The sequence below is a fragment of the Daphnia carinata genome, chromosome 9, assembly GCF_022539665.2.
Source record: "Daphnia carinata strain CSIRO-1 chromosome 9, CSIRO_AGI_Dcar_HiC_V3, whole genome shotgun sequence".
In the NCBI taxonomy this organism is placed as follows: Eukaryota; Metazoa; Arthropoda; class Branchiopoda; order Diplostraca; family Daphniidae; genus Daphnia; species Daphnia carinata.
In genome coordinates this window covers 3692281-3927779 of record NC_081339.1, presented here as the reverse complement: position 1 = coordinate 3927779, position 235499 = coordinate 3692281, and the positions used below count along the sequence as shown (strand labels likewise).

Sequence of the window (235499 nt, the reverse complement as noted above, 5' to 3'; positions counted from 1 at the left end):
AATGGAAAAAGAAAAATAAATAACTTGCGGTATATTTAATGTTTGGCTGCCATTCAAAACCAGAAATGAAGAGAAGACAAAGATCCATCAAAGACGACACAGGCCGTAAAATGAATAATTTCATGATTGCTTTTTCTTAATGACACACCCCCACAACAGACATGGAATTACACGTGCTTCGGTTTGTCCAACGGTAGATAAAACTAAATGCGGTGAAACAAAAAAATAATATTGAACAGCACTTTGAATGCATTCGTGCCTGCTAGCAGGTGTGGGGCTCATTGTGTTTGGGACCCATGCCTTTAAGCTTTCTAAATATAACGTTATGTGAAGCACCATATACATGACCTGCTCACAATACTCTGCTGAGATAGGAAACTCTTTCTACCGGAGAAAAAAAACAAATTTTCTCCTGGTGCGGATGTCCACCGCAAATTGGTCGTTGAAAGTATCATTAGATCCGCTATGAAAATCAGGAACTGTATAGATCCAAACGCTTTCTCACCGTACGATGCGAACGCTGCCCTATAGAAACACGTCCACATTACAAAATTATTCAGCATGTTCTGTTACACGTAAAACATGAAAGATCATTTGAAAATGGTCCTCTTGTCCCCAGAAACCAGCTGTTAAAGTACAAGCGAATTCGCTGACTAATTTATACTTGAATTTTCATTTCTCTTTCTTTGTTGTTTCCATGTAAATTCTAGGATAGAATAACATACCGCCTTTAGAGGTTCTATTAAAATAATTAATCAACGTGAGCTTTCTAAAACGTTGCAATTGTTTTTCTTTACTATTAGTTATTTCCTTTACATAGTCATCAAACAGAAGGGTGATATCATTTTATTGGATATTCTTGGCTGTTTGCTAGGACACTGCTGCCAGCTAAATGTCTATTTCGTTTTGGCACGTCATCAGTCGAAGTATAATTGACAACCGAATTTCGAATGTGCGTTAGCGTCTATATAACCGCGAGCAGCTTTCAAAGGGACGCAATCAAATTCATATTTATGGCAGCATTAACCCATATAAATTTTTTTTAGCGTGCGTTTTTCTTTCCGTGCATACGCCAACTCAGGTAGATAAGTTGATTGGCCGCTTCCCTGTAATTTCCAAGTACATCACGTACGCACCGAGCGGAATAGGTCACGCAAAAAAACAAAAAACTCGTTAACATTAAGAAATATTCTCATGCGTGCCATTTTTCTTCTGCCCACACAAATGCTAATGCAAAACAGGATATCGTTCCATAAATATGAAATAAAAAGGGTTTAATCATCGGTGAAAAAAAGACAGTAAAGTCATACAAAAGATGAAAAAATTGCTGTTAATGATACAGAAAGGATAACAACAGAGTGTACTGTAACATTTTCAACAGGGTAAAGCCAAAAAAAAATAAATAAAAAAAAACAGGGGGGAGAAATAAAAGACTGATTGGTTTAATGATAACCAGCTGACAACTCAACTAGGAGGAATGGCCCTTAGGCATTGACAAGAGTGGAATGAAAAATGTAGGCCAGCGGGAGCTAGTCTACGAAATGGAAGATCGCCTACAAAACATAAAAAAAAAGAAACCTCAAGTCAAACAGTCTAGAGTAAGGCTACTCAATGTCAAACAAACCACACACTAGAAAGAAGAGGATGACCAGTTAGCGCATAAACCATATTCAAACTTTTCGTTGTAAGAACGGGGGAAAAAGTGGATGACGTCACCGGCCAGACGTAATTCAAAATAGAAAATGACGGTCACGATGGGTCAACAGTGTTATAAACAGTTGTAACACAAAATGTTTTAGTAGTACGCCGCAAAACTGCGCACGCATTCGACTTTCACCTAACACTACGCTACGATGTCCTCTTTCGGATTATAAATCGTTTTATTATCGGCCAAATAAAGTTGAAACAGACAGAGAGGGTGCCCGTTTTTCAGCTGCGTTATGATTACAGCCGCAATTGGCCAGGGGATCAAGCCATACACATCGATGGACGCTTCAAGTTGGGTCACCTACTACGTGGTTTGTCCCTGTTCTTCTACCAATAAACATGCGCATATAACTGTTGGCACAATGGTGTGTGTAGATATGCAGCAATACTATAACACGCACCTGTTGTTTGTGTAATAACTCGTCGCCATGTATACGCAATACGGTTATACTCTTCCCGTTGGGCGGTCCCATATAGATATTGTGTCCTAGTTTCAAAACGTATGTGAGCGAGAGCTTCTTTCACAAAGCCTAAGGAGAAAACAGGCCTAGCCTCTATAAAAAAAAAAATTCAAAAAATAAAAAGACGTGTGTGTATTCATGTAGGACCGTAGGGGGGAAACCGAGGGGGTAGGAAGCCGACAAGCAAGTCACACGAGGAAAGAAACCGTTCAGTCAGCAACGAACCGGCCGTGAGTCGGGTCCATCATTTTTTGTACGCGTCTTCTCCATTTGCGGGTGAGTGCGAGGTGTGAACGTCATGCTCTTTCTGCTACCTGTGCACGGCTTCTACCTGCAATGGATAAGTGGCATTGGATTTAATTGGCCAACGTGGTTCGTGTTGACATCGTTCATCCTTGTCGCTTGGTTATGTTGGCGTAATTCACGATTCGTGCGGCTCGTTAGCGCCGTACCGTGCCCGAAAGGAATCCCGATCTTCGGCAACCTTCTTCAACTTAACGTTGGTCAAGTTGGTATGTTTTCTTTTAGCTTCGTTAAAAATTCTAATGGAATTTAATGTTTCACTTTGTGTGCTGTCGAAGAATTCTTAAGGATCGTTCATCGTGAATGGGTAGAGAAACACGGACCCATTTATTGTGGATGGGGCGGTTCGCGTGCCATCGTTTGCATAGCCTCTCCTGAATTAATGGAGGTAAAAAATTCGCCTATGTAATTTGAAGTCCTTAATTCAAATTATTTTTTTTTAAATATTGACGTAGCCGATCCTCGCAAGCCAGAAGCTTATTACAAAAGGAAAAGAATATTCTTACCTGAGCAAGTGGTTAGGCGATTGCATGTTTCTGACAACAGGTAAGTTATCAAAGGTGCACCTAAAACTTGCTATTATAAAAAAACATGCTCGTAAATTATGAAAGGGAAACGATGGAGAAGCCGCCGTCGTATGTTGACACCTGCTTTCCATTTCCAAATTTTGGAGAATTTCTTCGACGTGTTCAACGATCAAAGTCGTCAATTAATCAAAGAACTCGAAGCAGCTGCCGCTTCATCTGCTGACGATGGATCCGTTAACGTCTACAAGATACTAACGCAGTGCGCTCTGGATATTATCTGCGGTTAGTTGTGGCCCATTTATTTTTCTCATTTTGTGAAAACATACACAAAAAAAAAGAGAACCATATGACTTAAGTTTCTGTGATTGCTTCTAACCGTACCGTGCGTGCGTGTGTACCAGATTCATCAATGGGCCGTCAGGTGAGGAAGCGAGAAGAAACTAGTGGCTACCTGCATTCCATAAACAGGTAAGAATCCCTATGTTCTTCTGTCTGTGTGTCACATCGTCGGAACCCTTTTTTTTTTTTGTTTGTTACCAAGTCCATTTTCTCGTGAGAAGGAATCTAACATCTCTCCGTTTAGTATATAAGCTTTCGAAGGGAACGGGAGAACATAAACGGGTTAATGTTATTCAAAAAAAAAATAAGAAAATTCTTTTTATTGCTTTCTTTTTTTTTTTTTAAGGATAACGCAGTTGACTATGGAACGGAGTCTGAGACCTTGGCTAGACAATGACGTGCTTTTTAACCTGACGGCATTGGGTCGAGAGAATCAGCAGTGCGTAAAAGTGCTGCACGATTTCACCAACCAGGTGATACAGGATCGGAAGAAGATGTTGAATAACAACAACTTGATTGACACGACCATTAGCGATCATGAAAAAATCGAAGAAAATTCAGCGAGTAATATAACGTTTTCAAAAATTTCTTTTTTATTGCTTTGCAATTTTTATTTGAACTAAAAAGAGAGGAGATTAGCCTTCCTCGATCTGTTGATTCAAGCCTCAGAGAATGGAACTAAACTTAGCGATGATGACATCCGCGAAGAAGTAGATACGTTCATGTTCGCCGTAGGTTTTCATTTGTTTTGAATTGGTTCATGCGAATTTCATTGATTTGTGTGGTGGTTCGATAGGGGCACGATACGACAGCCACAGCGATGAGTTGGTTTCTTTATTGCATCGCTAGGAATCCAGACGAACAGGTAAACATTTGGGTACGTCTTTTTTTTAATTTTTACTCATCTGCCTTACTTTTGTCCACAAGAAACTATTGTTTGATGAAGTGGACGAGATGTTCGAAGACAGTGACCGTCCTTGCACACCTCAAGATTCGGCTAACCTCAAGTACCTGGACTGCTGCATCAAAGAAACTCTGAGGCTTTACCCGAGTATTCCCGGTGTGATGAGAACCATCACGGAAGACACAGAAATTGGTAACAGACATTCATCAATTTTCCTAACGCATCAAAACCTACTTTCATGGCTACTCACACAGGTGGATACGTTTTACCAGCCGGATTATCCGTAGCGCTGCTCATCTACGGAATGCATCACAATCCAACAGTCTACCCAGATCCCGACGCCTTTAAGCCCGAACGGTTTTTACCCGAACAGAGTGCTAACCGTCATCCGTACGCTTTCATTCCTTTCAGCGCTGGACCTCGAAATTGCATCGGTAAAAGCATCTGTTATTTTTAGATTGTGAAAGAAATCATTTCCTTTCTTGATCGGTAAAACAGGTCAAAAATATGCCCTTTTCGAATTGAAAGTCGTCTTGTCTTGGGTCTTACGCAAATTTGAATTCTCATTGGTTGACCCGACGAGCCCGCCGGTCAGCGCGTCCAGCGAGATCGTGCTGAAGCCACTGGATGGTATCCACTTGTCGGTGAAATTACGTCAGCCCTGCTCAATTGCCGTTTAGGTGAGGATTCTTCGCACAAGACAAAACGAATTGTAATGTTATTATATCGATAACGATTTTGAATTAAGCTAGATCAATTTAAATATCAAAACGCACACTCACGACACACAAGAACAAAAGAGAGTCCATTTTCATATATAGATAGATTTTTTTACTTTGCGTCGATAATAATTATATGCATATTGACTATGTATTCCACTGTACGTCACACATACACACACACGCACACACACAAAAAAAAAGAAATAAAATTGAATATTTCGTTACACTCTACATAATCACGCTTTATAGTGAGAGGTAGCCAAAAAAAACTGTAACGGATATGCTGAGTCCGTTGCAAACGCCATTAAAAAACGATCGGGAACAACCGCATTCTAAACATCCTTGTTTTTTTTTTGCTCCTTATTATTCACATACATGCCGGAAATGGACGTAAAGCTGATGCGGTCATCGATATTGGCTGTACGTCTGTATCAACTTTTCAAAAAGAAAACGATGCCCAACATGGATAGCGTCGATATCGTACGATAATCCTATGTGTTTGCCATACTGTTCTGCAGACTCAGACGACCTAATTTTTTCTGTGTATGATATATTTTTCCAAAATCACTTTGGACATCGTCTAGAACGAAATGGAGGTCACAGACACGGGTGCGTCTTTTACCTTGGAAAGAAAACAGTTACACCATCGCCCTATTTTTATTTCCCTGTATGTGAATGCGAATACTTCAAGGAAATCGCCAAGGTCTTTCTATGGGTCTATAATCGTCTACCTATTTGTTGGAGGAATTATCTTTTATTCAAGTCCAAGGTCCTTGCACGTTGTCCGACCATCGTGAAAAGGTGTGGCACTCTTCATTTTTTTTTTTTAATATAGGGAACTCGTTCAGGCATCGCTAAGTCATTGAAATTGTTAATTAAATTCATGCTGATTAATGTTTCTAAAAACATTTTATGAAGATTGAACCGGGAACTTTCTAACTTGACAGCGGAAATCAAAGGAATTGGTGATGACAGTTAGGGCGTAAACAAAAATAGGAAATGAATTTCTATTAAAGTGGTGCATACAATTGTCATACGTTGTGCAAAAGACATTTTCCCACAACGTTTATTATGCAAGATAATTATCAAACTTGTCTAGTATGTAGAGACGTGGATGATTGATATGAAAAGGGACAGGAAACGTCACATCCACTGACGATTATCAGCAACGTTTAATTATATGCACAATGTTTGGGTAGATATCCGTTTGATGACTTTCACCGTTTAACCGACGACCTCCTTAGAAAGTCACAGCGTTTTTTGTTCGAGCGTGAAAAGGCGTGAGCGTTGAGAAAGAAAGCGCCCCTTTATAAAAAGAGAGTTGGTATACGGTATCGCGTATAAACACAGGCTGTCACGTATCCATCAGATTAAAACGACAGTGAACATGAGGAGTGTATGCCATATATCAATGATCTAATAAAACCAGTTTTGTTCTCCATCTGTTACATACTTTTTTATCGTTTCACTTTCTCGATAAGAAAAGGGCGAATCGAAGAATGTCGAAAAAGAGAAACTGGATACATCCTAACTTTGTTATGTACCTCCCGTGTGTTTTGCTGTTTTTCACGTCACTCAAAACATGAGGGGAAAAACAGTTTTGAAAAATTTGTTTAATTTAATTTGTAGACTTTGCTGTGTTTGTTTTGGGATGGTTCTTGATTAACCCAAGTCAACAGTGGCAGTTGGCAAAGGTAAATGAATACACCAGCTCTTCAGAATTCAACAATGACGAACGAGGATTTCCCCATCAAATTATTCAGCCGTCACAAGAAAAGAAACTCAGCGGGGACGTATTCAAATTCAAAGGGTTGACACAATTGAAAATGTGAACATTTTATTAACATCAGATTTTTTTAGTATGTGAGGGGAACACCGTTACGAAAGACGTGTGACACGAATGAAAATGAGTTCTCAACAAAGGACGACAAAATAAATGCATTGCGTGATGAGAGTGTAGGATATGAGAATGACATTGATCGTTTGAAATGAATCAGTTAATGATTAACCGTTTGGATGCAATCAGAGGAACACCGTGTTTAGGTTTTAATACAATCTCGCTAGACGGGATGATCATCGGCTGTGAGGAGTCCGCCACACTAAACCGGAACCTACGCATCAGATTAGCCAAAACGATCTTGATTTCTAGGATTCCGTATTTTTGTCCTGCAAAAACAAATTCAGTTGAATTTTCTTACCCAACGTGAATGAATTAAAGTTAAACTGACCGATGCAATTGCGTGGGCCAGCGCTGAAAGGAATAAAAGCGTATGGATGACGTCCGATGCTGTTCTCCGGAAGGAACCGATCCGGCTTGAAGGCTTCTGGATCGGGATAAACTAGCGGACTGTGATGCATGCCATAAATCATTAGGGCAACAGACACGCCGGCAGGTAATTTATAACCACCTGTAGAACCGAAACAGAAACATTGAGGGTTACGCAACCAACTTCTTACGATTGTTTGTTATACCAATGTCTACGTCTTCAGTTAGGCATCGCATAACAGCTGGTACGCTTGGGTATAATCTCAACGTCTCTTTTATACAACATTCCAGGTATTTGAGCTCTGCCGCGTCTTGTATCGTGCACGGACGTTCCATGTCGCCATCAAACACCTGATCCACCTCATCCATTACCAGTTGCTTTTCACGTGATAAACAAGAAAAAAAAATCAAAAGGAATGAAATTACAGTAACAAATGCCTGATGAGTAAGTTACCTGATATTCAGGATGTCTAGCGATGCAGTAAAGGAACCACGTCATGGCCGACGCTGTCGTATCATGCCCCTGCAATTGTCAATTTAAATATTTCAATTAAAATGTCTATAAGAGATGGAATATGAATATTACCGCAAACATAACAGTGTCCACTTCTTCTCGGATGTCATCGTCGGTGAAATCGGGATTAGCTTCAGACGCTTTGATCAGTAAATCGAGAAAAGCTAACCTTTCCTCTATATGGATGCACAACATTTTCGTTTAGTGCTTCGAAAATTTGATTTTTTAATAAAAAAATTTACTTGAGGTGCCTATTTTATCTTCGTCGATGTTATTATTAAGCGATCCATCGGCCGTGTGTTGCTTCAACGATTGCTCCTCTAAACGCAGTGCTTCACGACGATCACGAATGACCTGTTCATTAGAAATGAAATCAATTTAAAGGCGCTATTTTTTAAATAGATTTTTTTTAAATGTATTACCTGATTGGTGAATCCGTGAAGAGCTTGGACGCAGCGTTGATTTTCACGACCCAACGAACTAAACTGGTAAATCCAATCGAAGGTCAGCCACGGCCGAATGCCTCGTTCCATGACAATTTGCCCAATTCTATATTGAATAAGGGCATCATGTTTTTAGTTTTAAAACAAAACAATTTGACGTGCGTGAATCACCTGTGAAGATTTTTAACGTAGATCGCCTTCTCTTCTTTACTTCGCGTTTGCCGGCCCATGGAACTTTCTTTTTTTTTTAAATTTAACAAATTTGTTTTGGTCAGTAGATTTCTAAATGTGGAAGGTCATCGCGATTTACCACAAATAATATCCAGGGCACATTGCGTCATTATTGGAAAGATGTCAAACTCGTCGTCGCCGTGCTTTTCGATCGCCTGTTCCAGTTGGCGAGCGCAATCGACGCTTTTCTCGTTAAAGACGTCGACGAAACTCTTGAGGATCTGGAAATGGAAGGCTGGTGTTAATAGACGTCGCCTGTTCTTCCAACGGGCACCGGTCGTTAAAAACATGCAATTGCCCAGCCAAGGGCTCAGGTAAGTGTATTCCGTCGCTTTGGTGATGAGCTTCTGGCTGACCAAAATGGGCTGCATTGAATTAAATATTACAATAAATCAGTAAATTAATGATCATTTAAAAATAAAAATACCTCCATGAGTTGCGGTGATGAAATGACAGCCACTGGACGGAATCCACCCCATACGCGAAAAATGGGTCCATACTTTTTGATCCAATCGAAATGTAAAAGTTGCAGATATTCTGAAATTTAAAATAAAATAATTCTTTTTTCTTCACTGCACACAGAGAGAGAGAGACACACACCATCGAGACTGATGTTCAAATCTAAGAAATTGCCGAGGAAAGGTAGGTAATTCGGTCCGGGAAGTGCGTTAATGAGACGTACGGTTCGCGATTGACTCCACATGCGATAATAGACGATCAATAAAACAGTGAGAACAGTCCAGGTGAACGAGCCCCATCCGAGCCACGAGTAACTGGCCAATGTCAGCACGGCAGACATTTGTGCTGGACCGTAATAAAACAATTCACTCTTCAATGTTGTTGCCAACGAATTCAATGTTCAACTAACCTCCGACTGGAACTGCTGTTCGCTTTAAATAGGCAAACTCTTGCCTTTCTGTTTGTCTTACGCGTAAAAGAACCGCGAAGCCATCGGATACAAAGTTGCGCGCATTTTTTCGATTGTCAGGACAAGCCGCTCGAGTGGGCAGGTCTTCCAGCAGGAACTTCTGCCCGCCCTGCGCGTACGTGCAGCTTAAAGATGTTGGTATCCAAGTGAAAGGAGGAGGAGCATTCCTTTCCCACTTTCCCCTTCAAAAGAAAATTGCAGGGCCCAGTGTCAAGCGCTGGATCGTCTTTTCGTGTGTCTAATATATGCACAATAGTGGAATAACATAATTAATTATAAATTGCTATTTTATTTTCCCGACTAGATTTCGTAAAAGAAATGGGCGGAATGCTTTACGAAAGCCACACAATCGAACATGACCATTTTCTTTGGGGTCACGGTGCTGTTCATCCGGACAGCATTTTCACTTTCGATGAAATGACATTCTTTTTGCTCTACACGTTTCATGTGTTGCTTAATGGATTCACTCTCTGCCAGTTTCCTCGTGAAAGAGAAAGTACTTTCTTTTGAATGAAAGAGGATAGAATCAATGGTCACGTAGGGTATGCTTTTGGAAGCAGGTTTGTCTTAAATGAGCGTTGTTAATCTTGAATGAGATGGCACTTAATGATTTGCCCTTGACAAAAGATTTTTCTTCCCTGTTTTTCTCAATAAAGAAAAAAAAATCCCCTAATCTTTAATGCATACATTGTCAGACCAGCTGACTAATAAAGGAATGTCCGGTAAGTCGAAATAGTTGAATTTCCTTGTTTCGCACAGGGTCTCATAACTGATAGTCAAGGTGAAAATCAAATTACGAGATGGCTTAACCGATGAGAGTTCCGCGTTTTCGATCTTTATTACCTCAAATATTACGACTGCATTATAGCCCAGTGTTTATGGTCAACAACATTACGCATGGCGAACGCATAGTCCACGATGAACAAAGACTTTCAGAGATTGCATCTTTTGCCAAGGTCTTCGAATACAAAACCCGCGATTGTCGTAATCGCGGAAAATGTGTCCAAAAACAAGACGCATTCATTTAAACCGGATAAGTTCGAGCTGTTTCAACTGGTCGTAAATATCCCCGGACAAACGACTTTGGTTCTTCCTGTTCTTCTCAGCTGAAACCAGAATAACCAGAACTCCGATTTACCGGCAAGTCCTTTTCTTTTCACAGGTGATTCATAATCGATTTCAAGGTCACCCTCCTGTCACCGAAAATCAATAACTCCGTTGTTTCCTTCACCTTGAAATTTTGGGTTTAACATTCCCAATGCACGCACCCACACCGTTAAACGAATAACCGTTGTCCTTCAGGGCTAACAACATAACAAGAGCTATTTAACAATTTTGACAGCATGCTCCGACTAAAGCAGGAAAGATTTAAAAAAAAATGAAGGGATGCACACTTTAAGCGAAAGTTATTGGCCAATTGTAGTAGATATGATTTCATAAGATGGTTTTTTTTAACGTTATGTTTCACTTTAGAAAGGAAAAGTGCATAGGAGGATTAGATCGTATAACTTTGTACGCATTTCGAAAGAGCTTTTCATCTGTCGAATGTTTTGTGCAACGTCGGGTTGCTAAACTTACTACGTGATCTAAAACATTTTAAAGAAAAAAAAGGATGACGTGAAGAGTCGGCTCAGTTGCGGGACAACGAATTCCCGACGAATGAGGTCGAAACTCTCCTGGCAAAAATGTATCCCGGTGCAAAACAAATGGTCAAGAATGTTGATAGTCATCTAAAAAAAAAAAAATGTTTCTTGTCACATCGTGAAAATTGTAGGGAAGCCAAAGATAATCGAATTAAAAACATTCGATTGTTTTCTTCTTTCCTACTTTTACCTGACTTTCTTTCGGCGTGTTCTTTCCCTTTCACATCTGATGCGGAATGGAAGAGTTGCGAGCTTTTACTTTCATTTTTTCGTGCGGTATGACATGCGTCAAGTTTCTCCAGGTTTTTTTTTCCTATATCGATTGTTTAAAAAAATCACGGTATATCTTTAGAAAAAATCTGATTTCCATAAATTTGCATAACATGTGGCATCGTAGGCAAGAGAGATTGTTCACTCATATCCAACTCTTTAAATAGTTTGAAAAGGGACTTCTAATGGCAAAGGCGAATCGCATATTCAAATTTTGCCTTGCTTTTTTTCGTAACGTTTTACAGAGGCCCAGCATTGCGCGGTGGGCAAAGTTTATAGTATTAGAAGCACGGACGGAAGGCGACCGTGAACACGCCATGTACGGTCATATAGAAAAATTACCCTTGACTGTTTAGACGATTACCTTGGACCGTGGCACTTATAGAATCAGACATCTACGCTGTTTGCATACAATTATTATTTTCGATTCAAAGGGGTTCTATCCAGTTATAGGCGAAATATCTAACCATAAATTTGAACTCCAGTCGTTGATGCTCAGCCCAAAATAGAAAACAAACGCAATTGGGATTACCAACAGGGACCAACATCTGCTGTATGTCCTTCCCGAAAAGTATCCCAATTATGAATAACAAGAGGGGGAAAACCTGGTACACATGTAAATGAAACCTCAATTATGCAGAAGAACATGAAAATAAACCTTGTGTCTGTTCAGCTTTTGACAAATGATAGTTAATTTCTGTGCGACAAAATGTGAAGTGCAGAGCCTTCGCTATAGTTTCAAACGTATTTCACAATTCTTTAAAAATAGTTCAAAACGATGGGAAAACAAGACCTTCAAGCGTAATCAATTCTGTTGGTCTTTAGACTGCGTCATCTTGTGTTTTTCCAGGTAGAGCTATAAAAAAAAATAAATTACGAAAATAGAAAAATAATTTAAGATCCTAGAACACTGTGTTTCGAAACGGATTTTAGCTTCCTTTTTTTGAGGGCCATCGCCAAACTAAATGATTGGCTTGCGGTTTTTCCTAAATTATTTTTTGTGGGAAACATTGTTAAAATGAACCTTCCTGAATTGTACTAAAATATTTAAATACTTTGCCATCATGTTTTCGGTGTGCCTCTGCAATAAAAACAAAGAGTTACACCAATGGCGCAACATTTTTACGAAAACTTCTTTTACCTTGTTCTTCTTTTTTGTCCAACGCAAATTTTTATTTCGGCATAGTCAAAAACATTAAAGACACCGAGCCGCTTTTTCTTCTGTTTTCTATTTTAGTCAACAAGGTCTTTGTTATTCACATTATTATTATTAAATTATTAAGAAATCAGCAGTCTAATTTCTACCTCCTCATTCAATCGATTTAAAGGTGTTTCCTTTATTTCTACAGGTACATCTATTTAATAAACTTTACTTTTTCTTTCAATCCGAGACGGCCTTCGCCCGTCGTCTATCCCTTTAGATCGACAGTCAACGTGGAGGAGTTTGCCGGAATAAAAAGCATTCCGCTACTTTGTTTTTCCTTATGCATTTTCACCGTCTACGACCTTGACCAAAATCTTTGTTTCAGGAATTTTGTTATTCCAACTGAGTTTTACAGGAGCTTAGCAAACGATCACCGCGCCCCTTTTTTTCAGGGTCAGGCGGGGTACAGGTGGTTTAGCCATAGGCATACCTGTAGGTCCTCTTACCTGCCTTTGAAACGTTTGAATTTCAAGGACGTTTTACCAAACACTTTTTTTTCAAAAATAAAAAGACAAACATCAAAATAATTCGGGCCGTGCCTTTTTCCGTCCACAACTTAAAAGTAGAAATCGATGCAAATGAATTACTTTAAAAACTTCAGAGTTCGCAAGTTGTCGCACAACCTTGACCGATTCCTACCTATTGAATTACTAAACAGTTTTAACTTTCCGCATTATTGTTTTATTCATTTCAAAACTTGTCTAGACACGCTACCCATAGAAGTTTTTCGGACTGATGTAATAACACAAAATTCACGTCCCAACTCCAATACGAAATAAATTAAGGAAGAGACATATGACACTCGATTGTTTATTAATTCAATTAAGTTGTTGCTATTGAGGTGGCAGTTTTCACCTGCTGGCAGATCGTTTCTTAATCACAAGGTGAACGCCATGTTTAGGTTTTAGCGTCACCTCGACAGACGGAACGAAAAGCGGAGCCGATGGATCCTTGACGCTAAAATGAAATCGTCGGATCCAGTTGGCCAGACAAACTTTCAATTTAAGCATAGCGAACTTCTGACCTGATTTTAAATAAACTTAAATTTTTTATTAAGGTAATAGTTGCAAATAAGTTTACCGATACAATTCCGAGGGCCAGCGCTAAACGGAATGAATGCGTACTGATGTCGAGCGATTCTGTTCTCCGGAAAGAACCGCTCCGGTTTAAAACATTCCGGATCCGGATAGAAAAGAGGATTGCGATGCATGCTGTAAAGCATTAGCGCAACCGTAGCGCCTTTAGGTAATGTATAGTCACCTGGCAAAATCAATTGAACGTGTGTATCTCAGTGGTTTGAAATGAACATTTGAATACCTGTCTGGACATCCTCTGTCAAGTATCTCATAATGAATGGTACAGGTGTGTATAGCCTTAAGGTTTCTTTTAAGCAGCATTCTAAATACCTGAGCTGGCCCAAGTCGTGAATCGAACACGGGCGAGTTGATTCACCAAACACTTGTGTCAGTTCTTCCATTACCAATTTCTGTGCGAAATCGCAATCAATTGTTTTTGTACTTTTAATAATTATTCTGTTTTACCTGTTGTTCGGGATGTTTGGCGATTAGGTAGAGGCACATCGATAAAGTAATTGCTGTCGTTTCGTGGCCCTATAGATAAGCTTTTTTAAAACTACTTTCCTCCTGTTGAATTAAAGGTTTCACGATTACCGCCACCATAAATAAATTGACTTCATCTTTGATGTCATCTTCGCTAATCATTTCTCCATCTTCCGATGCTTTGAGAAGAATGTCTAGAAAGGCAGGCCTCTCTCCTAAAGGGAAATGTTGATTACACAACGTTTACTAAAAGAATTACTTATTATTATAGTTAAACTTGATTGATAAAGATCTTCTTCGTGATTCACGCTGTCGTCTGGTGTTTCTTTTGTTGTACCTTGTTTCGGATATTTTTTCATTTGCTCCATACGCCATTCACGGCGATCTCGAATGACCTGTTACCAAGTTCTAGATTCAGACGCACCAAAATAAATTAAAAGAATAATTTCACGTAAGATGTTACCAAATCAGTGAACGAACGAGTGGCAGAAACGTAAGCTTTATTTAAACGACCAAGATTAGTTAACTGGAAAAGCCAATCGATTCCAAGCCATGGCTTTACTATGCGCTTCATGAAAACCAGTTGAACTCTGTTAAACAACATAGTAATTAAAGTTATTTATAATTTTCATAATAGAACTAGCAATCAACCTGTCGTGAGAGAATACACGAAAACTCACTTATGAAGGTTTTGGAAATAAATATCCTTTTCTTCTTGGCTTCTTGTCTTGCGACCAATGGAACTTTCTTTCAAAATAATTGAAAACATGATTTCCATTACAGTTAATCTTTAAGGCAAAATATTGTGAGGTTAGCACTTTACCACAAAGAATATCCAAGGCGCATTGCGTCATGATGGGAAAAACGTCCAATTCATCATCAAGGACATTGAGGACGCGTTCCATTTGGCGAGCGGTGTCTACACTCTTTTCGTTGAAAATGTTCACGAAATTGTTGACATGTTGAATGTGGAATGCCGGAGTTAGCATACGACGGCGATTTTTCCATCGGTCACCTTTAATAAAAAATTTTATAAGGTCTAACCCAAAATCAGAAATGTGTGAACATCTCACCTGTTATTAGGGCAAGGCTGTTACCAATAAATGCCTTCAACAATTGATATTCCTTTGGTTTAGAAATAAGCAAATGGCTTCCTAAGATTGGCTACATAACAAAAGACAAATGTGAATTGAGTTTCGAAAATGGAACTCGAATTTGAACGCACTTCCAGTAACTCCGGTGAGGCAATGAAAATCACTGGATGGACAGTGAGCCATGCACGGTAAATGCTTCCGTATTTCTTTACCCAATCACTTGTTAAAATCCTCAGAAATTCTAGAATTGATCAACGCTAAAGTTCTGTCTGAAAAAAAAAAAAAAAAAAAAAAATTCACGTATGTGTTACCATCATAATCGACGCTCAGCTCGAGTAGGTTGCCCAGCAACGGAAACTGTTTAGGCCCCGGAAGCGCGTTCACGAGCCTTACAAATCGTGAACGAAGCCATATGCAGTACCAAATGATCGGTACAATAACTAAGATGAACCACGAACTCCATTTGATTCTCCAAACGTCTGTGCCAAACATATCGCACGCCGAATTTTGTAAGATTCAACTCTCCGACTGAATTCTGACAAGCACTTGGACCCAATTCCAAAAGCTGGGGAGAGTTCCTTGAATAAATACGTAGGAATTACGTATCTATTTTGGTCAACAATGATGACCAATTTGTTGTTGAGACATGATGAACCCGAGGCCTCTCACACAATTTTGTTATCTACGTGAGCAACACACTGTTCATTGGGAAATGCTGTGATTCTCTTGAGGCTTTATAACGTTGAAAGTTCGATGACAATTATTTTTGGAAAAAAAAAACCATATCTTTATTGCTTAACTAATCAAATATGATGGGGCAATTCGATGGTTCCATAGCCAATTTAAATTTTTCTGGTAACTTGTTTGGCTTTGACGGGCACTGGTTAATTGCTGTAAAAATGTGTTCAATTTAATACTGTTTTAAAATCAATGAAATGGGTAATTTTATTTTTTTAAATTACATTTAGAAAAATAATTTTTTAAATTACATTTTAAAAAATAATAAAAATTTTTTTTAAACAATGGCGTCTATAAGAACCGAACACTGACAGTTGACGTATAATCTCAGTGCTATACCACAGCGCCACACAACTACTAGTCATATACCATATAGCTTCCCTATTAGAACGGCTTTGACGGGCACTGGTTAATTGCTGTAAAAATGTGTTCGATTTAATACTGTTCTAAAATCAATAAAATGGGTTAATTTATTTGTTTATTTACCTTTATAAAAATAATTTTAAAAAAATTTTAAAGCAATTGGCGTCTATAAGGACCGAACACGTACAGTTGACGTATGATCTCAGTGCTATACCACAGCGCCACACCACTATTAGTCACATACCATGTAGCTTCCCTATTATAAATAACGTCGATGAAAGATAAATTTGTTTGAGATGTGCGGTCCTGGCACAGTGGTTACCACCTTCGCTTCGCATTCTGAGGGCCCCGGGTTCAAGTCCCGACACCGCCAATTTCCCTCCCTCCCCCCCCCCTCCAATTCATCATTCAAGATACGCAAGATTCTTCATCTCATCGGAATAAGCAACATTCAGCATCTTCATCACAACGGATTCTCAAGATTCTTCGTCACATCAGATTACGCAAGCTTCTACAACGAATCAAAATTACTACGCTTTCAAGAAAGAAAAAAGAAGAGCCATGCCTACTATAAAGGGGCTAAAATGGCACACCAAAAAAAGCCTTGCCAGGCAAAAAATGGCAAAAAAATCGATCTGTAGTACTGTTCACTACCTTGAAGATCGACCCACAAGCTGAAAGGTAGAGAAGAGGTAATCGGAGCTCGTAGGTTGTTCGTAAGCCTCCCCATGGCCACGAGGTTCATGGATGCAGGCAGCTAATCATCGGGCTGTGTGACCCAATTCGATACCCGTAAGTTTTTGTCTGTTCCTTACTGTGTCTCACACCAGTAGCGCGTACAGTAGAGAGTAGTGTAGAGAGTCCAGTCTGCATGTCTGTGCGCTATAAACGCCGCCCCCGTCGGCACAGATATCATTAAGCTAGATTTGGCTTCATACGTTCAGTTTGCCCTAGTGCCAGTTGAAACTGAAAACTAACCGTGGATTAAACGTGTGTTGGTGAACTTGGATTGCTGCTGATTATCATTCGAGACGTTAAGTATTGCTTCATTCGTGTAAGTCTTTCCGATGATGACGCGTGAGAAAAAAGAAAGAGTACCTCTCTCGGGAAGTGAAACCACCTTTATTTGCTTTTGCTCATTTGACATGAACGTTCCTTTCCCGGCTTTCCATTAGCGACTGCACAATCGAATTTTTGTTTTGCATTATGCTTTATTTGACCGTTTACAAATTAAGAGGCGAACACCGTCTTTTGGTTTTAATACTATTCCTCCGTCGGATCCGTCTGACATAGCTGGATCATAAACGGAAAATCGTACTCGACGTAAAAGAATGGCGAAAACAACTTTCAATTCCAGCATTGCATATTTTTGACCTAAATTGTTTTCAAAGCATTCATTAACAATCTTTTCTACTGCCAGAATAAAAATAATCACCCACCTATGCAATTCTGTGGACCAGCGCTGAAGGGAAGAAAGGCATACGGATGACGGCCAACGCTGTTTTCAGGGAAAAATCGTTCAGGCTTAAATGATTCGGGATCCGGATAGACGGAAGGATTGTGATGAATCCCAAAATATGATGGAACAACTGAAACACCAGCTGGTATCGTATATCCACCTAGGATTTGATGAAGTAAATTAAGCAGCTCATTTTTCATTTGATAAGATGTTCTACCTATTTCGACGTCTTTCGTTAGACGCCTCGGCACCCGGCACACTCGGGTACATTCTCAGAGTTTCTTTGATGCAACATTCCAAATATTTAAGTTCAGTAATATCCTGGGTGGTACAAGGACGGTCGTAATCGTCGCCAAATACCGAATCTAATTCGTCCACTATCAGTTGCTTTGTGCGTGAATTGAAAATCAAATGGGTTGCATACAGTGTCAAGAGGTTAAAGCTTCATTGTATTTACCTGATGCTCTGGATGTTTCGCAATGAGGTAAAGAAACCAGACCATGGCTGCAGAAGTTGTGTCGTATCCCTGGGTTTCATTGAAAACGTTTAGATGTTTCGTGCAGTTAAAGGAATTGAAATCATTTGAACATTACAGCGAACGTGATTAAATCGATTTCTTCTCTGATTCCGTTATCATCGATGTCAGCGCCCTCATCAGACGCCTGTATCAGCCTGTCCAATACGGCAAAGCTGCTTTCTAAAACGATTCAGTTATCGATCGCATCGTGTAAAAGACATCTTAACATCAATCAAAATATTTACTTGATTGGGGCTTCCCTTCTTCAATTCCTTGTTTTTGTACCTGATCTGAATTGGAACGCCGTACGAGCATTTCACGACGGGTTCGTATAATCTATTTTTAAAGCAGCCTTTTAATTGAAATCTTGTTGGAGATTAGAAGACTTGAATAACCTCTTTAGTGAAAGTGTGCAAGGCATTGACACACCGTTGCCATTCACGGCCTCTTGCAGTCATCTTGTAAATCCAGTCATTTGAAAGCCACGGTCGTGCGAAGCGCTCAACGAAAATCTGACAAAATCTACATGCCACAGTATTAACAAAATCATTTCAATTTCTACAGAATATGATGTTACAATATATTGGACTGACCTGTGGACGTTGTTGAGATAAATCTCGTTCTCCATCTCGCACTTCGTTTGTCCCATCGCAGTGTCTTGATAGTTTTCAAAAATGTTTACGACATCACGTTATTACATCAAAGACAATATGCCGACGTTAAAAAAATGTACCGCATATTATATTGATTGCGCATTTGGACATGAGATGACTGACGTCAATCACGGTATCGCCTTGCTTCTTGATGATTCGTTCAAATTCAGCCGCGCACATCGAACTCTTCTCGTTGAAGATGTCGATAAAACTGTTGTTATTCTGGAAATGGAAACCTGTTCGTAGCAAGACAACTTTAGGTTACTTCCTTTGTTAAACAATCTACTAGAACCCGCTAAACACGGTATTTTAATTAAATTTAATAGATTTAATTTAAATTAGAGTGGAAATGGAAAGTTCTGGCGGAAAGACTATCAGAAAATGCGGTTACCTGGTGTGACTATTCGGCGTCGTTTTTTCCAGTGATCATCTGAAGCATTATCAAATATGAAACAAAACAGATTGGCGTGTATATGTCATTTTCGTCTGTTACCTGTTGATAAAAACATGCAATTGCCGAGCCAGTCAATCAATTTAGAATAATCGCTTGACTTTGTGTTGTGTTTAGAAGTGGATAATATTGTCTACATCGAAAAAAAGACTAAGAATTAACAACAGAAAAGCTGTGCGGTTGAAAAAAAAAAAAAGATTTTACGTACCTGTGCTAGTTCGGGGGAAGCTAGAATCACAAAAGGTCGTGGTCCGAGCCATACGCGGAAGATCGGTCCGTACTCTTTCACCCAATCTATTGCTATAATTTTATGGATTTCTGCAAGACGAAGCAAGTTCAATTCTTCATTATCGTTGATGAAGAAATAATTAAGACCTACGTTCGTTATAGGGATCCAAATGTAGAAGATTGCCTACCAACGGCAACGGCTTTCGTCCGGGTATGGCGTTGATGAGTTTTACGGTTCTCGATCGACTCCATTTCCAGTAATAAAATGTGGCTATTGCAGGCAAAATGAGCCATATGGTAAGGATCCCCTCTGTCCGCAGACTGTTGACGTTATTCAAAGCGGTTGACATGTCTCCCGAAATTTAGTCCGTCCACAGTAGACAAGCGTTATGAACTAATCTTCTACCTCAATACGACTGCAGTCACAAACATTCGCACCTCAAACGTTTTCTATGAATGTAGAGGTAGGCGTACTGATTTTACTCAGGGAAAATGTTGGTTATCTTACCTGCCGTCTCGTGTTAGAAGTAATTTGATTGGCTGACACAGTTAGGTACGGTCTCGGTTTAGTTATACATTCGAGAGTGAAAGTAAACTTTTCACAATGGTATACTTTGCCCTTATGCTTGTAAATGTCGTCTCTACAACTATCTCATTGCCCTTTGGTAAATTCAAGTTGTCTATGCTTATCAATTTTTTGGGTTACGCAGAAGTAGAACAGTGGTAGACACAAAGCGGAATGTTTTGAGCAAATTACTAGTATAAGGACAATCCTCATGGCTTTAGAAGTTGTGTCATATACTGTGTTTAAATGGAAAACATTTAGATGTTTGTACAGTTAAAGGATTAGTCAATTGATAATTACAGTGAACATGAACGTATCAATTTGTTTTCTGATTCCGTTATCAACCAGGCCAGTGCGTTCATTTGACGCATCCATCAGTCCATCTAATACTAAGGCAAATCTGCTTTCTAAAACAAACTTGAACTAGTAAACGCAATTTTTTTTACAGAATGATTAAATGGATTTAGTTGATTACTTGACTGAGGTTCCCTTTTCCAGTTTCGCTACTTTCTACGTGATCTGAATTTGTTTTTGAGTACCGTTCGAATATTGTACGCTGATAACTTGTTTAAGGCGATCTGTAGAGTTAAAACAATGCAGTTACACTCCACGCCCCAATGAAATTAAAAGGGTTAGGTTACCTGTAGTGAAAGTGTAAAGGGTATACGGTTACTTTCAACATCCAAGGAGCAGAACTTGTAAATCCAGTCTTCTGAAAGCCACAGTCAGATTACATGCGCCATGAAAATCTGACAGATTCCATTCCATTATATAAAACAATTATAATTTTAATGGTAATGAAGTAGTATTACGTATAACTGACCTATGCATGTTACTAACATAAATTTAACTTTCCTTTTCGAGTTTCGTTTACTGACCAATCACAGTTTCTGTTTGGTAGCTAAAATGTTTACGACTTGAAATGTTATTATGCCGATGACACCGTATGTTTAAAAATTTATTGCAAATTAAAAAATGCGCAGTAACAGAATTAGCAGTTGTAATAGGCTATTTTTGTACGCAAATTTTTGTTTTCAAAAACAAATTTTGTTCGCTGACTCATCACTTGATTGACAGCAGTTTTCGTACCCATCCCCAATGCACAAAACAAAATCGCCAAAACTTTTGTTTTTTCTATCCTTTGTCTTTGTCCCTTGGGTAATGTAGAGGGAAGGGGGTTTCTAAGAAACAAAATGTTTTTTGGAGGGAAAGAGAACAGAGAAAAGGAGGAATATTCATCAGACTATTTAATGAGGCTCAGAAGTCGTACCCATCCTTTTATTTAAGGGTAGGATCAGGCATGGCTAAACCATATAAGGTACAGTATCTGAAGAGCCATGAGTCGTTCGTCATTCGCACAGTCGAGGAGTTCTCTTCTCTGGTTCAGATGGTGAATTGTTTATTATTATTGCTTTTGTAATTGTGAGTTTAATTTCATTACTGAGTATTTAGCTTTGAGTTCATTACTATTATTGATCGATGTCAGTAGCGTTCGTCGAATCTGAAAAACTGAAGGAAAGATTTGCAATGGCAACGTAAAGCGGCGTGGTCGTATTATTTCTATACTGCTTACATGCAGCGTTCAAGTTTTCACACGAGTGTTTCTCTGGTTGTGTTCAGTTCAAGGTGAAAAGTAAATTTTACGGTCGGATCAGAATAGTGATAAATTTACCTGTGATTGTGTAAGAATGTACGCCGCATGACTGCCTTCGACATAAACTCGATTGGCAGTAGTAGAAATTAAGAGATAAATTTTTGGGGGTTGATATCTATTATTTGCATTTGCAGTACACTTTATTCGATTGTTTTTAAATAATGGGAAGAATATCATGTTAGGTATCTACGTCACTTCTATGCTGCGTGATGCAGCCTGCGTCTGATATTGTTGGTTCAAGGGGTGACCGCTATTCCTTTCACATTTAGCTGTGCAGATATTGTATGTTATATAATAACCGGAATTTCTAGTTAGATACTTGTCTCACTGAACTGCCATTTCGAAAAATGTTTTGTGGCAAGAAATTCGTGTCAGTGAAGTGGTGTTATAACTTATTCAACCGTCTAGAAATTACGAGACGGACGCCGTGCTTCGGTTTCAACACGAATCCTAAATCAGGCGCGTCTGAGATTGCTGGATCAGAGACGGAAAACTCTATCCGGCGTAAAAGGTTGGCGAGAACAACTTTTAATTCTAGCATTGCGTATTTTTGCCCTGAATTTTTCAGATAAATTAATTTTTTGCTCTACATAACCAAGAGAAAAGCAGTCGGTCACCTATGCAGTTGCGTGGGCCAGCGCTGAAGGGAAGAAAGGCATACGGATGCCGGCCAATGCTGTTCTCGGGAAAAAATCGTTCCGGTTTAAATGCTTCGGGATCCGGAAAAACGCAAGGATTGCGATGGATCGCATAAAATGTGGGAACAACTGTAACACCAGCTGGTATTGTATATCCACCTAGAATTTGATTGAGTAAATTAAACAGATCAAGTCTAACTCAACAGGTAATTTGTTTCATTTCACTAGATGTTTTACCTATATCAACGTCTTCCGTTAGACACCTCATGATAAACGCCACACTCGGATAGAGTCTCAATGTTTCTTTAATGCAACATTCCAAATACTTGAGCTCAGAAACATCATTGGTAGTGCAAGGACGGCCTCGATCACCGCAGAAAACTAAATCCAGCTCGTCCACTATCAGTTGCTTCGTAGGTATCGAATGAGGTTTACAGAAGTTAAAATTTTTGAAGACTATTGTATTACCTGATGCTCCGGATGTTTAGCAATGAGGTAAAGAAACCAGACCATGGCTGCAGAAGTTGTATCGTATCCCTGTGTTTCATTGGAAAACATTTAGATGTTTGGTGCAATTAAAAGGTAAGACGATTAAATATTACAGCGAACGTGATTAAATCGATTTCTTCTCTGATTCCGTTATCATCTAGATCAGCGCCCTTATTAGACGCCTGTATCAGTCCATCTACTATGGCAAATCTGCCACCTAAGAAAATTGCAGTTATCAATTCCAAGGTTAAAACAGTAAAATGAAATGGGTCGAATTTTCTACTGATACAGGTTTCCCTTTTACACTATTACTGTTTTCTATGGTTTCTGGGAATTTGTTTGGTTGTCGTTCAAGCATTTCACGGCGGTATCGTGTAACCTGTTGAAATGACGTTATTATTTTGATTGAAATATTTTTTAATTTAAAGGTTATTTTGTAGAGGTTTGCTGACCTTATTCGTGAAAGCGTGGAGGGCATTGACACAGCGTTCACTTTCACGACCTAGAGGGAACAGCTTGTAAATCCAGTCGTTTGAAAGCCAAGGTCGGCTGACACGTTCAACGAAAATCTGGCAAATTCTACTCCATCAAAATAAATAATTAGAAATGGTAATGTTCATAGGATTTTATGACATTTAACTAACCTATGAATGTTGCTAACGTAAATTTCTTTTTCCTTTTCGAATTTCGTTTGCTGGCCCATCGCTGTTTCTGTATGGTATTTTAAATGTTTACGACTTAAGATGTTACGATGAAAATTTGCCTTTTAAAATTTGTACCACAAATTATATTTAAGGCGCAGTTGGCCATAAGATGAGTAACGTCCATCTTGGTATGGCCTTGGGTGTCGATGATACGTTCGAATTCTGCCGCGCAGTTCGAGCTTTTCTCGTTGAAGATGTCGATAAAATTGTTGTAGTTCTGAAAATGAAAACCTGTTCGTAGCAACTCCATGTTAGGTTACGTCGTATAGAACACGTAAATCCAATACGAATTCGATTTAGGATTTTTAAAAAAGGTATTTTAAAATCATTATTGAACTTTACCTGGAGTAACTAATCTTCGTCTATTTTTCCAGTGCGCACCTGCGACATAATAAGATTGCAAACACTGGAATTTGGACAAGTGAATAAAATTTATCACCTGTTGAGGTAAACATGCAATTGCCAAGCCAACTACTGAAATTTGAATAATCGCTTGATTTTGTGATGTGTTTAGAACTGGCTAATATTTCCTACGTCCAAAAACGAGACAAGTAGTTAGCACCAAGAGAGGTGTGCAGTTCAAAAGACGTTAACATACCTGCACCAGCTCCGGGGAAGACAAGGCTACAATAGGGCGTGTACACAGCCATACACGATAAATTGGTCCATACTGTTTCACCCAATCAATTGTCATCATTTTCAAGGATTCTGCAACACGAGCAAATACTCAGGACGCCTCATTGATGAAAAAAATATTCACCCACCTTCGCTATAGACATCCAAATCTAGAAGATTGCCTAATAGTGGTAACGGCTTTGGTCCAGGTATGGCGTTGATGAGTTTTACGGTTCTAGATCGACTCCATTTCCAGTAATAAAATACAGCAATTGTAGGCAAAATGATCCATAGTGAAAATATCCATCTTATCCACGAAGAGTTAACGCCAATAAAAGAGGCTGACGTGTTTCCCAAATTCAACCCGTCCATGGTGAACAGACGATGCGAACTGATATTCGACCTGCCTACGGCCTTCGGTTATAAGCATTCACAGATAAAGCTGAAGAAGCATCCATCCGCTTTTTTCCTTAGCTTCCTGTGTGTTTAAAAGAAACATTTTAGATACGCGAAAGTTTTTATCTGTGTCAGAGTGTCAAGTTTTCTGTTTGAAGGGAATTCGGAGAAATTTACGGTAAAAGAAATTCCTTTTCGAATATACATACTCAGGTGCAGTAGTCCGCACTAACAGATTCATCGAATAACAGCCTTTAATTAAGTCAGGTATATAAAATTTAGTAGAATAAAATCACGTTAGATTTATCGTTTTCTGAATGGGGCGTGGCAATTCAAAACAAAAATCGTAGAATGAAGATTGAAAGAGGATTTTGCTAAAAAGGTATAGAAACGTATATTCGAACTTGGGAATGTCATTAGTATGCGAGAGAAAGTAGACTATAAGGATTTCCTTGTTTGGAGCCAACAACATCACGTAGACACCCATAACATTCACGATGTTTTTCTGTTGTGTTTGAATACATAATACGCGATTTTATCCTTATACTTTTTCATTACTAATGTACGATAGGTGAACATCACGACTGGCAAAGTAGGACACCCCAGACGGACAGGAACGTCCCACTTTGCAACCTGTCCCAAACATTACAAGGAAACTAAAAAAAAATGTGGAAAACAAGAGTTTTGTTTGTGCTTTGTTAAGGTTTTCAATTGAAATCTTAATCTTCTTAAATTCATTTTCAATTAAGCGATGCCAACAGCCCTTTTTGTCCTAGAAAAATCTCTGTTGAAGGTCTCGAGTTTCTTAACCCTTTTGAAAACTAGATACGTATGTTGTAATAGTTCAAAACCTTCACGCTTAAACCAGTTGGTCCGTTAACCTTCCTCGCGCTGTGTAAAGTCGAAGACCCTATGGTCCTAGTGATTAAAAGGCTATCCATCATTCAAATTCAAGAGCCGTCATGTCTGCCAAGTTCTAGCTAAAATTCTTGTACATTTCATTGTAACGTGGCAAGGCAATTCCATCTTTTGAGCAAACGAATGTTGGAAATCAAAAAATTGAATTTTTACGGGTAACGAACTAACGTGATTCAAAAGAAGTTTTAACTCAATAGTCAGTGTTAACTATTGGGTTTATTATCGAATTGAAACTTTGATTAACTTACCTGCAATGTTGTGTAGAACTTGCTTCGTATAACTGACAGCAACAGCTATGGTCTTGACTTGGTTATATAGCTCGTTACAGGAAATCGGGCGTGGCATTTTCTGATATTCTTGCTAGCAGCTACAAGCCTAATTACATCATACTAACGGAAGTAGTCATAAAAGAATGTAGCTTCTAATTCATTATATAATTTGCAAGTGAAAAGTGCGGTTTGACTTACTTATTTAACTAGCTATCTTTTACATGTCTGTGTGATAACCGGTTCACGTGTTACGCAGTTGTGACTTCAGGTAGTGTTTCATCTGTCCGTTTTAGTTGTGAACAAAATAAAAATCATAGTATATGATGCATTTTGATGTAATGAAATACGCAAAAAATTCGTTCTGATAGATTTTTGTATGCAAAATTTGGTTTTCAAAAACAAATTTTGTTCGCTGACTCATCACTTGATTGACAGCAGCTTTCGTACCCATCCCCAATGCATCAAACAAAATCGTCAAAACTTTTGTTTTGTTCTATTCCTTTGTCTTCGTCCCTTGGGTAATATAGAGGGAAGGGTATCTAAGAAAGAAAATATTTTTTGGAGGGAAAGGGAACAGAGAAAAGGCCGAATATTCATCAGACTATTTAATGAGGCTCAGAATGCGTACCCATCCTTTTATATAAGGGTACGAACAGGCATGGCTAAATCTACAAATAGAGTACGGTATGCGAAGGGCCATTAGTCGTTCGTCATTCGCACTGTAGATGAGTCGATGTTCTTTGTTCCAGATGGACGAAATTTTTTTAAATTAGTGCTGTTGTTCTGGCTTTAATTTTCTTTGAGTTAATTACTGTAATTGTTCGACGTCTGATCGATATCAGCAGTGTTCATTTTGTCAAACGTTCGTCGTGACAATGTCTACATGAGTTGTGAAAGGAGGGATCTTCCGATCTAATGGTGTTCTCAATGTGAAGTCACCAAGGTAATTAACAATTAAATTCTAATTTTAATGTAGCTTTTTTAAATTGAACTGCTCGAACCATCTTTGGAACTATCCATTACGTAAAGCTTCAAAAAACGTGAAGAACAGGTTGGCATTAGACGCAACGTTGTCGTATTTTTTAGTATTCTGCATTATACGCAGCGTTCGTCTTAGACAAGAATTTTTTCTCTGGGTAGTTGTTCTATGGACGTGTGATGTGTCTGACGTATTTTTAGTCTTCACACCTTCATTAGGATTAATAGGTTCGATGTTGGTTTATGCATTATGTGCGACGGTCTGCGCTGTGGGATTGATCCTCCTTCTGGCCTTACTAGGATGGTGGATTTATATACGCATTTCACCATTTCATGTGACAGTTAGCAGGATTCCTGGTCCCAGGTTCTATTTGCCATTATTGGGTAACACTTTGGAGTTCGTCGGAGGACTAGATCGTAAGTAGTGCTTTAAGTGTTACAAAGTTTATTGTGGAGAAACGGAACAGCAATGGCAATCATTGTCAAACTGTGATTGATTTTATTTGTGTAGATGTTCTCCAAACGTTCCAGGAAACGTGGACGGAGAGATACGGAGAAATTTACAGAGTATTCCTTGGCTCGCACTGTTACGTTGGTATTTCTTCACCTGATTTGTTGGAGGTTAATGTTTTAACGTTTCGAATCCTATATCGAATTAAAAATATAATTTTCATCAATTTATTGGAGAGACGAAAGCCGTTTATCACGTTTGCTTGTTTACGCAACTGGTTTGGAATAGGACCTCTTCTGTAGTTTTTTGGCTCGCTAAAGTGCTGTAGGCAAGGCCATTATCAGTAACGGTTTTTTCTTTCTCCAGGCTATATTAAGCAGTCACAAGGTCATCGATAAGGGAGTTTCGTATGACACAATACTTCCGTGGTTAGGACAAGGACTTCTAATAAGCTCTGGTGAGATAGCTTATATATATCGTTTTTTCAAGTCCTTTTTTCAAATCACTGTTTTTCTTCTATTTCGAATTCGTTAGGAGATCTGTGGAGATCGCGGAGAAAGCTGTTGACACCAGCCTTTCACTTTAGTATTTTGAAGAACTATTTTGAAGTTTTCAATGAGCAAAGTCGTATTCTTTCTGGAATTTTTGGAGAAATGTGTGAATCGTTTCCTGGAGGAAGAGGAGAGATGGATGTCTATCCGTATATTACGAAATGCTCTCTGGATATAATATGTGGTGGGATAATGTGTATCATTCTCTACATAACCTTTTATTATTGTTGGTCTTTGGAATTGTGGAATAGAGGCTTCGATGGGTACAAGGATCAACGCCCAAACCCAGGATTCGGATTATGTTAGGGCGGTACGCAGGTGAAAATATTAAAGTTTTCGAGGAGATGGCCGGTCCTTGCTATTTTTCGTTAACAGGATTGGACAAGTGATAATGGAGAAGGTGCTACAGCCGTGGATGGGAAATCCATGGATTTTTTCACTGTCAGCATTGGGAAGAGAACACAATCGATTGTTGAAGACTCTTCATGGTTTTACGGAGGATGTAAGTTTTTTTGCTGTCCGTTGAATTGAGGTTTATTCATATTTTCTACATTAGGTGATTCGAGAGAGGCGACGAGCTTTAGCTGAGAAAGAATACGTGGCAGAAGAAAGTGGAACTGGGATTAGTATGCAGAAATGAAGGTTATTGGAAATACTAGCACTGAAATTTGTTGTACGCTGTTTTACAGGGAATAGGTTGCCGCTTCTCGATTTGTTGCTTAGGGCGTCGGATGACGGAGGGACTTTGTCAGACCAAGATATAAGGAATGAAATTGATACTTTCATGTTCGAGGTTTTTTTTTAGTAGTTATACTTCAATTGTGCGAAACAATCATTCTATAAAATTGTTTTTTTCAAGGGACATGACACCACGACTTCAATGATGGGTTGGTTTCTGTATTGCATAGCAGCCAATCCCAAATGCCAGGTAAAGCTTTGTTATTGTACGCGGTATAATTTGCTGTTCAAGCTTTACATTAGACAAATGTTTATTTTCATTTACTTTTATTGTAAATAGGAGAGAGCTTGTACGGAGCTGAACAGTGTGTTTGGGGAATCGGAAAGGGATTGCACTCATGATGATATCCCAAACTTAAAGTATCTTGAATGTTGCATCAAGGAAACATTGAGACTTTATCCTAGCGTTCCTGCTTTTGAAAGAGATGCTCGTGAAGATATTCAAATCGGTAAAGATTGCTCTTATTTTAAGTGTTTTGTCATATTGATCAATTGGGTTGATAACTAATAGGGAAGTATACAATTCCTGCCGGATGCACGTTGGGATGTTTTGCGTTTGCCACACATCGTAATCCAAAAGTGTTTCCGGATCCTCTAGTTTTCAGACCGGAAAGATTTTATCCGGATGAGGCAATTGGTCGACATCCTTACGCCTACGTTCCGTTCAGTGCTGGACCTCGCAATTGTATTGGTATTTTTAGTGTTTTTAAATTGATTTTCAATTGGCATAGTGTCTACTATTATATACTTACCAAGGACAACGGTTCGCAATGCTGGAAGGGAAAGTTGTCCTGTCAACTCTTCTTCGACGCTTCAAATTTGAAATGTGTAGTGCAAAGCCACCAGATCCTTCAAATCAGCTTATTTTGAAATCTTTAACTGGAATGAATTTAATTGTATCTCGTCGTTGAAGGGATCTACTGAAGAAATTAGCTTCCAAAGTAAAGCTTAAAAGTAGAATAAAGGTATGGCAATTGCCGAAAAGTTTTTTTACTTGGGAATAAAGATTTCCGAGTCTAGTTCTATACAAAACAGCATATTCCTAAGGTTATAATGTATCACCGCCTATTTTACAATTCGTCCTCGGTAAGTTTATGTTTTGCAGTTTTATAATAAAGTAGTTACTTTGCTTTAGGGAGTAATTTCTTCACAACTTATAATTTTGGCCGTGTTTTGGCCGTGGTTCAAAGCGCAGCTTGATGAAATTTGAGTTGACGTGGATCATTATTGTTAGTTTCGCAAGAAACATAAGTCCATCGCAAATAGTTTCGTTATACTTCCCGGATTAGTGTTGCAGTCTGCCGTCAACGCCTCAAGCGGTAGTGTCAATGGCAAGATAACTTAGCAACAGGTTAGTGCCTAACAAACTGTCGGGAAAGAATGTTCTTGTTCAACTTACTTCTCGTCTTTTCTTTTATAGGGTTGCTCCTGCTTCTAACCTGTATTGGGTGGTGGGTGTACGTTCGTATTTCACCTTTTCACATAGCTGTCAATCGGATACCAGGACCTAAAAGCTTACCATTCATTGGAAATACTTTAGATATAGCTGGTGGGCTCCAAGGTATGTAATTTAACGTCATAAAGTGCTTCGATATTGGGTGTAATGTTAAACGTTCAGTTACATGACATCAGCAATTAAAGAAAAAGTAGATGAATATCTAGATAACTAGTGACATTTCTGCACGTAGATATTTTGTACATCTTGCAAGAGAAATGGCCACAACAGTTCGGAGGAATATATCGATTTTTTGTTGGTACACACTGCTACGTCACTGTTTCATCGCCAGAAATGATGGAAGTAAGTGTTTTTGATTATTACAATGTTTCGATAGATAATAACTAACTACGCACGCACGGCATTAACCCCGCGATGTTATTGCTTTCATCAATATTTGTTTTGTACAATCATACCCTAAGCTCTTATTCCGTTTGTATCCTGCCGAGCTCGATTACTCGCGTTACCAGCCTCTGTTGAAGCCATAACCTAATGTCATCATGTTGTCTTCTAGATTATTTTAAGTAGTCAAAAGACGATCGACAAAGGTTCGTCGTATGACCAACTAGTACCATGGCTAGGACAAGGACTTCTCATTAATTCCGGTAAATCAATATGCAGTTGTTTTCCCAAAATTTGCAGGTTATTAATTGTCACTGTGTTTTTGAAAGGGGATTTGTGGAGATCGCGACGAAAGATGTTGACGCCAGCATTTCATTTTTCTATTTTGAATAGCTTCATCGAAGTTTTTAATGAACAGAGCCGCATTCTCTGCGGAATTCTAGATGATGTGTGCGCGTCTTTTGCGGAAGGAAAAGCGGAAATAGACGTCTACCCGTTTCTCACTAAATGTTCTCTGGATATTATTTGTGGTAGGCGGCTGTATTTGGCATTCATCTAACTTTTGGTAAATAAGAGTTAATTTATTAGAAACTACAATGGGGACAAGAATCAATGCACAGACAGAAGATTCTGATTATGTCAATGCAGTTTATAGGTAACTGACCACAAATCAAGCAAGTGATTTTATGTTTCCATTAATTATTTTCCTACGTATTCTAGGATTGGGCGTTTATTGGTAGAACGATTTCAAAATCCCTTCATGAGGAATCCGACCATTTTCTCATTTACGGCTTTAGGAAAAGAACATGAGCGACTGCTGAAAACTCTTCACGGATTCACGGAGAGCGTACGTTAGAGGCATTACGTAATGTTTCTTGTAGCCTACCATTTTTTTTTTTACTTCTGCCAGGTGATCCACAACAGGCGAGAAGTCTTAAGCCAGAAAATCAATGACGAAATCGACCATACGGAAACAGGAATTAGTATGCAAAACAAAATAATTAAATAATTAAACCCCATTTGACATTCATACGTCCGAAACATATAGAAAATCGATTGCCGCTTCTCGATTTGTTACTGAAGGCTTCGAATAATGGGGAGGTCCTTTCTTCGCAGGATATTCGAAATGAAATTGATACCTTTATGGTTGAGGTATTCCAATCCTAATGGAATGTGACGAATAGGTTATCTGTAACATGTTTGCCGAAATCATAGGGGCATGACACCACTGCTTCCCTGTTAGGATGGTTTTTGTATTCCATGGCAGCCAACCCGGATTGTCAAGTACCAATTTTTGTTTTATTGCATGTAAATTGTTACTGTAAAATTCTACTTATAGAAGAAGGTTTGGAATGAACTTCAAAGCACATTCGGAGATTCGGAAAGATATTTCAAACAACAAGATATTTCTAACCTGAAATACTTAGAATGTTGCATCAAGGAAACATTGCGAATATATCCTAGTGTTCCAGGGGTTGAAAGAACAGTTGTAGAAGACATTCAGCTTGGTAAATTTGGTAAATGTTCAGCACTTCCGTAACTATGGTATTATGTTTATTTATAGGCGAATATTTGGTACCGGCGGGATGCACTCTGGGATTGTTAGTTTACGCAGCTCATCGAAATCCGAAATTCTTTCCCGATCCTTTGGTTTTCAACCCAGAACGTTTTTTTCCGGATGAGGCAATCGGACGACATCCATACGCCTACGTGCCATTCAGTGCTGGACCTCGTAATTGCATCGGTATTGTTCTTCCATTTGATTATTTACCTGAGCGTAATGAAATTTAATATACATTTTCATATCTAGGGCAAAGATTTGCGTTGCTAGAGAGCAAGACGGTTCTGTCCACACTTCTAAGACGTTTCAAATTTGAAATTGCACCTAACGCCAAGCAACCTATTCTTTCAGATAATCTAATTCTGAAATCCATGAATGGGATAAATTTACTTGTATCCCGTCGTTGAAATACCGCTTGCGAAGACTAAGTATACCAAAGGTATGTTTTGCATTGTTCTGTTATGCACACACGAAATCTGATATTTTGCGTAATTTAGTTTTATTAAGAGAGGGCTCCGCACAGCAGACTACAATTATTGGCAATTACCCAGAACAGGACATGTACTCAAGCCGTAAGCTTGTGCGACGTTTTTCTGTTGATTTGGTAACGAATTCAAACTAGAATTTTGTAATGCTTTTAAAATTAGGATCTTTCATGCTTTGCAGCAACAAATAAAAAATTGCTATATATTTTTTTAACAGCTACAAATGGCTGGCATATTCTTTCATTCTTGTAAGCAGTTGAATTTAATTATAATGTCACCCCTTTATTGTGTCATTGTCTGTTTACATGTTTTTCACTTTCATAGGATTTTTTTTTCCTGAAAACCATTGAGCTAAGCTACCTACCATGTGGGCCCACACTCTAGATTTACTGTCCCTCAAAAAAATGGCAAATCTGCTATGTCCAAATGGACAATCTACCATGAGCCAATTAGTTCTTCTCCCACTATCTTTGTTAGCCTCCAAAGCTGCTGCAAGAAGTCTGGTGTTGGGGAGGACAACCATTACCAGTTTAGAACAAATTACCATTTATTTGAGTGAGCTGGAATTCAAGAATGCTACCCATCAGACCAGTGTTTGGGTCAACCATAGCAGTGAGTGCAAGCCAACAGGAGCATTTGGAAGTTAAACTCAGGTTTTCCATAGGCAAATACAGCCGAAAAAGTAACATGAATTACATAGGATGGGTCAGTGTTATGCAACAATTTCACAAGTCACCAAGTGTAAAAATGTTACAAATGTAGGAACTGGGCTTGTATGTTTTACAATTTATAATTCAGTAGTTACCTTGCTTCAGGTTAGTGCGAGCAGTTTCTTCACAATTTCGGATTTTGCCTGTGTTTTTTTATCATTGTTCAAAGTGCAGCCAAAGGGAGTTCGAGTTGGCGTGGGCCATTATGTTAGTTTTGCAAGAAGCATAAATCCATCGCATATAATTTCGTTATACCTCCTGGCTCAGTGCTGCATTCGGCCGTGAACGCCTCGAGCGGTAGTGTCAATGGCAAGATAACTCAGCAGCAGGTTAGTACGTAGCCAACCTTCGGTGTGCAATGTTCTTGTTCCACTTAGCTGTCGTCGTTTCTTTTATAGGATTGCTTGTAATTCTCATCTGTACTGGGTGGTGGGTATATGTTCGTATTTCACCTTTTCACATAGCTGTCAATCGCATTCCGGGACCCAAAAACTTTCCATTTATTGGAAATGCTTTCGAAATAGCTGGAGGACTCGAAGGTATGTAATTGAACGTCATAAAATGGTGCGATGTTACGTGTACACAACATCGGTAATTAAAGAAAAAGTAGATGAATATCAAGGAACTATTGACATTTCTGCACGTAGATTTATTGTGCATCTTGCAAGAGAAATGGCCACAAAAGTTCGGAGGAATATATCGATTTTTTATTGGTACACACTGCTACGTCCCTGTTTCATCGCCAGAAATTATGGAAGTAAGTGTTTTTTATTTATTACAATGTTTCGATAGATAATAACTAACTACGCACGCATGGCAAAAATCCCGTGGTGTTATTACTTCCTTCAGTATTTGTTTTGTGCAATCACACCCGTAGCTCTTATTTCGTTTGTATTCTGCCGAGCTTGATTGTTCGCGTTATCAGCATCTGTAGAAGCCATTATTAATGTTATCATGTTTTCTTGTAGATTATTTTAAGTAGTCAAAAGACGATCGACAAAGGTTTGTCGTACGACCAACTAGTACCTTGGCTAGGACAAGGACTTCTCATTAGTTCCGGTAAATCAAAAGTTGTTGCTTCCTCCGAAAATTACGGATTATTAATTGTGATTGAATTTTTTAAAGGGGATTTGTGGAGATCACGACGCAAAATGTTGACGCCAGCATTTCATTTTTCTATTTTGAATAGCTTCATCGAAGTTTTTAATGAACAGAGCCGCATTCTCTGCGGAATTCTAGATGATGTGTGCGCGTCTTTTGCGGAAAGAAAAGCGGAAATAGACGTCTACCCGTATCTCACTAAATGTTCTCTGGATATTATTTGTGGTAGGCGGCTGTATTTGACATTAGTGTTAGATCCCATTGATTAATAAGAGTTCACTTATTAGAAGCTGCAATGGGGACAAAAATAAATGCGCAGACGGAAGATTCTGATTACGTCAATGCAATTTATAGGTAAAAGTAGATCACAAGTCAAGCACATGATTGTATGTTTTAATTTAATTATTTTCCTGCGTTTTCTAGAATTGGGCATTTATTGGTAGAACAATTCCAAAATCCCTTCATGAGGAATCCGACCATTTTCTCATTTACGGCTTTAGGCAAGGAACACGATCAACTGCTGAAAACTCTTCACGGATTCACTGAGAACGTAGGTTGAAGGCATTACGGAATGTTTCGTGTATCAATTTTTCTTTTTACTTTTGCCAGGTGATCCACAACAGGCGAGAAATCTTAAACCAGAAAATCAATAACGAAAGCGACCAAGTGGAAACTGGAATCAGTAGGCAAAACAAAATTATTTACTAACTTAATTCCATTTAACATTAACGTCGGAAACAAATAGAAAATCGGTTGCCGCTTCTGGATTTGTTACTAAGAGCTTCAAATGATGGCAAGGTCCTTTCTTCGCAAGATATTCGGAATGAAATTGATACCTTTATGTTTGAGGTATTCCAATCGTCGCGTAATGCTTTGGTTATTTGTTACATGTTTGTCGATCGTAGGGGCACGACACAACATCATCCCTGCTCGGATGGTTTTTGTACTCCATGGCAGCTAATCCGGATTACCAAGTGCCAATTTTTGTTTGTATGCATGTAAGTTGTTATTGTAAAGTTCTGCTTATAGGAGAAGGTGTGGAATGAACTTCAAAGCACATTCGGAGATTCGGAAAGAGATTTCAAACAAGAAGATATTTCTAATTTGAAATATTTTGAATGCTGTATTAAGGAAACATTGCGAATATATCCTAGTGTTCCAGGGTTTGAAAGAACAGTTGTAGAAGACATTCAGCTTGGTAAATTTGGTAATTGTTCAGTGCTTCCATAACTATAATATTATACTCATTTGTAGGCGAATATTTGGTACCAGCTGGGTGTACTCTGGGATTCTTAGTTTTTGCAGCTCATCGAAATCCAAAGTATTTTCCTGATCCTTTGGTTTTCAATCCAGAACGATTTTTTCCGGATGAGACAATCGGACGCCACCCATACGCTTACGTGCCATTCAGTGCTGGACCTCGTAATTGCATCGGTATTGTTTCTCCTATCGTTTTACCCGAGCATCATAAGATTGCATATACATTTTCATATCTAGGGCAAAGATTTGCGTTGCTTGAGAGCAAGACAGTTCTGTCCACACTTCTAAGACGTTTCAAGTTTGAAATTGCACCTAGCGCCAAACCACCTATTCTTTCAAATCAGCTAACTCTGAAATCCATGAATGGGATAAATTTACTTGTATCCCGTCGTTGAAATACCGCTTGCGAAGACTAAGTATACGAAAGGTATATTTTGCATTTTCTGTTATGCACAAGAAATGAGTTGCACACAAAATCTGATATTTTGCAAAATTTAGTTTTATTAAAGCAGAGTTCCGCGCAGCAGACTACAAATGCTGTTCTCAGTATTTCCCAGTACATGACATGTGCTCAAGCCGCTAAGCTGTCTTGTGCGAAGTTTTTTTTGTTGATGTTGGTAACGATTCCAAAATAGAATTTTATAATGCTTTTAACATTAGGACGTGACTATCGTGCTTTGCAGCAACAAATAAAAAATTGCCATATTTTTCTGAACAGCTACAAATGGCTGACAGATTCATTTGTACTTGTAAGCAGTAGAATTTAATTATTTATGTGCACTCCATTATTGTGTTGTCTGTTAATCTGTTTTCATTTTTATAGGATTTCTTTTCTGAAAACCATTGGGCTAAACTACCTTCCTCATGGGCTCACACTCTAGATTTACTTTCTCTCGAAGAAATGGGCAAATCTATTCTATGCCCAGATGGATTCCCTAGTACAAGCCAATTAGTTCTTCCACTATCTTTGTTAGCCTTCAAAGCTACTGCAAAAAGCTTGGCATTGGAGAGGACAGCAATTACCAGTTTAGAACAAGTTATCAGTTATTTAAGGGAGCTGGGATTCAAGAACGCTACTCAGCAGAGTGGTGTTTGGGTCAACCCTAGCAGTGAATGCAAGCCAACAGGAGCACTTGGAAGTTTAACTCAGGTTTTCCATAGGCAAGTAAAGCCGAAAAAGCAACATGAACTTTATAGGATGGGTCAGTGTTGTGCAGCAATATCCCAAGTAACTAATTGCAAAACTGTGGTAGATGTTGGAGCTGGTGTGGGACATTTATCCAGGTTTTTGAGTTATGGATATGGGCTTGACCTAATATGTTTGGAGTGTATAGAGACATTTGGTTCAGCTGCAATCAAGCTAGATGGTAAATTAGAAGAAGCTTGTGTGAAACTGGGGATTACAAATATCACAACTCCAAAACACATCACTTTGACGTTGAATCCCAACACAAGCAATTTGGTGGAATTACTCAATTCTCATGGACTCACCCAAATCAGTGCCTGCGGATTGGTTGGCCTGCACACGTGTGGCGATTTAGGACCCACACTCATTCGAAATTTTGCCATTGATCCTGGAATAAAATTCATCCTTGCCATCGGTTGCTGCTACATGAAAATGTCTCTTGACCGGTATTTGCACAATTCATATTTGTTAAATTTATACGACCTGTTTAAAGCACACGAAAAAAAACAACTAGAAAATCTCCGGTTAGAGGGTATCCGATGAGTAACTTTGTTCTAAATCAGCTAAAGCCATCGTTTGTTAGTTACGAAGCTCTGGAAGTCGCGTGTCATGCGCTAGAATCATATTCTGATCGTTTAAGCGATTTGGAATCAAACAAACTAAAAGTTCGTTTATCTTTTCTGTATTTCTAGATCAAATCATATGTGCCACTTACTCCAATGCTTTAAATTTTGAATAGGTTCATTGCTACCGAGCTACTTTGGAGACGTTGTTGCTCAAGTTAGAGCCTCCCCTTAAAAGGGCAGGATTACGGGGCGTCAAGAACGCTCATCTCATGCCATTCGAGGAATATGCTCTCAAAGGTACTACAACACATAAAAGCTCGAAATTTTTTAATTTAACTTCTTTATGTAATCATTTTGCTTGCCATAGCTGTTGACAAAATGGACGTTGTCCTAGACGAAGGCGATCTTTCGTCACAATACATCCAGTCATGTTTGGAACAATGGCAGCGTGTCGTCATCTTTTACTCGTTAAGGCTTATGGTGGCCCCTGTTATTGAAACAATTGTTCAATTAGATCGACTCCTATATCTCGCTGAACAGGGTAAATAAGTATAACAGGCTGTATATTATCAGAGCAGATGTATTAACACAATTATTTATTATCAACCAAGGTTGGTGCGGCTGTCTCCTGCCACTGTTTGACTGTCGATTATCTCCAAGAAATTTTGCTCTGCTGTGTGTCAAACCGGAACTGAATCACTGCTGACGTCATTTGAACTGTTCGTCACTTCCGTCAGGTCACTCCGTTCATCATTTCGAATTTCCTTCCGCCTGGCAGTCATCCCTGCATGACCCTCACAAGTCAGTGTTTCAGTTTCGCACTTCTTTCTGCAACAAGTTCTGCATAGTTTGTGTTCGCACTTTACTCCCTGTAAAACAGAAAAATTAAAAAAAAAAAAAGGTTTAGAAAGGATGTCTTCTACGTAGCTGTAAGCTTTAATGATTACAGGAAGATTCGAGCACTGATTGCACATAACAAGATCCTGTCTTGCGAGGCGTGCCTGTTTCTTAGGATTTCTCGCTAGTCTCGCAAGCTTCTTCATCTTGTTTTTTGAAAGAACACCTTCAGGTTTCTCCTGGCCGTTATCTTCTTCCTCGCGTTTCCGTTTAGCCTCCTCTGCCATAATTAGCTGAATTTTCTTTTTATGTTCCTCTGGCGATGGCCTAACGTAGGGCTAAAATTTAGAATAACAATAATTCTTGTTAATAACAGCTGCGCATGCGAATGACTCACTTGACAATGCCAGGGCGGGAAAGGTAAACGGGAAGACGGATGATCGGCCGGAGGTGTCCATGGCTTTAGTCCTTGCTGATATGGTGTAAAATGTTTTTCCAGTTCAACTACTACTGCTTTAAAATCCTCAAGATTCGTTCCATCTACTAAGGCTTGGCGAAGGTGGAAGCACTCTTCCAGCGTCAAACTGTGGAAGTATGGAACGAATGAAATACAGGCAACTTAATTAGGAATTTGGATTTCAAAATATATACCAGTGATTGAAAATTTTGAAGAGATGCCCACGGGCGTAGGACATGGGGCACGGATAACGTTCAACGAGATCGAGGTATTCTTTACCCATATCCCAGACTAGTGGTTGAAGATTGGCAAAAAGGGCGGGGTTGGTCAGGTTTCCTTCGGCTATCATGACGGCGTCAGCACCGGTGCTTTCTAAACATCTTTCTACATCCGACCAGTATTGAATATTTCCATTAGCTATTACGGGTATATTAACGGCAGCTCTGGTAATGACAAAGACAAAGAGAACATTTAGGTGGTTACCTAATTCTAGAGATATTGAATTAACTTACTTGACGGCTTGAATATGTTTCCAGCTGGCCAAGCCAGTGAGTGGACCTTTCTGCTCTCGTGTTCGGCCATGAACAGTCAACGCGTAACAACCCGACTCTTCCAGCATTTTGGCGTAAGCGATTGATTTATCAATGTCCTCAAAAACACGCACTTTGCACGTTATGGGTACGCTTAACTCACGATGGATTAATTTCACTGCACGGAAGAAAATATTGCAGATGAAATTCGTTAGATTTGTTGCGTGATTCAATTAGAACATACCCATTTTGCTAATCAGATCCCATTCGTCTTGCAGGAAGGCACCATAATGTCCTGGAAAATAATTTATGACACAGAAGATTAGCCAATTTTCGAACTCTAAACGAGGGAATGTTTTTACCTTTCTTTGCAATGCTCTGCGGGCAACCAAGATTCAGATCAATGGCGTCACAATGCTGTTCTGCCATTTTTGCGGCTTTCAAGAAGATTTCAGTGTCATTAGCGCAAAACTAAACAAAGGTAAAGGTCAACATTTATTGTATTATAATACTTGTAGTAAAAACTTACTTGAGCAATTAGAGGTCTATCTTCCGCACACGATTCAAGGTGTTCGCGACGGTAGCGTGGTTCTCGGATGAAAATTCCGGCGTTCATCATAGGCGTGTAGGCAAGTTCAGTTCCATATTTACGACTCAGCAAACGCCACGGCAGTTCGGAGGCATCAACCATTGGAGCCAAGATACGTTTTGGCGAATTCAAAGTCTGTCGCCAAAACTCCCACGGAGTTAAAGGAGGAGGCATATTTCTTATTTCTGGTGCTACTTAAGGCGGATCTTTTTACGGCTTTCTAGCTTTTTGGGGAAATAGAGGTAAAACATTCATTTAAAAATTGCAGTTAATTCTTTAAAAAATCACAGTTGTAAAAATGCAAGAACATCGATTTAGGCGGGTTTCAACAAATGCTCGACAGACGTGGAGGGCTCACGCATTTTCGAGTTAGTCCATGATTCATTGGACGCGTCTTCACTAGGCGAGGTACGAATAATTTTCGGCAATTTGGGCGTTTTCTTGCAAAGCTTATTAGAATTGGGAAGAGGACTGATTTGATGATCGTAGGACTGGATGGCGGAAGGCGTGGAAGGGTAAACGGAGACCATGTTGTTGCGAGGGTGACGAAGAAGGAGACTAGATACTCCCATTAAACCGCTTGATACGGTGAAGATTGGTGAAGATGTGTTTGACTGTTCACTACTCTGGTCACGGCAAGACGTATAACAAGCAAAGCAAGGAAACTGACTCCACCACCGCTTTTTGGATTTCTTCACTAGGTAATTTGCAGGATACGAGTTTAATTCCTTGTCTAACTGTCGTCGTATGTACTCATAGGTTGTCCAACCGTTCCACTTGATGTACGCGTGAAAGGCACATAAATGAATCAACAAGCCGCTTCCGAATGCACTTAAAAGGAAGAAAATCATCGACAAGAAGGTGAAAAGAATGGGATTGAGGTTAGTATTTAGGAAAAGAGGATTGATGCAGGTCTGGCTTATCTTGCAGGTGTACAGTAAGCTGATTTCCACGACACACAACAGGCAAATGATTACACACAAGATGCAGGCACTTGTGATGGATGCCACAAAATGACTATAATTTCGGCTGCCAATGCACTGATTAAGCCACTTGCAGTGGTGGTCAAAGCCTTCAATGCACTTGTTGCATAGGCTGCAATGCTTGGTTTGTGGACTAGAAAGGATTACATCACACCATTGGCATTTTTGTGAGTCAACTTTATGTGCCTTACTCCCAAGGTCTTCACAATTACACAATGATGTGACTAGCATTGAACCAAGAAGAATAGCTAGAAGTAGAGCAATTATTGGTTGTAAAGGAATTTGAAAAGGCCATGGCAAAGAAGGGATTTGAATTGTGTGAATGAAGAAGGCAGCAAAAAATAGGAGGCTCCATCCCATTATTTGCTGAGGATGCAAAGGTGGCTGAAAACCATGCTTTCTTTTCCAGTCAGGATTTTCCTGTGGTGTCACTTTGTTTTTTCTTTTCATATCACTGAATTTACACACTATTTAGTTTTTGGAGAAACTTTAACCCTCAGGTTTTCACAGCCAACATACATCAAAGACTACCAAGAAAAAAGCCATCTAGAAAAGGCGAAGAACTCGTTTTTCTGAGTTGCTGCCATGGTAACAAATGTTTCTATGTACATAGTTACCATCGTTGTTATCGACATATTGATCAAAAGAAGACAGAGTACCGTCACGTTGTACTCACCTGTCATGTGGTTTAGTATACTTATTATTACCGTAATAAGCTGATTTTTTCAACTTTTTCTTACACATCTACAGAATGGGGAACATTCCGTTCCTATGCCAACTTGGAAACTAATAACTATCGCGTGTTTTTTGTTTAAAATTTAGGGAAATCGAATTGAAATGCTTACCAAATGTTGACGTCTCCCAGCAGACTACAATGAAATGACGCCTGCGTTGCCAAGCTTTCGTAGCATAAATAAAAAATATTAATAAATAACTAAAAAGAAAACGAACAAAAAAAAACAAAAAAGAAAAGAAAAAAAACCAATTAACAAAACACGTAAACAACAGGAAGCATCTCCATTTTGACTTTCGAGGAATATGCAATAGGAACGTGATGAACTATAACCGTTTTAACTATTAATATAAAGTTTAAAAACTGCTAACAATATGCAGAAAATTTATTGGTGCTCTGATACATCCATAGTTTCCTCTCGTGGTATTATAAAATTTTTGACTATGCTAATGAATGTTTGGGCTGCTACTGACTCATTAAATGATGTAATGAAATTTTCTCCACTTTCCATGGCTTTAGTTAATTTAGGATCAATTGGAATCCGTCCGAGAAAAGGCACTTTACCCATTTCAGCTAAAGATTCCCCACCCCCGTAGGAGAAAATATTCGTGCATTCTGAACAATGTGGACAAACATAGCCACACATATTCTCTAAAATTCCAGTGACCTTCAACCCAGTCTTTTTGCAGAAAGTCAATTCTCTGCGAACATCTCCAACAGCCACTGCTTGCGGCGTTGTCACAAGGATTGCGCCGTCACATCTCACGCTCCTATGTGACCCACGATTTTACATAATTATCACAATTTTGTGCACGTTTTTTGCTCTAGCAACAGTAATCATACTTAAGGTTTTCCATAACTGAAATATGTTCATCTGATGTTCCAGGAGGAGTATCAATGATCAGATAATCTAAATCTTGCCAATACACATCAGTAAGAAACTGCTTGATCATAGCTTGATATACAAAAAAGAGGAGGTCAATATATTATTTTAACAAAATAGATGATTAGGAATAACCATACCTGTTTTCTTAGGGCCTCTCCAAATAACTGGATCATCTTTATTTCCTAGTAAAAATCCAACAGACATTACTCCCAAGGTCTGGTCAGGGGTTGTGTAAACTGGAACCCATCTAAGCTTTGAAAAATAAAGATTAGAAAACATGGAAACTGCTAGCTAAAACAATTTGAGGTTACCCTTGCGCACACTGATGAACAGAGCTATTTTCTAAGCCAAGCATTCGCGGTATGCTAGGACCGCACAGATCAATATCTAACAGCCCAACCTTATGCATTAATGAAAAAACTGTTGTTGAATATTACCTTAGGTTACTGGAAAAATAATACTTACTTTAAAGCCACTATTCTGAAGTGTTAGAGCCAATTGAGTACTAACTGTGGATTTACCTACACCACCTTTCCCTGATAAAACTAGGAAAATCCTTTTTACGTTCGGTAAGATCTGAGCTACAAATGAAGGTAATTTTAGCCTACACTTTTTAAATTGATAATTAAATCTTTTTCAGTTCGTTATACCTACCGTTTTCTGAAGCCATGTTTCAAAAAAACTAAAAATGTCTCAATTTTCCACTTGTTTTTGTTTGTTATGATTTGATTTTCCGGCAGCTGACATGCGACCAAGTGAGCGTTGCCGGTTTCACCGATTAAAAACATACGTTATTTTCTTTGTTTATATTTTCTTTGTGGAACGTGTGTTGTTGTATGTAGTCGTTTAGTACCACAATAATGTATTTTTTCCGAAAAAATAATACATCCTAAATGAGTTTTGTGGCAATATCCAGGTAATAGGTTATACCGGACATCACGGCATTGCCATTGAGTCACACAATGGTCACACGAGACATTAATCATGCTCATTCCATCCCATGTGATTGATGGGGAGCAACGTATTCCGTTTCCTTTCTTTTCATTAGTACGCGAATAACGTATTTCCGTTTTTTTCCTGTTCATTAGTATTTTCACTAACTCGGGTCTTTCAAATGGTGATGAATAAGCCAAAAGTTTATTTGGTATAAATTAAAGTTACATTAATAAGAAGTCATTGCACCCCGACCCTAAGGCAGTGTCGACACGTTTGGAGTAGTGGTAAGCATTTTTGCCTTTGCATTCGTTTTTCAGATAAGATTGACAAAGTTGTTATTGCTTCTTTACTTGGTTTATGTGCCCCTTGCTTGGCTTATTTGCTGGTTAAAACTATTTGGTAAATACGTTTGGTAGTGAAAGGAAAAGTTTTTGAAGGTGGTAGTCAAGTGGGGAGGGTTTGAAATGGCGGCCATTTGCAAAGCATGGAGACGTTTCGTAAGGACGCAGGCAGTTGTTTGATTCTTCGTCGAAAATGAGTCCAGCTGAGCAAGAATAAAACAACAAAGATTTTGCACTACCGTTGTCGTAACATTGATAGAAATTTCGGCAATCAAACGGGTATCGGCGTAGAACACCCGACGAACAGTCAATTTCAAGGAAATCGGGTAATTCATCAGCAATAGGATTCATCACGTGCTGCTCACAGCCGGACTCCTCTGGTAGGGAACACTTTGCCGTAGCCTCATCAAAAATCAACCCTGGGGCACATGCAAAAATACTAATAGATTTCAAGTAACATTGGTAGAATCGATTGCAATCGGAATTGGGAAGACGGTAGAATTTTTGTGAGCTGCAATCCATCTCCATTGTCTGCTTTACGATGTCGGCGGTTTCCACCACTTTTTCAATAGCTTCAAGCACTTGATCATTTGAATTTGAGGGACTCGTTTGTAATGCGACAGGTTGCAAGGAATCTGTTAAGAGTAGAAACGACTCTGCTGGAAGTCTGACGGATGTTGACTCCAGTAGAGTGTCAGGTCCGCCAACAGCGCTGGTGGATGTGGGTGGAGGAAGGAGTGTTAAGCTGTCGGCTTCAGGGTCAGCTGGAGAGGAAGGGAGCTCAGTTGAAACAGAATTTTGAGCATTTGAGCTGAAGGTTAGTGCTGTAGGAATGGGTGCTTCTTTTGGCAAAACGCAAACCAAGAGCTTCTCATCGAATTCAAGTGCAGGTGGGCATGCAAATTTAAACACGACAAAGTTTTTCCCTTTTCCGTAAAAATCGACGCACCTTTTGGGGGGGGGGGGGACAAAATGGCATAAATTCATCGTTTTAATAGGCGGGCATGTATAAAATTTCAAAAGACCATGATTCTTTACAGACTTTGATCTTGAACGATTCCTTACCTGTAAAATTGAGTAGCGTCCGTATCGTTACGTTTGTAGCCAGCCTCGCTGCAAAGTCCAAATTTATCGTAGAATCTTTCCGTGTGTTTTTCGATCTTGCGTTGTACTAAACAGGCATTTAAAAAGAGAATTTCTAAATGTCTTAGTAAAATCCTTAAAATCACTCGTAAACTCACCATTATTCATGCCCTCACTTTTAGTCTGTACGATACCAAGTGTTAGCAAACAAATCACAGCGTTCTTCATACTGGATTTGATAACAAATTTCATAGTTCTCGATTCTGTTTCGTATCCGCCCTTTTGCAACGACGTAGCTAGATCGCGTAGCGAAGAGCGCTAACTCGAAAAACTCGAATTCTTCTCTTTTAAAGGGTGTGCTCTGAAAAAGGAGCTAAAAACAAATCTAGTTCGAACCGATGCTCAAAGATAGCCAATAGTGTTTGCCCTCCCTTCAGGTATGTTTTGCACCATCAGTAGAACCGATTTGCAAGCGGGATGTCTGATATGTTTGCATCTTTTATCTTTTGTGAACTTCACCTCAAAGGCAATTTACATTTCTTAGAGTCACGTCAATGACGTGTTCCATCCGGATTTGGTACTCGAATAACACTTAATTCAGATCGTTTAACATTTCATGCAGATGCCTTCAAAAGTTTAGACATCCCACTCCCTTGTATTTCTGAGAGGAAGGGGGGGGGTTAAGGTACCTGAAGTAATGTGGCATTGAGAACAACGGGGGTCTTTTGAATTTTTGGCAATAGTACTTTGTCATGTAACAAAAAAAAAATTATTTCGTGTGGTGGTGCAAAAATGAAATGGGTTTCCAATTCGTTGATCAATGGTCGCTTCTTGGTTCAGGTGGATCTTATCTCTTTTACGTGCGAATACGCCGAGCTTACTGACTGTAGTGTGTTCTTTTGACCTTCGTTGTACGTCCTTTGTGTGAGGCCAGGGTGTTAGTTTCTCTTTGAAAAAGTATTGAATCGCCCAACAATTAAGCCGTCGTCTAGAACAAATAATTCTCAACACTTTTCTTCTTAAATTTGGCGCTTAAATATTTGTCAGTAATATGAAGAAGCTGCTTGCAGATTCGTTCATGCGCAGATATCGTCGCAGCTCCGGGATCAACAAACGACCTTTCAAGGACTCAGTAAAAATATATTTGCGTTGAAAGCTGAAACTCAGGCAGATTTCCTTAGCGAGCATAACCTTCCCACAATAGAATTAAACTGCCTCCTCTTTTTTTTTTTTTTTTTTTTTTTTTATTCGAACGTGATATGGAAAAGATGCAAGTTTGCGGTAGGGCGATATTTGAAGCGTTTCTCATTTTGAAGTGTTTAGCCTTTTGGCAGTTACCTTGAATAGCCTTATAGAGGAGCTAAAAATAGTATCGCATACAATTTTTCTTCGCAAAATTGCATACCATATTGTTTTGTTTTTATGGATGTTGTGGTTTTAAAGTGAAACGATATCGGTTGCGTTATTAATCATATGTTTATTCCAATACCTTCTCCATTGCATAAATTTCCCTTTTATAAGGCAAAGCAGTAACGGTACATCCATATACGCACCAGCACCTTGTCCAAATAATTGATACAATACGAAAAAACATGAAGCGGTTGGGTATTATTAAATAAGAATTGTCGGAGATTTCCTGGCTTTCGGTTGCGTAGTCAGGAGGGGGGCATTTTGGGTTGGCGGCGAGGTCTTGTTTCATTCTGGAATTTCAGAGACGGCGCTCATACGAATTGCCAGTTGATTTTGGAAAGCTCCTCGTCTGCCGTAGAGGGGTAACGACAGGGCACCTGCCTCAGCCAATCGTTTGCTTTTGGATACAGTTTTTGTTTGCTCTTCAAAAATGGCGATGGATTTTGAAATGATGGAACTGGTACCCAATTTTTCTTGCAACTGAGCGGGTGATTTGAAAAAATTATTTTTTACGTTACAAGGCAGCGTTTCCGATGGTAGCAGACATTTCCAACTAGTCTCGTCGAAAACTAAGTTGTCTGTACAAGCGAAGACGTTGATCGTTTCTGTTTCACCGTTCTTGAAGCAGGTGTAGAAATTTCGACAGTTAAGGGGGTATCGATAATAATTTTGGTTACAGCTAAGTTCGATTATCCCGCCATCGTCAGAATTATTTGTGGAAGAAATTGAAGAATTATCTCGACAAACAGTTTCGCTTGGGCGTCGGCAACTAGATGAATCATTGTCGAAGTAGAGTCCTGGGGCACAGGGTAAGACGTAAACTTGACGTACGTCGCCTACAGTGATACACTGATAGAATCGTGAACAGTCGAGTGGGAATCGCAGGGGTTTATCTGATGAGCAATCAATGTCAAATGGGTCTGAGGGTGAGGGTGGTGGTAGTGTTGGTGTTGGGGGTGTTCCTGTTGGTGTTGGTGGTGTTGGTTCCTGTTGGTGTTGGTGGTGTTGGGGGTTGGGGTGTTCCTGTTGGTGTTGGGGTTGGTGGTGGTGTTGGGGGTGTTCCTGTTGGTGTTGGGGGTGGTGGTGGTGGTGTCGGTGTCGGTGTCGGTGTCGGTGTCGAAGTCGAAATATCGTCAATTCCGAGTAGTCCAATTACACCATTGGCACTACTTGGAGTCGATGTAGAAATCAAGTTTCGAACCACGAAAGGTGCACCCCCAATAGACTTGATGATTGGACGTCCGTCTCGATATATTAAATCAAGCACTCCAACTATACTCTCTTTTGTTACAGTTATGGACAACTCGCCCGTTGATGTACTACCGAATTCCATAGGAAGAATGGCTCCATCAAGTCCAATTTTGACGACACCGTATATCGTTCCGGGACCGAACGATATCAAAGTAGCGGCCGTCGTGTAAAGACCATCACTAACGTATGTCACGTTGGCATTTTGAACGTTGAAGAACCCAAACATCTGGCCAGGTAAAATACTAAAAGTGGATGTAGTTCCCTTTTCACTCATCGATACAACTCCTTGTCCCTTTGCAGGAATAATTACAAAAGAGCTGCCGGACGCAACAGATAGTGAAGTGGTGCTATTGAATTGTTTGCGCGCCGTTGTTTCGACAATGGCAGCAATTGTTTGCAACTGACTTTGCACGGCCGTTGAAGTGGTGACAATGGATCGAGACAAGGTAAAGTTTTCATTAAAATAAATGACGCCATACATGCCGAGCAGTGATGGGAACGGGGGGTGGTGATTCCGTAATAAGCAAATGTCGAGTAGAAACGTGTGCCTTTCCGATTCCTGTCACTATCCCTCGACTAGAAAGAATGAGTTCTCCGAAAATACTTCCAACTGGAAACGTGATAGTGGTTTTAGCGTTAATGTAAATAGATTTTTCAAACCACATCGCGCCAGCGGGATTCATGGAAAATATTTCGAATTGCGTTCCCTTTAGGAAAGTGAGTTGAGTGGAATTGGTGGTAAAGTAATCGTTTGAGATTCCGGTGATTGTGGCACCCTCGGCCGCCGTGACGATTCTCAAAATTCCTCCGGAGGGGATTGATAGGCTGGTCTGCTTGCTGGAAGAACCATCTTCTTCTATGACGATGATCTCACCCGAAACAAGAATAGCGCTAGTTGAACCTGCAGGGATGTCAATGTTTTTCAAAGTGGTTAAAGACTGTTGGTAGTTCAAAAAAGATGGATCTCCTATCCGAAGAATTCCGGATATCGATTCAAATTGCTTCCTGTGTGAATTTACATTGATTACCCCAACGTAAGTTTCACTTGAAGACCCTCTTACACCTCGGACAGAAAAAAATTTCGAGCCAATTTGTGTTATAACGTCATCACTCGAAGTCTGGATGATTCCAGCAATGCTTCGTGCTGCGATGAAGACACTAAAATGCGATGTTATCGGAACGCTCGAAATTTCTTCCATTTTTCCATCCGTGCGAATTTTAAATGTTGAAACGATGCTTCCAGCTGGGAACGTGATAGTTGTCTCGTTAGAGGTATAGATTGGCTGCACGAGATTCGTGACACTTCCGCTTGAACCAGCAGGGGGTTGGATAACCAACAAAGTTTCAGGCGACAACGAAATTTCAGTTCGACTAGTTGAAGAAGTTTCAACCAGTGTGATGTTTCCTAAACCTGCGTTAGGGATGATTGCCAAACGATCTTGACTTGAAACGGAGAAGGCGTAGGGTAGAGGGCCGTTTGATTGAATGTTATCAGTCGGTTCGCCTACCGTAACAATTCCAACAATGTACTGCTGGCTGTTAGTGAAAGCCTTTGATGTAGTGTAGACGACCGTATCCAAAGTCGTAACGTTCGAAAGGATCGCAAACGATGCCAAAATCGTTGGCGAGTAATTTTTTATCATGTATGCCTTTGTAAATCGCCATCCTCCAATTGTAGTTACTCTATTATCTGCGAGGGTTACTTGTCCGTAAATGCTCATTTCACTCCTGATTTCTACGGTGCTCTCCAAAGTGGTCGTCATCAGGAATTTCCGGTTTACGATTTTACCTCGAGTGTCTAAATCGATTCTTTCGTACGTTGTAGATGGTGGGAGGGTTATTTTGGTTGTGTTTGTGATGAATATGCTGTTTTCGATGTCAGTAACCTCTCCAACACCTTGTTTTGTACTTATTAGTAGGATTGCCCCAGATGGAAATTGGGGGTAGGTTGTTATCTTATCGTCTTCTGTAATGTTGATGTTGGAGTTCCCGCCACAAGTTTTTATTCCGGAGATACTGTTCGGAGGTATGGATACCTTTTCTAGTTTCGCAAATTTATATGTGTCCACATCCTGTACTGCCAAAATTCCGGCGCAGTTCTCCGTGGATATTTGGATAGGTACTGGAGACAGAATAGGGACCGTAGGTGTAGGTGTCGACGGTGTAGGTGTCGACGGTGTAGGTGTCGGCGGTGTAGGTGTCGGCGGTGTAGGTGTCGGCGGTGTAGGTGTCGGCGGTGTAGGTGTCGGCGGTGTAGGTGTCGGCGGTGTAGGTGTCGGCGGTGTAGGTGTCGGCGGTGTAGGTGTCGGCGGTGTAGGTGTCGGCGGTGTAGGTGTCGGCGGTGTAGGTGTAGTCGTAGGCGTAGGTGGCGTCGGCGGCGTAGGTGGCGGCGTAGTCGGCGTAGTCGGCGTAGGTGGCGTCGGTGGCGGCGTAGGCGTAGTCGGCGTAGGTGGCGTCGGTGGTGGCGTAGGTGGCGTCGGTGGTGGCGTAGGTGGCGGCGTAGTCGTAGGCGGCGGCGGAGGCGGTGAACACGGCGTCACTAACATCCTCGGCCCTAAGCAAAGGGAGTATTTGGGTTCGAAAAGTGTCCCTGGTCCGCACATGAAGCGGAAGAAGGTATGTTTTCCATTTCGGTTAAAATCAACACACCTAAACCGCATGCCAACCAACGTCTTATTAGGGTGACACTTTTAATCATTAGTTATAGCAGTGAACATTACCTGTAAAACTGGGCGCAATCTGTTGTATTTCGAAAAAAACCGGCGTGAGGGCAATGTCCCTGGGTATCGGGGAAGCCTCTCATATCGATCATGGGTTTCATAATTGGCGGTTGCGGGGTGGTGTGTGGGACAGCCCCTGGAATTTAAGTTAAACAATTGGCAATCGAACAAAGATAATAGAATTGTTTAAAGACAATCTTTGAATCGTTACGTTGTAAAACCTGCTCGCCATCGGAATTAGTTGAAACAAGCGAGCAATCCAAAACAGGGAGCGTCGATAGGGCGATAATGCAACATACTACCAGCGTCAGTGTCTAGAAAATTCGATACCAATCAAAATGGATTTAATATGGTGTATGTGTCGATCTTTACGAATTTACTCTTAAGTTAAAAATAATGTTCGAAATCGACGAAATGTGTTTTTATCTAAAATACTTTAAACGTACGATCTTAAATGTTCATTGTAGGCTTACACACCGGGCGCATAACAAAAGGAAAACAAGCAAGACCAAAAAATCTAGTTCCGACTTTAAATTAAATTTGTTTTTAAAAAAACTTAAGTTTAAGAAATTGTCCAACAATATTTACTTTATTTTTTGTAGATTTCTGGACGAACGTTTGAAGCTGTTTTGCTGCCATCGTATGGATGGACGTGGAGCAAAAAAAAAATGTTTTCCGCGCTCAGCTCTGTAATAAGATGTCTCGACGATACCAGCCAAGAAATCGCAGTGCAAAATGTTTCCGAAAAAGCTCTCTTTTTATACGGCGGATTCGAACGCAAAGGCAAGTGCATCGTTCAAGTCCATAAGCTGCAATTCTTTCTTTTTTTAAACTTACATAACGCATGTGATTATTCGCAAGTTGGGTACCACGGCGAGCAGACACATTGTTCGAGAATTCGATAGTTGTGCCGCGCTTCATCTTCGTAAGGAAACCCGCATGGGGCAAAGCGTAGAGAAAAAAAAACGATGCACATGTTTATGTGTCGTTGCCAGCACGAGTCAAGGCCACGTAACAAAACCCGGGAAGACATGACGTATACATAGCCAGGTCGTCGATAAATAATTCCCTCACCTTCGAAATGTGACCGTCCATCTGCCGAGAAGATGCTATTGTTTATTGCGATTGTGTCTCGATCGTCTAAATATGCTCAGCAACACGCGGTGGCCTTTCGAATACCCAACCTGGGCAGTCACGATCATTGCGAAAACAATGCAATTATTGTTGACCGCGCACGCGAATGCAAAGAGGACCTTTTTGACATCGTGTACAGCATGTTGAAAAGGTATTCCATCATGGCATTCTTTGTTGGTCTGGCTTTCTTTGTTGGTTGTTGTTGTAATGTCACTTCGAGTAAGAATAATGAAAACAATTTACTTACTGCTAACCGTTATTTTTCTATTTGGATTCAGGTGCTTTCATGCCCTTCATGGATTTGGTGGATAATCGAACTGGACGTTGGACGACATCCGACGTTAAATTTCTTATTTGGAAAAGCTCCTCGATCAGTAAATAATCTCTGAGTGTGTCGGACTGGCCTCGTATTTCTTTTATTCATTTCTTTTAGATGCCATCATGGATTTGCATACCCGATCGGTATAGCGTGGCATTTGAAGTCAGATGAAGTTTAGGAGGATAGATCCAACGACTACGACTACATCTATTGTAATAATTCATTCGAGATAACTATCAGGTTTCGGCAAGACGCTCCTTCAATGGAGTTTTAAGTTTTCTTTCCATTATGCCTATAAATGAACTTTAACGTGCCAACTAAAGCTCTTTTTTTTATTATAGTCATCAAGGACCCAGTCTGCATCGTTCCATTGAACTCCGTCCTGAGAAAGCATCCACGATCGATACTTAATTTGATGATGACGTGAGTGTCTGATACTTGCCAGCATTCCGCCATCATGAAACTGACAACTGATTTGGTAAGTCACTAAGTTTTGATGCAACTATTAGAAGTAAAGGGAATGTTGGCGTTTTTCATTGTTACAACGAGTTTTCTTAATAGAGTGGTAAAATGCAGTCCCAAGTTAAACTGAAACTTAGGTTGTGAATAGGGACAGTGACAGGTTTTGAAATTTAAATTTCAAACCATGGTCATGTCATGCTTGTTAACTTTTTCCTGCTGTTTGATAAAGGAGAGCCGTGTTCCTGGTTTAACGTGGTAATCAATTACACCGTTTAGCTGTCACAGCGCATTTGTTTGGGCGCCTGGAACTAAGCGAAAATAGCTTGGGAATTTCAGCCGATTTGTTCGACGACCGGACAACAGTGGCAAGTCTCCTTTCTAAAGTCAATTTCTTCAGTATATGGTTATTATGGTTTTTATTTACATAGATCGCAAAGATAATGGACAACTGAGATATCACGGCATTCCTCGTGAAGGACCACTTTTTTTAAAGGCAACTAATTGTTGTGGCTGAAGACTACAAAGAAACATCTTCTATATGTGAAAAAAAAATGGCCTTTGCCTTAGTGAAAAACGCTGGTGTGCAACTGCATTGACTGGAAGCAAACAAATCAACATGCAGCTATCTCCAGCAAACTATGGAACAAAGCGGATTCGATTGAATATTCTTCAAAAGAAAGCATCAGTCCTTGGTCCGAAAGATTGGAATTGCTACTGGACCTGGTAAGTTTCAGCAAAGGAATGTTAAACCTGGTCATAGAAAACGCGTTACAATATCTTTTCACCAGTATTGATTTATCTCTTCGACATCGAATTGACATTAACTTGATCGCTGTTCCATTAGCGAGCACGTACTAACGCCAGAGTTGGGATGATACAAATCCTATTCCAGGTTAGTTATTATTAAAACTCTGTTTCATTGTTCCAAAACAATATCTTTTAGATTAATTCGGTACATTTACAATTTATTTTTAACCACAATTAGCAGAGCTGCGCGGGGCCATCCATCTCGACAGCATCTCTGCCATTTCAAAAAATCGGATGCAGAGGTTGGACTTCGAAAAAGTATAGGAAGTCAACGAGGAATTGCAAATAAATTATCCAGGTAACTATGATGACCAGTTTATTATAATATAATTTACAATCAGATAGAAGTGTTAATAATTCGAATTGCCTAACGTAAGTTTGTCTTTTGAAAACAAATTAGTAATGCTTTATTAAGGACCTCACCTCTGAAGTAGTTGTGAAGCATGTGACCCTAAGAATAGGTTTAAAAAACCGATAGGATATGCAACTTACGCCTGTCTATGGCGCAATTTAAGTAACAAAATTAGAATGAAAATGAAGAGATATCGTGACGGTGAATTGTATTTCCAGATTATCATTTCACGACAAAACAATCGGGACAATCTCTATGGCCATGAGTTCACAATTCGCATTATAGACAAAACTTACCGAAATGCACAGAAAGTATTCCCTTCCTTTTTTTTTCCTTTTTTCTTTTTGATTTTAAAACTGGTACTGAAATTTGCCAGACTATGTAAAATATATTGCATTTTTTTTTTTTAACTTTCACCATATATTTTTTTTCAAAAATTGCATCATCTAATTCTTATTTGTTTTCATTTGGCTTGCTTTGACCGAACAGGCTTTTGGAAAGAGGACTAATGCGGACGCCGTAAACACTGGAGTCGAACAGCCTCGGCCTAAAATTACCTGTAACGGCCACTGTGGATTTGGATTCTTTGCCTTGGCGGAGCTCCGTATGGATTCGACGCTGTTCAACCTTTTGCTGCGTCTCTTCAGTGTATCCCATTTTCCGTTTGGTGGATCCTCTTCCCGTCTGATGCGGTTGGCTAAAAGAAACCTCCGAGACGCTGGAACTGCCCGAAAGGCTCTTTTGCTCGACCAGAATTCTCGAAGAAGGAATGAGCGATACGACATCGATTTTCTGCCTCAGCTGGAAGAGAATCGATGGCGATCTGAAGAGTTTGCTGTTAACCGAACACGAGGAAGCTTCGCTGGGCAAGCGGCATGTCCTGGATTCCTCATCAAAGACCAACCCAGTGGCGCAGGAATAGACGTAAATGGTTTCTTGGCCATTGTCAGTTTTAAAACATTGATAGAAATTATTACAGTTCAAGGGATAGCGATAGAGTTCGCCCGAGCAATTGATTTGGAAAAAGCCACCAACGCCTTCGGAAGAGCTTGCTGGATCGGTGATGGACGTGATATCATCGCACGCACCTTCAGACGGGGTCAAGCACTGAGACGTGGCTTCGTCAAAGACGAGCCCTGGAGCGCAAGGGAAGATGTAAACAGTGCGATCTTCACCTTCTCCGTAACACTGGTAGAATCGAGAGCAATCGAGTGGGAATTGATGGAGTTGGTTGAGTGCGCAGTCGATGGCAAAACCTGCGACAGGAGGCTGCGGGGTCGTGATGGTCGGTTTGGATGTGGTTGTAATTAAAGCTGTGGCAGATCCCGCGATGTCCAGTAATCCTACAGAACCCACTGAGCTGGAAGAGCTGATAGATGTCAGAGTTCTAGTGATGAAAGAAGCGCCTCCGATGCTGATGATGACACGACGACTTTCCGATTCAAATTGAAGGATACCCACTGTGCTTCCAGATGTCACACTGACAGTGAAACTAGCCTGTGAGGTACGTGTGAATTCCGTCGAAATCATTAAACCGTCTGAGCCGATTTTAACAACTCCGTAGATCGTTCCAGCTCCAAACGACATGGCAGTCGTCGTCGTCGTGAAGAATCCATCGCCAATGTTGGACACAATCGCTCCCTGGGCGTTCAGTAGAGCAAACATCTGCCCAGGTAATATGGTGAAAGTTGATGTTGACCCTCCTTCATTCACCGTCACAACGCGTTGTTCTTTGTAAGGTATGATACCAACGGAGCTAGCTGCTGGTACCGCCAAGTCGAGCACGGATGCGAATTGATCTTTGACGCCCAGTTGGATGATGGCCGAAATCGTCTGGAGCTGAGCAGAAAACTGGGCCGAGCTAATGACGATCGACTGAGACAGTTGGAATCGCTCGCGGAAGTACATCACGCCGAAATTGCCCAATACAGCAGGCACGTCGGGGCCAGTGGAGTCGCTCACCAACAAGTTTTCAGTGGTGAAGGAGGCCGCCCCGATTCCAGTCACGACATTCTGAGCGGACAGGACAATCAAGCCGTAAATGCTACCTAAGGGAACGGTGATGGTTGTTTTATCTATGGTGACAATGGGATTCTGCACGATCATCGTTCCATCCGGTCGTATCATCATGATGCCAAGTGTGGCTCCCGATGGGAAGGTGATTGTGGTTTGACTGGTTGTGAAGTAGCCGTTAGAGATTCCGCTAATTTGTCCTCCTGTTGTAGATACCATACTGAAAATGCCTCCAGACGTGAGTGAGAACGTCGTTTGCCTGGAAGACGTTTCGCTTTCTTCAGTTACTTTGATGTCTCCGGATGCCATTATGGCACTCGTCGAATCCGCAGGGATCGATACAGTCTGCGCTGCAACAGCTGATTCTTGCCGGCTCAGGAATGTGGCATCTCCGACCTGGAGAAATCCAAACAAAGACTCGACTTGGGAAGTTTCGACAGAGTTCAGATTTAAAACTCCAAAAACAACTGAAGCAGTTGATCCTGTAAGTGTTTGCGTACTGAAAGTTCCAGTTCCAATGGTTTGCAATGTTCCTGAGCTCGTCGTGCCAACGAGTCCTACGAAGCTCTGCGAGCTAGTTACGATGGTGAACGTAGTCGTGAATTGAACAACTGAAATTTGGACAAGTTTGCCATCGATTCCAACCCTGAAAACGGAAACGGAGCTGCCAGCCGGGAATGTGATGGTCGTTGATGAGGTTGTAAACATGGGTTTGACGACATTCGTGACAGTACCCACTCCATTGCTGGGAGTAAGGACGCCGAGGAAAGTTCCAGGTGTGATTGTGAATTCTTGTTGATTTTCTCCAATAACTGTGATAATTCCGTTTCCACCTTGCGGTATAATAGCTAAAACATTGCCTCCAGGAACGGTCAGATCCTCTGTTGGTTGCGAAGACTCGGCCGGTGCACCTACAGTAATGAATCCCGAAACAAATTGCTGATCTCCAGTAATGACCGTCGACGTGGTTGTGATAACTGTTTGAGAATTAGTCGTCGTGGTCGTAGTGGATGGTTGGAGGACTCCGAACGAGCTGGTGGTTGTACCCGTGGTGAAGTAGGACGTGGTGAAAGTCCACCCTCCGATGGTAACAACTCGCTGATTGAAAAATTGAACTGACCCGACGAAGGTGTTGGTGGGCACAGTTATCGAACACGTCGCTGTAGTGGTAAGAATTGTTTGCGTGCTGATGATTTGGCCAGTTGCTCCTACTTTAACAATCGAAAATGTCGTTCCAGGTGGGAAGGACGTCGTGGTCGAGCTCGTCGTGAATAAGCCGTTGGCAACGTTGGTCCACACTCCACCGGATTGGGTGGTATTGATGACCAAGATTGCGCCTGCTGGAACAGACACCGTAGTCTCGGTGGAGCCTTGTTCTCTGATTACAATCTGAGAACCAGTTCCTTGGCTAACTACTCCCCACGTGCTGCCGGAAGGTACGTCGATAGATGGCGTCACTTGTTGTGTATTTTGAATGATTTCTTTTTCGCCAATCGTCAGGAAACCTTTAATGTCATCAACAGCCGGAATGGGAGCAATGGTCGCTGTTGGCAAGCTAGTGCTAGTTTCAGGTGTGATGGGTTCAGAAGGTACCGCGGTTGGGACCTGAGTGACTGGTGCGGATGGAACAATTGTTGTGGCGTCACCTATGTCAATAACTGCTGCGTACGAGGTAAATTCGCTTGAAACAAATGGATTTACTGTGTTCATAATTTTAATTGCAAACGGAGCTCCACCGATGCTGGTAATGATGTTTTTGCTATCAGTGGTCTGCTGGATCGTACCGACTGTGCTGCCTGGACTAACAACGATCGTGATGACGCTTTGGGCCGTTCGGGTGAATTCAGTTAAAATAATTTGCCCTTCCAAACCGATTTTAATGATTCCGTATTGACTTCCAGGTCCGAAAGAGAATGTCGTCGTGGAGGTTGTAAAGAAGCGATCGCCAATGTTAGTTACCGTTGCATCTTGAACGTTGAAGATGGTGAACAACTGGCCAGGTAAAACTGTGAAGGTCGATGTAGCTCCTCCTTCAGTTACCGTCACGACTCCCTGACTTGTACTAGGAATAATTGCGAAAGATGAGCCCGATGGAACAGACAGCGAAGAGATTGCATTAAAAGAATCCTTGACCCCAAGTTGAACGATCACGGAGATCGTCTGGAGTTGTTGTAAAACAGAAGCTGAATTAATGACGGTCGATTGCGATAGCGTGAACTGTTCGCTAAAGTAAACGACGCCAAAATTGCCCAGCATTGCTGGAACATTAGGGGTGTTCGAATCGGTCAGAAGCAAGTACTGAGTCGAGAAGGAAGCAGCGCCGATTCCAGTCACCACACCTTGGCTAGAGAGCGTCAACACGCCGAAAACGCTTCCAACTGGAACGGTGATGGTCGTTTTGATTGTGGTATCAATCGGCTGTTGGAGGCTCATTGTACCGTCGGGCAAGATGATGACGATACCGAACCGCGTGCCGAATGGGAACACGATCTGCGTCGTGGTCGTCGTGAAGTAGCCGTTTGAAATTCCAGTAATTTCGCCGCCGTTGGTCTGCGTGACGATGCCAAGAATTCCGCCAGATGGAATGGAGATTGCAGTCTGTTTGATCGAAGTGCCATCTTCCTCCGTCACTTTGATCTCGCCCAAAACGAGAATGGCGCTCGTCGTGCCTGGAAGAATTTTGATTGTCTGCACGTTCGTGACAGATTCCTGCGGACGCAAGAACGTCGTATCGCCGATCTGAATAATGCCCGACAACGATTCCACTTGGGTTACGTCCGGTTTCGGATGTATGTTGACGATACCGAAATAGATGGGTTTCGATAATCCTGCCACGGGCTGTGTGCTGAAACTTCCTGTTCCAATATTGCTGATAACTCCAGTGCTCGTCGTAACAACCATACCAACAACGCTTTGCGTTTTCGTGAACAACGTGAACGATGAAGTGAGTTGAACGAACGATACTTGAACTAATTTGCCATCCACTCCGACCTTTAGAATGGAGACAGTGCTGCCAGCTGGGAAGGTGATCGTGGTCGTGTTCGACGTGAAAATGGATTGATCGACGTTGGTAACGATGCCAGCTCCCGTACTAGGAGCCAGGACGCCAAGGAAGGATCCTGGAGTGATGGGGAAATCAGTGCTGCTCGTTGAACCTTCTTCGATCAAAGTGATGATCCCTTGTCCGCCATGTGGAACGATGGCCAGCAAATCTCCTCCAGCCACACGGATTTCTTTGGTGCCGTCAGAGGGCTCACCTTGTCCTCCAACAGTGATGATACCCGAAATGAATTGTTGATCGCCAGTGACGACAGTTGATGTGGTTGTGATCGTCGTCTGAGACGAAGTGGACGGCGTGGAAGGCTGGAGAACTCCGAAGGAGCTGACGGTTGTACCCGTGGTGAAGTACGTCGTGGTGAACGTCCATCCCGCGATGGTAACGACCTTCTGATTGACGAATTGAACCGAACCGACGAAGCTGTTGGTTGGAACGCTCAACGTGCTGGTGGATGTCGTGGTGAGAATAGTTTGCCAGCTGATTACTTGACCTGTAGGACTAACTTTAACGATGGAGAACGTTGTTCCAGGTGGGAAGGACGTGGTGGTCGTGTTGGTGGTGAACAACCCGTTGGCGATGTTGGTCCACGATCCACCTGGTTGGGTGGTGTTGATCATCAGGAACGAACCGGGTGGAATGACGGAGAAGGTCGTCTCGCTCGAGCCGTCCTCTTTGATGACGATTTTGGAACCATCGCCTTGACTTGTCACTGCCCAAGTGACGCCTGGAACAACGGTGATGGTCGAAATCAGCTGTTGGATCTGTGTCACTTCTTTATCGCCGATGGTGATGAAACCCTTGATGTCATCAGTTGGGGCGGGAATGACCACGGTACTCGGAGTGATGGTAGTCGATGTCGTCGTTGTAGTGGTGGTCGTCGAGGGCGTCGTTGTGGTGGCGGGAGTTTCAGGTGAAGTGACGTCTATTAACGATGCAATTGAAGACCCTTCGCCTACCGTTTCAGGTGTAGTTGTAGGAGTTGGCTCTGTGACGACTACCGTCGTCGATGATGGCGTAGGTGGGGCTGCAGTAGCCGGTGGGACCGTGACAGGTGCAGGGGTAGTGACAGGGGCCAGAGTAGGTGGAGGATTAGTAACAGGGGGTACTGTTATGGGCGCGCTAGTGACCACGGGTACTGTTACGGGCGGGGTAGTGACTGCAGGTACTGTTACGGGAGGTGTAGTGACTGGAGGCACTGTAAAAGGTGGTGTAGTGACCACAGGCACTGTTACAGGTGGCGCAGTGACTACGGGTACTGTTACAACAGGTGCTGGACTCGTGGTTGTAATGATCTCTGGGGCAGTGGTAACAACCGGTGATGTAACTGCAGGCGTCGTAATTACTGGGATTGTTACCACCACTGGTGGGGAAGTTGGGGTAACGGGGGCTTCTGGCACGGTTACAGGGGCTTCAGTTGAACTTATCACCACGATTGGGGGAAGATCAGGTTGCGTTGGGGTTGGCGTTGGAGCTGGGGCTGGAGCTGGGGCTGGAGCTGGGGCTGGGGCTGGGGCTGGAGCGGGAGCAGGGACTGGAGCTGGAGCCGGAGCTGGAGCAGGGGCTGGAGCAGGGGCTGGAGCTGGGGCTGGGGCTGGGGCTGGAGCGGGAGCAGGGACTGGAGCCGGAGCCGGAGCCGGGGTTACTGGAATGGGGGGTCCAGTGGCAGGGGAAAGTGTTGATATAACAACTGGGGGTTTCGTGGTAGGTAAGGTGGGAGGCGGCGACGGTGGGGACGGTGGTGCAGGGGGTGCAGGTACACCAGAGTCCATCGGCTTCATGCTAACGAAGAAAGCGTCCAGTTGGTCTTTGGGGCACGGAGGGACCGATAGCTCCGGGCCGGTACACAGTGACCGACTCTCGTCGAAAACGGCCATCGGTCCGCACATGAAGCGGAAAATGGTGTGCTTCCCATTGTTGTTGAAATCGACGCATCTGCAACGTCAATCAAAAAACACAGTAAGATATTTGAACAAAAAAAAAACTCTGCTTCAAAAACTTTGACATTGAAAATGCTTGTTTTATCTTGTCTGATTAGGTACCTGAAGAACTGAGTGCAGTCGGTCTCGTTCCGTTGGAAACCGGCGCCCTTGCAGACGAAAGGTTCCGTGTCTGGAAAGCCCCTCATGTCAATCATCATGGCCCGAGCTAGAAAAAATTAGCATTTCAAATAACACGTCCGATAGTTAATTTCCATGGACCTTGACGTTTCTTTTAAGTGTGTTTCGGTCCTAACGTAGTTATACTTACTATGGCGGCTCAGAATTCTATCTGCGTGGGTGACCCTGCAGGAAAGGGAAAGCGCCATCATGAAGACGAGACATCCCATCAGCCGTGACTGTTAAAAACAGAAAAAGGTAAATTAGATTTTTTTTTTTTTCTTCTTCTTCTTCTTCTGTTGGCTTTAGCATCTCGTTAAGTAGATGCTCTTCACAGGAGTCCTTATTCGTTTTGATATTTTTATAGCGAACATTAGGTCGGAATGCCTTGATAGCAATTTTATAGGCGCCATCGTTAACTTGAGTGCCTTACGGCGGAGGAGGATGATGAAAGAAACAAGCAAACATCTTCCAACAGTAATGCTATTTTCTTTTCTTATCAAAATGAAATGTAATTTCAATGAATTGTTGAGATTTTCGTTAATTCATTTTCTGGTTTGAACTGAAACGTAAACATTTCAGGATTGATGCCCATCTCGATATGGAAAGATGCATAGGAATTTTTTATCAACTTTCTTTGTGGCCCCAGTGACACGGCTGACAAACTGTTTCGTTGTCAACTGGGGAAAGCGCAGACTCCCGATACGGATCGGTGTGCGATGAACTCCATACAAGTTTGGGTAACAGACACCGATGGAGATGAGGGGAAAAAAAACAACTTTTAAACGGATATTTATTTATTTATTTTTTAAAAAAAGACTTATAAGGATCTTCTAGAAACCGCAAGTGGCGCGATCTTTGGGCTCGTCTCTTTCGCAACACTTTGAGCTGTGAAATGAAACAAGTTGTTTTCTTCGCTCAGACATCACGTCAACGTAATAGCCTAATATAAAAAAAAGGATTGTGCATACGTGTCCTTTTCGTCCTCTGGGCAAAACCCTTAAATGCCAAAGAAGAAGAAGAAGAAAAAAAGCACCTGACACGAGATTGAGCTTGAATTTATGTCACTATGGGTGTGCTGATGGAACTATGCCCCAAAGCAAGGAATTCAAAATTGACAGTCAATTACGGCGTATTCTCCCAAGGACAGAAGGTAACTTTTAATTCGTTAAAGAAATTCAGTGATGAAAAAGAGAAGTCTTGAGGAAATCATGAATCATGTAGGCATGAACAATGAAGATAACACGCACCCTACATTAAAGCAATGTGAATCGGCCCGTGGGGAGTCATGATGGATATCGTGACTAGGCTCTTTCGGCCTACCAAACCCAGGAAGAAGAAAACCGAAAAAAATAAAGGTACTGTAGGCTATGTTTACATCAAAAACCCTCCTCCCTTTTCGGGACGGCATATGGTTGGAATAAATATGCGGTATTTTTGATCAGAAAAAAAACTTTTCCCCTTGCAGCTGGTGGCCAGCCTTTGCTGGAAGACATTTGCGATTGAGGGAACCCGACGTCGATAAATCTTTTCCCAGACGGCCCAGCAGCGTAGAGAAGAAAGAGAAAGGGAAGGTCAACAATAGTGCTCGCTGCGTGTGTGTTGATTTCACTTTCGCCCCAATGCCCGACTCAGCGCTTCTTCCCGTCTAGCCAACCGGTAGGCGGAGCGTGAAAAGCTTCAACAAGCTTCGAGATAGTTCGCTAACTGACACTTAATTACCTACGCCCATCTGTCGTTGTTTTTTTTTTCTTTCTTTTCTTTCTGTACATGTACTTTTATAGATTCACGCAACAATTGTGCACGCAGCCCGTGTTGGTACTACAAGGAAATCATGCAATAATTGCTTAACTTACCGGCAAGGGCCTGGCTATCATTTTGCTGGATGTCAGGTATGCCCACAATATGTGAAATGAAGAAATTATTTTCTGAAAAATCTATCTAGTTAAAACAATAGTGAAAGTTAATAGGAATGAAATAATAATGAAATCGAAATTTTATTTTACCTTCTTTAGAGCGGGAGATGAGCAAAACAAAAACTGTGGGGACTGGATGGCAGCGGGTGCGGGAAGATGTCTGAGGATGAACCGTATTCGAAAAACGCTCAGGTCTTTATCCGTTTCTTTGGTGGATATCCTGTGCCTTTATATAGCCAAGCCCTTTGCAGTAGGAGGTGTGCAAGTGTATGCGGCTAAAAGGATGCACCATCCAACCAACAACACGCCCGTAAGGTTGGCTGGTTTGCTGGTCGCGCGGGTCAGCTTTTTCGGATTTCTCCGGTTGGGCTCTCTGTTTGAGCCAGCGGCAATAGAGAGAACTCGAAGAAGATCCAGCTCTCCTGTACAGTATCTCTCTCTCTCTCTCTCTCTCTCTCTCTCTCTCTCTCTCTCTCTCTCTCTCTCTCTCTCTCTCTCTCTCTCTCTCTCTCTCTCTCTCTCTCTCTATCTCTCTCTTTGGGTATTATGTCTGCACCAACAAATCCAAGGCCAGTTGGGCTCTTCAAGAAGAGACACAAAATAACCACCGTGAAGTGGAATAAGTCCAAAACGATCACGTACCAGGTACTTCTGTTGTAATCCATTCTTTAAAAAAAAAAATTATTTATTCTTTCTATTCTTTTCCAAGTAGCCAATCAAATAAGCCAAACATTTCGCCATATGCACACGCACTAATGGACTGATAAACACAGATTAGAAGCAAAAGAAACGTTTCGAACGTCTTGACCTTTCAAAGAAAATGGGACTTTATACTTTGATGGTAACTTTTTTTTTTTAATCCCCTTGTAACCAAGTAGAATTGTTATCGTCTGCCGAGTCATGTCACTAGATTTATAGGCACATTTCTTCTTCGAATTGTTGCATGTCATCAGTATGCCCTTCTCGCTCTGTGACTGTATCAAAGCATCCAGTCACTCTTACTTTTTTTTTCTTTGCTTGACATCCATTTTTATTTTATTTTTTTCGTTTGTTGTTCGCAAGGCTTTACAGTCGTTCCATGTCGGGAATGCTTAGATGCGCAAAACAAAAAGGAACAAGTGGAAAATGGATTTGAAAGAAGATTTTCTGCTGTTCACAGCTATTCGAGCATCTTTAGAATGTCAAGTTTGGGAAACAGTCCGACGACAATCCAAATGTGCGTTCGTCCGCGTAGTCCCGAAAACTGTCGACGTTCAGAGGATGGGGTAACTTTTGTTTATGCGCGTTGCTAATCTTAACTAAATATAGGATAGCGAATGGGCGATAAAATGTCATCCGCGCCGGACGATCAATCAAGGAACGGAATGTTGCGCATTTCCTCCCGCCACGTGCAAAAAAGAAGCATCTTCCCATTGTTTCCGGAGAAGAAAAAAGAGATGTTCGGTAGATGATTGGCTAGCACGCAATTGCAGAAGGTTAGCATCTGATCTCGGACGAGTAAAGGGCAATACCGATCCGTTCGGGTTCGGTAAACCATAAGAACGTCAAGCTTGTTTATCTTATTCTTTGCCAATGCAAAGAATCCTTTTTGGTTTGCATGTTACATTCACCTCTTGAGATGTTACTCCTTTTTTTTCTATTTGGACGTTGATTTTCAAGGTTATTTTACGTAAATGTTATTCACCTTTTTTTTCTTCGGGTTTTTTTCTAATGTCTTTTTTTTTCTTTTACAGGCAGCCAATGTAAAAGTAGGGGAAAAAAACAAGTTTGATTTACGATCCCCACGAGCCTTATGATCGTAGCCTTTTTCCCTTTTCGAAATGGGCTGGTGTCCAAGCAAACTCACTGTCGATTTGTCCAGCTCTTGCTCAGCAACAGTTGTATAATGTACCGTGTAACCCCCCCGCGCTGGGGCTTCGAGCCACACATGAATATCTGATGTGGCCCTTTTTGCTTTGCAGCAGTTGTCACAACACTGCGAAAGGAAAAGAGCACGATCACAACAAAGTTGCATAAATGAATTCAATCATTCTCATAGTCATCTGCCATTTTTTTTTGTGCGTGTGTCTTTGTTTTTCTAGGTTTTTGCTCCGCTTGACAGACTTCCGCATGGAGCAGCAAGTCCATCCGTTTTCACGTTCAAAACGAAAAGCATCAACCATAATTCATGTCATAGTTTTCCTTTGTCTTTCTTTTTTACTGGGAAATTTTCAAATCCTTGAACGTTTTTCTTTTTTTTTAAATTTCAGATTGTCAAGTCATAGTCTGCACCTGTAGAGTGGTCCAGGCAGAAAAAGAATGGATATATCCTTGCCAAAAAATCGAAAGATGATTTCGCTGTATAGGAGGAAACATCTACGAAATAACGATGCCTTTCACCATAGCGAACACGATCCATTGTGTGACGATAGCAACGTATAATATTGGGGAAAGAAAAAAAAAAAAATAAAAAACCTTGACCGGCAATTCATAACCCACGGATCAAACGACAATAAACAAGAGACGTGTTCAGTGCCGGACCATAAAAAGGAGACGCTATTTCAAAAGAAAAAGAAAGAAAACGTTTGCGGAGAAAACTCTTTGGTAAGTTTTAGGCGAAATTTTTGCTGCTATATCGGTCCGATTTTATTAAATTGCCTGTCCAGTATAGATCTACACCTAATCAATCATGCGGGAAAGCTGCGCTTCCTTCAATGGTGAAAAAAAAAAAAAAAAGGAATAATATTGAAGAGAGTGACGCGCTCGCGGGTTTCCATTTTCCTGCGCATAAATTAAACGTGGAGAAATATGCAAAAGTTTGCAACAAACATTTTTAGGTCATCGCTCTTCGACCCTAATATTGCACTTAGCGAGTGGGACGGGAAACGAGCATATTGATAAGTTACAAACTGACTATTCTAATGAAAAAAGCCGTTTTTAATGAAATTGTTTCCTTTCAATGAAAGGCGAAAAAACAGCTGGGTCTTGTTGGGAAAAACAAAAAAACAAAAAACAAGACGCGACCTTCTGCCACTTTGCGGTTGAAGAAGATAAAAAGAAATAGGTAGCGAAACTTTCACCTTCCCTCGTTTAGTAAGTAAAAAAAGAACCGGTTGCGTGACGAGTCATCGGAATTTTTCGACAGCTATTGCAATCACTTCGATGCTACTTGGTGAACATCGTGGAATTTTTTGAGTTTGGATGCCATTTGTCATTCAGATGAAAGCGAAGGTAAACCACCACAACGATATTCAAATATTACTTGTGCAATAAAAACTGTTTTAGTTTAGGTTGGGAAAACCCTTTAAAAAAAAAAAAAAAAAAAAAAAGGAAAAAGATTTTTCCTTTCGAAAATCTCTTCGTGCCATTTTCTTCGTCTTTCCAAAAGTAATTCGATGTTGTGTTTTTGTAAAATACAAAACTAATGGCCACTCCTTTTAAAGGTGCAGACAAAAGACAAGTGTCAATATCGTACATGCGCCGGAATGGAATCAATACCGAGGAACTGATACCGACGAGATGGGGCATCAAACAATTCGTCATCTGTCACGGATCACGTGTATCTTTTTTTGCCATCGATCACCATCCATCTTATCTCTCGCGATTCTATTGTATTTCGAACGATTCCAAGGAGTTTTGTATCAATCGTTTTAGTCTATGGAATGGAACATCTAGATGAAGAGGTAACCCGATATCAAGTAAATCATCAAAATGACTTAATTTCAATCTTCATTTGCGTGAATTGACAGGAATTGGAGCCTAAAGCAAAAAGAAAACTCCTAATATGGAAACACTTGTCGCCTACGTGGAAGAAATCGCGAAAACGAGCGAGGCTATTTGATGTCCCGATTGGCGTGAAAATCTATTCATTGTTTGATTTGACACCACACACACACACAATTTGGAAAAAGAGGTTTATCCTTTTAGAAAGTTGGGTAGGTGTTCCAGGTGACCAGTTGACGAGTCACGAAGTTAAAAATTTTATTAACTCTGTCTCGCCCACAGTGCCTCGCCCCCAGGTCACATTAGAACAAGAATGAAGCCACCGCACAATGAGAATCATCACTTTCGTAATAATGATGTATGAACGAGGATGTTCAGCTACGTGTTGCAGCTTGTACTCGAGCCATTCTTCGAGCATTCCTACCCATTTTGCTCTCGAGGTATGGAGTTCTTTGGGTAGGGGAATGAACACTACATCAATTCATCATAGGTATCCTATCTTTTTTTTTTTCTGTTTGGGCGTCGTTGGTTTTTGCTGCCACAACACGGCTTGGCGTGTTGTTTTGCTTTCTGGCAGCACCTGCGTGATGGATCCGTTTATCAAGGAGTCTGTTACCATCCCCTTTTTGGTTGACCCTCTCTACTCCACCTATTAATTTAACTTGTCAAGTTGGATGTCGTTCTAGTTCATCCTTTGTGTGCGATCGCAAACATTTTGGAAGTTTGCCAGCAGATAACTGAAGAGACAGTCTTATCTTACATCCTTCGTCATAAATGCATCAATCGCGTCCGAAAAACGTTGAATGGGGACAACGTTTTTTCGCTTTCACTCTTTCTCTTTTAAATTTATTTATATCTTTTTTTTTGCCGAAAGATAAACAGAGGAATTTGTATTCTAAGGCTCCCTTTTTTTTTTTTGCCAGGTCATTGCTGTTTCCAGGGGGATTGTTTCGCTAATCAGCTGCAAGCTATAGTGCGTAATATACAGTCTCCTTTTGTATTCTTCTGCCGTTGGCAGTAGAGTTCTTTTTGGGGTCGGCCAATACGTGTGACGTAATGTTCGCCCAGTCGCGCACAAAGAGTTACCGCTCGTGCACACCTTAAATTCCTCTATTCGGTGCGTCAGGTGCTTAACAGTTCTGATAAAGCAGTAAAAGAAAGAAAAGAAATGAATTTTTGCAACAGTGCTTTTTTTTTCGCTATTCAAAACTGCTCCATCTATTGCTCGACTGTTAAAGCTGACACTCGTGACTTGGAATTCTCAAGTTTTTTTTTTGGAATCGTGAAAGAAAACAAAACAAACAAGTGAATAACGCAAGACTTAGTGCGAAACGTGTTTTACCCTTGGACGTGTGCTACTCATCAACTATCAACGTGATTATTTCGTCCCGGTGTTCAGCTCGGTGTTCCCGGCCCTTCAGTAATCGGAATATGTCCACCGCGTAACGGTAAGTCGATAAACATATCAAATATCCCTATGCAAATTTCACTTGTAAATAGTTTTTTTTTTTTTTCAAAATGAACCTCGTTGCGTCACTAGTTTTAGCGTTAGGCTTGTTGCTCTATGCCTCTCGGCAGTGTGTGTACAACTTGTAATCAAAGCGAAATTTTTTATTCAATTAAAAAGTCTTTCGTGATCAGAAGGTTTGGTAATTTGCCATCGTCACTTGCACTCGGAAGCAGAACTGAAAGATCATCACATCTGAAAGACTAATTTAGTCGGGGGGTCCGAACGTACGACTTTTGTGGTCGCAATCGAACGCGATAACCAGATGGCCATCCCAACTCGTAAGCATATCCTTTCTCGTACTTAGGTTATAGTTACTCCGTTTGAGTGAGCAGCCGTTTCTATAGGATTGATGTTTTGTTTATGTTTTGGTCCGTGAATCCTATTGCCATAAAAATCGTTGGGGGATTTGTTTCAGCGTTAGGCCTGTAGTGGCAGTAGCTCTATGGTTCGCGGGAGTGTGTATAACAACTCGTAACCAAAGCGGAAAGCAACGCACGTGAAAAATGCTTTTTTTTTTTTTAAATTTTTCATTAAATGTCTTTCGTGATCAGAAGGTTTGGTAAGTTGCTATCGTCACTTACACTCGGAAGCAGAACTGAACGATCATCACATCAGAAAGACTTGTTTAGTCGGGGGCCCGAACGCACGACTTTCACGGTGGCAGGCGAAAGCGATAACCACAAGACCAACCCAACGCGTAGAAATGTCCTTTCTCGTACATAGTGTATAGTTACTCCGCTTGGTGGTGCAGCCGTTTCTGTAAGGACCGTTTTTGAAATTATCAAAAGAACCAATTGGAATTGATCCAATAATCCTATCGCCATAAAAATAGAACTTGGAAACGTATATTTTGGCGACCGACATCATTTGTGGCTATTTACAAGTATGTTTTTTTTCGAAAAAAAAAAACAAAACAAAACGAAACAAACAAAACGGTGGGGAACACAACAAAAAAAAAATCGATTATATCACACACGAAACGCATCGTCCAAAATTCAGCGAGAGATCGAAAAAAAACGTTCATAACTTTTTGTAAACGACGATGCGTTGATCAAAATTGGCACATATGCGGGTACACTCACTTTTTTTTATATCTCTTTTTTTTCTTTTTTTTTTTTTACGTAAACATTTAACGACCGCAAATGAAAACGACAGTGCGACTAGACGTCGTGAAGAATGTCTGAAACACATTTGAAAATACCATCATCAATCTGAGCATTGGTTTCTTTTCTCTCTAGTTTCATTTGTTTTTTTTTTGTTTTTTTTTTTGTTTTTTTTGTTTTTTTTTCAATGTCACAACAGTTTGGTGGCAATCCAAGGCAGCTGTCCGTGACGGAAATAGTGCCAAGAATCGTAGGCCAATTTGAGTCCGAGAACAGCAATGGCTGCGACTTCCACGTAAATGATTGAATGTAGTATCGATATGTTCTGTTCTTTCAGTTCGGCATCCGACGTGGCGTTTCTCAGGTAGTTCGGGTCGTCACACACTTGATTAGGCAACAAGTGTAACACTGGGATCTGCACGTTATCCGAAAATACGTTTTTTTGTGATTGTTTTTCTGATTAGATTTTGTTTAAATTGCGAGGCTTACCTTTTTACCATCTCGCGAACAAAGTATGTGGGACGAATCGTTGACGACGTGGTGGTATTTCCATAGCCAGTCCTTCATTTTTTATAACACACCGAATTAAAAAAGGATTTAGACGGCCAAAATAGAAATTGCGTAGATGTTTTGAAACTGACCCGAACTTTTGTGGCCGTGTTGCAATCGCATTCCCACGAGTTGTTGTAAAGATAAATGTATTTGACCTGGAACTCGAATTCAACTTGTACTATGTCATCCAGCGGAAGCTGAAAGGGAAGAGAGTTGGGCTTTTAAACCGTCGTAAAAAAAAAAAAAACAAGTTTTTAATATTAACGTATACCTCGCTGGGTTTGATGGAGTTGTGTCTCAAACTGAATCGGCTGAAATTGCGTATGAAATCCGATCCGGATAAATTGCGAATGGATTCGATTCGATTCGAATCAGCGATGAGAACCTTGAGCGGCGAATTGCGATATTTCATCACCTGATCTAAACTCGTCAACTGCCTTAGTAAAAAAACAATTCAATTAAATGAGTTTTTTTTTATTCCCTTCCCCCGACGCGATTCAAATTCGTACGTCGTTGCCGCTGACGTCGAGCTCGTTGGTAAAATTCGGGAGCTCGGCAGGTAGTGACGTCATCTGTCTGTTTGAACAATCGACCTGCACCGTGTAAGATCCTCTGCCCGCTATGCCCGCGCTGTCGAATTCGCAATAACAACCCGACGTCCGGCTACGACATTCTGCGTCCACAGTCTGCGTATATCGTTTCAACAATGTTTTACGTTTTCAAATTCAGAAGGTGGGAGGGGGGATGGACAAAAAAAAAAAAGAAAACAATTTTTATGTTGGCTAACACTCAACCGTGATCCGTCTTGCCCAGTTATGCAAGACAGACGTCAGTTGGTGACGGCCTGGATGACGGCCTTTTTTTTTTTTTTTTTTTTTTTTCAATACCTTTTTGTTATTTTCCCTTTTGATGATTGAGTAGCTTAAGTCGATCCAAGATTCATTATGCTTAGCGTCACGACATTTCAAGTTATCGCCGTTGAGTAGAATGCCCCGTTCGTGCAAGGTCAGCACCCACTGGAAATTGCCCTGGCAGTTCCATTCGTTACCTGGCGACGTTCAATATTATTAGAAAAGTAGATCTATTATTCTTTTTTTATGTATCGATCGGTTACGCGTAGCCCAAGAGACTCGGCCAATTGAACGTTAATGATCGTATCGATCTCCTTGTTCTCTAGCTTTTGCGATGATGCCAAACTGACCTGAAAGTTCGAGGGTAGACAAGCGACTTGTCTCGTTCATCATTGATATCATGTCAGGGATGCGGTCCAGTTTATTGTTGGCCAGAATCAACATTTCCAGGTTGATAGCCTGCTTGAAGACGATCCAGTTGATAAACTGGAGACGCGAATTGTTGGACAAGTCCAATTCGATCAATTGCTGCGGAACTGGCCATAATTCCGCCTGTTCTAAATGACTGTTGCGAATGGATAGCCTTCGCAGCTTTGGATATTTGCCGTGAAGGAGTCCCGATTGATTCACCGTTTTAAATTGGCCCTCCACGATATTGAGGCTCACAATATACGCAGAACATTCGTCCAGATAATCGCTTGTGAAATTGAACACTTGGTGGCAGGTCAAGTTGCCCGTCTGAAAATCGCATTCATCTCTACAGCACGGGCAGGCTCGCTGCTGATCGAGTTTGGAAGGTCTCACAGCTTTATTCCAGCTGTCACTACCGCTAGGATTGTTAATGCCGTTGGCATTGATGAAAGCGGAATGGCTGACTGAAGTCGTAGTAGATAGGTCTGGATACATCCGCCATTCGCCCTGGCACGTTCCGCTTACTAACACGAGCACGAGCCACACGATGGTAAAGAACTCGCCATCCGTCCTCGCCATGCTCTCTGCGACTAACGGTATTTCTTTCCTCCTAGGGGAAAAAAAAAAGCAGAAATTGAATGAAATATATTATTTTTTGACGATTTTCCATAATTCATGTTTGAATGCCGAAATTGAATTGGTTATGCAATAGCAACGTTGCATGTTTAAAAAAAAACGAACCGTTGTGCCAGGCATCGATTTCAATTTTGAAAATGGTCCTCCTTTTTTTTATTCGATTCTTATTGGTTCTGAAACGACATCAAATAGACACACGCCCATGTATGGCAAGTTGGCGAGCAAAATCGATACTGTGCCAGATGTTTGGCCGACGGCCTACATCTGTGCAAGTCTATAGGGGTTTTTTCGGCACTAAAAAAGAAAAAAAAGTATAGAAGCCGAAATGGTCTAGCGTTCAAGGGACAACCTTTTGTCACACTTAGCCGGCTGTCTGTTCGTTTTCCCGTCCGTTAACGATTTGTTATTAGATGGCAAATGGGCTTCTTCCTCTTCGTTACACAACCATCGGCAAAACATGTGGTCGATTAACTATACCATTGGGTTTTTTGGGTACAACGATTGTCGACACTTGTTCATTGCGAAGAACACAACCAATATGAACCAATACTCGGCCGGAAATGCAATATTACTTTTTAGCCCTTGCGATTGTACCCAAACAGGATTCCGAAGGCATAGATTTTAACGGGCAGAAGGCGTTGCATCGTAAAAACCTTATGGGTTTTTTTTTTTTTGTTCCCTTCTTATATTGCGTATACAAATCCCCGTCGCACCTATTCCGGCGCTGTTGCCGATCGGAAACGCATCCAGTATTTTTATTTTTTTTTATTTTTTTTTTTCCCCATTCGTATACTAAACAGTCCGCAGTTAGAAACTTATGACTAAATATAAATCAGCTGCTCAGATGGGTTCCATATTCCTCTGCAGTGTTTCGAAAAGGCACTGGCCGCGTTTCCGGAAAAGGGAACTTCAATTTGTCTGGGATTCTTGGGGCCTTTTTCTTTTCTTTTTTCTTTTCGAAAATTACGTGTCCATTTAACCCCCCCACCCATGTTCGGTCACAAGGTTCGGGATAAATAAGAGGCTTTACATCTTGAAAACGTGACTGGACTAGTTTAGATCGGTGAGCCCCGGCATGCCTGTCGAATTAATGAACCGTTTTCGACCTTCGATCCAATTTCCGACGTTTATAAGAGAGCCAAGGCTGCGAGAGTTTGATCTTCTCATTAAATAAAGAAAAAGAAAAAAAAATAAACAATTTTTGTTGATTGACAAAATTGGCCGTTCCAGCCAGAGGTTGTTTCTTTTTTCCTGAGCCCGAGAAAAAAGAAAAAAAAAACGAAATTTCCAGGTTGCGCTCTTTTCCAGCTGGCGTCCGTCCATAAATGGGGTCAAGGGTGGCTGGCATAATAACACAGTCCGACTGCTGTGCGAGCAATGTCACTCACGAAACGGAATTTTTGTTTGTCCCATCTGTTTTCCCTTCTTTTGTTTCTGTTTTCCAGAACTTCTTGACATATTTCGCCATCTACAGTGTTTTCTATGTTTTTCTGGACAAGTTTTTTCTCCATTCGTTAGCGTCCGGTTCCGCATGAAAAACTGTCTGCGATTGTTTACCAGTCACGGCCTTGTGGTTATCATAACGTAACACTCATCGTCGACAAATGTGTCTGTGTGTGTGTGTGGCATCGTGAAGGACCGCCGCTAAATTCACGATTACGTCAACCTTATATTGCATTATAATCCCCGAATAGATTAGACTTGCAATAGGGGTATGCTTATATTTAGATTTATTATCTTTAAAATGCCTATCTATGACGTAACTGTATCACGAAAAAAAAAAAAGAGGTTTTTTTTTTCAGGACAACAAAGGACGCGGTACGACAGGTCGCATTCAAGGACTTTAGAGTCTTACAGTAGTGTTATATAGACTCGCGTGTGGCCCATACCACATCTTGCTGTATAAATATAGAAAAGAAAACAAAAAAAAACAAAAAAAAAAAAAGAGTCCCAACGACGACGATGAAACGCTTTCCGGGAGAGAATGGCATCAATAATGTCAAGAATTTCCAATCTCATTGCCCTTGAAAAAGAGAAAAAAGAAAAAAAAAAAAAACAACGCCCTCCCCCCGCCTCCCCAGATTGACACGTCGCCTTGTTTCTTTGCTGACGGACGTTTGGCTATTTATGTTATTAAAATACGCGTGCAATTTTTGTCTAATCGAAAATTGTGTTTCCTTTTTTTTTTGTGCCCATGTTGTAAAGAAAACGAAGGTCCAATGTGACCCGAAACACGATGAGAAACATCGTTGGGGACGAATAGATAAGAGAGGTCTCACGCGGAGCAAAGCCAGCCAACTTGATAAACACAATGGCGTTCGAACGCCTAGTTTGATTAGACACGTCTTTATTGGACGTGTGACTGTCATAAACAGGAAAATGACTTACTGCGTTACACACACACACACACACGTACATTTGTCGATTGAAACACGTTAACTGAGAAGAGCACAGAAAGGAGTAATCATACCTTTTTGACGACGCGAAAAAGATTAGCAGAACCGGCAGTTTTCACAAAGTATATCCCTTTTCGATGAGAAACTGTTTTTTTGCCTAACCAACACATCCGCGTCGCGGCGTTACACTGGAACACAAAAAAGAAAACAAAACAAAAGTCACTTAGATAAATAACGACTTTTTATTATGATTATTGTGTTGTTGTTTTTCTGATCAGGGTACAACGAATGGTGTCGTTGTTTTGTGGCTTTTTTAAGGGCCGCACTTACGCGGATGTATGTTTAACCGCAACACAAACGAGATCATGTGTGTGATTGCGAGAGAGATAAGCTCTCTCGACGACACGGCAAGCTGTTTCCAACGAGTAAATGCACTGAGAGAAACATTGTCGGTACTAACGGAATATATATATATGCTTGGACACTATACCACTCCCGGTGTGTGTGTGTGTCTGTGTGTGTCTGTGTGTGTGTGGGCACTGCTCCGGCGCGCATGAGCAGTAGGTGAGTACAGGGGGCTTCTATAGAGAGTCTCGTGGTCCAGAGAACCTTTGTAGTCCTAAATGGGCTAGGCGGGTTTGGAAGCCTCCGCTGCTAGGTAAAATAAATAAATACATTTTAAAAAGAAAAACTTTGAGCCTGCGGCTTTTTTTTTAATGATTTTATTTTATTTTATTTTTTTTTTGTAAAGAAAATCCGTAAGATGAAACAGCAAATTTATTTATGAAACGTCGCTTTTGTTATAGATTTCTTTTTTTTGGGGGGGGGGGGGGGGGAGGGAGAGGGGAGTTATATTTGTTAATGCACAGACACTTCTTCTTTGTTTATCTTTCACGCTACCCGCAGCTGACACCAACTGTCAATATCGATCGATTATTAATAGGATTTCTTATCGATGTTTTTGAATTGAGTGAGATACCTTTGGCCCGTTTGTATTTGTCTAGCGAGACGAGGTGATTCACCTTGAAATACATCGCGCGCAACATGAAAAAACCAAAAAAAAAACCAAAAAAATCCGATTTCCGCACGCTAGCTCTTTTTTCTTGATTTACATAAACATTGTTAACGATGCGCAAACTCGTGACTGGTTGGCGAAAATGCGCGAAATTCTACGAAAGGGGGGAACACAAGCAATTCCAACTAAAAATAGGGCCGCACAGACTTTGCAGCATATACACACACGCGTTACATAGAACTCTAGCACCTCTCTCGAATCTAAAGGATAAACAATCAAACAATGCGAACGCTTTTCGTGACGTGGCAAAAAAATGTTTTTTTTTTTTTTTTTTTTTTTTTCTTCTTTTTCATTTCCCTCCCGTTTCATCAGGGTCGGCGTGACGGGAGCTTCTCCATCGTATAAACACGCGATTTTATGTTTAGTCTTTTTTTTTTTTTTTTTTTCTTCCTTTTGAACTCGGTGAACGCGTTCAAAACCGCAGCTCTCGACACAATTTCTTTTTTTTTTTTTTTTTTTAAAAAGCAAAAAAAACTTCAGGTTATTCTTGTTTTGTTTGCCTCCCTTTCCTCGAGGATCAATTGAAATTTCGTTGTATAAGATTCATTAAAAGATGACTGAATGATGTAGGCACTATTTTGTGGTATAGAACAAAAAAATTGGGTACAAAAGAGACTTGCCAACCGGTTTCACCTTGACTCCGTCTGGTCCGTTCGAAACATAAAAAAAAAAAATGGTGGAAAGATTTTTTAATGATTTTTTTTTTTTTATTTGATGCTTTTCATTGGCCATGTGTGGTGTGTGTGCGTGTGTATATATTTACAGTATCAAAGAGTTTTTGTTTTGTTTTTTTTAAATCGTATTCCGGATTCAGTGGAAATAAAACCGGATTGTTGTTCTTAAAATGAAGAAAGGGGGAAGCGATGGAGGGACGGGCAACAAATCTTAAAAAAAAAAAAAAAAAAAGGGGGTGGACTGATTTCTTTTTTTTTTTTTCAGTATCGACCTTGAAATCGGTGTCTGGTTGAGTGGGTAAATAAAAAAAAATTCAAAATTAGGAAGGGGAATATTTTTGATATTTACACAAATGACAGTGGCATATACGACACAAAAGGTGTGGAGATAGCAAAAAAAAAAAAAAAAAAAAAAAAAAAAAGCCAGAACTTAAAGAAATGTGGCTGGATGAGTAGGGATTGGTTTTTTTCTTTTTCTTTAATTCTTAAATGTAAAAAAAAATAAAAAATAAAAAATAAAAAATAAAATAAAATCTTTAAATTTGTCGACAACGCACAGGAGAGCCCCAGTTACAAATAGCTCCAACCGGATCGAAAGAAAGACGTGGCGGACAGGTGTGCACCCAACCGCTAATTGGTTCCGTTTCACCTCGTCCGGGACCTCGGGCGCAGTGAACGAATTTGGCGCAATCTTCCGGATAGGCGAAATTGCCAATGTCGTAACAAAAGACGCGTCCATCTTCGTCGATCTCTACCACATTGCCATTGACGCTCTGACCTACGGGAACGCCTTGCTGGAACACTTCGGCATCACCTGTAATATCATCTTGATTGACGGCCGGTCTGCTAACATTCGAAAGTCCAGCCGGTCGGGGCGATACGGTAGACGCTGGACGTCTGGAAAAGTCGTCACCGACGGGCCGGCTGATGGGTGCTGGAATGGCGATGACGATGGGAGCACGTGGTATGGGCGTGGTCGTAACAATCACCGGAGTCCTGGTCGTCGTCACTGGTGTCCTGACGGTTGTTGATTGCCCCCTGGAATTGAGCGGCCTTCGTCGTGAAACGACTTTCCGTTGGGTTGTTGTTGTGGGTCTCTCTGTTGTTGTTGTCGTTGTAGTTGTTGTTGTTGTTGTAGTAGTGGTAGTGGTCGTTGCGTCGGATAAAGCGAAAGGAGATTCTGTATCAACGTAATCGAATGCTAATTCTTCGTCGTAGGCAAAGATGTCCGCAGGATCCGCGTCCGCTGGATCGTCGAAGATGCTGGACGCCGTGGTGCTGCTACTCGTCCCTATTTTTCAGGTATATCATAATTGAATTTTTTTTTTTTTTTAATTGATCAAAATAATAAGCAAATGATTTCAATTGTTAGAGTCGTGCGGTCGGAAGTCGTTTAGGGCTCACCACGTGAGTTTGGTCGTGACCGTCTGATCGTAGGGACCAGTCGACTGCCGGCAGTCGTGTCATTTGAAAACTGTGGAACTGCTGATCGAAATACTGTTCCAGCGAAGTGGTGGGATCGCCGCTGCGTCCAGCCGCGGGAACAATGTCCGGCTCGACAACAGCCACGTCCGGCACGAACGTCTGTTCTTCCTCAGCGGCCGGGTAGTCGTAGAACGGGCTGTTGTGACTACCGTCCGATGATGGATAGTCGGCAGATGCATCGTCAACGGATGTTTCTTCCTCTACAGTGGACGTGAATCGTCGGTTGGGAATGTCGTTCACGTCGTCGGTCAATTTCGAGCCGACCAGCAAATGGCCCGACATGGCCACTTGCATCACGTCATTGTCCGTCATTGACAAGTGGTCGGGATGGGCCGAATCGGACACGGTCGTCCTGTACGTCGGTCGTCGCCACACTGCGTCAAGTGGTACGTAGTCACAATGTCACAAACACAATCGTTTTTCAAATTCGAAACTCATTTTTTTTTTTTTTTTTTTTTTTTTGGAAAACATTCGTTTCGTTTAATGAGGACATTCCAAATGTGTTTCTTTACCTTGCGGCTGAGCTGTCGGTGGCGCCTCTTCAGTGCGGATGAGGATAGTCGGACGGGCACGTTCGGTCGTCGTTTCCACTTCTTTTACCTCTTCAATCCTATAAAGGTAAGACACGCACATCATTTTATTTTATTCCCTAGTTAGTACGACCCGTAAAAGGCCCTCCCCTGTTTTTTATGGCTCTTTTTTTTTTTTTTTTTTTTACGTACTTTATGGTCTGATTGCCTGGCCGTCTCCTTTGCAAAGTCGAGTATTGCGGGGAATTGGGTCTGGCCCTTCGAGTGGAAGTTTCTTGCGCCGCCTCGCTTTGTTCGCTGTAATTTTTTTTTTTAACAATAGAACCATTCATCAGCGATTTCAAGTATTTAAGTGAAAGAAAAAGAGAAGCCCGGAGCGTGTGAAGATCATCAATTCTTTTTTTTCACGCGGGACTGTTTTTTGTTTAGTTAATGATGCGAAAAAAAACAAAACGAAAAGGGGTTTTTACCGTGTTGAAGACGGGCGGATAACCCTTTCAAGAGCTTGGCGTTGAGCCGAGCTAAGACGGATGGATTGGCCGTCCTCTTTGCGGCCACGTCCCGACCCCGTGCTCTTTTCCAGCAGTTGTTTCACAGCATCAACGCCACCTGTGACCGCACATTAGAAACCGTTGAAATTTTCTTTTTTTTTTCTCCTCAAATTTTTTTTTTTTTTTTTTTGCGTAATAATAGCGTGCAAAAAAAAAACGAACGTTCGTGAATACCTAGATCGGTAATGAGCTGCAAAAGCTGTTGCAGTTCGTCGGGTGTGGTCTCTGCGTTTTTGGATAATGGCTGTGGTTGAATGTCGTCGACGTAATCGAGCGGTTCGGGTTCGGGAGTTGTTGTTGTAGTAGTTGTAGTTGTTTTTGTTGTTGTGGGCCGCCTGGTTGTAGTAGGTCGGGCCGTCGTCGTCGTCGTCGTCGTCGATAGCGCTAAAAACGGTTTGATGGTGGTGGTCGTTGTGGCTCCAGCTCCCGTTTTGCAGATGACGTTTGTGGCGTAATCGCAAGAGTCGGTGAACTTGTTGAAATGCAAACCTACATAACGCGACACACGAACAAAAATAATTTGAAAATAACAGCTGCAGTTGGGTTTAAAAAAAAAAAAAACAAAAAAAACAAACGAAACAAACGGGATATATTACCTGACGGGCAGGTAAAGATGTGGGATACCATGCCAGCGGCGGTATCCAAGCACCAGAAATATTTCTTACAGTCTTTGGGATTCGGGTAGAAACCTTCCTCTTTGCACTCGAAATCGACGATCGATTCGGGAGTGGTAGGGGGTTCGGGAGTCGTAAACGGATTGAAATCTGCTTGACTAGCGGCTTGAGTTGGCCTTCGAGTCGTCGTGGAACCTGGACCTCTGATTCTATCGCTGTTAGAAGTCGGCCGTTTCAAAGACGGTCGAATTAAAGCGCTAAACATAATAATTCATTGTTATTCAGTTTTAAAAACAAAAAAATAATAAATAATTGTTTTTGATTCAATTCAAACTCACTTTGTACTCGATGTGCTAGTGTCTGAATTGCGATCTTCGATGGCGTTGATTGGACTTATGGGGGGCAAAGTCTGGCCGTACAGAGCGGCTTTAGCAGACTCGATCAATGGATACTTTCGGCCGGTGCACTGGCCGCGGAAATCGTCGTTATCGATCGACCAGAACATGATGCCGCCTAGATCGTTATCGACGACATATTGAGCCTGCACATGACGTCACGTTTGATACAAAGTCAAGCCGACCGTGAAATTAACAAAAAGAAATAACCTTTTTAGCCGCCATGTCCTCGTCGTCGTAGCCGACCCATTCGATGCCGTTGTGGGCAAACGGTCCGACGGCTTCCGGGTCGGGTTTCTCGACGGCCCAGTTCTCCACTCCAATCTTCTCGCAAATCTCGTAATAGGCTAAATATCCTTTTTCTCTGGTGGCTTTACCAGCTTCGGCCGGGCCGTCAGCTGGGCTGCCCAGCTCGGTCATATCAGAGTTGGCCAATCGGAACGCTCTACCGTAGGTCGGTATGCCCAGCACCAGTTTATCGGCCGATGCTCCGTTCAGCAGGTAAATTTGAACGGTGGAGTCCTGAATTTTTTAAAAGAGAAATTAGCCTATTAGGGTTGACACACTGAAAAGAGTTAAACTCTCACGATGTTAAGCTCCTCATTGGGGTCAAACGCGTCCTCAAAGTTGCTGCGGGCTCTAAGGGGAGCGTGGTGGTTGACCTGCGGTTCGAACGACGAGTGGTAATCGTAGCTCAAGATGTTGATGAAATCCAAATCTCTAAAATTGAAACAAATCGAAATCTTTGCCAAGTCTTTTCTTTTGCCAATTACAAAAAAGAAAAAAAAATGTTCAAAATCGTTACCTGTTGAGCGAACGAATGTCGAAACCCAATTCGATCGTGTCCACACCGGCCGGCACGGCCATGGTCAACAAGAGCCTTTCTCGATTGCCTTTTTCGTTATCGAAACCGTCTCTCAATTCCTGTTTGAATTTTGTTTTGTTTTTTTCAAGCACAATCGTTAAAACATATTCTTTAATCGTAGTAGAGCCCGCTCGGCATTGCGACACACACATGGGTGGGGTTTGTTACCTTGACAAGAAGGGCATAATTCTCTCTGTCTGCAGGTTTGCTACCATCGCGAGATGCCGGATATTCCCAGTCGAGATCGAGGCCGTCGAATTGATGCTGACGGAGGTACTTGATGGCCGATCTGACCAGATTCTGGCGGGTCTCCGGATCGGCGACCAATTTGGAGAACCTGGTCGACCCTTCGTTCCATCCGCCGATGGCCAGCAGAGTCCTCAAGTTCTTGTTGTGCGCCTTGAGACCGTTGAATTTGGCGTAACCCCCTGTTTTGAGATTAATTTGGTTTCATTTAGATGGTCCCCCAGCGAGTCGTTTGCGAATTATAATAAAGAAAACCTTGATCGATGTCTTGCCATTTGTCGAAAGGTCTCAGGGTGAAATCGTTGGTGAAACCACCGAACGCGTAGATCAGATGGGTGCACAGGTAGGGATTGATATTTTGCGGCAAGAACTTGGCCTGTCCAGGACGATAAGCCGCCCAATTAGCGTAGTAACAAACGACTCGCTTATTGTTCTTGGAAACGGGGCTGACGGCCTTGGCCGTTGGCCTTTGCGCCATCGCGGAAGACCATGCTAAAAATCCGTTGCGATTAAAACACATTTTTTTTTTGTTTAAACTGACATTTCAAAATTGCATTACCTGTTACGAAGCAGATGACGGCAATAATCCAACGAATGTTCGCCATTTTCTCTCGTTTTTATTTTCACGCGCAAACTGCGGTATCACCGAGAAACACTTGTGCACCTGACAGACGATCAAGACACACTGAGGAAACTAGCGGACGGTAGCAAAAGCCCCACCTCTGGAAGAAAAAAAAAAAAAAAGAGACGCCAGGAAAATAAGAGAGAGAGAGAAATAAGGATCGAGGTCAATGGGCCAGCAATTGCAGCACCAGGTACACACACACACACACACACACACGTGAAAAAAGACGACTTGATGACGACTTTGATTGGTATACGCTAGATGCTCGTATAGGGTAGTAGTTAAATTTATTATTATTATTTGGCTACCTAAATGGCTTAAACGAGTGCTTCTTTTTCTTGTTCGCTTGTCCGTGAAAGACGCGACTATTATCGGATAACAGACGGTGCGTTAAACCGCAAGGAAAGGCCTAACGAACTCTTACACAATGCGTACATCAAATATGCGTGTTACCCTATGTAGGCAACAGATAGCGTTTGATATTTATCTTCTTCTTCTTCTTTTTTTTTTTTTTTCTTTTAAAGATACATTTAATATAGTCGTATGAAGATATTTCAAAAATGGTTTTGTTTTTCCTGGTTACGGGATATTTAAAAAAAAAAAACACAAAAAACAAGAGACTTGCGTGTTTTTAAACCGTAGACCGCAGCAGCCGGTGCAAGGTTAAAGTACCGCTGAGCCCTCGCTCTTCTCGCGCACCTGTTGCTGCCTCCTCACCTACTACTCCACTTTGTTTGAATGAAACAATTGAAGACCCCCCCCCCCCCCCCCAAAAAAAAAAAGCCGTTTATTACGGGTTTTTACCTACAAGTTACCTTCTTTTTATTTTCACATCCACTTCAACACCGCATTTTTCAATTACATCGTCAGCCGATGTGAATCTACCCCCTTTTTTTATTTTTTTTTTTTCAAAAGATTTTCGTACACATTAACATCAATGATCACTGCAAAACCGTTGCTCCGCTTTGGCTATCGAGGCTGATAGAGAGATCTTCTGCCTAAAGAGACGAAAATATACCGTTTGACTTCATCATCGTCCCTTAAAGGCGTTTTTTTTTCTGCTAACGTCATTGGATACGAGTTTTGTGTGTATTGTGTGGTGATGTCTTCGCTCCAATTGACAAATATATTTCCAAGCCGAAATGTAATAAACAACAGAAGAAAAAAAAAAATGGGGATGTGCTGCTTCTCAAAACGTATATACGCCAGAGAAATCCTGATGATATACACGTCCGTCACGAATGACAGCGAGACCGTGACCGTCCTACATAACACGAATTATGGTAGACAATTACCTGACTTTCCCTGGTACGATATAGTTTATTATGATATGTTGTTTTGTTTTTGTTTTTTTTTGTTCTTTTCTTTCGTGAAACAAAAGGTGATGGTGTAATAATGCGAGAGAGTTAAAAGCTCTCAGTGAATAACATTGTTTAAATACCGCAAACGTTGCAGGTTTTGCGAAAGTGAAAGGAAAAAGCTCAGAAAACAATCGAATAAGAGAAGCCCTGAGAGTGACCGCCAAGCATTTTCATCCCAATTTCCTATCGACGCCCTTTGAAGAATTCCATCCGTTTTGGAACGATATCATAAACAGGTTTTGGATGGATTATTCTTTTTTCCTAATGTTTTTTAAATGATTTGAAAAAGGTTTCTCTTTCTTTTCTTTTTTTTTTCCCATAGATTTGAGTTTTGGACGGCGAGTTGCGAGGCTCCAATGGAAAGTGAAAGGTTCCAATTTAACTTGTGAACTACCTGGTTGTGGTTGACCGTTCCACGCAACAAAAAATGGCCACCATCCAAAGTATCAATTCAGCCTGTCTTTAAACAAATAATCGTCGATGGAAAAAAAATACGTGAGGAGAGACGGTCAAACTCGGAAAGGTAAAACAGAAATGAAACTCGATATGATATTCTACGCAGACGTATAGAAAGGAATAGAAACAACTTCGAGGAGAGAAAGAGAAGAAAAAAAAAAAAGAGCGAGGGAGTCGTTGCTTTCCATTTCACTTGACCCACTTCTGGCAGTGGCTGTTCTCCCCTCTCTTATAACATCGTCGCCTTGGCCATCACACACAGCCATTCGGGGGTTATTAAAACTATCTAATTTATACCGGAATATACGGTCGCAAAGGATAGCGGATGTTAACAACACATTTGAAACTCGATGCAAATGATTGCGAGAGAAGACGAGCAAATGACGGGTTTCCCTCATTTTGGCCCAGCATGCGGATCTTGAGAGAAAGCAGCAAAAAGCTTTTTGTGACCTGCTTCGCTTTCTTTCTAGTGTATGTATTTCATTTCTTTTTTCTTTTTGGCCCTCAGATATCGCGTGAATACGTGACCAACTCTATCAGGTACACGTCTCTTATTTTTCTAAATAACGCAATTCTTAAAAAAAAACAAAAAACAAAAAAACTATGTGATTAATTAAAGTACCTTTTCAGAGAAGAAGAGGACGCACTCAAGTACACAACAAACACATACACACCGAGGAAGAATCACAGGGGGAAAAAAAAAAAGAGAGAGACGGATGGGAACCAGGTGAGAAGCGCACGGCTGCGCACGTCGAAGTGGAGACGGGTACTGAAGAAGCCCGGCCCTTGTCCAGCAACAGGTCCTCTATAGGAGAAAATGGAGGTGGGGAAAAAAAAAAAGAAAAGAGAGAACAAGGGGAGTACCTACTGGAACGAGAGAGGAAGTGTTTCCAATTGGTCAGAAACAAGTGCGGTTTTTTTTTTCTTCTTCTTGTTTTAAACAAATAATTTTTTTTTTTTTTATTCGCAGTGTTTCGAAACTGTTTTCTTTTCTTGTGGTACGTGAATTCCGGTTGGAAAAAAAAAAGAAGATCAACTGATGAACTCTGGGGCAACGGGTTTTTGGATAACCAAACAATCGCCCCCCCTTCCAAATAAAGATCGACAACAATAAACTGGGAGAGAAACGAGCGACAGATCGACTTCGAAGCGCAGACTGGCAGAGAGAAAGTTTGTCGACTATCGTCTTATCCTTTAACCCAATCGAATTCTTTTTTTTTTTTTTTTCCTTTCTTGTTTGTCGCTGGTGGTATTTATTTATTTATTTTTTTTTTTTCTAATTTTCTAATTTGCGTTCGTTGGGTCTACCATGTTGTGCCCTCCCACCATTTGTTTCTTTTTCATTCACCTTTCCACAGGTAAAATCCCAACATTTTTCTGTTCGAATTGTTTTTGTTTTCAAACTTCCAAAAAAAAAAAAAATTTGGTTCAATCGTTCACAGATGGCAGTCAACCGTCCAAGTTTTCTCTTTTTACCTGCTGTCATAAAGGACAGGTGTGTTTATTCTCTGACTATCGAAGATTCTTAAAACCTCAATTGTGACCAATTTCAAGCGGATTGTCTACCTCCCAGGAATTAGTTCGTCAATCTCATCTTATTGTAAGTAAAAACAAAATCTATTACTTGAGTGGGGGCATTTTGACAATTTTATACCGTGAGAAACTGAAAAGGAAGGGTTCGAAAACATCCCCCCTGACATTTTTGGATGCACTACAATCGGAGTGTGGTACGTAGTTTGTCTTGCTCCTCAAGGGCTTTTTCTTTCTCGTTTTAGAAATCGACTTACATTTTTTCAACCACAAGAATGCAAACGTCATGTAGCAAAAAAAAAATTTGAATTCCCACATTAGGCGGCGTCCCTTTATTGCGAGACGGGTTTATCGTTAACGTCCGATATTTTTATGGTTGATATCGCACTAAGAAGAAAAGAAGAAGATCCTAATAACCGAGTTCCACTTTCTTATCCAACGACCGTTTCAAGCTCGAACAAGGCCACCATATCGGCAAGACTTTGCGCAATTTAATGCTGTCAATTAAAATTTTAAGAAGAAAAATTGGGAACAATCGAGTAAAACAACGTAATAAACATTATTTTTTGGTTTCTCACTTTGAATATCACATTTTTTTTTTTACATGCGTTTTTTTTTTCATTCGTTATAATAGTGTAATGGCCGTCGGTTGTACCAGGCCATCTCGTGAGCCGCGTAGCCCATGCCAAACAGATGCCTAATGGAACCTTCGGAATAGGCGTTGATTTTCGAATCGAAACGAATCATGCCATGCTGTTCTTCCATCGATCTGAGCAGACCAACCAGCCGCTGATAATCACTGATGCTGCCTTCGAGTGGTAGATGCACTTCGACGGCCAGCTGTCTGACTTTTCCCAGCATTCCAGAATGGAGAATGTCGACGAGAACAGTCCACTCGTCCTCTTCGATGTCTATCTTAAGGTAATCGATAAAGCGATCGGATGCGTGTAGTTTCTCGGTGAGCAGTTTCTGATAAATGGTGGACAGGGTTTGGACGTGCCAGCCGTCGTCGGATTGTTCTTCGTGGTCAGCCAATCCTAGGTGGAAGTAGTGAATGTTCGTGTCGTTCCAGTTGCGAGTGGTCATGTTTAAAGACGGATCGAAGGCGTACACGTCACAGCCGTAACGATCGATCATTTCCTCGAACGACCAATCGTCGTTGATACCGAACGAGTAGACAATGCATTTGCCCGCTAACGGCATAATTTCCGGGTCCATGCAGACGGCCTTCTGGCCGTCGATTCCAAAGAGGAACGTCACGCCACCAAAGTACTGAGCTAAACGACACGACGATGCATTGTTCCACCGAAAGTAATCCATGATTTGTTTGGCCGTCATTGTGTTGACGTCCATGGAGCTCCAGTCCGTCCGGCTGTTCACCGATAGACACTGATAGAATGGAAATGCGGTCGAGACGTTTCGGGAAAGCAAAACAACAATTGCGAGGGCTGCAACGAGGGCAACTATTAACTTTAGTTTGCAACACGAAGACGCAATTCTGGCAATCGAACGGCTCATTTGCATCGCTCTTTATCTTTTCCTAATCGCAAACAAAGTAAATAAGTTTGACATCAACAATTTCTTTTTTTTTTTTTTTTTTTTTTTTGAATTTCAGTTTTGTTGTATCTGCGATCTATTTCGCGGCGGATTTTTAGTCCGGTTACTTTCAGTTTAGAGAGTTGACTAGGGGAAAATCCGAATCAAACGAGATTTGCAACTTCCTCTTTTCTTTTCGGTCACGGTTCACGGAGAAAGCTTTATTTAGTTATAACTTGGGTAATCTTCAATCGAGTTTTACACGAAAGAAGAACCTGCACTGACTTCTAAATTCAATTTCCTTTCTCCACCGTTTGATTTTTAAAGTTTAAAACATTCAAGTCAGCGTGATGCTGTTTTCACTATGAGATGGTCACTCACGAACTTCCTGCTTTCACGAACATCAAACGAGAACTGCACGTTGATCTATGGCCGGTAGATGCAACGGCCAATTATTTTAACATCAATTCCAGATCAGCTGGGCTAGACATCCTCGAGCGTATTTTTCATTTTTACTTTAAAAAAAAAAAAAAAAAAAAAAGATGGTTGAAGGTTGTGATGATGTAAAGCCTGGAGCATCCAGACTACCATCGATGAAGAGGAGCATAACTATTGAAAGGGTAATAACTTCACACGGGTTTTTAGGTTTTCTTTTAAACTGAAAATTCCTATTCGATTTGTTTGAGGAATATCAATGGCGTTGCTAAACATTCTATAAATACCCCAGTTAACACAACAATCTAAAATGTTTTGCTATTGTGTTTGGGTGAATGTATTTCCACACATGGCCGAAACAGAATTCCCCACCAATGCATTTTCAGAATGTTAGTCTGAAACCTTGAAATGTAGCATTTCTTTATTAAGAACATTCCTTTTTTTTTTTTTTTTTTTGCCTTCAAAGTCTTTGTGATTTATTCACGGTACAAACAGCATTAAAATCTTCATCTGTATGGTTAATTAACCGTAATAGGAGCTACGATTTCGCCGGAGTCGGTTGTTGTACCAGGCCAGCTCGTAGGCCGCGTAACTCTCCGACTGAAGTGTTTCCATCCACCGTTCCGAAAATGGATTCAACTTGGAATTGAAGCGGACCATGCCGTAATTCTCCAGCGATCTGACGATGCCTATTAACCTGTAAAATTCAGCCACATCTCCTCCGGCCGGCAAATGGATCTCGACACCCAACTGGCGCACTTTGTCCATCATTCCCGATTGAAGAATTTGCGGTAGGGCAGCCCATTCGCCACTTTCAATGTCGATTTTCAGGTAGTCGATGATCTTGTTGGCACCGTGGCGTTTCTCCATCACCTTGTACAAATCGGAGAGTGGCACCAGACGCCAACCTCGTTGGCCTTTGATCGTTCTCAAGACCTTCTCGCTCCCCAATCCGTAACGGTAGAAATGAATCCTGTCACCACGGTCATGATCCGACTGTTCCATAGAACTGTTTAAAAATTAATTTATTCATTTTAAAAAACAGAACATTATTTAAAGGAACTTACGGATCGAAAGCGTATACTTCGCATCCATAATTGTCCATGGTATCTTCGAAGGACCATTCGTTGTTGACGCCGAACGAATAGACCAAACACTTGCCCTTGATTGGACGCACCTCTGTATCAAGGCAAACGGCTTTCTGTCCGTCGATGCCGAAGAGAGCCATAGCGCCTCCGAAGTCATTGGATAGACGACACGATGAGGCATTGCTCCACTGTAAGTAATGAATGATTTCTTGTTTCGTTAGAGCTTGGACAGCACTCAATTTGGTCCAATCTCTGTCTGTAGGTGGGTCGCTATTCCTTGCGATAAACAGGATGAAAACAAATGCCAATAGAAATGAAATTTGCACCGATGACCTAACTAATCTCCTAACTTTGTTGCCAGAAGTCATGACGATGTTCACTGTTCGACTGGATGCGTCTGTTTGAACTTTTGTTATGGAAACATAGAACGTCGGAAGGAAATCTCCTCGAAAAATTCATCATCAACCATGTCGAATTTTTGAAGTACTGGATACTCTTTTTTCTAGGTATTTTGCTTAAATAGATTTTTCATCTCCATGGTATTGTTTTCTGAAATGTTAATTCTTTTTTTTTTTTCCTACTATTACAGAGCTAAAATGAGACACCATAAATCAGTCGGTCAAATGTTCAACGGAAATGTTACACGTACCGCCGGTGTGAAAAGAAATTTCCATTTCCTGCCGAAATGACGTTCCGGCGATTCACCAAGCCATTCGTTGTTGTTTTCCTTTTTCTTTAAAGAAACCTGCGGATGCATTAAGGTTTCTCGTGAAATTGTGACTTGATGAATATATTGGACACATAATAACGTTATATACGAACCGAGCTTTCCCGTTGTTTGGTGCCGAGTTGTCAAAACAGTTCGAATTTCGCAGGAATTCCATTTGAAACAACGTGACCGATTGACTTTGCTAAAATAAAACAATAATTAAATTCTTTAAATTCTGCTGGATAACTGTTTCAAATTCTTTTGTTTGGCTTACGTGTTCACATCACATTTGGGAAAGGGGATTAAAGAAGAAATTTCGTTGCTCGCAGGTATAGAGAAAACGAAAGTTTTGTTTTTTTTCTGGCAACTGGAGTCTTAACGCAATAGGGTTTTTCATTCCATTCCGAGAAAGTAATAACCTTCGGCAGCTCACAGGGCGATTCTCGAGAAATGATAGGGCCGAATCTAGATCACGTTCCTTTCTAATTCCAACGGTACAGCAATTAATGGTAATCCGCCATCGATGCACAGCGTAGCTAGGAGAACAATACGGATGATGTTATATGTTAAAGAACACCTCTTGAGACCTTTCGTCGCCATGCATCATCCATAAAAAGCAAACGATGTCAAACGGGAATGATTCGAACTCTCTCGTGTAAACACCACAACCTGAAAGTGAGAAGAAAAATAGGACAAAATGATTAGGTAAACCAGATGTTTTTTGGTTTTTTTTGAGTCAATCAAAGTCTACAAGTGAAAGGGAATGCTAGCGTGGGTCACGCAGTTTTTGGTATCTAGTAAAACGAAAAGACCCCACCCATCTAATATTATTTTTACAAGCTGACCCTTTGATCTGTTCCATGTCCGAATAAGGAGACAAAACGGGATTGAATCAAACATTTTCCCAGCTTTTTTTTTTTTTTTTCGTCATCGTCTTGGCAACAGCGAACACTAACATTTACATTTTGGCAAATGTAATTTTCGATTTGCTTTTCACGAGCAAAGCCAACGGTTCAATGCCGAAAGGCAACAACAGAAAGTTCAGCGAATTTTTTGTTTTCATTTGAAGAAGGTCTTGCAGACGACGAGTAAACAATGGAGGCGAGACATGAAACCACCTGTCGGCGAAAGTAGGAAGCCGAACAAGTGCAGAGCCTCCATGCGGTTGGTGCAGAGAGGGCGCGCTCAGTTGTTCTCACACCTTTTGGCCAGGAAGAAGTCCTGTTGGCGGGCTTGGGAGAGAAATAAAAAATTAACCGACCACTACTACCGAAAAAAGAGTCGGTGCGGTTTTGTTTCTCGTCTCCTCCTTCCTTCTTCCTCCAGTTGTTCAGTTTATCTTTCACGCTTCAAAGGAGAAGTAAGTTATTGTCAAATGTGCTGCGTTGTGGCTTGAATTTGTTCTGCTCGTTTCGGACACTGATTCACCCGACCACTACACGACCATCTTCCCATTTCAGCTGGTGATTTGCTAGACATTACACGCTAATGAGCTTTTGGCTGTCGTCGCAGTTACAACACTGCTGATTACACAGCTTTCAGACAATCCATCATCACGTGGGTTTTTCTTCTTTTTTGGCTCGTCTGCAAAGAACAAACTCATTTGCCTTCATCGTCAAGTGTGTGTGGTGATTTTAACGACTGGTTTGCTCGTGCATCTCGTTCTTCTTTCTGTTGTCAGTGTATCGAACAAAACCTCATTTCATCCGAGAACTAGTGACGGGAATCGAAAGTTTTTTTTTTCTGGCTGGGGCCATCACAACGTTTTGTGTGTCTGCATGTCGGAGGAAGAAAATCTCGAGCACGGGTCAATAAGCCAGGTAAGCATTGCCCTCTGGCTACGACTCCCCTCTCTCTTTTCCAAGCTCCCACCCCTAACGAAAATGAAGAAGAAGAAGAAAAAAAAAGGTCCTCGACTTGTTTTTTTTTCTTCTTCCTTTTCTAAGACATAAACATTTGTGAAGGAATGCGTATGCCCACGAGAAATGTTCACAGACCTTTTTTTTTCGATGTGCAACACGTAGGTTGCACAATGTTGTCAGATTGTGTCACACGTCCCCTTTTTTTTTGCCAAACAAATCAATTGAACAGCAAAGTCTTGTCATTGAATGAAAACAAATCAAGAACTTTTGGGTGGGCTACATGTTCTCTTTTTATTATTCGGAATCTCAACTACGGGGCGTGAAATGCAGAACGTGAGAAACTCACCATCCACCTCGAACCACCTCCATCTTTGTAGCTCCTCTGTGGCCGACGTCGGCCTTAATCACGTCTTTGTCGTAGTCCCCCCTCCTCCTCTCGCCTTCCATTTTTTTAAATATTTTTCTATTACCAACTATTTTCGTACATTTTATGGTTATATTCTTAGTAGCTCAAGGGAGGGAGAAAAAAAGAAGGTAGACTGGAACTAAACGACCCTGGTCCGAGGGACAGGTTTCCTTTTCAAGAACATCAGCAAGTCGAAGGGGAAAAATTAAAGAAGCGAAATTAAAACAAAAAAACAAAAACATCTTTTGTCTGACATTTTTTTTTTTTTTTGTTTTGTTATCTTCTTGTATTTTTCTCTCTTCTTATTAACGGCCCACCTTTTGAACTAAACGTCTATAAGTCTTATTTCTTTAGCGTGGTAACGGGTGTACCGTGCGAAAACCGATAGTCTCACAGACTTTCAAAAAAAAACAGATCCTGGTTTTTTTTTTTTATTATTTTGTAGTCCACCCCCCAGGAGTTGCGATGTGAACGCCAAGAAAATTATACATTCAAAGAGTTCGTGTCCCGTTTTCTCCGATTATTCAACCTCAATAGCGAACGGTAGTCAGTACGTTACCAAGCAATTTGTGCGTACCCTCTGCATTGACATGGACGATTCTATGATTTTATTTTTTGGTTGTTCTTTATTCGACACGACGACAACAACAACAAGACATTTCCGGTTGATACGAGACATCCGGCCCATTCCCCGTGTTACTCTCGCAATAAGTTCGGTCAACATCATTTTATTTTTTTCTTCCGGGGGGATAAATATCGGTGTGCAGAAGTCAGAAAAACCATTAACGCTCCTGGCAGTACCTAGTGGTCGCCTCTCCCTCAGGTGTTACATGTGTGTCTATGCGTTTCTATTCTCTTTTCTTGTACTGAAACTGGAAGGAAAGAAGAAAGAAAAACACATTTCGTTTGAAAAAAAAAAAAAAAAAAAAACTGAGCCCGCAGCTCTTTTGCGTTACAAGCGATCAATACGAGAATGTAATAAAACAAAAGAGAGAAAACGTACGCACACACGAACTGTGATTGTGATTTTTTTTTGTTTTGTTTTGTTCAGTGGGAGCGTGCGTTCATATTGGAAATCGTGCGTGTGACGATGACTGAAATGTAAGAAAAAAGAAAATATGAGTGAAATGGAAATGCCTCGTTTCAGTGATTTAGTTTACTTCAATTACGGGTGAAATGCCCCACACGTGTGCCGTTTGAAAACCTGTTTTGGCATTGACTGAAATACCAGACTCGTTACGTCACGTCTATTAGTTCTCAGCCAAAAAAAAAAAGGGGGGCAAATGGTGAAAGTAAAATTGCTGTTAGAAAATTGAAAGAAAAAAAAAACGTGACAGTTTGTCGATGATGTAATCTCGCAACCAGCAATCCTTTTAACTGAAATTGATGTATTGTATCAAACGAATGTGATTAAATTGCCAATCCTTTAACTGACCGTTTGTGTTTTTTTTGTTTTTTCCTATTTGATCATTCCTACAGGGGACGATGACGAAGCCCTAAAAGGTGTGTCGTTACATTGTTGCGGTGGCGGCGGTGGTCTGTACCTGAGACGGAACTCCTGCTGCTTCGCAATTCTTCAAAAAGCCGGCCCTCTTTTTTTTGTTCCTCGACCGGCCGTCGACTGTCCATCCGGTGTCTTGGGGGCGTTCTTCGTTTCCCTCGCGTTGGATAGGAGACACATTCCAACATGGCCGCCACCAAGGTCAATCTCGATAAGGTAAGACCCCCATTACGCTAGACTCCTTCACCTGCGTTTGAAATTGTTTATTTTCATTGTAGCGATGTGCGATGTTGTTGTTGTCGATAAACAAACGCCGGGCATTCACATTACTGCGAGTGCCTATTTTGGCCGTTAGATGGTGCGCAGGTATCCATCGTTTTTTTTTTTCTCTTGAGGGCGGTCTTTTTGTTTATTCAAAAACGGACACGCTTTTGCGTTCGTTCAACAGGAATGGACGATGCTGATCTTTCTCAATGATGTCGTCACGCGTTTGTTTGCTTCCTTCCGTGGTAGTCGTGGAAGGGGGGGGGGGAGACATTCCTCTTCTTCCCGGTTGCCGATATCTCGCCGGTGACATCTTCTCCCTCGATTGTCCTCAAGAAGTTCCGCCAAGTTGAACGTTCTCACTACTATTTTATTTCTCATGTGCGGTCGGCAAGACGGACAAAATGCAAAGAGGTAAATAACACTGCCACCGGGCAGTGATTTTCAAAGTCCACGACGTTCATTTCGTAGTTGAATACGAGACGGTCCGTTTTTTAAAAAGAAAAAATATATCTATGGTTAATGGGAGTGAACTCGCGCTGGCCGAATTGCGGCTAGAAACCGCGCTCGATTGATAGGCTCCGTTATTCAACCGTTCCAGCCTCTTTATTTTTTTTTTTTCTTTCTTTCTCGTTTTCTCCAAAACACGCGCGCAACAATGGAGACAAAATTTTTCAATTGGGAAATTTCTTTTTTCTTCTTTTTTTTTTTTTCCGGTCATTTCAACTGATACACTTAGAAAAGAAACGGAATCAAATGAGTTCGTGGTTGACGATTTCCAGCATTTTTTTTTTTATATTATTCATTGTGGGGACATTACGTGGCCAGAAATGTTTTCATCACGCGAATTTTGATGCTGCCGTGTCCGAAATGCGGACGGTGATGGCTTTTCGCATTAACGCTCGGCTGAATAAACGCGCCTCATTCTCAATTTTTTTTTTTTCGTAGTGCCGCCCTATCGCGAATCATAATAGTTAAAGCATTTTTTTTTTTTTTTTATGTATGTAAGAAGAATGAGAAGTCGTGAAAATGGATATCGTTGCTGTACATTGTGCCAACACCTGTTCTTTCCACCTTGACTGGAATAACAACCAGCATTTTCTAAGAGAGGACATAATTTTTTTATTTTTTTTTATTAATAGTACCCTTGAGTCATCTTAAGAATTTGTTTTTCTATTCTCGCCCTGTCCTTTTCATGTTTTTTCTTCTCTTCTTTAAATAAGCAAATATTATTGTAGATGAATGTGTACGTAAATTGAGAAATGGAACTGGAAGGGCGAGTTGAGCTAACATATTCCAGAGCGCATTGACCATCAGTGTTTTGTTTGTTTTTTTCTGGTCATTTGAACTTTAGAAATCTTTTCAAATCCACCTTGAATGGAAAAGCTTAAAATTTTTAGAGGCCAAATGGATGTCGCGCGCGCGCACACGTCCGGAGGAATAATAATCATAATAAATAAAGGGCTATACAACACAACACCAATGGAAAAAGAAAAAAACAGTAGTTAACTAGCTAGCGTGTGTGGTTTTGTATTTTTTGGCCCCCTTTATTTATTTATTTATTTCGCGGTTTTTGTTCATCGCCGTGTCTATACGGTTTGAATTCAATGGTCCGGTCAGTGACATTGAACCAACGGCTTTTGTACACGCGCTATGTAGAACGCCTCACACACACACACACACACACACACGTATCCTCCTGTATGTTATCCCACAACATTTAAAGAAAAAACAACCGTGCGGGGAGAAGTGTAGAGAAGAACAAGAAGAAAATTATTATTATTTAGAAAAAGAAGAAAAACCTTGTTTTTGTTTGCCCAGGAGGGGAAGAAATGTGAGATCGATTCAATTGAAACCGGGGCTGCTGTAGTGTCTGTTACGCTCGTTGGTACTCGTTTTTCTTTTTTTGGTCATCTCGTCACGGTCTGCATTTTTATATATTTTTTTATTTTTTATTTTCCCTTACTCCGACGTTTGTACTTGGTCGATGGAAGCCAAAGCATTCGGATTCTGGCGACCAATCTGGCCGGTTGTGTGTTTGTTTCTTTCTTTTCTATTGTGCGTTGTATTATTTTGTTGTTTGCGAATGAGACGAACAAGAAAAGCTCCAGATTTCCGGGTGGACTGAAAACGATGGAGCGTACGGAGAAGAACGAACGGGTGCCACCTCAGCGTCGCATGAGTTTTAATTACAAGTGGGACGTCCAGGAGCAGAGCGCTTCCATCAGTTTCTCCAGTTTCGGTTTGACATTTAAACGGCCGCTGGATTTATTGGACGAATCGTTCGAGCGCTCGGACGGGTCGGCGCCCGTGTCGCTCATCCACCTCAGCCAGGGCCATGTGTTTGCTCGCCAGGATGTGATTGGCGCCCAGCGACGGGCGGCGCTGGACGACCGTGAGAAATGCCATCATTTTTCAATCGGCGAATTCTTTTGTCCAAAGTTAACGCGCGGCCAGTCCGAACGGCGGCGGACGGAGGCCGATCCGTTGGATTTTCCATTATCGTCCGGCAGTTACGTTGATAGCGGCACGGTCCGTTTAACGGAGAAGCGGCGATTCGATCCGCTATTACTCGAGGATTACGCCGACCAGCAATACTGGCAAAAGCAGAGGCAACTTCCCGTACATGGCCGGCCCAACGGCTCGCCTCCGTCCGCGGCCGATGACGACCAATGCAGCAATTTCGATGACGCGCAAGACAGGGACGTCGACGAGGAATACTTTCACTCACGCCACCTCACTCTGGTTGTTAACATACCCTATCCGTTTCGGCCAGCTGGGCCTCATTTTTTTTTTTTTTTTTTTTTTTTTTTGTTTGCTGCGTGTGTGTGTGCGATACCTGTGGCATGACTGCCGCGATATTTCGAAAGTTAATGATCATTACCAAAGTTGTCATGTTTTTCTTTCTTTTCTTTTTTTTTCTATTCTTTGGAATCCTTTCATGGCGAACGTTTTTGTTTTGACGTTCGCTTTGTTTTTTTTTGTTTTTTTTTTTTTTTTTTATGACGGAATTTTGATGTGCCAGCAGCTGGTCGTGTTATGGTAGATTAAGGAGAGTGTGCGTAATTGCAGGACATGGGCGTTTTTCGTTTCGTTCAAAAAGGGAGAATCAGTTATGTATGTTCGCCGGTGTTTGTGGGATGCACGTTGGCTCATTAAAAATCCGTGTTTTTTGCTTGATTATAATGATTTTTCTTTTTGTTTCTGTTTTTCAGGGAGAGTTGGTGTGGTTCGATCCGTGTAACTTGGGCTACCTGTTACCGGGCGTCGTTACCGAGTATCACCGATCCGCCCAGGTGGTGACGATCCAATCGACAGCCAGTCCATCCAATAAGGTAGGATGCGATTCGATTTTCGATTTTATTCTTATTGAATCCGCCGTTCCGTTTTGAAGTCTTGTTTGTTTTGTTTGCGTGCGTGATTTTTTTGCTTGTCGTTCGCTTCCGCCACGCTAGATGGCAGCACGTCCGTGATTTCTCTCTCGCTCTTTTTTTTTTTTTTTTCCAAATCCAACGTAACTGGCGGTCGCAGAACGGCTATGAGTGTTTTTAAAAAGAAGAGAAGACGGAATAATAATGTATGAGAAGAGAAAGGTAAGAAAGGGATGAATTGCTTGAAACACCAGTCGAAAAAGGAAAAGGATGTCACGGCGTGTGTTGTTGACCTCTGCCTCAACATTCACGCTGACTTGTCAATTGGCTATTTATCGCGGGAGAGGGGGAAAAAAAACGAGAATGACCGCGATTTTCCCTTCCGCCGCTCGTAAATAATAACAATAAAAAAACAAAAAGAAGAGAAGAAACAAAAATAAAGTTTAAATGGCTGACCGATGGCCAGTGGTGCTGGCCAACGACTTCACAACTTCATTGCCATCACGCTCACGGTCCAAGTTCAAAATGATGTGTATTTATATTTGAAGAACTCGGCACACCTGAGACCCCCGTCTTCCATCTTTTTTCTTTGATGTTCGTTTTATGGCCGATTTGCACGTTATTAGTATTTCTTTCTCTTTTTGTGTTTAAGATTATTATCATTCGAATATCGCGTGCTATTCGCTTGATTGCCTCGCTCATCATTTTATTTTTTTTGGCCAACGTTATTGTTCTACGCGTTTTGTCAACGTTCACAAAAAAAAATGTGGACAGTTAAAACGAAAAGGCTCGGCGTGTTTGAAAAAGAGTAACTCAACTGATCCCGATCCCTATCCCTCCCCCCCCCCCCCTCCCTTTATCTGATAGTGAATTCTACTTTGCAAAATCTATCGATTTATAAGAGAAACATGTAGCAGCTCTGACCAAATATCCGTGGCAGTCGTAACAACAAAAGATGTCGAAGAGCTTTTGTGTTATCCAATGCTAATGTTATTTATTTTTTCTTTCTTGCTTTTTGTGTTTATCTTTAAAAAAAAAAAAAAAAAATTCTTTCGGGACTAAAGGAAAAGAAAGAGAGAAAAAGAGAGAGAGATTTATGACTGGAGGAGCTTTTTCGGACGGGGCCAACTGGGTCGTCAATCCGCTCCGGGGAAGACTATTCCTTTTTTTTTTTTTTTTCATCCCCTCTCTTAAACATTTTCTTTACGTGTTTACGTACGTACACATTCCGTAATTATATATGCATTCATAATTTTTTTTTTTTTTTTGTTTCTTTCACGACGCTTGAAAAGAAAGAAAATATTTATTTTGAAAAATTCCAAATGGTTAGAGTTCCGAATCGAGCAGCAAACGACGACACATTTTTTTTTTGTGTGTGTGTGTGTGTTGACTTTAAAAGTTCATGTGTGTCGAAACGCGTAAAGTCGTTGCTTTTTTTTTTTTTTTTGTTGCGGATATTCGTTTTGCATGAAAAGAAAAACAAAAACAAAAACGGTGGCTACGTATTTTTGTTGTTGTTTTGTTTTGGACGAGCTTAACGAAACGGAGATAGAGAGAGAAATCTGTGCCGCGTCTTTCACCTGTAGACGGCGTACTTGATCATCGTTATACAATGCACTTGCCTTCGTACCCCCCTCTGTCTTTTTCAAAAGAGTTCATCGCTTTCCTGTCGGGAGTTTAAAAAAAAAAATGAGACTATCTTCTTATTAGTTACTTGTTTTTTTGTTTTTTTTTGAAGTTTTACACGCGTTGGATGTCTCTCTACTTTCAACGCCAATGAGGAAAAAAAAAAAAAAAAAAAAAAAATCGTTTGCATTTCACTTTGTCGTTCCTTATTAGACTAGTAAATCAATCGCGAGTTTCGCTTTTCTTTTTTTTTTAGTGTCCTGAGGAAAAAAACAAAACAAAAACATAACGATATGCTGACAAAGTCTTTGATTCAATTTTGTCCTTGGTTCGAGAAAAAGAGAAAATACGTGTGTCTTGGAATCTTTTCAAAAATTGAATAATAATGTTGGCGAGAAGGGAGGTTCTTCTGGCTGAGCGTGGCTGTACATTAGCTACTACTTTCCACACACGCACAATAGGCCATCGGTATTTCTTCTTTCGTTTTCTTTTAACGAGTTTTTTTTTTTTTTTTTTTACATTTTTTTTTTTGGAGGATGTCCGCCTTCAGCTGTGAACAACTTTCGCCGGCCAAAACAACAAGTCAGAAAAGAAATAGGAAATGGATGTCTAATGTAGTGTGTAAGCCAGCCAAAAAAAAAAAATCGGACTTTAATAGCCGAACGCGGTACCCGTTGTAGTGCAGTTGCGTGAGGTCGGGAAGATGGAGCGATGTCTGGCAAATGTCAACATTTTTTTTTTCTTTCGCCGAAACAGCCGAACGGGGTCGATTAATGCAGGCAGTAAAAAAAAAAAAAAAAAAAAAAAAAAAAAAAATAATAATAAAAAAATAAAAAAAAAAAAAGTCGATTAAAAAAAAGGAAAAGAAAATCGTGAAAATTATCGATTGAACATTTTTTTTTTTTTTTTTTTTTTTTTTCGATTGAGGATGATTATGTGTGCGGTATTATCGTTGGGTAAAGTTAGATTCGATTGCCTTTTGTGCGTCCGCGTTCCTTTGTTTGTATAACGTGGTGACGTCGTAATTGTGTTTGGGTAAGACGAAACAAAAATTCACATGAAGCCCCAACTGAAATAGACGGAAGAGCGCGGGAATGTTTGAAGAAAAAGAAATGGAAATTTAGAAGCGACTTCTTTTTTTTTTTTTAATTTTTCTTCTGAACAGAACCGAATGTGTTGAAATGCGCTTTTCACCGCTCGCGGGCCGGAGGGAATTATGTATTACACCTACTATCTACTTGCGTCATTATTTTCCCCTTTCACTGCAATGATTGCGAAGATGCAAATTGCCCCCAAACTACGACAATCTGAAAAATACCGAGAGCAACAAAACCACGAAATAGCAAACGACAGAACGCAGACGGCCGCCGCTATACATCCTTTTCTTTTTCCTTTTTTTTTTTTTCCGGTTGTTGTATAACGGTCAACCAGAAGATTCATTGCGCATACAATTCGTTTTCCTTGTTTGTCAAACGAACAATGTGCGTACGTGAAACGAACTGATACAAAAAAAAAAAAAACGTCCCCCTTTTGTTGTTTGGCCACACGAATGACCCACTCAACATCTACGCATTGTGTGCACAAAGTGCGAGAGCGACGTTCTATTCCGCCAAAAATGTTTTACCATATCAATGAAAGATCCGCCACCTCCTCCATTTTTCTTTTTCTTTTTTTGCGTTCTGGTCAACTGAGCGGAACATCGGACGCAGCTTACCATATTCTGGCTAGCATCAATTGTTCAACAAAAAAAAAAAAATAAATAAATTCAGAATAGAAAAGGAAGCAAAACAAACAGTGAGAAAAAGAAAAACGAAACGAAGAGAAAGGGAGATGCCATTTTTATATTTTTGGTGAACAACCTTATTGGATTTTATAGTTGTTGTTTTTTTTATGCCATTTAGATTTTATAAAAAAAATTTCTTGGTAGAGTAAAAAGAAAAAAAAAAAAGAGATAGAGAGAGAGGAGGTCTTTTTCCGTTAGACCTTCTCTTTCTTGACTGGAGGCGGTCGTCTACTCGATGGCCATTTTCTCCTTGAGCTGTGGCAGAAGAGAGCGCGCGTGCCCTGCTTACCTGCTCACCTGCTCTTGACAGTAACTCGCCAGCCGAGCAGGTGACACGTTGTGCGTTTCAACAAGCTCTCGGCTCGATGGAAGTGAACATTTTTATCTGTTTTCAACGATACTCCATTCATTCTCATCCAGTGCGGATTGCGTGTACAGTTTGAAACAAAAAAATGAAGAACATTAGTGTCGATCCGCAAAGCGATTCGATCGGTACGGGGCCGGAAGATGCGACATCATCCTCGCAATCTTCGCCCCGCTCTTCCGTCACATCCAGCGATAGTTTACTGGCCTTAGGTGAGCTGGCCTTGGATGGGAACAGGAGCGATGAAACGGCCTCTTTGCCGTCGCCGACCGCGTTGGACGTGTCGATCGATCAGTCGCCGTCCGGCGTCGGCAGCGGCAAGTCCGTCACGGCTAAACGTTACCCGTCTTTCCGCGATATCTTTATGAAACAGATCAGCCGCGGACGGCGTCTGTCGTCCGTGTCCAACACGCCGGATCGTTCGCTAGACGACAGCGTCAAACACGCGGGCAAAACGAAGCGCAAAAAGAAGAAAAAGGATAAAGCGGGCGGGACGGGATGCGCCGGATGGCTGGAAAAGAAGAAGAAGCGCAAGAATTCTTCGGGAGAAACTACGGCCGCTTCGTTTAGCAGCAGCGCCGAGAGCTCTAATGGATCGAGTGATCAGCCGCCGCCCTTGGTCACGCCACGGGAGATGCAAGAACGAGTGGTGGAGGAACGTGAAGACGAGGATGAAGAGCAGTTTCAATACGCCACCGTTCCAGGCGGAGGGACGTACACGAAACGGCCGTCCAATTGGACGCATGTGGATGACCTCGACGTTGATAGCCTTCATCTGAGTGCGCCCATGATCGTCCGCGTCGCCCCACTTGCCCGTTTAGCTCTCGATGTGTTGATAAGAAACGTAAGGCTGCACATCCTATACACTCTCCGTTTGTCCGTTTCGAACTTTTTTTTTTTGTTTTTTTTTTTCGTGCTCATCCCACGCCCCCGTCGCAATTGTTTTTGAGGTTGACGGCAGGTTGTGGTATAGCCGGACCAACCGGGCTGTCCCGTTTTGTTCTAGAGCGTGACAAGGGACTTCTTTTTTAAACAGAAGAGAAAAAAAAAAAAAAGTCAGGTTGCTCTAATTCACACATAACATCCGTTATGAGCTTCTGCACAGTCAGGGGTAATAGGATAGTTTCAACAATTTATTAATTTTTTTTTTTTTTTTTTTTTTTTTCTTTCGTCCTCCTCCCTCCTCATTCCTCCACACGAACCGGACAAAAGAAACAATGTTTTCGGCGTTATCAAATTCTATTTTTGCGCAGTCGGCCGTTTGTCTTTGCCTTGCCGAAGGAATTGTTTTTCGTTTTGTTTTGTTTTGTTTTGTTGTTTTACCAAGAATCGCAATTGATTTTAAAAATGGTGCGAGAAAAAACAGCGATCGAGTTTTAACTCTTTTACCTGTTGAAGGCCGTCTACTTTTCAATTTCAATGCGAAGCAGTGTCACCGATTTTTTTTTTGTTTTTTGTTTTGTTTTGCTGGGCGAAAAAGAAAACGTTTTCTAGTAGCCCAAATCTCCGAAGCCAAGAAAACGCGTTCCATGTTTGGGGAGGTCGAAATGCTGACGAAAGGTCCCGATTAAATATTCCATACATGTCGCACACTAGGAGAACTGTTCTTTTCGAGTCATACAACTTTTTTTTTTTTATTTGGAAGGTGCATGTGTCTGTTGATGTGCGTACGCGTTTGCTGGAAGATGAAGAGAGAACGAACGTTAAAAAAAAAACAAAAACGAAACGGGGTCACGCTCCATTTCGCCTCGTTTGAAAATGTTTCACGGCATCGCAGCAACCAGTCGCGTTCGCACTGTAACGAGCTGTTTGGAGTATTAACTTTAGTATTTTTTATTGCCCCACCCGTTGGCCGAGACTGCCCTGACCGCAACCATAACAAAACAGTTGGAATGTGGGAAGGATAAGTCTTTTCATGTCATTTATAAATTTCACAGCAGGGGTTTAAAAAAAAAAAAAAATCGAAATTGCTTAGTGTGGAACTCACGCCGGCAATTCTTTATTTTTCTTCTCTTTGATAGACGGACGCATCTCTCGGCGTGTGATCTCTTTCATACAGAAACAATTTTCTTTTCTATCTTTTTTTTTTTTTTAAATTTGTTTTTAGTTATGGGCATGACATAGTCTGTCGATATTGCCCAATTGAATATTTCTATTTTCATTCGATTAATCCAACTGGATAACCTGCGCGTTTTGCTAGCTCCAACTAAAAGGGCACCTGTGTGTTAAGAACCAGGTCAATCTTCTTTTTCTGATTTCCCAAGAGCCTGTGAATCGAAACGCAACCAGTGAAAAAAGGATAAGAGTATTGATGTTCGATCCGTAAATCTATCCAGTTTTAATGGACCAGTTCGAATTTGTTTTTTGTTTTTTGTTTTTTTTTCTTGGCTGGCCTCCGATGAAATGGGCGATACAACGAAATGCCACAACTCGATTTGTAAGTGAGTTGTTTATTTAAAAAAAAAAAAAAAAAAAAAAAAGGAAAACTCGTTTCAAAGTATCCGGCCTTTTGCACGTAGAGCGGCCAAAAAAAATTGAATGAGTTTTGTTCAATTCGAATCGATATTTCAGTAACCGTGAAAACCGCGCATGTTTATTTCTTTTCCTTGTGGTTCTGCTCGTTAATTTGATTGTTAATATCTCGGTGGTTTTCTTCTCTTTTTTTCTTTTTCTTTTTCTTTGTGTACCTTTTAAATTATCGACTGCTAAATAGGCATTAAAAAAAAATGTGTTCACAATTGAGCTGATGACAACGAATGGGCTATTGCTTCATCTGATTTCTATTGATGCTTCATTATTTAAACGTCTCTCTCTCTCTTTTTTATTGCAGCCGCAGACGTTTACGCTGACCAACTTGAGCAGTCTCAGGAGACGAGAAGATCTGGGCGAGGGCGGTGTCGAGGACATGATTTCCATTTCGTAAGTACATTATACTAATATCTTAATACCGTTTTTGTTCGATATAGCAATCTGTTTTGTTTTTTTTTTCTTTTTTGAATTCGCTATCGTTTCTTTTTTTTTTTTTACCTTGCAAAAAAAGTGATTTGAATGAAGCCTCACTACTCTGGAACCTCAAAGTCCGTTACGACGCACAAAGCATTTACGTAAGTGAGAGATAAAATCTTCTGTCCTATTTTTTTTTTTTTTTTTTTTTTTTTTTTTTATATAATGCTTCTTTTAAATGAATTGAAATGCAGTTTCTAATCTTTTGTGTTATTCGATTGCGGACAGACTTACACCGGAAATATTCTGGTGTCGGTCAACCCGTACAAAATGTTCGACATCTACGGCCTGGACATGGTGAAGAAATACGAGCACCAAATACTCGGCACTTTACCACCGTAAGTTTTCCTTTAAAAATCTTTATTGGTTTAAAAAAAAAAACAAACAAAAAAAAAAAAAACATGGTGTGTGGTATTGTTACTTTCCTCAGCTGTCGGCTGTTGTTAACTTACGTTTCAATGAATGGCTGACCACATTCCGTCAAAAAAAAAAAAAAAAAATCTGACGGGACTTGAAGGGGAAAAATATCAAACAGAACAGTAAGCGTAACAAATATCAAAACCCGTATTTGTAAAAAAAAACCGCGCAACCGTTGCCCGAATTGCATTATCTCGACAGTCGAGGTCGACTAGCACAATTTTTGCTTGTATGTCTTCGCTCTATGAAAAAACAACAAAAAACAAATGAAACCGGTTATTTGACACATAAACCCCACCCGTGAAAGACAAGGCTTCAATGTCGGCCGATAATGAGAACGCGGGTTGCCATGCTTAGTTACATTTTAAAGATAAAAAAAAAAAAAAAAAAAATTCATGTCTTCTTTCATCAGGCACCTGTTCGCCATCGGCTCGGCGGCGTATGAGCGCATGGTCAGCCGCGATGTACCGGGCGGTGAGCCGCAGGTGGTCATCATCAGCGGAGAGAGCGGCGCTGGCAAGACGGAGGCCACCAAACTGATAATGCAGTACCTGGCCGCTGTCAACAATAAATCGCCGGCCGGATCGTCCAGGTCTTCATCCTCGCTGGTTACCGAACAAATCTTGGAGGCTTCGCCGCTCTTGGAGAGTTTCGGCAACGCCACAACCGTCCGCAACGACAACTCGTCGCGCTTCGGAAAATACACGCAAATCTTTTTTAGAAAGTAAGTCTAAACCGTTCTTTTGCATAAAATTTGCATAAAAATTTGTAATGTCTTGATAAAAAAAAAAAAAAAAAAAAAAGGAGGGAAACTAATCGATTGTTTTTTTCTTTTTCTTTTCGTGATGTAGTGGAGCGATAGCCGGTGCCAAGATCACCGAATACCTGCTGGAGAAGTCGCGGATCGTGACTCACGCGGCCGACGAGCGCAACTACCATGTTTTTTACGAGATGCTCAAGGGCCTCCGCCCAGAAGAGAAGGAGCGCTATGGTCTCACGGCGGCCGACAACTATTTCTACTTGAACCAGGTAGGCAAAAAAAAAAAAAAAAAGGGGGGGGGGGGGGGAGGGCACGAAAAGTGGAGCAAGCGCATCAAAGTCAACAGCGAAAAACCACTTGAGAAATTCCATTTCTTTTTCCAAGTCGTTTTCTGAGAAATGAGAAACAAACGGGTTGAACAACAACAACAACAACCGACCACCGTTATAAGTAGAGTTTTCGAGTCATCATGGCCAAAATTACTTTGCAGTTATTGTTTCCTGTTTTGCCTTTATTTATTTATTTATTTATTTATTTATTTTTCTTCGTGAAAAGAATGTTTCTAAAAATAAAATGTGGAACGCTTTTTTAGGGAGGCCATTGCGAGAGCGCTACGAAGCACGACGGTCAAGATTTCAAGACGCTTTTGTCGGCTATGCAAATTCTCGGCTTCAACGCTGAAGAACAGGACGTTATCTTCAGGATTTTGGCTTCCGGTATTGTTGTGTGTTTTTTTTTTTTTTTTTTTTTTTGTCTCGTCCTAACCCTGGAATTTTTGTCAGTGGCACAAATTCTGTTCGTCACGAACCCGGGCTGTCTCATTTTTATTATTCCCGCACCTAAGCGGATGAACGTCGTCTAAAATCTGATCATCTTTTTTTCTTTTTATTATTATTATTTTCAAATCTTTATGATACTGTTCGTGTGGAACGTGAAACAGTCCTCCATCTGGGTAACGTCTTTTTCCACCGCAAGGCGTTGAAGCACGGCCAAGAAGGCGTGGAGATGGGCTCGGACGCCGAGGTCCGTTGGGTGAGCCATCTGCTCCAGCTGCGCACGGACGGCATTGTCGCCGCTCTCACCACCAAAACCACCGTACGTGTGACTTTGATTTGATAAGCCCCCCCCCCCCCCGCATCTCTATCGCATCGAACTTTCTCTTATAGTTTTCACCTGTACACGTGATTGTACCCTCCTCTCTTTTTCTCTTTGATTTATGTCCGTTGGAATCGCACGTGTGCGTCGGAAAACACATTCGGCTGGAACAGGAGGCCCGCAACGAGAAACTTCACACACCTTTGAATATTGATCAAGCCCTTGATGCTCGAGATGCCATTGCGAAAGCTCTCTACAGGTATGACGACAGGCACACTATTTTTAATTGGACCGTTCCACGCAATGAGGCCGTTCATGAAACCGTGGAATTCAACTTGTGTGTGTTGTGTGTACTCGCAGTTCGCTCTTCGGATGGCTGGTGAATCGCGTCAATTCGATCGTAAACAAGGGCGAGAGATCTACGTCTATCAACATCCTTGATATCTTCGGCTTCGAAGATTTCCCCGTAAGTTTTCTCTTTTTTTTTTTTTTTTTTTTTCTTTTTTCAATTGCTACTTGATTTGGAATGTGATTTGATTGATGTTGGAACGCGCAGGAAAACAGTTTCGAGCAGCTGTGCATCAACTACGCCAACGAGAACTTGCAGTTCTACTTCAACAAGCATATTTTCAAGCTGGAACAGCAAGAGTACGCCAAGGAACGAATCGAGTGGCAGACCATCACTTTCACCGTAAGGAAGTGAAAGATGGCGTTGTGTGTCATTTGTCTGTCTGTTTTCGCACATTGACTGACGTTTTCTCTTTGGCGTGGAACACAAAAGGATAATCAACCCGTGATTAATCTGATCGCCAAGAAACCCATTGGCGTTTTGCATCTGTTGGACGACGAATCCAACTTTCCCAAGGCGACCGACGGCTCTTTCCTCGAAAAGTGCCACTACAATCACGCTCTCAACGAGCTCTACTTCCGGCCGAGAATGTCCTCCATGGAATTCGGCATCAAACACTACGCCGGACAGGTTTGGTAAGGCTGTTTATGGTTTTCCTCATTTCTAAAAATGGGGATGAAAGAAAATGCCAATCACTTTGTTCCAGGTCTGGTATAATGCCGATGGCTTTTTGGACAAGAACCGTGACACTCTACGACCTGACGTCGTCGATTTGCTAATCAGCAGTCGCATTCAGGTGATGATTATTAATTTTTTTTAACCCAGGACTTGGTGACGGTTGTTCATTTAAACGATTTGTGATTCTCAGATGCTATCCAGGATGTTCCAGGAAATGAAAAAAAGCCACGAATCGAGCAAGGTACTTAACCGTGGCGATGGACGATTTGTCACCATGAAACCTAGGACGGCCACGGTTGCTGCCCGTTTCCACGACTCGCTCCAAGCTTTGCTGGAATCCATGTCCAAGTATAAACTCAAGATTTTTTTTTTTTTTTCAATCATTTCAAACATTTCAAACATTTTAAAAAATTCTTATTTGATGGCAGGTGCAATCCGTGGTTTGTGCGCTGCTTGAAGCCCAACAGGGAAAAATTGCCGATGAGCTTTGACCTGCCCGTCGTGCTAGAACAGTTGCGCTACACCGGAATGCTGGAGACGATCCGCATCCGCAAAACGGGCTATCCGGTCCGCATGAAATTCAACCATTTCATCGAACGCTATCGCTGCTTGTTGACCAGGAGGGAGCGACGTAATTTGGCCAGGACTCAAAATCCGCCCGGCCCTGACGTCTGCCGCCTTTTGCTGGACAGACACGCCCAGAGTGATCAGTTCCAGCTGGGCACCAGCAAAGTGTTTATGCGCGAAGCTGTCGAACAGCAAATGGAACGCAAACGGTTGGATCACATGCGCGATGCCGCCGTCAAGATCCAGCGGGCTGTACGGACGTACCAGATGAGGAAACAGTTCTTGTCTCAACGACGAAGTGCCGTGGTGATCCAGGCGTGGGTCCGTCGCCACCAGGCCCGCAAACGTTTCAACACGATCCGTCGCGGAGTTGTCCGCGCCCAGGCTCATTTCCGGGCGACCCGCCAGCGAAGACTCTACAAGGAATTGAGAGAAGAGCTTCAACGACGAGAAGCGGAGCGCGTGACAGCTCGTGAATTGAGCGTCAAACAACAGCAGCAAAATCAGCACAGCCAACAAATTCAGCCGCAACAAAATCCTCGTTCCATCGCCAACGATTTGGAACGCGACGCCAAGGCGATTGCTGGATTCAACCATTTGGAAATCCCGGCCGAATTGGCGTTTATCTACAGCAAATTGGACGATTGGCAGCCTATGCACTCTGAGCGTAACGTCGTCAAAGTTGTGGGCGCCGTTCCGTCCACGGACCGCGAACGCGAATTGCCATCCGATTTGGACCATCACGCGTTTACCAAATTTACCAGCATTTACTTTAAGGTTCCATTTCATTTGTTATTTAAACGTTTTTTTTTTTTGTTTTTTTTTTTAAATTTCATTACCGTTTTATTATTTTACCCACATGATTTCAGTCTCATTTATGGGGATCAAAAAAAGAACCTATTCAAACGCCTTTATTGCCCAAAAACTCCGAGGCCGACGTTGCCGATTCGCTGGCCATTTTCAAGCTGATTTTGCGTTTCGCCAACGGGCCGAGAGGCGGTACAATCAGTGGCGACCAAGCCCAGTGGAAACGCGAAATGGCGCTGGGCAATTACATCGTCCACAAAGGCATCGTCCGCGAACAGTTGCGCGACGAGATCTATTGCCAAATTTGCAACCAAACTTGGCGAAACGAGGACCCTCAGGCCGTCGCGCGCTGCTGGAACCTCATGGCCAATTGTCTCTCCGCCTTTCCCCCATCGCCCGTCCTCTACAAATACCTGCTCAAGTATTTATAAATTGCATTGCGTCTTGTTGAAAGAAGCTTTTAATTTTATTGAGAAATTTAAAGGTACGTGTCCGATCATGCTTACGATGGATATCGGGCCATCTGCCAGCAGAAATTAATGCACTCTTATGCGATGAACCCCGCACTGGCCCGAGCTTATCCGCCAACGGTGATGGAATGGAAGGCCAACCGCAAATGCGTCAACATGGCCCTGGAAGCCCGCTATCCTGACGGTATTCATTACGGCACTGCAATATCAATAATTACGGTTCATCAAGGAGGGAGAAACTAACTTTTCGGTGGTTAATTAAATTTCGGACATAGATGAGAGTCGACATGCAGGTGTCGAGTCTTGGTCAACAGCTGAGAGTGTAGCTTCGCTGCTGATGCGAGCCAGAGGTTTAGAAGGCAGCGAGGCAGAGGGCTGGACGGTCAGCATGGCTCAAGACGACGAGTTTTTCGATCTCAACGGCCAGGATTTCGTGCTGGACGTTGTGGCTGAGCTGGAAACACCGCCGGCCTTCCCCATCCACAAAGGTGGACATTTCCTCAATTCCAGGAACGAGAACGAACCGCCTTATTCTCACGGACAATCCCGCACGCCCAATGGAATGTCACCTTCTCGAAATGGGGTAAGTTTGGCACGTTTGTCTGGAACGATCTTTTTTTTTTTTTAATATAATTAATCCAAATTAAATAACTACCAATTAGTGTGACCCTACCTGTGATGTGTTGACGTTACGTAGACGTTGAATGATCTACTGAAAATTTTAACCCTTTTCCATCCTAATTTACATACCGCCATTTTTTCCTGTCATCCGTCCTTTCATTGCACGTTTTTTTTTTTTTTTTCTCTTCCCGAACCTAACACAAAAAAATGACGAGACGCTTCACGCATTACGACTTACCACGAATTATTTATTTGTCCAGTATAATATGAAAAAGCTTTCCGTTTCTTCTTTTGTGTCTGTCACAAAATCAAAATAACACACGGCTTGTTCTTGTCGTCCCTCCCTATTTGCCCGCATTTCTTCATCTGCGCCCGCCCAACCAACTAGCAGCAACGGAACTCAAAGAGACATGCTGCGCACTCGTCGTACGCCGTGCACCGCGATGAGCCCGGCCGGCGCAGTTCGGGCGCCATCATCGGTGGCAAGCGTTTCTTCAAGAGCGAACAGAACCGCTCCCAGGCCAAAATGAGTCGCAGTTTGGATAACCTTCTCCACGTTGTGAGTCTTGTCGACTAATCAAAAAATGAGAACATTTTTTAAACGAAAATCCCTTCGTCACATCGCCGTATAAAAATTGATGCAATTTTTAAACAATCTAAGCCGCTTTTCCAGCTATTCGCTTGCCACACGTTTCTACGTTCTCATTCCTTTTTTTTTTTTTTTTTTTTTTTTTTAAATATTTGCATGCACGTCTTCTAACCAAAATTCGTAGAATTCTCGGGGGAAAATTTTCAATTTATTAGATGATGGCATTGTCTAATGTATTCGTTTTTATATCTAGGAATCGGGTAACGAGGCTGAGTTGACAAGTAAAATGGGCTTGTCACGCAGCAGACTCAACGACAGATACCGCTCAATGGACAAGCTCAAGGCAAGCAACAAGAGTTTGCTGGTCCAACGCTCGGAGAGCCATCGTCACAGGTGAGATTTCGTAGGAAACGTATCCAGTTTTGATAAACTAATTGAAATTTGGTTCTTTTTGTGAATCATCTTTCAGTGCTGGTGGACATCATCCGAGACCAGCTACAGCTGGCGGTGAAGCTGAGTGGAGTAAACTGGGACTCAGCAGCAGCGCTCTCAATAGCAGGTAACGTGACGTAGCAATTTGATTCAATCCCAAACAAATAGGTGGAACACGAGAACGTAATAAGATCAGTTAAAATTCATTCATTCAATGTGTTTTTTTTAGATATTTTAGCCAACAGAATCTGAAAGCCGGAGTTAGGGCCACAGATAGCGACTCGTCCGAGCCGGACGAGAAGCCAAGACGAAAGAAGTCGTCCAGTTCCAGGTAAACAAGATTTAAAAAAACAAAACAAAACAAAAACGAATTTCATTTTTTGAATTGCCTCTTTATGATAAAAAAATCTAGATCTAACGGCCACACGCCGTCTAAGAGAAAAGGCGGACGACATGCAGACGAACGGACGGATGGAGGAGATTCTGATACTGGAGAGGACAATGGCTCTGACCTGGACAATTGTCGCCAACCCGCCAAGACGGAAGAGTATTACAACGGCCGAAATAATGGCCGTTTCATCAAAGCCCCACCACCACAAGCTAACGGCAAAAAGGGCAAGGGGGCCGTCCACAGTTCGAGGGCCTACATCGAGACCCGTAACGCCTCCGAATCGAAAGAACACTTGGCCAAATCTTCGGCCATGTCTGATACAAGTGAAACGGTTTCGCTCAGTAAGTTTCTTTCGCAAATTTAAAAGCAGAGACCATTAAATCAAAGTTTGATTACATTTTTTCTTTGTTGCAGCTTCTCACATTCGAGTTCGTGCTCCGTCGCAATCATCAAACGTGGATCAGTATTTGGATGATTTGTTCATGCCCATCCTGGATGGAAACATCGACGAGTTCTCCGACGCCCGATCTCTGGCCGCTTCCATTAAAGGAGGCCGGGTAAAACGGAACGAGCCTGTCGATGATTTCGTCGATAGCATCATCGCGGACATCCGACCGGACGAAGATCTGAACGGAGCCGATGACGTGATTTCATTGGCCGCAGCCATTCGCGGCGGTGGCAAAGGTTTGAAGGATCCCGGACAAAATTACACGAGTCCGTCTCGCGAACCGGCCTTCCAGCCGATTGGCATCAACATCGGCACTCCGCAGCAATCGCTCGGTCTCATGTCACCCTCGCCATTATTGATGCCCGGATTCTTTGGAGGTAGGAACAGATTAAACAAAATTTGGCAACGCTGGGCCTTTGAAATTAATAGGCGCAGTACTAACGCACGTATTTAGCCGTTTGAATCAAATAACGAGTTAACGTAGAATGTGCATTTTGAACGACGATTGTACAAACCAGCCAACAAAAGGATCAGTGTACTGATCTCCTTCTTGCAAACTGTCCTTTTTGTTTCTCTCTTTTTTCTTTTGTCTTGTATGTGATCCAGCGTACGCTCCTTTCCCCTTGCCGGATCCCGGACTCAAATTCTACAACGAGATGGCCTCGGTCCAGCAACAACAGAGCGCGTCTGTGCAGCCTTTCTCTTTCCCCTACACCACCAGTAGTCCTCTACCTTTCTTTCAAATGCCGTCAGGTAAAAAAAAAAAGCTATGAAAGAAAAAAAAAAAAAAAAAAGAACATTGGGCTAAAAATTATAGAGAGGGCAAAACAAAAGAAAAATAGCCAACTAGAAAATCTCGAAAATGATGAAAAAAGAAACATCCGTTCCAGTGACCACATCACGACCTTTTTTTTTTTTTTTTTCTCTTACGTTTTTCATTTAGAAATGGACCAGAAATTAAAACGTCAACGACTTTAAATGACTTAATGGGAAGCGTTTTACTTGCACTAACGGCCCACAAAAAAAAAAAAAAAAAAAAAAAAACGAAACGAAACAAATTTTTTTGTCGGGCATTTAACAACTCCAGTAGTTCGTTGCGACTTTATTTTGTTTTTTTTGTTTTTTTTCCGACTAAATCGACAGCATCAATTTTAATTGAATTACATATGAACGACTGACATTTTGTTTTCTCGCCACATTTCACTCATTTCATTTTTTTTTTTTTTTTTTAAATACATTGGAAAAACAGGATTTCCGTCGATGGGAGCCCCGAATTCATCAAACAGCGGCGGGCCGACTAGTGGCATGGAACAGGCGGCCCTGCAACAAAACTTGAGCCGGGCATTTTTGCAATCTGCTGTTGCTCAAAATATGCAGATCCAGCAGCAATTGATGGCCCAGAATCAAGCGCTCCAACAGCTGCTCCAAACGGTAATTTTTTCAAATCGAATAGCCACGTCCAAGAGATATCAGTAGATTCAAACTTCAATAGCCTTTTAGAATTTTCACGATATTTCCAATCTTTTGTAGCGTTTGACTTAAATTTTTTTGCACGCAATTTCATCCTATTTTTATATTTTATTTCTCTCTTTCCCTGGAACATCTTCATTTGCTCTTTTCTTTCGTTTCCCTTCCCCCACTTTGGTCTGTTGGACACGTCCCGCCCTCTTCTGGACGTTTTTTTTTTTTTTTTTTTTTTTTTTTATTCTTCTTAAATGACCGTCTTGCATGAGCCAGCCGGCCCTACTCCACCCATCACCACATCCACTACCACCTTCTACCGTTAGTTCTACTCCTCTGATTATGACCGTTTCGCCCACGTCTCCCGTCTTGATGCATGTCTCCTCCACCACGTCAAAGGCTCGCCCGGACGGTAAATGGCGGCCAGCAAAGAAGGAAGCTGGTCACGATGACGATAACGAGCAGGTGAAATCTTTCTGCCAACCAAAACGAACACGAGCAATGTGAAATGATTGCGCTTGTTGTGAAATGTATCTAACAAATAAAAATTTTAAAAATGTTTTCAAAGTCGTTATGGACTGTGACCATGGAACGGTAGCGCAATGGGAATGTTTTTAAACGTCTTTATGTATTTTTTTTTTTTTTTTTTTTTTCATTTGCAGAGCGGCAGTCGAACAGTCGACATCCAAGACGATTCCGATCTTTGGCGCATCGAGGGACCTTCATCGGCGCTGGCCAGGAGCGGCTCTCGTGGTCAGGGTGACCAAGTGCCCGCTCCCATTTTGCCCAAATCACGTAGGGAATCGGGACTACCTGTTCTCGAAGCGCGTCAATCGTTTTCGCGCACTCAGGTACCACCACTGATTTTACTTGTTCAAATCAAAGTTGGTTGGTTTTTTGTTTTGTTTTTTTTTGACCTGGGGTAAAAAGGCCACGTCTGGCTGTGTGATGTATTGTCTGGTTTGCGGGGTTTACATTCTTGTTCCATTTTCGTTCCCACGCTAAACCGTTTGTCTTTTTTGCACTTTGCATGACATTTGCGTTTTGTTTCACATTGGGATGTGCACAGCAAGCTGACAAGACACCCGACTATGTTTCTGCACGCAAGTTGAGCCTCAGTCACGAACCGACTGTTTTCAAGGTGAGAAATGTTTTGAATTGCACGGACATTTTCATTTCCTCCCCGCCCAGGAAGCGCTGAATAAAAGGAATCGTTCATTTCATGGCATCTTTAAATTTTTGAATGTATATATATATATTTTTTTTGTTTGTTTTTGTTTTTTTTAACAAGGGGGCTCCTCCTCCGCCACCGCCGCCTTTGCCGCCCGAGCCCATTTTCGGCGATCCCAACGCCCCTCACCACTTGATGGACACTTATGGACGGGCCAAAACGGTCCGCATCGGCAAGTGGAGATGGCCTCCGGCCCGTTCCGATGACGATCCCTCCATTCCGCTCACCGGCAGTTTCCTCGAGTTCAAATTGCAACAAAATCAACGAAGAAGAGTAATCATAAAATTCGTAAATTCATTTGCATTAAAATGCATCATAACAAACGTCTTTATTTTTCTGGTATAGTCGCAAGAAAATGGCCAACCTTTCGAAGGTGTTGAATGGGATTCTTTCGACATGGAATCGGAGGAAGTGAAAACTGACGACGATGTCAATGAATCGACCAACCCAATATTCAAAAATCGCGAGCGGAGCGTCAGTCCGGTCCGTCCGTTGAGGGACGTGAAAACGACGCCCGGAAGTATCGGCAAGCTGAAGATCAGCAGCGAAATGAGGGCCAAGTTGGAATTGGTGACGATCGCCCATCAGGCAACAACGAAACCGTCCCACGAAAGACCATCAGAATCGAACGATCGCTCCGAAACTGGAGGAGGTGTCCGCAAGCTGGAAGACAATCGCCGTCTCATGTTGCAACAGCAGCTCAGCGGCAGAAAATGGGATACGGTCGAAGAAGTGGAACGTATCACCCGTAGGGTGTCGTGCGACGAAAGGACCGACTTGATCAAAGCCGTCCATCAAAGACCTCCCGTTAGTGATCGGCTGTTTTTATGTTCCATTCGATTCCATCGTTTTTTTAAATGTGCCCTTTTTTTTTTGTTTTGTTTTTGTTTTATTCTGTGCCTTCCCCCCCTCCAGGCTGATCAAGTGGATAGAGCTCGTCGAAGTAGTGACATGTCTTCATCGAACACTCGATCGTCTCAGTTCGAAACGGCTGTCCAGCGGTCATCTTCTCCGCCGACTACTTATTATTCCATGCAGTAAAAACGATTGAATAGGTTTACAACTTATCGTCATTGTCTTGACCTGTTTATTTTTATTTGAAAGGGAATCCAACGCTCAATCGTTGTCCAACGGCCTGGAACCGCGTCTATTGGCTTCATTTCCATATCACGAAGAACAACGCAAGACATCCATCGACGACGAACTGGCTGCCAGGGCGTTGGAGAGCATTCACACCAAGCTGTACGGCCCTTTAAATGCGCCCTTTTTCACGTACAACAACGTGCCCTGGACGCTCCACGTCCGCAAAGAGGTAAACACTCAAAAACATTTTCATTTGAAAATTTCGTCAATGTTTTAAATGGGACTGATTTTTTTTTTTTTTTTTTTTTGTATCTGGTTTTCAAGTTGTTTTCGCCGTCAGAAAATGCATTGGTTCATCCACTGGGATTGCACTTGATATTTTGTCAAGTCGTCCAGGATACGTACAACGACGCCTGTCTCAGGATCAACCGTGACGATCGTGCCAAGATGCAACAGGTAAAATATTGATTTATTTATTTTATCGATTGTTTGGTGGCTTTGTTATAATTAGAACGAAATGAATTTCAATTGTTTTCACACCTTTTTCGGAACTAGATGTTGGAGAATTATGGCATCACGCCCGAGAACGCCACTAACGGCCACCACAAAGTCACGCTCAAGCGCAACGTCGTCGAGATGGCCAAAGAATGGCCGCTCTATTTCGCCCGACTCTATCCCGTTTCCGTAAGTTCTTTCTTTCAATTCGTCGTCCTTCTTGTTGCTTCGTTAATGCTGATATTATTGGCTGATCGTTTGCAATTGTTCACGAGCAGGGTTCTCGACAACACGCCGACGTCCAGTTCTTGGCCGTTTCCCATTCGGGCGTCCGATTGGTCAAGCGCCAGCAGAGCGGCCAAACGGAATCGCTGCACGTGTTACAAGCCTTCGGGTAAGAGACACACTTTCCATAAATTCTTGTTCTCTTTTTAGATTTCAATCTTATCCTCTTTCGGTTGGGATTTGGCCTGTCAAAATGAAGGTCCTTGATCTATTGCACCACCCTCGTTGTGTGTAGTAAAGACAAACTGCTCAGTGACCTTTCACTATCGTAACCGGTTGCGCTGTTGACAGTCACGTCTACTACCTGTTTGAACGTAACGGCGGGCTGACTGCGTGGACAGCCAGTCAAAGAAAGAAAGAAAGCTTGAACAAAAGAAGATGCGTCTATTTTACATAAGATACTCAAAATAGGAGCTATCGCTAATGTAATTCAGCAGCTGATAGCTTTTGTTCTTTATAAAATCGGCTCCCCGCCCTCAGTAATATTATGAGAGAATTCGTGTACTTTGGAATTGATTATCGAAGCAAAAATTGAATAGCTTGTCGATGTAAATTGTGGAACAGCTGCCTGTTTTTTTTGTTTTTTTTTTTGTGGGGATGTTGTGACAGAGAGGCAGCCCTCCTACCGGGATTAGAATTTCTTAACATCGCAGGGCTCCCACTGAGATATTGCTAAACGAATCGAACATCTTCAAGCTTTCTCTCGAACTCCCGCCCATGTGAAAATCCCGCAAGACTCTACATTCGTCTCACGGAGGAAATGACGCAAACATTCCCTTTGTATTAGATATCCCCCTAAAAAAAAAAAACAACGTTGATTGACATATTGCACAGACAAAGACACACACCTTCTTTTTTCTTTTCTTTTTTTTTATTGGTGCCGTCATCGTATAGTCTGAGTCATGTTTCTATACCTGTTCATCCGGTTGTCGTCCTCCGGTTCTTGTTTTGTTTTTTGTTTTTTTTTGTCTTACCCTTTCGTATGTGAGAATAACCGTCGAGTTCCCGTGCTCCTCGCCACTGAATTCACTTCGATTTCCTCATCTCTTTTTTTTTTTTTGAAGCTTTTGATACAAACAAAACAAAGAACTAAAAAACCAGTCCATCGATTGAAGGTCGACTGCCGCTTTGGAACCTTAAAAAAAAAAAAAAAAAAAAAAAAAAAAAACGAAACAAAAAAAGGTTAATGGTCTTTTACCCGCATATCCGGTCCGTTCCTTTTATTCAAATGATATTTGAACATTTGAATGAAAGAAAAAAAACGAAAATGTGCTTTTCCCTGTAGAAAAATCAAGCCGTTGCGTGTTTTTATTCACGAGTAGTTTTGACGTTGTTATATCCTGGTTGCGAGTAGGCAAAAAAAAAAAGGAAGACGCCATTGCATTAACAATATGTCGTGTGCGAACCTCCCCGTCGGATACGTTACCCTCAAAAAGAAAAAAAAAAAGAGAAAGCGAAGAATATAGGTGCATTACTCACTTAGATATATACATATATACAAGTTTGTTTTGTTTTTTTATTATTGCGATTTTATTTCTACATGGCGCATCGTGTCGGTCGCTCTTTTTCTTTTATCTTTTTTTTTTTTTTTTTTTTTTTACCTGTTGGCTTCTCCATGCCACCGTCCGTGAAAGCGCTCTGTTGCACGGTGAGTTACACACCCAGAGAGAGTAAGGGAGAAGGGGGTTAGGGGCCTATTGGAGCCAGTCGCTTATTCAGCTGAGCACACGAGTCGAGTCGTCACTCTTTCAACTGAGACTAGCCAAGTTAGACGACAAACTGGAACGTTCTCTTTTCGTTTTTTGGTTTTTTCCAAAAGTGCTGTCGTGTTTTGTGTTCTCCTCGCAGAAGAGTGTCCATTTTTTTTTGGCTTTAAAAACTAAGATTGAATTTGTTTTGTTCTAACGTGCAGTTTCAGTGACATTTTGAACGTGACAACACCGCGATCGAGCAACTTGCAGGTTACGCTCAGAACTGGCGGACCGTTCCAGTTTTACACGCAACGAGCTGCCCTCATCCGCGACCTCGTTCACCGCTTCGCCAACGAAGCCGAAAAGGTAAAGCTTATTCCAAGTATTTTAGACGTTAACGTTAGCCAAACAGAAATGCCGAAACATTCCGATGGCTCTCATTTTTGAAAAGCAACCGACCAGTTTTATTTTTGCTTTTCTTTCTCTTTTTTTTTTTTTTTTTTTTTTTGTAATGGAATAAATCAGCCGAGCCCAAACGTGACCGAAGCAGAAATTAGGAAAACAAAAAACAAACGTGCAGGAGGTAATTGAGCTGGGCGGTAGTAGATGGGCTACAATGCGAAGGCACGTCTTTTTCTTTTAAATTTTTTTTTTAAAAGGCCTACATTTAAAAGCTTTGGCGTTCCAAAAACTAGAGGGAAAAACAAAACGATCTGAAATGATAAATGATAGGCACGTAAAAATGAATTACCCTGAGAAATGGGACTGCGTCTCAATAAGGAAGGAGACACACGAGGAACAAGGAACACAAATCATGGACACATTTAAAAGCGAATCATGCCTTAAGGTTAGAGCGAACAGTTGCGATAAGTAGTCGAACCAATCACAAAACTGAATCCAAAAAAACAAACAAGTTGCTAGAGTTTTTCTTTTAACGACAAAAAAAAAAAAAAAAAAAAAAAAAAGAGCGGGCGGGGGGGAGGAAGCTCTGCAGGAAATGTAATAAGGAAAAATCGACATTAACATGATTTTGGAAATGAAAACAAAAAATATGTAGAAGGGAGCGTTCACCGGATACGCTTGTTTCCAAGTTGGTCCGACTCGTTCGGCAACTCTTTTCTACCGTAAACAAAACATTTGGCCTCCCCCCCCCCACTTCCTCCCTACCGTTTGCAGTAATCTCGTACGGGTAGCTTTCTGACGAAAAAAAACTTAACATTTCTCCAAACAGGTTTGTCCATCGATATTTCAGTAAAATGTTTGGACTGATTTTAAAACGAAAGTTTTCTTTTTGTGTGTGTGTGTGTGTGTGTGTGTGTGTGTGTGCGGTTGTGTGTCTTTTCGAAATCTGCATCGCTTATTGGCCCAACTGTCTCGTCACGTTTGGCCGGCAGGGCTTCGATTTTTTAAAAGACCAACCTTATTACATGGGGGGGGGGGGGGGGGAGGGAAGTATTCCTTCGATTATCTTAACACCTTTCGGAGCAACGCAATGCCCATTGCCCCACGAAAATAAATAACAAAAATCAAAGTGGTCAAGCTTCCTCCTCCCTTTGTGGCTGTGCGCGGGTTCGTTATGAAAACGACTGCGGTTTTTTGGGGAAGGTGCGTGAGTTGTATTACCATCACGATTATAGGGCGGGGTCCCCAGCATGGCCTCTAGCTTCTTTATGTGTCTTGTCGGTGGGGGGCTGGGATCCGATCTCTAATAGGCCGCCATGTATACTTGAAAAATACATGCACTATGTAATCATTAAGCCATTTTCTCAAATTCCAATTTTGGAGTGGGGGAGGAGGGGGGGGGGGACTTTCACCTGAGCTCGCAAGCCTTTTTTGTGTAACACAAAAGACATTAAACAATTGCAAAAGGAAAGAAAAAAAAAACTCGTCTTTCAATAGGGATTCCAATTTCCATTTTTGAAATGCATCCGCACACTAAATCAACAAGTAGAAAGGACAGCCCTTCTTCTTTTTCAATCCTCCATTTTTCTAAAAAAAAAAAAAAAAAAAAAAAAAGGGGTGTCGTTTTGTAAGGATCCCATTGGGGAGAACTTTCAAAGTACACAAAAGTTAGTGAGCTGTGATGATAATACTGTCATTGACACGAGTGAAAGCTGATTGTCGAGATTAGCGTGCGTACTGTATCGGTTTCGAGGGGGAGGGGGGCTCTGTGTTGATTGAGGCGTGAAAGCAAAAAGGCAAATCGCTGAAGGAGAACGGTTGGGCATTGGTTAAATGACGTCATACTTGACAGCAGAACAGCTGGTGCGCTATGGAAAATGCCCAATTTTGCGTCCAATCGGGACAAGGGCGAACACGGTTCGTTATTCGTCGACAATTATCGATTGATGGCTGTCACATCTCGGTTGTTCTCCTTTGTTTTCTCTTCATCAATCTCGTGCTTCATCAATCGAGTGATGCAACCGATCGCACCAACAACCAACTATTGATTATCTTTTATAGCTGGACGGCTTTCTCTCCATCATCCTGCGATTCATTTTTTAAAATTTTCTATGGCAATTGATCGTCTTTATTCACAATTAGCGACATACAAGGGCCACGTCGAACTTTCTAAAAAAAAAAAAAAATAAAATAAAATGATTCAAGAAAAAAACCTCAATTGAAAAGTGTAGAAATAACGTAAAAAAAATTGCTTTATAGATGGAATCATTCAAATTGCTTCGGGGGTTCATCCACCGGACCCTCAAAAGCGATCGTCTAACTTAACGAGATTTGCTATTGTTGTTGCTTAACTCGAAACGCGTCGTCATTTTAAAATGATTTGAGTTTTTGTAACTTGTTTTCAATTAACGCTCTAACGATCTTTCCTTGGAGAGATATGGGAACGTAGTCGCTTCCATTCTCTCGTTTCTTTAGTCTGTGTGTGTGTGTGTGTGTGTGTGTGTGCGTGCGTGCGTGCGTGCGTACTACACATTGTGTGGACTGGTTTCAGGTAATTGCGCTGGCGTTCCTCGTGAAAGGAACACTCCCGACCGCATTTGCTTTTTCTCGATCGATTTGCTCGAGTTCCGACGATAAACGCGCACTGGCCGTTTGTTCAAGTTTTTTTTTTTTTTTTTTTTTTTTTTTTTTTTTGAATTTCTTATTTTCGTTTTGCGGTTGGAAGTGACGCATAGACTGCCATCCAATGTCGTAAAACTGCGCATTTTTTTTTTATACGATATCCATTTGAATAATCAATAACTTTAATATGATTATTATGATGTCAAACAGGAACCGCTGGAGTATGTGAGAGCAGTGGCCAATTACATCACTCGCGAATCGACTCTTCTCAGTTTCCGCAAAGGCGACGTCATCCAGGTCGTCCGCGACGAGCAATACGTCGACAAAGGTAAGAAAATTGTTTTGTTTTTTTTTTCTTTTTAGTTTATAACATTTAAAATTGGCCGATCAAACTTTTTATAGATTATCATTTTGTTTTTTAGTTTTTTTTTTTTTTTTTTTATAGACGTTGGGCTCGAGGCCAATGTCTAGCAAATCTCTTCTCTCTTTCTAATTCTTTAAGTGATACTGCCGCATATTTTATTCCGACATTTCAATCTTTAATAGTTTCTTATTTAAAATTTACGTTTCACTTGGGTCTCTCTCTCTCTCTTGGGTTTGCAATGGAATTACAAGACATTTTTGATGGCACATTCAATCGCAACGGGAGTCGCCGCAATGGCAGCCGAGCGTTTCTTATATTTTTCGGAAGGGGATTGATTGAAATCACGCAGAGGAATGTTCCGTTATATTCATGGGTTGGTTCGAATTCGGGTCAAGTAGGTCTACACAATGTTGCAGCACGAAATACAAAGTCATTTGTTTGTTTCTTTTTTTGTTTTGTTTTCGGTTAACCGGAGAGCCCCCTAACGTGCGTGTGTGTAAAAATGGCTGCACGATTTGATTAACGATACATTGTGATTTGACAGGCAAAAGATTGCCCGCATTCGAAAATTGTTTTTCAAACTGGTTTTTTTTTTGTTTAATAATAATTTCGCTCTTCGTATGTTGTGCGCAACCTAAATGTGTTACGCTTGTGAAACAGCTGTCGGAAAATGGGAGGGAATATGATCTCACGGTCAGATAATTTATTTCACGTTTTTTTTTTTTTTAATTTTTATAAAAACAGGCTGGATGTTTGGCAAACTAGACGGCCGCGTTGGCATTTTCCCGGCCGATTACGTTGAACCGATGAGTCGCGCCGAGGCCCGCAAGATTTCTGCATCTTCATCGCGCCACACCAACCAGGTACGTGGAACTCTTTCCTCATTTCGTCCTCACTGTCTTCCCCTCTGAAAAAAAAAACCCACAGTCCACCTCAAAGCTTCTCGCACTGGTTTCCCCCAGAAAAAAAAAAAAAAAAAAAAAAAATCACCCACAAAATGGCAATGACGCATGACGATCATTGCTCAACATCCTCAAATGTTAATCAAGTTCCGGTCAGGAAAGAAGCCAAAACCTTCGTATTCGTGGAACAAGAGGAAAAAAAGAAAAGGATATCGTTGGAACACATTCCTGCCCGTCTAAACGAGCCATTTAGGACTGAGATATTCATACCGACACCACACCGGGTCATCTTGTGTTAGTGGCTAACGGTATCGTGCCGCTCTGCAGATAAGAAAACGTGCAAGAATTGCGACTGATATAATCTCACGAAACCTGCATTGCCGCCGTAGCACAGATGGTCAATAACGACAGCATGATGTGTGTGTGTGTGTGTGTGTGTGTGCTTTAGTAGTAAAGAAGAAAAAAGCCATGCAACTAAAGGAAAAAGAACGGAATCAAGAGTAGATGTACTTATACCGGCTGGCCCTGTCCAACGAGTGTGTAAGAAAACGTTATGAGGAAGGAACTTTCGTTGAGCAGCGCAGCTGTCGATGAGATTTTTTCCACCTTGAATTTTTGATTACGTTGCGGCCCTGACGAGCCAGTGATCGTCTGAAGAGCATCCGCGGTGGATGTCATGTTTTCAAACTCTCTTTTCCAACTGGACATTTTCTAGTTCCAAAAACGAAACAGAAAAAACAAACACAGAAAGGGAAAATGATGTCTGCGATGAGTGAGTCGAATTTGAATCCAACCCGATTGAAAGGGAATCATCGCGTGCGTTTCGAGCAATCGTGGGTCGAATTATCGTCGTCGCTCAGAAAGCGGACGGCCCAACGTCGCTCGGCCATCACCGAATCCGAACGCTCCGACTCTGAATGGCTTTATCGAAGCTCGTCTGGCTCGGAATCGAATTCTTCATCCGCTAATCACCTGGAATTGTAAGTTTAACACAAACAAAGAAGTGCCAGCCATGAAATGCAACCTCGCAACTACACGACATTTGATTTGCATTCATTTTTTTTTTTCCCCAAGTTATTTATTATTCGCTATTCGACAACTTGCATATCAAATTTAATCGCATGACATGCATCTATAGCGTGTAAAAGAAACATTTTTTGAACCATTTTCAATTCTTTTTTTCTTTTTTTAAACTCCAGATCCCAACAGTACATTTTTTTTACGCTTGTAATTTTTATGGTCGTACCTTGAATGTTTATGACTTAAGGAAAAAAAAAAAAAAAAAAAAAAAAGAAAAGAATCACAGTTACATTCGATACATCCAAATTGTGTGGGTACGCTAAGCCTTTCTCTTCGTTCATTGTCGTGAAAGCACGAGCGAATATAGTTCGGGGTTGTAGACCTGGCACTTCTTTTCCTGACACACAAAAAACATGCAAGGCACGTAGAGAAAATCGTCACGTTCGATTGATGTTTCTTATTGTATATTTTCATATTTTGTCGGGAAAAAAAAAAAAAAAAAAAAAAAAAAAAAGAAATGATCCGCACAGTAAGGACAACAACAACGAAAATCTTGGCAATTTTAACGGTCGAACACCTGTTGCCGCACCGGCGCTCATCTCCTACGGCGCTGAAGAAGGAGGAGCTGAAAAGCGAATGGCATCACTAGACACACAACTAGGAGAAGAAGAAAGAGGGCTTGAGGGGCTCTTTAAGAACCCCGAAAAGCGCACGTTTGCAGCACCGAAGGTAGCCGTGCCGGTTGAGCGACGTCGGCAACGCACACAGAAGCCGGGCGACGAAAATCGCGTGCCGGCCATTCCGACCATTAGCAGCAGCAGCAGCAGCAGCAGCCTCCTGTTGGAGCAAATAACGGGCCGCCAGATAGTCGAGTTAACGATCGATTCGCCCTCTCTGACAAGTGCCGAAACGGTGGTCGTGGCTCACTCGGTCAGCGTACGCGACCGAGTTGAGACGTGCGAACAACAGCGGCAAGAGCAGGAGGCCGCACGCTGGCGCAACAAGAAAGTCCACAATCAATGCGGATTCTTCCGGCAAGTGCTCTCTGAGGAAGAGGTGATCTACGACATGCCCAATCATTACAAATCATCACCCGAACCGCTGCCCGTAGAAGAGGCCATTTACACGGAGCCGTCTCTGCGTTCGGTGTGCAGCGGCACGTTGACCAGCTTCGGCGAGAGACGGCCCATGTTGGGTGGGTCATCTGGCGATGACGACGTTCGTGAATCGTCTCATTATGCCGATCCGTTTGAGCGTTGCGTCAGTTTGCTAGACCACAACTACGAAGAAATGGATTTCGACGAAGACGAGTGCGAAAGACGTGCGTTCCCACTTCCGACCGAATCGAACGACAACAACACCGAGTCTGGATTCAGCGACGGAAGCAAGAGTAGCCGGCCGGAAGGTTATTCCTCATCAGACAGTGGTGCCAGTCTGACGATTCCGGCCGGTTTGGCTCGGTCCAGGGCTGCGATGTTTGAGTCTATCGCGCAGGCTAATCGAAGCGTCATGAGTCCGCGCGGATCGAAGAGATTCGTTCAAGCCCTCGGCCCACAGTTGGCCCTCTACTCGATGAATTCTTTGCCTCCGGCGGAAGTGTTCCAGTCGATCAAAACGAAGAGCAAAAGCTGCCCGCCTTCGTTGAACGCCATCAACTGGTCGGTGGACACTTGCGCCGAAAACGACGGATTCTTTATGGAATTCGCTAATCAACGGATTGCCTTACCCGATCCGGCTAGCCCCACAACAAGCTGTTCTTCACTTCCATCGGGAAGCGAAGCATCGTCAGCAGACACTGAACTCACAGACAGAAGCAAATCCAGCCGCAAAGTTTCGTTCGTTTTGGGACCTGCCAGGTCCGCGTCCCATCGATTTTTATGTCACAAATTCGTGGGAGACGAAGAGGACCCACCCCTAAGAGCTCGCAAGGGAAAATCGATTAGCAGCACGTCAACGTCGAGTTCGGCTGCTGTTAATTTCGCCCGTTTCTTCAAGCAAACATTGACCGTCATCGGCCGTTGTGGCACCGAAAGTCAGATATCCGATAGCGATAGTCTACTGTCTCATCCGGCCGATGATCTTTTGAGTCAGTCGGACTTGGAAATGTTCTGCAAATCGAGCAACGAGAAGCGTTTGCGGAAGGACAGTGGCATGGACATGACGTCTCCGGACGCTTCGCTGTGTGACAGCGTCCTGGACATGGACGACATCGATGCGGCTCTGGCTATTTTGGAAGTAAAGGCCAAGGCTAAATCGCGTCATGCCAGCAACAAGCCGACCGAAGCGATCCAAACTATTTGTTCCAACGATTGCTCCTCGTCTTCGGATGGAAGTGATATGGATTCCAGCAGCTGCTCGTCCATTAGCTCATGCGAATCCAGTTGCAATTTGACCGACTGTTCAAGTTGGACGGGTGACTGCTGTTGGACGAGTGAACACTTAACTTCGTCTGATGTAAGCGAATGAAATAAAAGCTCAGAATGATCTCAGAATGATGCTTTTGGAAACAACCACCCGAACCAAATCCCATTTTCATATCCATATTTTTTTTTTGTTTTTTTTTTTTGTTTTTTTGTTTTTTTTTGTTTTTACCTCATTTTATATCATCTGACATCCATCATCATATTTTATTTATTTCCAATCGTCTTTGTAGGATGATTTGTACAGAGTGGGAGCAGTATCACCCGGACCTCACCACGACACATCGCTGGATATGACCAGTTCAGATAACTCCCGTTTGGACGATCCCGGAAGTCCGACTCAACCGAACGATGGCAAACATTCTCTACTTCAATTCGCCCTCTATCACTTCCGGCAAAGCCCAGAAAAGTAATGAAGTTTTTCTTTTATTTCTCATCAGAGTTACAATTATTTTTGTTTTAAATACCAGATTCGAAATGTTACGCCATGATGATACGCTGCGTTCGGGAGCTGGAGACATGCACAATGTCAGCAAATCGGAAAAGAAGAAGAGCAAAAGCAAAAAATCCAAGGATAGGCCCGACACATCGGCCGGCTCCGACTGGACATGGAAGGAGCAAGTGGATCTGGTCAAATTCACTAAATCTCCTATTCAGGCTTCGCTTCTACAACTGGACTCCAACGAGCTCAATAAGTTGGCTTTGGAGGGTTTCCTATCCATCATGAAGTACATGGGTGATTACCCTATGGCCAAAGGCCAATCCGAAGTTGATAGTGTATATACCATTCTAATGGTAAGTGGCTGACATGAACAAACAACTTAAGCATTCCATTAATTCGATCTCATTTTTTTAATACGTAGAACTGTCATAAACACGAGGCGCTACGTGATGAGACTTATTGTCAAATCATGAAACAGACAACCAACAACAAATCATCCCGTCCGGATTCCTGCCAGCGAGGATGGAGACTCTTCTCCATCACGGCCGCTTATTTCAGTTGCTCCGAAGTACTGAAACCTTATTTGTTCAAGTACTTGGAGACGGCCGCCTACGATAAGCGAAGAGCCTATCACGGTACGTTAGTCAATAAATATTCTACGAGTTCGATAAATTGAAACCTTTACTTTTATTTTTTTTTTTTTTTACAGGAACTGCAATGGTGTGTTTGCAGAATTTGCGCAAAACGTTGCGCTATGGCGGCAGGAAGAACGTGCCCAGCATCGAAGAGATCACTGCCATTACGGCTGGTCGCAACTCCAAACGACAGATGTACCGACTACCTGGTGGAACGGAGCGTGTGATCAACACCAAATCCACCTCGGTCGTCCAGGACATAATCGAAGAGATTTGTGGTGTAATCAACGTCCGATCCGAGCAGGAAATGGAAGAATATTCGCTCTACTGTATCGTGGAAGGTGATACGTTCACCATGCCGCTGGCAAGGGAAGAGTACATCCTCGACGTCACCACCGAGCTGCAGAAGAACCAGCAAGTGTACTACCTGATCTTCTGCCGTTCCGTCTGGCACTACCCGATGCGGTTGGACAATGCCCTGTACATTGAAATCGTCTTCAACCAGATCGCGCCCGATTACTTGGAGGGATTGTTGCTGGTCATGCCCGGCGAGCAGATCTCTCAAGACTGTGTCGTAAGTTTTTATTACCTTTTACACAGCCGAATAGATGTAATAAAAATGCCGTTTTTTTTTTTTTAATTTAAAATTCTAGTATGACATTGCGAAAGTTGCTGCTCTGCTTCATCGCGCAGCAGATTTAGATCACATGCCTACGATGAAGGAGACCAAGTATCTGTTGCCGAAACCGGCTCTCTCCGTTCGCGACATCAAACCTCCACAGTGGGTCAATCTGGTGCAGAGCTCTTGGAAAGAAGTTGAACATTTTAAACCGTCTCAGGCCAAAGCTCAAGTTCTAGGTGTGTATCTGTTTTCCTACCTGTAAGAGTTAGATGATTACAACTAATGAAAATGTGTTTTCACTTTGCTGTTTGCAGAGGTTTTGGAGAAATGGTCACTGTTCGGTTCGAGTTTCTTCGCCGTCCGCCGCGATGCGGATCCACTCGAACGATCTGAACACATTTTAGCGCTCAACCGGAACGGCGTCCACTTCCTCGACGTCATGACTCACGTAAGTTAATTGTACTATACTTCGAAAAACGTCGTATTGATCTTCACCTTCTAATAGGAAACTTTGATGCACTATCCTTATTCCGAAGTGATATCGACTCGCAAAGTCAAGTCGGAAGAGGGTCCGCTTTTCCTGGACATGAAGTGCGGCAATTTGATGCAGCAGCGCGTCACCCGAATTCAAACGGACCAGGCTCACGAAATTTCGCGCCTAATCCGACAGTACATCACCATTCAACAACGCATCCAGCAGCAGAACGTTAAAGAAGAGAGTAATCTGGCTTCACGTTGATTCAATTTTGCCTGATTACTAAATATCTTGGTAAATAAAGATAAATTCGCAAGCAGAGTAATGAAAAACGAAAGATTACCAAAAAAAAAAAAATTAAAAATAATATAAAATAATGAATAAACATTGAAAGAAAATTCTTTCATATTAGCCCTCTTTGAAATATTCTACGCTCCTATCGGCCATTGTGTAATTTCTTTGTAAGATTGGGACTAATATACATTTTGTCATAGTTAGATGTGTTTTCAAGTTGCGATATTTACTACATATTGCGGCACGCCAACACTCCATCAATGAACCCTCTGGTATTACGTTTTTTTTTTTTTGTGTTTTTTTTTAAAATCATCAAATGGTAACCACAATTCATTATTATTCTGCTATCACCTAACTGTGTTTAGCAATTACAGAGCACAAAACAGTATATGCTTAATTTCCAGTTTGCTATATTATATTTTTACTATTGCTAGATGACTTGCCATAGGAGATTTTGGGATGGCTCTTCAAAATGGTGGTTTTAAACCATGTGCTTTTTCTTTCTATGTTCCTTCTCTGAGTGAAGTTAAAATGCACACATCTGAAACGTTTTTTAACACTATTGAATGGTCTTTGATTTCTTGTGCCAATTCACATTTAGTTCATTTTGCCTCATAAAAATAAATTAAAAGAAACAGTGAACGTGAGAGGCTGAGAACTAAAAAATAGTTTGTGTAGAACTGATATTTTAAAAAAGTGAAGCATTCAAGGATTCCTCCAAAAACAAGGAATATAAAATAATGTTACTTGCTGAGTTGTTGAGTGTTGAGTTGTTGTTACAGTTAAGATTTGGAACTTCCAAGTTCTTCATATTCGAGGTGGTTAGACAAAAAGTTGCTATTTTTTTGTTAAGTCAATCGTTTTTTAAATACACTGAATATTTGAATATTCATATTATTGAATATTTGACACAATGATAGCATTAACTTATAGGTAGATATGCGGATAAAGTTTCTTGTAATGACCTTTGCGTCCACAAGAGGCGCTTTAAACCGTGGCTCATTGCGCATTTCTTTTTTCAGCCATATTTCTAGATTGGGTTAACGCGTGTAGTCTGCTGCCTACATACCTCGGTATATTTTACTTTTTGACCTCGCGGCTTTGGCGATTTTTGGCATTTAATTTACTCGTTTTTCATTCATTCTGATCTACATTTTTTCTGTCCAGAGTCACAAGGTAAGTGTTTTCTTGTATTCTTTTGTGATTACTTTAATATGGATTTGTTTAACAGTGTGGAGAAGGACCAGAAAGTGTCTACAAGCTGGTGGGGGCGGTGGTAGTGGTCCGTTGACGTCACAAAGTAAGATGAAAATATCGAAAAATGTGTTTGAACTTAACTTCTTGGTGCTTTTTATAGTATTGGGAAGGGGGACATTTCTTTGTCCACAAGAGGGCCGTGGCGGTGTTGGAAGTTGTACCTGCCATGAGGTAAATGAAAAACAAAAAAAAAACATTTTTAGTGCTCATTTTTGACGAAGAGAGGGCAATGTAGCAAGGGATTTTCTTCAAGGAGGATGCATTGGTGGCAGCAAGTGTTAAATGTAATATCAATTGTATCTTCTCAAAAATAGTTTATGTTCCAGTGTTTATTGTTTAACCCTGTAGTGTCATGAAGCTGGTGACCCCTCGAAAGGCTGCCCGAATCTGTTCAGTGAATTGACGGAAGACGGAAAGCCGTGTGAGCAATACATTCTGGAAGCGGTGACACGTGATGAAAAGGAACTGTTTAAGGGCATCGTCTGTGGGGAAAGCTGTAACAATTTTGATAATGTCGTCCACCAGGTAAGACATTTCTTGAAACTGAATTTTATGATCTAAAAATATCTATTGGGTTTGCTTTAGGTTACAGGAAAAGATGTACCTCAAAATACCTAACATCATTCGCAGAAGCCGGCCTGCGCCAACTACTACTTCAAAACATTAATAATTCTGGCGACATAAAACCAACACCTCTTCAGAAAGCTTCTGTTGCAGTTATTCTTGCCAAAAGAGATTTAATTGCTTGTGCTATTACGGGCTCCGGCAAAACGGTAATCCAATTAATTAACGCTGTGTAATCTTGAAACCTTGATGCCCTAGTACTGGCTTGGTTCCAATGGATTGGTATGAACTGGGTAAGTTGAAGTAAAAGTAATTTTGAGTGGGCCCGCCGGTGATTGCGACTACTAAAAGGTCCAATTACATCTAAGATACTCAACAAACCCTTTGTGATATTCGTTGATTAAGTCATCTAAAATTTTACCTTTTTTTCATGTAGGCGGCGTACTTTGTACTGGTTATGAACATATTGTTAGAACAAGGTATTGCTGGTGCGTCTCATGCCATGAGGCAAAAGCAAGAAGTTGTAATCGTCGCACCCACGCGTGAATTGGCCATTCAAATTCACCGCGAGGCGTGTAAATTCTCCTACAGTTCGGTTTTAAAGTCTGTGATTATATATGGAGGAACTGTCACGAGTCATCAGCGGTCAAAATCTTCAAGCTGGGTGCAATACTCTTGTCACGACCGCGGGGCGACTCCAGGATTTTTTCGACCGTGGAGTATTTGACTTCCGGGGGTCAGGTTTTAAATTTTGGACGAAGCTGATCGAATGCTTGATATGGGTTTCGGTCCCAATTTTGAAAAAATTGTCAACCATCCAACGATGCATCCGAAAGTATATTCTCGATGGCTTTTGAGTATGATATTTGACTGATGTAATACTATTTGTTTCTCTGTAGGGAATCCGTCGTGTTTGTATGTGTTCGGCTACATCCCAGATGAAGTACAAGCGCTGGCTGTGGCGTACATGGAAGACCACATATTCGTTACAGCAGGCATTGTCGGTGGCACCAATCCGGATGTTGAACAGCAGTTTTTTCAGTGCTCGAAAAGAGATAGAGGGCTAAACTGATCGAAGTTTTACAAGATCTCGGTGATGCCAAGACTATCGTTTTTGTCGGCAGCAAAAAGACGGCGGATTTCGTCGCTTCATTTTTCTGCAAGAACAACTTACAAATAAGACTTGAACCTGTTGTAAATTGGGCAAGGTGTCTTAACTTTAAAAAGAAGGTATGGGTATGGCAATCCGTTTTACCCAAAATAAAAAAAAATATCGGTCTTTTTTTCTGTTTCACTGCTCTCGCCACCTCCCGGTCAGATTTCTAGGTAATTCTCTACATACACTCACCGAATTTTTCTGCTGCATCGCGCTAGCGCTGTAGCGTACTTTGCGGTTGCCATACGTCGTCAGGATATTTCATCATATTTTGGTTTCACCCCATCTGTCATTTGTACCAATTGTAGATACTGTCCCTAACAAGTCTTCATGTTTGCATTCTTGCCAGTGGTACTGATACTTTTTTTTTCACAACCTCTTGTTTCAGCTGTTCCTAGTATTGAAGCATTACTTATGCAAGTACTTAGAGAGGGCTGCCCATTACAAAAGAAGAGCTTATCACGGTATGTTATGAAATAAATAGAATTTTAAAGAAAGAAAACTTTTAACCTCTCCTGTTCCTTATAGATGCTGTGATTGTATGTTTGCAAAACTGGGAAAATTTCTGTGCTGTGGGGGCCTTAAGTATGTGCTTAACATTTTGAAAAATGTGAACAGCAAAAACAGTTCATCAGAATTTCAAACGTCAAAAGTACTTATTTCTGGAAATCAGTTAATCTACATCCTGATTTTCTGCTGTTTCATCAGTCACTATGCAGTGTGTTTGGACAACGGAAGCATTCTTGAATAAGACTGCCTCAGTTTATATCGAAGATGTATTGCTTGTCATGCCTGGTGACCAACTTTACAGGACTATGTTGTAAGTTAGTATCACTTAACAAAGCCAAATAGGTGTAACAAAGTGCAATTCTGTAAATTTTTTATACAGAATTATTTTACTACTTTATTTTTTGTTGTACATTGTACAGCAAATTTAGATTACATACCTAGTATGAAAGAGATCAAGTATATTACCGAAATTGGCTATCTCAGTTCGCGAATTCCGAACTCATCCTCAGTCTGTCATTCTGATGCAGGGGTCCTGAAAGAAGTTGGAACGTTTTGAACCGTCTCAGCCAATAAGTCTGTCTCTTTTTTTGTGCCTGGAAACCCATGATTACAACTAATTCAAATGCCATTTATTGTGTTATTTGCATAGGTATTAGAAAATGGTAGGCGCTTAATGATGAGTTTCTTCGCTGCCCGTCAACTTACCATCCAAGCAAGCACTGTCTGTCAAACCATTAGCCGAATGTAATTAATTCCAGTAGTTCACCAAAACAAGAGGTAAAGAAGGATTGCACCGATCCTTATTGAATATATATTGATAGGCAAACATTTAAAAATTGATTCATGTTTCGTTTTCTTTAAATAGGTTAAGAATCGTACTGAATCAAAAGAGGTATCTAGTCGAACCAAATTTCATAATGATAACGGTTGGAAGCCCGAAGAAATTTTTGAAAAATGCCTCCTGCCCATTACCTTCAGTCGTTGCTGCTGCCTGAAAACAAAGTATTAAAATTTATATAAATTGAAGTGCATATCTGGGCTCCCTTCTTTTCTGTGGCCCCGTTTCCCTTAAATTTTTAATAAGCCCGTAGGGGGTCATGCCCCTACTGTGATCAGCAGTAAACGGTTGTGAGTGCGCTGTCCGGAAAGGGGACGTGGGGGTCCCCATGGTTCGATGATATCATTGGAGGGCTGTGGGGCTGCCCAAAAATCCGAATTAACGGTTAATCGCTCACGTAAAAGCTTGTCCGCGACCTTCGCTCTTCTTCCGGCTTCTCTTAGCCACGCACCGGGTAATCTCCCCGGTGAGTCAACTGAGGTAGTGTCTCCCCCTACCTTGGTTGACAGCAACTTTGAAATCGGCTATTTTGCCCTTTCAAAGTTGCAAGTCTTTAAATTGTGCGGAATATTGCCAATACAAATTCTTAAAAATAAATTTCAAAACTTGTCTTTTTTACTTTCGTGCAGTTTCTCTGTTTTCTGATGTGAACATTTCCTATTTATTCTTGGGTCACAATGTTGTTATATTTTCAATTATTTGCTGCTCCCTATTGTAGGAGAATAATTCGTCATTAAACGATTTAATTGTTTATGAAACGATGCATTTTAATCTCACTTCATGGAGATTCTTCAACTTTTAATGCACTAATGATATGGAATTGATTACATCGTTGTATATTTAATTTGACATTAGAGAGACATATATTTATTTGGTTTCACTTTGACTCGTTTGGGAATTGAACCCTTAATATCTTGCGTGCGACGCCGATGCTCAACCATAGAGCCATGAGTCTTGTCAATTAAATAACTATTTTTCCAAGTCTTTTGAAGGAAACTTATTTGCACTTGTAATAATATTGTTGTGCGTCCCAACTCAATTTAATATTTCCGTCTCGGAATGTCACCTACAAATACAATAGAGTAATTCGTTTTTTTGACAAAGAAATATTGTCTACAGTGGGAACCATAACTCAATCCTCTAGCACAGAAGATCCATACGTGACTCGAACTCTTGACTTTCGATAACCGTAGTCAGACGCTCTACCTCAGAGCTATTATAACTACAAAAATTTCCGTAGCGTACTTATACGATACAGCGGACTGTACATCAGATGGCTGTGCATGACAAGGCTATAATAATATTATGTGGTATATCTTCATGCTATGATCTATATTTATCAGGTATACCTTCCCATTAGCGTGATACATAATGCTAGTAGTCTCGGTTAACGAAGTAGTGTCTTAAGTACATCAATCAACCAACAATAAAATAAAAAAACAAGCACGAAAGAAGCCATAACACCATTTCATATATGATCAAGATGCTTAATATGTTTGGCATATTAATGTTCATTTTTTAGTTTTTGCGAAGTTGAAAAAAAAAATTACCGGAAGTGACCGAAAGTAGACTATATCTCCAGAAATACTGGGCCCACAACAAAACGAATTTGATTTTCGTGATCCTCGTGAAATTTAAGGTGTGTCTGACCTATTTTGACTTGTTTTTGGCGAAAAGTCCAATTTGGCCAAAATCGCGATTTTTCCTGAACTATAGTTCAGGGAAATTTGCGATTTTTGACGATTTTCGGGTATTTTCTACTGACACATGGATTCGACCCCAAATTTCACGAGGATTACGCAAATGTGGTTCTTTTTTCCTTCAGACCAACAGATAGTGAGTTATTAAGCAATTTCAAACCGGAAGTTATACCGAAAATTAAAATTTCGAAAAGTAAAAAAATGAACTATGTTCTCCTTTACAAGGTACACAAGATCTGCATAGTTTCAGTCCTAAACTATAGTAAATTAACATAACATTGCCTTTCAAACTTCGTAAAGTTCAGTTTTCAGGTACCACCTGTATACCACTTCAAAGCACTACCACACACATAATAATCAAAGCAAATGTTTCAAAACCATCCCCTTAATTTGATAGCCATCAGAATTAAGGCCATACTGGAACAAATATGGTTCTTACCAGAAAAAAGTAAACAGGAGATCCAATTCTTGAGGAATATTGATGGCAAATAGCACATCTTGTTAGAATTTCTTGAAGGTTTATTCCAATAAAAAAAAAATCTTCTGTTACAGACTGCGAATATTTTGTTGCATTGAGAAATGAATGCTACCTCGCTTGTAACAATGGCTTTATCCAGAATGATACAACATGAGACCTGGTTTTCCAAAAGTACGTTAATATTACCTTGTTCTATGCCCAACAGATTACATTTTGTGTTGGTAACGAAGCAGCGTAAAATTTGCACATCAATAATAGTGGTGGAGGTAAAAACAACAAGCTATTCCGACGAAGTAAACTCAAATACACGCTTTCAAAGTAACAACAAAGTAAACAATGAGAATCAAATGTCAAAAAATAGTTTCGATTTCAGCCGCTAGAGGCTCATGAACTTGCAGCACCATCCGCTGGAAATTATGTTGCATATTTTCAAGACATCTTGTGGAGAAGTGACTAATTCCGATCAATTGTCATTGCCACCACGTCAGCTTTTCTTTCACGCTATTCTATCAGCTGTTCTATTTCGCGTGGCGTCGGGCTGAGGATGGAAGCATGAAATAAACGTCTTCCTTCTAGAAATTTTACTGTTGATTTCATCGTGTTTAGACCTGGATTTCGTGAATTGAATCTGTGCTTAAAGGTGAAGTAAGCTCGTAAAGGTATTATGGCAACTACTAGTGTCAAAAAGCATTCTGTAAAACATTTTAAATTATTCAAAGGAGCAGCATTGATTGGCTTAGCCACCACGTTTTTGATCTCGGTTAGTCGAATACACCCATTTGGGACCAAGGGTGCTACACGAAGAAGACAGTCCTTTGCAATCAATATCACAGCCTGGATGTCTTAAATCCAGAGTAATCAGGCAGTAGTTATCAGGTAGTTCTAAGTGATGGTATTATTTAATTTAGTCGTTTTAGCTTTGTTACTGTACTTTTAGGTTCTAGTGATTTACCAGGATGCTGTAGTGGTCGCAGAATCACTTTGGAAAAGAAAGAAATATCATTATTATTCCGTGCTATTTTAATAAAAGCCATCCAGTACCATTGTTGTGTTGTTGAATCATTCTCCCGCACGCAAGAAACAGAGGAAAGTTCCTGAAGAACCTTGTATATGTTCCCTACTGGGTAGTCAAGTCCGCCATATTGTGAAGATCTTTTTGGGTTTTTTGTAGACAAAAAGGAAATGTCTTTTTTCAACTGTGAAAAGGGATGTTCACTAAACATTGTCAACGTCTTGAGATTCAGTTATATACATGGTAAGTGTTAACTATTAAAACTAACTTTATAAAGTAAAATGAAATACACAAGAAAAATATATAAATTTGAAATTATTTTTATTGTCCCACCTCCACCCTTCAATTCCACCACTATTTTACATCACATATATATACATACAAATACATACATAAATACATACAAATACATACATAAATACATACAAACACATACATAAATACATACAAACACTTAACTAAATTAACCCGATGGCTGCCACGCCATGCAACCCGTAGGTTGCTTAAACTACATTCGCTACACGTCGAGTCGGAAGGATCCCCGACCAAGGTGGGGCTTGTCCGAAGACAAGCCCGGGCTGGCACGGTGAAAGAGTCCATTCTGGGAATGCACACCCCAGGATATCTCTCACCGTGCCGACAAAGAGAAGTCCCTAATGGTGCATTGCCTAGCGCCTAATGGCATAAAGCCATTAGGCGCAATGGCGACTGTTCCCCCCATGGCCATGAGGAGAACAGCGCCCAAGTCCCTACATCTACAAAAAAAAATGGGACCAAACGGCGTGGCAGCCAACGGGTTAACTTATACACTAACATGCAAAACAAAACAAAACAATACCAAGGCGAATGATGCAGATGGCGATGATATGATGGCGAAGGCTAAGGCGAAGAAGGCGATGTGATGATGACGAAGGTAAAGGCGAAGACGGCGACGAGATGATAGCGAAGGTAAAGGCGAAGACGGCGATGAGATTATGGGGAAGGCAAAGGCAAAGACCGCGATGGCGATGGCGAAGATGGCGATGGCGAAGACGGCGATGGCGAAGACGGCGATGGCGATGGCGAAGACGGCGATGGCGATGGCGAAGACGGCGATGGCGATGGCGAAGACGGCGATGGCGATGGCGGCGATGGCGATGGCGAAGACGGCGATGGCGATGGCGAAGACGGCGATGGCGATGGCGATGGGATGGCGATGCCGATGGCGATGGCGATGAGTGTATGGTGAAGGCAAAGGCAAAGACCGCGATGGCGGCGATGGGATGGCGAAGACGGCGATGGTGAAGACGGCGATGGCAAAGACGATGGCGAAGACGGCGATGGCGATGGCGAAGACGGCGATGAGGCGACTATCAGGATTTTCTTTTTTACTGACCCTGTGTAACAGATGTAAATAAGTTAGCTAAAAGAACATGGGAATTAAATAAAAGAGATCTAAGTATGACTATGGTTTGCCGGGACTTTAAAAATGATACAAGTTAAAAATGAACACTAGCTTGATTAGTTTCCCAGGATTACTAGTGCCATAATATGAAACTGACTGAAGGCAGGGAATGCTACTTCTGAAAAGTAGTCTTTCATTCCAAAAAAAAAACCGTTCGCTAAATGCTTATCAAACATTTCATATCTTCAGTCTTCCTTCAACAAGAGCTTGTCACAAAGAGTTGTCATACAGCTTTGTTAGTCAAACGTAGATTCAAGAAGTTCAAACAAACCAATGTTTAGTACAACAGAAGTCACGATATTGAATAAAAAATTGAAAAAGGTTAAGAGACGATTTAGTTTATATTAATAAGATAGAGATAAAAAAGGCTAATAAGTCAAATACTGATAGCTCAACTAGTGCGCTCGTTCTTGAAACAGTTCAACCGATCTTTAACTCTACTTACAATTGAATGCAAGAGATTCACTGCCAAATAATAATCAAGCAGAAAATATGCCAACAATATTTAGCTAGGCTCTGAGGAGGAACTTAGAGACATTTTATTCTACGAAAATCAGAACAATGCATTTTCCAAAGCACCAACTGAGCATTGACTTGCTAGATCTGTGTTCAACTTATCATTGCTGGTTTACATAAAACGCTTCCATCTTCCTAATTCTAACAATAAAGCAAAATAATAACGCCTGAATAAAAATAATGATCGTATGTTACTTACTCGTTGGTATAGATGCATAAAAGAGACGAAAAACTAAAAAAAACAACAGGGCAAAATTGTTTGCATGCTGACATGGCTAATGGCGGACATGACAGACGACGGTGGCGTTCAAACTTTTGGGTTGTGATGCGAAGCAACCGAGGTTTTAAATCTTCATACGATAACTATTCTGGAATTTTATATACACTGGTACTGATTAATTTGATTTTCAATTTAGGATTCCTAACTGTTTATATGCAAATTTCCGGAAGTGTGTCGGAAGTAACGAAGAACTACGGAACTACTTAGCACACAACAAATCGAATCAGATTTGTAACACCCATAAAATTTGGAACAGCGAATTTATTGTAAGAAAAAAAATATTGCATTTCGGCCAAGCATGCCTAGTTTTTAAACAGTTTTTCTAGCACTTGAATTCTACTCCATATTGTGTGAGATACCCGATACTCCAGTTCTGAGGCATGTAAATCTGTGTTTGCTTACGTGAAAGTATGAACCGAATTAAAACTCTGTGAATTTTTTCTGTTTTATTATGTCAAGTGTATAATGAGCTAGTTAACCAACAATCTCTCACAAAGATGCTTTAAACCTTTATTCTTCTTCAGTAACTGTTTTCTTCCATTACAACTATCAATATCTTAGTTAAACGATAGTTTGACTTGTACCATTTTGCCTACAGAATTGCTCTCAAATTGTTTACATCATGTTAAATATCAAGGTCATCTTTTCTTCCATTCTTTCTTTACGAACCATCCTTGTTAGTATCAATATTTCGTCTCATTTAATGAATATTATTGATACTCCAGCATAGGAATTCTGCAGAAAATTGGAATTTCTGAAAACCAGAACAATTTATCGTAAATGTTATCACTTCCACTGGTACAAATATTTTATATTCTTCTAAACTGAAGTGTCCAGTTTCAATTTTAATGTAAGATTTCCCGAAGTTCCACAATACATAGATTTAAATTCAGATCTATTAGACCCATGACATTTGAATGCTGAAGCATATTCAAAATAGCTTTTATGTACTATGTTGAAGTCTTTTGCAGTTATGAATTACAAGTAAGGAAACAGTTTTAGAATCAATGAAGATAAGTTACCAAGAGATTAAGGATATAAGCATGCTTTACCTTTCTAGCGTCGTATTTATACTAAACACTTACCATGGCAACAAATACCGCGGCGCCCCAATGGAGAAAATGACGAACTATCGATAAGCACCGCAGAATAACAATCATCGATTGAATGGTTTAAGTACGCCAGTATGAACTTATTTATCTCAAATTGGGTTGAAACTGGATGCCCTGCCGAAAACAACCCTGACGAAACCTACCGGCAATTCCTGATTGGTTTGTTGAAAGATTAATCACGATCGCGTTAAAAATTGATTGCTTTAAGTCGGGGTATGCAGCCCTAACCGGCATCCTAGTTCGAATTCAACGAGATTCGTGTAAAAACGACAACCGTCCCGCACCTAAAGAGCCTCGCTCAAAAATATTTTTGTAAATGCACACATTACACAAAAATCAAAAGATATTAAGCTCAGCATCCTAGTGGATAAATTGTGATTGCGCATAATTATTACATTGGGAAAATCAATATTCCCAGTGGATTTTTTTGAAATATATGTTAGTCTTTGAGTAATTTTCCCCAGTTTACGATGGTTTGACGCCTCTAGATATCGGTGGCGTACCTTAAGCAGCTAAGTCTTCATGGTGATCTCATCGGTAACATGGGCACAAAAATAGAAAAGACAACCATTGGTTTCCAACAACACAAGAATTTGATAAATATGTTTCGTTGGCTCCTGAGGCATTGGATTCCTGGCCAAAGCACAACTATAAGAAACTAAAAAAAAAAGTCTCATTAAAGGAAGCCAAACTCAAGTTAACAAATGCTATTACATCCCGTTCAGATTCAGCAGAAACCATGGAAATGTGAAGGTCGCATGGAAAGAAGAATACAGAATCAATGAACACACGGTCAAACTGTTATCTGAATTATCCACAGACATCCTGCTTGGCACCAGCTTTCTGAAATATCAAATAGGTGGGCAATACATGAAATATTTAAATTACACATGCAATACTATAATAGTTACATGAAGCTAAATGTAACCTGACACATGTAATCCATCACGGGAAATGCTCATGCGCCATTTTTCTTCCGACAAACTGGAGCTGGAAATCACTACATGTACATTCTAGATAGATTCTGAAACAAAACAGAATTGTGATTAGGGAAACCAAACATTTGTGGAGAGCTAGGCAGTCTAACAGCAAATTGCTGGCACTATCACTTACAACATTTTGATTCCAAAAAATTTCACAGAGCTGAGTTAATTGAAATGTCCATCATAGTTTAAACATTTATACCACAGGACATACGAAAACCAATGTGAATCATACCAATTGCAGCAGTAATACTACATTTCGCGCGCGAGAAAACTTCCATCATTAATCGATGGAAGTGGAAACGTGTCTAGTGCCATAATGGGAGACTGCGATGAAGTTCTGGCACATTCTGTATTCCCTCAATGCCCGACATACGCCGAATGTTCCATTATGTTCCACGTGATGAAAATATTCTATGATCTGCAACCCGCCTCAGCTAACACGCTAGCAACGACTGAGGCGCCAGAACTCGGAACGTCTATCCCAGAACTATAAGACGCGCAGGCGCGACAATTTCGCCAATTCCTTTCGCGTCGGCAAATGGCAACACTGCACATTACAAAATAACAAAGACCCATAGTCTAAAGTTTCGTCTGAATTTGAAGCCGCCGTAAAGTGAGAATAAACAAAAAACAAAAAAGTAACAAATCTAATTAACATGGAAGAATTCGATAAGCGTGATTCAAGTGATATTGTACAAAATTTCAAATTCAAGAAACCTAAGAGAAAGCCTCAGAGGCAACGCATTGATGTTGAAGGAAACGACGAAGATCCTAGCGGTGGTAGTATGGAAATCGACGTATTGTAAGCATTTCTTTTTAATCGGTTATACATTTTAAAGTGTAACAGAATTTCATGACTTATAGAACCAAGTTGGAGGAAACAAAAGAATTACAAAAATTACGAGAAAGACCTCATGGAATCAGTGCAGTGGCTTTAGCCCTTGGGAAAAAAATAACAATTGAAGAAGAGGTTACAGTGGTGAGCCTATCTTTTTCTGTGAAAAGAAATTTACTGTAAACTAATTGAATCTATCAAATAAAGAATGATCCATTCAAAGTTGCAACTGGTGGAATGGCTGACATGAAAGCTGTAAAGACTGGAAAACCCAGTAGTTCAGTTGATGATGCTTATGAAACAGGAATTGGCACTCAGTTTTCAGTTGAGACCAATACAAGAGATGAAGATGCAGAAATGTAAGTAAATGTGGGAGCAAATGTTTTAAAACTTTAACTATAATGATTTTTAAAAACATTTTATTTGATAGGATGAAATACATTGAGGAACAACTTGCAAAAAGGAAAGGTCTTATGCAAGAAGATGAAGACAAAGCTAACAAATACTTGACACCAGAAGAGATAGCCTTTTCCTCAGTACCTGAATATTTAAGGATGAAGTCTACTGTCCAGTCAGAAGAAATGTTATCCAATCAAATGCTTAGTGGAATTCCAGAAGTTGATCTGGGAATAGAGTATGGCAACATAAAACATGAATTAGTTTTTGCCTAACAATTTTTCTCTTTTCAAGGGCAAAAATTAAAAACATAGAAGCAACAGAAGAAGCCAAGCAAAAGCTACTCCAAGAAAGATTGAGGAAAAAAGATGGCCCATCTATGTTTGTCCCAACTAACATGGCCGTTAACTTCGTTCAACATAACAGATGTGAGAAGCAGTTTCATAAACATATTCTTATCAATGTGTTTCTAATGATTTCCTGTATCCCTTAGTTAACATTGAAGAATCAGGCCCACCACGGAAAAAGCGTGCCGAAGCTGCTGTTAAGCCAGTCGTCAGTGTTCCTGTTGAATTACCTAGAAGATTAGACAATGCGAGTGGGAAAAAGGAGCATGATAAGGCGAGTGATGATTTTTATTTCGAAAAATTTCGGCGTCAATTCCGAAGATGATAATGATCCAAAATGTTGTCGAGGAAATATATACATTGCAATCAAATTCAGAATTCGTATTACATTATTTCTTTTGGAACACTTTCCTCACTTTTTGAAGAAGAGATCTCATCTTTTGAAAAGCACCAGTGCTGGTTGGAAGATTTTCATACAATAAAAGTTCGCCCATAGTCCCAAAGCAACCATTTTGCGCAAATTTATCTCTTGCTGGCAAAGTATTGTAAGGGGAATATCGTATTGAGACCGGCGTTCCCATTGCCAGAAGTTTGCTTTTTTTGGGAGATTGGTTCTGGTCATCGATGTTAGGGCTTTCATCTTCCACTGGCGATGCTTCTGGCAAAGGAGATCCAGGATGGGTTGCTTGAATAGGTTTTTCTCCAACGACTTCATTCGTTGGATTATGGGGTTGGCTCTCTTCCGAGCTGCACGCATTAGTAAAATCGCCTGTTATTTCGATGGTTGGATTTCGAACCCCATTCTCTTCGTTATCATCATCCTGATCCAGCTCTGCAAGTAAAGCTTTGCGCTGCTCTTCAAGGTCTTCTATGGATGTGTCCATGTCTATAATATCCTAGAAGGGGAAAAATATTAAATAATAAAACAAAGAAATAAATGAATAAATAGAAACTTTAAGAGAAAATTTAAAAAAAATATAATAAAAAAGAAGTTAAAAAGAAAAAAGTAAAGAAGAACAATGTTTATAACAAAATGCAACTAAATGAAAAAGGAAAAAGTATATAGTAAAAAAAAGAAGAAATACAAAAATTTCTATGTTTTTAAAATAAAGCAAGAAAAAGTTCTATCCATAATTTGCAGAATAATTTTCGAGCGAAAACTACCAACCAAAATGGTGCCAGAATCTTCTGTTGAGTTCATCTGCGTTTGGTTATGCATCTTCAAATTTCCAATGAGTACCTCTTTGGAATTGTAATCTTGCATAGGAGGAAAGTTCATATAACGCCATTCCTGTAAGTGATTCGTTACAAAAGTAGGATACATTTATATTACATTATTTTAATGAACAGTTTTTGATTATCTTACATCACGCACACCGCGGTCAACTGGAACGTTGAAGCCAGGATAGTCAATAATTCCGTCATAGTCATATGTTACTTTTTGAATTCCTTCCGTTGAAGATGAGGTGGCTGATGCAAAATCGATCATTTCTAGTCCGGAAGAATACTGTTTAATATGTTCCATCCATCCCGGAGGGTATCCCAATATACGCATTTGGTACACATGCAACGGAATATCTGATCTTCTTAGGCCAAGGGCATCCCGTAACTCCTTACTGATGACACCCGGAGTAAAATGATCGAATTTGTTGGGTTTGTCAACATGATAACGATTCCTAGAACAACAAAAGTTGCCAATTAACAAACACATGATAATGCAAATGAAGCAGAACTAGTGTTTGCACATTACATCCTTGGCTGATGCTTCAAAAACATAGAACGGTTTTTGGAAATTTCTTTTTGGTTCTTTGGATGTGGGCAATTCATTATGGTGTGGTCACCGGAACAATTAAAACATCTATTGTCTTGTTTAGTGCCATCTCCTGTGGAGGCTACTGAATCTTCTTCAGATTTTAGAGTCGAGCTGAATTCCTGATGGAGGATGGAGTAACCCAATGGTATTAGTAGGGGATTTGTTAAATGATACTTTTTGAGAATCATAAGGTATTACTCTTATGAATCTTGGGCCCAATGGTTTTTGTTTTCCTTCCTCTGGTGTAGTGTCCAAGCAAAACATTCCAGATGCTTCTTCAAAAAAGCTTATTCCTGGTTGACAATCACTGGGTTGAACAGTTTCCCCTTGAACTGCCTAAAGTTATTTAGTTTATTGGTTAGAACATATTTTTCAAGTTTGTTAAGTAATTCAAAAACTAAAATTTACAGAATGGTCCTCTATGGTACTCAATGTTTCAGTTGGTGTTGTGTTAGCAGATTTTGGTCTCAAAATAGGTAATGAAACAGCTGGATGTTCACTGGAAAAAATGATCTCAGGTTCATCATCTTCTTGTTCATCTTTAACTGCAGTAGAGGCAATTTTACAAGGTATTATCCCAATTTTACCATCTTCTTGTGCTTCTGTAACAGCAGTGGAGGCTTCTTCACTTGATACAAATGATGTTTTCTCAGATATAACTTGGCAACATTCTCCTTTTATAAACAAAACTTGTGGCTTAGCTCCACTGCTCACTTCATTACCATCCTCAGAACCAACTTCATCAATTACAAAAAATATTTCAGGATTATCACAGTCCCTTATGTCAACAGTGGTCTTTTCGTTTGTTTCATGTTTCTTTCCTGGTGACGACATTTATATAACACCAACCACACAAGTTCACTGTCAGTTAAACTGTTGGGAGATGTAAGGAAACTCAGGTGTTTGCCAAAAGGAATTAACTCGTCTTTATAAGACAGGAATGACAAACATGCCCGCGTACAACAAAGTTGAAGTGTAGAATATGTTAAGTTGTTAATAGTTTTCAAATTAGAGAAAAGCTTCAGCCAGCTTCAGCGTTTTCTCTTCCTTTCGGCTTCCAAACCATGGTCAGACAAGAACAGACGTCGTCTGTAAATGAAGGGGAAAATTCGTAATAACAAGGTTGTCAAAAAACGAGAGAGCTTATTGTGACTCTAAAAAATGGTTATTTTTTTTTTTCAATTCCCTCAGCATACAAAATTTTCTAAAATTTAGATTTTTCTCAGTATTATCGAAAAGAAAATGATCCTAAAAGCGTCAAACTCAAACGGACAGATCTACAAGCCGTCGCAGACGACAGCGGACGGTCAGAAGGAGATTACAAGAGTCATCAAAAAACAGTCTACATCTTAAAATTTTACAAAACTTCAAATCCTACTACTTATTGACTGGTTCGTTGCTGTGCCCTATTTGTTATATCTAGATAGATGTGTTTACTTAAAGGTTTTGGTCTCAATATAAATCCACGCTTTCTATTTAATGCGGATGCTATTTTCTTCTTTTTCCGTGGTAGTCAATATAGTTAACTTTGCTCGAATATCCTGCAAGTTGAACTTGCGGTCCAAAATATTATTTGGAAATTTAAACTTGTTAACCAGGTAATTTCAGCTTGAAAATTTTAAAGCCTTGCTACTAATCTATATTTCTGCAGGCAAAGTTCTTCATCACCCATAGTGAAAATGGATGGAAATTATTCATATAAACGATGGGACAATATAGTAAAATCTGAGCAAGATAAAAGAGAATACAGGGGACTAATGCTGAAGAACAACATGAAAATTTTACTTGTAAGTGACCCTACAACTGATAAATCTGCTGCTGCCATGGAGGTCAATGTTGGTATGTAGTTCTTTAGCTACACAATGATGAGTACTTTATTTCTTAGTAATTTTGTTTCCTTCTACGATTAGGGCATATGTGTGATCCTCAAGATTTACCTGGACTTGCCCACTTTTGTGAGCATATGTTGTTTTTGGGCACTGAAAAGTATCCAGTGGAAAATGAGTATCCAAAATTTCTTAGTGAACATGGTAAAAATGAGATGATGAGCTTGTATATTTGTTGATATAAAGATTATTTAAATTCCAGTGAATTTGCCATTTGCTTTTTAGGTGGTAGCTCAAATGCCTTCACTGCATCAGATCACACCAATTATTACTTTGATGTTGTACCACTTCAGTTATCAGCTGCGTTGGATCGTTTTGCCCAGTTTTTTCTTACACCACTTTTCACAGAAAGTGCGACTGATAGGGAAGTAAACGCCGTGGACTCGGAGCACGTCAAAAATATCCCTAGTGATGCCTGGCGTCTTTCACAACTCGAAAAGTCAACTTCTAATCCCGATCACCCCTATTCAAAGTTCGGTACCGGTAACAAAGAAACATTGGATTCTATTCCTAAAGAAAGAGGAATCCAAGTGCGCGAAGAATTGCTTAAATTCCACCAAAAGTGGTATTCGGCAAATTTGATGTCGTTAGTTGTCTTGGGGCAAGGTAAGTAATATGTCCGTAACTATCTCGTTTATACTATCATCAAAACTTACGAATTCGTGCTTTATTTAGAATCCCTAGATGAACTCGAAAAGCTCTGCGTCGGATTGTTTTCCGAAGTTGAGAATAAAAATGTAGAATCACCTGAGTGGAAAGAACATCCGTTCGGTCCGGAAAACCTACAAGTGAAAGGCTTGGTGGTCCCAGTCAAAGATATTCGTAATTTGAATATTACCTTCCCTGTACCTGATATGCGGGAATATTATGAAACCCAAGTACGTTAATAGATATTACAAGGTACGATTTTACAACTAAATTGATCTAATTATTTGATAGCCGGAACGATACCTTAGCCATTTGATTGGCCACGAAGGACCGGGAAGTCTGCTGTCTGAGTTGAAAAATCGAGGATGGGTCAACTCTCTTATGGCTGGAGAAAGCAGTGGAGCTAAAGGATTTGCCTTTTTCGGAATCAATGTCGACCTGACCGAAGATGGAATTGAGCACGTTGATGATATAGTCACTTTAGCTTTTCAAGTAAGATCGCTTCGTTCATTTCCAAACCTTATTGTTTGCTTCTACAATATTTTTATGTTTGTTTTTCGTAGTACTTGAATATGTTAAGGAAGCTCGAACCTCAAAAATGGGTATTTGACGAACTTGAAGGTCTTTCGCGAGTGCAATTCCGTTTCAAGGATAAGGAAAAGCCGCAATCCTACGTGTGCAGCCTGGCTTCAAAGCTGCAGTACTACCCCATGGAGGAAGTTATTAGCGGTGATTACTCTTTCAAAGAATGGATACCTGAATTAGTCACATCCGTATTAGATATGCTGACACCCGAAAACATACGGTTGGTTATGTCGAAACATTTATTGCGTTCAAAACTTGACTGATTAACTTTGTATATATATTTCAGTATTGCTGTAATTGGCAAAAAATTCGAATCTGTTGCTGATTCGAAGGAGGTTTGGTATGGGACGTCGTACAAACTGGAGAAGATTGATCCCAAGGACATAGAAGCATGGAAGAATGCTGGATTATCCGAAAAGCTGCATATGCCGCATCGTAATGAGTTCATCCCTGAAAAACTCGATTTAGTGGCCAGAGAAGAGGTAGCCAAGCAATTAGAACATCCAATGTATGCGTTTGATAAAGCAATTCTTTTCTTTTTAGCCCCAGCCGTGGCCAATCATCTTAAAGAATAGTCAACTGAGTCGCGTGTGGTTCAAGCAGGATACCGAGTTTCTGCTTCCCAAAGCGGTAGTCTACATCGAAATGTTCAGGTATCAAAAGAATAATCTTTAAAGATGCCTCAAAGATAAACCTAAATATTCTAATCTATAATGAATCAGTCCGATAGCTTATTTGGATCCTTTACGCTGCTCGCAAGTTTGTCTGCTCGCAAGCTTGTTCCATGATGCTCTAAATGAGTTCACCTATGCGGCCGAGGTTGCTGGATTAGGTTACGCTCTTCAGAGCACCAAATATGGCCTCCAGGTTAGCCATCAATTTCCATTTCCCTGGAAATCTAATCAAATGTTTCCTATTTCTTTCGATTGTGAAAGCTGAGCCTCAAGGGTTACAACGATAAGTTGCCAACCCTATTGCAAAAGTTAATTGAAAAGTTGACAACATTTACGGTCGATCCTCAACGCTTCAGAATTCTCAAAGAGTCTTATGTTCGGGCGTTGCAAAACTTCAGGTAATAGAATGAACGTGAAATAGAAAATGAAATGCATTTTAAATCTTCACGCTGCCATGCCGACAGAGCTGAGCAGCCATATCAACATGCCACATACCACACGAACATGCTTCTAGCGGAAAGAGCCTGGTCTAAAACGGATCTACTGAACTCCACCGACGATTTAACAGTGGAATCACTCCAGTCGTTCATACCGTTTCTCTTTTCCCAACTCCACCTGGAATTCCTATTCCATGGAAACCTTACTAAGCAGGTAGTAGAATTCTCTTAAGTCTATTTAAGAAGATTAGTGTGAATTGTTAACATTTGAATTTCAATAATTAACGAATGCAGCAAGCGATGGACATGGTTGACACAGTTGAAGCGGGCCTTAAAACTCATTTCGCCACTAAACCATTGCTACCGAGCCAACTGATCCGCGACCGCGAAGTACAAATGAACGATGGTAAAACTTGATAGTATTAACGCACGTTGTGTTTCATTAATCATTCATCGTTCACCCTTTTTTCGGACGCTAGGTGCCAATTTTTTGTACTGCGCTGACAATGACGTTCACGCCACGCATTGCGTCGAAACTTACCTGCAGCTGGGCTTGGAGGAAAAGCGTGCCAACATGTTACTCGAGCTTGCCATGCAAATCCTCAAGGAGCCTTGCTTCAATATCCTGCGCACCCAAGAACAATTGGGCTACATCGTCTTTAGCGGCGTGAGAAGAGCCCACGGTGTCCAAGGCTTACGCTTCATCGTCCAATCGGAAAAGCCACGTATGGAATTCAAAGAACCCAGTCAATTTCATTATTATTTTTAAATGACGGTTTTATGGAATAATATAGCAACCTACGTGGACGGACGCATAGAGGCATTCCTGCACAGCATGGAGGTAAACAAATTATTGATCTTCGTGTCGCAGCTAAGTATCGATCAGGACTTGTAAAGCTTGATTGTATTGACCCGTTTCTTCTTTATGTTTCCCATTTTTTTTCATATTTCATTTTTTTTTTCTGTTGCCACTGCTTACTTCAGCAAACCTTGAAAGATATGTCGGCCGAAGAATTTGAAAGACATAAGACTGCTCTAGCCGTGCGGCGACAAGAGAAACCCAAACAACTAAGCCATCGAGCCGTGCGTTACTGGTCAGAAATCACGACCGGGCAATACTTCTTCGACCGTGACGATGTGGAAGTTGAGGAGCTGATGCAGATCACGCACGAAGAACTATTGGATTTTTTCGCTTCATATGTGTTTCACCAGTCGCCATTGCGACGTAAAATGGCCGTCCATATTGTGGCGTCGAATGTGGCGCAAGAGAAAGCCGAACCGGTGGTGCACACCAATGGCGGCGTCACCTTATCGCCGCCACCACCAGAGATCAGGGAGACGGAACTCGTTGAAGACGTGGCCGCTTTCAAGAAAAGCTTGCCTCTCTTCCCTCTGGCTACACCCATCGACAAAAATAGTGTTTTGGCAGCGTCAGCTAAAGCCAAATTGTAACTTTCTTTTTATGATGTTGCATCAAACATCGCCTTTTTTTTTCTTCGTCAAAGCCCAGGAAAAACTTTAGGGAAAACAATTTTCTTTTTTTTTAAACCCAGCTATTGATATAAGTTTCAGCGTAACTTGCAATCGATGGAACCAAACACACTTTGTATTCCACTTTCTTATTGATTCTTCTTCTGAGTAATTAATGACCAGTAATGGCTGCAACTATTCATTTGTCAAACTTTTCTTCTATTTCTTTTCTTTTTTTTTTTTGCTGCCCTCTTTCCTCTATGAATTAAACACAATAAAAACAAAACACACTGCTGAAATGTGGAGAGCTATTAAACACTTGGCACCTATTTTGTTGGGGGTTTAAAGTTAATAAAGACACAGATAACGAGACGGAAGCTGTCAAGAGGTCATTTCGAGTGTCACAACAGCGTTTCAGTTTCATTTCCAACACGATATTGTTGCTGCAATACTCGAGACGGCCATAGAACCTCGAGTCCGGTATAGTATTCTAGGAAGAAGCTCACGTATCGTTGGCAATCCCTGCATTGTTGTCGCTTGCACGAAATACTTGTGTTAGGTAGTCGTCAGCAAATTGCTTGACAAAAGGAAATACAAGAGCAAAAAAAAAAAGGGGAAAGAAAAAAAACGATTAGATGTTGTACACTATTGGAAAAAAAAAAATAAACGAGAAAAGGCGTTTGTGACGACCCCAATAGCCGTCCCTTAGGGCAGCTGGTGCAATAATCGATGTTGGGTCCAGTTGGCTGGGTGACGTCTTTTCTCCATCTTGAGGGGGCCGAGATCCAACGTATGAAGTGAGGCACTGTTTCACGCGTGCATGCCGTTGACAGGTCGCTGAATAGGCGTGGTCAAGGGAAATTGAAATGATGGGATTGGCATGAATTCAATGAAAGACAAAAACATTTGCGTCAAGTTAGATTCCAACGTGGATATAGGAAACCGTGCGTGGACGGGGACACGTATGCCATACATTCTTCGAGTCACAGGATCGATTGTTTCTCAACTGATTATCATCTCCAGCATTCCCAGTCGCTTGCCTTCTTGCCGTAGCTCTTCCAAATCAAGTTGAAAGGCGACTGCTTGTCAAATGCTTTTTTTTTTCATCTCATAGACGGGTAGGGGGGGGGGGGGGGGCAACCCTGACTTGTGTCCAACGAAACTCAATTGACTCAATTGCAGTTGATGATGATTGAGCACTTCTTTCTGAAAAGGTTCCGTACTGCAAATGGCGGCCTGTGTGCAAGCCCCAGCCGAACAAGAGAGGACAATATATTTCTTTTGTTATAAAAATAAAAAAAAAGGGAGAAGTTTGTTGCTGTGCAACCGATAAAAACAATTTGGTGGTGGATTTGCTCGGCTTGTTATCTGCGGCTCACGGAGAGACGTCCTTTATTTTTTCTCGTTCCTATTTGAGCCATTACGGCCGAATGGCAGACCATCAGTATACACGCCAAACATATAGCCGGAATGTTCATGGCTCAAATTGGCGTCATTTTAGTGGCCCTGTTCGGCTGCGCCAACTTGGTTCATGCGGGCAAATGTTCCGATCATCTGCTCTCACTGAGCGCCGACGGCTGGAGCGATGGCTATGAATCCGCCAGCCAATACGGTAAGGCTTACGTGTACATCGAAGCTTTTCCCCCTTTGATCTAAGGAGCTGGGAATGCTTGTTCTTATACAAATCTAATCTGACGGTAGAGTTGCTCTCTCACTCTCCCTTTTTAATGCGCCCGTCTCTCTTTTCTGTTCACGCGGGAAAAAAAACGCGTAGATTTTTCAGCTTGCACGGCCGTCTTCAGCACGTTCGAGAGACATTTACCGCAAGTGCATAATTTGATCAACGAGCACATCGCTCAAAGCTTCCTTTACTCGATTATGTCGAGCCATTTCGAAACGGACGCGGAAAATCGTCTTGGATTCGGTAAATACCTGGACGACCTGGCGGATTCCATGTGGAACGACGCCGTCGATCTCGTCAAATACGCCGGAAAACGAGGAGCTACCGTTGCTCCTATCATGGACGATGACAACACGGGTCTTCGTCTTTCCGCTAATGTGAGATGTGTCCCTATAGAAAAACGAGATGCATTAAAACAATTGCAATTTGTGTGTATCTTTCACCTTGCAGTTGAACGACGGTATCAAACCGTGGACTGAAATCGAAGCGCTCGCTTTGATCCAGGATCATCACCATGTTACGGCTACCAAGATTCATCACCTTCAAGGAAGTACCCGAGATACGGCTGTACGTTTGCCCCTATACTCCCATCCCAATGACTTTACTTTTATTATTATTATTTTTAAAGAATTCTTTTTTTGATTTTCTTTTTCTTTGCTTTTGGGGTATTATAGTTTAGCCATTTTCTGGAAAACCAATTCACTAGTCAGCACGTTGAACGCATCCGGGAGCTTGCAGGTCACATGACCAACTTGGTGCCCATGTACCAGGAGACGAGCGGCAGCGATTTGGCTCTTTACCTCTTCGATCAGTCACTTGCCTAAACGTGTGTGTGTGTGTCTTACACAAAGTTGTTGATGGTTGACACATGATTGCCATTATTCACGTCCTGTAGTTGTTAAAAAAGAATACATTACAAATGAAAGCGAGCGCTGAATGTTGTCATCAAATCGTGCGCGTGTGTGTGTGTTAACCTCAATTTTTTTTTGGAACACCAGCTGCGATAATAGTTCTTTCGTCGTATCGTGAAAAACGTGAAGCATTCGAGTATTTGTTTTACAACTATCGGATATCGTTTGTGGGAACCGTAAACTCTGCCAAATGGTTTTCCCACGCATGCCTCAAGCAAAACAATATCTATTGCATGCAAGTTCTTGCCAATCTAACACGAGGCGGATTTATGTGCCTACTAAATTTTCACATGGCTCGTTATTGTTTTGAGCTGCCACCAGAGTTTTGAATTCCGTTCTACTCTCGCGGGTTCTAATAGTAATCGATGATAAATTACATACGTGGAAGGCGTGATCGAAATGCGTGAGCAAGTCATCGAATTTTTTTAAATCACGCATCGTGTCTCTCTTTTTCGTCTTTTAAACAAACACGTTGGACATCGTTATTATTTATAACGTAGAACACATTTACAGACCGGTTCGGGAGGAAAAGAACAGACTTGCAACACGCACGGCTGATATTTCCCTAGGTTCCGTGTACGCGTGATAAAGCCAATCACGACCGAATACGAGGGGGGGGGGTAAGTACACAAGTAAAGGTCGAATCGTGTGTGTGTGTGTGTGCAGCATCATCAAAGCAAGCGACGCTCATCGATTGTGTTCAAAGATAAAGCCGATCGATTGTTGGCGTGATGATTTATGAATTATTTGATACAATGCTTTGCCTTTGTTTCCCATCAACTGTGTGCGCTTGTCGTTTGTGAAATAAAGCCGACAGTTTTGCGACGCTGTCATTATGCAAGACTTTAAAGATCTGCCTGACTATGAAAGTAACTCTGATGTTGCCGAAGTGAACGTCAATCATCGATCGAGAGGCGTAAAAGACGTATATCCGCACATATCTAAAATGCAAGATGAAAACGGAGGGGGTATAGCTTCACCGCACTCTGCCCACGCGAATGGAACGATGCAATCTAATGACTTGCGGGATTCGGAGAGAGGGGAATGGAAAAGAAGGAGGGTCGGCAGGCGGAAGCTGAGCATTTCAAGACTTAATACAACCAGATGCGCTTAACAGAACCCCCAAAGACTTTGCGAGTAATGTTTGGGAAGCGCGGACGACGTCCCCGGGAAATGATGTAATTCCGATGCTTATATATCTACTGTGCGTATAGAACGAACGAAGAGATTCCATGATGAGAGAGCGTGGATGGAATCCTCTTTTTTTTTTGAACCATCGAGTCTGTCAACCGTAAATTAGGAAGTCTGCTTTTCTGCTCATCGACCGATCATTTATTTTTGATTGACGCAAGAAAATAAATAAATGGCAAATGCGGTTTTTTTTGTGCTATTGAAATCAATATGAACGCAGAAAAGAAAATGCTTGTTGGAGAAATATGGAAAATTGTATTTGTTCCAGTTGCGTTTCCGCACCGGCATGACTTGTTTTTTGTTGCTAATTCTTACACAAGACTACGAAGGGGTGTAATAAGGGGGATAAACGACGACCGCAATGCAGCGCGCCGTGGGGTTTAAAAAAAAAAAAAACTGGAACCATTTTTAAACGGCTTTGGATTTGGACAGGTTGTTGTCAAAGATCCAGTCTCCGAGTCTCGGTTGTTTCCTGAGCACGCCCTGGAGGGTGTTGGCCAGTCCGGCGATGTTGCGCTGTCCCTTGAGTTGCTCTTCCATGAAGTCACCAGTCAAGTAGTCGGCCAACTAGAAACAGAAAAAAAGATTAAATATTGAACGAGTGCGAAGGACTTGAAGAGACCCAATCGTGGCGTCATACTAAGAAGGACGTGATTGGACGATGCATCATTCCATTACCGGTGCGCTATCTACGTGTTTTGCCTACACTTGAAAACTGTGGGGTTGTACGATTCACGTAGACAGCTGGACACTTCTGTGTATGAAATGTAATCAAAATCAAACTCACTTGATGGTCCTCAGCATCGGCACAATAGTCGATTATCTTCTTGATGGAGTCGGTAACGTCCTTCTCCATCTTCAACGCTTGGCGCAGAGCAGACAGCGAATTTTCCCATTCGTACTTGCCGTTGAGGGGTTCCTGTCACACGATGGAGATTGCAATCAGCGTGTTTTTTTTTCGTGTGCTTGTGACAAGCAATGATCAAAGAGACGAGTGGGGAGGGAGGTCTTAGCCAACTAGAGGAGGCAACACTGTATGTATACCAGAGATGAAGGTAAGATGTCAAGTTCGTTATGTCCTCGCATACGAAGGTAGCCGAGCAGTTTCAAACCGTGTTCACGCTCTTCCGATGCGCTATCGAAGAAGAAATCGGCCAAACCTGGGCGCTGAACAGAGTAATGATTGGCCCAGGCACCCTGTAACAGGAAGAAGAACGAACGTTTAGTTGGAAAATGAAACAATTCCGGACGTTCTTGGGGTATCCATGGTTATGTCCGAAGACACAAAGTAAGGGGGAGTGGGGGCTGTATAGTAACAGATGAAGTACAAGTTTTTATTTGTAACATACCATGGCCAGGTAAGTAACAGAAGCTTGGAGTTCACGTTTGATGTGACTGCGGAGGTGGTTCAGACATGTGGCATTGTAGGCGTAATCCTGCGCTGACAGTTTCTCGGACGCTGCATTTCAATCGTTGAGATATAAGAGGATGACATTGACGTATCTCTTTAAAGAGAGAGCTGATTTTAATTAGCGAAAAAAGAAGAGGATGATGTACCATAAGCCGATTGACTAATTAAGACGACCAGCAAGGCCGATGCTGTGGCGGAGAAGAAATTGAGCTTCATGTTGACACTGACGATACTTTGGTTAGAATGATGTCGAATCGAAATCAGCTTTTGTTATAGTTTTCTGGGCCGAGTTGCAACACAGCTTGTGTGTTATCTATTTTCCACTGACGCGTTGTGTTCCACGACACACACACACACACACACAATGGTAGGCAATTGTGACAGTATCATCTACATCCTTGGCAGCAATGTCCTAGCAACAGAGCAGCTCCTCTACATTTTTTCTTCTTTTCCACATCTTGGTACAGTCTCTCTTCTCTCAAATAGAATCACGTCGCAACAGAACTTTGCCCTTCACTTTTCAAATATATTATATATTTTTTTTGTTGTTGCACAATGCTCTTTTTTAACCCTCCCGAACGGGTTTGCATATTAATGGCCCTGCAAAGGGAGGTGGGCTACTATATGGTTACAACGTTTTTGTTTGATATGGATTGAGTGGCAGTCTGGAATCGTTTATTCTTTTCCGACTCCCCCTCCCCACCGGGACGTTCTTGTATCTGTTATTTATTTGAGGTTATTTTTGTGCTTTGTCATTTGAAATGATCCAACCGGAAAATCGAAATGATTGTCCTGCTGAGGGAAGACTGATAATGTTTGACTTGCCTTGTTCGACATTTTTTCCCAAACTCTTGGCCAATGATCTAAGTCGTTTTTCTTATCAACTTCTGGCACGCTGATGTCCATCGCCATATGACCCTGTCGTGAGCAAACGCCGTCATTCCGCTCCTAGTCGTTGGTCAGCCACCGTCCGTCAACACATTTTTCAAAAGTTGCCATTTTCTATTTGCGTTTGCATCGCAAATCCTATAATTTCTTATATTCTTATTTGTTAATCGTCGTTAGAAACGACATTCACATCGAAAAGAAACTACCATGAAGTCAGTCGTTAGTATTTTGGTCTTGATCGTGGCCTGCGTCCGTTTCACCTCGGCTGCCAAATGCTCCGATCACATCCTGTCGTTGAAAGCCGATTATTTTAGCGAAGATGATGGAGGCATTTACGGTAGGATTACTGATTAATTAAATCATGTTTCTTTTTCTAATGATTTGGTATTCAATCATAGATAGTACCGCCTGCTCGGCTTCCTTCAGCAATTTCTTTAAATACACACCCCAAGTTCATGGCTTGATTAACGAACACATCGCGCAGAGTTTCATCTATTCCATCATGGTAGGTGATTTTTTTTTTTTTTTTTACCTTGGGGCATCATTAATTAGTAAATTAGTAAATCTTGTACTGAACATTAGTCGCGATATTATCTGTGTTAATTTCCTATTGTGTTCTGGTAACGAATGCAACACCCAAGTAACGAAGCCCCGTTGATGGCATATGATACGCGATGAGTCTGACCATTCGCTGAATTATTTTCCACACCGTTAAAATGAGATTGTAGTCTTTGGCTCTCGTTACACATGATGAAGCCTGACTCGTATAAATTGGTTATTCGATATCCATTAAGACGGGGGCCAAATCAGTTGGGCCGATAATTGTCATCATTTACGTGCGTACTGTACGATGCATTTTCACGATCTTTTGTACCCAGCTAAATCACGAACGGTAGTTATAGCAAGAAAAGCTCTAATCGTGTAAGTGAACACCGCGTTTCCTTAAACAGTCGAGCCATTTCGAGACGGACTTCGAGAACCGTTTGGGATTCAGCAAGTACATGGATAGCCTGGCCGATACCATGTGGCAACATGCCATTAGTCTGATCAAGTATGCTGGAAAACGAGGATCGGGCGTGGCTCCAGTTGATACCAGCAACGGTCTTTCCATCAAAAACGTAAGGGCGAACATGGGTGTGTTGAGATCTGTTTAATTCTCTATTCCAAACTTTTTCTCTTTCCATTCTCCAACCGACGGAACACGACCGACTGCCGAATACAAATTTCACCATGTCAAGTTGAACAATGGTATTAAGCCATGGACAGAAATAGAAGCTTTGGCATTGGCCCTCGATCATCACCAAATGTTGGCCGTCAAGGTCCACCAACTGCACAATTCCGCAAAGGATGCTGCCGTAAGATACACTCAACTTTGATATCCTCAGTTTAAAAACTGTTCCAATGGAAGTCGGACCTAACTTTTGACTACGATCGTTTTGTTTGAATTCATTCAAGTTTGGCGATTTCCTGGAGAATCAGTTCGCGTCCGATCACGTCAGCCGAATTCGCGAGTTGTCTGGACACTTGACTAACCTCGTGCCGATGATGCAAGAAGAAAGCAGCAAAGATTTGGCACTTTACCTCTTCGATCAGTCGTTGGTTTAAAGACGTGTGTGTGTTCAGCTATCACCCAAGCCCAAACTTGCCCCATTTTCTTATATATCCCTTTTGAAAAAAACAGTATGTCACCTCTTTGAATTCCACCCTTCCAAAACACATTGGTTCATCGTAGATATTATACTGACAGTTTTCCATTTTAATTGATCTTTTCATGGGGGGCATAATAAACTTAGTCAGTATATATAGAACAATGGTGCGAAACGAACTTTTCTCGCGAAAAACTTGCCCCCCCCCTAAACACGAGACGTTAATTGCTATACTGAGAAAGGCATACATTTTTTGTGTTGTGCGCTCCTTCTATATTGGCGATGATGATAGGAATTTGTGCGTGCATGATAATAAGAGGAGCATCCCTTTCATCATTCGTTCAATAGCGTCGCCGCCACCATGCCTCGTGATAATGCCAATCAAACGGGCAAAGGGTGTACACACATCCCTTATACAAAGAAAAAAAGGGACGCACGTCTTTTGCTGTGTCATGAAAGGTTCCAGAAAAAGAAAAAATGAGACTACTGGAATCTCTTTTTTTTTTTCGAAGAGAGAGGGGGTTTCTCTGTGCTACGCATTGACGAGCGTGTATAGAAAAGTCACGGAGTCTTCAATTTTTTTTTTTTTTTTTTTTCTAGGCAATAGGATTCTTTTTTTTTTTTCTTTATCGATAACGAGTAGGAGGATATATAGCAAACGTGCCAGACACTGATCGCGATTGGCAAGCTCAGCGCATCGCCGGGGAAAAAAAGGGAGAAGCCTCACCGTTTGAAGGATTTCCAATGGCTTCCGTCTTACATTCAAATCATCGCTTTGGAATATGTACACACGAGTTAGGGCGTGTATCTCTACACGACATTTCATCGTGTATACACAAAAGAGAGTTAGTCTTATAACTATAAAAAATGGCAGTAGGTTTTTTCCGAAAATAAAATCTTTAGCTCTGATATTGCCAGACGTTTTCAAAAAGGACTGTAAGGAAATGAAATACAAAAAAGAAAAGGATTGACTATCGTAGAAAACTGAAGACTACGAAAAAGAGATGATGAGAGAAGAAGGGAAGAATAAAAAAAAGGAGCCGAGTGTAAAGCTCGAGAGAAACAGCAGCTGTAGCGAACTGTATTGATTATCCGCTCCGATGGTATTTCAAGTGATGGCTGAGTCACATAGACTTGGGCTATATCTACTTGAACGACAGTCTGTTTTTATATATATTTAACACTATATAGTGCGTCTAACTGTATATGTACACGTCCTTCTTGTTGCTACCCCTCTTTGTATATTTCTCTGTATATATACTATATCCGCATAAAATCAACCGGCCTTTCTTTCTTGCGCGTTCCACACACACACGCACACACACAAAAGACATGCGCTGTCGACTTCTTTTCGAGAGGCAACATCAACTTTTATTGTAAACGTTCTCGCTCTTAATACACCGCAAAAAAAGATGATGGGGCTCTCTCTCTCCACAACTTGATACAATGAATCCACGTCGCTTGACGACAGCCGAAAACAAATGGAACGGCCAGGCCGCAACAAAAATGCGAGATGGAAAGCGGGAATGATTGAGCGTGAAGACGAACGGATGTGTGTATATATGTCCGCTCGGTCGATGTGCTTCCACTTCTTTTTTGAAGTCGCGACGCGAACAAAGTCACCGTCATTAAATAGAAAAAAACATCCGTCCATGCACATCAGCCGTGTAACTCTCAATAGCTGGCCGTGCACACATATCTCCCACGTACATGTGTAGGGGGGGAGACGGTAACAGCTGACAACGTGATAGATAGCCGTTAATTAAGCCCCGCAGATGTCGAGTTACTAATGAAAGAAAGAACGGTCTCTCTCTGTGTGTGCGGTTGCGTGCCTTCATCATTTACTCTCTGCCATCTTGTTAAACGCATACAAACTTATAGCCCTTTCTCTCTTTTCCGGATGGATATTACATTATCCGACTATCTTTCGCGAATAAGGCTTTCCCTTATTTATTTATTTTTTTAATACCCCCCAGCTATTTCGATTGTCAACTGTCACCCCATTTTCTGCTTGCTAACGTTTGTCCTTCCTTTTGTTTTTATCTCGTGACATAACCGAGCAGCATCGTTCTTCTGCATACACACCGCGACGCAGGGCCTACAAGGATACACACACAGAGTCTCTGTTATATGGTACGTATGTATATATACATGTAGTATTTGTTCTGGCATATAAATACATAACATTTCATCGCTATCTTGGGCAAAAGTTGTCGCCGACTTTCAACAACGCGGCTCGAAAAGATTGGCCAGAGCTGCGGTCCACCCAGACGCTGGAGAAACGAATGCGGATTTCAGCGCTCGGGCTCTTGCCCACCCCCAGCACGAAACTTCTTGCACGAGCTCACGCTTTCTCCAGGGAAACATCAATAACTACGAGGGAGCACCTCGTTGGCGCGCCAAGGATACATCCAGCCACAGTAGACGGGCGTGAAAAAGAGGAAGAACCCCCCTCCCCCTCCAAAAAGGAAATGTTCCCGTTTGCTTGTGCTGATGGTGTAGTAGCTGCGTGACCGTGCATATCAACGAAGAGCTATCCCGCTACACACAGTTCCGCCATGGGCAACTTGCGCGTACACGACCTACGGCAGGCAAAAGAAAACTTGAATCAATTAAGAAAATGAGTTGCAAAGTTGCAAATGAAGTTAGCAAAAAAAAAACTTGTAGTGGCCGAAAATGTTTGGTGCGGCTTGGACGACCGTAAGATCGCGGTATAGAATCCCAAAAAAAAATTCTCAATTAAAAAAGAAGAGTTTGAAGAAAAGGGAGGCTTCCCCCGATTTAGCGAAGATCCGTTGGATTAAGTGATAATGATCAAATGAACGGACGGCGATTTTGCGAAGGAAAATCGCATAAATAATGGGCCTCCCTTGGTTACGTTAATTTGTTTCGTTTAAGCGATAGCACGAAGCGCCATTTTCACGATGCACATTTTTAAATATGTGAGACATGTTGTGCGGGACACCACTGCACACGAGTTTTCAACTCGTATATGTGTAACGAATTTGTTCACGCGGTAAGCCCGAGGCATCGTGTTCTTGCAGATGTTACTCGCAATTGTTCGGGGAAAAAGGGAAACACAAAAATAAAAGAACTGATCTTTTTTTTTTTTTTTTTTTTTATTTCAGCAAAGGCTGAACTTAAAGAATAACTTAAAGAAAAAAAAAGACGAATCTTGTGTGTAGATCCAGTCAACAGCTCTACTCTCGTTGATAGACGGCCGGAGCCGTCAACCGGAATCGTCTGCCCCATCTAATCCACCCAAGATAACTAAACGAAACGAAACCAGAACTTAAAAAAAAAGGGAAAATCAAAATAAAATAAACAGATCTTTACATTAAACGGATTTTCTTTCTCATTTAGTCCGGAGATGGAATGAGATGAATGTTTAAAAATGTTTTCCTTTTTTTTTTTTCAACGAACACGAAACATTAGATGGAAGCAAACCCTTAAATCTTGTTTGATTTTACGTCACTTCGCAATATATGCCTGCATCTCGCCTACCATTCGTATTCGGACGGCCAACGACACATCAGTTTTGGAACCAAATTCTTTTAAATTTTGATTTAAACTCGTCAAAGTTTGGACTGCTTTTTTTTTTGGCCTACGGCAGTCATTAGTGAGTGGAACTTTATGTTCGATGGAAACCTCCAACTCGTCCATTTGCGAAGTGTTTTTTTGTTTTTGTTTTTTTTGTGGGAATCATCACTCGAATTCACGGGATTCATAAGTTGTGTTATATGCCCACTGGGCTCTCTGTGGAATTCTCTTAATCAAAATGAACGCGTAGGTGTTGGCAATTCGCTTGGCTGTTAGATCACCATTAATCGATATGCGATGGCTATTGAAGGCCGTGAGCGGATGCTGGAGAATACACTGACGTGTCTACATGATCATCAAGAGGTTCTATTTTCGACTAATTTCGATGTATTGATTTATGGGAAAGTAAAAAGAAAGGAGGATGTGTGCTGGATTTGCTTCGACAGTTGTGGTGATGATGAAAGGCTTGCAGCGATCGATAACGTTTGCGTTAAAGAGATCCAAACACCTTTCATAGTTGCATGTCCGCCATGGCGTCCGTTCGCATATTAAATGTACACGTGCAATCAAACATCTTGTTATGCTATTCTGAGCGTTTGTATTATGCGATTTCCACGGAGACGGCACGACATTTTTAGCTGCGATGAGTTTCTTTATTGCACGGGGAGCGCTCTGTCCGGAATACCAAGTATGTCATTGACGTTCAGTTGTTGTGGATCATGTGCTATTTAAAGGTGTCCCTAATTGGTTTTTCTTTTACACGTTTCCAACGGTTCTCTTGAAATATGAATTGTCATCTCTGTGGGCCGACGCCAACGTCATGTTTTAACCAACACGCTGTCGGCTTAATGAATATGAACTTAAATAGCATTATCTTTAAAATAACGTACGATGCTTATACGCTGGCGAACCAAAATCCCGGTGGATGGAATTATGATTGCCTTTCGCAAAGATGACTTCATCATTGATTTCTCTAGTCTCTTGAACATGAAATGGATAGAACCGGAGCTCCTTTAACATTTGACAACTTGATAAGACACTAAAAAATGGCAAACGAAATGAAACATTGGGCAGTAACAGTTTAATCGGTGATGTGCAAACACAGAGCTTGAAAAACCATTAGACTCTATGTAAAAAAGAAAACGACTAAGAACTTGCTTTGTTGTAGAAAAGGTCTTCTAGGATTTGATAACCGTGTGTATAGTAGGAGAATCTTTGGCAGTATAGTGGAGCGTTGATGAGTCACATGAAAATGCGAAACGATCTTTTTATACGTCAAAAAAATAAAAGAGCCCTGGATGACCAAAAGCAACGACACGAATTGCGAGATAAAACATTCAAAATCGTTTTTCGTTTGTTTTTTACATCAAACCATAAACACAAGATATTTCCAACACGCTTGTCGTTACCGACACTATCCCTGTCGCAATTAAAGTCGTGCAAGAACGTGAAAATGTTGGACGCATCCCAAAATTGGTCAAGAACTTTTACTTTTCATCTTCGACCCCGTAATTAAAATGTAACTTTCTGTTCGAACATATTCCGAAGGTGAATTCATCACACCTCTTAACATGGTCGTGAAATCGAATGATAACCGGTTAGTCCAAACATGTCCAGACTTTCATTTAGAAAGCGAACGCGTTCATTTCACATTCAATATTCACATCTAAAGTCCTCGCCAAACGATCGTGGGCTATTTCTGGATCTTGTATTTACATTATGTCCATTAATGACCAGTCACGTTTCATTATTCTTACGTAAGTGTGAAGGCCTCAATGACCTTTGTAAACGTCTGCATGTCGTAAAAGCACATTTCGCCGTGACGTTTCGAAAGTCCAAAGCGAAGCTTGGACTTTTTGTTGATTGAAAAAGCGTTTGCAGTAGACGCACACGAGTTTCTATAATTGACACTTGCGGAGAAAAATAGCAACAATGGACACTGTCCATCGGAAACTAGCTGGACAGCCGATTGGATGGATATCGATCTCATAGCCAATAGAGTAGAGGGTCCTACTTCAGGATCGTTTCTTATCCCGCTTGGCAGACTTTACAGCTTCGACATTTAACAACACCTTACTTGTCTGGAACTGTTTTAAGGTGAATCGCTATTGTTAATGTATTTGTTACGACGACATAAAAATTTGAACCAAAACTAGGTTCCATTAGGCCATGTACGTTTTGATAGTTGAGTGCACGCTGTGCTTATCCCTTCCACATGAATTAAGGGACACGCTCTTGGCCACGTAAGAATAATAACTAAACATAAACGAGTTCTATCCTTGGCGATATCGATTTTCCATTGAACGCGGGCGTTTGCCTAAGCATGGGGATACCAGAAAAACAAATGCACTTAAACACTTCAGAATAAAAGCCAATTGTTTAAATGAAACTCTGTGGCCTGCAGGAATTTCCATAGCAGGTACAGTTGACCGTTAGATTTTGCGATTGTTAGCTTAAAAAAAATAATCGCTTACAGACTACAACTCTAGAAGGCGAAAATGTTTGCATCTTCTTAAAGGAAGTTAGATCTCCTAGAAGCAATCAGGCGAACGCCGTTCCTAGCCTTTAGTGTAACGGCAAAGGTCGGAATTTCTAGCGGTGCGGACGGATCGGAGACGGAAAAACGGAACTGGCGAAGTAAGTTGGCCATCATGACCTTCATCTTGTACATGGCGTACTTGTGACCTGAAGAAAATTCGAAAAAAGATTCATTTCTTAACTCGTGGAACAGCGATGGATGTTGTGCAGATCGATTACCAATACAATTACGAGGACCAGCGCTGAATGGAATAAAGGCATACGGATGACGTCCTATACTATTATCCGGAAAAAAGCGTTCCGGCTTGAAAGATTCAGGATCATGGAAATAGAAAGGATTGTGATGCATTGCATACATGTCGAGTGCCACAGTCGCGCCCTTGGGAATTGTGTAATCACCTGCGTCAATTGATATGTTATCAAATGCAAAAATAAACATACAGAGGGGGTTAACAGCGTTTGTACCTGCTTTGATGTCTGCGCCAACCGAATGAACCGTTATAGGGAGACCGGGGTACAACCTCATCGTCTCTTTAATGCAACACTCGAAGTATTTGAGCTGTGCGAAATCGTTGACCGTGCAAGGGCGATTCGAATCGCCAAACACCTCAGCCAACTCGTCAACTACCAATTGCTGTATGCAAAATTCAAATGAGCATTCAAATTTCCTGTTAGACTTTTGTTATATACGTACCTGATGCTCGGGATGCTTCGCCATTAGGTAAAGGAACATTGCGAAAGAAATAGATACTGTATCATGACCCTGCACAACTCACTCTTTGGATAAGCAAATGATGTTAACATGAAAATCGAATTACCGCAATCATGAAGATACCAACTTCGTCCCTGATTTGCACGTCAGTGAAGTCTGGATTTTCTTCTGAAGCCTTTAATAGAGTGTCTAAGAACGCAGGCCTCTTTCCTGGAATAAGTGAAATGTAATGACTCACTTTTGGATTATAAACGTTCATGTGTTTTTGCTTCGTACTTGATGAATATATAGGTCGCTGTCTTGGTCAATGTTATTGTTGGCACTATCATCATCCACCGACTGATTGGGCTGCCTCTCTTTTTCTTCTTTCAGATATTGACGTCGTTCTTCGATTACCTGTTTGAATATTTGATGTATATTATATGACACGTTCGATGGTGTTGGGGCCGTACCTCATTGCAGAATCTTTGGCAAGCAGCAACGTAATATGCGTTTAAACGGCCTAGAGCACTCATATTAAAAATCCATTTGATTTGAAGCCAAGGTTTCAGAAAACGTTCCAAATTAAGTCGGTGAATCCTGTTGCAATTAAGCCACAATTATATGAAAGAGTTGTTCGTTTAGAAGCCTTATTTCAACGATTGTTCGAAATAACCCAAGGCAAAACGCTTACGCCATGGAGTTTCCAAGATAGGCATCCGTTTTCTCTTCAGTGTTGCTCTTTCGTCCCATGGCCGTCTCTTTTGGAACACAAAAAACAAAATAGCACACAATGAACGGGACTACATGGTGAAAGTTCCAGGTGTACCACAGAGGATATCCAAAGCGAAGTGTGTCATCATGGGCAAAATATCGAACTCGACGTCCTTGTGCACTTCGACAGCTCGATTCAAACAGCGGGCGCATTCGACGCTTTTCTCGTTAAAGGTGTCGATGAAACTGTTCAGGGTTTGATTATGGAACGCTGGCGCGAGCATCCGGCGACGCTGCTTCCATTCCTCTCCTGTTTCAATGTTCAACAAAATTTCAATGTTTTGCCTATTTGTACGACTCTGTATAGTCTTTTTGCCAAACCTCCCAGTAAAGCGAGGCTGTCGCCAATATAGTCTTTGAGCACGTCACACTCTTTGGGTCTTGAACCGATGATTGGGCTTGACAAAATCGGCTGTTTTCAACAAAGGACCAGCATCAATTACATCGTAAAGCAATTTTTTTTTAAATTATTATTAATCGTACCTCAATGAGCTCTGGTGACCCAATGATGATATAGGAATAGCGTCCCAACCAAAGGCGAAATATGCCACCATACATTTGCATCCATTCAAAGGTTATTTTATGGAAAATTGCTGAATGACAAAACGAGGTTACCGCACACAGAAAACCGTTGGTTGAATAGAAGAAAAAAGGGGATTAGTGTCGTAACCAATATTCACATCGAAGAGGTTGCCCACAATTGGAAGACCTTTAGGCCCTGGAATTACATTGATGAGCCGTACGAACCGCGATCGAGTCCAGTACCAGACAGCCAACGAAATGGCTAAGGCCGTACACAATAAACGTGGACTCCATTCGATTGCAGCAGCGGTGAACATGTTTTTGCCACGGTTGTGCCACACTATCTTCGCCCAACGTTGGGAACTGATTGAAGCTTGAAATCCGAATGCGTGTACTGTGGCTGTAGACTTATGCGTTTGTTTAAAATATTCTTATTTAAAACATTATGCAACAAAAGTTTGGCTTTCGTTTCGATGAACTTATGAGAAAACGAATCGGTTAGCGCACGTAACCAAACCAGTTTACTGAATTTCTCCAATAGGAGCCATGTACGAGGAGGAAAGGTAACATTGGGACAGATTACGTTACTTTCGATCTTCTAGGAGAAATTAGAACAGTGAAAAGCAGATTTTCAATAAATAAATAAAATTTCTTTCCAGAATATCACAGAACGAATCGAAACAATTTTATTTTATAAAAACTGAAGGCGCTACGATCATTGGTACTTGTTTTGGCTTCAGGGTTGTTTGGGTCTCATCCGTCATCATCCGCTCAAAAGTAGCGAGTTTGGCAGAGGAATTATTGGCCGCTGTCGATGTCCTCGTAGCGGGACAGAATTTTAGCAAAAGCGGGGTTCCATTAGGCAATCTAAGTTTTGATAGTTAAGTGCACGCTGTGCTTTTATCACACGAATAAGGACACAAGTGTTGGTCTCATGTGAAATAATAACTAAAGTACGACAAATACTACACGATATTGATTCAACTTAAACGTAGGCCAAATAGATGATGAAAATAAGATGCACAGCGGAAACACAAGAAACGAAACCGACGAAGAAAATTGGTTTATTAAATGAATATAAACGTGATTGGGATTAAAAAATGATCAACTTGTTCGCTATTCATGTTCAATGCAAATTTCTCTCAGAGCAATATGCAAAGTGGGATAAACGGCGATGAATACGACACGTTTTATTAACAGCTGCCGCATAAATAAAAAAATAGCTATATAGTTTCATTGCCATTGAGAAAAATGATGAACGTCGCTGATACGACCAAAGGACGCGATATTATTACATCCTGGTAAAACTAATGCACGTCGCAAAAGCCAACGTCGGCTATTCATCATATTTTGCTTTTGTTGTATTTAAAAGTTATGTCGCTTCTAAGCCTATAGCCTTCAAAAAAGCGACTTGGCCCAGTGTTTATTTATGGATGGACAAGAGAGAGCTGTATTTAAAAAGTTACACGAACACAAAACACAAAAGGACATATAATGATAATATGTTGGCTATGTTGGTCGCACACAACTGTAAAAGGTAAGTTATGTTGTAATATACACCTTTATATTTATCGGTTTTATTATGACATCTCGGGTCAATCCCAATAGTTACGCAAACTAGATCAAAATGTCACAAAGCAAATGGATAACAACAAAATCCCTATACATATGGATGCTTCAGTGAGGTATAACAGTCAGCCGTCCTGAGTGTACAGGTTTTTTATTTAGTAGATCCGGTGGCTAATGGATGAAATCAACGAATCTTTATCCTATTTGCCCCTATTTCTTATTTACTTCACCGTAAGTTCAATAGCGGCAAAATTCACTAAATATTCAATGAATGAACTAAAATTCACTGAGGCAATGGATTTTGTATATCCCGCTGGTTCAATGGGTGATGGTTACGTAAAAAAAACGCAGCATTGCCACATCTTTCGGGATTACTATAAGAAAATATTAGGAGACGGGGATAATTTATAATGGAAGAGGTTAGTCTACTTTTGTCTTTGATGTCTTTTTCTTCTCGCAAGTGCTCTCCTGTTTTTGTATAGCGAGTTAATGCGATTGCGAAAAGCTCCGGTGATTACATCGAGGAACGTCTAATGCAAAAGAGCTAAACGAAGAAATGCCTTTATGTCTCGGTTGCTATAAAAAGATTCAGGCGTATTACTATAGGCTATAAAAAATGCTAGTGAAAACCGATCGATCGATCAGCGATCCTAGACGCAGCCTTATATTTACATTTTGTGCTGAATAATAGGGAAGAAGAAATCCAATAAACAGGCCAGTCTAGATGTTTTATTTGCTTTTCTTGTCGGTCACGTATGTATAGCATTTCTTCTTTTTTTTTCGATTTAATTCCCTGCTGTGTGGACAAGAAAATGTTTGCACGTTGTAATGCAAGGAAATGGTTTATTGTGCCATGTAGACGGTGTATGTCTGGCGTTCCCACACATTTGCTGTTGATGCAAAAGGAAATGATGCTGTCAGGTTGATTGCCAACAGCAGACCAGCGTTTGCTGTTCCGGATGTGTTTCTGTTGCTTGGTGGTTTTTCTTCTTCTGAGGAAATGTCAAACGTATGGAAAAGTAAATACGTTAGCCCATACAAATCACAAATCATCAAAGGGATTTTATGCCTGTCAACTGACCCTAAACAAATTCAATTTTATTTATTTGTACCAAAAACGAGGTTTTCTTGTTCAATTATGTTTTATTACGCGGTCGAGAGACCAATCGCAATTTCTGTTCTTTTAACCTTGATCGAATGCCACACGCCATCACAGTTGGCTCCGTAATTTATATTCAATTGTTTATCCATCAACATTGCAATTTCCTGATATATAAGCATGCGCTAGTACGAATAACCGCACACCGTCATGTCGACAACAGGCATGACTGAACATGTCTATGTACTGACCACCAGCTATAGAATTTTCCGCTATTTGGATATCGACTGTTTATTTGCATGTGATTTATGTTAGACATGGGATTTACATATTTTTAATGGATAAATACCCGCCTATTCAAATTGTACGGGCCAAGCCAACAGCGTACACAGCCTATTGCAAATGCGCACAGAAGAACATTTGAATGTTACACATGTTCGTAAGACTATAGTATTATCTAACAGGCCTGCCTTCATCAATCTGTTTGCAACCGGACATTTGCATAAAGTCGTATATGGTGGTGGCGCGTATACGTGGCCCCATTAAATTCACACATTTATTACCCATATTTCTTTTTTTCATATTAAAATTTAGTTCGTACGCAAGATCTTGTTAATTAAATGCTTGATTATCCAATAATTAGATTGGACGAAAAAAAACAAACAATGGAAGAAAATTATGCATGGAATGTATCCAAGTGTAAGTACGAAATATATCAAATGCGGAAGAAGGGGGGTTCTCCTAACCACCGGAAAAAAAAGGAGGTGGGCGTTGAGGCGAATAAGGATATCACCAGGAAACGGGCGTGTACTATAAATAATCTACAAAAAAGGAAGAAAAATCCAATGCCAGCCAATACCAAGAAGACAACAAAACACGTGAAAATAAAGTACAGTATATACCCCATAGCTGCGGTGGCGCTGACGCCTGTCCCTTGCAGAATAAAAAAATTTATTTAGAAAAAATAAAATAAAATGATAATAAGAAAAGGGAAAAAGAATTAAAAAAAAAACCTTGCATAGAGTTCTACACACACACACACACACAGACACACACACATGGATCAATATTTGAGAGAGGGAAAAGGGACGAAAAGCAGCGGCGGATACGTCACACTATTCGGGCGGCGCCGCGGCGGCGCTCGAGGGTTGGCGCATCTCTACTTTCTCCCGTTTTATGCATTTTCTGACAGCGTGGCAGAGAGAGACCCATGAACTGATAGTCAAACTGCTGGCCAGCGATTCGGTACAGGAGGATTCCCTTTTTTTTTTTGACTTTCTATTATGCCACCCACAGTGGGAGAATGACTACTACTACTACACACACACACACACACACACACACGCATATAAGCCAGAGGGGGAGAAAAGGCTAGTGGTGGCGCTGGATCGTCTTCAGTGCAGTTTCGGATCTCGACCGATCAACGTGTCCAAAACAATTTTGTCTTTTTCTACTTCTTTTCAGAGGGGGGAAAAAGAAAATAGGACATTTTAAGACAACAATTAAATAAAATTTGAAGAATTTTGAAAAAAAAAAAAAAAATCGGGGGAGAGAAAAATAGTATTGGCAACATTCCAACAATTCTTCTGAGCGGCGCCATTTTTCAGCTGCTATCGATTCCAGTGTGGTGTGTGCGTGTGTCATTTTGCTGACAATTCATTCCGTCATATGAAATAGAATTGATTCGATTTCCTTCTTCTTTTTTAGAAAAACAAGAAAAAGAGTTCGTTTTCTTTTCTTGCAAATGTCCTTTGTCAGCTTTTTCATTTAATTGCACTTGAAATCTAAAATATGTCCTACTCTGTAATGTTAAACACGAGGCTGGATGTTGAACCTTGAAACTTTGCTGACGATCCTTGATTTTTCTGTCGGCGGTGTCTTTCTCTCAGAAAAGTATTTCAAAGAAACACTTTGACTTACACTCGTTTCTTTTCTATCTTTTTTTCTATTTTCACTCTATAGTTTCCTTCTTCCTTCCTTCTTCCTTCTTCTTTCCTTTTTCCTTCCTTTTTCCTATTTCTCTCGTCTATCCACTTCAATCGTCACTTCCAATTCACCCGAAAATCCGTCTTCAGTGCGACACACGTTTTTTCTACTTGGCCAATTCGTCGGAAGCTGAACAACATTCTACACAACAACTTTTCGCTAAAGGTAAGACAAAAACATCGTAACTGTGTTTCGAAATGATGGTATAATTCTTTCATAGAAATGTGAAGCCCAATTAGCATGTGTAATTTAGTACCGATACGCTCCGCTAGATGTCACAGTGAATTTTTCCACTTGACTATCTCGGAATTGTAATTTTTTCGCGTTATTGTATAAGTGATTTGTGTACACGTTACAGTGTCTTGTAGACTTTATACGTTTACGTAGACCGCATGGTTATTTTGATAGCTGCGAATCAGAAATTGATTTTTTTCGCGCATTGTCAAAATCAAGCGGGCGTCTCGTTTCGGAAGGCGAAGCAGAAATAATTTATTTGAGGCCTAAAAGGACCGTAACATACGATTTTGTCTTTAAAAGAGCTTACGGATGTAATATTTGTAAACGGGCCTCCATGTCTCAACGTGTTTTTTTTTAAATGAAGGAGTGCAGCTCATGTCCTTTTCGTTTTGAGTTACACCAAGTTGTAAAGCTTATTTTACAAAAATTGAAACTGAAAAGTGAAAAAAAACGAGAGATACAGCTAAACAGCTCTGCCACTAACCATCGATACTTAAATTCGTAGCCTTCCTCAATTCGAAAATTCATTTTGAGTTTGCTTCATGCGCCGGCTGCTTTTCGACCGGCTGCACGCCGTTATTAAAACCAAATTTTAAATTAACCGTACTTATTATACTCATTTTAATATCATGCGTAACCTTCGCAAAAAAAAAGGTGTATCCATTTTTCTTGAATTTCTGACATTTTCTGCCGGAAACACGTTGTCACCAAGACGCCTTTGTAGTTGAACTGTGTAAATAGGCCACATCAAAAGTATTTATATTTTTTAGCTCGTCGTGCAGGGTACATTTTGGCGTGCGGGAATGAGTACAATCGTGTCCCGTACTTGAATTTTTTTTAATAGCATGGGCATGTCCGTACAGGGTGGTATATGTGTGTGTGTGTGTGTGTGTTAGGCTTCTATTGGTCAGAACGTCTACAATGCCCTCTGGCATTATATAGATCCCCCTTGTTGGGAAATCCAATTAGTGTAACATGTACGCCTTCTAGATTTAGGTGGTGACAGATAACACACATGGCACTTTCCTTTATCTAATAACTAGCTTTCTACTCAATATCTATTACAAACGATCGCAGAAAAGAGCTGAAGCAAATGTTCTAATACTTCAGCCAAATAGACTAATAATAAGCCCACAAAAAATTTAACTGTTCGTGGAAATGAACGCTCGTTTATACCAACCTGTTAAAACACAAAAAGAAAGTTAATTGTCCTTTTAAAAGGCGGAAATTGCCTAACCAAGGTCGATGCCTGAAGGCTGTTTGCCCCAGGGGTCTAATATTCAAATCGAAAACGTCTCCATCTATTGAACACTAATTACTTGAAACAAAGGGCCTTTTTTTAAAACGATAGCCAGGGTGCAGCACTTGCGCCGTCTCTCTATACAAATCTTCTAGTCAGTGTGTGCTCTGTCTTTGTGGACGATCAATGTCGTGGTCGAAAAACTTTTCTTTTTTACCCTTCTCTCTCCAACAAAGTCCGTCTCTCGGTGTGTGCCAGTGTCAGTGTATTGCGTATATTTTCACGTAGCTTCCGCCCTCAAAAGAACAGGGATGTAATATCCATCTAGGATTTTCCAACTCACGCAATGATGCATGCCATACACAGCTGTTCTGTCTCTTTCGAGGGAATCATTATTCCCAATGCTGTTGCCAGCACTAAAAAGCATGCACGCGGTGCACGCAGCTGTTTCTCCCTCAACTTGAAATGTAAGAAAGTTTTTCTTTTAAGGTTGATGTACATTTATCCCTACATTATTATGGGGAAGGGACTCAATTATTACCAAGGTTTATATGGAATCAAAATCGATTTTTTTTTTGACGTCCATTTTATTTTATTTTTTTTTTTGTTTCCTGTTCTGCCAGATAGGAGGGCAAATAGCTTTGGTATGTGTGCGGTTGTATCGATTCTCTCCCTTTCCCCTCCGCCGACAGCTCGGCACTCTGTAAAACTGACTTCAGATCCCCGTAGTCTGACAAGAGGGTCGTTCTTTTATTTTCTTTTTCTTTTAGGGCTAATCAAATCAGAGAGAAACGGGGAAACAAAAAAATGTGTGTATTATTAGGGCCTCGTTTTTTTCTTTTTCTTTATCAACACACACGCACTGTTATTTATTTATTCTTTTAAATCCTAAATGTATTGTGTAGATAAATGGAAGAAGCTTGTATATTTACTATAGCAATCCCAACAGACTTTTGGTTTTGTGTATCAACTTTTGTCTGGCTGTTTTTTTTTTGTTGTTGTTGTTTAATTCTTCACAATACGTAAACGTTGAAGGTCTGAGGCACTCCGACCGAGATTGAAAATAAATGGCATTGTCATTTTTTAAAGATTTATTCTAAATCTTCTGTGCGTTGTGAAAGACGCGTTGATTGAACTGCACGCAACGCCATCTAGTAATTGAATTATTGCGGCATATTTAGATTTCCCTATGAATAGATGTCTACCGTGGATATTTGGCCTTTTGTTATTGATAGTAGTTTACGGTAGAACTTGTACATTCGTTATAGGGCGTCGTATTTAAGTTGTGATTTATTCATCTACTTGTACGCTAAATTTCTGTTGTTGCCTTTCTATTTTCAGGACGTGTTACTTAATTAAACTGTCACACATCTCTTTTCTCTCTGAAAAAAAATTCAGCGCCTAATTGTTTGAAGTTCTACTGATTCCACGTGAAAAGAAGTTGGAAGCACCATGGCGGCTTTTGTGGCTAAACAGATGCTTGGAAGCAAAATGAACGCTGTTAAAGGTACACACAAAAAATATATTTAATTTAGGTTTATCAATGTACTTTTTTGTGCCCTTCGGGGGCTACACGTTTGTAGCGAAAAATTGCTATCGATTAACGGGAAAAAAAGATGTGGACTAAACGAGCGTCGAACCTACGACCATCGAATCCATCGTGCTGGGAAATTCCAAAGTAAAACTACGTTTGAGCTTTTGTGTATTTTCTTTGCCACGGAATCGAAGGCCTTTTAGGTTACTAATTGTATATCTACACATTACTATTTAAATACTTGTAGAAGGCAGCGCAGCAATTGAATTTTTGAATTTCTAGTCCAACTTGGACATACAAACACATGATTCAATCAGACAGCTTACTTGCACACGGTTGACGTATGCCGTGTTTAGAGTGCTTCGTGTCCTTTTCATGTCACATGTTAAGATGATCTTTTCGAGCGTGTTCTAGATACATATTTGCGTACAGAGTACCATCTTTTTCTTGCGAACGCCGATCATGTATTTTTAAAAAAGGGCGTTTGAAATATAAACAGCAAACAACAACATTGAAGGCAAATGATGTATACTCTCCATATGTATACAAAGGCAAGTATATTTACATGGCAGCTATTTGGGGTAGAACTTACGGGGCCTTAGCTGATACTGCAGTCTTTTATTTTATGTGTGAGTGGCCCTGATAGATACAAGCCGAGATGTTTTCATGGAGTCTTGTAAAAAAAAAAGAAAAAAGAAATAAAAATCAATCTTCCTTTTTTTTTCGTTTTATCCGAGATGCTGCAACTTTGAGAAGATGACAGCACTCCGGGGCTTAAAAATCCATCGCCAACCTAAGGCGGCATATATTAACAGTTCCCTCCCTTTTTCCCTTCCTTTTTTTTATATGGATTTTTGAACGATCGACATCGATGGTTTGAGAAATAGCATGCCAGCGCTGCCAAGTTTCCTTCTATGACGATCCATTTATCAAAATGCCCAGCGCTGGGTTAATGGCTTGATATTCCGGAGTTTGATGGCGTGTCCAGGGTTCAACGCCCAGCTACTATAATTTATCACCAGGCGGGCTTAATAATTTGAAGCAGAAAAATTCATTCAAGTGTTATACTATTTTGAACGGTTATAAACGTCTCTGATATATTTTAGTCTAACTAATGCAATTACTTTTCATTTGAAATGGAAATAAATTCGGATTTTGCGTTTGTAGGTTTGGGAGGAAATGACAGCGAAGACGGCGACACCAAAGACAAAGATGAGGAGGCCGAGCGCGAGCGTTTGGAAGCCATCAAGGAGGCCGAGGAGCGACGCAAGGAGAAACACCGCAAAATGGAAGAGGAGCGCGAAAAGATGCGACAAGACATCCGCGACAAGGTAAGAACACAAATTCAAATGACTCTTCCTAGTTAATTTTAAGTCTTTCCAATTGAATCCGTTAAACTTCCGGGTACGTACAGCATCTAAGATTAAGGACAAGCGAGCGTGCGAGTACAGGTCAAGGGAGTCGTTAAAAAACGCTACCGAGCATTAATGTTATACTTGTCTTTAACGAGGCTCTTGTCACTCTTGGTCCCAATGTCCGTTTACGGCGCTTTTAGTGGAATGAACAGGCATATAGAACGCGAAGAAAAGATTCCATCCCGTACTCTTTTGATCATTCTTTTCGTACTCATACAAGCCACACGCCCGAGCTAGTAACAGATCTTCTGATTTGGGAAATAATCCTGAACTATATACATATATATATATATATATATACTACATGTAAGAGGATCGACATGAAAGCCGTTGTCGACAGTGGCAGCAGTCAACTCGAAAGCGGGTCGATCAAGGATCTGTCCGGAGAGATTTTCTCGCTTTGATGTCGTGTGTGTGTGTGGGTTTTTTGTGAAATCATTTTTCCTTTTTTCTTTCTTGCCCTTCTAACAAAACGAGGGACTGACAGTAGAGAAATATAAATAACATAACAGTGAAAGAAAAGGAAAATCCTATTTGTTGTTGGGGCCGACTTTCCAGTGCGTCTGTAGGATCAAAGCAGAGATGAGTCGACACGTCTTAAATCGTTTTATTTTATAATTTTTTTTTCGTTCTTCTTTTTATAAAATTTGGCGAGGAACATGGACAACAAAATTGTCTGATGTTTCATGCAGTACACGCGGATTGATCGACTACTTCTTTTTGGAAGTCTCAAACTGCAGTAAGAAAAACCTCGCTCGTTTTTTTGTTTTGTTTTTCTTCACAAGGATCGGACAATAGATGGCACTATTCCAGGGCATGGGATTTTTCAACATTTCTTTTATGCTGAGCAAATGCGGGAAGCGGAAACAAGAAAAGAGGACACAAGGGCAGGGGAAGGAAACGGACCAGAGATATATGGGCCCTTTTCGCTTTCGCTTTACTACAAGATACATATATATATGTCTATGTATGGAGAAAAGAAAGCACTTCCGCAGCCGGGCGGACTTGGCTAAAGAACAAAATACATAAAAAAGAGAGAGAGGAATAAGTTCTATCGATCGTTGGACGCGATAAATCACGCTCGTTTTTTTTTCTTTCTATACGAACCAAATGGATAGATCGGGATCTTTCAGCTGACGTTGTTGTCTATCTCGAAAACATAACAATTCGTTATGTGAAAAGAAGAAGGAAAAAAAAAAAACATCAAGCGACGAAATAACTACCCCACTGGGAGGTTAAGATTTCTATTCCATTCTATGTGTGTACCCTGGGAAACTGGAGACCAAAGTGCGTGCTTATTTGCCAAATCGAAACATTTGTATCAAATTGTATTTTGCAAAAGAAGATAGGGACGACAGTGAAAGACGAGTTCCTCTTCTACTCTCCTGAAAAATACAAGAAACTATTGTATGGTAATGATGCCCAGGATAGCGATAAAGGTTTTCTAAGTAATGTAACGTTACAGTCGTAAAACGAGAAGAAGAAAAAAAGCAGATCGATACATTCGTCGTTTCGGTCGATTGATACCAGCCGATGAACTTTTTCTTTTTTTCGTTTGCAATGTAAAACTACAGCGACGCAAATGGGATTAAATGTTAATTTATGTGCCTTGAGTGATTCTTATTGATTCATTCTAAATGGGATCGACGAATTTTCGTTGGTAATGCACTTTACACGGTGTATAGAGGAAGAGGAATCGATCAGTTGACCACGGAACTGCTGCCCGGATCAATGTTGGCTCGTGTCGACAGAAATTGAACAGATAGCAGCCATTCTCTTTATTGATAACATGGAGACGCTGGTTCTCCCCCCCCCCCCCCCCACCACGGGCCAATTGATTATTTTGGGCCTTTTGTTCTGCGTCTATAACAACTGATTACGGTTTCTATTGCACGCCAAACGGTGAAAAACTGCGAGAATTAAACCTACATTCGTCGTTTCGTAGTAGAATTTCATTTCGAATTAGGTTTAATGGAGTAAAATGCAGTCAAGAGAAGTACGTAATTGCCGTTCATCGTGAGTGTGTGTGTGCGCGCGCGCGTGTGGCTAGTGGTGCAAACGACGTTCTGTGGGTTTCGGTAGATGTTCATTTTCATCTCAATTTGTTGTCTATTTGAATGTACAGTACAACATCAAGAAAAAGGAAGAAGCTCCTGAAGCCGAGACTCAAAAGGAACCCGACAATCCTTTGATGCGGAAGAAAAAAACGCCAGAAGAGTTGGCCAAAGAAGCCGAAGAAGCCGACCAGGATGAATTGACAAGTAGGTTACGCGGGACGATGTCGTTTTTTTTTCGATTACTTTTCATTCAAAAATGGTTTTTTTTCGATGAAAATCAAAATGAACATTGATCATCTGATTGCAATCTATCTTTGGGTAGAGCTGAAAAACACCCTGGAGACCCAGGTGAACGAGTGGAAGACGCAGATTGAGAGCAAGTGCGTCGTTCAGTAGATGTCACTTTGGCCACGTACTAAACAAAATGAAACCTGTGCTGACCCGAGGAAAACCGTAAACAGCAGCAAGTTCCACATGCCATTATTTAAAACGAGAAGGAAAAACAAAACAAAAATGGAACGAATTTTCAAAATTACAGCGTGGAAGCAAAACGACAGCGGGATAATAATTTTTAAAAATCGTGTTATATAAATTGAATTGAAAATATCCATCGAAGACTTACACACACACATACAGGACCTCTGTAAAACAAGTCCCTCGCCCCGTTTTTTTTTTTTGTTAGTTTGTTATATTCTGGAAATGATTTTTTTCGTTCTTTTTCTTCGTGCTGTATAGTTGATTTGTGTAGAGGGAATATTGGGGGGATGGGGTGGGAAGTGTATTCCCCCAGTGAAGCAACGATGCGTTAAACTATGCAAAAACCAAAGAGACGGGCAAACAAACCAAAAAAAATAAATTAAAGAAAAAAAAAATAGTTTTTTTTCCAATTTTATGTCCCAAAAATCTAGAAAAACAAAACAAAACAAAAAAAACTGGGAAAATGGATGAAACAACAACAGTATGATTTGTTTCTTTTCGTATCGTTACGTGTCTTATTCCTTATTTATACTTTGTCAGGTATGTTTAACTAACGTTCCAATAAAAGTACGTTCATTCCTGCAGAAATATTCCCCCTCCGTGAATGCGTATGTTGTCCCGAAGGGCCACGTATCAATTCCGGTCTTCTTTAAACAAAAACAAAGATAGATATTTGATATGACGTTAAGTTTTGCTATTTTCTTTCTTGCACTCGTTGTTGTTTTGGCGTAATATGTACGTATTTACCTTGTTGCTCGTTTAGAATTGCAACATTGTAAAAGTATTATATTGACGTCATCATTCCCTCTTTTAAAAAACAAACACGAAAAAAATCATCCAGTTTTCTTTGTTTTTGGTTTGAATTATGCCACCCATTTTCCTCTGTCTCGCAAATCAATCCCCCCCCCCAACCCGAAATAATAATTTATTATTGATTTGAATTTTTGTAATAACCTCAGTTTTAGAGAAAGAGAGAGAAAGCTGTAACAATTTTATAGTCCCGTAATGTATAATTCATTAGGCTATTATCTCCCCCTCCCTCCGAAAAATCATTTTTAGTCATGTGTGTGTACCGTGCTGTGTGTCGTGTGTGTGTGTGTGTGTGTAACACCACCGCCTGCTGTTATAATCCTATAAATATATTTATAGGTTTTTTTTTTAAGAAAAAAAGCAAAACCCCACAAAAAAAAAAAGAAAGAAAAGATAATCCAACGATCCGACGTAGCCTTTATTGTATAGTGTCATCGCAATTATCGTATATTACGTATATCTTTTTCTTTTCTTTCCATACGACATTTTTATTTCCTTCCTCTTCCTCGCGGCTCTTCTCTCTCTCTATTTCCGTATATTTTATTATACTAAGTTGATTATCCATTTCCTCCAAAATTTATATACATATAGCGTAGATGTGTATGTGCTGCTGCTAATGTCCTCTTTCTCTCTCTCTCTATATATATATATCTAAAAATGCTGGAAAAAAATTTTTTTGGTGGTGAAATGGAAACCAATTTTTTATTTGGCTATTATTAAGTTTCATCGTTTAATTCTCATTTAGACAAAAAAGAAAATGTTCATCGCATTTCCCAGTTCGCCGTTTTGTTATTTGACAAAAATATTTACAATTCGATGGTTGCTGGATGTTTTGAAAAAAAAAGGAGAGACATTTAAAACTACACACACACACACACACAGACATACACTTACACACGCGTTGTTGTTTGTTGCTGTACGTTATTGTGTTGTTGATCATCTTTATTATTATTATTAATCCCATCAGCATAAACGCTACCGTTTCATTTGGAGTTGAAAAACAAAAGAAAAAAACAAACAAATTTTTCCTGGACTTTTTATTTCAAAAATGTCTCGTGCTAAAACGTGAATAGCCTGCGTCAACAACAGGAATTGTTATATACACTGACTAAAATGAAGCATCTCATCCTGCACATTCAGAAAAGTTTGTCTTTTTTTGAGCCATCATTGCCAACTTATTTTGCAAAACTCGGGCAAAAGAAAACTTTGTCTTTTTACTTTTCGGGCTTGTGTTTCTGTGTGTGTGTGTGTGTGTGTACTAATTGACCGAGTATGATACCCCTGGGCACATCACGTTACAGAGCCGTTATAACGCATATTTCTAGCTATTATCCAACAGGGGATGAACAATTGAAAAGAATGATGAGACAAATTAAAAGGAATGCTCGCAGCTATTCGATTTAGGCGTTTGCAACGATCGATTTTAAAGTGGGCAAATATCGATCGCATTAGAAGAGGAATTTACGTTCACGTTATACAGCAGGCGACGTGATTCAGCCTCGTTTCATCCTGTCAGGTTGCAAAAAGGTATTCCAAAGTCGGGCTTAACAACGTCAAAATGTCTGGATCATTTATTTGAAAAAGACGAATATCAGTTGTGGGATTAACATTTCCGATTTCATCGATCGTTGTATCCATGTTTGATTTTTTTATGCCATCAATTGTATACATGTATATTTTTCTGAGGCACGGTTCATCCACCACTTTCGTCTTTTCTCTTTCCATTTCTTAACAAGCGAGCAACTGAAACGCGATCGATCAGCACGAAATGTCGTGACATACAAAGGACAACCCCCTCTCTCTCTCTTCTCTTTTTATGTTTTCTTCTCGTTTTTATATACAGGCATTTTCTTTTTGTTCCCGTTCATTTATTTGGCGACGAGCCAGCGGCTAAAAGAAAAAAAAAAAGTTCCCAGAGTCTACACGCGCGCATCTATATAACAACTTAACAAGGAAGGGAACTGGGTTCGTTCTCTCTCAGCATAAAGATCCAACGATGAGAAAGCAAGAAAAAAAAGGTCTCGTCGAAAAATAAGAAATCAATCGGCTGAGAACTGACTTTCTACTTGTGTGCCTTGGTCGCGCTGTTCGTCCGTCTTCTTTTCGTTTGGCAAAAGCACAATCGTGAGTCGTTCGATCGATATTTGCATCGAGCTCACATACATACAGAGAGAAACTCTGCGGCTATATCAAATTCAGTATGAAGTGCACCTTAAAGCAGCAGCTGATTGGGGGCTTCGCCAATGATTGCACTGTTTCTCTATCTATAGGAGGCCATCAAGTTGGAAGTGTTTGTTCATACAGATGAATGTAGACTGTTTATATACGTATAAGATGTGATGGTGCTTTGCGCTTGTACGTAAAAGTCTTCAGACTAAAATGCTGTGCACTTATTTTGTATGGCAAATTTCGCTGTATGCATAATTTGCAAGTAAATAGTGAGATTGGATTGGCACCAAGAGAATACGTTGCTGGAACGAAATGGACACAATCTTTCTATCTACGCATATATTTTTTGAAAGAATAAGGTTTCGGGTCTTCCTTGACTTTTTATCGTCTACTTCGTTCGCCTAAAAGCAAATTCCATCTATAGGAAACAGCAGCACTTTGATCTTCTACTTGTGTGTTTACACGGACCCTTTTATTTATATTCTTTTTTTTTTTCACATGATCTACCAAACATAGAAGACGTTTGTTGGGTTCAAGTTGGGTGTGTCTTGGCAAACATTCGTACAGTACATAAATCCTTTCATGTGTATTCCCATTTCAACGAATCGACGATGTCATTCATTTGATGCAAACGACGTTTTTTTTTATATTGATAGGCGTTTTTAGAAATAATTGCCATCAAAGATGATGGCGGTAACGTTAATACTCGACTGAAACACTGACGACGTAGAGGTAACTATCTGAAATAAAAAATTCAGATTCTCATAGCGTTTAGTATATGGGAATATCTCGTGCCCAAACTTTTCCTTTTTCTAGATGCAAGTTTCATAAAAGAACACTGCTCTTATATGTGAGTTGTGCCTTTTCGTATATGTATGTACGATTCAAGTATACGTAGAGGTATAAGAGTTATATAGGAAAATATTACACTGTAATGGGATCAACTATTTTCGACATCGGAGTTGTCTCCCTCAGGATATTTATAAACACTTCTGCGGTCACTTGCGCGGTCTTTCTATTTTTCACGATGTCGAACCGATCCCCAATTTCCTGATATCCAAAATCTATTTATATGCGCATACAGGAATAGCTAGGCGAAATTAAATTTCCATTTTTACATAATAGAAACTTCACTCATTTCTTACTACTGAAAAAGGGCTATTGATTCCTACTGAAAAAAAACGGCTATTGAAATTGCTGCTAAATGAACGTGGACCAACAACGTGAGTCACGTCCTATACTAACCGAAAAGGAAAAATTGTTGGGAAAAAATTTGAGACGGCCTCATGATGCTCCGTGTAGACTTGTTTATGCATGTACGTATGTAAGCCATTTTGCTAGATTACATTCCTGGCACCAAAACGGCAAACTGTGCAATCCACATTACACAATGCGTGTCACGTTCACAATATTTCATCCGTTATATATTATACCGTGAAATGCGCAAATATCCGATCGTATAAATTTTGCTGTCTAATATCGATTTTACGCTATATTGTTAGTGACAGGTATCGTTTTCATTTCCAACAATCGAAAATCATTTAGGTTTACATGTTCCATTTTTGCATGTCTTTAAAAAGGGGCAAGTGAAAGTGTGTTTGTGTAATGCAATCAGCCATTTCATTGTTTTATTTTAGTGATAAAGTAATACATTTAGTAATATTCTTATGTTAGAGAAAAACATCTAGGCTATCCTGCACAGTATGTGCTGATGGGAAATATATAGGGTCCCAATGCTGTTGGATATATAACAGCACAATCCAATTATTTCTTTCGTAGTCTACTGGCTGTACTGTCGCCATATATCCAATAACCTATTGCCTGTCTTTCGCTGGGCGTAGTACTCTGCCGGATTGATGTAAACACATTTCATATAAACATCAGAAGAGTTAATAGAACAGCCGTAAAGATTTTATTGATTAAAAAAGAACTTTAAAACTTTTAAATTAATGTTCCAAAATGAGTATTTGACAAAACGTGGTGTTGTATTAATTTTTTTTTCTGAACTTGGTAGAAAATAAGTGAGTTATCTATTAGTTTTGCATGCAAAGCGTTTGCATTTCAGAGAATATAACGTATAGACATTTCAATGTGGAGAGAACACTTTTAATCTCTCCATAGTGTGTCATTATTCACACCATAGAAATTTTTCCTGCTCTGGGATACAATTAATAGGTTTTTTTTTAGTTAAAAAAAGAAAAGTTCCCTTACAATTATTAAATACAATAGATAGTCCATAAGGCAGTTTTTGAGTATAGATACCGTAGGGCTACAGGACGCGAAGCACAGTATACTGACGAAAGATGGAGGGCATATGTATAGTGTAGAAGGTCATTAACACAAAAGCACTGGGGCGGATGTCATTACTCGCTCCGGTTCAACACACCACGGCACTTATGTGTGTAAAAGTACAATCGATTTTTTTTCTCCCCTCTCTTATTTCGTTCTTTGCTTGAGTTCTATAATACGAGCTGCTGTGTTCTTATAGAGGACAGAAAAGAAAAAAGGATTTTCACTCTATCCGGAGTCGCATATTTTTTGCTTTAAATATTGTTTTAGATTTTTTAAAATTTATTAATGTACTTGATGCAGCCATTTTGGAACCGTCGTTTGTCTTTGCCTCATATATGTTTCTCTATTTTTTTAAAATATTATAATGCGTCATCATTTATTAGACACTTATATAGTCTGTATGCCATTTTCCCATTTACGAAATGATGTTTACCTGTAATGGCTATTTGTGTAACATTTCAGTTTGAATTATATGAATTTTGTCGCCTTGATCTCAAATATAAATCCTATTTGGTTGTTGATATATGCAAGCTTTGTATATTTTTAATATAAGATGATTGATTTTTAAAATGCTTGGAGCACCAAACAGATAGGAACCACATTTTTAGTGGCTTTCATCACCAGTTGGAAGTCCCTTCGGAGCCACACGAATAATTGGAAAAAGGAGCAATGGTGAACCAATCATGTGAGACCTTTATATATATTTGCAGCAAACCCCCCCGCAGCACGTGTAATAACAGTGTAACAACGTTATCAAGAGCCTTTGCTGCCTGCATGCTGTGTAATATGTTCTTGATTAAAAACCGTAAATTTCTCAATATATTACGCTTCACTGGCTGGCTCCCTCGTTATTAGGTCTACATGTTTGGGATTTATACACGATCGAGCATAGAAGCAGCTATTGCGAAAGATAAAATATATCTGATGGAAACAAAAAAAATGTTTTTAATTTCTTTTCTCTTTTCGTGATTGATCAATACTTTTTAGCAAACACAAAATGGTATTGCCACGCCATCTTGGATGATTCAGCGACATAAATAATTAAAGAATAAAAAGCCTAAATATATTAAATAGCATCAAATCAGCTTACTCTTTGAGTTTTGGTTCAAGATGGACTAATGGCAAGTGCATTACTACTCTTATTCATCGTTTCTACGCGGGATCGATAGAGCGCACTATCGATACGCAGCTAAATCGAATGATCGTGAGTAATCGTTTTACTGTCTCGTGCATTCTGCTTCTCCAGTTCCGCAAAAAACGTGCGTAACCGGTGTGCCGATTGTTCCTACCCAATATTCTACTAAAATGGTAAATGTATTGGCCTTTTTAATGTATATCATACTTAGTAAAGGGAAGAATGAATATTCTGGACAAACTTTGTGGCTGTTATATGCTTTTCCCATTGTGAACAAGCGGCCGGCACGTGCAGCAGAATCCCGCCCCGTGACAAGCACATGACGTTTCATTAATGCAATATGACTTGCTGTACTTAACTTGTCGTTTAATTTAGTAATTTTTTCCTTAAGTGCAATCTTGAAATGTTTCAATACTTATGTGGAGGATGGCAAAAAACTAAATTCTTTTTTTGTAAGCGAAGCTTGATTTTGAAATTTTGAAACCTTTTCTTTGTCATTTGATTTTGCTTTATTAATTATTTTTTACATAATATTAATAATTTTCTGTTTCACCAATTCCTGTTTTTTATGTAACAGCAACCACAAATCATCCTGTTGAAAGAGGGGACTGAGGCTTCTCAAGGAAGGTCCCAAATCATTTCAAACATCAATGCTTGCCAGGTAACTTACTTTCCATAAAATGCAAAATATAGAGGTAAAGAGCAAGTTTATTAGGCAATCGTTGATTGTGTTCGAACAACTCTTGGCCCCAGAGGAATGGACAAATTGATGGTTGAAGCCCAAGGGAAAGCCACAATTTCCAATGATGGAGCAACAATAATGAAATTGCTTGATGTTGTTCATCCGGCTGCCAAAACCTTGGTAGACATTGCAAAGTCACAGGATGCGGAGGTAGGAGATGGAACCACAAGTGTTGTCCTCTTGGCTGGCGAATTTCTCAAGCAAATGAAACCATTCATTGAGGAAGGTGTTCACTCTCAAATCATCATCCGCAGTGTCCGTAAAGCTACACAGCTGGCTGTTCAGTTTATCAATGAAATTGCTGTCAAGGTACAATCATATTTAAATAGAATCTCATTCATTTTGCTATATAAGATGTTAACCTGATCATATTTTAATCAGCCCAAGAAAGATGATGAGGTAGAACTGAGACAATTGCTTGAGAAATGTGCTGCCACTGCTATGGGATCAAAGCTAATCAATCAACAAAAAGATTTCTTCTCAAAAATGGTTGTAGATGCTGTCATGATGCTTGATGAACTTCTGCCGCTCAACATGATTGGCATTAAGAAAGTTCCAGGTGGTGCATTGGAGGTAAAGAAATGAAACATCTTGGTATTCTAATTGCAGATGTTACAATTTGTTCATATTTCTGTTAGGATACTCTGCTCGTAGCTGGTGTTGCTTTCAAGAAGACCTTCTCTTATGCTGGATTTGAAATGCAGCCTAAACAGTACACTGATCCCAAAATTGCTCTGCTCAACATTGAGCTCGAACTGAAGGCTGAGCGCGATAACGCCGAAGTTCGTCTCGAGAGCGTCGAGGTAATTTTTTTCCACTTCAAACATTTCTGACACCCTGATAACGTAGTGATGTATATCCAGGAATATCAAAAAGTGGTGGACGCCGAGTGGACTATTTTGTACGACAAATTGGAGAAACTGCATTTGAGCGGAGCTAAAGCCGTTCTGTCCAAACTTCCGATTGGCGATGTTGCTACACAGTATTTCGCCGATCGTGACATGTTCTGCGCCGGCCGAGTCCCCGAAGAAGATCTCAAACGTACCATGAAAGCTTGCGGTGGTTCCATCTTAACCACAGTAGCTGATCTTAGCGACTCCGTCCTCGGTACCTGTGAACATTTCGAAGAGAGGCAAATCGGTGGTGACAGGTGAATCTTTTATTAATGAATTGCTCAATTTCGATTTGTAAGGCTGGTTTTCTGCCCGTAGATTCAACATTTTCACCGGCTGTCCTCAAGCTAAGACTTGTACTATTATTATTCGTGGAGGAGCAGAACAGTTTATGGAAGAAACTGAACGATCTCTACACGATGCCATCATGATCGTACGTCGTGCCAAGAAGAACGATGCCGTCGTTGCAGGTAACATCTAGATTCTTTTACGTATTTTCATCCTCTTGTTCTAATTTATTTTCTACATTGAAAACAGGTGGTGGGGCAATTGAAATGGAACTGTCAAAACATCTTCGCGATATTTCACGTACGATAGCCGGGAAAGAGCAGATGCTAATCAGCGCAATTGCTCGAGCCCTTGAAGTCATTCCGCGACAGCTGTGTGACAACGCTGGATTTGATTCCACCAATATTTTGAACAAGCTTAGACAAAAACACGCTCAAGGTAGGGGGTTTCTCACAACCTTCATGACTTTCACGCTAAATGTTGAAATCTCATTGAAAGGTAATCGCTGGATGGGTGTCGACATTCTTAACGAAGATGTTGCCGACAACATGGAAAAGTGTGTTTGGGAACCTTCTTTGGTGAAAATTAATGCTTTGAGTGCTGCTTCCGAAGCTACGTGCCTCATTCTTTCGGTGGACGAGACCATTAAGAACCCTAAGTAAATGGCAAAACAATTTTCTGCACATTTTAATTGGAACTGTTTATACTAACCAGGTGTCAAATTTTTAGATCTGGAGAAGGCCCGGCTCCCCAAGGCCGTCCTGGAGCAAGACGTCCATTCTAGACACACTTCGCTTTGGCTTGATCAAAAGACAGCACATTTTCTTTCGTTACTTTTCAATTTTGCTTCGCTACTTCCTCGGTCGTGTCTTGATGTGATTGTTGAAAGCCTGCTACTTGATTAATACATTGCAACCACTCTCACACTAGTAAGAAGCCATAAATAATGGTTTTTCTTAAATAAATTTACAGTTAATTAAAAATTTAAGATGATAGCTTTACATACGTTTCACCTCAGATTCGACAAATTTTGGTTGATTGTGCTTTATTTGAAGTGCTCGTTCTATGCTGACGCCATATACGAAGTTGCAATTTGCAAACATGGTAAATTTAGAGTTTGGGCTAATCTTTTTTAAAAGTTTTTTTTCAAACCTATATTCTCTGTAATCTTTTTTAAAATAATGATAAACAATATATACCTCTGGTCGCTGCTCAATTTAGTTTTGATAGTAAATTTTAGCGATGTGTCATCGCTGTAGTTTTCATTTGCATAAATTTAGAATGTTTCCGCTCCTTGTCGAAAAAATATGAAAACGTAAGGTTGGCGCGCACAAGTACTCTAATATCTGACCTAGTATTACAGTACTATTCAGGAAAAGTACAATACACATTAGTATTGTATTCCAGGTACCATTATGAGAAACTGGTGACTGGTGTAAGTCAGGTAGATTATAGATACGAATTGTCTAGGTTTACACGTAAGAACTGTCTTCTCGCTCTCGCAGTCTTCTTTGCTTTTGAATTTACACAGTCATTAATTTTACATTGCCAAGTTAATCTCAGAGTAAACATAGTTATGGAAGCTACAGAAAACACCAAATTGGTTGACAACTATGAGGGTTTCAGTCCAAGAGATTACCAGGTACTATGCATTACATATTTTTCACAGCTAACAATTTCCAATATAGTAGCTATAGTGTAATTGTTTTGCCAAGGGACATAAATCTTTTCATGTCATTAAACTTTTCTACTACAGATAGAGCTATTCCAAGCTGCCTTGGACGATAACATAATTGTATATCTCCCGACTGGCTCAGGAAAGACACTGATAGCAGCTCTTTTGATCAATGAAAAGTCCAAAGAAGTCACAAAGTCTTTGCATGCTGGAGGGAGACGAACAGTGTTTCTTGTTCCGACAATCGTTCTGGCAATACAACAGGCAGCTTATTTGAGGAAGCACACATGTCTAAAAGTACAGGAATTCTATGGAGGGATGGGTGTGGACTTGTGGGGGAGAGGCAAGTATGTTTCACTTCCACATTAATTCATTAGAGAGAAAATCAGTATAATATTCATTTATCATTAGATGGCAAATGGAATTCGAAAATAATCATGTTCTAGTGATGACTGCCCAAGTTTTTGTTGATATCTTGAATCATGCCTTTTTTTCACCATATCAACTCAATTTGCTGGTATTTGATGAGTGCCATTCAGCAGTAAAAGACGCACCGATGAGACAAGTTCTCACGAAACTGCAAAGCTGCGATGGTAACACTCTTGGTTTAAAGCATACTGGTCTTTATGAATGATCCCATTTGGTGCTTTTCCTTTTATATAGTTGCTCGACGACCAAAAATCCTGGGGCTTACAGCAGCTTTGTTTAGGAAACGGTGTAAACCACGCGAAGTGCATGGCATAATTAAGCAACTCTCTGAAACAATGGGATGCATCGTGAGAATTCCGTCTGACATACAAACAGTCTACCGGTATTTGGAATCTTCTTTATTTCGAAGTTTAGCTCTTCCTATTTCATTTGAATAAGCTCCTCGACGAAACCTTGTGAGGTCGTTTTTCAACATGATGACTTCGACACGGGACTGGATCCTGTTGCAAGAGAGTTGAGTGCATTGATACGAAGTTTGCTACTATCCTGTCGTTGGGTTGTCCATGATTCTCTACAGCAGTGTCAACCGCATGGACTATGGAATCCATATACCGTCCAGAACACGGTCAAAACCGATATATTAAGCGACCCCATTAAAGACATTGCCTTCGTACTGGAGAACTTTGGTAAAATAAAATTTAAAAAATATATATAAATTAATAAGTAAATAAAGACATTATGTATTCGACATTCACAACTTTATTGTAATAAGAGTTATGCTATTTCTTGATTAATAGGACCCTATGGTGCTTTTCATTGCGCACAAGTCTACATTCCAATTTTAGAAAGAGCTAAAATGAGACAAAGAAACATTTCTGATATTAACAAAGTCATAATTCTCTGTCATCAAATACGGTACTTTCCAAAAAATATTTTAATATCATAACAGTTTGCTTTTAAAATGCAAACGTTTAGTGAAATTTGTGCACCTTTTTTTGCGAATTACTCCGCGAAAGATCGCCTAACAGTCTTTGTTCAACCCAATGTGAAAAGATTATTGGACATTATCCGCAACTTCAGCCCAGAGCATTGCGATCCCGATGAAAAGTAAGTCGATTACATTGAAGAATAGACATTCTACATTACTTCTTTATATTTATTTATATATTCTTTTCATATAGAAAGTTCAAAATGTGTTGCATCGTTTTTGTCGAACGTAGGTCAATGGCTAGTGTCCTGTACCATTACCTGAAGGTAGTTCTTTCTTGACGTGGTTTATCTTCAATCTAATTGGTGTTCCGTGATTATTAGGATATCCGAGTACATGATACCACCTTGGAATTTGTGAAGCCGTTATTTACCATGGGGCAGGCGGCAGCGTCCACCTCCACTCTCACAGAATCACAAATTCTAAACATGAACCAAAAAGAAATTATGCGAGATTTTCGGGAAGGACATTGCAATTTGGTAGTGGCCACAAGTGTCCTGGAAGAAGGCGTTGATATTCCTGAATGTAATTTGATTATTCGTTTCGACAAATTTCGAACTTATTGCGACTACGTCCAAACCAAAGGTATAATTTTAGCACAGGTTTTAGAGAAAGATTGATATTAATTCTAATCACATCGAGAAAACAGGCCGGGCCAGATCTGTGAGAGCGTTTTATTTTATTTTGGTGAGCCACAGTGATACGGAAAAGCTACTAGATGATTTGGCTCAATTCCATTCCATTGAACAGCAGCTAGTAGCCACAAGTAACATTGAGGAAGATAAAGACGCTATTATAGACAATATGTTTAGTCAGATTATCGAACCCTATCAACCATTTGGCGAAGAAGGGCCACGAATTACCTTACAGAGTAGCATATCACTGATCAATAGGTATAATAACAAACCCTTCTGACCCTAAAAATTTAGCAAAGGTATGAATAATTTCGTTGTCATGCAGATACTGTAGCAAACTTTTATCGCATGGACCTTCAGTGTTGGTTCCCACATGGAATATCGCAGAAGTGGATGAGAACCGAATTGATCCCTTGTTACTGCAGAGAATAAAGGAACTAGTGAAACGGCTGCCAATTACGAAACCTCATACGGGTCAGGCGGCTACAGTTTCCCATGGCTTCTATCAATGTCAACTCCTGTTACCAAAGAGCTCCCCTTTGCAAGAAGAAATTGTTGGTGAGCCAATGCCAACGAAACGCTTAGCCAAACGGACAGTAGCTTTGCGAGCCTGTCAGCGTCTTCATACACTAAAGGAGTTGGACGATCTTCATCTTCTCCCAGTCAGTCACCGTAACATAGTAAAGCAGTTAAGTTGATCGATGTGCGCAGCAAACTGAGAAGTATTTTTGTTTTGATACTGTAAGTTCACGTTTCATTAATTACTAGGATTGCGAATATTTGTTGTAATATCGACTGCACATGTTAATCCAGAATATTATTACAGAAGAAGACAGTTCTCAACGCAAGGGGTATTACAATTTTTACTTTAAGGTTAATAGCAAAAAGAAAAGAAAAACGTGCTAAAAGGAATCACGAAATGCTGCATAGTTTACTAGTGTAATCGCGACTCGGACGCAAGGGTTTGATATCGACCAATTCCGTCGGACTATTGAGGCTCATGGATCGCATCCTGACCAAATGTTTGGAGGCTTCTTGGTGAGGACTAACGGGAGCCGAATCAGACGTACTCATGACTTTTGGTAACTTAAGTATAGATTTTGTCGTTATTTTGGGTGATTTCAATATTGATTTGGGATGCAGGTTTCGATTTTCTTTGTCGTATCGGTCGCTACTTTTTCTCACCTGAAGTTTAAAAATGGAAACCAACGAAAAACAGAAAAAAAAGTTGGTAAATGCAGATCTTGATTAACTTCATGGCGTTCCCCCTGATTTCAGTGTCACTGAATTACACATATCAATTGCAATTACCAGTTGATTCGAGGCGCTCAAATCCGTCACAACTAGAGGTATTTTCTCCTGTTCTTTGCTTCCTGCGATAAAGCGTAAGTAACGTTTAAAATAGGCATACCAACAAATAGAAAAATGAAACTTACCAATAATATGTTCTACAGGTTTGTCAATGAAAGGGTGATCGATCCACGTCAACCCTATGTCCACCAAATCGGAGAGTTTCTTCCATTGCTCGCGGTTGTTCAAACACGTCTCATAGATAGGTTTGACCCAAGGAAACGATTCGGAAAGCGCCTTTTCTCCCCAAAAATGAGAAAGGTTAAATATTTCGGTGAATTCTTTGACAAATGCCGGCAATTATTTACTCTGTAAAGAGGTAAACAAATCGAATCTATAAATCCAATTTGCATTTTCGGTAGATTATCTTTCTCGTCTCGGTCCATCATTGCCTGTGACGAAGGCAAAAACACAACTTAATACGTTTAAATAATCAACAAGGAACGCGTAAAGAAAAAATACATACAATGGGCGTCTCGTTAAGCTGCAATTTCTCCATGTCACCCTGCTCGAAAAACTCTTCCGCAACTAGTTTAGCTACTCGATGTTGAATGGACCACGGCTTGGCAATGGCACTCACGTCACAACCAGTCATCATCATCCCACACAGTACTTGAATCCGAACAACTCATGAAAATTTGGTTGATCTAATTTGTATTTTGTACGTACGCAATTTCTGATCAGGATCCTGCCAATCAAATTCTCCGTTTTCCACCATGTCGATAAAACGATTTTTCTTGCGGAAGTAAACCGCCAAATCAGTTGAAAGGATGGAATGCTCAATCAAGTGCATGGCTGTCCTGTACTGCACAGGTGAGAGCGACTGATTTAAACGATCATTAGCAAACGAATAGGTATCATAGAAAATGTTGTCAATAACTAGTTTCCACGCTTACTTGTAGGATGTTATTGGAATCCTCGCTAAGAATCATTATGCATTGATCTAAATGATGGTGTTCCATAGTAGAAGTTGAGTAGAGGATAGCTAACGGAGACATCACTTTCGACTTCCAAGGTAAACAAAGAAAACTCATTCAAGTTTAATCAACCGATATGAGATGCGCTGTTTTGTATGCACAGCGAAAGGTGTCTTGTTACCTGGAAGGCATTGTTGGTTCCACGGTGATCCAAATCGTGACATAAGCAGGCAACCAGCAAACTCAAGATCTACCCTAGCCAAACAGTCAATACATTTGTCATCATGCGTACACGGGAGCGACACAAAGAAGACAAAGTTTGCACTTGCATCGAGATCCGTCATGAACTGCTCCATCTTTCCGGTTTTCAAAAGGGCAAACATGGTCTGGGCGACGTTGAGTGCGTGGCGCCAATTGTGATACTTGACCGGTCGATAATTCTTCTTCACGCTCAGAATCCATCCACAAAGCACCTGGATCCAAAACGAAAATCATTTTTTAATATGGACGTTATCGATCGACGCAAACGTGCCGACCTTGTAAGGTATATGAAACGTATTGATGAGGTCACAGTGGATAAACATGCGTAACACAGCTTTGCAAGTATCTAGGTCCGATAGTTCAAAATCGATGAAATCGTAGCTGTGGAAAAGAACAATCCCATCAGTGGAAACGCATCGAAGTAAACCAGAAGGAAATTACTTTGTGAGATTGTAGTACTCGGTCGAGGGAACGACATCATTTTCCAGCTGTTCAACGTCTTCTTCATTAGCACGGGAATGGTAAGACAGGCATTCGATGGCCACTTTTTGTTTTGCTGATAGCTTAGACACTTTTTCGTACGTTTGCGTATTATGGATTGCCATTCCGCAAAAGAGAGCGAACGATTCGACGGCCAACTTATCCGATGACGTAAATGATTTTCCATCCACCTTTAGTAAGCAATTGAGCACGCAATCAAAGGATAAAGACGCTGTTCGTACCGATTCGACAATTGTATGGTCTGATTACGCACCTTGTTCAGCAGTTGCACTACACCCACAACGGCTGATTGCGCATTGTAGATTGGAAGCGACAAAAACTGGTTGATGGGTGCGGCGACGCCTCTCAGTAATTTGGCAAGTTCAGGGCAACAATCACTATAGTCACTTATTTCATTAATGCGTATCACCTGGGACGAATTGCGAATTCGCCGTTAGAATTAATTTAAATAATATTAAGCGTTATTTGTTGCCGACTTGGCGTTTCTCGGCCACAAAACGTGCCAGATCCGTGAACGTCGATTCTTGAAGTTGAGCGCTAGATAGAAAGTTTATTTCACACCGTTGGCTGCTGCTCATCTGGCTGGAAGCACTTCCATCATTAATGTACTCGAATCCGGACGTAATGTCCATTTCTTGACCATGCTATCATCCCAAAAGAATCGGAAGAAAAGGGAAACGTAAAACTTTGTGTGAAAGACAGGAACCAAAGACTTGTGTTGGGATAATAGGGCAAACTTCTGAGCTTACGCTTGCATCTGATGGCGAAAAGACGTAAATAACTATACGTCGACAGTGAAGATAGTTGCGCGCATTTGCCATCATAAGTTCGACCAACTTTTTCAAAGACGTTTGCTCCTGGAAGATGGATTGCGCCAAGCCAAGGAGCACCTGCATAATTCAGCGCGATCCACACAGACAGTTTTCAGACAAAGTTGCGTAGAACGTGCGATCGAGAAGAAAAAGGCGTAGCTTTAAAGATTTACGGTGTTTTTTTTTAGATGTTTACCTGATTCCGTTGCTTCTCGTTCTGTACGCGTAAAAAGAGCCGAGCGTTCTGAATCCCAATCCCGGCAAAACAGAGGTAACGTCTAAAGATCTTTGATACCCACACAAAAGATGAAATCGGATTCCTGCCATGTATGCCAGCCAAATATAACAAATGGGGGGGAAGATCGATAGCAAGACAAGAATATTTTCAACCACAGCCGTGCATGTGAGCAACTTGAGCATACGATTACTTCAAACACATTTTTATTAACCTCTCCTTTTCTTTTTCTTTTTTAATTGCAAGATGAAAGACGAACTGATTACTACCTCTTCATCTGATGTCGTGAAGCCATTGGGAGTTCCCTTCTTGTTAACCATTTGGGCCACACCGACAACGCCACCTTGTCGATTGAGAATGGGGAGGCAGAGGATGCTGTGTGTGACGTAGCCCGTTTTCTTATCTATCTCGGACAGGAAACGCTCGTCCTGGGATGCCCCCTCAATCCGAGGTAAATTCAAAGAGGAAAGAGATACGACAGCGTGCAATCGATTTCCGCAATCAGTACTGGATAACTCTTTAACACACACACACACACACCAAACCCCCCGGGGTAAGCTCCCTATAAATCTCCTCTGAGTATTCTGTAGCTTGTCTAACCCAAGGGTGTTTAACAAAAAACAACAAAAACCGCATAATCAATTCTTTGTACTTACCCGATAGGCGTCCACAATCCGCAGCCCTGATTTGGTGAGGGCTACATGGCCGGCTATTCCGCTTCCTAGCGGAATAGGTTGCGCTTCTAGGGCTGCCTTCAGCAAAGTATCGTCGAAATCTGTCATTGAAAACCATTAATAAGATTGGTTATTGAGTTTCGGAACCAATTTCCATCTCCTTAGATCTACCATTATATTTATTTTATTTTATTTTTTGTAAGGACTTGATTTGATTGCAAGACTTGCCCTTTTCAAAGGAGGCGCCCCTTCCAGCATATTTACTAAAAGGGGCTTCCATAGCAGTTAGCCTGCCTGCATATACAGCTATATATTTGTATATCCTTTTAAAAAGGGAAGAAGAATACGCTGTTTCAACAGGGGAAAAAAAATCTATTTCAATGACGAAAGCAAGAAAAACTCCATCTGGCACACCTATACTCTATTTCGACACCCATACTAGCGGAACTAAGCCACAACTACACGTTGTTTCTTTGTAAAAGACATACCCGAATCGACGGTGACATCGAAGAGTTTTGGAACAAGGTAAGGTGTTCCCACATCTTCCTCGCTAAAATGATCTCCGTTGACGGATTCCACAAGGAAGAGAGAGCCTCGGTCAGCTGCTGTTAATCGCCCGACGTTAACTAAAATCTTGTGGCATAACTGGGAAGAAGAACGGCGATACTTTTTTTTTCGTCCCATCATAAAGAAAACGAAAAAATTATCTATGTGTTAATGCGGTTACCTGGTGAAGATCTAGCTCGGTGGCAATATCTTGAACCATCGATAGAAAGACGTCGCTCTGGTCTGTCACTTCTGCCATTCCCGGAGCAACTCCTAACGCGTCGACAGGTGGAGCGTGAATCCAGCTCTCATTGCCTGCCACACGATCTCTTATCAGGCGAGGGAAGAGGATGAACACGGTAAGGGCTCGAAGGCATAGTTGCCTTGACGACGTTGTTTTTATAGATTGAAGAATCAGAACGAAATAGACAGCAAGCAGTAGAACACATATTGATAAGTAAGCCTCTGACGTCACCCGTCTACGTAGAAACATTTCTTTCTACTTTCGAGTACATATATTTATAGCCTCGATACACGCTATGGTAAACAAATAGTATTCATAATGATGTTAATCTTAGGTGCGCATGTTCTGTTGTCTCTCCATAACCGAGAAGGTATCACTGAAGAAGCCAGTTAAAAATAGACGCAACTTCATAACCAAACAGTTGGGTCAGTTGACATAGCTACTCGTAAGCATCAAACGAATACAGGCTAATTCAGATTCGAAACAGATTTCCAACCTGCGTCAGACCTCATTAGTGAAAGGTACACGTTGAAGAAAAAAGAAATCGCGAGAAACAAATCCTAGCTGAAGAGGAAACCTGAAGGTCAGCGCCAATACATCGTAATTTTAGAACGGTACATGCAATACAGCAGATTATTCTCAGAGCAGCACTTCAAAATTATTTCCTTATTCGCGGAAAGAGGAAATATCTGAAACTTGACCACGGGGTCGGCGAATCAAGTTGTGAGATGTTAGCTAAAAGTGCAAAGCTTTACATTGAATGTTACTTAAAAATTTTACATCTTATATTGTATTCCGCAGCAACACAATATTAAGATAAGAGAATTCGATGGCACTTGCGATATACTTGATACTTCAAATTACATACAGAACATAGCGAGAAACAAAACCAGTGAAAGAAAAAGACCTAATTAAATCCCGGAATGTCTTCGAACGAGAACCCTTTGCAACCCGTAAATGCGAGAAAAGCAATTCTCACATGATACACCTGAACAAAGATTTATAATGGTTAATAAAAGAGTTAAGCAAAATAGGTTGAGAAGTAAAATAAATGTTTACTCCTGGGATGAACATTATTAAACCTATGATAATTAGCGGCCATGTGCGATCCCCATACTATAATAGAAAACTGGAGACATTACAAATATCTGTTTCAAAGTTGAAATAACTATCTTGCCTTTGAGTCAATAGTTCCAGAAACCAAGAGGGAACCAAGTATAAGAAACACTGTTCCTCCAACAAATAGTGCAAATGACAGAAGGATGGCTTTCCATGGAATCTTTTGGGGCGAACTTTGTTCAAACTATTACCAATGAAACCAATCCTGTTGCCTAATCAATTGACTAAAACAAAAATTTGATATTACCTGCATATCCACAAAACCATCATTTTGTGCTGTCATGCGATGATACTGAACATCATCATGACGAGAGCTGTTCATTTTATTGGGTGTTTTTCTGATCATCTAGAATAAAGGAAAAATAAATATAGTAAGTGTGGAAATCTGTTAAGTAAATTCAACATTTTTTTTTGTGGTACTCTGCTTTCCAAGAAATTCCTAGAGCAGATCCAAGAAGATCCACAGAATGTAATTTCACAAAGCGTAACACTAGTTGTTAGCACAAAACAATGAAACTACCAAGTGTTTTAAGTTGTTATTGATTGATTTTAACACAAGGATCACTAAATAACAGTAACACCTATCGTATCTCACGCCGTGTGATGCTCCATTGGCTAAATAAATTTATATTGCAACTCAAGAACACTTGTTAGTGAATATATTTTTCGTCTGCTAACCGAAGGACTGTGTGTCTAAGGTGATGGCTGAGGTGTCTCAAGTATTTTTAGGCTAGAGATTGTAGTAGTTAGTTTTAGGCGAGCAACGTGTAAAGCTGCGAAATATTGGTTGAAAAGTCGAAATTTTTCATCGTGTCTCATGAGGACGTTAAACAAAGTATGTTGAATGTTTGAGGCGAGCGTGTGGCAACCGGCAAATGGGCTGTGTGGCAAGTGTGCAACATCTGTCTGTGGATTTGGATGGCTGTTTTGTTATTGATTCGGGTAAGCCCAAGTTGTCTCAGTAGGGCATTAGAGAACGCGTAGAGTACGTCACCCATCGTAGTTGACTGTTTCTTGTACCCAAGTCCAGTCCACGAATACTACAAATATCCTAAGTTTGTAATCAGCTACTAATAATCTGTCACAAAATGCCGGCTCGTTTTCAGAGCGGATGGACTCTGGCTTTTATGAAAATTCTTCTTGTTGTCTTTGACTTTGCACTTTGGGTACGTTATATTTATTGTTTAAAGATGTTTATTCAGTTTCTTGTGACTGATTTGTTTTTTTTTTAGGTATTTGGGTGTGCTGTTCTGGCTGTTGGTATCTGGATGAAATTTGAAGTCCACAAGTTTATTGACATAAACCCATCAAATCCTGTTGCTTCTCATGTTGCCATCTTCTTCATGTCCGTTGGAGTTGCCATCGCTCTTGTGGGCCTTATGTCCTGCTACTGCACTCTGTCTGGAAATCCCATCCTCCTCTATCTTGTTAGTATCAACCCTAAACAAATTTTTTCATTAATTCATAGCTGAACAATGTTCATTGTTAATTTCTTTAGTATTCAGCTTTCTTGGGGGTAGTACTTGTGGTACAAATTAGCATTGGAATTGCTGCATTTGCATATCAGGATGCAATCAAAGTTAGCTTCAAGAATGGCTTAAAGAATAGTATGAGAAACTATAGGAATGTTGAAGCCAACCGAGATGCAGTTGATACCATGCAAGCTACGGTAAGCCAAACATGGCAAAATTGATTTCACTGTCAAATTCTGATAATGTACGAAAGTAAATGATATATCATGATGACTGGAATTTCAGTTGAAATGTTGTGGTGTTGAAAGCTATGAAGATTGGAAGGATTATGGACTACTAGTTCCAAATTCATGCTGTAAAGTTCAGAACTGCAATCCGAAGAATCCTACAATGATAAACGAAGTTGTAAGTAAAACCGAGAGGCATTCCCATCGTCTCATATGACTAACTACGTATAAATTTAGGGCTGCTATACGACCGTAGTTACCTTCATAAGTTCATCCGGCAAGTTGATTGGAATAATCTGTCTAGCAGTGGCAGGTTTTCACATCTTAGGGCTGATTCTGACTTGCATGCTGGCCAACTGCATTAACAAATGGAAATACGAAACAATCCTCTAACTTCGAACACCCACCTAGACCATGGCATCGACTGGCGTTTCTGCATACGGAACTCACGTAATTTTCGGTGTTCTTACCTGTTTCCTTTCAACAATATGCACTGGCATACATGTGTTCGTTTTAATCGTCATTTTATGCCAAATTTATTACTAATCTTGCAACATCAGCATCGCCCCGAAGTGCAAACTATGTTACCTTCTTAATCAAGAAATCTCATCACATGTTTGATGTGAACTAGTCCTGCATGCAAATGGCTTGCACATGTTAACCGATTTTGATCCAAAAATTTCAATCAACTATTTTTTCAGTAGACTGTATTCATTGCTAAATATTTGTGGTACATTATATTGTTTATCTTGCATACCCTCCCTTCAGTCAAATTCTGTGTATGATGTTTTTTTGTCTTATGCTGGACATTTACTAATACATACATATTGCAAGACAATCAAAAGGATGAACAGTTATATTTCTGTAAACCAGATACCTTGCTGATATAACTGTTAAACCATTAAGCTATAAAAACTTGGAACAGTAGGCATCACAGGCCTTCTTGGTTTACTGCAAAAGAAATTTAAGTAAGCCCGACCAGCATTGCACTGAATCACTCTAGTATGGCAATCCGTTTTACCCCCCCCCGACTTTTTTCGGTCGGGCTTAAATTTTTTTTCTGAAAAAACTGACACTCATCGGAATTGGTTGAATATTACAGGATTTACTCAAAATTGAATGCTGATTCCCAATAAATTGCTATTTTTTTTAATGAAATTAATTGTTTTTGAAATACACCGAGTATTTGACGCAATGCTAGCGCGCCAGTACGCTACAGCGCTAGTGCGATGCTTATTTTGTCGGGCTTATTTTAAAACCTGGCCAAACAGTATTTCCACTAGATGGCGCTGCAGATTCATCCGCCTCTAGCGTGTGAAATGGAACTATTGTTATTTTTTTGTTGTCATGTGATTCTCATTGTTTACTTTGTTTTTACGTTTGACAACGTGTATTTGAGTTTCCCTCGTCTGAACGGTATCGTTATTTCGTTTTTTTTGTTGTTTACCTCCACCCCTATTATCGATGTGCAAATATTGCACTGCTTCATTACCTAAACGAAATGTCAGCCGTTGCACTTGGGCTTAGAATGAGGTAATATTAACATACTTTTGGGAAACCAGCTCTCGTGTTGTATCATTCTGGGTAAAGCTAGTGTTTCAAGCAGAAGGTACTTTCTAAATGAAATTAAATAAATATATATAACTCAAAATTAAGGTACGTCCCGACTTTTCTTAACGAAAACACATTTTGCTTAGATAAATGGTAATCCAAAAAATTAAATAAATATTGAAAGATAATAGGCATTTTGTTGTTCACGTAAATATAAAGAACAACTAGTGAGTGATAAATAAAATATTCAGCGTCATCAATCTTGGCAACGCCTAGATAGAAAGAGATGCTCCGCCTACTTTTTCGTTCGTGTCAGTGCTCAGTGGAGCCAAGTTGCAAGTTGCACACAGCAGCAAAAATGTGGTGTAGAGAAAAAAAGCTTGTCGTAAGTTTATACCAGAACTGCACAAGAGACGCATGAAAGTTTTCTCGTGGTCGAAAGGTTGTTCTGTTGGAACCGGATTATCACATTGGTTATGTTATGTACTGTGGCTATATGGTATATATGTGTTTAAATTAGGAGAACATTTCATTTAAATCAGCTCTAAGGTATTTTATGATTACTGTATATGGTAAATGAAAGCACCACCAAATTACTGTAAGAATGCTTAGCTCCCAAGAATCGTGTGGGTTATCTAATCACATTTCTTTTCTTTTCAGAACCTATCTAAAATTTAAATTGAACCACTTTGAGCTCCAGTTTTTGTGTTGAAAAAGGCCACATCATAAAGGTTTTTCAGGGTTTGGATTACCTGTAGGTGTTTGGTAATGTAAACAGAATTATGTTAAATGTATAATTAAAATATTTCTTGAATTGCTATACTATTTGATAGTTCATAAATTTGGTGCCAAGCAGGATGTCTATGGATAAGTGAGATGGCAGTTTGATAGCCAGTGTTCATTCATTGGGTAACTTTGCCATGTGACCTTGCTATGAGGTTTTTCATGGTTTCTGCTGAATCTGAACGGAAGGCAAGGAAGAAAAATTTCATTCCATGTTCAAATAATGATGGTACTTTTAAAATGTCTTATAGGTACAGCATTAATGCTTATAATATGGGAAATGGTGACATTGACAGAAAAAGATTCCATCGTTGCACCACAAAATAAATGCAAGTAAGTTATTATCCTGCAAACTGGTCCATGTAGGTACTTAATTGTTACCTTTTTTCCAGGTGTGAGTATCGTCTCATTTTCAATAGTATTATGAAGATTACTGAGTTTAAATCATTACAGTGTTCTACCAGTCATGAAGAGACTGATAAGTTCTGGTCCAGTATAACATGTTAGTCAACTTCTTGCCTTGCTATGAACTAGTAGTGTTTATTTTGAATTGTTGTACCCATGTTACCGATGAAATCACCATGAAGACTTAAGGAAGAATATGTACCAGAAAAGAAACCACAAGGTATAGAAGATTTAGGTTCTCAAAAATAAAAGTTCAGTGCAATCAAAATTTATCCATTAGCATGCTGAAGATTATTTTTTTTTTGGAAAACCTGTGTTATCATTTAAACTGGACACTTCATTTTTAAGGTATGTCAAGTATTAATACTGTGTTTTTGCAGGTCTAGTGAAAATGACTGTGTGACTAACTTAGATGGCCTACGAAAGAAAAGGGGACTGTTTGAAGATGATAGAGTAAACATATTGAGTGTTGTTGTGTGAAACTAAAGATGTATGTAGTGGAAGGAAACAGTGATTTTATCTGCCGTGACTGAAGAAGAATAAAAGTTTAAAACATGTTTGGTTTGAGACAATATTGTTTAACTAGCTCATCATACACTTGAAAGAATACAGCAGAAAAATTTAAAAAAGTTTTAGTTCAGTCCTTACTTTCGCCTAAGCAACCACACAGTATACGGGTTTCTCACACGATTTGGAGTAGATTCGTGTGCCAGGAGAAACTACAAAAACTTCGCATATTGGGCCAAAATCCAATTTCATTTTTTTTTTTGTAATTAAAATAATTCGCTTTCCCAAATTTTATGGGTGTTATAAATCTCTGAATTGTTTCGTTGTTGTGTGCTTAGCAGTTCTGTAGTACTTCGTTACGTCCGACACACTTCCGGAAAATTTGCATATAAACTGTAAGGAACCCTAAATTAAAAATCTAATCAATCACTCCAAGTGTATATGAAATTCCAGATGCCTATCGTATGAAGAGTTAAAACCTTGGTTGCTGTGCATCAAAACCCAAAAGCTTGAGGGCTACTGTCATCTGTCATGTCCACCATTAGCCATGAAAACATGCAATCATTTTTGCTCTGTAGTTATTTTGAGTTTTTCCACTGTTTTGTGCATTTACATCAACGAGTAAGTGATATACGATCATTATTTTTGTCCAGGGCGTTAATATTTTGCTTTATTGTTAGAATTAGGAAGCTGGAAGCCTCTTATGTAAACTAACAATGATAAGTTGAACGTAGATAGTAAGCAAGTCAAGGCTCAGCTGGTGCATTGGAAAATGCAGTCATCTGATTTTTCTGGGGTAAAATGTCTCCAAGTTCTTATTCAGAGCAAAGCAGAAATATTATTGGCAAATTTGTGCTTGAGTATTTTTTAGCAGTGAGTTCGTACAATTGAATCGTGAGTAGAATTAAAAGGATTGGCTGAACTGTTTCAAGTTTGAGCAAACTAGCTGAGATATCAGTATTTAACATACCTGCCTTTTTCATCTATATATCTAGTAAACTAAACAGTTCATTAACCTTTTCAAGTTTGTATTCAATATTGTGACTTCTGTTGTACTAAACATTGGTTTGTTTGAACTTCTTGAATCTACGTTCAACTAATAAAGCTTAATGACAACTGTTTGTGACAAGCTCTTGTTGAAGGAAGACTGAAGATATGAAATGTTTGATAAGCATTTAGCGAACGGTTTTTTTTGGAATGAAAGACTACTTTTCAGAAGTAGCATTCCCTGCCTTCAGTCAGTTTCATATTATGGCACTAGTAATCCTGGGAAACTAATCAAGCTAGTGTTCATTTTTAACTTGTATCATTTTTAAAGTCCCGGCAAACCATAGTCATACTTAGATCTCTTTTATTTAATTCCCATGTTGTTCTTTTAGCTAACTTATTTACATCTGTTACACAGGGTCAGTAAAAAAGAAAATCCTGATAGTCGCCTCATCGCCGTCTTCGCCATCGCCATCGCCGTCTTCGCCATCGCCATCGCCGTCTTCGCCATCGTCTTTGCCATCGCCGTCTTCGCCATCGTCTTTGCCATCGCCGTCTTCACCATCGCCGTCTTCGCCATCCCATCGCCATCGCCATCCCATCGCCGCCATCGCGGTCTTTGCCTTTGCCTTCACCATAAACTCATCGCCATCGGCATCGCCATCCCATCGCCATCGCCGTCTTCGCCATCGCCATCGCCGTCTTCGCCATCGCCATCGCGGTCTTTGCCTTTGCCTTCCCCATAATCTCATCGCCGTCTTCGCCTTTACCTTCGCTATCATCTCGTCGCCGTCTTCGCCTTTACCATCGTCATCATCACATCGCCTTCTTCGCCTTAGCCTTCGCCATCATATCATCGCCATCTGCATCATTCGCCTTGGTATTGTTTTGTTTTGTTTTGCATGTTAGTGTATAAGTTAACCCGTTGGCTGCCACGCCGTTTGGTCCCATTTTTTTTTTGTAGATGTAGGGACTTGGGCGCTGTTCTCCTCATGGCCATGGGGGGAACAGTCGCCATTGCGCCTAATGGCTTTATGCCATTAGGCGCTAGGCAATGCACCATTAGGGACTTCTCTTTGTCGGCACGGTGAGAGATATCCTGGGGTGTGCATTCCCAGAATGGACTCTTTCACCGTGCCAGCCCGGGCTTGTCTTCGGACAAGCCCCACCTTGGTCGGGGATCCTTCCGACTCGACGTGTAGCGAATGTAGTTTAAGCAACCTACGGGTTGCATGGCGTGGCAGCCATCGGGTTAATTTAGTTAAGTGTTTGTATGTATTTATGTATGTGTTTGTATGTATTTATGTATGTATTTGTATGTATTTATGTATGTATTTGTATGTATTTATGTATGTATTTGTATGTATATATATGTGATGTAAAATAGTGGTGGAATTGAAGGGTGGAGGTGGGACAATAAAAATAATTTCAAATTTATATATTTTTCTTGTGTATTTCATTTTACTTTATAAAGTTAGTTTTAATAGTTAACACTTACCATGTATATAACTGAATCTCAAGACGTTGACAATGTTTAGTGAACATCCCTTTTCACAGTTGAAAAAAGACATTTCCTTTTTGTCTACAAAAAACCCAAAAAGATCTTCACAATATGGCGGACTTGACTACCCAGTAGGGAACATATACAAGGTTCTTCAGGAACTTTCTTCTGTTTCTTGTGTGCGGGAGAATGATTCAACAACACAACAATGGTACTGGATGGCTTTTATTAAAATAGCACGGAATAATAATGATATTTCTTTCTTTTCCAAAGTGATTCTGCGACCACTACAGCATCCTGGTAAATCACTAGAACCTAAAAGTACAGTAACAAAGCTAAAACGACTAAATTAAATACCATCACTTAGAACTACCTGATAACTACTGCCTGATTACTCTGGATTTAAGACATCCAGGCTGTGATATTGATTGCAAAGGACTGTCTTCTTCGTGTAGCACCCTTGGTCCCAAATGGGTGTATTCGACTAACCGAGATCAAAAACGTGGTGGCTAAGCCAATCAATGCTGCTCCTTTGAATAATTTAAAATGTTTTACAGAATGCTTTTTGACACTAGTAGTTGCCATAATACCTTTACGAGCTTACTTCACCTTTAAGCACAGATTCAATTCACGAAATCCAGGTCTAAACACGATGAAATCAACAGTAAAATTTCTAGAATGAAGACGTTTATTTCATGCTTCCATCCTCAGCCCGACGCCACGCGAAATAGAACAGCTGATAGAATAGCGTGAAAGAAAAGCTGACGTGGTGGCAATGACAATTGATCGGAATTAGTCACTTCTCCACAAGATGTCTTGAAAATATGCAACATAATTTCCAGCGGATGGTGCTGCAAGTTCATGAGCCTCTAGCGGCTGAAATCGAAACTATTTTTTGACATTTGATTCTCATTGTTTACTTTGTTGTTACTTTGAAAGCGTGTATTTGAGTTTACTTCGTCGGAATAGCTTGTTGTTTTTACCTCCACCACTATTATTGATGTGCAAATTTTACGCTGCTTCGTTACCAACACAAAATGTAATCTGTTGGGCATAGAACAAGGTAATATTAACGTACTTTTGGAAAACCAGGTCTCATGTTGTATCATTCTGGATAAAGCCATTGTTACAAGCGAGGTAGCATTCATTTCTCAATGCAACAAAATATTCGCAGTCTGTAACAGAAGATTTTTTTTTATTGGAATAAACCTTCAAGAAATTCTAACAAGATGTGCTATTTGCCATCAATATTCCTCAAGAATTGGATCTCCTGTTTACTTTTTTCTGGTAAGAACCATATTTGTTCCAGTATGGCCTTAATTCTGATGGCTATCAAATTAAGGGGATGGTTTTGAAACATTTGCTTTGATTATTATGTGTGTGGTAGTGCTTTGAAGTGGTATACAGGTCGTACCTGAAAACTGAACTTTACGAAGTTTGAAAGGCAATGTTATGTTAATTTACTATAGTTTAGGACTGAAACTAAGCAGATCTTGTGTACCTTGTAAAGGAGAACATAGTTCATTTTTTTACTTTTCGAAACTTTAATTTTCGGCATAACTTCCGGTTTGAAATTGCTTAATAACTCACTATCTGTTGGTCTGAAGGAAAAAAGAACCACATTTGCGTAATCCTCGTGAAATTTGGGGTCGAATCCATGTGTCAGTAGAAAATACCCGAAAATCGTCAAAAATCGCAAATTTCCCTGAACTATAGTTCAGGAAAAATCGCGATTTTGGCCAAATTGGACTTTTCGCCAAAAACAGGTCAAAATAGGTCAGACATACCTTAAATTTCACGAGGATCACGAAAATCAAATTCGTTTTGTTGTGGGCCCAGTATTTCTGGAGATATAGTCTACTTTCGGTCACTTCCGGTAATTTTTTTTTTCAACTTCGCAAAAACTAAAAAATGAACATTAATATGCCAAACATATTAAGCATCTTGATCATATATGAAATGGTGTTATGGCTTCTTTCGTGCTTGTTTTTTTATTTTATTGTTGGTTGATTGATGTACTTAAGACACTACTTCGTTAACCGAGACTACTAGCATTATGTATCACGCTAATGGGAAGGTATACCTGATAAATATAGATCATAGCATGAAGATATACCACATAATATTATTATAGCCTTGTCATGCACAGCCATCTGATGTACAGTCCGCTGTATCGTATAAGTACGCAACGGAAATTTTTGTAGTTCTAATAGCTCTGAGGTAGAGCGTCTGACTACGGTTATCGAAAGTCAAGAGTTCGAGTCACGTATGGATCTTCTGTGCTAGAGGATTGAGTTATGGTTCCCACTGTAGACAATATTTCTTTGTCAAAAAAACGAATTACTCTATTGTATTTGTAGGTGACATTCCGAGACGGAAATATTAAACTGAGTTGGGACGCACAACAATATTATTACAAGTGCAAATAAGTTTCCTTCAAAAGACTTGGAAAAATAGTTATTTAATTGACAAGACTCATGGCTCTATGGTTGAGCATCGGCGTCGCACGCAAGATATTAAGGGTTCAATTCCCAAACGAGTCAAAGTGAAACAAAATAAATATGTATCTCTCTAATGTCAAATTAAATATACAACGATGTAATCAATTCCATATCATTAGTGCATTAAAAGTTGAAGAATCTCCATGAAGTGAGATTAAAATGCATCGTTTCATAAACAATTAAATCGTTTAATGACGAATTATTCTCCTACAATAGGGAGCAGCAAAAATTGAAATGCAACATTGTGACCCAAGAACGGAAATGTTCACATCAGAAAACAGAGACACTGCACGAAAATAAAAAAGACAAGTTTTGAAATTTATTTTTAAGAATTTGTATTGGCAATATTCCGCACAATTTAAAGACTTGCAACTTTGAAAGGGCAAAATAGCCGATTTCAAAGTTGCTGTCAACCAAGGTAGGGGGAGACACTACCTCAGTTGACTCACCGGGGAGATTACCCGGTGCGTGGCTAAGAGAAGCCGGAAGAAGAGCGAAGGTCGCGGACAAGCTTTTACGTGAGCGATTAACCGTTAATTCGGATTTTTGGGCAGCCCCACAGCCCTCCAATGATATCATCGAACCATGGGGACCCCCACGTCCCCTTTCCGGACAGCGCACTCACAACCGTTTACTGCTGATCACAGTAGGGGCATGACCCCCTACGGGCTTATTAAAAATTTAAGGGAAACGGGGCCACAGAAAAGAAGGGAGCCCAGATATGCACTTCAATTTATATAACTTTTAATACTTTGTTTCCGGGCTGCAGCAACGACTGAAGGTAATGGGCAGGAAGCATTTTTCAAAAATTCCTTCGGGCTTCCAACCGTTGTCATTATGAAATTTGGTTCGACTAGATACCTCTTTGATTCAGTATGATTCTTAACCTATTTAAAGAAAACGAAACATGAATCAATTTTTAAATGTTTGCCTATCAATATATATTCAATAAGGATCGGTGCAATCCTTCTTTACCTCTTGTTTTGGTGAACTACTGGTATTAATTGTATTCGGCTAATGGTATGACAGACAGTGCTTGCTTGGATGGTTAGTTGACGGGCAGCGAAGAAACTAATCATTAAGCGACTACCATTTTCTAATACCTATGCAAATAACACAATAAATGGCATTTTAATTAATTGTAGTTATGGGTTTCCAGGCACAAAAAAAAAAAAAAAGACAGACTTATTGGCTGAGACGGTTCAAAACGTTCCAACTTCTTTCAGGACCCCTACATTACAATGACAGACTGACGATGAGTTCGGAAGTCGCGAATTGAGATAGCCAATTTCGGTAATGTACTTGATCTCTTTCATACTAGGCATGTAATCTAAATTTGCTGTACAATGTACAACAAAAAACAAAGCAGTAAAATAATTCTGTATACTAAATTTACAAAATTGCATTTTGTTACACCTATTTGACTTTGTAAAGTGATACTCACTTACAACATAGTCCTGTGAAGTTGGTCACCGGGCATGACAAGCAATACATCTTCTATATAAACTGAAGCAGTCTGATTCAAGAATGCTTAGGTTGTCCAAACACACTGCATAGTGACTGATGGAACAGCAGAAAATCAGGATGTAGATTAACTGATTTTCCAGAAATAAGTACTTTTGACGTTTAAAATTCTGACCAACTGTTTTTGCTGTTCACATTTTTCAAAATGTTGAGCATGTACTTAAGGCAACCATAGCACAGAATTTTGAATTTTTTCATGTTTTGCAAACATACCATCACAGCATCTATGAGGAACAGGAGAGGTTAAAAGTTTTCTTTCTTTAAAAATCTATTTATTTCATAACATACCATGATAAGCTCTTCTTTTGTAAAGGGCAGCCCTCTCTAAGTACTTGCTTAAGTAATGCTTCAATACTTGGAACAGCTGAAACAAGCGATTGTGATAAAAAAAGGTATCAGCACCACTGGCAAGAACGTAAACATGAAGACTTGGTATAGACAATATCTAGAATTGGTACAGATCACAGATGGGGTGAAACTACCATATGACGAACTAAACTGAACCTTCCTCACTGATGTGTCAATCTATAAAAGCATTTAAATCTTTATTAATGAGACATGCAGAATACTGTATAAAATTATAGTAAAGAGGGTACCAAACGCGGAGTTACTAGAAATTTTGCCCAGAAAATCTCCAACTGGTATGTGAAACATAAGTCAGCTGTTCTGCATTTGCAAATCCAGTGTTCAAGTAACCATATTATCCAATCCATGTCTGCCATGTCTTGGTGTCACATAGAAAATCGTAAAAATTGTTTAAAAAAAAAGAGTATATTCCTTTCGATAATGAGCTTATTCATATCTACATAACGAAAGTCATGTGTATACTCACAGACCTATCGTTTTTCAATCCAAAGAAGTCTTATTTTATTTCTTAAGCCAAACATTTTTGTGAAGAAATGAAGAGTTTCTACTGGCATTACTCATTTTCACTGAAGGAAATCCTTGTAAACACACCATATTAGGAGCAGCGCGACGCAGCAGAAATATTAGGTCAATGTATGTAGAGAATTAACTAGAAATGTGACCGTTAGATGGCGATAGCAGTAAAACTATGGCTATACGTTTAACCCCCCAAAATATCGGCCTTTAAAACTAACTAACGCCATCTACCGGTCAGATTCTAGTTAAGTCTTTAAATACAACTTTACATATTCTAGCCATATAGCGTAAGGTGTAAAGCCATCTAGCGGAGAAAATTACCTCATATATATCAGGATCCTACACTACATTATACCAGTTTTTTATTCTGTGGTTTGCCTTTAATAATTAAAGGTTTGACAATATTAAATGTTTAAAACAGTTCATGGTTTTCTAAATTTAAGTAACGGAAATTTTTCCGTTAGCAAAGACATTTGAAAGTGATCATGAATTCAGTTTTTCTTTAATGTTATCTAATTCTGAGAAAAGGAACGGTAAAAATCTCAAGGCTACCCTGTCTACGTTTTACGTGACCTTTAGTCACTACATCGCTCCGCCAAAATCAGACGGAATGCATTCTAGGTAAACGCTAATGAATTTTTCCTTTCTCCAGCCCTTTAACACAAGCGTTATCCGTGAACCCTATTTAAAGACAGGTGAACAAGGTGTGTGACACCGCAGTTATTCACCTCTTCTCCTCTGATAAAGGGACCAGCTCTTCAAAACAGAGAACAACACTAACGCCAATGTAAATAGTCGTACATTTCAATAAAAAAAAAGACAATTATTATAATTAATTCTACTTACATTCACAGATGAGCTCTTACGTCCCGATGTCGATGCCTTATTCTGGTGCACCTATGTCTTATGCACCACCTCCTCCATCATACGCACCTCCGTCATACGCCCCACCATCTTATGCGCCTTCCGCAGACTATGCAGCTCCTCAAGCAGCTCCTATCCCGCTGACACCTTTGGTCATCCCAGACGATGCTGACGCCCTTGGTGGCGGCGGTGGTGGCGGCGGCGGTGGTGGTAGCATCACCAAGTTCTTTGCTCTGCCACTGATAGTCGTACTCCCAATTTTACTTCCTCTCATCTTGTTCCTTGTCTTTCTGCCGAAATTTGGCTTTCTGCCGAACTTTGGCAAGAAACCTATTAAAAATAAGAAGGAGTATGAAGATATGAAACCTTACTACGATGACAAAGAATACGAAAACAACTACATGGACGACAAGCCAAACAAAGACAACCGCAAGCGTCGTCAAGCAGACACCAAGAGTATTTCGTCTTCTTCTTCGGGCCTGCCATCGATGAGCACCGCTCAAGTCAATCGGCTGACCGACGTCGTTTTTGCTGCCATCAACTCGCAAGAATGTATTCAACGGCTCCTGTGCGAAGCCGGTTCCTTTTCGCGTTCTTTCTCTGACACAGCCGAGACGGTGGCAAAAGCTGTAAAGGAGTTTGTTCCAAAATCTATCAAGAATGCTTACGACGTGTTTGCCAAAGCGGAGAACTGCGAGCAGTACAAATGTGGATCCCTCGGAGTCCGCAAATAACTCCAACGTTCTTTAAAACTAATTTAAATCTTTAACGGAGTTTAGCAACTTACATAGTACTTCGCATTTTTCGATGGCTTTCTAGCTGTATTTATATGACATGTATCTCAACAATAAAACATGCAGCTTCAAATTTTTCTTACGTTCAGTTTTTTTTGTTTTTTTTTTCTAAAACCCATGTTAAGTAGAAAAACATATTGATACCGTTAAGGAATTTCCCTGTAACAGACAAGGGACAAAACGTTGAATTTGATTGGTAATTTTTAAACTATGAATTAAATCACAAACAAGGGATATTAAATAAATGAATTACTATTGGTTTATATAAGTAATTTCGCTTGTCAAATCGTTTCTTCAAACGTAACGCAACATTCGATGCTGATATTCAGTGAAAAATAGATCTGCACAATAAAAATGTTCGTGAATGGCGTTAAAGTACCGCCCCCCGCCCTCCATCAATTACTTCATATCAGCTCCTCACGTGCATAAATGAAATTAACACGAATGATCCTACGTTCAAGTCTGATTCGCATATAACTTAAGAATCATCTATAGTTCACGGTAAGGGAGAAACATTTTCGTGACAGCACTGCCGATTCACGGACAGGCAACAATTTGTTTGTAGCCTATAGTTATTTAACTTAGGCATTAACGTTAAAATTAACTTAATGGTCTGTAGTGATACAAATGCTGGACTAATTCCTGAGCATGACCCATTCGTAACAATTTTAAAGACACACCTTCTTAAGAACGGATTTAACTTAAGCACATAGAAGGTTGATAGCGCATTGTTTTCACGCCGTTGTTAAGAAAATAGAGGCCATTAAAGTGGTTAGATTTCCGGAAATATTAGTTAGGGAATGGTAATTACAGGATCTTTACCCTTGTCCCTTCATGCAATAGAATTCATTCAGAATTATTTCCAGGTAAAGCTTAATGATATTTGTAGAATGTACCTGCTTTAGGTAACACGTATCGATTCCTGGTCGTGTATAAGGTTGGATGAGCAATCCGTTCGGCACCGCAGTTCAACAGCTCATCTTCTCCAGCAAACATTTCAGCTCTGCAACCTCATTCAGTCGTAAGAAATTAATTCTAACCAGTATTATATTGCAATTCAAATGTTATATGTACCTTTTATCTAATAGATGAACGCTTACGCTCCCATGCCTTATGCCAGCGCTCCCAGTCCTTACGCTGCACCCCCTCCATCTTACGCCCCTCCATCTTACGCTTCAGCTCCGGCATACGCGGCTCCTATTCCATTGACACCTTTGGTCATCCCCGACGATGCCGATGCTCTTGGCGGCGGTGGGGGTGGAGGCGGTAGTATCACCAAGTTCTTTGCTCTGCCACTGATCGTCGTACTTCCCATTTTACTTCCTTTAATCTTGTTGATTGTCTTTCTGCCGAAATTTGGCAAAAAACCTATCAAAGAAAACAGGGAGTATGAAGATATGAAACCTTACTACGATGATAACACGTACAACTACCAAGATTACGAAAACAATTACATGGACGACAAACCAAGTAAAGGTAACCGCAGGCGTCGTGAAGCCGAGAAGAACAAGCAAATCTCATCTTCTAATTCGGCCCTTCCATCAATGAGCATCGCCCAAGTCGATCGATTGACTGACGTTATCTTTGCTGCCATCAATTCGCAAGAATGTATCCAGCGTCTCCTGTGCGAAGTCGGATCCCTATCGCGCTCTTTCTCCGACACGACTCAACAAGTGACAAAAGCTGTCAAAGACTTTGTTCCAGAATCTATCAAAGATTCGTACAACGTCTTCGCGAAAGCAGAAAAATGCGAGCAGTACCAATGCGGAGCCCTGAAAGTTCACAAATAAATGTAGCCTTTCCTTATTATACTATTATGTAGCCAACTTGTTCTGTATCTTTCTAATCTGCATATGCAATAAATGATTGACTTGACGGTAGATTTCACATTTCAGATGATTCTCCTTTGAAACAGTTGTTTCGTAAGCGCTTGTTTGCGTTAAAACTCATGACTTCAAATATGATTGGTGAACATGCTTTACGAGAAGTCTGACTGCCAAACTAATGGCCTCCAATTGTCAGAGTCGACGAGTATACATTAACCTTTGGCTGGCTATCCCTCATGGTTGGGTCCGTCTGTCAAAGTAACAATATCGTCAGTTAATAGCTTTGCCAATTGTACGTTCCAAAGCTCTGTCTTAAACAAAGTTTCGATGTGACATAGTTTAGCTTAAGTTAAAAAAAAAAATGTTACGTCTTAAAACCAATAGCTCCACATTATTTAGCCGCACACAATGACGAGCGCTTGTGTGTTATGCAAATAAAGAACCTGCGATTGCCTTCATTTTTTTCCGCTCTACAGACGTTGGGTATTGATTTCTTCAATGCTAATGACAAGTAAGGTTTTGAAAGAGCTAAAACGTACTGAAAAAAAAAGTGTCCTCGTTTCTCAACTGCCATACAAACTCGTCGCTTAAATTGGTTCACGAGTGTTTTCAAATTTTCAAAAATCAAATGCTCTTGGTTAGCCATAGAAAATTATATGCGGTTTGGCATTGAACGATGATAATCAGCTACTTGAGCATAGTTGTTCATTGAACTCAGCTAAATCCAATGAACTGCAGAACTGCAAGATCACATGATTAAACCTTCATTCCGTGTCGTTCCGCGAATGAGCTGAGCGATTTCAAAGAAAAATTCAATTTCAATAGCTGTGAATAATCCTATGGAATTATGAACCTTAACGACTTTGATCAGAAATTGGCCAGGAATAATTCTAATAAAACATCCCACCGCCCCACAATTCAAGAGAGGCAAAAAGGTAAGTGACCTTCGTGTCTCATTAAAAATAAGTTCTCGGTAAACGAAACTGATGGGGTAGATTTGAACATCATTACAGTATAGACAATCTCTTTAGCTACACCCTAACCTAAGACCATATATAAAGGTAGGAAAACGATACGTTTGACACCGCAGTTCATCAGCTCGTTCTCTCCTGCAAAGATACCAGCTCTCCAAAATCGACTCAACCGTAAGGCATTCTTAATAACATTCAATTTTATAGTAAAACCCTATTACATGTCTTTGCTCGAATGGCATTTTGTTTAACAGATGAATTCATACGCACCTATGCCTTACGCCAGCGCACCTTACTCGCCTCCACCATCGTATGCTCCGCCATCTTACGCACCTCCATCTTATGCTCCAGCTCCGGCTTACGCGTCTCCTATTCCATTGACACCGTTGGTCATCCCCGACGATGCTGACGCTCTTGGTGGTGGTGGTGGCGGCGGTGGTTTTAGCATCACCAAGTTCTTTGCCCTGCCACTGATCGTCGTACTCCCAATTTTACTTCCTTTCCTTGTAATCCTTTTTTTTGGGCCGAAATTTGGCAAAGGTAACCGCAGGCGTCGTGAAGCAGAGAAGAACAAGCAAATCTCATCTTCTAATTCGGCCCTTCCATCAATGAGCATCGCCCAAGTCGATCGATTGACCGACGTCGTCTTTGCTGCCATCAATTCGCAAGAGTGTATCCAACGTCTTCTGTGCGAAGCTGGCACACTGTCGCGATCTTTCGCTGAATCAGAAGCGCTAACGAAGGCTGTCAAAGAATTCATTCCTGAATCTATCAAAGATGTATACGACGTGTTCGCTAAAGCTGAGAAATGCGAGCAGTACAAATGCGGATCTCTCTGACGTATTGGAACTCTGTAACGTTTGGAGTAATAAACGATTAATTTAATTCATAACACAAACTAGTACGATTCTTGTACTTTCCTTAGCCCTTCCCGCACTAGATGTGCAGCTTTGTATCCGTAGCACAACATCGTTAGCTGACGTTGCGCGACTGAACTACCGGCCGCATGATATCATGTGCCCGTTAATATTTTACCCTTCGTCCTCGATGAACCTCATCATGAATTTGTCATAGGAACGCTCTTATCGATTTTGCGCTTTGTTTTGAACCTAAAATATGGCACAGGAAAGCAATAATCAAGATGTTATTGATAACGGCCGGATAACGCTGAAGTAGTATCGTTCGACTTACATATTCATGTACGCTGTATCTTACAGACCGAAAGACACAGTCAATGTATGGAGTGAAAGAGACACTGAACGTCGTGTAACAAAAGGCTATTCTGCTTCCTGAAAATGAACTATTTCGTGCTGTACATGATGGAGTCCGTCATTTGTATTGTACGTTGTAATCTCGTTGGTTCATCAGTCCTTATTTCCGAGTCCAGTTCACGCGTCTATAGTCACGATGGGCACTGTAAAAAAAAAAAACGCTCCCCGTGTCGGCAAGCATATTATGCGGCCGATTGTAAATCAGTCGTGTGTTCGTTCATGCGTGCTACCTCTTCATTCCGGCACTTTTCCTCGCGTGCGTGTCGTGTTTCTCTCATTTGATTTCCAACTTCCGTGTCCCTTCTTTTTTTTATAGCTTTCTTTTATATTCGGATCCAGCTGTAAATATGATGATCTCTTATTTTAGTATGATGTGGTTCTTATCGGTCTTCTGGCGATTTTAGATGGGTAGTACAACAAGGAAACGATCACCCGAAAAATTGTGAAAAAAAAAATAATCAGAACGTAGCGAATTAGGTATGAATAAGAAAGTCTACAAACCAATCAATTTAGCTTGCGGAAAAGGGAATTGCATACGTTAATCAATACGAAAATGATTTGTTATCACTTTGTGAAGATGCAGAAGGTAAGAGTCCGATGAGGCCCAGTGGGACATTGCTACGGTAGGAATAAAGTTGAAAAATCATATTAAAATAATAATACGAAAATTAATTTACTGTTGGTTAAGGCGAGATGAAAACTGAATTCTGTTTTCGTACGTCAGGCTAATTCGTATCGTTCCCTCTTCATCAAGTCTCATCACGGCGTCCCCTACATCTATACAGACCCAATGGTTGGACAAAGATTTATCGGCGCTCTGCAAAACCTTCAGCCAAACAGTTACGTAACGCACGTCCTTCCACCATTAGAAAATTAATCAAGAAAAAGGAAATTCCCAGAACCATGTTAAACAAAACTGTTTCCCCAAAATCAAAGGAACTTGATTCAAGAGTGCAACTCACTCTGCATAATCGTTGGCCTACGTTTAAAAATTGAACAATAAATAACATTAAACCAGGACTCGAATGTCATCACGGGTCATGTCGAACAGTTTACAGAAACGCTAGTGTAAAGACTATCGTGTTTCGCTATTGTCACCTCCCGAAACATTGGCTAATTGTCTTCACAAGAAACTTGGACTGATTTCAACATTGAGATTGAAATTAATTCTTTTTTTTGGGGGGGGGGGAGGGGGAAAGAATATCTAAGAGTCTTTCAACTTATAGTCGTCGTAACTGGCGTCATTTGGTCTTTTTCTTCTCATTTTGACGTCACTTGTTGTAATGATGCCCATTCTTCCATTGCTTTCGTCGGAAAAAAAAAATCTCTATCGAGTTTCTTTTGTAAGATCATTAGCCGAGAGACGCTAAAAGAAATTGGTATAGCCACATTGAGAGGCTGTGGGAGCAGTCTACGAAGGGAGATAATCCACCGTATTCATTAATCTAACGGCCATGAAAGGAAACGAAAGAAACAAACAATACAAAGGCAAAAGACGGGCAAAAGAAATACATTTGCTATCCAAGGCTCGTAAAGATAAGACTTGGCTGTTAATGAAAACTCGCTGTATATAAAAGGAACTATCTAGCGAACAACCTCCTTTCAAGCCGGCCAGTTCTAATTAAAGAACATTGCTTCTGTATATCTATACAAGCGACGTCATTTTATTGTGCTGGGCTTGCCCGGTTTGTTGATGCTACCGGATCTCTGACATGGCCGGCCCTTTGACGTATTTTTTTCTTTTCTCTCTGCTTTCTGCACGCATGACAGCTGGTAAGTGCACGTGTTATTTACTGGCATTTAGATCTCCATACAACATGCAAATTACAAGCTGATTACACACTCTCCTTCTTTCTCCCTTGGCCCTTACCTGTTTGAAACCTAAACATACAGCCTACCTAGGGTCATTTGGAACTTTCCTTTCAATCTTACATCACTTACGCGAAGCCGTTCGAAACGCTGGAACTTGCATAATTTCCTTACGTGTCTCCCGAGCTGAGACGTTCTCTAACCTGTTCCGAGAATCATCGCCAGCTTTTTGGTCTGGGCATGGGACAGCACGTAAATATAAACAGAGAGGGTATCGAGTTCAATCACGACGTTTATCGCAAAACACACAGACGCGTGCAATGCGGCAGTACATCGTGCTGGGTACACTTAAGTCGAGGCCGTTAGCGCGTAACTTTAGTTTTATCACTGACATCGGGAGTGCCCTCCTAATGTATGCACAGCAAATACAATCGAAGATGTCGAGTTGGAACAACAGTGAGAACAGCAATGTGGAGGAAAAGGACGGCGATTGAATTTAATCGTGCAAAAGGGACGCAAAGAAATGTCGATAACGCGCATGAGGAATTCACGCATTCTATAAGCTTTTTGCGTGTCTACGTTTTTGACCCATTGCAACATCGGTGGCTAAGGTTTTCTAAGGGCACCCAAGCGAACGACCGATCTTTTTGCATGGACTGGGTTAGAACATGGCCCCACCGTCACCCCAGCTGATTGATGTTGCAAACTGCACAAGAAACGTTTGCATTTTTCGAACGCCAATCTTTTTGGCTACGATATGTTCGCACGTGTCGACTTTGTGACAATTGACGCAACGACATTGCTGATTCTCAGAAAATGGCAATACGATCATTAGAATATCCAACTTCTGCGAACCGCAAAAATCGTGAATTGCTTTCACGCTAACGCTTTCACGAACAGAAAACCACGCCCTTTGTGTGCTGTATCGAATATCGAGATTATTTTCACATTTTTAAAAAGGGGAGATCAGATCATTAGGACAACAAGTGGATAAACTATCTGCGTCTGCGTAAAGTGAGGTCGGCGTACGTTCCTGCTTTCCATAGCATCGATTTGCTTGCCCAATCCTTGCTGCAGCTGAATTTTGTAACTCGTTGCATTTTTTTTTTTTTTTGCAGGAAAAAAAAACACGAAAAGTTTATAGGACAAGTTATTTTTGTTACTTCCTTCCACTCCCATAGTTGAATAACCTAGCAATGTATAGCCCTCGCTTTTTTTGTATGTGAATAAAAATGTCTGGGATGATTGTTGATGAAACTCATCGTATGGCTTTTGCGCAATAGTTACGCCTCTTGTGTATATATTTGTTTGGCAAGTTGTCAGGCCCGCGAGTTTATTTTCAGACCGCGCGACAAAAAAAAACGGATTCCAGTGAACCGCATTTATTTATTTTTTTTACTGTTTCAGTTTTTTTTTTTTTCTGCTTTCTATTCTGACTGGATTTGTTTGCTTATTTCTTAGCGGTCCCCCCTTTCTTTAATTTCCTATTGGATAACATTTGGAAAAAACAAAACCACACGCCCCGCTATAAACAAAAAGCAAGAACAAAAACACGCAATTTTTGTAGATACACAACTTCGCGTGACTTGTTACGGGCCTTCACTGACGCAGTCTTTGTTCGCGCGATTGACGGACACTTCGGCTGTCACTGGAAGTTTGATAGTTTCGTGTACGCATGAACGCGTCTCGATGTGACGGTGCATAAATTGTGTACGTTTTGAACAGTTTCGTGCAGAGGAGGAGAGAAGAAAGACAACAATCTCGCAAATTTCTACAGCCGCATCACGTAATCAGACATTTTCCTGCAAGGGTCCTGCCGAGAGACTTAATAACCTCCCCCTCGTCTTCGTTGCCCATCACCGATGTAGTTGTACCACTGACATTCAATTTCCAACTGATTGGTTTCTCGTTTTTCCCCCTTACCGCAAACCCAACGAATTTGGATGTCGCTCCACTGTCTGCTGAACATTGCAAAAGACTTGGGGCTCTGTTGCGCTTTTCCTTTTCTCGTAACCCCAGTTATCTTGAACAGCGGTTCATTAGGTACGTGTTGTCGAATTTATTATCGTCGTGTGTGTGCACATTGCTCTGTTTTGGACATGCATTGTTTCACTTTTCGCCAGACAAACAGGAATTTAAGGAGGGCCAACCTCTTCTTGGCTTCCTTTTTTCTTAACGTTCCAAAACAAAAGACTCAACATGAAACAACAAACATTTATAAAGCCCTATTTGTTTTGTTTTCAAGGATTACTTCAGCGTGTGTCGCGCAACAGTGACATCGAGTCGCATCAAGAACTTGAGGGATCGTCTAGACTCGGAGACAGTTCTTTGTCGGGGCGGGAAAGAGAACCAAGTTAGCTAGTGCCTTATCAAAGATAGATCTATACGGATAAAATAGAGGTATTGGACGTCCGAGGCAACGTACCCAATAATCCCAATGGATGTGAAGTTATTATTAGGACGAAATGTCAACAACAGACGAATGGCAAAATGAACAAGTTCAACGTCCTATTGTTCGTTCTTCTGACCGAAGGGTTATGTCGACATTGGCAAAGTTTTGATGAAAAACCCCAGGTTCTTGCATCGAACATCAATAGTATGTAGCAATGTTGAACAGTTGGTTCGTTACTGAGATTCATTAAACTGTTCCGAGGGAGCGTATCGAACTGTTCGCAACGACTGGGAGAAAAAAAAAAAAAGGGAGGGAACGCAAAATCTTAGCTCGAAATGCTTACAACAAAAGATATTGTACGACGCTGACGAACACAACAATAGGAATGGCAACTTGCTTCCTGAAGAGCAACACTTTGATTCAGACACAAAGCTTTCGAGATCACATTTGATTAGTCTCTGCTTTAAAAAAAAAAAAAGAGAAAGAAATTGAGGGCACAGCAACAGTTGTTTCGCGGACAAAAGCTAGATGATTTCAGACTCCCCCAGATGTGTTTTCCCCAACAAAAAGAGAGATGGGATTGTTCACTATAAAAAAAAAGGGAAGTCCTAATTAGAAAACAATTGTTTAACTCTTAGGAAACGGAGGAAAACAATAAGATATTCGTTTACTCCGATTCTGATGTCAAAAAAAAAAAATTTCGCTATCACATTACTCGGGGCACTTGGCGGCCATCAACTCTTAGCGACACAGTGAAACAGTTTGAGACTAACGCTAGGAAGAAGGATCGATTATCCTCAACAGGCAACGAGTATCCCTTGGGGCGTATACAACTCGAGAAATTTTGCACGTAACTAGGCATCTACATCCTCGCTCCCTTCGTCCCACCAAAGAAAAAACTATGAAAATCGTAGACGATCTAGTTTCATTTGGTTTGCCGTATATCCCTGGTGAGGTACACAAAAGAGCTGCTCGAATTTGAAAAGAGGCTTTAGCTGGATCAGAGACGAATTGCTAGTCGATGAATGCAATCATTTCGGTTGGTGCTGACTATGGCTCACACCTCACCCAGTTGAAAGGATTCATTAGACGGATATACAAGGGAGAGGCCTGCATCTCTACTGTATCCAAGAGGCTCGAGTTCAACATGAATGTAAGCAGTTCTGCAAACTCTCTTTAATACACGTCTTCACGAAATTTCTTTTTTTTTTTTTTTTTGTCACACAAGCTTCTCTTCTATAGACTAAATCAGCTCCCATGTCGTAGAGTCTGTGCGCCCAAGTTTCTACTGGCAGCAACTCCAGCACGTGTGCACAATGACGGGACGCATAGCTGGCCGGTTGCCACAGTTCCAGCATTTGCAACTATTCTTCTTTGCAATGTTACAATAATCTCGTGTATCAACGTGTACTTGTTATGCACGTATGAGTGTGTGTCCGTATAATATGGCACGATAGGGGGAGGGGGGGGGCACGTCGTTGCTCACTGTTTTATTTTCTTCTTTTTATTACATTAAAGCGAAACAAATGGCATCACTGTGACCTTCTTTGACTTTCCTCGCCAACCGGATGGCATTCGATAACCAGTTGGCATCGGTTGACGCTCAACTGCAGACGCACTATTAATGCCTTTTCTATATTGAATGACGGCCATCACGTCGTCAATTTTTGTTTTTATATACAAGTCAATTTGAGCTGAACAAGGCTAATAATAGCATTGACAGGATTCCAATCGTCAGTCGTTCGCATAGTGGGCAACATTGGCATAACTCTCATCGCCAGTCTATTATGCACGAGTAAAGATTGGAATCGACCCAACAAAATTAAACAAGACTCATTGGCCCTCGTGTCAGCCAATAACTCATCTCTCCATTAATAACGAACAGATTCTATAGTCTTTTTTTTTGTTCAATTCATCGACGCGATTTTTCGAGATTTATTGTCCTACGCGTACGGGTGAAATGATTTGTGACATTGTACCAGCAAAAAATCTGCGCGTCTAAGAAAATCGCTCAATTATTTCTGAAAACGGATTTTTTTTTTTTTTCTTTCCCTACTGCCTCTCAGATCAGCGAAATGGAAAGGCAGGGCATGACGGAACGGGTGTAGAGAGCGGACACAGTTAGTCACGTATGGAGAGCTCGGCTAATTCCCTATTAGAAATGATTGGACGTCATTCGATCTGCTACGACCCAATAACCCCATCAATCAGGGTCTACCTCTGTGTGTCTCGATCCTGTAATCGGCTCAGTGATGCACAAAGGCTCAGGTCTTTGGAATCACGTCATTCAAATTTCAAAAACGAAAGAAATCCATAAATTGCGGCCAGAATTTCGTGCAGCAAATAATCTATTATAGAATAGCTTGAAACCACAGGTCTTTGAGGTCTGATCCTCCGTTTTGAAGGATGTCTTCAAAAAAAAAAAAAAAACCTTGGATGTACTTAACGACAAGAAATTCAATGGGAAAAGTAAGTGGGTGGGGCAGCGTGTAGTTTCTGAGTGATGCACAGACGTCAAACGTGAGTTGAATTTTTTAAAAGGCATAACGAAAAATGCGTTTCATCCTACCTTTGGGTTTTCTATATCTTTCCCATGTATACTGTTGTTGTCCAAAACATTCATATCTAGCAGCTTTTGAATGAGGTCATGGAGGGTTCGTTTAAAGGGAAAAACGAGGCCTTAAACGAGGGTAGGAAAAGGAACGCTCGTTGAACACCAAAAGATGTTGTGAGTACGTTTCGAATGCATGGCCGGGCTCATTGGCTGCTATTTTGCCCACTGCTTTTTTTTTTTTTTTTTTAAACCCACACCGCTACAATTCAAGCAGAAGAGTTGACAATTTCTATCTCTTGTCCCTCCGCATTCACGCACATCTTCCGTACACCAAAACAACGCGATGCAAAGCCAACAACACAAATAAGATAGGCAATTTGTTACGTCTCTGATCCTGCATCCTAGTTCGGGGTGTTAATAAGGCGTTGCTTAATTGGATCTACCAGCGAGTGACATCGACATTGTGACAACCACAATCTAAAAGCCAGACAAATTGCTATTCCAGCCCCCCCCCTCTTTTTTTCGGCCAAATGAACAGCTGGTTTCACTAACGAAGGTGCGTTTGGAATTTACTTGTGTGAACGATGCGGATACGTTAATGAAAACGTCCAATTCGAAAATGCTACATAAAGAAATGACGCGCGCAGGTGACGACATGATGTGCAACGTGGACTAATCCAACGGTCAGCGTGACGTAATACGGCCAAGAGGAGACCTAGTGGGCAGGCATAAGGAACGCAAGAACATCGAGGAGGGCCATTGCGGAACAACGATATGACTGGCAATCAGTTGTCGATCTGATGTGTCGCACTATGGACCCTTTTCCTAGTTTTATTAGTTCGAGCGAATATAGAAAATTTGCCTGACTTTAAAATAGAGATGATTGTGTGAATGAACAAGTTGTTCACATCGCGTAAAAAATTATGCAGGAAATATGCAAAATGCTGTTTCTCCAAAGTGAATAAACTGTGATTTTGTTTTGCTGCTAACGTTTTAGAGTTAATACCATATTAGGAGGACAGACTACAAAGTTTGACTGGCCAATCGACTGAAATCGACTACCCTGGTTTTATTCGCAGTTTACCATCCAGAGCCTTCGATTTGCTATTTCTAAAAATACTTTACGCGGAAAAGTGTAACCTGATTTTCGCGACAAGTGGGGGCATCACGGACACAAGAGGTAAATTCCTTTTCAAATGAAAGATTTAAAGAGATTTTAAAGGTTGTCAACAAAGAAACCTATTTTTAACCCTGGACGTTTGCCTCTCATCTCACGGCTAAATTTTTTTTTAAAACGCCCGTCCAAGTTCCGTTTTCCATCGATTGATTTTTTCCCTTCCCTTCCATTACTTTGTTTTGTTTTTTTTTGTTTTTTTTTGTTTTTTTTCGATGTTACATCTCTTTCGTATCCAACTACTCCGGAGACAAATCAAAAGCAATAGAAAAACAAAACTAAGACGGATGAAAATTCGATTATCCCTTACGGATTCGCGTGTCTTGTAGCCCCGGAAAAACAGAAATGAAAACAACAAGGGACGTACTAAGCATGTGCACTTCATCATCCGCCCATCCCTATACTATCCACCACCCCCCACCCCCCTTTGTGCAACTTGTATTCCAACGATATCACAGATAATAGAACGCGCCATATCCGCAAACGTCGGCCAACGAAATGAGAAAAGGTCTTATCTATACAAAATACAACGGCCCTATTTTTTGATACTTCATCAAACGGGACGGGAATGAAACCCACCAGCTCAAATAAATGGCAAAAGTAGATGACGGCTGTCGGCGCTTGAGCATCGTTATTGTTGGCACGTATGTGTAGACGTTAATTGAGAAATAGCAAGCTATCGTGATGCGCGGGCAAGATGTTCCGTCCGTCAGCCCATCATATGAGTATGGGAAAACGTGTAGCATTAACAATTCAACTTGTCTGTTTGTGTAAAAAAAAAAAGAAAGAAAGGCGAGAGTAAAATAAAAGTGGGCAATGAATTGGCTGTTTTCTGCATGGAAACGGACCGATTAGCCGTTTGCTAGGCAACCCTCTACTGTCCTATTTGATTGACCATCCCCTGATAAGAATGAGCCACTTGAGAGCCCTATCGGTTATTTCTACGTTCATCCTCGGTATACTATATTGATAGAAGGTTTAACTGAATGAAAATGCACAAACGAAAATGAGTGAATGCAAATCGAATCACATGGTTAAGCTGGTTGACAAAAAGGTCTGTTTTCCGCGTTACGGAGAAGTTTTGCGAGAAAAAAAAAGACTATCGATTCACCGATTGATTCTATAGCTGTGGGAGAGCTCTAACGAACGATGGGCTAAATAAAGAAAGCGCACGAGACTTTGCCTGGCAAATAGCAAAAGTTGTGGCAGCGAATGATTGCGTTTGACGTCACAGACTCTACAAATTTCATAGAGCCCTTTATTTGCTGTCCAAACATAAAAAAAAAAGCGAAGAAAAACAAAAGGAGTTACAAAAAAAAAAAAGAAGGGCTTTATAAAATAGATGATTGGAACGCTTTGGTACGTCGCCCAACTACATTCCAATGATCTCTTTATGTACCATCAAGTATAGGCACAGAGAAAAGAACCTTTAAATCAAAGAATATTTTCAAAGCTTGTGTTTGATAGCAAATTGTGGCTTTGGTATTGCCATTTAACGCTCGTCCCACGCCATTAATTAGTAAATAAGGTGATTTTGAGGAATGGCGGTGTCGCATTTCGCCAAACATAACAAGTGTGCAACCCCCCGCCCTTAGCGTAACACCCACGCATTTCATTCAGCAACGCGTTTAGTAAGAAAATGATTGTCGGAATTCATGGCAACCTTTTTATAGCAACGCAGTTGTCGGGTACGATGACGCACGGACGCTATTACGAGGACGCTTGATTACAGGAAATAAGAAACAAGAAGGTTATGGAACTTTGTAGAATTCCGTCTACAAGCGCGCAGAGGCTAGAAATCCATTAACTAAATGACGCTCTATACGTTGATTACGGCAGCTTCAGATTCGCAGTGCATCGTAAAGGCCAACAGGCAAGTTAAGACGCTCTTTGGCTTAAAAAGTCTGACAACATGTTGATCATTGTTATACTGATTTCATTTTGGAAAAAAAAAAAAATAATAATTAAAAATGATTGGTTGGCCAATTTGTTCTCGAAGGATGTGAAATAAGGAAAACATCGTTGATTCCGATGGCGTATCAAAGTTAACTGAATTTCTTGCAATAAGCGGGTAAGTCGGGCAGATGTTATCCGAATGGCAATATGCAGGCAAAGCGGATTTGTGTGTACAAAAGCCGCGGAGAATAGTTGGGCTATAATATAATTCGTTGACAGTAGGGAAAAAGCAACGGACGGGCATGACGCGAATCAATATCAACTGAAAAACTAATATAAGGAAATGCTTTGTTCAAGCTTTCACTGCGGGCTACTTCGCCTTCCCCAGCGTTCGATCGCTAAAAGTGTCTACTCGGCAATGATTGCCAGCTGTTCCGAAAAGGGGAACGGCGCGTTTGATGACGTTGAAAATCATCTCTTCAATGCATATGTCGACCAACACCGACGGGCATTTCTCAGCTATTTCTGATGGCGTACGTTTTTGTTTTGGGTTTTGCGAAACGATCCGCTTCGTCCTCGGGGAGTGCCCCGCTGCACTTCTGTGAATGAATAATCATCCAGATGACAATGGCGATGAAAGAAAGTGAGCTTCTAGTTAACTATCCAATCGATTGGTGTAAAAGATCTGCCTCTTCAACAGTGAAAGATGCACGAAAAACAGTCAAATGCATTTTCAGTGAAATGATTTCTTCAGCTCAAAAAAAAATAATAATAATAATAATAATGTAAAAAGAATGGCGGGCAATTTCAAAAGATCAAGATTTCTGCTCTCGCAAACACGCACAAGCTACTGTTAAAGGCCAGTTAATTGCGATAGAACGATACTTCGTTACGAGAAGAGCCTATGACATAACATTGTGCGGAGACTCTTTCTTGATTCGATTAAAAACCCGCAAATAGCCTGTAGGCGAAGCATTTGCGGACGAGAATAAAACAAGGAACGCCTCATCTGTCTAGTTTGGCGATCGATCTCGATTCGTCACGAGTCACAAAGTTGATGGATGTTGGCGGGGAAATGTCTTGTTCGAGGGACAACTGTGCCCTTTGATTGTCTCTTGTTGTTGTTTTTTTTTTCTTTCTTTCTTTCTCGAGATCGGCCAGCAAGCGAGCGAGTTGCATACTGGGTCACGCCCGTGAATCTCTCTCTTCCCAACAGACGGAAATGGATGACGGCCCGCCTCGTCGGTCTTTGGCTGCTGGCTGCAAAAAGGAAGGAAATGGGTGGGATGGGGGCAGAGAGAGAGAGAGAGAGAGCAGAGAAAGAGGACCTGTCATCTCCACCGCAGCAAAGACCGGCAACGGACGCCAACTTCTCGCCCACTCTCGAGGGCCTGTCATCGCCTTTTTTTTTTTTTTTTTTTTTTTTTTCTTACCCACTTTTATTTTTGGGGAAGGATCGAATCTTAATTTTTCTTGTGCGTTCATTTATTATTATTTTTTTTTTTTTTGTACTAAGAACGTGACAACATTATTTACTGATACATGTTAACGATTTCCCGTGTTATTTGTACCGTTGGAAACAACTGCAATTGCAATTTGCCAGGGTAGGGAAATATAAGAATTTTTTTATGCTTGTCAAATTGGACGTTGATTGCGATCGTCCCTTCGAAAAATAAAAGTGGAATTTTTTTTTTAAATCGAACGATTGCTGCACTTCCAAGAGTGGACATTTTCTACCTTCCGCTAATTCCTTAAGATCTAATATACTGGATGAAGCGGCGAGCTTTTTGGAGAGGTGTGGACGATGGAAGTTGATGGAGTATATATCTTCGGAACAGTGGTCATTTCTCATTTTCTCGGCCCCCCCCCTCCCGATTCTGAACGCTTGGCGGGATCTAATCAAATTGCTTTGATGGATTCAATTATACCTCCGCACGCTGTTGACAGATCGGCTAGCGCTTTTCCATCAACCTGTTTTCCTATTTCTACGAAAAGGACGAGAAGAAAAAACTGCGTTTCGCCATTTCACGTTCAATCGTTCCAGTCATTTCTGATGGTTTCAACTTATTCACAAAAAAAGAAAAGCTGTTCGAATTCAATTGAAATAAACATAGGTTATCGATCGGCTTTTTAACAACGATAGACAGGCAGTTGGAACGATGACCAGACAAAAAAAAAAAAAAAAAAAAAAATCTCTAACTCAAAGCGGATTTCGTTTTTGGATGCAACATTTTCAAGCTTCCCCCACTCGGCTCGTGTCGAGAACAAACGGAACGTGATACGTGACAAACAAGAAACGTTGACGAGCCGAGTACAAAAAAAAAAAGGGAAAACTATAGTCTCCAAAGAACAAGGCAAAGGGGATAATACAAAAAGAAGATGAAGGGATCGGCAGTAGCAAAGTAACAACGGATAACCGACATCCGGATTTATTCTTTTGATTTTGTTATTCGGCTTGGAGAGAAAAACAAAAAAAAAAAAAAAAAAGTACAGAAGGGGTTTGCGCCCGTCGCCTTCGTAACGACAAAATGAGATTTGTGAGACATGAACGGATTTACTAGTGGAAAGACTGGCGGGCGGTAATATAGGAAGCCATCTATCACATCGATATCGTAAAGATAGATATCTAGCAAACAGTATCCTTTACAAGAAGATATGGTCTACATGATGGGCGGAAGTTCACATTGTGTTTTGGCCAACAAAAGAAAGAGCCCAAGCTCTCGGGAGTTTTCTGGAATGCGGGAACGTTGCGGGATTCATTGCTACCTCCACCATAAACTGAGTGACGTAGTCTGTCGGGGAGGGTAGAAAGCCACGATGTGGTGTTATTTTTGCGCACAAAATGCTATTCCGTTTGAGAGGGTGTAATCAATTGAATCGCATTCGTGTGACGTGTGGAACGATGGACGAAAAGGGGACTGACTTTCGACGATGTCGGCCGTTCGTCATGTAACGTGAGCTTCATTTCTAAGGAAGTTTATTCTATTTTTTTTTTTCCCTAGTTTGATTTCATCATTCCGTGCTTCTTTTGTTTCCTCTTCTATCGGCTAAGGTTTCCCCTTTTTTGTTTATGGCTCGGGAGTGAAGACGTCACCTTGTTCTGCTTTCACGTGGACGTTATTGATCTGACGGATTGTTAAAACAAAAACGTGTCATTTTTAGTTCGTTTTCTTTTATTTTTTGTTCTCTGCCAAGACGTTTGCTTCAATGCTAACACGAGCCCGCGACGTTGCAACAAAGATCGGTTGGTGGGCCCCTTCTCCCCCCCCCCCCCCTTTCGGTCCGCCGCACACGCCAACCGTCTGATCGACTTTCAACTACGAGCCGCCATTTCCATATCGTCTATACTCGGTCCTCCCTTCTTTTACATAACAAAATTATTCCGCCGAATCCGTCCGTGAAGATTCTAAAGAAAACGAGGCATCCGACAAATATTTTTGCCTTTTTTTTTTTTTTATTTCTGAGATGGCAGAAAGAAAAAGGCAACAAGTTGTTGTGTGTTAAAACAAAAAAAAAAACGTTCATGCCTAGACAAGCGTGTCCTTTTCTTTATAGGCACGTTAATCGCGAAGATAATTGATAGCACTATTTGATTTTCGTGTACCTATTGACCTTTGCACGACCCTCCCGCAACTACGTCGAGGATTTTTGGTTTTTTTTTGGAGATCAAATCGCGTAGTTATCCAGAAGAGCTCATAAATCTTGCTTACGTTCCAGCACGAAAAGAAGCCATCACACGTCATGTGCATCGTTCTATACAAGAGACCGTGAAATAGCCTTTTGAGTAGCGTGCACGATTCCAACAAAATGAAAAGGTGACGCTTAAAACAAATAAATAAAAGGAGCGATTGGAAAACCAAGGGGGAAAAATCAATACGATGTGGCAGTTGTGAGTCTCCATTGCGCGTTAATCAAGTGAATTCATTTCGTTTTAAATTTTTTCGTGATTAGACCCGTAGTGGTTCGTCAAAACTGTAGGTGTAGATGTAGAATGGGAGAAAAGTGAATCAATTTTCGTTTTTGATCCTGTTCCAGAACCCTGATATTCTAAAGGAATGTCTTCTTGTTGAAGCTTCGTTATTCTTCTTGCATTATTAGTCAGCAACAGATTTACGGGAGGCCTGCAATCCTGTGGTATACGTTTTTACGTGTAGACGCCGCCAAGTTAAGAAAATTCAAAAGAGAAAACGCACATCTTATGTTGAATTGAAAAAAAAGAAAGAAAAGTTTGTCGACCCGCTCATTTTTAAATGATCACTTCCTTTACGAACGAGCCCCGTCTCTTTGAAATCAACTTATTTTTTCCCCCTCATCTTGAATAAGACGATGAATAAAGTTCAAAAGAATGTTTCCAGTAAAAATTAACAAGCGAAAACGGTATGAGATTCAATCAAATGAACGTGAAGATTTTAGAATCCCCCTTTTAAAACGAACGCAAAGTTTTACCTGAAATTTTTAAATTGCGATTCCCCGTTTGAAGCGGTTTGCGTATCAATACAGTCCCGCTTCTTTACACACTTGGCAAAGTGTCAATACGCGCGTTATTTTTAGCAGAAGCCGCGACAAAACTGGACCTTTCCAAGTTTGTTTTTAATTTCTACAATTGAAAATTTGTTTTTCCTCTTTCTTGTTTTACGTTTTGTTAGAACTCAATTTGGCCAATTGCCTTCGCTGTTCAATTTACGTTTGAAAAAAAAAACAAAAAAACCCGCATATAATATCCGTCTATCACATTTATCTCAACCGTCGGATCGGCTAAACATAATGCGTTTAAAAGAAAAAAAAAAAAAAAAGAATTCAGAATAAAATCGTACATATTTATAAGCGCACATGATTTGTAGCCTGCAGTATTGAAACCGTTTGTGTTAACGCGTTTGAACGACCGCTGAACGTTTGATGGATACCCACACTCGCCGGGAAACTCACACACGCACGATGGCATAAATTACGTTACATCTGACAGCTTGCCGAAATCAAAACAGCAACAATCGTGCTGTTGTGCGCTTAATCCGTTTCTCGATTGGCGGCACTGAAATGAGTAGCGTAATAATCCTTTTTATATGCAATTCAACATTTAACTAAATTGCTTTGATTGGCCTTTATGTTTTGTTTTTTTTTCTTCCGCGTTGGACTCACGAAGTTCATCCATCGCGCAATTATTTATTTATTTTTTTTTTTATGTATCACGTCGTGCTTGTTCTACAAGTTCAACCTTGAGTTTTTGCGAACAGTTTGGCAATCCGTCGTACCTTTCATCCGGCGGAGGTTTCTCTACATGCCTGGCGCTAGTGCGTTTGTTTCCTCTGCCAAAACGCTTGTTTAAGAGCCTGACAACCTTTCGAATTGTTATGCGTTATATAAGGAAGCACGAAGCTCTAGTGTTGGGAGAATAAATCAGTTTACAACAAACTGCAAGAGTTTGATAATCGAGTCACACATGAGCTATGTCGTTTATATCCGCACGGGGAATGGTGCAGCGTGCCATAAACAATGTCAGCAATCAGCTTCATGTCTATGGTTTACGACGTTGAGGATAAGTCAGTGATCAAATGACGCGGTGCTTACGCAATGGCCATAAGCCGATAAAAAGGATCAAGTGGGATGTTACGCACACATGTCGAGTAGTTCATTCCAATTTGAGTTGGAAATGCCATTCAAAGACGACAGGCAATCGAATCACGACGAGCCATTCAACAAGCCTAATCACATCGAAGCTCTTCGCCCTCATTCACGCGTGGCTTTCCCGCGTGACCATGTCACCTGTCCATCTCGCGCGTTTAAAATGCATGCGACTATGAAAAGGCGTTTCACTTACCAAAATGGCGTCTCCTCGCAAAAAAACGATAGCTGCACATCTAACGTAGTCGAGGCCTCTCATAAACATGTCGGGTATGTGTCCACTACGGTGGCTGCAGGGACTTTCTGTTGCTGAAATCCAAGGAAAAAAGAAAGAATTAAAAACAATGTGGCTATATTTAGAAAGGATTTTACAGACCTAAAAAGATGCACGATACAAGAGAGTGAGAAAAACATTGTCCAGTTTCCTCGGAACAGAATGGAAGTGGAGAAATTCTGGTCCACCTCTATCGTTGAACTTCATTAAGTTCTATTATGAATCAAAACATTTGACGCGTGCAATACGTACCCAATTGCATCGACGCTGTCGCCTTCCGTAATTCAATGGCCCTTCTCCACGGTGTGCCTGTTGGCGACGTCGAGATTCAGCCGTTGAAAGCTCGTTTTGCAATCGTCGAGGCATTGTCTGCGCAGACTTTGGAGGGCGTTTCCAATGTCCTCTTCACTACTCAATCAGGCGGCAAAAATGTGGCGTGACACTTGACACGTTCACCATCTTCCGTAGCGAGTTGAAGACCAACTTGAGGATTCTGCACATAATTACGAAGGAATAAATCAAATATTTTGTGTTGACAGAGAACTGTGCAGCTCCGACAGATGTGTTGACGTGTATATACCTGATGTTTTAGAATTTCATTTCCTTCTTGGCACTTGAAGAGATTCACTCGACGAGGGCTCACCGTCACACCTTCTAAAATAGATTGCGAATTAAAAATATAATATTTAAAAACATCACACACGTTCTCGACAGTTACGGTGGATGAAATTAGCTTCGCCATTGTTGCAGCAGCTAATTAACGAGCTCTTGATTTACGTCTTTGCCCGAAATTTTGTATTCTTAGCCAGTTACAGAAGCGTATTTTCCTTCTGAGATGACGAACCTTCCTTGATTTCCATTGTGTTCCATCAGTGACGTTCTCTTTTTATTTGATTGGTGCGTCAACAGCTGCCCACTCACCGCAAACGACATTCACAGGTTTCTATTTCAGGATACCAATCCGCAACGAATTTGACGTTTCTGCCATAAAAAGAACGGACGTCCTTTTTGATCCACCTGTAGATAATTCAAATTACTTTAATAAAATGATATGAGATAGGAAAATTTTTTTTTTTAACAATGATGGAATAACACGTGGCTTGTTACGTCGTCTAATACGACATTGCGTAAGAAGATAAAGTTATGTCATGCGAACACTTAACGTGATGACAACATAGGAAAGATTGGGGACCAGCTGATTGCTAACGGATGCCCGTAACGATTTTTCTGTTTTTGACGTAAACAAAAAAAAAAAAGCAAGGACGAAATAATGGACGTCCAAATGGTTAGCCCGTTTAGAGTAGCAAACAAATCGAATGGATTATGTACAACATCAACGTATCTCGACATCCAATCAGTTGCTGGAATTTGCTGTCATGGATCTATGGGAATCACTGTGTCAATGTAACATACCCTGACAATCGGATGCAGCCGAGTTCGCTGGGAACCTCTAATGCCACCGGAAGTGAGTGGGCGCGGTCTCTGACTAACGGGTAAGCGCAAACAAAAAAAGAAAAAAAAAAAAAAAACGGGGCTCACGCACGAGGTCTTGATTTTAAATTGACTGTAAAGAAAAACGCAGATGGATAAAAAAAAAAAAAGAAGTCGGAAGTGGAGTTTCCCTTTTTTTTTTCTCATATACATACATAACTGCCCTTACATGTATGGATGTCTCGGTGTCTTAGACACAACTCGGGTTCACGGCGGATGGTGCCAACACCAAGGGAGGCCCAAGAGAGAAAAGACACCGGATGCCCAACGAATACCCAATGACCCAATGGGTGTCGTAACCCATAGGTCTTTTTTCTTCTCTTTTTTTTTTTTTTTTTGTTGTTGTTGTTGTTTGTTCCCTTACATTCACGGTAACAAACTGCGTGACGGGACTTTTGTGTATCTTACGTTGTTACCGCAACCTATATATATATATATGTACGTTAGGCGCCTCCCCTCCGAGTACGCTGTTAACAACAGTGCAGCATCTGACGTTGTCTGTTTCCTTGAAATTCGCTGTTTATTCTACACAGATACGTGACGCGCGTAAATGTGGCGTAACGAACGCATAACCTAGCACAACATCTGTTTGCCAACGGTTTTAAATAGCGAATCAAATCAACACACTTTTCTTTTTTTTTTTTTTTTTTTTTTAAATCGCGTTATAAAGAAAAAAAAACAAAAAACAAAACAAACAAAGTGAATCAATTCAGAAAAAAAAAAAAATAATAACCTTTGAAGTTGTTACGTAAACATTTACTTTTACAGTTTGAACCCCCCATTGATGACAACTTGAGCACGTCCCCGTCACGAAACTAATTGGTTTGATCGGCTCGGTGTAAACATTTTAAGCACTCGCTCTTTTCTTTGACGCTGAAGAGTCGTTAAAATTTTCTTTTCTCCCCCTTTTAGCGTGAGGCATTTCGTTACACGTATACTCAACGTTGGGAATGTCATAGGTTTTAGTTGATACCTAAATTCGTGTTTATAAATAAACACTAGGCTCTATCAAAACATGGGAGAGCTGGTGTGTTCTTTTAAAAAAGGGGACAGACGAATCAAAGTAGTCAAGAGGGACCAGACAATTGAGTCCAACAGACGGACTTGTGGGGTTTATGTGTCGTTAACAGTTTATAGCTGCCGAATGTTTTCACGTTTGTTTACGTTGTTACAATAACATTTTTTTTTTATGCGTTTAACTGAAAAAAAAAAAATCCCTGGCCTGAGAATACAAACGAAGGACGTGGAGGCAGAGAAAAGGAGGATCTATTAATATATGCGCGTATGGAAATGCACATCCGATGACTCTATCCAGTCGTAATGCAGTAAAGCCTACGTTACGATATCCCCCTCGTAGTAATATACCGATTCCGATTTTCACGCTACTCTACCATGAATCAGAATCACATTATAAGAGGCTGTTAGGGGGCTTACCTTATTCTTTCTGTCCGGTATTATTTCAGGATAGGCAGCCCGATAAAGTAGAGTTTTCTATAGAAACCTGGCACCAATCTGCCCGCCTGAAAATAAATACAAATAAATAACATTAAAATTGGAATTTAATTGAAGAAAGCAACAAGACACACACACACACACACACACACACACACATACACACACAAACATAAAGGGACGATAGAAGGCGAAGAATCGAAATAAAATTGTCTATCCGCATGCGCAGCAGGGCGTTCGTGATGAGACAAGTGCGTGCAAGTGTGTGAATGGCTACAAAGCCACCCAGCAGGGGCTTTGGGGTGGCCTGCAGGGCGGTGAGGTGGGGAATCAAATACATGCTGGAAGGGTGGGATAGAGGCACGCACGTCCGCACTAGTGTACATATAGGCTACACGCACCACTCGGCGTACAGAGCAGATCAGGGTGAGGTACAGGACGAGCTAAAGGACGCGACCGGGTCTCAGTCGTTGGCGGGATCTGCCGCTCGGTGGACACGAACATTTTTCATTCTCCCATCAGTTTTCCATTTTTTTTTTGTTTTATTTTTCCAAAAAAGAAAAGGAAATTGTTTGTCTCCCTTTCCCCCCCCCCCCCCCTAAAACACGTTCCTTATGGAACCGGAGGATTGGGCTGTCGGTCACGTCGATCGTTCAGCTAATTTGCATCGGTGTCGTGTCGTGACTATTGGCCAATCAACAGCGTTGATCAATTACAAAGTTCTCTTCGTTCGATTTGGCCCTACCGCCAAGTGGTTGTGAAAATTGAAACGGACCGGCGTGGCAAACAGAAATAAACACAGCGTCTCTTCTTCTTCTTCTTCTTCTTCTTCTTCTAGTTCTCCTTTTTTTTTTCCTTTCCGCACAGCTGTAGAGGAAGAGCTGCTCGATTTAGCGATGATATATTTATAGTGGGCGGAAAACGAGAGCGTGATGTTAACGTGCAATTCTTGGCCGCCGGTCTACTAGCCAATTTCTCGGTTTGTGCGAGTCATCTGCTACTACCCCCATATTGCGGATGTGTTTATAGTGAAATCGGACCGACCGTGCAACACTTGACACAAGTGTTTGGGTGGAGGGTAAGTCTCTATTTTGTTTGATTCGTTCATGCCAAAACGCACAATAAACGGCGTTAATTCAATTAATTCGTTAACGTCGAAAAGTTCCATGACTGTGTGTGTGTGTGTGTGTGTGTGCGTGTGTGTCGAGCGGTGTTTGCGAACTGCGCTTAGATTTTTTTCAAAGGTGTTTTCGTGTTAGCCGCCAGTTTTCGTTAAAGGAATGAAAAAGTCGGTACCGAATAATTCCGATGATTCGAAACTATGATGGATGTAAGGACGGAATAGCCTTTAACAAAAGGACGACATGTCTGTTAACTGAATTTCAATGTAACCTTGGCAAAAGCGGTTCGTTCATTATTCCGTCTGCTATTTGCATCCCTTCGAGATAAGATACTTAGAATTGCGATGGAGAAAGAAAAAAAAAAAGAATTATACTAAGCATGAATAATGAAAAAGTAAACGAATGTAAAGATTCAAGTTTTTTTTTTTTTCTCTCTCTGTTCACGTGGGCACAGGCCAAAGTCACCGGCCTCCACATTTCGTGACTTTTCCCTCTTTCCGTCCCTCCCTTTTCATAAGAGAAGATGGGAAGATTGGTTTCTGGTTGTTTCCTTTTTTTTTTTTCCATCACCATTCTGTCATCTCATCTCTTTTCTTTTTTTTTTTTTGTTCCACTTTCGCTGATGTCTTACTTTTCTAGTCAATTCACTAAATACTTTACAATTTCTTTTTTCTTTTCTTTCTTACTTTCTATCCCCGCTGTTTCGTCAACTTAACAGGCAAATCGAAAGAGGGAACAAATCAGATGGATAAAAAAAAAATAAAAATATTGGCCATCAGACTCGTACATCTCGTTTCGTCTTGTTGTCCTGGCAACAACGAGTAAAGGGGGGGTGGGGGAGAGAGAGAGCAATAGAAACAAGAGGCTACTGTTCATCACCAATCCCGAGAAACATTTAATTCTAACTTTCTGTTTCATCACGCATCCGCACTTGAAAATTAAATGAGAGGGTCTCACATGTCGTCATTGACGGACGGCCAGATGATGACGCATCGCTCAAAAACGATAGGGTTCAGCAAAAGGAAACGTTCATTGGCCAGTTAGTGTTTTGTAAAGACGAATTTCCCCTCTATTTTCTATGTGCGTCGAGGAAGAGTAGGGCCGTTTTTCCGTTTTTCTTTCGTTATTTTATTCTGGCAATTTGTTTTTTTTACCAGCTGGCCACTGCGGTTGTCCAAGATAACAATGAACTACTTGACGGGTCGGCCAGAATCGTGACAATCAGGGACGTGGGCGGACACCCCGCAATGTAAACGAGCTGGGGGGGGAGGGGGGATGTTAAACTGGAAGTCGGAAGAAAAAAAAAAAAAAATGCGTGACGCTGCTGGACTATCACTCGGATGCCGGACGCAATAAAAAAAAAAAAATAGGGAAACTAGTGACGAATGTTCTCAAACGATCGGTAGGATAAATTTAGAACGATTTTAGTTTTTCCTTCTTCTTTCACAAACAAAGTGGTGAAAGAACAGGAAAAACTTTGTAGCCGCGGCGGGCGATTGAAATTAGGCAAAAGTTAGAAACGCGGAAATCATTTCATTTCTCGGTTAGCGATCGGCCGGTGATTCACGCTATGCCTCTCCCTTCTTTATTTCCCATTTAGGACGACACGCAAACAGCAAAACGCAGAGGGATACATAAAAAAAAAAGAGGACGCTTTTGGCCGTGTCAATTGAAATGCATTTCAGCTCCAGTGGCCCCCCCCCCCCAAAAAAAAAGAGAGAGAGAGAGAAAGAAACTTGGCATTCAAGATGATACCCTATTTTACGGCTGCTGTTGAATTACTGAAACCACATGTGATTTTATGTTGGCCCCAGTTTCACACGCGGGATATTCGAAAAAAAAAAATAAAAACGTGCCGAGCGATTCGTTTGACACGGTCAGACCAACTCAATTGGAACCAATTCTTTTCAATCTTTTATGTGAACGATATACAGATTGACTGCGCTGCTTTCACGGCACTCCTATGATTTTTCATTGTGTTTTCGTCTGGGCTGGACTTGTTTCTTTTCTTAACTGCTGCGCAACCGATGGCTCAATCTGCCGCTAACAAAAACGGACGCGGGCATAGTCGTAAATTATTATTATTATTTTTTTTTTTTTTGAACTGGCCTTTCGGCCGCTTGTCGCCAACTCGGAATTTTAAAAGCGAGGGAGAGAATGGTGAACTTCAATCGTCCTTGGTGTTGGCAAAGAGCTCGTAATTTTTGCGCTTTCCACACGCGCGCTTGTTGTCCCCGTATTCCTAACAATTGTTTCCCCCTCTCTTTTTCGATCCTTTCTTTATCCGGATTGCGGCTGTTTTTAAAAGTCCTTATTTCCGACAACACCCACCCATTCTTGCAGCGACCTTCGAGCCAAACCGGAATTGATGAGCGATTGCGATGCCAACAAAGTGAAACAGACCAAACAAAAATAGAGCACCCACTCGTTTAAATCCTGTTTGCTTTGCCTAAAAGAGAAGACAATATTCCCCGTTTTCGATCAACGCGCATGGAAGAAAAAAAAAAGAGATAGACAAGAAGTGATTGCTTTTACGCTCCTATTCTATTACAGAATGTAATATGTGAAAAACACGTTAAGAAAAGAGGTTACATTTTATCGTATTCCTTCAGAAGTCTCTCTGTACACGTAACTTCTTTGCCTTCGCTACAGGCAAGTGTCTATTATATATATTTTTCCCCTCCCCCAACCCTCCCGTTCGCTTTTTCTGATTGACAAGTTTCGGCAACTTACTCCCCTTTTACTCTGTAGAAAGTTTGTCGTCACTCCAGTCGTATATGCCGACAACTTTCCATTTCCGCTTATCATACACCAACTTTAAATAGACACTTGCATTACTTCATACGTCCTTATCGCATGCTCTCCTACTTTTACTTAAAAAAAATAAAAAAAATGCGTAAACAGATACTCGCATATTCCATGACGCAATCTGAGCTGGAATAAAAGCGAACTTCACATTATGTCCCGCTAAAAAATAAAAAATCCTAAATCACAGATAGATCATTGAATGTTTTACCTTCCAACAGTCAAAAGCTTCAAATCTATCTATAAACTTACTTCAATAATACATAAGCTAGACAAAAAAAAAACACGTGTTTCTCCGCAGCCTCTTCAATTCTGATGACTGGACAGAATTATGAATGTACGGGACAAGCAAAAAAAAAAAAAAAAAAAAAAAAAAAAAAAAAAAAAAATCTAAATAAATAAGACAAAATGCGATGCGCATACGTAGGGTGATTAGACGATAGGGTGATTGCACAGCAGTCTATAACATATCGATCTATGTTACATTACGTAGAAAAGAGATATTCTTCCTAGCTGCGTCTCCCCCTTTTTTTTGTGTGTGCGTGTGTGTGTATGGAACGGTGTTGTCGGGATTGGAAGAAATAGGGAGAAAAGTGTAAGAGGGATAACAACTGACGATCGATCACTGCCCGATCGTGCCGGATACAACACGAAAAACGGGAAAAAAAAAAAAAAGACGGGGGAGTTTTCAAATAAGAGGACACACACAAAAAAAAAAAAAAGAAGAAAGAAGACAGAGAAACCCTGACTAGCTCATCAGATAATCGACTGCGATGTATTTATATATACTGCTACGTCATTTATACGGAAGGAAAGGCAAAAAAAAAAAAAAAAAAAAAAAAAAAAAAAAAAAAAAAAAAAAAATTTCATATCTCTCAATCTCTGTCTTTTCTCGTTTTCATTCTTTTTGATTTTCACATTTTTTTTTTGTCCCTTCTTTTGAGAGTTTTTTATTTTTTCTTTTTTTTTTTCGAAATTAGAAGCGGAACAGCCTTCATACGTTAGTCCCACTCTACTCTGCGAGGGGTCTCAGCGTTCACTTCGATCGAATCATCTGGTCATGTTATCCTTGTATGTGCTGGCCATATCACGACACGCGGGACCTTCCGTTTAATTCCTCGCCCCCTAAACGACTCGCTTTTGCCATATACGATGTTCCTTTCGGCGACAGATTGTTAGAAGGATCGTTCGAGAGGGCCAATTAGGGATGTATCAAGACATCAGGGAAAATGTGGACGACCCCCGGTGTAGACGTATAATAACTATCAGTTGGGCCTGACAAGGCCGGGACGGCATGCAACGCTACGTGTAAAGTTAATTGAAAGGAGCGTGACTCACCGAACTGGATAGGTGCACAGTGTTGCGGGCTGTTTGTCTTCCTCGCTTGCGGACTTTCATCTTCATTTTAGCTGCAATTCAAACACGTCACTGGATGAACCTAAAAAAAAAAATTTAAACAACGAATATTGCGGCTGAATGGCAATCAAACATACACGACTTTAAGAATAGATTCACGAAATTGAACGAACCTTTATTTATCGATTAGTTGGCCCTTTTTCGTTCGTTGTTCCCCTACGTAGTGGGTTGTATAATAGAACTAGACAGAGAGAGAAAGGAGAACAGGAAAGGGGGAAAAAAAAAAAAGAGAGAGAAATGATTGCCCAGAAGGTGAAATGAAAAAGAAAAAAAAAAAAAAAAAAAAAAAAAAAGGGCGGAGGAACAAACGATCTGCGGTGGAGGACAAAGGCCAAGAACAAAGCAGATGATGTTGAGGGTGATGGGCCGCCGATCATCATCAGCGTTTCGCTGATACCCACCCCTAAAGAACGGCTGTGCTGGAGAGAAATATATAGGAGCGGCCTGTGTCAAAACTGCAAACGTCGTCTCCTATCAACGGGGAGCAGTCGGGTCTCATTTCGTTGCGTTCCAATAAGGAAAAAGGAGTGAATCAAGGGTGTGACCGAGCGGAACGCTGTCCCTTCCATCTCACAGTAGGCAGAAGAGCTTCAACATCGTCATAGAGTCAGTCGACCAAACTAATTCAATCCAATCAAGCAACCGTAAGTGATTGATTTCTCGAATCGTTT

The 235499-nt window shown here is 40.7% G+C and overlaps 37 protein-coding genes, 10 long non-coding RNA genes and 1 other non-coding gene across 59 annotated transcripts; 23 read left to right on the top strand and 25 right to left on the bottom strand.

The window, feature by feature from the left end:
- Positions 1-2373: 2373 nt before the first annotated feature.
- Positions 2374-5199, top strand: LOC130688340 (cytochrome P450 4C1-like). Its single transcript, XM_057511324.2, has 11 exons — positions 2374-2680; positions 2750-2859; positions 2927-3017; positions 3083-3280; positions 3400-3466; positions 3684-3901; positions 3965-4068; positions 4134-4202; positions 4265-4433; positions 4496-4675; positions 4740-5199. The coding sequence occupies exons 1-11, from the start codon at positions 2467-2469 to the stop codon at positions 4919-4921; spliced, it is 1602 nt and encodes a 533-aa protein (XP_057367307.1). The 5' UTR covers positions 2374-2466; the 3' UTR covers positions 4922-5199.
- Positions 5200-6944: 1745 nt separating this feature from the next.
- On the bottom strand, positions 6945-9253 carry LOC130688313 (cytochrome P450 4c3-like). Its single transcript, XM_057511294.2, has 11 exons — positions 9018-9253; positions 8845-8954; positions 8497-8782; positions 8358-8424; positions 8166-8292; positions 7986-8097; positions 7816-7919; positions 7684-7752; positions 7436-7607; positions 7192-7371; positions 6945-7129 (listed from the first exon to the last, which is right to left on the bottom strand). The coding sequence occupies exons 1-11, from the start codon at positions 9214-9216 to the stop codon at positions 6957-6959; spliced, it is 1599 nt and encodes a 532-aa protein (XP_057367277.1). The 5' UTR covers positions 9217-9253; the 3' UTR covers positions 6945-6956.
- A 4060-nt stretch (positions 9254-13313) lies between these two features.
- Positions 13314-15616, bottom strand: LOC130688507 (cytochrome P450 4c3-like). The gene is made up of 12 exons (XM_057511489.2): positions 15427-15616; positions 15247-15356; positions 15095-15185; positions 14845-15036; positions 14702-14768; positions 14485-14611; positions 14299-14416; positions 14133-14236; positions 14004-14072; positions 13780-13948; positions 13543-13722; positions 13314-13486 (listed from the first exon to the last, which is right to left on the bottom strand). The coding sequence occupies exons 1-12, from the start codon at positions 15605-15607 to the stop codon at positions 13314-13316; spliced, it is 1581 nt and encodes a 526-aa protein (XP_057367472.1). The 5' UTR covers positions 15608-15616.
- A 1703-nt stretch (positions 15617-17319) lies between these two features.
- LOC130688317 (cytochrome P450 4c3-like) lies at positions 17320-19935 on the bottom strand. Its single transcript, XM_059496981.1, is given in 14 exon segments — positions 17320-17590; positions 17656-17835; positions 17893-17927; positions 17929-18062; positions 18133-18201; positions 18269-18372; positions 18438-18528; positions 18588-18714; positions 18786-18849; positions 18926-19081; positions 19237-19275; positions 19339-19429; positions 19505-19614; positions 19676-19935. Coding segments are annotated over 14 exon segments (1569 nt in total). The 5' UTR covers positions 19875-19935; the 3' UTR covers positions 17320-17420.
- Positions 19936-21890: 1955 nt separating this feature from the next.
- LOC130688314 (cytochrome P450 4C1-like) lies at positions 21891-24570 on the bottom strand. The gene is made up of 13 exons (XM_057511295.2): positions 24339-24570; positions 24173-24282; positions 24014-24104; positions 23917-23955; positions 23650-23805; positions 23515-23581; positions 23323-23449; positions 23183-23249; positions 22984-23087; positions 22850-22918; positions 22619-22790; positions 22361-22540; positions 21891-22298 (listed from the first exon to the last, which is right to left on the bottom strand). The coding sequence occupies exons 1-13, from the start codon at positions 24559-24561 to the stop codon at positions 22129-22131; spliced, it is 1575 nt and encodes a 524-aa protein (XP_057367278.1). The 5' UTR covers positions 24562-24570; the 3' UTR covers positions 21891-22128.
- Positions 23784-24461, top strand: LOC130688353 (uncharacterized). The gene is made up of 3 exons (XR_009000427.1): positions 23784-23888; positions 23949-24021; positions 24089-24461. It is a non-coding gene; the product is annotated as an uncharacterized LOC130688353 (long non-coding RNA).
- A 2051-nt stretch (positions 24571-26621) lies between the features above and the next one.
- On the top strand, positions 26622-29474 carry LOC130688321 (cytochrome P450 4C1-like). Its single transcript, XM_057511301.2, has 13 exons — positions 26622-26715; positions 26970-27167; positions 27262-27371; positions 27568-27658; positions 27736-27936; positions 28004-28070; positions 28128-28254; positions 28309-28378; positions 28442-28545; positions 28612-28680; positions 28771-28939; positions 29002-29181; positions 29247-29474. Exons 2-13 carry the CDS (start codon positions 26984-26986, stop codon positions 29399-29401), a joined length of 1527 nt encoding a protein of 508 aa, XP_057367284.1. The 5' UTR covers positions 26622-26715; positions 26970-26983; the 3' UTR covers positions 29402-29474.
- A 393-nt stretch (positions 29475-29867) lies between these two features.
- Positions 29868-32658, top strand: LOC130688319 (cytochrome P450 4C1-like). Its single transcript, XM_057511300.2, has 13 exons — positions 29868-30051; positions 30179-30288; positions 30500-30590; positions 30657-30857; positions 30916-30982; positions 31048-31174; positions 31238-31310; positions 31376-31479; positions 31543-31611; positions 31667-31835; positions 31892-32071; positions 32138-32327; positions 32386-32658. The coding sequence occupies exons 1-12, from the start codon at positions 29871-29873 to the stop codon at positions 32293-32295; spliced, it is 1530 nt and encodes a 509-aa protein (XP_057367283.1). The 5' UTR covers positions 29868-29870; the 3' UTR covers positions 32296-32327; positions 32386-32658.
- Positions 32659-33435: 777 nt separating this feature from the next.
- LOC130688318 (cytochrome P450 4C1-like) lies at positions 33436-35854 on the top strand. Its single transcript, XM_057511299.2, has 12 exons — positions 33436-33622; positions 33731-33840; positions 34052-34142; positions 34209-34409; positions 34472-34538; positions 34608-34734; positions 34794-34866; positions 34930-35033; positions 35090-35158; positions 35214-35382; positions 35439-35618; positions 35682-35854. The coding sequence occupies exons 1-12, from the start codon at positions 33442-33444 to the stop codon at positions 35837-35839; spliced, it is 1530 nt and encodes a 509-aa protein (XP_057367282.1). The 5' UTR covers positions 33436-33441; the 3' UTR covers positions 35840-35854.
- A 112-nt stretch (positions 35855-35966) lies between these two features.
- On the top strand, positions 35967-40758 carry LOC130688322 (methyltransferase-like protein 25B). 2 transcript variants are annotated; one of them, XM_059496966.1, is made up of 11 exons: positions 35967-36193; positions 36268-37076; positions 37145-37295; positions 37370-37493; positions 37564-37737; positions 37808-37997; positions 39299-39501; positions 39589-40017; positions 40099-40310; positions 40369-40470; positions 40540-40758. In XM_059496966.1, the coding sequence occupies exons 1-6, from the start codon at positions 36089-36091 to the stop codon at positions 37900-37902; spliced, it is 1458 nt and encodes a 485-aa protein (XP_059352949.1). In that variant the 5' UTR covers positions 35967-36088; the 3' UTR covers positions 37903-37997; positions 39299-39501; positions 39589-40017; positions 40099-40310; positions 40369-40470; positions 40540-40758. The 2 variants fall into 2 exon arrangements, with proteins under 2 accessions (XP_059352949.1, XP_059352948.1); XM_059496965.1 differs by having other exon boundaries at positions 39564-40017.
- On the bottom strand, positions 37743-39783 carry LOC130688323 (tRNA-dihydrouridine(16/17) synthase [NAD(P)(+)]-like). Its single transcript, XM_057511306.2, has 8 exons — positions 39550-39783; positions 39383-39491; positions 39265-39315; positions 39003-39198; positions 38685-38933; positions 38431-38617; positions 38144-38371; positions 37743-38065 (listed from the first exon to the last, which is right to left on the bottom strand). The coding sequence occupies exons 1-8, from the start codon at positions 39781-39783 to the stop codon at positions 37877-37879; spliced, it is 1443 nt and encodes a 480-aa protein (XP_057367289.1). The 3' UTR covers positions 37743-37876.
- Positions 39891-41252, bottom strand: LOC130688326 (palmitoyltransferase ZDHHC1-like). The gene has a single exon (XM_057511310.2). The coding sequence runs from the start codon at positions 41040-41042 to the stop codon at positions 39924-39926; it is 1119 nt and encodes a 372-aa protein (XP_057367293.1). The 5' UTR covers positions 41043-41252; the 3' UTR covers positions 39891-39923.
- A 437-nt stretch (positions 41253-41689) lies between these two features.
- LOC130688332 (cytosolic Fe-S cluster assembly factor NUBP2 homolog) lies at positions 41690-42995 on the bottom strand. Its single transcript, XM_057511314.2, has 6 exons — positions 42866-42995; positions 42677-42792; positions 42523-42611; positions 42349-42458; positions 42169-42280; positions 41690-42095 (listed from the first exon to the last, which is right to left on the bottom strand). Exons 1-6 carry the CDS (start codon positions 42879-42881, stop codon positions 41711-41713), a joined length of 828 nt encoding a protein of 275 aa, XP_057367297.1. The 5' UTR covers positions 42882-42995; the 3' UTR covers positions 41690-41710.
- A 499-nt stretch (positions 42996-43494) lies between these two features.
- LOC130688327 (uncharacterized) lies at positions 43495-44855 on the bottom strand. The gene is made up of 3 exons (XM_057511311.2): positions 44730-44855; positions 44554-44659; positions 43495-44437 (listed from the first exon to the last, which is right to left on the bottom strand). The coding sequence occupies exons 1-3, from the start codon at positions 44821-44823 to the stop codon at positions 43540-43542; spliced, it is 1098 nt and encodes a 365-aa protein (XP_057367294.1). The 5' UTR covers positions 44824-44855; the 3' UTR covers positions 43495-43539.
- Positions 44856-46891: 2036 nt separating this feature from the next.
- Positions 46892-50610, bottom strand: LOC130688509 (mucin-2-like). The gene is made up of 5 exons (XM_059496860.1): positions 50541-50610; positions 50164-50266; positions 49953-50088; positions 47712-49881; positions 46892-47524 (listed from the first exon to the last, which is right to left on the bottom strand). Exons 1-5 carry the CDS (start codon positions 50589-50591, stop codon positions 46892-46894), a joined length of 3093 nt encoding a protein of 1030 aa, XP_059352843.1. The 5' UTR covers positions 50592-50610.
- Positions 50611-53219: 2609 nt separating this feature from the next.
- LOC130688306 (mucin-2-like) lies at positions 53220-62282 on the bottom strand. The gene is made up of 5 exons (XM_059496979.1): positions 62200-62282; positions 62050-62134; positions 60345-60432; positions 60137-60242; positions 53220-60029 (listed from the first exon to the last, which is right to left on the bottom strand). Exons 2-5 carry the CDS (start codon positions 62068-62070, stop codon positions 53480-53482), a joined length of 6765 nt encoding a protein of 2254 aa, XP_059352962.1. The 5' UTR covers positions 62071-62134; positions 62200-62282; the 3' UTR covers positions 53220-53479.
- A 5583-nt stretch (positions 62283-67865) lies between these two features.
- LOC130689265 (small nucleolar RNA snR61/Z1/Z11) lies at positions 67866-67936 on the bottom strand. The gene has a single exon (XR_009000693.1). It is a non-coding gene; the product is annotated as a small nucleolar RNA snR61/Z1/Z11 (small nucleolar RNA).
- Positions 67937-68090: 154 nt separating this feature from the next.
- Positions 68091-73728, bottom strand: LOC130688315 (protein singed wings 2-like). Its single transcript, XM_057511296.2, has 9 exons — positions 73601-73728; positions 73345-73458; positions 70178-70848; positions 69864-70024; positions 69486-69662; positions 69248-69409; positions 69066-69173; positions 68914-68985; positions 68091-68839 (listed from the first exon to the last, which is right to left on the bottom strand). The coding sequence occupies exons 3-9, from the start codon at positions 70815-70817 to the stop codon at positions 68615-68617; spliced, it is 1545 nt and encodes a 514-aa protein (XP_057367279.1). The 5' UTR covers positions 70818-70848; positions 73345-73458; positions 73601-73728; the 3' UTR covers positions 68091-68614.
- A 1590-nt stretch (positions 73729-75318) lies between these two features.
- On the bottom strand, positions 75319-94684 carry LOC130688308 (oviduct-specific glycoprotein-like). Of its 4 annotated transcripts, none has more exons than XM_057511286.2 (15): positions 82770-82927; positions 80265-80427; positions 79961-80197; positions 79628-79887; positions 79400-79518; positions 79182-79314; positions 78805-79116; positions 78538-78740; positions 78182-78456; positions 77760-78074; positions 77505-77643; positions 77227-77331; positions 77017-77114; positions 76424-76878; positions 76065-76310 (listed from the first exon to the last, which is right to left on the bottom strand). In XM_057511286.2, the coding sequence occupies exons 2-15, from the start codon at positions 80308-80310 to the stop codon at positions 76221-76223; spliced, it is 2787 nt and encodes a 928-aa protein (XP_057367269.1). In that variant the 5' UTR covers positions 80311-80427; positions 82770-82927; the 3' UTR covers positions 76065-76220. The 4 variants fall into 4 exon arrangements, with proteins under 4 accessions (XP_059352937.1, XP_057367267.1, XP_057367269.1 ...); XM_057511287.2 differs by having other exon boundaries at positions 76427-76878; XM_059496954.1 differs by lacking the exons at positions 76424-76878; positions 82770-82927 and adding an exon at positions 94679-94684 and having other exon boundaries at positions 75319-76310; positions 80265-80310.
- LOC130688510 (uncharacterized) lies at positions 84296-85525 on the bottom strand. Its single transcript, XM_057511493.2, has one exon. The coding sequence runs from the start codon at positions 85199-85201 to the stop codon at positions 84296-84298; it is 906 nt and encodes a 301-aa protein (XP_057367476.2). The 5' UTR covers positions 85202-85525.
- Positions 85979-88427, bottom strand: LOC130688331 (probable methyltransferase-like protein 24). Its single transcript, XM_057511313.2, has 6 exons — positions 88291-88427; positions 87720-88114; positions 87559-87647; positions 87386-87481; positions 86716-87327; positions 85979-86657 (listed from the first exon to the last, which is right to left on the bottom strand). The coding sequence occupies exons 5-6, from the start codon at positions 87102-87104 to the stop codon at positions 86171-86173; spliced, it is 876 nt and encodes a 291-aa protein (XP_057367296.1). The 5' UTR covers positions 87105-87327; positions 87386-87481; positions 87559-87647; positions 87720-88114; positions 88291-88427; the 3' UTR covers positions 85979-86170.
- A 3991-nt stretch (positions 94685-98675) lies between the features above and the next one.
- LOC130688338 (unconventional myosin-XV-like) lies at positions 98676-125894 on the top strand. Its single transcript, XM_057511323.2, has 46 exons — positions 98676-99466; positions 101453-101541; positions 101663-101726; positions 101854-101963; positions 102455-102766; positions 102894-103071; positions 103395-103518; positions 103743-103897; positions 104071-104156; positions 104258-104363; positions 104454-104588; positions 104679-104876; positions 104953-105042; positions 105115-105272; positions 105353-106268; positions 106361-106719; positions 106783-106952; positions 107044-107351; positions 107781-107948; positions 108232-108371; positions 108448-108537; positions 108640-108741; positions 108823-109142; positions 109216-109626; positions 109856-110002; positions 110499-110680; positions 110987-111175; positions 111373-111561; positions 111780-111851; positions 112002-112214; positions 112287-112748; positions 112857-112978; positions 113046-113253; positions 113349-113480; positions 113580-113708; positions 113798-113913; positions 115717-115861; positions 118730-118847; positions 119628-119746; positions 123459-123634; positions 123696-124020; positions 124089-124302; positions 124377-124876; positions 124956-125160; positions 125239-125372; positions 125430-125894. Exons 1-46 carry the CDS (start codon positions 98711-98713, stop codon positions 125661-125663), a joined length of 9876 nt encoding a protein of 3291 aa, XP_057367306.1. The 5' UTR covers positions 98676-98710; the 3' UTR covers positions 125664-125894.
- A 1028-nt stretch (positions 125895-126922) lies between these two features.
- On the top strand, positions 126923-128721 carry LOC130688348 (uncharacterized). Its single transcript, XR_009000423.2, has 5 exons — positions 126923-126993; positions 127051-127234; positions 127299-127475; positions 127536-128349; positions 128414-128721. It is a non-coding gene; the product is annotated as an uncharacterized LOC130688348 (long non-coding RNA).
- A 121-nt stretch (positions 128722-128842) lies between these two features.
- LOC130688346 (uncharacterized) lies at positions 128843-130576 on the top strand. Its single transcript, XR_009000420.2, has 5 exons — positions 128843-129134; positions 129199-129490; positions 129600-129753; positions 129830-129957; positions 130046-130576. It is a non-coding gene; the product is annotated as an uncharacterized LOC130688346 (long non-coding RNA).
- A 2129-nt stretch (positions 130577-132705) lies between these two features.
- On the top strand, positions 132706-133241 carry LOC130688342 (uncharacterized). The gene is made up of 3 exons (XR_009000414.1): positions 132706-132855; positions 132916-133072; positions 133134-133241. It is a non-coding gene; the product is annotated as an uncharacterized LOC130688342 (long non-coding RNA).
- A 3072-nt stretch (positions 133242-136313) lies between these two features.
- LOC130688347 (uncharacterized) lies at positions 136314-137959 on the bottom strand. Its single transcript, XR_009000421.1, has 4 exons — positions 137674-137959; positions 137472-137584; positions 137275-137403; positions 136314-137218 (listed from the first exon to the last, which is right to left on the bottom strand). It is a non-coding gene; the product is annotated as an uncharacterized LOC130688347 (long non-coding RNA).
- Positions 137960-138123: 164 nt separating this feature from the next.
- LOC130688330 (splicing factor C9orf78 homolog) lies at positions 138124-139502 on the top strand. Its single transcript, XM_057511312.2, has 6 exons — positions 138124-138348; positions 138411-138525; positions 138589-138740; positions 138812-139015; positions 139072-139205; positions 139271-139502. Exons 1-6 carry the CDS (start codon positions 138203-138205, stop codon positions 139447-139449), a joined length of 930 nt encoding a protein of 309 aa, XP_057367295.1. The 5' UTR covers positions 138124-138202; the 3' UTR covers positions 139450-139502.
- LOC130688312 (zinc finger CCHC domain-containing protein 8 homolog) lies at positions 139395-141995 on the bottom strand. The gene is made up of 6 exons (XM_057511292.1): positions 141346-141995; positions 141136-141273; positions 140875-141056; positions 140491-140800; positions 140293-140415; positions 139395-140020 (listed from the first exon to the last, which is right to left on the bottom strand). The coding sequence occupies exons 1-6, from the start codon at positions 141769-141771 to the stop codon at positions 139514-139516; spliced, it is 1686 nt and encodes a 561-aa protein (XP_057367275.1). The 5' UTR covers positions 141772-141995; the 3' UTR covers positions 139395-139513.
- Positions 141996-142231: 236 nt separating this feature from the next.
- Positions 142232-147009, top strand: LOC130688309 (insulin-degrading enzyme-like). 2 transcript variants are annotated; one of them, XM_057511288.1, is made up of 17 exons: positions 142232-142328; positions 142451-142535; positions 142589-142776; positions 142848-142967; positions 143049-143429; positions 143499-143701; positions 143763-143963; positions 144035-144276; positions 144343-144538; positions 144600-144709; positions 144779-144923; positions 144992-145128; positions 145195-145381; positions 145462-145573; positions 145647-145892; positions 145962-146008; positions 146152-147009. In XM_057511288.1, exons 3-17 carry the CDS (start codon positions 142617-142619, stop codon positions 146617-146619), a joined length of 2955 nt encoding a protein of 984 aa, XP_057367271.1. In that variant the 5' UTR covers positions 142232-142328; positions 142451-142535; positions 142589-142616; the 3' UTR covers positions 146620-147009. The 2 variants fall into 2 exon arrangements, with proteins under 2 accessions (XP_057367271.1, XP_059353077.1); XM_059497094.1 differs by having other exon boundaries at positions 142249-142535.
- Positions 147010-148067: 1058 nt separating this feature from the next.
- On the top strand, positions 148068-149224 carry LOC130688334 (ferritin light chain-like). The gene is made up of 4 exons (XM_057511317.2): positions 148068-148249; positions 148412-148695; positions 148769-148885; positions 148993-149224. Exons 1-4 carry the CDS (start codon positions 148108-148110, stop codon positions 149140-149142), a joined length of 693 nt encoding a protein of 230 aa, XP_057367300.1. The 5' UTR covers positions 148068-148107; the 3' UTR covers positions 149143-149224.
- A 1428-nt stretch (positions 149225-150652) lies between these two features.
- LOC130688336 (ferritin heavy chain-like) lies at positions 150653-152125 on the bottom strand. Its single transcript, XM_057511319.1, has 5 exons — positions 151978-152125; positions 151770-151879; positions 151465-151617; positions 151208-151339; positions 150653-150987 (listed from the first exon to the last, which is right to left on the bottom strand). The coding sequence occupies exons 1-5, from the start codon at positions 152045-152047 to the stop codon at positions 150829-150831; spliced, it is 624 nt and encodes a 207-aa protein (XP_057367302.1). The 5' UTR covers positions 152048-152125; the 3' UTR covers positions 150653-150828.
- A 637-nt stretch (positions 152126-152762) lies between these two features.
- On the top strand, positions 152763-154327 carry LOC130688335 (ferritin heavy chain-like). The gene is made up of 5 exons (XM_057511318.2): positions 152763-153056; positions 153118-153224; positions 153670-153837; positions 153958-154074; positions 154175-154327. The coding sequence occupies exons 1-5, from the start codon at positions 152927-152929 to the stop codon at positions 154322-154324; spliced, it is 672 nt and encodes a 223-aa protein (XP_057367301.1). The 5' UTR covers positions 152763-152926; the 3' UTR covers positions 154325-154327.
- Positions 154328-159982: 5655 nt separating this feature from the next.
- LOC130688511 (cytochrome P450 4V2-like) lies at positions 159983-161370 on the bottom strand. The gene is made up of 5 exons (XM_059496802.1): positions 161262-161370; positions 161138-161206; positions 160909-161077; positions 160663-160842; positions 159983-160590 (listed from the first exon to the last, which is right to left on the bottom strand). Exons 1-5 carry the CDS (start codon positions 161268-161270, stop codon positions 160418-160420), a joined length of 600 nt encoding a protein of 199 aa, XP_059352785.1. The 5' UTR covers positions 161271-161370; the 3' UTR covers positions 159983-160417.
- A 165-nt stretch (positions 161371-161535) lies between these two features.
- LOC130688333 (cytochrome P450 4c3-like) lies at positions 161536-162759 on the bottom strand. The gene is made up of 5 exons (XM_059496803.1): positions 162392-162759; positions 162230-162320; positions 161964-162158; positions 161608-161895; positions 161536-161551 (listed from the first exon to the last, which is right to left on the bottom strand). The coding sequence occupies exons 1-4, from the start codon at positions 162470-162472 to the stop codon at positions 161825-161827; spliced, it is 438 nt and encodes a 145-aa protein (XP_059352786.1). The 5' UTR covers positions 162473-162759; the 3' UTR covers positions 161536-161551; positions 161608-161824.
- A 3722-nt stretch (positions 162760-166481) lies between these two features.
- On the top strand, positions 166482-175202 carry LOC130688337 (complexin-like). 4 transcript variants are annotated; one of them, XM_057511320.2, is made up of 6 exons: positions 166482-166725; positions 167061-167249; positions 169903-170068; positions 171263-171426; positions 173636-173771; positions 173890-175202. In XM_057511320.2, the coding sequence occupies exons 3-6, from the start codon at positions 170014-170016 to the stop codon at positions 173961-173963; spliced, it is 429 nt and encodes a 142-aa protein (XP_057367303.1). In that variant the 5' UTR covers positions 166482-166725; positions 167061-167249; positions 169903-170013; the 3' UTR covers positions 173964-175202. The 4 variants fall into 4 exon arrangements, with proteins under 4 accessions (XP_057367303.1, XP_057367304.1, XP_059352961.1 ...); XM_057511321.2 differs by having other exon boundaries at positions 166482-166729; XM_059496978.1 differs by lacking the exons at positions 166482-166725; positions 167061-167249 and adding an exon at positions 167619-167641.
- Positions 175203-180503: 5301 nt separating this feature from the next.
- LOC130688836 (T-complex protein 1 subunit eta-like) lies at positions 180504-183302 on the top strand. The gene is made up of 10 exons (XM_059496964.1): positions 180504-180623; positions 181028-181111; positions 181166-181501; positions 181574-181765; positions 181831-181995; positions 182056-182342; positions 182404-182555; positions 182623-182811; positions 182872-183031; positions 183103-183302. The coding sequence occupies exons 1-10, from the start codon at positions 180621-180623 to the stop codon at positions 183155-183157; spliced, it is 1623 nt and encodes a 540-aa protein (XP_059352947.1). The 5' UTR covers positions 180504-180620; the 3' UTR covers positions 183158-183302.
- Positions 183303-183783: 481 nt separating this feature from the next.
- Positions 183784-191000, top strand: LOC130688996 (endoribonuclease Dicer-like). Of its 2 annotated transcripts, XM_059496959.1 has the most exons (21): positions 183784-184015; positions 184130-184395; positions 184460-184641; positions 184712-184859; positions 184916-185163; positions 185275-185392; positions 185453-185584; positions 185659-185731; positions 185789-186050; positions 186115-186358; positions 186426-187166; positions 187244-187331; positions 187415-187485; positions 187555-187724; positions 187813-188059; positions 188135-188263; positions 188353-188465; positions 188537-188911; positions 188979-189149; positions 190423-190627; positions 190840-191000. In XM_059496959.1, exons 1-11 carry the CDS (start codon positions 183950-183952, stop codon positions 186796-186798), a joined length of 2112 nt encoding a protein of 703 aa, XP_059352942.1. In that variant the 5' UTR covers positions 183784-183949; the 3' UTR covers positions 186799-187166; positions 187244-187331; positions 187415-187485; positions 187555-187724; positions 187813-188059; positions 188135-188263; positions 188353-188465; positions 188537-188911; positions 188979-189149; positions 190423-190627; positions 190840-191000. The 2 variants fall into 2 exon arrangements, with proteins under 2 accessions (XP_059352942.1, XP_059352941.1); XM_059496958.1 differs by lacking the exons at positions 187813-188059; positions 188135-188263; positions 188353-188465; ... (2 more) ...; positions 190423-190627; positions 190840-191000 and having other exon boundaries at positions 186426-187182; positions 187555-187691.
- On the bottom strand, positions 187013-191908 carry LOC130689005 (cGMP-specific 3',5'-cyclic phosphodiesterase-like). The gene is made up of 19 exons (XM_057512031.1): positions 191578-191908; positions 191339-191495; positions 190833-190951; positions 190446-190604; positions 190138-190227; positions 189879-190019; positions 189606-189773; positions 189383-189538; positions 189070-189299; positions 188904-189009; positions 188697-188840; positions 188549-188617; positions 188347-188457; positions 188120-188273; positions 187917-188062; positions 187759-187842; positions 187537-187687; positions 187412-187473; positions 187013-187285 (listed from the first exon to the last, which is right to left on the bottom strand). The coding sequence occupies exons 1-19, from the start codon at positions 191887-191889 to the stop codon at positions 187013-187015; spliced, it is 2832 nt and encodes a 943-aa protein (XP_057368014.1). The 5' UTR covers positions 191890-191908.
- Positions 191909-192414: 506 nt separating this feature from the next.
- LOC130689003 (transmembrane protein 230-like) lies at positions 192415-193362 on the bottom strand. 3 transcript variants are annotated; one of them, XM_057512029.2, is made up of 5 exons: positions 193341-193362; positions 193007-193105; positions 192818-192943; positions 192700-192756; positions 192415-192628 (listed from the first exon to the last, which is right to left on the bottom strand). In XM_057512029.2, exons 2-5 carry the CDS (start codon positions 193103-193105, stop codon positions 192548-192550), a joined length of 363 nt encoding a protein of 120 aa, XP_057368012.1. In that variant the 5' UTR covers positions 193341-193362; the 3' UTR covers positions 192415-192547. The 3 variants fall into 3 exon arrangements, with proteins under 3 accessions (XP_057368012.1, XP_057368010.1, XP_057368011.1); XM_057512027.2 differs by lacking the exon at positions 193341-193362 and adding an exon at positions 193180-193319; XM_057512028.2 differs by lacking the exon at positions 193341-193362 and adding an exon at positions 193163-193186.
- A 295-nt stretch (positions 193363-193657) lies between these two features.
- LOC130688999 (tetraspanin-6-like) lies at positions 193658-195306 on the top strand. The gene is made up of 5 exons (XM_057512024.2): positions 193658-193925; positions 193992-194186; positions 194258-194428; positions 194517-194636; positions 194696-195306. The coding sequence occupies exons 1-5, from the start codon at positions 193848-193850 to the stop codon at positions 194849-194851; spliced, it is 720 nt and encodes a 239-aa protein (XP_057368007.1). The 5' UTR covers positions 193658-193847; the 3' UTR covers positions 194852-195306.
- Positions 195307-196286: 980 nt separating this feature from the next.
- LOC130689008 (uncharacterized) lies at positions 196287-196977 on the top strand. The gene is made up of 3 exons (XR_009000603.2): positions 196287-196607; positions 196670-196774; positions 196843-196977. It is a non-coding gene; the product is annotated as an uncharacterized LOC130689008 (long non-coding RNA).
- Positions 196978-197041: 64 nt separating this feature from the next.
- On the top strand, positions 197042-197757 carry LOC130689006 (uncharacterized). Its single transcript, XR_009000601.1, has 4 exons — positions 197042-197125; positions 197185-197417; positions 197478-197545; positions 197610-197757. It is a non-coding gene; the product is annotated as an uncharacterized LOC130689006 (long non-coding RNA).
- A 2642-nt stretch (positions 197758-200399) lies between these two features.
- On the bottom strand, positions 200400-200895 carry LOC130689007 (uncharacterized). The gene is made up of 3 exons (XR_009000602.2): positions 200783-200895; positions 200566-200722; positions 200400-200507 (listed from the first exon to the last, which is right to left on the bottom strand). It is a non-coding gene; the product is annotated as an uncharacterized LOC130689007 (long non-coding RNA).
- Positions 200896-203050: 2155 nt separating this feature from the next.
- Positions 203051-204944, bottom strand: LOC130689009 (uncharacterized). The gene is made up of 7 exons (XR_009000604.2): positions 204814-204944; positions 204506-204742; positions 204333-204441; positions 204142-204253; positions 203879-204032; positions 203669-203796; positions 203051-203580 (listed from the first exon to the last, which is right to left on the bottom strand). It is a non-coding gene; the product is annotated as an uncharacterized LOC130689009 (long non-coding RNA).
- A 1051-nt stretch (positions 204945-205995) lies between these two features.
- Positions 205996-206761, top strand: LOC130688998 (uncharacterized). Its single transcript, XM_057512023.2, has one exon. It carries the CDS (start codon positions 205999-206001, stop codon positions 206695-206697), a length of 699 nt encoding a protein of 232 aa, XP_057368006.2. The 5' UTR covers positions 205996-205998; the 3' UTR covers positions 206698-206761.
- A 1082-nt stretch (positions 206762-207843) lies between these two features.
- On the top strand, positions 207844-208547 carry LOC130689000 (uncharacterized). Its single transcript, XM_057512025.2, has one exon. The coding sequence runs from the start codon at positions 207846-207848 to the stop codon at positions 208545-208547; it is 702 nt and encodes a 233-aa protein (XP_057368008.1). The 5' UTR covers positions 207844-207845.
- Positions 208548-209808: 1261 nt separating this feature from the next.
- Positions 209809-210393, top strand: LOC130689001 (uncharacterized). Its single transcript, XM_057512026.2, has one exon. It carries the CDS (start codon positions 209809-209811, stop codon positions 210391-210393), a length of 585 nt encoding a protein of 194 aa, XP_057368009.1.
- Positions 210394-210544: 151 nt separating this feature from the next.
- LOC130689010 (uncharacterized) lies at positions 210545-211206 on the bottom strand. The gene is made up of 3 exons (XR_009000605.2): positions 211056-211206; positions 210746-210968; positions 210545-210663 (listed from the first exon to the last, which is right to left on the bottom strand). It is a non-coding gene; the product is annotated as an uncharacterized LOC130689010 (long non-coding RNA).
- Positions 211207-235499: the final 24293 nt, after the last annotated feature.

Excerpts from the sequence above, each read along its gene's own strand:
- LOC130688340 (XM_057511324.2), top strand. The coding sequence starts at position 2,467 with ATGCTCTTTCTGCTACCTGTGCACGGCTTCTACCTGCAATGGATAAGT. Across the intron at positions 3,018-3,082 it reads TTGCATGTTTCTGACAACAG|GGAAACGATGGAGAAGCCGC; the intron begins GTAAGTTATCAA and ends AAATTATGAAAG. Across the intron at positions 3,902-3,964 it reads AATCGAAGAAAATTCAGCGA|AGAGGAGATTAGCCTTCCTC; the intron begins GTAATATAACGT and ends TGAACTAAAAAG.
- LOC130688313 (XM_057511294.2), bottom strand. The coding sequence starts at position 9,216 with ATGTCTGCCGTGCTGACATTGGCCAGTTACTCGTGGCTCGGATGGGGC. Across the intron at positions 8,098-8,165 it reads TTCACGGATTCACCAATCAG|GTCATTCGTGATCGTCGTGA; the intron begins GTAATACATTTA and ends TCTAATGAACAG. Across the intron at positions 7,372-7,435 it reads AACTGAAGACGTAGACATTG|GTGGTTATAAATTACCTGCC; the intron begins GTATAACAAACA and ends TCGGTTCTACAG.
- LOC130688507 (XM_057511489.2), bottom strand. The coding sequence starts at position 15,607 with ATGTTTGGCACAGACGTTTGGAGAATCAAATGGAGTTCGTGGTTCATC. Across the intron at positions 15,357-15,426 it reads GCTGAGCGTCGATTATGATG|AATTTCTGAGGATTTTAACA; the intron begins GTAACACATACG and ends GATCAATTCTAG. Across the intron at positions 14,417-14,484 it reads CTCGTTCGTTCACTGATTTG|GTCATTCGAGATCGCCGTGA; the intron begins GTAACATCTTAC and ends ACTTGGTAACAG.
- LOC130688314 (XM_057511295.2), bottom strand. The coding sequence starts at position 24,561 with ATGGACGGGTTGAATTTGGGAAACACGTCAGCCTCTTTTATTGGCGTT. Across the intron at positions 23,806-23,916 it reads ACGAAGATTAGTTACTCCAG|GTTTTCATTTTCAGAACTAC; the intron begins GTAAAGTTCAAT and ends TGCTACGAACAG. Across the intron at positions 23,450-23,514 it reads TACGTTAGCAACATTCATAG|AATTTGCCAGATTTTCGTTG; the intron begins GTTAGTTAAATG and ends TTGATGGAGTAG.
- LOC130688321 (XM_057511301.2), top strand. The coding sequence starts at position 26,984 with ATGTTGGTTTATGCATTATGTGCGACGGTCTGCGCTGTGGGATTGATC. Across the intron at positions 27,168-27,261 it reads GTTCGTCGGAGGACTAGATC|ATGTTCTCCAAACGTTCCAG; the intron begins GTAAGTAGTGCT and ends TTATTTGTGTAG. Across the intron at positions 27,937-28,003 it reads CTCTCTGGATATAATATGTG|AGGCTTCGATGGGTACAAGG; the intron begins GTGGGATAATGT and ends ATTGTGGAATAG.
- LOC130688319 (XM_057511300.2), top strand. The coding sequence starts at position 29,871 with ATGTTCTTGTTCAACTTACTTCTCGTCTTTTCTTTTATAGGGTTGCTC. Across the intron at positions 30,289-30,499 it reads CATCGCCAGAAATGATGGAA|ATTATTTTAAGTAGTCAAAA; the intron begins GTAAGTGTTTTT and ends GTTGTCTTCTAG. Across the intron at positions 31,311-31,375 it reads CCATACGGAAACAGGAATTA|AAAATCGATTGCCGCTTCTC; the intron begins GTATGCAAAACA and ends CGAAACATATAG.
- LOC130688318 (XM_057511299.2), top strand. The coding sequence starts at position 33,442 with ATGTTCTTGTTCCACTTAGCTGTCGTCGTTTCTTTTATAGGATTGCTT. Across the intron at positions 34,539-34,607 it reads TACGTCAATGCAATTTATAG|AATTGGGCATTTATTGGTAG; the intron begins GTAAAAGTAGAT and ends TGCGTTTTCTAG. Across the intron at positions 35,383-35,438 it reads TGTAGAAGACATTCAGCTTG|GCGAATATTTGGTACCAGCT; the intron begins GTAAATTTGGTA and ends ACTCATTTGTAG.
- LOC130688322 (XM_059496966.1), top strand. The coding sequence starts at position 36,089 with ATGCTTTTAACATTAGGACGTGACTATCGTGCTTTGCAGCAACAAATA. Across the intron at positions 37,296-37,369 it reads TGGAATCAAACAAACTAAAA|GTTCATTGCTACCGAGCTAC; the intron begins GTTCGTTTATCT and ends AATTTTGAATAG. Across the intron at positions 37,738-37,807 it reads CCTATATCTCGCTGAACAGG|GTTGGTGCGGCTGTCTCCTG; the intron begins GTAAATAAGTAT and ends TTATCAACCAAG.
- LOC130688323 (XM_057511306.2), bottom strand. The coding sequence starts at position 39,783 with ATGCCTCCTCCTTTAACTCCGTGGGAGTTTTGGCGACAGACTTTGAAT. Across the intron at positions 38,618-38,684 it reads TTCAAAATTTTCAATCACTG|TTTGACGCTGGAAGAGTGCT; the intron begins GTATATATTTTG and ends ATACTTCCACAG. Across the intron at positions 38,066-38,143 it reads ATCAGTGCTCGAATCTTCCT|GGAGTAAAGTGCGAACACAA; the intron begins GTAATCATTAAA and ends TCTGTTTTACAG.
- LOC130688326 (XM_057511310.2), bottom strand. The coding sequence starts at position 41,042 with ATGAAAAGAAAAAACAAAGTGACACCACAGGAAAATCCTGACTGGAAA.
- LOC130688332 (XM_057511314.2), bottom strand. Across the intron at positions 42,612-42,676 it reads TTCAGAATAGTGGCTTTAAA|GTTGGGCTGTTAGATATTGA; the intron begins GTAAGTATTATT and ends TTAATGCATAAG. Across the intron at positions 42,281-42,348 it reads GAGAGGCCCTAAGAAAACAG|CTATGATCAAGCAGTTTCTT; the intron begins GTATGGTTATTC and ends TTGTATATCAAG.
- LOC130688327 (XM_057511311.2), bottom strand. The coding sequence starts at position 44,823 with ATGAAATTTGTTATCAAATCCAGTATGAAGAACGCTGTGATTTGTTTG. Across the intron at positions 44,660-44,729 it reads AAGTGAGGGCATGAATAATG|TACAACGCAAGATCGAAAAA; the intron begins GTGAGTTTACGA and ends ATGCCTGTTTAG. Across the intron at positions 44,438-44,553 it reads GACGCTACTCAATTTTACAG|GTGCGTCGATTTTTACGGAA; the intron begins GTAAGGAATCGT and ends CCCCCCCAAAAG.
- LOC130688509 (XM_059496860.1), bottom strand. The coding sequence starts at position 50,591 with ATGGCAGCAAAACAGCTTCAAACGTTCGTCCAGAAATCTACAAAAAAT. Across the intron at positions 50,267-50,540 it reads AGAAATCTACAAAAAATAAA|ACACTGACGCTGGTAGTATG; the intron begins GTAAATATTGTT and ends CGAATTTTCTAG. Across the intron at positions 49,882-49,952 it reads GATTGCGCCCAGTTTTACAG|GTGTGTTGATTTTAACCGAA; the intron begins GTAATGTTCACT and ends CATGCGGTTTAG.
- LOC130688306 (XM_059496979.1), bottom strand. The coding sequence starts at position 62,070 with ATGATAGCCAGGCCCTTGCCG. Across the intron at positions 60,243-60,344 it reads TAGAATTCTGAGCCGCCATA|CTCGGGCCATGATGATTGAC; the intron begins GTAAGTATAACT and ends AATTTTTTCTAG. Across the intron at positions 60,030-60,136 it reads GACTGCACTCAGTTCTTCAG|ATGCGTCGATTTCAACAACA; the intron begins GTACCTAATCAG and ends TTGACGTTGCAG.
- LOC130688315 (XM_057511296.2), bottom strand. The coding sequence starts at position 70,817 with ATGGCGAGGACGGATGGCGAGTTCTTTACCATCGTGTGGCTCGTGCTC. Across the intron at positions 70,025-70,177 it reads GTCTACCCTCGAACTTTCAG|GTAACGAATGGAACTGCCAG; the intron begins GTCAGTTTGGCA and ends GAACGTCGCCAG. Across the intron at positions 69,410-69,485 it reads TCGACGTCAGCGGCAACGAC|TTGACGAGTTTAGATCAGGT; the intron begins GTACGAATTTGA and ends TTACTAAGGCAG.
- LOC130688308 (XM_059496954.1), bottom strand. The coding sequence starts at position 80,310 with ATGGCGAACATTCGTTGGATTATTGCCGTCATCTGCTTCGTAACAG. Across the intron at positions 79,117-79,181 it reads CCAATGAGGAGCTTAACATC|GACTCCACCGTTCAAATTTA; the intron begins GTGAGAGTTTAA and ends TAAAAAATTCAG. Across the intron at positions 78,741-78,804 it reads AGGACATGGCGGCTAAAAAG|GCTCAATATGTCGTCGATAA; the intron begins GTTATTTCTTTT and ends CGTCATGTGCAG.
- LOC130688510 (XM_057511493.2), bottom strand. The coding sequence starts at position 85,201 with ATGCAAATGAGCCGTTCGATTGCCAGAATTGCGTCTTCGTGTTGCAAA.
- LOC130688331 (XM_057511313.2), bottom strand. The coding sequence starts at position 87,104 with ATGACTTCTGGCAACAAAGTTAGGAGATTAGTTAGGTCATCGGTGCAA. Across the intron at positions 86,658-86,715 it reads GAAGTATACGCTTTCGATCC|TTCTATGGAACAGTCGGATC; the intron begins GTAAGTTCCTTT and ends ATTTTTAAACAG.
- LOC130688338 (XM_057511323.2), top strand. The coding sequence starts at position 98,711 with ATGAAGAACATTAGTGTCGATCCGCAAAGCGATTCGATCGGTACGGGG. Across the intron at positions 111,562-111,779 it reads AATCGTTTTCGCGCACTCAG|CAAGCTGACAAGACACCCGA; the intron begins GTACCACCACTG and ends GGATGTGCACAG. Across the intron at positions 112,215-112,286 it reads AACAAAATCAACGAAGAAGA|TCGCAAGAAAATGGCCAACC; the intron begins GTAATCATAAAA and ends TTTCTGGTATAG.
- LOC130688330 (XM_057511312.2), top strand. The coding sequence starts at position 138,203 with ATGGAAGAATTCGATAAGCGTGATTCAAGTGATATTGTACAAAATTTC. Across the intron at positions 138,741-138,811 it reads AGAGATGAAGATGCAGAAAT|GATGAAATACATTGAGGAAC; the intron begins GTAAGTAAATGT and ends TTTATTTGATAG. Across the intron at positions 139,206-139,270 it reads CTTCGTTCAACATAACAGAT|TTAACATTGAAGAATCAGGC; the intron begins GTGAGAAGCAGT and ends TGTATCCCTTAG.
- LOC130688312 (XM_057511292.1), bottom strand. The coding sequence starts at position 141,771 with ATGTCGTCACCAGGAAAGAAACATGAAACAAACGAAAAGACCACTGTT. Across the intron at positions 140,801-140,874 it reads TTGAAGCATCAGCCAAGGAT|GAATCGTTATCATGTTGACA; the intron begins GTAATGTGCAAA and ends TTGTTGTTCTAG. Across the intron at positions 140,416-140,490 it reads TTGACCGCGGTGTGCGTGAT|GAATGGCGTTATATGAACTT; the intron begins GTAAGATAATCA and ends AATCACTTACAG.
- LOC130688309 (XM_059497094.1), top strand. The coding sequence starts at position 142,417 with ATGCGGATGCTATTTTCTTCTTTTTCCGTGGTAGTCAATATAGTTAAC. Across the intron at positions 142,777-142,847 it reads TGCCATGGAGGTCAATGTTG|GGCATATGTGTGATCCTCAA; the intron begins GTATGTAGTTCT and ends TTCTACGATTAG. Across the intron at positions 144,277-144,342 it reads CTGACACCCGAAAACATACG|TATTGCTGTAATTGGCAAAA; the intron begins GTTGGTTATGTC and ends TATATATTTCAG.
- LOC130688334 (XM_057511317.2), top strand. The coding sequence starts at position 148,108 with ATGTTCATGGCTCAAATTGGCGTCATTTTAGTGGCCCTGTTCGGCTGC. Across the intron at positions 148,250-148,411 it reads TGAATCCGCCAGCCAATACG|ATTTTTCAGCTTGCACGGCC; the intron begins GTAAGGCTTACG and ends AAAAACGCGTAG. Across the intron at positions 148,886-148,992 it reads GAAGTACCCGAGATACGGCT|TTTAGCCATTTTCTGGAAAA; the intron begins GTACGTTTGCCC and ends GGGGTATTATAG.
- LOC130688336 (XM_057511319.1), bottom strand. The coding sequence starts at position 152,047 with ATGAAGCTCAATTTCTTCTCCGCCACAGCATCGGCCTTGCTGGTCGTC. Across the intron at positions 151,618-151,769 it reads CTGTTACTTACCTGGCCATG|GGTGCCTGGGCCAATCATTA; the intron begins GTATGTTACAAA and ends TTCCTGTTACAG. Across the intron at positions 151,340-151,464 it reads ACATCTTACCTTCATCTCTG|GAACCCCTCAACGGCAAGTA; the intron begins GTATACATACAG and ends ATCGTGTGACAG.
- LOC130688335 (XM_057511318.2), top strand. The coding sequence starts at position 152,927 with ATGAAGTCAGTCGTTAGTATTTTGGTCTTGATCGTGGCCTGCGTCCGT. Across the intron at positions 153,838-153,957 it reads ACGGTCTTTCCATCAAAAAC|TTGAACAATGGTATTAAGCC; the intron begins GTAAGGGCGAAC and ends CACCATGTCAAG. Across the intron at positions 154,075-154,174 it reads ATTCCGCAAAGGATGCTGCC|TTTGGCGATTTCCTGGAGAA; the intron begins GTAAGATACACT and ends AATTCATTCAAG.
- LOC130688511 (XM_059496802.1), bottom strand. Across the intron at positions 160,843-160,908 it reads TGGCGCAGACATCAAAGCAG|GTGATTACACAATTCCCAAG; the intron begins GTACAAACGCTG and ends CAATTGACGCAG. Across the intron at positions 160,591-160,662 it reads TGGTCCTCGTAATTGTATTG|GTCACAAGTACGCCATGTAC; the intron begins GTAATCGATCTG and ends AATTTTCTTCAG.
- LOC130688333 (XM_059496803.1), bottom strand. The coding sequence starts at position 162,472 with ATGCAAATGTATGGTGGCATATTTCGCCTTTGGTTGGGACGCTATTCC. Across the intron at positions 162,321-162,391 it reads GGTCACCAGAGCTCATTGAG|CCGATTTTGTCAAGCCCAAT; the intron begins GTACGATTAATA and ends TGTTGAAAACAG. Across the intron at positions 161,896-161,963 it reads CGCTTTGGATATCCTCTGTG|AGACGGCCATGGGACGAAAG; the intron begins GTACACCTGGAA and ends GTGTTCCAAAAG.
- LOC130688337 (XM_057511320.2), top strand. The coding sequence starts at position 170,014 with ATGGCGGCTTTTGTGGCTAAACAGATGCTTGGAAGCAAAATGAACGCT. Across the intron at positions 171,427-173,635 it reads GACAAGACATCCGCGACAAG|TACAACATCAAGAAAAAGGA; the intron begins GTAAGAACACAA and ends TTGAATGTACAG. Across the intron at positions 173,772-173,889 it reads CGACCAGGATGAATTGACAA|AGCTGAAAAACACCCTGGAG; the intron begins GTAGGTTACGCG and ends ATCTTTGGGTAG.
- LOC130688836 (XM_059496964.1), top strand. Across the intron at positions 182,343-182,403 it reads AGGCAAATCGGTGGTGACAG|ATTCAACATTTTCACCGGCT; the intron begins GTGAATCTTTTA and ends TTCTGCCCGTAG. Across the intron at positions 182,556-182,622 it reads GAACGATGCCGTCGTTGCAG|GTGGTGGGGCAATTGAAATG; the intron begins GTAACATCTAGA and ends CATTGAAAACAG.
- LOC130688996 (XM_059496959.1), top strand. The coding sequence starts at position 183,950 with ATGGAAGCTACAGAAAACACCAAATTGGTTGACAACTATGAGGGTTTC. Across the intron at positions 185,164-185,274 it reads CTTCGTACTGGAGAACTTTG|GACCCTATGGTGCTTTTCAT; the intron begins GTAAAATAAAAT and ends CTTGATTAATAG. Across the intron at positions 185,585-185,658 it reads CATTGCGATCCCGATGAAAA|AAAGTTCAAAATGTGTTGCA; the intron begins GTAAGTCGATTA and ends CTTTTCATATAG.
- LOC130689005 (XM_057512031.1), bottom strand. The coding sequence starts at position 191,889 with ATGTTTCTACGTAGACGGGTGACGTCAGAGGCTTACTTATCAATATGT. Across the intron at positions 187,843-187,916 it reads AGCTTAACGAGACGCCCATT|GCAATGATGGACCGAGACGA; the intron begins GTATGTATTTTT and ends CCTTCGTCACAG. Across the intron at positions 187,688-187,758 it reads TTTGTTTACCTCTTTACAGA|GCGCTTTCCGAATCGTTTCC; the intron begins GTAAATAATTGC and ends TGGGGAGAAAAG.
- LOC130689003 (XM_057512029.2), bottom strand. The coding sequence starts at position 193,105 with ATGATCAGAAAAACACCCAATAAAATGAACAGCTCTCGTCATGATGAT. Across the intron at positions 192,944-193,006 it reads ATGGTTTTGTGGATATGCAG|TTTGAACAAAGTTCGCCCCA; the intron begins GTAATATCAAAT and ends CATTGGTAATAG. Across the intron at positions 192,629-192,699 it reads TAATAATGTTCATCCCAGGA|GTGTATCATGTGAGAATTGC; the intron begins GTAAACATTTAT and ends ATCTTTGTTCAG.
- LOC130688999 (XM_057512024.2), top strand. The coding sequence starts at position 193,848 with ATGCCGGCTCGTTTTCAGAGCGGATGGACTCTGGCTTTTATGAAAATT. Across the intron at positions 194,187-194,257 it reads ATCCCATCCTCCTCTATCTT|TATTCAGCTTTCTTGGGGGT; the intron begins GTTAGTATCAAC and ends TAATTTCTTTAG. Across the intron at positions 194,637-194,695 it reads CTACAATGATAAACGAAGTT|GGCTGCTATACGACCGTAGT; the intron begins GTAAGTAAAACC and ends GTATAAATTTAG.
- LOC130688998 (XM_057512023.2), top strand. The coding sequence starts at position 205,999 with ATGTCTTATGCACCACCTCCTCCATCATACGCACCTCCGTCATACGCC.
- LOC130689000 (XM_057512025.2), top strand. The coding sequence starts at position 207,846 with ATGAACGCTTACGCTCCCATGCCTTATGCCAGCGCTCCCAGTCCTTAC.
- LOC130689001 (XM_057512026.2), top strand. The coding sequence starts at position 209,809 with ATGAATTCATACGCACCTATGCCTTACGCCAGCGCACCTTACTCGCCT.